This window comes from Acomys minous (assembly GCF_964271855.1).
Source record: "Acomys minous genome assembly, chromosome: 18".
Classification (NCBI taxonomy): Eukaryota; Metazoa; Chordata; class Mammalia; order Rodentia; family Muridae; genus Acomys; species Acomys minous.
In genome coordinates, this window is record NC_140501.1 from 68187121 (window position 1) to 68455078 (window position 267958).

Below are 267958 nucleotides of genomic sequence, written 5' to 3' on the forward strand. Positions count from 1 at the left end.
ATGGTCTGAATTTCCCCCACAATTCAGCACGTGGCTATTGGCCTGATAGAGTCAGGTCATCTGAGGGTCATGCCTGAACCTCATCAGCTGCAGGCGCACCACCGGCAGCAGGCTCTGGCCATGCTCACTGCAGCTGGTGGTTGCTGTGCTGTTAGTTGTGGTGCTGTCACCTGATCCACAAGAGCCCCCCATTTATCGACATTTATACTCAGCTGGATCTCATCATAATCTATGGGACGTGAGTCGAGCTCGTGAGCACCAGGATGTTATCTGAAGTTTTATAGAAAAGGCACAGGTCTCTGCGTCTTTATTAAACCTCAAGTGGGGCAACTTTCAAAAGGTAAGCACATGCCTTCCATGACTGGACCTCCTAACAAGCATGCCCCGTCGCAATTAGCCCTGCAGCTCTTCCTGGATGTGTTTTCAAGCCCCAGTACACATGAGACAGGTGACTTTTCCTCTACATCCCTGCTGGTGTGATCTCTCCCTACTATTTAATTTCTCATATTGATGAATAGTGGGCTTTGAGGAAGGGGTGAGACACTCCTGAGCATTGTTTGGAGAGTAAACACTCAGTTCCCCACATGGGAAGTGCTAAGCCGTTTCCAATCCATCCTAGACAGATCTCTGGTTGGGGAGGAAGTGGTGGTCAATGGCTGTCCCAGCAGAGAATGCTGGAAAGGGCACCTCAGCATCTGGTAAGCACAAGGAGACCAGGAGCAGGGAGGCAAAGGCTGCTCCCCATGACATCAGCGGTCCCCTCTCTGAACATTGTCTTGTCATCCTTTGTGATGTCACCACTGTTGTAGCAACAGCAAGCAAGTGCCCTTAGGACATTCACTCAGTACCAAGAGGTCACATCAAGATGTTGGCCAGACTGAGGAGTCTACTTCGTAGGGAGAATGGGGACCGTGGAGAATCCCCGGTGAGACAGAAGGAAGCTGGGCTTCCATCTGAGTTCAGACCACCCAGAGAGAAGTGGCCCTGGAGAAGGCGCAGTGAGTCTTGGGCAGGGAATGCAGAGCTTCCTGGAGGAGGCGGGCTTGAGCTGGGCTTTTCAGTAATGGAGTACAGGAACATGAGCCTCTGGGAAGCAAATAGACTTCCTGAAAGTGCAGGATCCCACAAGAGTAGTTTGTCCATCCCCAAAGCCTGGAGCTGGCAAGGCCAAAGCTGTTGTACTGGGAACTCCTAGGTTTTACCCTCGCAGGTCATTTGGGCTGTAACATGGGGACAATGGAGAACATCAGGAGTCGAGGAGGGCTAATGTTTCCTAATTTGGGGTAGGGCATCACTGCACTTCACTCCCACTGGTTTCTTTAAGTGTCATGGCTATGGGACAGTCGGAACAGAGAGAGAAACGTGCTCCTGGCCAGGACCTTATGTCCTCAGGAATCCTAAGTCCACCTGACCCTGACAGTGACATCTATAGGTTTCTGAATCAATAGTTGTGGGTGAATGGCATAGCTCTAGTGCAGGCAAACTGTCGCAGGGAGTGGACCAAGACAGAGGCTGGATCCTTATTACCAGCTCTGGGTGTGTTGGTTTGTCAGCGGGGAGAACTGATCAGTCGGCTGATCCTGGTCTGCTCCTTGATGGGTTTTTAATACACTGTCACCGTCCTACAGTGACAAGGCAGGAGGGCCGGGCTTGTTCACAGCCCCTGAGTGCTTGTCACTGTGCCATTATTCTCCTGGCTTCTGTAATCCCAGGCTCAGGGGCTCTGAAGCCAAGTTGCATCCTGTGCAGTTGTGAATAATCCTGAAGAGATCCTCTCTGTGGTCACCTGAAGCATGTGCAGTAAGCCAGAGAAAACACCTGGCTACGTAGATAGCCACTTCCTTAAAGAGTGGTGGGAGAGCTGAGATCCACAGAGCAGGCATCTGAGGCCTGGGACAATATCTTTAGTGTGTCACTGGGAGCCAGGCCTGCTCTCTGCCTATATAGAAATCAGGGTTGTCTGTCCAACCTCTCTGCCTGGTCACAATGCAAGTTCACTTGAGCTCTCCCTACAGGGGCCAGTGGGGAGCCTTCATCCCCTGCAAACCTCCGCTCCAAGAAACAGGAGAGGAAGGAAATGGAGAGGCTGACTGCGCAGCTGCAGGTGATAACCCAGGAGCGAAATGACCTGAGGGATCGCATCACCCTCATAACAGAAGAACCCTTTGACAAGAGGTCTGCATTGTGTCAAACCCTATGGTGTCAGTTTTGGGTCTGCAATGTCACCTTCATCTTTTCCTTTTAAGGCCATGGGTTCTAGGAGGCTGCACCTCCAGGGTGTTTCTGTGCCCCACCACCTGTCCCTTGATGCTTCTCAGAGGAGAGGCAGGACCTGAAGTTTGGTCAGAGTGAGATGGGAAATGGACTCTTCTGCTTCCTCAGAGCCTGTGGTCTGTGTCACACAACACAGGGATTGAGGCAGTGGAGAGTGAGTTCCCAGCAAGCATTTGGAAATGCCTTGACCGGTGGTGGCCTGTGCGATGTGACATACTAGCTGCTGTGAGTTTGGGATGAGATTTGTTTCACTTGCCTAGCAGGTGACTGAGTGCTAGAAGCTCCTGGTGTGGCTGGAGTAGGCTGGTCCCATTTGCTCTACCTCACTTCATGCGTGGAGATCAACACTGTTGTCTCTGACTTTCTGCCTTATACTCTGAGACAACACAGCTCCGTGCATTTCCTCAGCATCCCTTTCTCTCTGTGTTTCCTCTTCTTTGTCTCTCTTTATCTCCTGCTCTCTGGTGTGTGTGTGTGTGTGTGTGTGTGTGTGTGTGTGTACGTACACACTTTCATGTCTATGTGTGCCAGGGTTCTGTGCTAGGGCCTGAGGATTTGTCTGTCTCACAGTATCAATGCTGAGTTCTGGGAGCCGCACAAGAGCAGGGCTGCTCTTGGCTTATGTGGTCAGACTGGAGGACATCGGAATGCCTTGAGCAGTTTATGTAGCTGTCCTGATGCTGGGTCTCATCCCCAGAATTGTGTGCACAGTCTGACTCTACAGTAGGAGTCACCCCAGGATCTAGAATCACTGCTCTGAAAGCAGAAGAAATGAAATCCCAGGCTTTTGGTTCCTGAGAACATAACAGGCTAGAGAGCCCCTCCAGCTTCCTGACGCTGCTTCCTGAACTCGTCAGCCAGGGCACCCTTCAGCTGTGCATCAAGCGTCGGCTGGTGTTTCTTTTTTTTTTTTTTTTTAAAGATTTATTTATTTATTATTATGTATACAATGCTCTGCCTGCATGTACACCTGCAGGCCAGAGGAGGGTGTCAGATCACATTATAGATGGCTGTGAGCCACCATATGGTTGCTGGGAATTGAACTCAGGACCTCTGGAAGAGCAGTCAGTGCTCTTAACCGCTGAGCCATCTCTCCAGCCCCTGCTGGTGTTTCATAAGCAAGTTTCCTGAGTAGCCAGACCTCCCAGCACCTAGGGCCCAGAATGGGGAAGCTTCTGGGCTTGGGTAGTCCAGGGCACAGCCTGATTTCACCAGCTCCTTTTTTTTTTTTTTTTTTTTTTGGTTTCGAGACAGGGTTTCTCTGTGTAGCCTTGACTGTCCTGCACTCACTTTGTAGACCAGGCTGGCCTCGAACTCACAGCGATCCGCCTGCCTCTGCCTCCCGAGTGCTGGGATTAAAGGGGTGTGCCACCACGCCCGGCTTGTTCACCAGCTCCTTGAGGCCTGTATTCATGTGGTTCTTTGCTCTTTGGGCCAGGCCCTACGACAGGCCGAATCCTTTTGTGGAGAAACTCGAGAAGGAGCTCAAATTGGCCCTGATGGCCCTCCAGAACACGGAGAAAGAGAAAACAGAAACCTCAAAGCAGCTCAGGGAGCTGGAAAAGGAGGTTGGCTTCTATCGGTAAGTGCCTGTCAGGGACCCCAACCCTTCTGCAATGGCCATCACAGCCTTGCTTGGGTTTTGGACAGGAGCGTCCCCAGCTTGGGATCTATCCCTTCTGCCTCTAGGCCATCAGCCTGCCTGTGCCTCAGGGACTGAGTTTGCTAAGTATGAAGGAGGCTGTTAGCTCCTCCCAGCCTTGTGCTTCCAGCTTCAGGAGCCTCTAGATAGAAAAGGACTCACAGCCTGAGAGGGGTGTCAGGCAGCCCTGGGCCTCAGGGCCTCAGGCAGGGTTGACAGAGCTGATTGTTATGGGACAGGTAGTTAGAATGTTCTCCCTTTGGGTCTCCTGTCCCTCTTTGAGGGTATCTGTTCCCTCCTTCTTTTTACATTTTACTTTATTATAATTGATCCAGATTACATCCTGAATGTTGTCCCTTCCTTGTATCTTCCTGTTCCCGCCCTCCCTCCCTCCTCTGCCCTACTCCCCTCCTGTAGAGTCCTGACAGAAGGGGACCTCCTGCCCCACCATGTGGCCACAGCCTGTCAGGTCTCATCCAGACAGCTTGTGGCCCCTTCCTCTATGTGCCTGCCACCTCCCCTTCTTTTTGATGCTTCCCCATTACCTCTTCCCTTTTAAATGTCGTGAATCCCTGTAGGTGTTGGGGACTTTAGAACTTGTTTATTCTCTGCTGAGTCGGCTGCTCTCTCTGTCTGGTCTCCTGAGTGCAGCTGTCGTGGCTGGACTGGGCTGTTTCCTAGTTCTTCATGGGAACCTGGGGTCAGGTGGGGGTTATGGGGCTGGAAGGAGGGATTGGAGGGAGGAGGTCGGCAGGGGCTGACTCTGCAGAGGGTGTTTCCAGCAACCTCCGCAGCAGGCTCCTGATGGAGCAGAATCAGCTGAAGAAGAGAGTGGAAGCACTGAGGCAGGAGAACAAGAAGGTGAAAGGGGAATGGGCCCTGCTGAAGCAGATGTGCAAAGACCCAGAGGAGGAGCAGAGTGACCGCCAGACCAAGCAGGAGGAGGTAGGGTCAGTCAGCTGGGTCAGGCTCACATCCGGCAGCGTTTGCCCAGTGGACTGCCTGGCTGCTCATCCACCCGCCTGTGCCCTCCATCCCCACTCATGCGATCCTCTCTGTGTGCTTGCCCCTGCATGGAAGTCTGCGCACGCCTGTGAGCAGCCCTGCACTACACACTGTCTTGTAACCAACAGGTGCTAGAAGGCCTGGAGGAACTGCTGCAGTGCCTGCACAAGAAGAAGCAGCTGGTCAGCCAGCAGAGGGACTCAGTCTTAAAGATGAAGAATGAGTTGCGGGAACTCCGGATGACGTAGGAGCCTAGGCTGGGAGGAGAGGGTGACGCCATCTGGGTCCCCTGTACCTGGGACCTCTGTCTTTTATGGGAATCTGTTGGCCAGCAAAGCTAAGAGACATTGCAGGGAAAGAACACTTCAAAGTCCTGTGCTGGGCCGGTCAACAAGAACTTCTGTCCAGGACAGTATCTTTGATGCCCCGTGTGTCTGAGGCCTTGTGACTCCCCTCTGTTCTCCCTAATATGTTCTGAGTGAAAGTTCCCCGAAGGGAGACCCTCACTCAAGCCTCGGGATGGCGAGCATCCAAAGACACACAAACAACCGTCTCGCTGTAAACACATGAGACAGTTTATTGGCGGAGCTCCGGGTCGACACGTATCTCACGCAGGAGACAGAGGGGTCGACCCAGAAGCCCAGGGGTTAGGGGTTTATATGGGCAAGGGTCGGGGGGAGTGGGAAGTTTTGGCGCGGCCACACACGATTGGTTGTTTTAAACATTTGAACATCAGCAAATTGCATAGGCAGATCTGGGGTAAGATCAGACTTAATCACATGGGTACAGTCCTTGGTTCCTGTCTTTCTTGGAACCCAAGGGTAGATGTTTATCTGAGCTAATGACACATCTGGTTAAACTCAAACCTGGAACATTGTGTGCGGGCCTCAAGGGGGGGATTAAGCAGACACCATAAGATCGGATGAGGGGTCTTGGCTCATTACTCACTCGACCATGTCCGGTACCTGTTTCTCTCAGGAATTTGTCTTTGTGTATCCTCCCTATCTTTTACAGCCAGCCGGTCCCTGGAACATTCAATAGGCCTTTGTCTCCTATCTTCGCATTCTTTGTGACTTATCATCTGGGACCTTGGGCTAGCATACCTGTCGACCTGCACTTATGAGTTAGAGAGCTCTGCTGTTCTGGTTACTTTAATGCTAATTAAAATTTTTCCCTTTCATGAGCAGGATGTCCGTCAAATCACAGAGATTTATAGGCAGCTGCATCCCATGGGGTGGGATCGCAAGGTGTACACAACCACACTTGTCTGAAAGTATATTTTTATAGGAACATCCCCTGTTATCGATCAGAGTCTCTCCCTTGAACACTACTCTGTAGTGTTTACCGATTTCTGTGAAAAGGCTTCTCTGGAGACAATAGGTTAATGTGTTTCCAGAATGAAGCCTGCAGATGTCTCTGCTGCAGGGATGATCAGAACCTTCACAGGAGGGCTCTGCAAAACACTCCCATAGGGAGCCAGGATATAGTTTGTGAGCTCCAGCCCTGAGGAAAATATGGGTGTCTGTTTGGGGCCTGAGCCTGTGCAGGGCTGTTGTTCTCAGGCACACAACTCAAGAAATGCTGCTCCAGCAGGACAGGCTCTGCCTTACATATCTGTTGGGTGCCAGGTGCCTCCTGAGCAGGGGGAGTGAGCTGGTCTCATGACCTTGTTGAGGCGCCCAGGTTGCAAGGCTCTATCATGTCTATACAGTGACGTGGTCCAACAGTAGCTCATCACGGATAAGGTGTAGATCCCTCCTATGCTGTTGACTATGGGAGGCCACTGTTACAAAGTGAAGCCCCTGACCTGTAGCAGAAAGCCCCAGCCTTTCTAACAGAACAGAGACCATACAGGACCCAGATGAAATTCTGACATTTGTTTAAGCTCCAGCTCTTAGACTCTTATTCATTGGAGTTACAATGACTTCAGTTAAAGCATCATGTTAACTGTCCAGTAGCACTGAGGTGGTGGGAGTTAGCGGCCTGACAGCCCACAGGGCAGATCACCACTAGCCCTGGGCCTTAACTGTCTTTCTCTCCCAGGTCTGAAACACTGCAGCAGGAGATGAAACTGAAGTCAGCCCAGCGGGCAGCAAGGAAGCAGCAACAGGCAGCTGGATCAGAAACCACCTGCTGAGCCCCATCCCCAGCAACCACAGAAGGCCTGGGATGGAATGTCTTTATCAGAATGCGTTACCTTTGGATGAATAGGCCCTAAGTTTATCGAGCCTTTGAGCCAGCCAGGCTGCTTGTGGGTCTGGTTCCCTTTGCCTTCTGAATCTCATCCCTTCAGAGGACTGATGTGACCACCTTGCCACTAAGAGTCCAAGGCCATCCACAGCCTGTGGGTCTGTGCTGCTAACCCTACAGTGAGAGGACGCTGCTGAGCATAGTTTTCTGTTGGTGTTTTGGTTTGAGGTTTTTGCTTTAGCTATTTTGGTTTTGATTTTGTTATTAGAATGTTATATGTTATTGTTATTGTTTTTCAAGTTTTCTAAGGCTATTTACTCTTGTTGTTGACTGCCCTTTTAAAGCCCTTTTTGAAAAATGTCTGTTTTATGATTAAAAGTGTAATTTTCAACTCCTCACACTTAAGCCTGTCTTTTTTGTTCAGATGTGCTGTTTAACTCTTGTAACCCAAGAAATCACAGGCAGAGATGGATCTCTGTATGTTCCAGGCATCCTGGCTATGGAGGACATGGTGCCTTCTGTGTTGAGAGTGTGGCCTATTCCATAGATACACATTTAATGATGGAATCGGTCCCATCTGGTCTCCATGATGTCATATCTTTAGCTACCCCTAAGATATAGTACTCTGTAACGAACAATCCTTATTGGCCCCATGAACCAAATCATTGAGAAATACACCTGAACAGCTCTATAGCTTCTGAGGAAATCAAAACCTTCACTGAGGGGGTGGAAAAGAACTCAGGAAACGCTGTGCTCTCTGCGTCATTTTTCTTGCAATACAGCATTACTGACAACTGCACAACAGAGATGATGACCTTCCAAGTCAGGTTGGGAAGTAGAGTTTTCTATTAGCGCTTGGCCTTTGCCAAGCCATTCAGTGTACTGTTTGATTTTTGGAGTCACTTGTATTTATTTTATGTGAAGAGGGGTTTTGTCTAGTGTGAGTCTTTGCTCCACATTCTTGCAGTTCCCTCAGACAACAGAAGAGGGAGACAGATCCTCTGTGACAGATGATTGTAAGGCACCATGTGGCTTCTCTGAGAGAGCAGCCAAGGCTCTTCTTAATCTAGGAGCCATCACTCCAGCTCCTGCACTTGGCTGTTGTCCTTCCAGCACATGTACTGCCTTAGCTGGAGGGGACACATCAAATGGATGTGTCTCTGCGTGTGAGGGACAGGTACATGGCAAATTGTGTTAGGCTGCCAGGCATCCACACAGGGCTCTTGTGCCTCCATTGTTGTCCATGGAGTCAGCATGTTGGCCCAGCATCACTTATTTTCTGATTGGGACAGATCTCTCACCTCTCTCCGAGGATGAGAATGTGGAGAAGTCACATGTGGTAAAAGAGAAACTTGAGATACCCCCTGTGTAGACTAGGGATGGGTAATCAATCGATTTGTTGTTGTTGTTGTTGTTGTTGTTTGTTGTTGTTGTTGTTTTTATTAGAAGAAACAGATCTTCATCTAAGCAGTGTTAGGAAGAATCTCCAAGGCAGCCATGGTGCTTGCAGCCTGCAGCACAGGCTGCATGTTTCTGGTGGAAAAGATGCATGTGTGAGGACATGGGACATGGGACAGACATTGAAGCTGCCCTTTTACCAGGACAGATCTCAGAGGATATTGAGCAAGGGTTTCTTCCAGGTGACACTTTCTGTGATTTATGGAATAAATCTGCCTTTTTAGACTGGAGGTGAGTCAGAAAGTGAAAGTGTGGAGGAAGTACTCCTGTGGGTCCCCAGACAGTTGCTGACAACCCAGGCCTTTTAAAATCTCTGCAGCCAGAGAACCTGGAGACAACCTTTGGTTCCTCTGTGCTAGAGGGAGCCTTCTCTTTCTGAGCCCATAGGAACACAGAGAGGGCATGTGTAGACACTACGGACACTAGGTGAGACTAGGTCAGGCCATACTCCCAAGTTACTAAGCTACTGAGTGTGTCTTCCTGTTCATCTTAGTAACTGGAAAAGCCTGGGCCTGACTATGCCTGTGGCTGCTTCTTAGATTCTGTCTGATGTGTAAATTAACCAGGCTTTTTCTCCTGGCACTTGTGCATGTAGACAATAGTTTTATATCAGCCTTTCAAAGGCTAACCTGCCCTTTAAGGGGTCACTGTGGAGAGCAAGCACAGTACCCCTTCATGGCCACACAGCTAGATGGTCAGCCAGGTGTTTCCTCAGCTCTCACAAGCCAGCTCAGCCCATGAGCTTTCTCTCTGTTCTCTCATCAGGTTGATTGTAAATGGCTACAGTTCCCTGAGCTGCCTTTCTCTATGACCCAGGCAGGATGCACTTTGCGGTATAGTACATTTCTAGTATTCACCGCTGGCATCAGAATCAGTGACACTGTGCTTCCAGGCCTTACAGACACTGAAAATTACCCAGGAGCCTCTTGACATGTCCTCCTCTACACAGAGAAACCCTGTCTCGAAAAACCAGAAAAACAAAACAAAACAAACAAATATTCAACAAGCAAGTGAAAGCCTTAGACAACTCTGTAAGTAGCTTCGGTGATACCTACAGGGGATCCAACAAAGGCTGTGCCAAAAAGTCTCTCAAATATGTAAAGGAGTCAAAGCATCCTATTTGCAGAGATAAAGAGACTCTAAAGTCTGCATTAGAAAACCCTTAGAAACAATAAACACTTTTAGGAAAGCAACAGGACACAAAAGCATCATACAAAATGTGATGCTTTTATATGTCCTAGTAACAAGAATGCTGAGAGAAATCAGAAGGGGGAAAAATCCCACTTAACAACAGCATCCAGGGATTGGCAGAATTAGCATCATGAAAATGCACATATTGCTGAAAACAATGTATAGGTTCAGTGCGATTCTGTCCCAAATCCCACTGTTCTTCACAGAACTAGGAAAAGGAATCTGAAAGCTCATGTGGAAGTAAAAGAACAACCCTGACTCCTCAAGTCAATCCTTAGCAGGAAGCAACGCTGGGGGCACCATGGTACCAGGCTTTAATTTATACTCGAGATCCATAGGAGCAAACACTGGGTGAAGGACCCCCAAGCCTACACAGACCAGTGCTGCATGCTCCCTCTCATATGTACATCCCAACTTTGAATTTCCAGATCACTATGCTTAAGTTGGAGCGACCATAAAGGCCATAAAAGCTGGAGAGAACCTTTAGAAGGAAAGGGAGAGTCCCTCGGAGAACGGTCATGACAGAACTCAGGAGCTGTGAGGTGAAGTGGGTCACCAGGGCTGAGAAAGCTGCTGTGACAATGTATGAGGACAGTGGAAGGGCGGGAGGAGAAGCTAGCGAAACTAAAGATGTAGGGGAAATCCCATGGAAAATTACTACATACTAAGTCAATCTAAAAGACCCAATTTTTCTGGGTGTGGTGGCACATGTCTGTAACCCCAGCACTTGGGGAGGCAGAGGCAGGATGATCTCTGTGAGTTCAAGGCCATCCTGGTCTACAGAGTGAGTTCAAGGACAGCCAAGGCTACACCAAAAAACCCTGTCTTGAAAAACCAAACAAAAACCAAAAAAGAAAAGAAGGAAAAAAAACCATAAATTTAAGCCAGGCAGTGGTGGTGCACAATTTGATCCCAGCACTCTGGACAGAGGCAGGTGAATCATGAGTTGGAAGGGAGCCAGGTCTACAGAGAGAGTTCCAGGACAGCCAGGACTACACACACACACACACACACACACACACACACACACACACACACACACACACACATGCACACACACACTTGTAAAGAGTTTGGGGACTGGCAAAATAGCTCCGTGATAAAGAGAACTGACTGTTCTTCCAGGGGACCCAAGTTCAATTTCCAGCACCCACATCATAGCTCTCAGCCGTTTGTAACTCCAGTCCCAAGGGATCCAGTAGCCTCTTCTGGTTTCCATGGGCACCAGGCATGCATGTGGTGCATAGCCATGCGTGCAGGCAAAACATCCACACACATAAGATAACATTTAAAATTATAAAAATAATGAGAAAGCCTGGATGAGAGTAACCTGCATGGGTTGATAACGCTCCTCTGAGAAGCCTGAGATTGTTAAATGAGAACCTCTGTAGCAGAGGTGAGGAGCTTCTCTGTGAGCTGCTGACCACTGAGACCCCAAAACAGCCAACACATCATAGGGCACTGCTCATCAGACCCACATCATAAGACCTTATTGACAAAGACACCACATTATTTAAATGCTGAAGACTGTGAAACCAATGGCTGTTCCCTCCGCACTGGCCAACTTCCACAATTCTAGAAGGTACCATGTGAGCTTCGGGGAATGAAAAGTCATCAGACGCCCTACTGCTGCGGACCCCACAATCTACAATTGCAGCCTGCATGGCAAGCTCTGTCCATTGAGTGGCATGACTATTCGGGGAGAAATCAACCACTTTCTCATTGGATTTGAGGCCAGCAACATACCAGGGAACTCAGGTCTGGTACTATGAACTTGGTCGAAAGCACATACTTGGGGAAGTCATGGCTCTAGGGGAGAGCTTACTGCTGCTTTGCTAAATAGCCTTGGCATCAAACTGCCCCTGAATTATTATGTGTATACCATTGGTTAGTACTGACTTCAGCCTTCATCAGGGAAGCTTTTGTTTCTGTTTGTTTTGGGTTTTTGTTGTTGTTTTCGAGACAGAGTTTCTCTGTGTAGCCTTGGCTGTCCTAGACTCACTTTGTAGACCAGGCTGGCCTTGAACTCAGATCCACCAGCCTCTGCTTCCTGAGGGCTGGCATTAAAGGCGTACGCCACCATGGCAGGCTTAAGCAAGCTTCTTTTTTACAGTGGGCAATGATCTTCAAAATTAATAAACCGAAAATATAAAAACTGTGAGTTGTGGGCTACAAAATGAGATCCTGTCAACAAAATAAACAACAGCTTTAAAAAACCTGCCTTTGTTAGGCATGGTGGCACACACTTTTAATTCCAGTACTTGGGAAGCAGGGGCAGGCAGAGCTCTGCATTTCAGGCCAGTCAGGGTGTCACACTGAAACCCAGTATCAGAGAGAGAGAGAGAGAGAGATTTAAAGTCATAAAGCTAAGAAAAATGAGAACAAATTGGTTCTAACCAATCTATTTTCCATCTTTAAAATTAAAATAAACCTTTGAACTTCTGGGGGTAAAAAAGATTTTGAATGCAAGAAAAAAAATCCTTCAAACTATTGTCCTGCATGCATTTAGCTATCGCCTGTTGACATCATCACCTCTTTGACATCGTTCTATATTTAATGTATAAAAAAATCTTGGTGATAGAAAGATGTGAAGTCCTATGCCTTACTGGTAGAACCAGAGATACCCCTGAGGGCGCAACACAAGTAGGATCAAATAATGAAGTTGATGGGGCTAAGGAAAATAACGTAGGAGTTGTAGAACACTCTCGGGGCACGGTCTGTCACACACTGACCTTATTCTCTCCAAGGGGGCCGGGACTTGTTTAGTTACTTCAAACAGTAGCACAAAGACCATAGAAGTTTTGTATCAGGCTTGAATACCCCCTAAGCATAAAAGGAAGACATATTCCTTGTGCCCCCCCCACCCCAGGGGGGGGAAGCCCTTTTGACTGGATAAGTGGTGCATTCCTATGATATCAGTGCCCTGGAGGAAAAGACAGTAGAGTTAAAATTCACTGTGAGAGCTAAATTCACTGTGACAGCCAGGGTTTTTTGCTACTTTCCTCGCTTTTCCATTCTGTCTCCCAAATAGCCTGCCCATCCTTGACAGCATGTCGAAGGGTGAACTCTATAGGCACTGAATGAATTCTCCACAGGCAGTTGGTATCCCCACAACAGTGGTGACATTACAGAGGATGCTAGGACTATCCAGGATACAATGGATTCTCAGGGAAGGGACTGCTGATGATGTCACTTAGAACTACACTGGCCAACCTGCCAACTACCTTTCCTCAAATTCATCAGAGGCTGAGGTGTCCATAAAAGGAGTGTGTCCTGTGACACAAGGAAACAATTCAGCACTCCCTCCCTCCAAAGCCAGATAGTCTTTCTGATTCAGGTGAATCTTTCTTCACTTTTTCACCCACAGGGATCTGAAGGCTCGCTTTACAAACACTGCTCAGGAGTGGCCCCTCCCCTCCTCAAGATTCACACTCAACAAGATGAGAAATAAAGGGGCTGAGAAATCAGATCAGGATAATGAGGAGGAGGGATGATGATTGCTCTGAGCTGAGCAAGCACTTGGGGAAGATGCTCAGATTATTACTGATTGGGGGAGGGATCAAAAACGAACAGAATCACATGTGTGATGGAGAAAATTCCCCCCTGAGACTTATCAGAGCTCACTCTAGCCATGAGCTGTTAGTGAAGATGTGACTTCCTGTTCACAGGCTTGGCTGGAGACACCTGCACACTGAGCCAACACAGGTGGGACCTAAGGCATCAAAAGCCAACACTCCCAGAAAGCATGTGATGACATGAGCCTGAAATCAGGAGGCTGAGGAAAGGGTAATGGCAGCCTGGTCAGTCTGGGCTATGGAGAGGGATCATGAGTAGAAAACACACAGACACACACACACATGTAGACACACACACACATGTAGACACACACACACACACACACACACAGAAACACACGAGAGAGAGAGAGAGAGAGAGAGAGAGAGAGAGAGAGAGAGAGAGAGAGAGAGAGAGAGAGACCAAAGAAAACAAAACAGCATACGGTCATCTAATAGAACATGTTGTATCTTGTAAAAGTAACATCTATTTTTCCTGTTTTGGTTGTTGTGTGGGAGGCTTACTGCCTCCTTTTGCTCACCTGGGCCTACTTCTGGAAGCTTCTAGCCTCAGTAAATCTAACCTAGGCATAAAATGTTTTCAATTTCTGAGCTTTACTGCTTTATAAGTTCACCCTTACTTGTTCTTTCTGAGCTCTGGGCTGGCTGGTTCAACTCAGCTGTTCTGGCTCAAACTCTTCTCCCAGTTGGCTTATTCAATCTGGCTTCTCTCTTGGCCCTGAATTGCTCTGCTTGGCCTCAAACTAACTCATCCATCAGCTCTAATCATCTGGCTTCTTATTTTCTGACTCGTTTCAGCTTCACCCGAGTTCTCTCTCTCTGCAACTCATCTATTACTGTCCTGTTAAAACTGCTCCTCTCCTTAAAACTGCCTCTTAAGCGCCTTCCCTTCCTTCTCCTTGGGAGAGTTGGGCATATCCTATTCTGTCAAATTTTCTCTGATTCCTCACCTTTTCTGTCACCCAATTAGACATCACTTTCAAGCATGGGTGTTTCCTTCCACAAACTAACTTCACCTTCCTTTGGGTTTAAGGCATATACCGCCATGCCTAGAACTAAGCTTTTCTTTACCTGATACTTGCTCTATACCAGGCTGGCCTTGAGCTCAGGATCTGTTTGCCTCTGTCTCCTGGATTAAAGGCATGTTTGCATTCCATCCAGATCAAACAGGCCTAGAAGATCTTTGGATGTGATCTCTTGCCAGAACAACCATGTTCTGAATTGGCATCCCTCTACAACTTTCCTCTTTCTGTTCAAGCTAAAAATTGTACACAGTTTAAATTTGACAATAGAAACAATTATTAATTCCACAATCTTAACAGTCTGAATGTCCTTCTGAAGGTCCACTCAGCCGTTGATGTGATGGTCCTCTGTAACTGCAGTCCTGGTCATCTGTCCTTCAGCGACAGCCCATTTCAGCATCCAAGTTTTCCAAACTGCCGGTTGTGAGAGCATCTGAGAGAGCTGATGTGCTGAGTCTAAACTCTCACGCTCATCCAGCATGAAGCCTGTGGGCAGTGTGCTGCATCATTAGTATGTGCATTGGCTAGAGGAGACCACTGGGCTTCCTCCTTGTTGGTTTCTACCTTGTAGCAGGGTTTCTTCCCAAGTTAGCTTGATGGGGACGTCTCTGGACTGAGCTGTTGACCAGCAAGCCCTTGGGATCCTTTATGTGTCCTTGCCCCTGTATGGAAGTCTGCGCACGCCTGTGAGCAGCCCTGCACTACACACTGTCTTGTAACCAACAGGAGCTAGAGAGACTGGGGGAACTGCTGCAGTGCCTGCACAAGAAGAAGCAGCTGGTCAGCCAGCAGAGGGACTCAGTCTTAAAGCTGCAGCATCAGTTGCAGGTCCTCCAGATGAGTGAGGAGTCAATGCTGGGAGGAGAGGGTGAAGCCATCTGGGTCCCCTGTACCTGGGATCTCTGACTTTTATGGGATTTTGCTTGCCTGCTAAACTAAGAGCCACTGCAGGGAAAGAACACCTCAAAGTGCTGTGCTGGGCCAAGATACAGACACACCAAAGAAAACAAAACAGCATACAGTCATCTAATAGAACATGTTGTATTTTGTAAAAGTAACTTCTATTTTTCCTGTTTCAATTGTTGTCTGGGAGAGTTACTTCCTCCTTTTGTTCACCTGGGCTTACTTCTGGAAGCTTCTGGCCTCGGTAAATCTGTCCAGGAAACATTATGTTTGCTACTCAATGTATCTGAGGCACTGTGACTCCCTTCTGTGCTCTGTGGTATGGTCAGAGCAGGCTGTCCTTGAACTCATGAAGGTGTGCTTGCTTCTGCCTCCTAAGTGATGGGATCTCATGTTGTGCACAACCACACCTGACTGAAATTTTATTGATATTAAACACAACCCTGTTGAGATCAGATTCCCTCCCTTGAACACTGCTCCCTACAGTGTTTAACCATTTCTATGAAAAGGCTTCTTGGGAGAGAATAGGCTAAGGAGTTTCCAGAATGAAGCGAGCAGATGTCTCTGCTCCGGGATGATCAGAACCTTCACAGGAGGGCTCTGTAACACACTCCATACTGCCATAGAGAGCCAGGGTGCAGTCTGCCAGCTCCAGCCCTAAGGAAAGCACAGGTTTCAGTTTGGGGCCTGAGCCTGTGCAGGGCTGTTGTTCCCAGGCACACAGCTCAATAGATGCTGCTGCAGCGCGACGGGTTCTACCTTGCACGTTTCTTGGGTGCAAGGTGCCTCCTGGGCAGGACTGAGATTGCTTCATGATCTCATTCAGGTTGCCATGTCGCAAGGCTATATTACATGTCTATAAAATGACGTGGTCCATAAGTACCTCATCATGAGCAACGTGGATATAGCTCATATTCTGTTGACTATGGTAGGCTACTTTTACAAAATGATGCCTGTGGACTGTAGGAGAGAGTCTTCATATTTCTTGTAGAACAGAGATCATACAGGACCTCTTAGATCGAGTTCAGACACGTGTTTACTCTTGAGGAAATTTCTAGACCCAGCCACCGTGTGACTCTTATTTGTTGGAGTTACAATGACTTCAGTTAAAACATCGTGTTGTCTGTCCAGTATCATTGAGGTTGTGGGAGGGACCATCCTGACAGCTGAACATGCTGGACTTCACCAGGCCTCTGTCTTAGCTCTCTTCCTCCCGCAGGACTGAAAAACTGCAGCATGATCAGGAACTGGCCACAGCCCAGGAGAGCCCCCTGCAGAGGGAGCTGCTGGGTCAGGAGACACCTGCTGAGCCCCTTCCCCAGCAACCACAGAAACCCCGGGGATAGATATTCTTCCCCAAATTTGGTTTCCTCCTGGGAATAGGACTTAACTTCATCACTGGCTGGTTCTGGGTCTGATTCCTTTTTATTTCTGACAACACCCTTACTGTCACAAGCCGTTGGTCTGTGCCGCTAAATCTGCAGTCAGAGAATGATGCTAAGCATAATATTTGTTTACTTTTTATTTGGGATTTTTGCCTTTGGTTGTTTAGACTTTGGTTTTGTTGTTAAAGTGCTATATGTTCTTGCTATTGGCTTTCAGATTTTTCCTAGTCTATTCACTGTTTACACTGACTGCCCTTTTAAAGTCCTTTTTAAAAATGTACTTTTTAATGTTAGAAATGAAATTTGCAATTCTTCACTCTTAAGACCATCTTCTTTGTTCAGGTGTCCTGTCCCACTCCTTAACCCCACAGTCCACAGAGAGAGATGGGCTGTAAGTCCCTGGCAGCCTGGGCTACATATGGACTTTCCACCCAGCCACAGGGGAAAGTCCACCAGGGGCTTGGAAACTTGTGTGTGGACAGTATGGCTTATTCCATGCACACATCCTTTATGACAGGAACTGTATCCATACTGTCATGTATTTAGCTACCCCTAAGGTAGAGTGCTCTATAACGCATATCCATTACTGGCCCTGTGGACCACATTATTGAGAGAATACCTGTATTGCTCTCTTAATTTTCAGGAAATAAACATTGACTAATGGAGTATGACTGAAATCAGGAAACACAGAACTATTTGACTCAGTTCTCCTGCAATACAGCATTAGTGATAAGCACACAACAGAGATAATGACATTTGGAGTCATGTTGGAAATATAGCTTATTATAGATGCTTTGTCCTTGACCATGGATTTGTATGCTGCTTGTTTTGTTTTTTAATCTTTGTTTTTATTTTTCTTTATGTGAATGCATGTTTTGCCCCCCCCCCTCAGACACACACACATGCATGCAGTTCTCCCAGAGGCCAGAAGAGGGAGTCAGATCCTCTGCTACAGATGATTGTTAGGCACCATGTGGCTTCTCTGAGCAGCAAATGCTCTTAACCTATGAGCCATCACTCCAGCTCCTGCACTTGGCCTTTGTCCTTCCTGTACACGTGCTGTATTTGTTGGGGTGGATCACCCCCAATCAAATTGATAAGTTTCTATAGATTTTTAGGACAGGTCAACGAGGTAGGCATGCTAATTGTCATAGAGTACCAGGCATCTGTGTAGGGCACTGGTGTCCCTGCCGGTCTCCCTGGGTTTAGGATGGTGTGCAAGACAGCATCACTTATTTCCAGTTTTGTAACAGAGATCTCACCTCTCATTTAGGATGACATTGTACATTACTCACATCTGATAAAATTCAGAACTGACTCAACATACCTGGAGGCTAGGGTGGGAAAATGAATCCTTCATGGTGACAAGAAAACCTCTCCAGCTACAGTGCATGGAGCCTGCAGCACTGGCCGCATGTTTCTGGTGCACAGCATGCATGTGTAAGCCTGGAACATAAGAGGAACATGGAAGCTGCTCCTTTGCCATGGCAGATCCAAGAGTATGTTGATGAAGTGTTTCTTCCAGGTGACTGTTTTATAACCTATGGAATGCATCTGACTTCTGAGACTGGATGAAAGTGAGAGTAAAACTGTGAAGGAAATAATCCTGTGGTCCCCAGACAGTTGCTAGAAAACCCTTAGAGGCTCAGCAGCCAGAGAAGTAGGGTAGAGGTCCTGGTTACTCTCTGCCATAGGTCACCTTCTTGTTCTGAGCTCATATAAACACAGAAAGGGGCATCTGTGGAAATGGTAGGACCTACATGAGACTTGGTTTAGGCCGTATGACCAAGTTGCTATTAAATTAAGTGGGTCTCCATGTCCATCTTAGTATCTGGAAAGAGCCTGGAGCAAGCTGTGTCTTACTGACCCATGGCTACTCAGCATAGTGTTTGGCTGTTTTGGTAAATGTGACCAGAAGGGAAGATTAACCAGGCTTTTCTACCAGCACTTGTGTGGGTAGACAAAAATTTCATGTCAGCTTTTCCCAGGCTAAACTTTCCTTGGCACACACTGTGAACTGAGGTCCCTCCTTTTCTTTGCCATATAACTAAATATTCTCAGTCAGGGAAGCTTTGTATCAGCCATTCTCAAGGGCCAGTCTTCGGGTGGCCAAACTGCCTGCTGAATACAGTCATCCAGCCAGCCCTGTAATTGTTGTGGATGATGAAAGGAGTTCCAGAGCTGAGATGTCACTCAATGGGAGAGTAGTTGCCTAGCAATCATATATGGCAATCCTAGACCTTAGGAAGGAAACATTAACAAACAAGTTACATCTTAGGTGTAGCCTACAACAAAAGGAGGATCTCCATAGAGGCTGTTAAGTCCTCCGACCTCTAGTCTCCACAGCTCCCTCCGTTGTCCCCATTAGTTGACAGGTATTTTCACTAAGGTGAGCATTCAATCTTGCATTGAAAAGAATCTGCACATTATCAATAAAACACATACTCTATATATATACATATACATGTATATATATATGATGTGAGTGTATCTGTGTACATAAAGGTACATAAAGGGCTTGTAAAATTTCTTAGTGGAGGTGATGGGCTTATGAGATGGCTCAGCCAGTAAAGACACTTGCTGCCAAGCCCAGAACCCTGAGTTCTTTCCTTGGACCCCACATGCTGGAGTGAACAAACCTACCACAAACGTCCTCTGATCTTCATGTGTGTGTGTGCATGTGCATGTGCATGCATGAACCCACCATAATACTCAACAATGACTCAAGACCATGGTGAAATCAACTGTCAAAGAGGGCTGCAGACTTCTGTCACTAATGCCTTGTGGTACCTTCCTGGTGACAATGAAATGGTGGCTCCTTCATCTATACCCTGAAACCTGGCAGTGTGGCTGTTCTCACAGAGGCATCACCACCGTGGAGAACAGGAAGAGACTACATGCTGCAGTCCCCGCTGTGAGGCAAAGCCACAACTCAAGGAGAGGCAGCACAGAGTAGAGCAAGGTTAGCGGTCAGTACTGTGAGCAAGGACTGCTTTCCTCATGACTGGATTGCGAAGTGACTGGCCAGCTTTTTGCCTCAGCCCTCCCACCCCAGCTCATCCCACTAGGTTTCCTTCTGTTCTCTCATCAACTTGCCTGTGAATGGTTGCAGTGCCCTGAGCTGCTCTCTCCATGACCCAGACAGCACACAGCGCTTGTAGGTTCAGTGGATTCCTGGCGGTCACTGCTGGCAACAGATCAAGCGCATTATGTGCCCAGGTGTTATGGACCCTGACACCCACCCAGGAGCCTGGATGCCACCTAGTTCACTATAGCATTCCTGCCCTTGGTTCCTTGCCCTGTCTGCAGTTCAGTAAAAGTGCTTTGCACCCCTGAGAATTCTGGGTAGCCTCACCTGTGCCCATGCCCCTTGCTTCTCTGGGAACAGCTCCACGGATGGGCAGAGGCTCCTGGTTACACATACCTGAACCAGACTAAGTGGGACCTGAGGTGTGGTTGTCAAGATCTCCTGTAGACTTCCAGCCACTCCCTGCAGCAGAGATTGCTGTTCCTGCAGGAAAGGAGGCACACACTGCCTGGAGTCAGAATGCTGAACCTCAGGTCACTTTTTTCCATAGAGGAGCCTGTCAGGCTATCCTTCCAGTGGTCTCCCTTGGGAAGAGACTTTGAGGGCTGCAGGGAAAGTATCAGAATAAGATCTGCCATGATCTTGGTGCTCAGGTAAAGGACAGTGTGACTTCCTGATGGCCATAGCTGTGTTTATTCTTGGAGTCACTAAGTCTCAGAGCCAAGTCTCTGGCCTACCCTAGAGAAATGCAGGTGAGCTCAGTGGAGATCTTGTCCCTTTCTGAACAGTTAACAAGAGTCATTTTTACTTCACCTGTTCATCCTTCCAACAAAAAGCTGAGAGCCCTGCTATGCGCGATACTAGAAGTTGACAGGTTAGTATTAAAAAAAAATTTTTTAAAGACCAAAAATTAGTCCACACATGGTATGTACTCACTTATAAGCGGATCTTACCCATATAGTACAGGATGCACAGGATAAACACACTATAATTCAGAGACTGAAAGAAGATAAGTAACATCGCTAGTCTGCTTTTATCACAAGAAGATACATCGTTGGTGCAGCAGATAGATATGATTCTATAGAAAGATAAGGTAGGCTAGTCAGATAAGAGACATGCAGAATATGGCATTTTAAAATGTTTTTATTAATTTGAAGATTCACTGACAATGACAGGTTAACTCCTGGCAACACCCAACCTACCTCAAAGAGGATGGTGAGCATCAAAGATCCTCCTTATGGAGATGGCTTCAAATGTGGCAAACAAGCCACTGGGGAAAACGTCCTCGTTTCTACCACAAACAGAATTCTGCCTAAAGAAGGGCAAGCTTGGTTGCAGGCAGAGTTGACGGCCAAACTCTGCCAAGACAGGGTAAGCAAGGCCTCAACAGTTCTGCCTCACAAATATGTCTGCCAGATATATTGAGCCAGAAGGCTGAAGAAGATGCTCCAACATTATAGAGAGTTTTGGGTGACTACTCAGGTAGCAAACTGTTTCTGTCATCTTCTCATTTGGAAAGCTACTAACCTGCACTCCCAGCACATTCAGATAATCAAGTTTATTCCTTCTCAAGTCTCTGATGGAGTTGAAGACCAGGTAGCTTAGTTTTACAATGAAGCTTAGTTGTTTAGAGGTTAAGATGGTTTTAGGTCTAGAGAGATGTTTTAAGTTGATAATGACAAGAGGTGATGGAGATTGATTTACACTCCGAATTTTAGATGCACCATGGTAGGAAAGATGTTTTCTTCAAGGCTGTCAAATACAAATAGGTAAAACACTAAGAATGTAACATTTATATAATTCCTGATTGTTTCTTCGTTCTTCTTGCTATAGGTAGTTTATTATATATGTGTGTAATGATATAAATGAATATGTAAAAAATCAAAAATCAAAAAAAGAAGATAAGTAAGAAGGAGGAGGAACCATGGAAAGATGATTAAGTCTCGTTCATAAGAATAGACAGCAGAGCCGGGCCTGGTGGCGCACACCTTTAATCCTAGCACTCGGGAGGCAGAGGCAGGCAGATCGCTGTGAGTTCGAGGCCAGCCTGGTCTACAAAGTGAGTCCAGGATGGCCAAGGCTACACAGAGAAACCCTGTCTCGAAAAACCAAAAAAAAAAAAAAAAGACTAGACAGCAGAAATATCTAAAGAGAGGGAACAAGGTAGGAAAGAGAGCACAGAGACAGATGAGAGCAGAGATTAGAGCTGCGGTGAACAGGGGTAGAAAGACAGGAGACCTGCAGAGAGAAGAGAGAAACCATTGGCAAGGACATCATTGTGATAAGCTGGAGACCTAAGACAGGGTAGGCCTCTGGGGGGATACGAGGGTGACACCAGCTGAGACTCCTAGTAGCAGAGGCCATGGAGTGTAAAGAGGACACCCTCTAACTAGACAGGACTCCTAGTGGAGGGAGAGGAACACCAACACACCCAGGAGAACTTTGACCCAAAATTTACCTTGCCTACAAGATGTGAAGGGATAAAGACAGAGCAGAGATGCTCTATCCATGCCTGACCCAACCTGAGACACACCCCATGGGAGGGGGGAAGGAGCCACCTCCTCACACTGTTACCAATACTCTGCTATGCTTGTAGACATGAGCCTAGCATTGCTGTCCTCTGAAAGAGCACCTCCAACAGCAGATCCAAACAGATGTTGAGACTCATAGCCAAACACTGGGTGGAACATAAGGAGTCTTCTGGAAAAGTCAGGGATGAATACAAGGACCAGGAAGTGACAGGAGCTCTGCAAGAACCCAACAGAGCCAACTAAGCAGGACACAGAGGGGCTTGCAGAGACTGAAGCACCAACAGAGGACCATGCATAGACTGGACCAAGGCCCCCTACACAGATGTAGCAGATGGGCAGCTCAGGCTTCCTGAGGGTCCTCAAGTAAGGGAGCTGAGGCTGCCTCTGACATAGACTCAGTTGTTTACTTTTTGAACACTCTGGCATGGTGGGGCTTCCTCACCAGGCTACATGGAAAGAGGATGTGCTCAGCCCTGGTGAGACTTCATGAGCTGGGGTGAGTGATGAGAGGGTGGGGTTCCCTTTTCGTGAGGAATAGCTGAGGGGTGGTGAGGGAAGAGGATGGGAGTGTGGGACTCGGAGGACAAGAGGTGGGCGGCTACAACCATGATGTAAAATAAATTAATTGATGGATTAGTTAATTAAAAAAAGAGGGCTGGAGAGATGGCTCCGAGGTTAAGAGCACTGGCTGTACTTCCAGAGGTCCTGAGTTCAATTCCCAGGAACCACAGGGTGAGGCACAACCATCTATAATAAGATCTGGGGCCCTCTTCTGGTCTCCTGACTCACATCAGGCAGAATACTATATAAATAATAAATAAATAAATATTTTTTTAAAAAAGTGATCAGTTCAAAAAGGAAGCTGGCACAGTTCCCTCCCTCCCTCCCTCCCTCCCTCCACTGAAGTTTATAACAATGAGAGCCCCAGAAAGGAATGCTGGCTTTAATCCCAGCACTCTGGAGGCAGAGGCGGGTGAATCTCTGCAAGTTCAAGGCTATCCTGGTTTACATATAAAGTAAAACAACACACACACACACACATTCACACACACACACACACACACACACACACACACACACACACATACACACACAGACACACACAGCCAAGGGAATGTGGCCAGAGTTCTGTCTCAGGGGCAGAAGTACGAAAGAACAAGAAGGCAAGGTCAGGAATAGTTCACTGAACTGCTTGCCCCCCTCCAAGCCCTCATCCCCCCCACACATATCCTCACCCCCCCCCACACACACACCCTCACCCCGGTTGTCCTGGACTCACTTTGTAGACCAGGCTGGCCTTGAACTCACAGAGATCTGCCTGCTGGGATTAAAGGCGTGCACCACCATGCCCGGCATACTTGTTGAATTTTTATCACTATACATTGTAAGACCCCCAGCACGGTGGTCTTAACGTGGAGACCCCCACCAAGAACCAGCGAGACCAAGGTTTCGGTTGCAACACGCAAGAGGCTTTATTGCAGGGGGGTCGGGTACCCGGGCGTCTCAGTCTCTGGAGAGGCTGGCGCGCCGAGCGAGTCTTTCGGGGGCCTTTTATAGGGATTTTAGTGGGAAGCACAGGTACAGAAGCGAGAAGCATAGTTACAGGGCTCTGATTGGTAAATTTAAATGAGGCGAGGTTATGGCCTGGTCATCAGATGGGCTCTAGGAACAGGGGAGTTTACCCGTTCTCTGGGCCAGGTGGCCGACCATAAATATCTTGTTTGACAAGAACAAACTGTTTCTGTTATCTCGGCATGCTTTTATCTTTTTCCTCTGGGCCCCAGGCCTCATCTTATCCCGGGAACCTATTATTCTAGTCTTGCCTTGCAAGATAGCATTACTGCTGGTATGCTTGCTATGGCGGGTGCACAGGGGAGGGGGTCTTACATTCCCCCCTCTTGTTGTAAATTGAATGAAATCTTTTATTCAATGACCTCTGTTTCTACCTGTTGGAGCTGTTGGTATTGTTGGGTTAGAACCAAGGCCTGTACAACTGATAGGCGGTCTCGGATGAATTGTATCAGTCTGTTAAGGATGCAGGGCCCAAAAAGTAGGAGCAGGATAATAATTAATAAAGGGCCCGTTATGGTAGATATTAAAGTGGTGAACCAAGGAGCCTTATTAAACCAGTTTTCATACCAAGTTCGTCCTGATTTAAATTGCAATTGTCGCTGCTTTAGTCTTTCTCGCAGCTTAGACATACTATCTCTGACTACTCCTGTATGGTCAGCATAAAAACAACATTCTTCCTTGAGGGCTGCACAGAGCCCACCCTCTTTCAGGAACAAGATATCTAACCCTCTACGATTTTGGAGCACTACCTCAGAAAGGGAGGTCAGGGACTGTTCTAATGCACTAATGGATTTTTTTAATGCTTGAAGGTCTGCGTTCATGGCCTGCTGTAACTGCTGAAAATGAGCAACCTGAGTGAGAGCAGTAGTCCCTGTTCCGATCCCTGCCGCAACCCCCCCCAACTGTTAATCTTTTTAATAGCAGTGCCAGAGTGATGGATATTGGCCCTTGGCCGCCTTGACGTGAGCAGCGTGGATCCAGGTGGCAATTCCGTCAACCTTGAGAGCCGTCGGGGTAGTCAGGAGTACGGCGTAGGGTCCCTTCCAGCGGGGTTCGAGGTTCTTGGTCCGGTGACGTCGGACCCAGACGTAGTCTCCAACCTGGAATGGGTGAGGGGCCAGGGGCTTGTCAAGCTGGTCTTTATAAGCGTGAGCTAGGGGTTTCCATACCTCATTTTGCACCTCTTGGAGGGCTCTTAGGTGTGCCTGGAGGGAAGGCCTGGTGGCGAAGGAGCCGATATCTGGGTCAAGGAAGTGAACAATAGGAACATGTGAACCATAGACAATCTCAAAAGGAGTAAGCCCATGTGGGCCGGGGGTGTTCCTAACCCTGTATAGGGCCAGGGGTAGCAGGGCCACCCAGTCCTTAGTGCCAGCTGCAAGCATCAATTTGGTTAAAGTCTCCTTAATAGACCTGTTTATGCATTCTACCTGTCCTGAACTCTGGGGTCTGTATGAACAATGCAATTTCCAATTAATCCCCAATAGTTTGGCCACCTGCTGGCTTACCTGGGAGACGAAGGCTGGTCCGTTGTCGGACCCGATTACCTGTGGCATCCCGTAGCGAGGGAAAATATCATCTAAAAGCTTCTTGGAAACCACCTTGGCCGTCTCATGTTTGGTGGGGAAGGCTTCAGTCCATCCTGAAAAAGTATCTACGAAGACCAGCAGGTACCGGTACCCGTATATACCTGGTTTGACTTCCGTGAAGTCAATTTCCCAATGGGTCCCTGGCCGGTGTCCTCGGACCCTAGTTCCTGACAGGTTCAAGGACCTGTTATTATTGACCAACGCGCAGGGCCGGCAATTGTCAGCGGCTCTCTGGAGGGCCTCCTCTTTTCTTAAGAGGTAAAAGTCCGTCTTTTTTTTCTCGAGGAGGGTCTTTATTTTCTGAGCACTTAAATGAGTGAGCTTATGGAAGTAGTCAATCAAATAATTAGTCTCTTTTGAGGGGATGACTACCTTGTCTTGATACCGCCAATGGTTGGGGCTTTCAGGGAGAGCGCCCATCTTGTGAAGTCTCTGTATGTCGTCGTTGGTGAATTTTTAACTCCGGTCCTGCTGTCCTGGCGCTCCGGTGTCCTCTTGTAAGGAGAGTGCCTCGAGAGTGTCGAGGGGTCTTGTAGCGGCTTGGCGGGCTGTCTCGTCAGCCAGCCGATTACCTCGAGCCTCAGGGGAGTCCCCTTTCTGGTGGCCCGGGCAATGGATGATGCTGAGCTGCTGGGGTAAAAAGAGGGCCTTCAGGAGGGCCAGGATTTCAGTCTTATTCTTAATTTCTTTACCTTCTGAGGTGAGGAGTCCTCGGCACCGATAGATTTTCCATGTACGTGGGCCGTGGCGAAGGCATACCGGCTGTCTGTATATACTGTTAGCTTTTTTCTTTTGCCAGTTCCAGGGAGACTGACAAGGAGTCAGTATGCCTTGGTCCAGGAGTCTCCGAATATGAGGCCGTATCCCCAGGTAGGCTTTCTGGGACATAGGGTACTGCCGAATAGAGACTGGAGTGGCAGAAGCCTTCAGGTGTACTAATATGGGGGGCTGTTGGTGAGCTAGGCCCATTTCCCCAGTTTCGGCCCATGAAGATGGGTAAAGGGCGTGCCAGTCTGGGCTAGGGGTATCGTTCCCAGGGGGGTCAGTCTCATACAATCTGTATTCGTCTTCTAGATTTAATACTAAAGTCTGAATAGGCCGCCCTTGTGGTCCTGTCACACAAGTGTGCCCTTTTTCGAAGTGAATTTGGGCCTTGAGTTTGGTTAACAAGTCCCTTCCCAGGAGGGGATATGGGCAGTCCGGGATGTGAAGGAAAGAATGTGAGACCTTACCGGTTGCAAGATGTACTTTCCTCTCGGTGGTCCAGCGGTAAGGCTTCCCGCCAGTCGCTCCTTGCACCCAGGCAGTCTTTGTTGTCAGGGGCCCCGGTGCGGTGGTGAGGACGGAGTGCTGAGCTCCCGTATCCACCAAGAAGGTGACGGGTTGCCCCCCCACATTTAGAGTTAGCCGGGGTTCAGGGGGAGGCTCCTGACCCTGACTTCTTCAGTCTTCTAGGTTGAGGAGAGACGCGGAGGGGGGGGTTCTACGGGGCCCTTTGGGACGCCTGGGACAGTCCCGTACCCAGGGGCCTCTTTCCTTACAATAGGCACATTGGTCCTTATCCACAGGGGTTTTTCTCCGTTCTCCCTGGCCCTGACTATCCTGGCGCCCTGAAACTACGGTGGCCAACAGTCTACTCATTTCCCTATGTCTCTTCTTATCTCTAGCATTTTCCCTTTCTTCCGCTTCTTTTCTCAATCTTTCTTCCTTTTTTTCGGACTCTTTCCTAAGCCTTTCTTCTTTTTCTTCCGGCATCTTTCTCTTATTATAAACTTTCTCTGACTCCTTTAAAAGATCCTGAACTGTGCTTTCCTTGAGTTCTTCCAATCTCTCTAACTTGCGTCTGCTATCTGGGGCAGATTGCCAGACAAAGGACATGGCCAGGGTGGTGGCCTGGAGAGGGTCCTCAGGGTCATATGGAGTGTAAACCCTGTAAGCCTCTTTCAGACGTTCAAGAAAAGCTGACGGCGTCTCATCTGCTTTCTGAGTAACCATCTTAACCTGGGCCAAATCGGTGGGCCGCCTGGCGGCTTTTTGGAGACCCGCTATGAGCAGCTGGCGATAAAGACATAGGTGGGCCCTACCTTCCTCAGTGTTGAAGTCCCAGTCCGGTCGTTCCAAGGGGAAAGCATGGTTGATTTCATTTGGCAGCTGGGTAGGCCGCCCATTAGCTCCTGGGATGCTCTTACATGCTTCCAGAAGGACGCGCTGCTTTTCTTCGGAGGTGAGGAGTGTCTGTAGGAGCTGTTGGCAGTCGTCCCAGGTGGGTTGATGAGTAACTAAAATAGACTCAATAAGGGAAGTTAGCCGGGAGGGATCCTTAGAAAAAGGAGGGTTATTATTTTTTCAGTTATAAAGATCTGAGGCGGAAAACGGCCAATATTGCATCTGGCCACTCATGCCAGCCCGAAGGGGGAAGGCCTGAGAGGTCTGGGGTGGAACTTCACGCCGGCTGTGGAGTCGGCCGGCCATTGGTGAGGCCTCGGGCACTGCGGCGGGAGCAATATCTTCAGGGCGGGGCACGGGTCCAGAGCGCTCAGGTGGCGGCGGCGCAATATCCTCAGGTGGCCCCGGCAAGGGAGGAGCCGAGGGAGTCTGGGGTCCGGCCGGTGAGGCTGGGCCTGGGGCCGCTGGGGCCCGATAAGGGGGTGGTTCTTCGGTTAGGAGGTCAAGGAGGGGCCCCTCATCCGGCGGCAAGACCTTAGGGGGGGCGGACAACGGCGGGATAGAGACCGGTCCCAGAGGGGGCCGCCGGAGTAGGGGCCAGGGGAGGTGCTAAGGCGGGCATGGTAAGAGAGGTGGGGATAGGAGGGGGCTGAATGAGGAAAGGTCGGACCCATGGAGGGGGGTCACGAACGAGAGATTCCCAAGTCATTATGTAGGGGACCTGGTCCGGATGACCATGTGGTCCAGGGTCCATAATTTTGGACTTGATCTGTAAAATGAGAGAAAGGTTAAAAGTGCCATCTCGTGGCCACCCGGTGTTAAACGTGGGCCATTCGGCGGAACAAAAAGTCTCCCATTTGCCCTTGCGGACTTCTACTGACAGATTGTGTGCAATGACACGGACCTCTTTGAAATGCTGTAAGGTAAGGATTAGCGGGGTGACAAGAGTCTGACCCATGGTACCAAAAATATAAAACGAAAGACAACAGAGGAAAACTAGACACAAAAGACCAAAAACAGCCTGCGCGGGACGCTTGCGCCAAAGCGAAAACAAAACAGAGGTTGGAGACGCAGGGGGTCCGGATTCCTCATCTCCCAGATGAGGCGAATAGCCTCTCAGATGGGCCGGGGCCCCAAATAACCCTGGGGTAGACAGGGTTCTGGTGGGACGGAGAGTCCCTACGGAACCCCACTGGGACGTCTCCCGGGGGCACAAGGAAGAAGTCCGAGTTCATCAACTCCTTCTAGTCCTTGCCAGATTCAGAGAGTCTGCACAGACACCGAGACACGTAACGATTAACAGAGAGACGAAATGACAACAACGACTAAGCCGGCCGGCACAAAGGCTTACCTCCCGAATTTGGGTCGGTGGTCCCTGGGCGGGGGTCTCTATCATGGTGGGACCTCCAAATGTAAGACCCCCAGCACGGTGGTCTTAACGTGGAGACCCCCACCAAGAACCAGTGAGACCAAGGTTTCGGTTGCAACACGCAAGAGGCTTTATTGCAGGGGGTCGGGTACCCGGGCGTCTCAGTCTCTGGAGAGGCTGGCGCACCGAGCGAGTCTTTCCGGGGCCTTTTATAGGGATTTTAGCGGGAAGCGCGGGTACAGAAGCGAGAAGTATAGTTACAGGGCTCTGATTGGTAAATTTAAATGAGGCGAGGTTATGGCCTGGTCATCAGATGGGCTCTAGGAACAGGGGAGTTTACCCGTTCTCTGGGCCAGGTGGCCGACCATAAATATCTTGTTTGACAAGGACAAACTGTTTCTGTTATCTCGGCATGCTTTTATCTTTTTCCTCTGGGCCCCAGGCCTCATCTTATCTCGGGAACCTATTATTCTAGTCTTGCCTTGCAAGATAGCGTTACTGCTGCTATGCTTGCTATGGCGGGTGCACAGGGGAGGGGGTCTTACAACATCATCTCAAAAGTCTTAGGAACAGACTTCCAACAAGTGAGGTATTAGTAGATTTAGTGTCCATTTCTTTGAAAATACAAAATTGTACTTGGACTATTTGACATACTTATTGTAAGCGATCACCAAAGATTAAAGAGTGGGGATGGGTATTGGTGGTGCAACTGGGCTCAAACAAAAGAAGAGATTCTACAGAGACCCTTGCATCCTTACCTTTAGCTGTCAATGTCTGAGTTAATAGGTCCCAAGAAATTGGAATTCCCACAGAAGTCTCATGCTGGAAGGAAGAAAAGTCTGGGGTCCTGATGCTACCTCAAGGGAAAATTTGTCTTGAGAAAGAAATTTCACACTGTCCTGGTGATTCACACCATGTCGGGTCCCAGCCCATGGGAAAAATCCAATCAGGGTTCACCTGAAAGAGGGAGTGGGGATTGAAAGTAGGATACAGAGACACGAGAAATAAGGAATCAAGTCAGGAAATTTCTGATCAAGATTCACTTTAATGCCCGACTAGTAAGAATATATAGAGAGCAAGGTCAATGGGCTCTATTTAATCCCACTCACCCTAGTTCCCGGGCAGGAATACAATAGCCTGAATTGCTCCCTGTAGAACTTCCTAGTTCTCTGAGTAGTTCCCTGTAAGAAATTCCTTGATCCTCTGGGTGGTTCCAAGTTGGGACTTCCCTACTTCTTTCAAAGGTAAATAGTCCAAGGATAGCCTAGAACACAAGACCTCATGAGCAACTCAAAGGTCACAGCATGCAGCCTAAGCACAGGATTTCTGACATGGCAGAATTTGGCATGGCTCCCCACAACACCACACCGCAGAAACATAAGACCCAACACCATGGTGGTGGTCGGGAACACATCATTACCAAGACTGCTGGGTTACGCCTATCTTTTGCTTTTCTGTTTAACCCTAAACCTCATGTCACAATTCTGAAGATGGGCATGGAAGGCTACCCTATGTCTTTGTTTGTTTGTCTCCTCAGTGTGGCTACAATGCACCAATCATTCTGCTTTTCACTAGTATTGTCTGTTTAATTGGCTTTTTGGGTTTTTTGTTTGTTTTGTTTTTTTCAAGACAGGGTCTCTCTGTGTTAGCCTTGGCTATTCTGGACTCACTTTGTAGACCAGGCTGGCCTCGAACTCACAGCAATCCGCCTGTCTCTACCTCCCAAGTGCTGGAATTAAAGGCATGCTCCACCATGCCCGGCGTTAAAGATTTATTTATTTTATTTATTGCATATGAGTGCTTTATCTGCAGAAGAGAGTTATCAAATTACATTATAGATGGTTGTGAGCCACCATGTGGTTGCTGGGAATTGAACTCAGGACCTCTGGAAGAACAGGTGGCGCTCTTAACCACTGAGCCATCTCTCCAGCCCTCTGTTTAATTGGCAAAGCCTAGTTTAGGATGGCTGCTGGAGTCCAGGCTCTAATCCAGATTACTCTCTCAACAGCTTAGTCACTGAGGAGGCCTACTGTGTCCGCAGTCTAAGACCTGTACCTGGTTCCTTCTTATTGCCTCAGCCTTCACTAAGCTGTTGGGAACAGTCACTCTACAAGTGAGGCACAAAAACAGGAACAACATCCATTTATCTAAAAATAAATCACAGTTAGAAATTCCTCCAATATCTTAGTTTAGAACAGATTTTGGTAAATATGCCCCTGATTGAACTTTCAATAACCTATTAAAAATGAAGTGGGCATGCTGCCACTGGGACACAGACCTGTCCTCCCAGACACCTCTTCTGTCATATCAAGCGCATCCTTAGAGCACAGAGATACTGGGAATATGAAAAGCCCAAGTATTTTATGTAAACGACTGATGCTTTGGTACCACATGCCAATGGCACCCCCTAGCGTTCTCCTGCACTGACCTTATTGCTGCTCTTCCACACAGCGTTTCACAGTTTGCTTTTGTCTTCAGGCGCTACACTTCTCACCGGAGAGAGATGACCTTCCTCTTACTTTCCTTTTCCTTTCGAAGTTCTCCCTTTTTTGTGTTCTTAGTGACCATCCCATTGTAGAAGGCCTCTTTCTGTTTTCATATTTGCTATACAGGTTATTGAACCAATACTGATAAAAGCTTTAGCTTTATCTAAATTATTTTTAAAAAATTTAAAAATTAAAAAAAAAGTCACAGAGATCCACCAGTCTCTGCCTCTGGAGTGCTGGGATTAAAGGTGTGCACCACCACGCCTGTCTAAAATTTCTTTTTTTAAGCTATTTTTTAAATTTTTAAATATTTATTTATTTATTATGTATATAGTATTCTGCCTACGTGTACTGCATGCCAGAAGAGGGTACCAAATCTCATTGTGGATGATTGTGAGCCACCATGTGGTTGCTGGGAATTGAACTCATGACCTCTGGAAGAGCAGTCAGTGCTCTTAACTGCTGAGCCATCTCTCCAGCCCCTAAAATATTTCTTTATTGACTATTCTTAAACATTGAGTTCTTTATCTCAAATATATGAGACATGTTTATATCTCTCTCTTTTAAAAAAAATATTTTAAGACAGGCTCTCACTATGCAGCTAAGACTGGCCTGGAACTTGCCAGGCTTGCCTCAGACCTACCACAATCATCTTGCCTCAGCCTCCCCAACGGACATGAGATTATAGATATAATCCACCAAAAAGACCTATCTTTAATTTTATTATTTAATTACATTAATGAATTTATTGAGACATAGTCTCATGTAACCAAGTTGGCTTCAAACTCACTCTATAACTAAAGATAGGCATCAATTTCTGATTCTCTTGCTCCTGCCGCCTGAGAGTTAGGATTACAAGCATGTGCCACCACGCCCAGTTTTATACAGTGCTGGGACTCGAACCCGGAGTTCTGTGCATGCCAATCTAAGTACTCTACCAACTGATGTCCATCCTTAGCTGGTAAGAGATATATCCAAAGGACTGGAAGAAATACTTGGATAAACTGTATTGTCCCAGTGTCAACCTTGTTTCTTGTTTGATTAGGAAGTGACTATGAATATCTTTAAACAAAAATGGGGAAGAAGCCTGTACTTGCAGTTTTGTTTATTTGCTATAATAATTAAAATAACACCAAAAGACTCACTGCGTACTAACAGCAAAATTATTGGTGCTGTGGCTGTCATATCCTTCAGTGGACTGAGACCTGATAAAACTGTAAGTGAAATCGTTGTTGCTCAAAGGGATTAGATTGCCGGATCCTTTTCCTTTATCCTGAAAGCAGAGGTTTAAGTTTGGTCCATTATCATCATGGTGGGGAACGAGGAACCAAGGAGAATACTGGAGAAGTAGCTGAGAGCTCTGCATCTGGGTCTGCAGGCGACAGGATGGGTAAGCCACTGGCCCTGGCTTGCCATGCGAAACCTCAAAGCTCAACCCCAGTAACACACAACCTCATCTAACCTTTCTCAAATAGTGCCACTCCTTGAGTGGCTCAAATATATATCTTTAGTTGGGCTGGTGGTGCACACCTTTAATCCTAGTACTCGGGAGGCAGAGGCAGGTAGATCGCTATGAGTTCAAGGCCAGCCTGGTACAAAGCAAATCTAGGATAGTCTAGGCTACACAGAGAAACCCTCTTTCACAAAAAAAACCTTGTATATATATATATATAATATATAATATATATATTAAATATATATTAAATGTATTTACCTTTATGTGTATTGGTGTTTTGCCTGCATGTCTGTCTATGTGCGAGTGTCAGATCTTGAAGTAACAAACAATTACAAGGTGCCGTGTGGGGCGCCGAGCCATTTCTCCAGCTCCTATGGAGGCCATTCCTTTTTTTTTTTTTTTTTTTTTTTTTTTTTTTGGTTTTTTGAGACAGGGTTTCTCTGAGTAGCCTTGGCTGTCCTGGACTCACTTTGTAGACCAGGCTGGCCTCGAACTCACAGCGATCCTCCTGCCTCTGCCTCCCGAGTGCTGGGATTAAAGGCGTGTGCCACCACGCCCGGCTGTGGGGGCCATTCTTATTCAGACTGCCACAGTAGCTCTGCAATGCTCACTTCCCAACCAGCTTGATTACTAAGGAGAAAGGACTACGGTCTCAGGCTGAAAGCTGACATTTTAGGGGTGAAAAAAATCTATCCCTCAGATTTGGGTGTGGGATTGTGTTACTTGATCTGTTCCTCAAACCCAAAGGAAGGAATTAATCCTTGGAGGAAATAAAATGGAAGGTGTTGCAAAATTCAGCATCTTTCACTCAGCTAGCCTCCTCTGGTTACACCCAGGATCTCAGGAAGTGACTGACTGGCAGCATCTGTGCGTTGGATGCTGAGCCAGGAAAGCAGGATGATGACTGTGTCGCCCAACTGCAGAAACAGGAACCTGCCTCCTGAGAACAGCCTGGGGCATCTTTGGGCACAAGAAACTACTTCTATTGGGAAGGGAGAAAAAAGATTGGCTCACAAAGAAAATGTAAAGATAAAAATAAGTGAGAAGATTGAAAAAGAGAAAACGTAATACAAAGTCTCCGAACAGCAAATAAAAAGCCCAGGACTTGAGGACTTTATAGGATAACATTTAAGCAAGAATGAATTCCAGTTATTCTCAAACTTTTCCAAGAGAATAGGAGGAGGAGCAGAGGGATGAGGAGGAGGAGGGGGAGAAGGGGGAGGGGGAGGGGGAGGAGGAGGAGGAGGAACACAAATTCATTTATGTTCGGTCAACATTATTCTACTGTCAAAGCCAAACAAGGGCACTATAAGAAAATAAAGTGATGTGCTAGTATACCTGGTAAATGTGTATATAAAAACATTCAACAAAACCACCTAAGAACTGAATTAAACAGCATATTAAATGGAGTGGGTGCCATGATCAAGTTGGATTTTCTTTGACGGAATAGTTACTCTTCTCCTCCAAATGGCTAAATATGTAAAAAGAATCAGCTTAAGGAAAGGATGGCTGGGGCTGGAGAGATGGCTCAGTGGTTAAGAGCACTGCCTGCTCTTCCAAAGGACCAGGGTTCAATTCCCAGCACCCACGTGGCAGCTCACAACTGTCTGTAACTCCAAGATCTGACACCCTCACACCAACACACATAAATTAAAATTAAATAAAAATTTTTTTAAAAAAGGAAGGAATGGCTTATTTTCCCTTGTGGTGTGGGGCCATTATAGTCCACCGTGACGGGAAAGTATGGTGGTCGATTGCTCTACAGTGGCAGAGACATGCAACAGGAGCTCCTAACCACCTCCCATCTTGAGAGAGCAGAAAACAACATCTAGAAGCAGAGGCAGGCGGATCGCTGTGAGTTCGAGGCCAGCCTGCTCTACAAAGCAAGTCTGGGACAGCCAGGGATACAACAGGGAAACCCTGTCTTGAAAAAAACAAACACAAACAAGACAAGAACAGACTCGGTCTTGTCCTTATTTCTCCACTTGTTCTAATTAGGTCACACCTTTTAAAAGTTCTACAACCGCCAAAATGGTGCCAACTGTCTGGAGAGCAGGTGTTCAAATACATGAGCCTGTGAAGGCATTTTAAACCTACATTGCAGCATTGCACGCTGGTCTCCATAGACCCACAGCTGTATCATAATGCACCATTCACTCAGCCCATCTTCTGGAGTCTCCATGGCTTTATAGTCCCAATACTTCCCCCTAAGTCAAAGTCCAAAGTATTTTCTAACAACGGAAGCACTCTGTTTTCTTAATTTTTAAAAATTATGTTATGTGTTTCAGTGTTTTGATTACATGTATGTCTGTCTGTGCCCTGAGTTGCTTCTGGTCCCTGTCCTCAGACGACAACAGGTAGCAAACATTCTATGATGGAGCCACATCTCTTGGAAAATAAGAAAGGAGCTGTAAGGAATTATCAACTGTACTTATCTTTGTAAAGACTTTTGTCTGAGCTCCATCGAGGAGTGGAGCTTAACTCTCACACACACGGACAAAGGGAGAGCGTCTGCCTATGAACTGAATAAAGGCTTTTATCTCAATATGCTCTTTGCCTGGATCTCCTCATTCACAGCACCGTGCATTGTGCTAAACACAAAGCACACGAAAGGTGAACTATACACCAACATAACATTGGGAAGATGTACTGCGTTAAAGTCTGACAGGACTGTAAGTTGTTTGTCCCAGCATCGCCAGCCCTAGAAACCCCCACAGGCACCCCAGAGCCAGTTACTAGATTGAAGCTCTTTATTTTTTTCTCTTAAACCAGAAAAATCACATAAAGTCGCTGATGATCGTTCAGGCAGCTACTCCAAAGTATTTTTAGTTTTATTTGTTTGTTTATGCCAAGGTTTTGTCTGGTAGCACAGACTAGCCTCCAACTTAGGAATTTCTCCCTTATTCTCCAAAATGCTAAAGACGCTAACCTGAACCCCACTCCCGGCACCTAACCTGAACCCCCACGCCCAGCAGCTAGCTTCTCTTCGTGTTGGCTATCTGTTTGCTGTAAATTTCTATTGTCGTGGCACATTCTGTGACCATTATGAAAACACCTGCAGGGTTTCATGAGCATAGGCCATGCTGCCACTCAGAGCTTTGGGGACAGGAAAGGAGGGAGGTGCGTGATGGGAGTGAATGGACCAAGACCGCCGTTCTCGGTTCCAATGAGCAGCATCAATGTCTAAAGAGTGATCTATTCCCATATGTAACCGCTCAGAGAAAGCCAGACTGTTGGGCGGAGGGGGAGACATGTTTCTGGTGCTCGATGCTTTCCCGCTACTCGGGTGGCAGTATATCAAGTACACTGTCAGGAATAAATTCTTCTACGTCATCGTCCTTATTAAAAGGCATGCAGAAAAAATTCAGCCACTGTTGGGAAAGAATAGCACCAGACCCTTTAGAGCTGAGCTATAGGCAGTCAGAAGCTGGCTAACAGGAGAGCTGGGAACTGAACTTTGGTCCTCTGGGAGGGGAACATTCTTAACCACTGAGACAACTCTGTAGCCTCCCATGTGTGGACTCATAAGCCAATGTTAGTTGGGACCACATGACCATCAACCATCAGCCCTGACACTTTGAACTCAGTTAAACTCTTCTTTTTATTATTACCCAGCTGCAAGTATCTTTATAGTAACAAAAACTGGAGTAAGGCCATATTGTAGTGGATCTGCCACTCTGTTTCATCCCAGTCCCTGCCACATGCTCCAGCTACGAGACAAACAAAAGAGAAAAGAAGGAGTAGAGTGTGGTGGCATGTACCTGTAATCCTGGTATTTGGAAGACAAACTCCTTTGAGACAGGAGGATTGCAAGGTCCTGACCTGCCTGGTATAGAAAGGCACTGTCTCACCCAATGAAGGAGGAGAAGGAAAAGGAGAAGGAGAAGGAGAAGGAGAAGGAGAAGGAGAAGGAGAAGGAGAAGGAGAAGGAGAAGGAGAAGGAGAAGGAGAAGGAGAAGGAGAAGGAGAAGGAGAAGGAGGGTGTTAGACAAACTGGGGTGGTGTTGGGTGTGGAGAAAAACCACACAGTACAAGCCAACTGATATCAGAAACACTGGGCAAGAAGTCCTCTTTAAATACAGCTCAGTGGTTAAGGGAAGGAGTGAGGGAGGAGGAGGAGAAGAGAGGGAGGGAGGGAGGGATGGAGCGAAAAGGGTAGGCAGGAAGTCATAAGGCCACCTATAAGGTGGGAAAGAAGCTCAGCGGTAGAGCGTATATCGACATACGCACAGTTTGGGATTCAATCTGCAACGCCAAAACCAAAATTCACTCATATCAAGTAGTGGCAAAAACATTTTTAAAAGAACTGCTTGCTCAAGGACACCATAAGACCTTTGCAGAGATGTTACCATTTCATCTCCTGCTTCATGCAGGAAAAAGAAGAAGAGGAGGAGGCGCAGGAGGAAGAGAAGGAGAAAAAGAAGAAAGAAGGAAGAAGAAGAAGAAAAAAAGAAGAAGAAGAAGAAGAAGAAGAAGAAGAAGAAGAAGAAGAAGAAGAAGAAGAAAGTGCAAAGAATCAAAAAAGAAGACACAGTCCAAGGTCCAGAGAGAAATTGTGTTAGTGTTTCTCACTTTATCCTGTCTTAGGATGATAGTGTTCAGCCTGGAGATGCGTATCCATCGGAGAACACATGCTTAGCAAACTGAAGTCTGCACCTTCACGCTCAGCACCAAAACAAACAAACACACCAAAGGAGTAAAGCAATACAGGCTTAAGGATTTGCTGAATAACTGCCAAACCAATGCATAAGACAAAAGGAGAGATGTGACCATTGTGCAGACTGTTGATCATTTTATAGCCAGTATGAGTCAGCCAGACTAGGGTGCTGAGCCACCAGGTTGCTCAACCTTTGCTGAGCTGCTGGGAATAGAGAAGGAGTCAGCATGGGCTGCTAAACCCACAGACTCTAGGCAGAAGCCTGGTTTCCCAGATCCTTGACTTCAAAATGATCGATCATGTCCACATATTAAAGGGGACCATATTGTGTGCTATGACGATAGAGTTTTCTTGTTGGGGAGGCAATGGTAATCTGTCTGTCAGAGTGATATGCAGGGCACATTGAGAATGTAGATCTCTGTCTGTAAAAGTGACTTTCTTCATGTGGGAAATCAGGTAGTCTCAGAACAGGGTGCAGATGCCATTCCCTCAGTGATAGGTCGGGGGCCTGTGTCCTACCATTTGTGTTTTTAAAAAGAGATGGACAGTGATTATTTTTAAAGAGATAGTAACTTCTGGGGCCTGGGAGACAGTGCAGCTGATAAGGTACTCAGGGGACAAGGGTGCACTCCATGAAGCGCATGTGCTCCCCCAACATGCACTGACTGAGGTAAATGACCTTTAAGAAGCAGACACATGAAGCATTCGCAGAGAGAAGACGCACCAGGCTGTGATGCTGTGGGATGTGTGGATTGGGGTCTAGTGCCAGGTCTTGTAGTCATTGAGCAGGTGCCCTGAAGGGACTCTGTCTCCCCTCCACCTTTCCCTGCATTCCAGCTTGGACGTGATGGCTTACCACATGCTCAGAAACAACAAAGATACATAATCATGGGCTGAGACCTCCAAAACTGCAAGCCCAAAGAAACCTTCTTTAAAAGAATAAGTTTCTTATCTTAGCTATTTGCTACCTTTAAGAGGAATGGAGTAACATGCCCTGTTTCTCTGTGGTTAGGCGCCGCTCCTTGGTGGCTAATGTGGTGCTAACTTGACTGGATCAATTTGCTCACATCTCTGCAATGGGTATTTTCACATCTCCACTTCACAAGTGAAGAAAATGAAGATCCCAGGGAGTGTATAACTGGGTGCTATAAAGTCCAACATGTAGGGGCTGGAGAGAGAACTTAGTGGTTAAGAGCACTGGCTGCTCTTCCAAAGGTCCTGAGTTCAATTCCCACAACCACATGGTGGCTCCCAACCATCTATAATGAGTTCTGGTGTCCTCTTCTGGTGTGCTTGTATACATAGAAGCAGAACACTATATACATAATAAACAAATCTTTTTCTGTTTTTAAATTTTTTATTTTTAAAACAATTTATTCAGATTACATCCTGATCATTATCACCTCACTTTCGTCTTCCCATTCACCACTACCTCTAAGACCCTGTTCCTCTCCCCTAGACCTGTGCCAGAAGGGAAGCTCCTCCCCACCACATGATCACAGCCTATCAAGTCTCATCTGGACAGCCTGCTTCCCCTTCCTCTGAACCTCTCCACCAAGAGGAAGTAGTCAAAAGGGGGCGCCAGAGGTCATGTAGTCCAACATGTAGAAAACAGCTCTGCACTTCTCATCGCCTAACACAAGTCCATTTCTTCACAGCACATGAAAAACCAAGAGAGAGAGAGTGTAAGGAGGTTTGGAGCACATATAGTCTTTTATAATATTTTCTAAAATTGTTCTCTGAATATGTGTGTGTACATGGTGTTTATGTGTCTGTATGTGTCCAGAAGAACTTGTACCTCAGATGTGTGTGTGTGTGTGTGTGTGTGTGTGTGTGTGTGTGTGTGTGTATTTTACCTGCATGCATGTATGTGCAACAAATGCACTCCTGGTGTCTGCAAGTCCAGAAGATGACATTGGATCCTCGGAATTGGAGTTACAGATGGTTGTGAGCTGCCATGTGAGTGTTGGGAATTGATCATGTGTCATCAGGAAGAGCAGCCAGTGTGAAACACTGTTAAGCCATCTCTCCAGCACCTGCTATCACTTTGACATGTGTTCTGGATTCAACTCAGGTCGTCAGGCTTGGGAGGCAAATGCCCTCAGGAACTGAGCCATCTCCCTGTTTGTGATGACATAGGTTCTTCACAGTGGCAACAGTGGCACAGTATGCCTTGGGAAGCCCGTATTATAGTCTATCAGGAAGCAGGGCCCTGGTCATACGTACCACACCTATACTCTCCCATAGTGTGTGCATAGCTGTCGTGTCCATCACAGGCTGGGACAGACAGCCAAAGAATTGCAGGTCAGAGAATGATATGTGCTTTTTACTGGTCTGGCTGTCTTCCACTCTGTGGAACTCTCCACCTGAAAGGCCTTGGCTAACTTGTTTTTATGACACTCTAAGTCCCATGAGCCTAGCTTTCAACCTACATCCTTCTTTTCCGGGCCAGCTAGTCTGCAGGTCCAACTCTGCCTGACTCTTTGCCATGACTGCCTCCTCACAGCATCTCTCCAAGTGCAGCCCCGAGGGTGCCCTTCTCCTTGCCTGGGGAGAAACCACTAGAAGGAGTGGCCAGTCCCCTGTGGCATTCAGAGACTCTTTAGCAAAAGATCTGCATCAGGCTCCTGGTGCTGGCATCCCAACTAAGGGTTCTTAGAGCTGAGCCTCCCACTGCCCAGGGGAGTAGGGTGTGGGAGAAGGGCTGAGGAGAGGGGAACCTAATGGGGCCAAGGGGTGCTCAGGGTCAGCATCCTAGTGCTCTGTCTGGTACACAGTTGAGCAGATGCCTGGGATGCAAGCTTGCATTTGCAAAGCCTAACAGGAGTCCCAGTTCTATGAGGAGGAAGAGGAGGAGGAGGAAGAGGAGGGGGAGAAGCAGGAGGAGGGAGGGTGGCTGTTACTGGTTATGACCCTTGAAAATATCTTATGGACTCTCTGCTTCTTGGACCACTGTGATGGGAGTGAATGGCTGTTGTCTACTACACTCTGCTACCACCACAACACTGTGCTTAAGCTCACAGCACCAAACAAATACAAACACTGATATAGGAAGTCAAAATAATTACATCATCTCTTATGTGGCTTTGATCAGGAATTTGTCACAGCTATGCAAAATAACTATTACAGCCATAATTCCAAACAAAGCTGCATTAAGAGTTTCTGGAGTTAGGATTTGAGCCATAATTTTAGGAGCATGCAAATCCACCTCCAGAAACACACAATCTTAATAGCTTTTCACATTGAGTTACTTCTGACCTGAGCAGCTATCTCAGTTGCTGAAATGTCTTGGTTGTGAGAATGAAGACCTGTGTCTGATCCCAGCACCTATGCAGAACTCTAGGTTTTTACTTTGTGCTGACTGTCCAGGCCCTGGGACGGGAGACCAGACTGTATCACTGGCTGGTCAGTCTAGCTAAGCTGGTGACGTCCAGGTGCCAGTGAGAGATTAGACCACAGAGGACAAGGTGGACAATAAGGAGGTCACAGGCCTGAAGAACACTGCAGGTTGACCTTTGCTCTTTGCCCTGCATACAGCCGCACCTCCAATACCTTCCCTGTGACTGTGCCCTTTGTTGATCAGTGGAATCAAATCGAAGACCCAGAAATGAATCCACACACATATCATCACTTGATTTTTGACAAAGAAGCCAAATCTATTCAATGGAAAAAGGATAGAACATTCAACAAATCGTGCTGGTCTAACTGGATGTCTACATGTAGAAAAATGCAATTGGACTCATATTTGTCACCATGTACAAAACTCAAGTCCAAGTGGATTAAAGACCTCAACATAAAACCACAGACACTAAATCAGTTACAAGAAAAAGTGGGGAAGAGCTTGGAACACATTGGCACAGGAGACAACTTCCTGAACAGATCACCAACAGCCCAGGCCATAACATCAACGATTAATAAATGGGACCTCATGAGGTTGAGAAGCTTCTGTAAGGCAGGAGACACTGTCAACAGAACAAAGCGACAGCCTACAGACTGGGAAAAGATCTTCACCAACCCTACATCTGAAAAAGGTCTAATATCCAAAATATATAAAGAACTCAAGAAATTAAACATCACGAAACCAAATAACCCAATTGAGAAATAGGGTGCAAAATTAAACAGAGAATTCTCAACATAGGAATATTGAATGGCTGAGAAACACTTAAAGAAATGCTCAACCTCCTTCATCATCAGGGAAATGCAAATCAAAACAACTCAGAGATTCCATCTTACACCCACCAGAATGGCTAAGATCAAAAATTCAAGCGACACCACATGCTGGCAAGGATGTGGAGAGAGAGGAACACTCCTTCATTGCTGGTGGGAATGCAAACTACAGCCACTTTGGAAATCTATCTGGTGCTATCTCAGAAAAAGAGGAATAGGGCTTCCTCAAGACCCAACTATTCCACTCCTTGGAATGTACCCAGAAGATGCTCCAGCACACAACAAGAAAATTTGCTCAACCATGTTCATAGTAGCCTTATTCATAATAGCCAGATCATGGAAACAGCCTAAGTGTCCATCAGTAGAAGAATGGATAAAGAAACTGTGGAATACTACTCAGCTATTAAAAAAAAAAACAAGGAATTCCTGAAATTTGTGGACAAATGGATTGAACTAGGAATGATGATAATGAATGAGTTAACCCAGAAGCAGAAAGACTCAAATGGTATACACTCACTTATATCAGCCTACTAGCCCAAGGGGCATGTCCCATGAAAGTCTTCACTTACCAGGAAACTGGGACAGAGGGGAGGACACCTATTGGGACTCTAGATGAGAGAAGCATGGGAGAATGGCAAAGTAGAAGGATCCAGAGGGTCCTAGAAACATACAAGAAGAACATTATGATAGGCAGAATGGGCCCAGGGGTCCCGCTCAAACTATGGCACCAGCCAAGGACAATACAGGCCATAAACTTCAAACCCCTACCCAGATCTAGCCAATGGGCAGGACATTCTTCATAGTTTGGTGGAGTGTGGGGTATGACTTTCACACATACTCAGGTGCCTCATATTTGACCACAACCCCCGGATGGGGAGACCTGGTGGCACTCAGAGGAAGGATAGCAGGCTACCAAGAAGAGACTTGACACCCAATGAGCATATCAAGGGAGAGGAAGTCCCCCTCAGTCATAGTCATGGGGAGGGGAGTAAGGGGAAAATGGGAGGGAGGTAGGAATGGGAGGATACAAGGGATGGGATAACCATTGAGATGTAATATGAATAAAGGATTAAAAATTCAAATTAAAGAAAAGAGGTGACAGTCTATAGACTGCACATTACGTTTTCCTAAGTGAATATTTACTTGATTAGAAATTCATTCTCAATATACACACAGATTCAAAAAGTCAGTCAGAAGCCTCTCAATTCTATTTCCTATGTATTAGGCTTAAAATACTTAGGTATGTTTTGTCTCCATTTTCACTGTTAATCTATAGTTGCTTCCACCACATAAACCTATGGAAAATGGCAATGCAAATGAAACAAATCCATAGTTTGAAATCATATTTACAATATCTAAACTTAATTTCATCTGCCATGATTTGTTAGCAGTCAGACTTATTGCAGACACTACTGTGAACAAACTTCTACCCCTTGTCTATCATTGACCAGGAGGAGGATGCCAAAGGCAGTGGCCTTGACCCTACCTCCTAGCAATGAAGGGATACCCTAGGGCTCTACCCATTCTGCTCAGGAATACACAAAGCATTAAGCACACTTTTCCCCAAAGTCTTGATGTTACGAAGTTGGTCTTAACCTGGCACCTGAGAAACTGGTTTTCAGGAAGGTTCCAACCACTCACTGATAAAAGTGGTTCACACCTCAAGCTGTGTACAAAAACCATGTGCTCATGCAGAACACTGTGAGTCCGGAACCCACTAGGCACAGGACACCCATATCACAGATTTCCAATGAACACTGGGCACATATGTTAAATTATGCATGTCCCATGAGACTCGGAAGGAGGCTGTGTAGGCTTGGTTCTCCTTTCCTCAGATGGATGCACCATCCATTCCTCTGTAATAAATCTGACCCAGGTGTAACTGTGTGCTGAGCCCTGTATACCTTGCTAGAAAAGCACCAGACCTGGTACCACTGTGGGAAGCAGCCCAGATGGAAACCAGCTGACGTCTCACCATCTTCAGGAGCCTGGAATCCTCCAGTCATTTCACTTTTGCTGTTTATTCCACTGTATTCCTAGAGGCCATGGGCAAAGCACATCATTCAGTGAGTTCCCCAGTGGGTGCAGAGGGTAGGACAACTGTTTCCTTCTTCTCCTTGAACGATGTTGTTCAGTGTTCTTCTTTGGTTTAGATGACAACCATGAATCAATCAATCCTTTTTCATAAGATAATTGTTGCATAACTCACCAGTATGGCCTAGGGCACAAAGAACAGACACAGTGAGATTATAGTGTATTTGAAAGCTGCAACCACTATGCTGGGCAGAATCTAAACTACTCTAAGCCTGTGGCTTCAAATCCTATAAACCAATACCTTGCCAATATGATGACTCCTGGGGTGGCTTCTGTCCCAACTGTCAACTGTCCAGCTACCAGCTTTTCCAACCCCCTCTCAGAAGCTCCGCCTTCCACTTCCTGTCCTTCTGTCCAGCTGATTGGCCAAACAGTGCTTTATTGACAACTGCTCCATCCACCCAAGGCATTCCTCCACAGCTAATTCTGGAGCACCTTCCAATTTATTGCTAGTGAGTCATACCTGCTTTACTGAGTTCATTTTCTTATGGACATTACATCCATATTATAGATGACATGTTTAATCCCTCCCTATAAATAGAACATTATAAGCTTCAAAAGAACACCCTATAGCATTGCTACTCTTATGATTTTTACATGCTGTAACTTCTTATTGTTTTTATAATTTAGCAATTTTTCTAGGCTACATCAAGTAACTTAGGAGGCCTATGATTGTTTTTGATTATTTTGAATTACATTTACTTAAAACAAGAAAACAATACCAAGTTATTTCAATCTAAGAAGGATAACCAAAACAGCAAAAGATCCATCACTTTTCATCTAAAATATGCCCTTTTATATTTCCCATCTTTGGCGTGATTAAACCACATCTACAGAAGTCAGTCAACCAGCTAGCAAGGGTTAAGGTTAAATTTGGAATTTTAATGCACCAAAAAGTCGTATTTATTTGTTTTTGGTTTTTTGAAACAGGGATTCTCTGTGTACTCTTGGCCATCCTGGAACTCACTCTGTATACCAGGCTGGTCTTGAACTCACAAGATCCACAGCCTCTGCCTCTGAAGTGCTAGCGCTAAAGGCATGTGCAACCATTGCCTGGCTCCTAATCTTATACTTTGCTACAGTGTTTTGTTTCCAAGTGTTGATATATTTACTATAAGACATACAGAATTTTGTATACTTGAGAGGAAAATATTGGGAATATTTCAGATTAAAATTATGAATGAATTATCACTACAAAGATGGTGAATCCCAAAATTAACTCTGGAGGAATTTCCATGTGAAGGAACCATCAGTGGTGACAGCTGAAAATACTTTTAAGAAGTAGATGAGAGAGGATGGAGAGATGGCTCCGTGGAAGAGCACAGGCTCCTCTCCCAGAGGTCCTATGTTCCATGCCCAGCAACCACATGGTGGTTCCCAACCATCAATAAAGGAACTGATGCCCTCTTCTGGCTTGCAGGTGTACATGCAGATAGAGCACTCATAAACATGAAATAAATAAATCTTTAAATTAAAGAAAGAGAAAAAGAAATAGACCACACGACTGGTTGAATATTGTAAAATATTGTCTTCCAGGCAGAATGTGGTTGTGGCAACTATGAGGACATTCACAAGGTTGAGCTTATCAATGTCTTATCATGGAGAGAGAATTCCACACTTCTTCCTGAAGATTCATAAGCAAGTAATAGTTGCTAAGGGGAGGGATGTGGGAGGCCACAACATGCCCTGAGGAACGACAGGCAGTTAGTGATTCTGAGAGAGGAAAAGACATTTCCTTAGGTGGTGTAGCCACTGGATAAGGTGCCCAAGGTTATAACAGCCTCTCACATATGTTCCTTTAAGAAACTCTAATGAAAGGTTGGGGAGATGGCTCAGAGGTTAAGAGCATTGGCTGTTTTGACAAAGGTCCTGAGTTCAATTCTCAGCAACCAGAACAATCTAGAATGAGATCTGGTTTCCTGTTCTAGCCCACAGGCAGAATAAAGTATAAATAATAAATGAATCATAAAAAGAAAACTATAGTGAAATCCTTTGGAATAAAGAGAGACAGAGATGGAGACAGAGACAGACAGACAGACAGACAGACAGAGGAGGGGCCGTTAACATCTACCCACAGGAACAAATTACAGGGCAGAGCTCCTAGGAGATGGAGACTCATTTTTCTTTAGGAGTATGGCTCCTGGTAGATTAAGGATGCTACAGGGCTTGGACCCAAATCCATGTGTACTTGGCGGCACTAATTACACTCAATGCTTATATAAAATGTAGTAATGAGGGCTGCAGAGATGGCTCTGCTGCTCTTGCACTGGACTACAGGACATACATACATTTGATTCTCAGCACTCACACAGTGGCTCAGGAACATCTGGGATTCCTTTTCAGGGAATCTGACCTACTTGAGCATCAGACACCTGTGTGGTACACACATATACATGTAGGTAACACACCAATGCACAAAATTAAATCATTTTTAAAAGGTAAACACATCATAAAATTTAAAGCCAAATGTGAGCCATAAAGAAGCATGCCTTTAAACCCAGCACTCCTGGAACACATGAAAACAGATTTATGGAGGCTGTAGGTCAGCCTGGTCTACACAGTGAATTCCAGTATAGACACAGATACATAGTGAGACACTGTCTTGGAAAAAACAGACGCTGCTGCTGCTATCCAATCACCCTGGTGCATATAAGCCCAGCATGCAGGGAAGCAGAGGCACACAGATCTCCCTGAGTTCAAGACCAGCCTGGTTTACAAAGTAAGTCCAGGACAGCCAAGGCCACACAGAAAAACCCTTCTTGAAAAACAAAAAAGCAAATAATAACTAATAATGATGATGGTGATGATGATGATGATGATGTCTGGTATGATGGTTCACACTTCTAATATAGTACAAACAAACAAACAAAGAAACGAAAACCAAGAAGATCCTGAGTTCAAATTATTTTTGACTACATAGCCAGATCCATTCCTAACTGTAGATGCTGCCCAAAAAATTTTTAACCGAAATACCTCCGTTACACATTAAAATTTTCACATAGTTGTGGATTCATGCTTTGAGTAAAATTAATAAAAGAAAAATGATGCATAAACTAAACTTTATGAAACTGAAGAACATCAAAACAGTGTTGAAATTATATCGCCAAAGAAATCCATCAAAAGCATCAGATGAGGCAGGAGCACAGGAAGGTCACAGAAGCAGCAGCCAAAGAGCCCTAAGGTAAAGCCGAGGGGACATGTTCTGAGGGAGCTGAGTATCCTACAGCAGTCACTGAGCTGTGACAACACAGGATGAGGGGAGGGCTAAGAACTAAAAGCTGGGGAGTAGCCTTCTGTGACCTAAAGGACAGCACCAACATCAACCAACTTCTCAGTAGATACGAACACCTGCTTGATTAAAATCCCAAAGAAAACTGTGTGATGTGGAGTAGGAGCAGGTGTGACCAAGGAGACCCTGGAGAACTTTTGCTTTAAGAGGAGAAGTGGATAATGTCCTAACAGAGCAAGGGCACAGTCACAGGGAAGGTATTGGAGGTGTGGCTGTATGTAAGGCAAAGAGCAACGGTCAATCTGCAGTGTTCTTCAGGAGCCTGTTACCTCCTTATTGCCTACCTTGTCCTTTGTGGCACTTATCATTCTCTGACCTGCAAGCCTTTGGCTGTCTGTCCCAGCCAGTGATGCACATGACAGCTATGCACACACTGTGGGAGAGTATAGGTGTGGTACATATGACCAGGGCCCTGCTTCCTGATAGACTATAATACGGGCTTGCCAAGGCATACTGTGCCACTGTTGCCACTGTGAAGAACCTATGTCATCACAAACAGGAAGATGGCTCAGTTCCTGAGGGCACCTGCTTATCAAGCCTGATGACCTGAGTTGAATCCAGAACACATTTCAAAGTGATAACAGGTGCCAGAGAGATGGCCTAGCAGTAACGAACACTGGCTGCTCTTCCTGATGACCCATGTTCAATTCCCAGCCGTCACATGGCAGCTCACAACCAACTGTAATTCCTGTTCCAAGGGATCCAATGTCACCTTCTAGACTTCTTATGCGCTGGCAATGCATGTGTAAACACACACACACACACATACACAGACACACACATCTGAGGTACATGTTCTACTAGACACACACACACACACAAAAAAACACCATGTGCACACACACATATTCACAGAAAAAAATTAAAAATAATTTAAAAGACTGTATGTGCTCTAAATCTCCATACACTCTGCTTGGGTTTTTTATGTGCTGTGAGAAAATGAACTTGAGTTAGGCAATGAGAAGCACAGGGCCATTTCCTTCATGTTGGACTACGTGAACTCTGGCGCCCCCTATCTGACCACCTCCCCTTGGTGGAGAGGTCTGGTGGCTCTCAGAGGAAGGGGAAGCAGGCTACCCAGATGAGACCTGATAGGCTGTGATCCTATGGTGGGGGAGGAGCTCCCCTTCTGGCACAGGTCTAGGGGAGGGGAATAGGTTGATAGAGGGTAGGGAGAATGGGAAAATACAGGTGAGGGGATAACAACTGGGATGTAATCTGAATAAATTATTTTAAAAATTTTTTTAAAATTAATAACAAAATATTTATTTATTATGTATATAGTGTTCTGCCTCTATGTATGCAAGCACACCAGAAGAGGACACCAGAATTCACTATAGACAGTAGGGAGCCACATTGTGGTTATGGGAATTGAACTCAGGACCTTTGGAAGAGCAGCCAGTGCTCTTAACCACTGAGTTCTCTCTCCAGCCTCTACATGTTGAACTTTATAGCACCCAGTTGTACACTCTCTGGGATCTTCATTTTCTTCACTTGTGAAGTGGAGATGTGAAAATACCCATTGCAGAGATGTGAGCAAATTGATCCAGTCAAGTCAGCACCACATTAGCCACCAAGGAGCGGCGCCTAACCACAGAGAAACAGGGCATGTTACTCCGTCCCCTTAAAGGTGGCATATAGCTAAGATAGGAAACTGATTTTTTTTTTATACGTTTCTTTCGGCTTGCAGTTTTGGAGGTCTCAGCCCATGATTATGTATCTTTGTTGTTTCTGAGCTTGTGGTAAACCACCATGTCCAAGCTGGAATGCAGGGAAAGGAGGAGGGGAGACAGAGTCCCTTCAGGGCAGCTGCTCAATGACTACAAGACCTGGCACTAGACCCCAATCCACACATCCCACAGCATCACAGCCTGGTGCGTCTTCTCTCTGCGAATGCTTCATGTGTCTGCTTCTTAAAGGTCATTTACCTTCAGTCAGTGCATGTTGGGGGAGCACATGCGCTTCATGGAGTGCACCCTTGTCCCGTGAGTGCCTTATCAGCTGCACTGTCTCCCAGGTAAAAGCAGGTAATATCTCTTTAAAAATAATCACTTCCCATCTCCTTTTAAACACACAAATGGTAGAGGACAGGACCCTGACTCATCCCTGAAGGAATGGTGTTTGGACTATGGTGCTCTGAGACTATCTGATTTCCCACATGAAGAAAGTCACTTTTACAGACAGAGATCTACATTCTCAATGTGCCCTGCATATCACATTGACTGGCAGATTACCCTCACCTCCTCAACATCAACAACAAAACACGGCATCATCGTAGCACACAATATGATCCCCTTTAATATGTGGACATGATCTATCATTTTGAAGTCAAGGATCTGGGAAACAAGGCTTCTGCCTAGAGTCTATGGGTTTAGCAGCCCATGCTGATGCCTTCTCTATTCCCAGCAGCTCAGCAAAGGCTGAGCAACCTGGTGGCTCAGCACCCTAGCCTGGCTGACTCACACTGGCTGTAAAATGATCAACAGTCTGTGCAGTGGTCACAGCTCTCCTTTCATCTTATACAATGTTTTGGCAGTTATTCAGCAAACCCTTGAGCTAATATTGCTTTTTTCCTTTTGTGTGTTTGTGTGTTTTGGTGCTGAGCATGAAGACTTCAGTTTGCTAAGCATGTGTTCTCCCTGTCCTGATAGGCAGACAGACTGGAGTCAATGGGAGGGCAGCTTGGTTTACTGGCATGAAGGGCTCTCTACTGAATCACTTATGTGTGATTTTCCTGTAGATGGAACCACAGGGCTAGGCTCTCCATGAGGAGGTTGGATGAAGCTTATTGAATCTGTCTTTCACTATCTTACATACAGACCCATTAAAGGCCATGAGGTAAAGTTCGGCCACTCTTTAGGAAGAACAGCATCAGATCCCTTAGAGGAAGCTACACACAGGTGGTCATGAGCTGCCCAATACAAGAGCTGGGAACTGAACTTTGGTCCTCTGGGAGGAGAGCATCCTAAGCACAGAGGCGAATCTGTGCCTCCTCTGTGTGGCCTAGCAAGCCAATGTTAGTTGTGGGCCACCTGATCATAGACCATCAACCTTTACATTTCTGAGGCCAATTAAACTTTTTTATTTATTATTGCCCAGCTGCAAGTATGTCTATAGTAACAAAAATCGAACTAAAGTAGCTTCTTAGCTGATCTATCACTCTGTTTCGTCCCCTTCGCTGCCACATGCTTGAGCTACTAGACACCAAAAGAGGGAAAAGGAGCAGAGTGTGGTGGCAGATAGCTGTAACCCTGCTATTGGAAGACAAACTCCTTTAGGACAGGAGGGCTGCAAGTTCCAGGCCAGCCTGGGTCACATAGACTCTGTCTCTCAAAATGAAGGAGGAGAAGGAGAAGGGGAGGGGAGGAATTGAAGCTGCGCACTTGTCACTGCGGAAACCAGAGGATGCTGAGGAAGTGGTTATTGTCCAGTGACTGCTTTAGGATCTGTGGAATGGATCTGACTTCTGAGACGGAGGGGAATCAGAGAGTGAAAGTGTGGAGGGAGTAACCGTGTGGTCCCCAGTCAGTTGGTCACAACCAGACTTTTAAAGGCTCAGCAGTCACAGAAAGTAGGGAAAAGGCTTGGTTTGCTCTTGGCCATAAGTCCCTTCTCTTTCTAAGTTCACACACAGACAGAAAGGGCCATCTGTGGACATATTGTGCACACTGTGAGCTGAGGCCCCTCCCTTTTTTTCTTAGCAAGTAAATATTCTCACTCTTGAAAGCATTGTGTCAGCCATTCTCAAGGACCAGTCTCAGGGTGGCAAATGGCCAGCTGAGTCTCTTCATGCAGCCTGCCCTTTAATAGTTCTGGAAGATGCACAGAGTTCCAGACCTGGGATGTAACTCATAGAGCAATTGCCTGGGATTCACAATGCCCTGTGTTCAGTCCTAGCCCTAGGGGATACAGGGGAAGGAAAATTAAGATCCCAGTTACATCTGAAGTGTAGCCTAAAACAAAAGGGGGATCTCCATAGAGGCTGTTAAGTCCTCCAACATCAAGTCTCCACAGCTCCCTCCTTTGTCTCCATGAGTTGACAGGTATTTTTACTTAGGTGAACATTCAGTCTTGCATTGGAAAAAGTCTGCACATTATCAACAAATGTGTGTGTGTGTGTGTGTGTGTGTGTGTGTGTGTGTGTGTGTGTGTTATAAATACAGTTAAAGGACATATAAATTTTCTTGATTCAGGGAATGAGCTGATGAGATGGCTCTGCCTGCAAAGATACTTGCTGCCAGGCCTAGAAACCTGAGTTCCTTCCTTGGAACCCACATGGTAGAGTGAGAAAATCTCCAACAAATGTCCTCTGATGTTTGTGTGTGTGTGTGTGTGTGTGTGTGTGTGTGTGTGTGTGTGTGTGTGTGTGTGTGTGTACCCATGGACCCACCATAGCTTATAAAAATGACTCAGAAGACCATGGTGAAAATAACTGTTGAAGAGGCCTAAAGTCTTCTCAGTACTGGGATCTTCCATCTTCTACCTACCAAGGGATTGGATCTCAAGGTGTGCACAACTACACCTGGCTGAAATTATATTTTTAGTTTGGAACATCCCCTATGGTGATCAGATTCCCACATCTAAACATTGACCTTCAGTGTTTGCCCATCTCTGTGAAGAGAGTTCTCTGGATAGAATCTGTTAAGGTGTTTCCAGGATGAAGCAGGCAGATGCCTCTCCTCCGGGATGATCAGAACCTTCACAGGAGGGCTCTGTAACACACTCCATACTCCCATAGAGAGCCAGGACGCAGTCTGCCAGCTCCAGCCCTAAGGAAATCACGGGTTTCAGTTTGGGGCCTGAGCCTGTGCAGGGCTGTTGTTCCCAGGCACACAGCTCAATAGATGCTGCTGCAGCATGACAGGCTCTACCTTGTGTGTTGCTTGAGTGCAAAGCGCCTCCAGAGCATTACCAAACTCATTCTATGACACCCCAGTCACCCTGATACCTAAACTACACAAAGAACCAACAACAACAACAACAAAAACAAACCAAAAATGTTTCAGACCAATTCTCCTTATAAACATTGATGCAAAAAGACTCAGTAAAATACTCCAAACTGAGCCAGGTGTGGTGCACACCTTTAATCCCAGCACTCGGGAGACAGAGGCAGGTGGATCACTGTGAGTTTGAGGCCAGCGTGGTCTGCAAAGTAAGTACAGTATAGCTAAGGCTAACACAGAGAGACTTTGTCTCAAAAAAACAAAAGAAAAGAAAAAAAAAAACTTCCAAGTGAATCTAAAAACATTGTCCACCACAGTCAAGTAGGCTTCATCCCAGAGATGCATGGGTGGTTCAATATACAAAAGTCCATCAATATAATCCACTATATAAACAAACAGAAAGAAAAAAAACCACATAATAACTTCGTTGGATTCTGATAAAGCCTTGGACAAAATCCAAAATTCCTTCATGTTAAAAGCTTGGAGAAAGCCGGGCATGGTGGCCCACGCCTTTAATCCCAGCACTTGGGAGGCAGAGGCAGGCAGATCGCTGTGAGTTCAAGGCCAGCCTGGTCTACAAAGTGAGTCCAGGACAGTCAAGGCTACACAGAGAGACAATGTCTTGAAAAACAAAACAAACAAACAAACAAAAAGCTGGGAGAAATAGGGATACAAGGCATATACTTAAAATCAAGAACGGCAAGATACAGCAAGCCTATGGCTAACATGAAATTAAACAGAGAGCAATTTAAAGCAATTCCACAAAAACCAGGGCCCAGACAAGGCTGCTCATTTCTTCCATATTTATTTAATATAATACCTGAAGTCCTAGTTAGATCAATAAGGCAATTAAAGGAGAATAAAGAGATACAAAGCAGAAAGGGCAAATTCAAAGTATTGCTATTTGCAGATGAAATGACAGTACGAAAAATGACCTCAAAAACTCTACCAGAGAACCCCTACAGCTGAAAAACACCTTCAGCAAACTGGCTGGACACAAAATTAACTTAAAAATCAGTATCCCTTCTGTATACAAATGATAAACAGGCTGAGAAAGAAATTAGGGAAATAATACCCTTCACAATGGCCACAAATAATATAAAATATCTTGGTGTAACTCTACTAAGCAATAAAATACTTGTATGACAAGAACCTCAAGTCTCTGAAGAAGGCAAAGAGGTTATTAGAAGATGGAAAGATCTCCCATGTTCATGGATACGTAGGATTAACACAGTCAGAATGAGCATCTTACCAAAAGCAACAGATTCAGTGTAATTCCCATCAAAATACCAACCAAGGACAATACTTGCCATAAACATCGAAGTCCTTCTCAGATCTAGCCAATGGACAGAACATTCTCCAGAGGTGAGTGGAGAGCAGGGACTGACTCAGATGCGAACTCTGGTGCTCCATATTTGACCACTTCCCCGTGGTGGGGAGGCCTGGTGGCACTCAGAGAAAGAATAAGCAGGCTACCAAGATGAGACTTGATAGTGGGGGAGGAGGTCCCCCTCGATCACAGACCTAGGGAAGGGGAAATGGGGGAAAGTGGGAAGGAGGGAGGAACAGGAGGATACAAGTGATGGGATAACAATTTAGATGTAATCTGAATAAATTAATTAAATTTTAAAAAAGAAAGGAAAAATCTTCAAATGGCCAGTCAATATACAGTGAGTAGCCTTAGCAAAGGATGAAAAACAATAAATAGAAAAAATAATGCACAAATAAAAAAACAAAATAACCAAAGGCAAAGTTCAAACTAAAACTAAAACAAAAAATTATGCCAATCAACACTGTATTCATCTTTCTTTGGACACACAAGTAGCAAGGCAGACCTCAAATGTAAAAGTCTCTTCAAAAGGAGCACAGCCATGCCTCTCTGGGGCTTTACATACCGTGCGTGCTCTCATCATGGCTAAGGAGGAAACATGTTGCAAGTTTTGGCTCCAACTCTGGAATTCACGTTAGTCATACCTAATAAAGCATCTTCGATGAACACGCTCTAACTATCACTCTCGGAGCTATTCTGGAGGCCAGCAGCTCTGGATGGGTCTCAGCCTTCTCTGACTGTCCCTGGTGCATCCCCAGCAAGAAGGGAATCCCAGTCTCTGGGTGGAAATGCACCTCTGTGGTCACTATGGGCCACAGCATGTCCTGCTCTCAAACCTTTCCACTCCTAAGGATATAAGAGACTTGAAGTCCTTGATGTGCACCATAGTTTTTCTGTGATATAATTTCTAGGAGACCTAGTCCCCTGGTGCCTTCCCTGAACCCCACAGCTTTGTTCATTTCTCTATGCATCCTGCAGACAGCTATGTAGGTCTGGATACAGTGTGACTTCCTCAGCTCCTAACTGGCTTCTGAGCCTTATGCACTTAACAATTTGTCCATCCACAACTATTAAATTTATTTTTATAAAACTGTGTATGTTTCTGACATGCTTTTTAGAACACCTCACCACCCCCAAATTACACCATCTACAGTCACCTTTGGGGTTATGATAAACCTCATATATTACGATTCTCTTCGATGGAATCAGGTTAATAATCTGGAGTGCTTTATGGTCTGAATTTCCCCCACAATTCAGCACGTGGCTATTGGCCTGATAGAGTCAGGTCATCTGAGGGTCATGCCTGAACCTCATCAGCTGCAGGCGCACCACCGGCAGCAGGCTCTGGCCATGCTCACTGCAGCTGGTGGTTGCTGTGCTGTTAGTTGTGGTGCTGTCACCTGATCCACAAGAGCCCCCCATTTATCGACATTTATACTCAGCTGGATCTCATCATAATCTATGGGGCATGTGTCGAACGCGAGAGCACCAGCATGTTATCTGAAGTTTTATAGAAAAGGCACAGGTCTCTGCGTCTTTATTAAACCTCAAGTGGGGCAACTTTCAAAAGGTAAGCACATGCCTTCCATGACTGGACCTCCTAACAAGCATGCCCCGTCGCAATTAGCCCTGCAGCTCTTCCTGGATGTGTTTTCAAGCCCCAGTACACATGAGACAGGTGACTTTTCCTCTACATCCCTGCTGGTGTGATCTCTCTCTACTATTTAATTTCTCATATTGATGAATAGTGGGTTTTGAGGAGGGGGTGAGACACTCCTGAGCATTGTTTGGAGAGTAAACACTCAGTTCCCCACATGGGAAGAGCTAAGCTGTTTCCAATCCATCCTAGACAGATCTCTGGTTGGGGAGGAAGTGGTGGTCAATGGCTGTCCCAGCAGAGAATGCTGGAAAGGGCACCTCAGCATCTGGTAAGCACAAGGAGACCAGGAGCAGGGAGGCAAAGGCTGCTCCCCATGACATCAGCGGTCCCCTCTCTGAACATTGTCTTGTCATCCTTTGTGATGTCACCACTGTTGTAGCAACAGCAAGCAAGTGCCCTTAGGGCATTCACTCAGTACCAAGAGGTCACATCAAGATGTTGGCCAGACTGAGGAGTCTACTTGGTAGGGAGAATGGGGACCGTGGAGAATCCCCGGTGAGACAGAAGGAAGCTGGGCTTCCATCTGAGTTCAGACCACCAAGAGAGAAGTGGCCCTGGAGAAGGCGCAGTGAGTCTTGGGCAGGGGATGCAGAGCTTCCTGGAGGAGGCAGGCTTGAGCTGGGCTTTTCAGTAATGGAGTACAGGAACATGAGCCTCTGGGAAGCAAATAGACTTCCTTGCGTGTCAATATTCCTCAAAGTTCAGGATCCCACAAGAGTAGTTTGTCCATCCCCAAAGCCTGGAGCTGGCAAGGCCAAAGCTGTTGTACTGGGAGCTCCTAGGTTTTACCCTCACAGGTCATTTGGGCTGTAACATGGGGACAATGGAGAACATCAGGAGTCGAGGAGGGATAATGTTTCCTAATATGAGGTAGGGCATCACTGCACTTCACTCCCACTGGTTTCTTTAAGTGTCATGGCTATGGGACAGTCGGAACAGAGAGAGAAACGTGCTCCTGGCCAGGACCTTATGTCCTCAGGAATCCTAAGTCCACCGGACCCTGACAGTGACATCTATAGGTTTCTGAATCAATAGTTGTGGGTGGATGGCATAGCTCTAGTGCAGGCAAACTGTCGCAGGGAGTGGACCAAGACAGAGGCTGGATCCTTATTACCAGCTCTGGGTGTGTTGGTTTGTCAGCGGTGAGAACTGATCAGTCGGCTGATCCTGGTCTGCTCCTTGATGGGTTTTTAATACACTGTCACCATCCTACAGTGACAAGGCAGGAGGGCCAGGCCTGTCCACAGTCCCTGAGTGCTTGTCACTGTGCCATTATTCTCCTGGCTTCTGTAATCCCAGGCTCAGGGGCTCTCAAGCCAAGTTGCATCCTGTGCAGTTGTGAATAATCCTGAAGAGATCCTCTCTGTGGTCAGCTGAAGCATGTGCAGTAAGCCAGAGAAAACACCTGGCTACGTAGATAGCCACTTCCCTAAAGAGTGGTGGGAGAGCTGAGATCCACAGAGCAGGCATCTCAGGCCTGGGACAATATCTTTAGTGGTCACTGGGAGCCAGGCCTGCTCTCTGCCTATATAGAAATCAGGGTTGTCTGTCCAACCTCTCTGCCTGGTCACAATGCAAGTTCACTTGAGCTCTCCCTACAGGGGCCAGTGGGGAGCCTTCATCCCCTGCAAACCTCCTCTCCAAGAAGCAGAAGAGGAAGGAAATGAAGAGGCTGACTGCGGAGCTGCAGGTGATAACCCAGGAGCGAAATGACCTGAGGGATCGCATCACCCTCATAACAGAAGAACCCTTTGACAAGAGGTCTGCATTGTGTCAAACCCTATGGTGTCAGTTTTGGGTCTGCAATGTCACCTTCATCTTTTCCTTTTAAGGCCATGGGTTCTAGGAGGCTGCACCTCCAGGGTGTTTCTGTGCCCCACCACGTGTCCCTTGATGCTTCTCAGAGGAGAGGCAGGACCTGAAGTTTGGTCAGAGTGAGATGGGAAATGGACTCTTCTGCTTCCTCAGAGCCTGTGGTCTGTGTCACACAACACAGGGATTGAGGCAGTGGAGAGTGAGTTCCCAGCAAGCATTTGGAAATGCCTTGACAGGTGGTGGCCTGTGCGATGTGACATACTAGCTGCTGTGAGTTTGGGATGAGATTTGTTTCACTTGCCTAGCAGGTGACTGAGTGCTAGAAGCTCCTGGTGTGGCTGGAGTAGGCTGGTCCCACTTGCTCTACCTCACTTCATGCGTGGAGATGAACACTGTTGTCTCTGACTTTCTGCCTTATACTCCGAGACAACACTGCTCCGTGCATTTCCTCAGCTTCCCTTTCTCTCTGTTTCCTCTTCTTTGTCTCTCTTTATCTCCTGCTCTCTGGTGTGTGTGTGTGTGTGTGTGTGTGTGTGTGTGTGTGTGTGTGTGTGTGTACGTACACACTTTCATGTCTATGTGTGCCAGGGTTCTGTGCTAGGGCCAGAGGATTTGTCTGTCTCACAGTATCAATGCTGAGATCTGGGAGCCGCACTAAAGCAGGGCTGCTCTTGGCTTATGTGGTCAGACTGGAGGACATCAGAATGCCTTGAGCAGTTTATGTAGGTGTCCTGATGCTGGGTCTCATCCCCAGAATTGTGTGCACAGTCTGACTCTACAGTAGGAGTCACCCCAGGATCTAGAATCACTGCTCTGAAAGCAGAAGAAATGAAATCCCAGGCTTTTGGTTCCTGAGAACATAACAGGCTAGAGAGCCCCTCCAGCTTCCTGACGCTGCTTCCTGAACTCGTCAGCCAGAGCACCCTTCAGCTGCGCATCAAGCGTCTGCTGGTGTTTCATAAGCAAGTTTCCTGAGTAGCCAGACCTCCCAGCACCTAGGGCCCAGCATGGGGAAGCTTCTGGGCTTGGGTAGTCCAGGGCACAGCCTGATTTCACCAGCTCCTTTTTTTTTTTTTTTTTTGGTTTCGAGACAGGGTTTCTCTGTGTAGCCTTGACTGTCCTGCACTCACTTTGTAGACCAGGCTGGCCTCGAACTCACAGCGATCCGCCTGCCTCTGCCTCCCGAGTGCTGGGATTAAAGGGGTGTGCCACCACGCCCGGCTTGTTCACCAGCTCCTTGAGGCCTGTATTCATGTGGTTCTTTGCTCTTTGGGCCAGGCCCTACGACAGGCCAAATCCTTTTGTGGAGAAACTCGAGAAGGAGCTCAAATTGGCCCTGATGGCCCTCCAGAACACGGAGAAAGAGAAAACGGAAACCTCCAAGCAGCTCAGGGAGCTGGAAAAGGAGGTTGGCTTCTATCGGTAAGTGCCTGTCAGGGACCCCAACCCTTCTGCAATGGCCATCACAGCCTTGCTTGGGTTTTGGACAGGAGAGTCCCCAGCCTGGGATCTATCCCTTCTGCCTCTAGGCCATCAGCCTGCCTGTGCCTCAGGGACTGAGTTTGCTAAGTATGAAGGAGGCTGTTAGCTCCTCCCAGCCTTGTGCTTCCAGCTTCAGGAGCCTCTAGATAGAAAAGGATTCACAGCCTGAGAGGGGTGTCAGGCAGCCCTGGGCCTCAGGGCCTCAGGCAGGGTTGACAGAGCTGATTGTTATGGGACAGGTAGTTAGAATGTTCTCCCTTTGGGTCTCCTGTCCCTCTTTGAGGGTATCTGTTCCATCCTTCTTTTTACATTTTACTTTATTATAATTTATCCAGATTACATCCTGAATGTTGTCCCTTCCTTGTATCTTCCTGTTCCCACCCTCCCTCCCTCCTCTGCCCTACTCCCCTCCTGTAGAGTCCTGACAGAAGGGGACCTCCTGCCCCACCATGTGGCCACAGCCTGTCAGGTCTCATCCAGACAGCTCGTGGCCCCTTCCTCTATGTGCCTGCCACCTCCCCTTCTTTTTGATGCTTCCCCATTACCTTGGAAGGTAAAGGGCAGGTGGAGACTCCTCTTCCCTTTTAAATGTCGTGAATCCCTGTAGGTGTTGGGGACTTTAGAACTTGTTTATTCTCTGCTGAGTCGGCTGTTCTCTCTGTCTGGTCTCCTGAGTGCAGCTGTCGTGGCTGGACTGGGCTGTTTCCTAGTTCTTCATGGGAACCTGGGGTCAGGTGGGGGTTATGGGGCTGGAAGGAGGGATTGGAGGGAGGAGGTCGGCAGGGGCTGACTCTGCAGAGGGTGTTTCCAGCAACCTCCGCAGCAGGCTCCTGATGGAGCAGAATCAGCTGAAGAAGAGAGTGGAAGCACTGAGGCAGGAGAACAAGAAGGTGCAAGAGGAATGTGCCCTGCTGAAGCAGATGTGCAAGGACCAAGAGGAGGAGCAGAGTGACCGCCAGACCCAGCAGGAGGAGGTAGGGTCAGTCAGCTGGGTCAGGCTCACGTCCGTTTGCCCAGTGGACTGCCTGGCTGCTCATCCACCCGCCTGTGCCCTCACTCCCCACTCATGCGATCCTCTCTGTGTGCTTGCCCCTGCATGGAAGTCTGCGCACGCCTGTGAGCAGCCCTGCACTACACACTGTCTTGTAACCAACAGGTGCTAGAAGGCCTGGAGGAACTGCTGCAGTGCCTGCACAAGAAGAAGCAGCTGGTCAGCCAGCAGAGGGACTCAGTCTTAAAGATGAAGAATGAGTTGCGGGAACTCCGGATGACGTAGGAGCCTAGGCTGGGAGGAGAGGGTGACGCCATCTGGGTCCCCTGTACCTGGGACCTCTGTCTTTTATGGGAATCTGTTGGCCAGCAAAGCTAAGAGCCATTGCAGGGAAAGAACACTTCAAAGTCCTGTGCTGGGCCGGTCAACAAGAACTTCTGTCCAGGACAGTATCTTTGATGCCCCGTGTGTCTGAGGCCTTGTGACTCCCCTCTGTTCTCCCTAATATGTTCTGAGTGAAAGTTCCCCAAAGGGAGACCCTCACTCAAGCCTCGGGATGGCGTGCACCCAAAGACACACAAACAACCGTCTTGCTGTAAACACATGAGGCAGTTTATTGGCGGAGCTCCGGGTCGACACGTATCTCATGCAGGAGACAGAGGGGTCGACCCAGATGCCCAGGGGTTAGGGGTTTATATGGGCAAGGGTCGGGGGGAGTGGGAAGTTTTGGCACGGCCACTCACAATTGGTTGTTTTAAACATTTGAACATCAGCAAATTGCATAGGCAGATCTGGGGTAAGATCAGACTTAATCACATGGGTACAGTCCTTGGTTCCTGTCTTTCTTGGAACCCAAGGGTAGATGTTTATCTGAGCTAATGACACATCTGGTTAAACTCAAACCTGGAACATTGTGTGCGGGCCTCAAGGGGGGGATTAAGCAGACACCATAAGATCGGATGAGGGGTCTTGGCTCATTACTCACTCGACCATGTCCGGTACCTGTTTCTCTCAGGAATTTGTCCTTGTGTATCCTCCCTATCTTTTACGGCCAGCCGGTCCCTGGAACATTCAATAGGCCTTTGTCTCCTATCTTCGCATTCTTTGTGACTTATCATCTGGGACCTTGGGCTAGCATACCTGTCGACCTGCACTTATGAGTTAGAGAGCTCTGCTGTTCTGGTTACTTTAATGCTAATTAAAATTTTTCCCTTTCATGAGCAGGATGTCCGTCAAATCACAGAGATTTATAGGCAGCTGCCTCCCATTGGGTGGGATCTCAAGGTGTACACAACCACACTTGTCTGAAAGTATATTTTTATAGGAACATCCCCTGTTATTGATCAGAGTCTCTCCCTTGAACACTGCTCTGTAGTGTTTACCCATTTCTGTGAAAAGCCTTCTCTGCAGACAATAGGTTAATGTGTTTCCAGAATGAAGCCGGCAGATATCTCTGCTGCAGGGATGATCAGAACCTTCACAGGAGGGCTCTGCAACACACTTCCATAGGGAGCCAGGATATAGTTTGTGAGCTCCAGCCCTGAGGAAAATATGGGTGTCTGTTTGGGGCCTGAGCCTGTGCAGGGCTGTTGTTCTCAGGCACACAACTCAAGAAATGCTGCTCCAGCAGGACAGGCTCTACCTTACATATCTGTTGGGTGCCAGGTGCCTCCTGAGCAGGGGGAGTGAGCTGGTCTCATGACCTTGTTGAGGCGCCCAGGTTGCAAGGCTCTATCATGTCTATACAGTGATGTGGTGCAACAGTAGATCATCTTGGATAAGGTGTAGATCCCTCCTATGCTGTTGACTATGGGAGGCCACTGTTACAAAGTGAAGCCCCTGACCTGTAGCAGAAAGCCCCAGCCTTTCTAACAGAACAGAGACCATACAGGACCCAGATGAAATTCTGACATGTGTTTAAGGTTGAGGAAATGCTCCAGCTCTTAGACTCTTATTCATTGGAGTTACAATGACTTCAGTTAAAAACATCATGTTAACTGTCCAGTAGCACTGAGGTGGTGGGAGTTAGCAGCCTGACAGCCCACAGGGCAGATCATCACTAGCTCTGGGCCTTAACTGTCTTTCTCTCCCAGGTCTGAAACACTGCAGCAGGAGATGAAACTGAAGTCAGCCCAGCGGGCAGCAAAGAAGCAGCAACAGGCAGCTGGATCAGAAGCCACCTGCTGAGCCCCATCCCCAGCCACCACAGAAGGCCTGGGATGGACTGTCTTTATCAGAATGAGTTACCTTTGGATGAATAGGCCCTAAGTTTATCGAGCTTTTGAGCCAGCCAGGCTGCTTGTGGGTCTGGTTCCCTTTGCCTTCTGAATCTCATCCCTTCAGAGGACTGATGTGACCACCTTGCCACTAAGAGTCCAAGGCCATCCACAGCCTGTGGGTCTGTGCTGCTAACCCTACAGTGAGAGGACGCTGCTGAGCATAGTTTTCTGTTGGTGTTTTGGTTTGAGGTTTTTGCTTTTAGCTATTTTGGTTTTGATTTTGTTATTAGAATGTTATATGTTATTGTTATTGTTTTTCAAGTTTTCTAAGGCTATTTACTCTTGTTGTTGACTGCCCTTTTAAAGCCCTTTTTGAAAAATGTCTGTTTTATAATTAAAAGTGTAATTTTCAACTCCTCACACTTAAGCCTGTCTTTTTTGTTCAGATGTGCTGTTTCACTCTTGTAACCCAAGAAATCACAGGCAGAGATGGATCTCTGTATGTTCCAGGCATCCTGGCTATGGAGGACATGGTGTCTTCTGTGTTGAGAGTGCGGCCTATTCCATGGATACACATTTAATGATGGAATCGGTCCCATCTGGTCTCCATGATGTCATATCTTTAGCTACCCCTAAGATATAGTACTCTGTAACGAACAATCCTTATTGGCCCCATGAACCAAATCATTGAGAAATACACCTGAACAGCTCTATAGCTTCTGAGGAAATCAAAACCTTCACTGAGGGGGTGGAAAAGAACTCAGGAAACCCTGTGCTGTGTGCGTCATTTTTCTTGCAATACAGCATTACTGACAACTGCACAACAGAGATGATGACCTTCCAAGTCATGTTGGGAAGTAGAGTTTTCTATTAGCGCTTGGCCTTTGCCAAGCCATTCAGTGTACTGTTTGATTTTTGGAGTCACTTGTATTTATTTTATGTGAAGAGGGGTTTTGTCTAGTGTGAGTCTTTGCTCCACATTCTTGCAGTTCCCTCAGACAACAGAAGAGGGAGACAGATCCTCTGTGACAGATGATTGTAAGGCACCATGTGGCTTCTCTGAGAGAGCAGCAAAGGCTCTTTACCTAGGAGCCATCACTCCAGCTCCTGCACTTGGCTGCTGTCCTTCCAGCACAGGTGCTGCAGTAGCTGGAGGGGACCACGCCCAGTCGAATGGATGTGTCTCTGCATTGTGTAGGGACAGATGGGTGGTGTATTGTCCTAGGCTGCCAGGCATCCACACAGGGCTCTTGTGCCTCCATTGTTGTCCATGGAGTCAGCATGTTGGCCCAGCATCACTTATTTTCTGATTGGGACAGATCTCTCACCTCTCTCCGAGGATGAGAATGTGGAGAAGTCACATGTGGTAGAATAGAAACTTGAGATACCCCCTGTGTAGACTAGGGATGGGGAATCAATCGGTTTTTGTTGTTGTTGTTGTTGTTTTTATTAGAAGAAAAAGATCTTCATCTAAGCAGTGTTGGGAAGAATCTCCAAGGCAGCCATGGGGCTTGCAGCCTACAGCACAGGCTGCATGTTCCTGGTGGAGAAGATGCATGTGCAAGGACATGGGACATGGGACAGACATTGAAGCTGCCCTTTTACCAGGACAGATCTCAGAGGATATTGAGCAAGGGTTTCTTCCAGGTGACACTTTCTGTGATTTATGGAATAAATCTGACTTTTTAGACTGGAAGTGAGTCAGAGAGTGAAAGTGTGGAGGAAGTACTTCTTTGGGTCCCCAGACAGTTGCTGACAACCCAGGCCTTTTAAAATCTCCGCAGCCAGAGAACCTGGAGACAACCTTTGATTCCTCTGTGCTAGAGGGAGCCTTCTCTTTCTGAGCCCACAGGAACACAGAGAGGGCATGTGTAGACACTAAGGACACTAGGTGAGACTAGGTCAGGCCATACTCCCAAGTTACTAAGCTACTGAGTGTGTCTTCCTGTTCATCTTAGTAGCTGGAAAAGCCTGGGCCTGACTATGCCTGTGGCTTCTTCTTAGATTCTGTCCGATGTGTAAATTAACCAGGCTTTTTCTCCTGGCACTTGTGCATGTAGACAATAGTTTTATATCAGCCTTTCAAAGGCTAACCTGCCCTTTAAGGGGTCACTGTGGAGAGCAAGCACAGTACCCCTTCATGGCCACACAGCTAGATGGTCAGCCAGGTGTTTCCTCAGCTCTCACAAGCCAGCTCAGCCCATGAGCTTTCTCTCTGTTCTCTTATCAGGTTGATTGTAAATGGCTACAGTTCCCTGAGCTGCCTTTCTCCATGACCCAGGCAGGATGCACTCTGCGGTAAAGTGCATTTCTAGTATTCACCGCTGGCATCAGAATCAGTGACACTGTGCTTCCAGGTCTTACAGACACTGAAAATCACCCAGGAGCCTCTTGACATGTCCTCCTCTACACAGAGAAACCCTGTCTCAAACAACCAGAAAAACAAAACAAAATAAACAAATATTCAACAAGCAAGTTAAAGCCTAGACAACTCTGTAAGTAGCTTCGGTGATACCTACAGGGGATCCAACAAAGGCTGAGCCAAAAAGTCTCTCAAATATGTAAAGGAGTCAAAGCATCCTATTTGCAGAGATAAAGAGACTCTAAAGACTGTATTAGAAAACCGTTAGAAACAATAAACACTTTTAGGAAAGCAACAGGATACAAAAGCATCATATAAAATGTGATGCTTTTATATGTCCTAGTAACAAGAATGCTGAGAGAAATCAGAAGGGGGAAAAATCCCACTTACAACAGCATCTAGGGATTGGCAGAATTAGCATCATGAAAATGCACATATTGCTGAAAACAATGTATAGGTTCAGTGCGATTCTGTCCCAAATCCCACTGTTCTTCACAGAACTAGGAAAAGGAATCTGAAAGCTCGTGTGGAAGTAAAAGAACAACCCTGACTCCTCAAGTCAATCCTGAGCAGGAAGCAGCGCTGGGGGCACCATGGTACCAGGCTTTAATTTATACTCCAGATCCATAGGAGCAAAAACTGGGTGAAGGACCCCAAGCCTACACAGACCAGTGCTGCATGCTCCCTCTCATATGTATATCCCAACTTTGAATTTCCAGATCACTATGCTTAAGTTGGAGCGACCATAAAGGCCATAAAAGCTGGAGAGAACCTTTAGAAGGAAAGGGAGAGTCCCTCGCAGAACGGTCATGACAGAACTCAGGAGCTGTGAGGTGGAGTGGGTCACCAGGGCTGAGAAAGCTGCTGTGACAATGTATGAGGACAGTGGAAGGGCGGGAGGAGAAGCTAGCGAAACTAAAGATGTAGGGGAAATCCCATGGAAAATTACTACATATTAAGTCAATTTAAAAGATAATTTTTCTGGGTGTGGTGGCATATATCTGTAACCCCAGCACTTGGGGAGGCAGAGACAGGATGATCTCTGTGAGTTCAATGCCATCCTGGTCTACAGAGTGAGTTCAAGGACAGCCAAGGCTACACAGAGAAACCCTGTCTTGAAAAACCAAAAGAAGAAGAAGAAGAAGAAGAAGAAGGAGAAGGAGAAGGAGAAGGAGAAGGAGAAGGAGAAGAAGAAGGGGAAGGGGAAGGGGAAGAGGAAGAGGAAGAGGAAGAAGAAAAGAAAAGAAAAGAAAAGAAAAAAACTAATTTTAAGCCAGGCAGTGGTGGTGCAAATTTGATCCCAACACTCTGGGGTCAGAGGCAGGTGGATCATGAGTTGGAAGCCATCCAGATCTACAGAGAGAGTTCCAGGACAGCCAGGACTACACAGAATGCTTGTCTCAAACACATACACACACACACACACACACACACACACACACACACACACACACACACACTTGTAAAGAGTTTGCAGACTGGCAAAACAGCTCCATGATGAAGAGAACTAACTGACTGTTCTTCCAGGGGACTCAAGTTCAGTTTCCAGCACCCATATCATAGCTCACAGTCGTGTGTAACTCCAGTTCGAAGGGATCCAGTAGCCTCTTCTGGTTTCCATGGGCACCAGGCATGCATGTGGTACATAGCCATGCATGCAGGCAAAACATCCACACACATAAGATAACATTTAAAATTATAGAAATAATGAATGAGAAATCCTGGATGAGAGTTTCCTGCACGGGTTGATCACGCTTCTCTGAGAAGCCTGAGATCGTTAAATGAGAAGCTCTGTAGCAGATGTGAGGAGCTTCTCTGTGAGCTGCTGACCACTGAGGCCCCAAAACAGCCAACACATCATAGGGCACTGCTTATCAGACCCAGATCATAAGACCTTATTGCCAAAGACACCACATTTTTTAAATGCTGAAGACTGTGAAACCAATGGCTGTTCCCTCCGCGCTGGTCAACTTCCACAATTCTAGAAGGTACCATGTGATTTCGGGGAATGAAAAGCCATCAGACGCCCTACTACTGTGGACCCCACAATCTACAATTGCAGCCTGCCTGGCAAGCTCTGTCCATTGGCGATGGAGAGGCGTGACTATTTGGGGAGAAATCAACCACTTTCTCATTGGATTTGAGGCCAGCAACATACAAGGGAACTCAGGTCTGGTACTGTGAACTTGGTTGAAAGCACGTACTTGGGGAAGTCATGGCTCTAGGGGAGAGCTTACTGCTGCTTTGCTAAATAGTCTTGGCATCAAACTGTCCCTGAATTATTATGTGTATACCATAGGTTAGTACTGACCTCAGCCTTCATCAGGGAAGCTTTTGTTTTGGTTTGTTTTGGGTTTTTGTTGTTGTTGTTTTTGAGACAGGGTTTCTCTGTGTAGCCTTGGCTGTCCTAGACTCACTTTGTAGACCAGGCTGGCCTCAAACTCACAGAGATCCACTAGTCTCTTCTTCCTGAGGGCTGGCATTAAAGGCCTGCACCACCACTACATGACAGCCTGCAGGCTCACACTGCGAATTCCAGAGGCAGAGCCAGGAGCTCATGCTACGAGGTCCATGCCAGTCTGGACTGAGTCCTGGGACATTTGGGAATAAATAATAAGATCCTGTTTCAAAGAATCCAGAGAGAGGCCGGGCGGTGGTGGCGCACGCCTTTAATCCTAGCACCCGGGAGGCAGAGGCAGGCGCATTGCTGTGAGTTCGAGGCCAGCCTGGTCTACAAAGTTAGTCCAGGGGAGCCAAGGCTACACAGAGAAACCCTGTCTCAAAAAACAAACAAAAACAAACAAACAAAAAAAAAAAAAACCAGAGAGAGGAGAGGGGTGTGTGTATGTGTGTGTGTGTGTGTGTGTGTGTACTAGGGTCAAGCTCAGTAGTTTATTTCCCTAGCATGGGTGGGGCTCTGTCTTTGATCCCCAGCACCACAAAGTAATAAATAAGTGAGATGCTGCAGGGACTAAAAGAAGATGTGACAGCCTTTCATTTAAATACTCTGCATTATCTAGAAAATTATGGTTTCATAAATCCAAAAGAGAGCATTAAAAAAAAACCTGCAATTTTTGGCCTAGAGCCCCTGTCTTCCAGAAATTGGCCAAAATGACAAGCAAGGAGGGAAAGAGGAGAGGCTCTCAATACATGTTCTCTTGGACTTTCAAAAAAACATGGAGTTAAAGGCATGGTGGCACACGCTTTTACTCTCAGCACTTGAGAGGTGAAGCTTTGTGAGTTCAAAGCCAGCCTGGTCTACAAGTGAGTCCAGAACAGCCAAGGCTACACAGAGAAACCCTGTCTCAAAAAACAAAACAAAACAAAACAAAAAAAAACAAACAGACAGACAAACAAAACCCATGGAGTTGGTTTTCTGGCTACATATATATGAACGCTCTGGAAGGGTGATGCTGCAGACCTCAGGAGAACGAGCACTGCTCAGAAAGAAATTTCTCGTTAATTTTACCATGGTAAAACGAGAGAGGTCTATGGTGTCGCTCGGTTGCTGGCACCTGTTGTGAACAAACAAGGGACAGGTTCCAAGAGAACATGTGTCTCCAGCATAACAAGCATTCTAAGGGCTGATCAGGATGTCTGAACTGGATGGGGGGAGGGAGGAAGGAGACAAGAAAGGTACCAGATTAAATATGTGCCAGCCTGCTCAAGCAGAGACCACGCCTGAAGTTGTAACCTGAGCTGGTGAAACTCATTGCCATTGTTTCATGCCTTCATACATGGACAAACAGAACTGGGAGAGCTAGATTCTGAAAGAGTTTTTCTTAATCCCCAAAAAAGCACATTTTAAATGATTTTATTCATTAGTTGGTTTTGAACTCAAGAGTTTCCCATATCAGCCTCCCAAGTGGTAAAGCTGTGAGGTATACCACCATGCCTGATTTTTCCACTCATTTTTTTTCTCATCTTTTCCTCATGGCAATTTAGAACTGTCTTGAAACCAGCAAGAATATTTTATGAATACTTGACCATTTTATAATCAGCAGAGTGCATTTGTTTCTCACTAAGACATATCCTTTTGTTTTGTTTTGTTTTCGAGGCAGGGTTTTTCTGTGTAGCCTTGGCTGTGCTGGACTCACTTCATAGACCAGGCTGGCCTCGAACTCACAGCAATTCGCCTGCCTCTGCCTCCCGAGTTCTGGGATTAAAAGCATGCTCCACCATGCCCAGCTTAAGACACATCTTTTAGCAAACAAAACAAAGCAAAACAAAACAGTAAATTTAATTTAATAGGAAACCTGAAGACAGAACAACTCCTTGGAACTGGCCTCTGGCAGAGGCCACAAAAGAGAGACCTCTGGTGAGAGGGTTGCTCTCCAGGGGCCTGGATCTGGTTCATTTTCTCTGCCAGGTAAAGAATTTAAAAAGTAAGAAACATCTTTATGGCCACAGATAGTGGTGGGGAAGGGGCCAGATCTCAAGCACAGCAGACAGAATCAGCCAATAAAGGAAGGCTTTAATTAAAATAACAACAACAATAATAACAACAAAAAAGAAAAAACAATAACAACAACAATAATAAAAACAACAACAACAACAGTAATGAGTAAAGAAACACTGAGTGGGGTGGAGGGAGCCTCTGCAAAGCAGAAGGAGGAATGCTGAAGCCTAAGACTCCATTCTTGGCAGAGGTTGGGGTCCAGGGCGGGGTGGGGGACAGTGGTGGTGATGTCCTTTAAGGATCTTCCCTAATCTATGATTGCTCCATTTAAAAGCAGACAGAATGGCTAATTGGTACACAGCTGTTGTGTGTATGTTCTGAATATGTCCTACAGGCCTTGAACTTGGTGAGCCAGTGAGCTGGTCCATCATCAGGAAGCCTAACTAGCTGGAGAAAAGGTTTCCCTGAAAGGCCTTCATTTGAGAAAGGGTTTCTCTGTGTAGCCCTGGCTGTCCTGGACTCGCTTTGGAGACCAGGCCGGCCTCAAACTCACAAAGATCCACCTGCCTCTGCCTCCCAAGTGCTGGGATTAAAGACATGTGCCACCACCTCCTGGCTTAAACTGCCAGGCTTTTGTCTTGGGTCAGGAGAGTGAGGAAATCAGTCATCTTGTAAGCTCACCATCTTCGTTATCATCCTTTTCCTAGTCATGGCTTCTTTCCCTATGTGCTTGCCTCTCAGGGTACCAGCTGTGGGTACAGTGATGGCTGTGCCCTCCTCTAGTCAAGGGCTTGAGTTAACGCCAGAAGTTCAGCACTCTGTGCTGAAGCCCCTCGCCTGAGAGACTTGGCCCACATTGTCCTTCCAACGTGACAATTGCAGCCCTAGAATAGCAGATTCCATCCTGAGGAAAACTGCTAATGTCAGAAGACAGTACCTCTTCCACTTCTCATACATGGCAGGGTTATCTGTTAGGTCGGGTCTTGCGGATTGAACTATATCTGTCACTTCCAGGCAATCATGGGGGGGAGGGTACTTTGTCAGGTGATCATCCGACAACAGCCTGGCTGGGTTGATGGCTGAAGCTTTACAGAATCAGATACGGGGCTGGTCCAGGAGAACTGCATTATTAGGGCCTTGGACATGCGCATGAGTTCCCCTCAGGGGCCCTGTACACAGTGTGAGGGGGTTAGGTTGTCAGCTTCTGTCACTGCTGTGGCTGTAGAAGCAACTGCCTGAAAACCAGCTGGCCAGCTGGCAGTCACCAAATCTGCACACACTGCCCAGCTGGGGGTCCTCTAGCTTAGTTCCCGCCTCCCACAGAAGAAAGCTTCTGGGATGACGGTTGCTGGGCTCTTGAAGCTCGAGTGGTATTTTCTGGTAACACACTTGGTTGGAGGACTTATTCCTCTGACAGGGGCCAAGTCATGAGGAGATGGCTTGGGGACTGAGAAGGATTCAAAGTAAAGTAGGCTGGGGCCTCCCCAGAGGAACACTCATTTTTAAATAGGAATTCCTCATCAACCCCATCCCACCCTCGCTCCCCCACTCGGCCCTCGAGAGCTACTGTGTGGAAGAGGACACCAGAGGATTCTAAGAGCCGGAGGAGACGCGTGACTCCAGGGAAAAAGCGTCCTCCAAGCACTGGTGAATGTCTGAACTCGCAGAGCTGTGGCCGCATGCACAGAGCCCGCACAGGTTCAATCCAGATGTGGTCTCAGTGCTGAGAGGGTAGATAGCTAGGAGATCCCCTCCGCAACCAAGAAGCTGTCTCCAATATAACTGCTTACAAAGGACAAATTCATTTTCTCCACTGGAGTCTCATTGGGTATGCAAACCACACTTAAAGGGCGGTTCCCAAGCCCAGCAGTGGATGACCTCACAAAAGGAAATTGATGGTATTTGGGAGTTTTTTATTTTTTATTTTTGGTCTCAGATTGATTGATTGATTGATTGATTGATTGATTGATTTGGACTTTTTTTTACATTACCTGCTTTTGTTTGTACGTGTGGTTTTTATGGGTTTTGTGTGTGTTTCTGTGTGTGTGTGCTTCTCCTGCTCCTTGTTTTTTCATTTGCTAGTTTGTTTTTGTTTTATTCTTGACTATATGTCTTCTTTATTTGCCTGTCTTTTTTCTTAAGAGAGAAGAAGAAAGCATAGAGTTGGAAGGGTGGGAGGGTGAGGGGATCTGAGAGTAAACAAGCAAGGGGTAACTATGATCAGAATATACTGCATGAAAACACTTTTCAAGAAAATATACTGTATTACATTATCAAAGAATAAATACCAGGGTATTTTTAAAGGATTGTTTTTTAATGGTGTGTGTGTGTGTGTGTGTGTGTGTGTGTGTGTGTGTGTGTGTGTGTTTGCATGTTAGAGGAGAGAAAGAGACAGAGGGGCGGGGGAGACTGAGACTGTAGGGTTTTTGTGTGTGTGTTTTGTTTTGTTTTGTTTTGTTTTTATTGAAACTTTTTCTCTGCTGTTTACTCTGCCTGGAGTTCTACATGTAGCCCAGAGCTACCCTTGAATTCAAAGCCTTCATGCCTCAGTGCTGAGATTATCAGCATGTACCACCATCCTGGCTTGCAAATGCTTTTTGATTGATACAAAACACCTACAATACAGAGGTCCAAGCCCTCAAACTTTACTTAGAGCTGCATCTCAGCCCTCTGAGCACAGGCAAGCATCAGGGATGCTCCAGACAGCAGAGGGAAGTCCGGTGAGCCTCCAGCAGCCACTGATAGATAAGTCAAGCGGACTTGGCTATCAGAAGCTGGGATTGTGGTTTTGCTGCGGATTTTTCCTGAAGTGTTCATGTGGTAGAGGCTTGCTCTTTGGGATAGCAGTGCTGAAGAGCCTTTAAGAGGAGAGGGGAAGTCCAGTGAGAGGTCGCTAGGTCACTGGAGGTACTGCTCCTGAAAGGATCAACGCTGGTCTTACAAAGAAGTTTGTTCTCACGAGTCTAGGTGGTTATAAAAAGAGCAAAGCTTTCTCCTTCACAGTCTCTAGCTGCCTGTCTTTGTGTGCGTCCCTCTCTTTTGTACCCTGGTGTTCCCTATCGTGTTGTGACCCAACGGAAGGAGCCCTCAGCGGGGCTGAACTAATGGGGTTTCCCAGGGCATTAGCTACTTTTCTGTTGCTGTGATAAAACACATGACCAGAAGAAACTTATATAATGGAGAGTTTATTGGGGTTTACAGTTCCAGAGGGGAAACAGTCCACCATGGTGAGGAGGCATGGCAGTAAACAGCAGGTATAGATGGAGGAGCAGGAAGCAGAAAGCTCACATCCTTAACCATGGCCAGGAAACAGAGAGAGCAACCTGGAAGTGGCATGAATCTCAGTGCCTGCTCCCAATGATGTGCTTCCTCCAGCAAGGCTGCACCCCCTAACCCTCCCGGAGACAGCGCCACCAAGTGACATGTTCAAATGCCCAGGACTGTGCAGGCTCCTCACTCAGAAACCACACCCAACTGATATGCCACGCCCAGATCAAATACTACACCCAAACTTGGCCTTTCAGCCTTCCAAACTGTGAACAAAATAAACTATTGTCTAGCGCTACGTATTTTGTTATAGCAACAGAGAAGTCACCAACACACTTAAATGTAATTTAAAAAGAACCCAATGACCCTAGAACAGCTTGTAGGGAGTGTGCCTGATGCACAGTGGTAGTATTCTTCCTGTCGTCTTGGAAAGGAACGAATCCATCTGAAGCCCTTTGAAATATTGCTTATATAGTGTCTGGCAGGAATGAGAGCCTCTCGCTTCTCTGAAGTGACTTTATGTTTCACCTGTAATTATTGTAACTTCTGAGGAGGTGCTGGATGGATAATCACTAAATCGGCCATCAGGGACCTCTACATGTTCTGATGAAGAGTATGGGGATTTATTAGAGATGCTTCCACAGAGATGTCTACGGCCTGACTAGCATCATATATAAACCAATTCTTCAATGGCTAATTATATTATACTACATATTGCATATATGCCATCAGTCCTTTACCTGAAACTTTTGAGGCCTGTGCTTTTTGGAGTTGGAAAGAGCAGAATTGTGGGAACTGGAACAATTTCTCAGTACTTGAGCACTTGCTGCTTTTCCAGGGGACCCAAAGCAAATGCTTCCTTTTTTAAAGTTACTTCTCAGGTATTCTGTGACAGTAACAGAAAGCTGACTAATCTAGTTGACGTGCAGTAGGTAGAGGCAGGATAATAGGAACGTGGGGCTGGCACATCCCAAATTCTCAGATGGACTTCAGTATACAATGGAATCCCAAGAAGTAGGTTCTAATGCCAATGAAGGAACAAACTTGTCAGAAAGAGTGAAGGCAGACGGGTGGAAAGAGAGAGAGAGAAAGAGAGAGAGAGAGAGAGAGAGATTCATTCTTCCAATGTCCTTTGCATAGGCTGCCACCAAAAGATGTGGCCTAAATCAATAGTGGATCTTTTCACCTCAAAAGACCCACATTAAAGGTGACTCTTCCGGTTTCAAAGGATTTGGTTTTTGTTTTGTTTTGTTTTGTTTTTTCAAGACAGGGTTTCTCTGTGTAGCCTTGTCTGTCCTGGACTCACTTTGTAGACCAGGCTGGCCTTGAACTCACAGATATCCACCTGCCTCTGTCTCACAAGTGCTGGAATTAAAGTCATGTGCCACCACCGCCTGGATGCATTTCAAAGGATTTAACTAAGAAAAATCCCTTACAGGTGTAACCAGTTGCTTGGGTTGTAGTTAATTTCAGATCTAATTAAGTTGACAACCAAGAATAGTGCTCTCTCCCTCCCCCCACCCCCCCCTCCTCTCTCTCCCCCACCACCAACCTCAAACTCCCTATGCCAGGGACCAACATCTATCTGCTTACCAAATACAGCTTAAACACCACATGTGAGCTGACTGGCTGGCTAAAAAAAAAAAAAAAAAAAAAAAACTGGAAAAATGAGGACCAACCAGAAAAGATAAAAGAAAAGGAGAATACAGAAAATATCAGAGAGGAAAGAAACAAAGGAAAAAGAAAAGAAGAAGGTTATCAAACTAGGAGGAAAGGAACAGGGGTGGGGAAAGGTGAGCAAATGGGGGTCCTTATTCAAGGACCTGCTCTTCTGGCTTACACCCTACACCACTTATGAAAGAGCTCTATGCTTTTCCAGGCCCAGGAAAAGAAGCCTAACCACGAAGTTTGGTGGACACAGCTTTCAGTAGAATCGCTTTAATTGCATCTGCAACAGAGTGAGTGTGTTGAGTTATGTCAGGACCAAGGGGTGTGTGGTTACCACAGAGGCCCCATGTGGGTACCAAGGAAGAAGGGTAAAGGAGATATTAAATAAATTCTTCTAGTCCATGCCCAAGGTGTGCTCCATCCAGGGGTCAGGCTGAGGACCATGGCCAAGGTACAGTCTAAAGTTTGGCTTTTGTAGGGTAAGGGATTGAAGGTGAGAGACATCTGGGGGACTCTAGGCTTTATTACGTTGCTATTTCTGACCCCTGGAACAAAATGCAAGTTGGATGGCCCCTAGTGCAAAGAATCATTATATTTTCAGAAGACGGAGATCAGCAATGGTCCATCCTCTCTCCCCAGGATCTTCCCTAGAGTCAGCGCACCCAAGCAGGGGTCAGAAGCATCAGCAGATAGAGATGCAAAACAAGAGAGACAATGAGAGGAAGAGAAGGGAAACATACAAGTTGTTTCATTTAACCTTCAGTACCTTGCATATTTTCGTTTTTGCACACTAGGACGATGACCTTTTCAATTATGTACGTCAGATAATGGCAGTTGGGAGTGACTTGGCCTGGTTTGGACAATTTGCACACTGTCAGATCGAAAGGACGAGGGCTTCTGTGACAATTGCCCCCCTTGAGTTCGCACTGCACCACAGGAGTGTTACAGACGGCTTTGACTGTGCTTCGCTCTTCGTGGATGAATGTGTATTGGTCTAAACAACTCTGATTGTGTCCCTTTATCTTGTGTGCCATCATGGTATTACAGTCCCTGGTGTTCCAGTCAAGCCTAAGGTAGTCTTGTTTGCTCTGAAAGAGAGCCTCAGCCCTCAGCATCCTGCTTCCTCCAACTTCGTCTTCACTGACAACAGTCTCTTCTGGCCAGACAGCTTGTGCCATTTCTGTGGTCCAGGTGCCCTTTCCCTCTTCAGTGGCCTCAGCTGGGTCCTGGGAGTCACTGGGCCAAAACTCACTCAGTGGCTGATCACTGTCCTGTAAGACGGCAGCAGCCATGTGAAGGCCCAGGCCCAGGCCCAGGCCCAAGCCTAGCAGCAGCAGCAACATCATGAACAACAGATTCACCAGAGTCACCTTCATTTTGCCTGGAGAAGAGGAGGGAAATGAAGGTTTGATGTGGAGATGAACTCTGGCTCCTTGTCATGGTTGGCCAAAGCCAGTCAAACGGGCTATAGGTTCTTCACTCAATTCTCTGCATTACTCCACCCACCTAGGACAGTGGCTTTCTTTCTTGATCATCTCATCTGCCCCTGAGGGTTGGAAACTGACCAGTGGAAGTGGTTTTAAACTGGTTTTTCGTCTGAGGAACAATAAGGGAACGTTCTAGTCCTTCACCCTTTTATTGATGGCTCTGGAGCCTAGCACGTGCTAAGTAAGAACTCCTCCTCTGAGCTCACCAGTCAACCAAAGATGGTCATTTAGCCAAATGAGTAAGGAGAAATCCTTACAGAAAGCCTTGCTCTAGGTAAAGGACTAGAATCATTATGGGAGACAATGTATCCATTTTGATCCCAGATTTGCTTATTTGGTTGGTTGGTTGGTTTTTTGCTTGTTATTGTTGCCCTTATCCCAAAAAGAGACAAAAAAGAATAGAAAAGGCACTAGGTTCGTTCTCATTCCTAAAGCAAAGCTTCAAAAATGTCTGATCATAGCTCAGGCCTCTGCTACATCTTATTACAGAAGACGTGCAATAGGCTTTCTCGACCTCCAGCTATTTTGGCAGCTGCTCTTGGTTGTGGGGGGGAGGGGGTGGGAGGAGGTGGGAAGGTGCAGGGGAGAGGGGGTGGGGAAGGGGGCAGGGAGAGGGGAGGCGGGAGCTGTCCCCCAACTAAGGCAGGAAGGTGGCAGCTGAAAGGAAGACAAGAGTCTTTGGAGTCAGCAGCTGAAGCCTCCAACTTGCTGTGAACAGCAGAAAGAACATGCTGAGTACAAGCAGATTCTGAGTTGAGGAGACAGGGAAGTGCGAATTTGGCCATCGTGGTTAACGACTGCCCAGCGTTGAGGAAATCTGGCCAGTGCTGGTGTGCCCATCGCCACTGTGGCAATAATGTTAAGCTGGGTACCACGTATACAATGTGCACACCGGCGATCACTGACTCAAGGGAGTCTGACATTGTTAGAAGCTTGCCAGAGCAGGAAAGTTTTCCTTTAATGAAACCTGACAGCGTTTCTGTTTTTGTTTTAAAGAAGGAAGGAAGAAACGTAAGAAGAATGAAACCAACCAGACTGTGGCTGTGGCTCAGTTGGTAGAGATCCTGCCTAGCATGCACAAGTCCCCAGGTTCGCTCCCTGAGCATCCAACACTGCTGTGGCTTACCTACGCTTGTAAGCAGCTTCAGATAATCTTGGATGTTTCTGTGCCCCCTGTTCTGCTCTCCTAGAGCTTTCTTCTCTGTGAGCAGGACCCAGAAGCTGCTCTTCATCAAAATGCCTATCTCCTCGTGTGCTGTGGGCTTTTAAACACAACTGGACTTCCTGAACCCATTCCTCTCGCCTTCCTCCCTACCCAGCATGGAATAAACCCTCTCAGCTAATTTGCCTTTCTGCTCCCACAAACACTTTGAAGTAAAGCAATTTAGGCAATGACAGGAAGTGTCTTCTAGCCCCGGAAACTGCAGACAGTTTAATGTCATCAGTCAACTGTTCTACTCTGAGTTATGCCCCTGCCCTGTGGTTTAGAGCAGTCTCACCTTGTACATAAGTTCCAAGCCGGACTGTCTTGTCCTCCGTGCACACTGCCTTAAGACCTTTCATATCACTTCTGGAATATTAGTTTCTCATGTCTTGCTTTTTCCTTTATTTGCAACATCTTTCCAACATTGCTTTTCACATTTTATAACTGTATCATGACTTTATTTGACTATTTACATTGGGGGGGGGAATCCAGATTCTGTAAATGTAGTTATCTGGCCCTTGAGAAAGAATACCAAAGCAGAGCATTGCATCAGCTCCTACATGTGGTGAAGAAAGCCAGTAAGCTCACCGTGTACGATAGATCCCAGCTTGATGTCAGGCCATCCCGGGACTAATGAGACACTCCAAGATTGTCTCTGGATCCACCCTGAGATGTGTGTTTTCTGTAGTAGTCTGGCAGGGTAGCCAAATGGTCTGAGAGTTCTATAAGGCTTCTGGGTTTTTGTTCATTGGCTTGCTTGTTTTGGCTGTGGGGGGTATGGTTCATTCATGAGTGGCCAGCGAAGATGTAAGTAGACACTAAAAGCTCCCCTGCTCTCTGCTAAACTAACTGCGCCGAATAGCACCATCTTCTTCAGGTCAAGGAAAAGAATTTGTATAATTCACACGAAGGAGTGGTTGAGGTCTGAAGATTTACATTGATGGTTTTATATTTTAGCTCAGTTTCACATAAGTGACCTCTTATAGCCCTCCTGACCTCTTTGCCAGATGAGGGTTAGAATTATTCACCCAGTTTTATAATAAAGTGGAAGCCCCAAGATATTTGGTGACTTGTATAAGACACATTCGCAGAACATGGAGGGACAGGATGGGCTCCTGTTCTGCCAGCTGCCACCCGGTGTTTCTGTCTTTGTGGACAAAATCTCCTGAGTGGAGCTGTGTCTGCAGAGATTGTCTGACCGGAACTGCTTTACTGTGGAGAGACTGGAATGTTGCGGGTGCAGAGGCTAATCACCTTAGCTTGGGCTAGTTCTAGCCTTCAGGAACAGCCATCCTTTGCCTGTGACTAATAGATCGAAACCTTCTGGAATCTGTGAACTTAGCAGACCAGTAGCTTCCACCAAGCCCAACACTAAGAGTGTCATCAGGTAGCATCTTACAGCTACAGAGGCGCTCCCTGCATCTCACGGTGCCCGCCTCCCTGATGTGCCCTCCAACGCACTTTACATCTGCCCCATATGTGACCTCCATCACTCTGACGGCCATCAAATTCCTGAAACTGCTTCCACATGGGAACGCTGAATTTGGGGCAACCCAAATATGTGCCCCCAGGCCATGGTCAAAATGTCTATCTTTTCTTTCCTTCAAGATGAGAGCTGTGGATTTTGTTTCAACACCTTGTACCACCTGCCTCGAGACTGATAACTGGCCCCAGCTGATGACATTTTTTCCATATGGCTTTAGAGAACAGGTGGTCATCCCATGACAAAAACAATCTTGAATGCATACGTTGACTTTTTTTTTTTTTTTAGTTATTTATTTAATTTACTTCATTTGGTCTTTTGGAGATAAGGTCTCACCATGTAGGCCAGGTTGGCCATGAATTGTGTCACTCCTCTTACCCCAGTCTCCCAGAACTGGGATTACAGGAAGGTGCCATGAAGCCAGGTTTGGTTATCATTGTAACAATTCGCATCTGTAGAATGAACTCACACAAGCCTGATCACAATCCGTAGGACACAAGCCTTCCAACTTCAGTCTTACAGTTCCTCAGACCTTCTCTAGTCTCTGCAGTTTCTCTGACTTGGGTTTTCACCTGTTCAGGCCCTGGATCCACTTGACAGACTATAACTCTTCAAGGGGTTGTTGAACTGTTTTGTTCTTTCTACGTGACTAGTTTTGGAAGCTTCTGTACTGCTGGAGGAGTTTTGCTAATAACATATAAACAACAAAACAAACCACAGTCCCTTTATTCTAGTGCCAAAGAAACTTCCAGAACCAATAAAGTCTATGGGGGCAGTTCCCAGAAATGCTGAATCCCTCTGTCTCCAAAGTTCTGTTTTTAACAGCCTCCACTTCTAGAAAAAAAAAAATGCATGAATGCTTGGAGGGTAACCAGCCACCCTCTTTTAGAAGTTGAGGCCCAACAAGAAAGTGGTTGAATTAAAGGTTTACTCTATACACCGCCATGCCTAGGTGTGAATCACTTTTTAAGGTGTTTAGTAGCCAGTCATGATTATTTTTTAGACTCCTGCCAGGGAAGGAAGTAGGCTGATGGTAGCTCTTCACCTCTCCTTCTGTTCCTACAGGTCCAATCCCCTAGCTCTCTAACAGAACACCTGCTTTGATCTCCCTTTCCTCTTTGACCCCATCCTTAATGGATGAGGAAGATCTTCTCCTCCAACCTCCCTCTCCCCAACCCCTCCCATTATCCCAGCTGCAAACACTATAGGCACTCTCGGGGAGCACGGGGGATGAGCAGGCCAGGGAAATGAGTAAGCTAACTAAAGACCTTCACCCTCTCCCCTGTCCTCCAGATCCAATGTCCCAGTCTCACCCCTAGCTCTACAACAGAACACCTGCTTTCCTTTCCCCCACTGCCCACATCTCCTGTGGATCCCACATGCCTGCTCTTCCTAATTTCTTACCCCCAACTCATTGCCTTATCCCAGGCCCCAACTCCAGCGGGCACTCCCCGCTAACCCACAGACCACTCCTGGCAGGGAAGGAGCAGGTTGTCTGTAGCCCTCCCTTACCCCTTCTGTTCCTCTAGATCCAACTCCCCCAGTTTTATGCCCAGCGCTATAGCAGACCTTCTGGGGTGACCTCCCTTCACTGTCTCCCCCCATTCCAAGGAGAGTAAATAAGCAGATGCTGGTGGACCACTCTGCTCTCCTCCCTCCTGTGGGCCTCTCCAGACACTTAGCCTGTCCCTGTGCCCAAGTGTCAGCTCCCAGGACCCAGAAACACATTTATCTGGAACCCACAATGGCCACAACCATCAGGTTCACAGCAAATGTTCTACCAGACAGCACACAGCTATTATGTTCTTCTAAAATCCAGATTGAAATAAAAAACCGAGGAACAAAACACCCACCCAGCAAAGACAAAACCAGACATCAGCACCGAGAACTACAATCCTCCCAATTCCAGATGCCCAGACACCAACATAAAAGCACAATCGATAACATCCAGGGCAATGTGTCTCCACCAGTGCCCAGCAACCCTACCACAGCAAGCGGAGAATACTCCAACATAGCTAAACACAAGAAAATACCTTAGAACAGCTTTTATGGATATGATAGAGGTTCTTATAAAGGAAAGGAATAAATCCCTTAAAGAAATCCAGGTGAATACAAACCATGGAAGGAAATGAATAAAACTGTTCAAGTCCCGAAGATGGAATAGAATGAATAAATAAAACCCAAACTGAGGGAATTCTGAAAATGAAAAATTTAGAAATTTGAACAAGAACCACAGAGGCAAGCTTCACCAACAGAATACCAAAGATAGAAGAGAGAAACTCAGGCGTTGAAGACACAATAGAAGAGATGTTTACATCGGTCAAAGAAAATGTTAAGTCTAAAAAACTCCTGACACAACACTCCCAGGAAATCTGGACACTATGAAGAGACCAAATCTAAGAATAAAAAGACTAGAGGAAGGAGACACAAAGCAAGTCTCAACGGATACAAAAACTTTGAAATAACACCCCACATCCTATCTTTCTACCACAGATTAAAGTTGGATACCAAGCCAGGCAGTGGTGGTGCACGCCTTTAATCCCAGCACTTGGGAGGCAGACGCAGGTGGATCTCCATGAGTTCAAGGCCAACCTGGACTAGAGAGCATGTTCCAGGACAGCCAGAGATGTTATACAGAGAAACTGTCTCGAAAAACAAAACAAACAAACAAACAAACAAACAAAAATTGGATACCAACTCAATAAAGCTAAACAACTCCCTACTGAATGAAAAATGAGCCAAGACAGAAATGAAGAAAAAAGTTAGATTTTCTAAAATTGAATGAAAATAGATACACTGCACACCCACACTTATGGGACACGATGAAAGCAGTTATAAGAGGCAAGTTCACAGCATTAACTGCCTACATTAAAAATAAAATAAAACTAGATTTATCTCATTCTAGGAACTCAACAGCACCCCTGAAAGCTCTATAACAAAAAGGAAGGAATCACACCCAAAGGAGTTGATGGCAGGAAATAATCAAACCCATGGCTGAAATCAACAAGATAGGAACAAAAAGAACAATACCAAGATTCTGTGAAACAGTTGGTTCTTTGAGAAAATCATTAAGGTCCACAAACCCTTATACAAATTAACTAAAAGACTGAGGGAGACTATCCAAATTAACAAAATCAGAAGTGAAAGGGGAGACATAACAGACACTGTGGAAATGCAAAGAATCATAAAGACTTTCAAAACTTATTCTCCACAAACTGCAAAATCCAAAAGAAATGGACAATTTTCTTAATGCCTACCACTTAACAAAGTTAAATCCAGGGCAGATGAGCAGTTTAAACAGATGCATAACCTGTAGTGAAATAGAAGCAATAGGTTAAAAGTCTCGCAACCAAAAGCTCCCGGGTCCAGATGATTTTAGCACAGAATCCTACCAGACTTTCAAAGAAGAGTTAATGCTAATATTTCTTAAATTATTCCACAAAATATAAATATAAGGAACATTGCCCAATTTATTTTATGAGGTCAGAGTTACCTTGATACCCAAACCACATAAACAACATTTCACTATTTCTTTTTTTATTATCATTATTTCTTATTCATTGACTTCTACTCTGATCTCAACTGTTTCCTTCTGTCTACTAGTTTGGGGACAGACAGGATTGACTTTAGTTTTCCAGGTCTTGTGACTTATCATTAAATTATTTGAAGTCCCTATGGCCTTGTGATAGAGTTGCTTATAGATCAACTACTTCTTTTTATTTATTTATTTATTTATTTATTATTTTTTTGAGATGCGGTTGGCTGTCCTGGAACTCATTATGTAGACCAACCTAGCCTCCAACTCATAGAAATTCATCTGCCTCTGCCTCCTGAGTCTTGGGATTAAGTGCATAAGCCATTTTTTTTGTTGTTGTTGGTTGGTTGTTTTGTTTTGTTTTTTTGTTTGTTGTTGGGTTGGTTTTTTTCAGGTTTTGTTGTTGTTAGTGGTGGTGGTGGTTTTTCGAGACAGGGTTTCTCTGTGTAGCCTTGGCTATCCTAGACTCACTTTGTAGACCAGGCTGGCCTTGAACTCACAGCCATCCACCTGCCTCTGCCTCCTGAGTGCTGGGATTAAAGGCCTACACCACCACACCAGCTGCATAAACTGTTTTGATATGCTGTATTTTCATTTTCATTTAAATCTAAAAACTTCTGGTTTTGTATCTTGATTTCTTTGATGCTACAACCCATTAATCATTTAATACTGTGTTATATAATTTCCAGGAATTTTTATGTTTACTGTAGCATCTTTTGTTGTTTTTCAGTTTTCCTGTATTTATTGGAACTTGATTTGCTGCTGAGAAGAATTTATATTCTAGAGTATTTAGGTGGACTGTTCCGTAGCTGTCTGCTAAGTCCATTTGTTCTATGGTGTTATCTCACCCTGATGTTTCTCTGTTTGGTTTTCATTTTTCAGAATGACCTGTCTATTAGTGACATCAAGCTATTGAAGTCGCTTTTACTGTGTTGGATGATCCTCGACTTTGTATTTAATTTGACATTAGGGGTCTCTATGTATGAACACAATAAAAATCCTCCAGATGGATTAGTCCATCAACCAACGTCAAACGGCCTTTATTTTCTCCTCTGACTATCTAGCTGAATTCCGTGTTACCAGATTATGAGAACAATGCCACCTTCTTGCTTCTGGTTCTATTTGCTTTGAACTCCTTACCCATCCTTTTGTCCAAAAGTAGTTTTGCCCTTGATGTATTTCCTGGAGATGTATGAAGTACATTTCTTGGAGGCAAAAGGAGAGATTCTGGGAGATGGCTGAATGGTGACGAGCACTTGCTGCTCAACTGTGAAGGCCTTGAGTTCAAATCCCAGCGCCCATGTGACAAACCAGGCGTGGTCCCACATGTGACCCTGCAGCCATAATGATGGAAGAATAAGAAGCAAAAGGGTCAGGCCAGGCGTGGTGGCGCACGCCTTTAATCCCAGCACTTGGGAGGCAGAGGCAGGTGGATCGCTGTGAGTTTGAGGCCAGCCTGTTCTACAAAGTGAGTCTAGGACAGCCAAAGCTATCACAGAGAAACCTTGTCTTGAAAAACCAAAAAAAGAAAAAAAAAAAAAAAGAAAAGAAAAGAAAAGAAAAAAAGAAACAGAAGGGTCACTGGGGCTTGCTGCCCTCCAGCCTGGCACAAATATATGAGTTTACCCTGCCTCGATGAAACAAGAGAGGGAATGACGGAGCAATATACCCTCCTCGGGCACCCATGTGCACACAGGTACATACATCACTCATACAAACACACACATGCAGACAGAAAGAGACGGATTGGCTTTATGACACAATCTGCTGCCTGTGTCTTTTTACTGGGACCATTAACATTCAGAGTTATTTTATTTGCCTGTTTTTTTTTTTTAAAGACAGTGAACTTGCTATGTAGACCAGGCAGGCCTCACACTCCTAAAGATCCACCTACATCCACCTCCCAAGTGCTACAATTGAAGATGTACATCACCAGGCCCAGCCAGGGTTACTTTGGAGTATACATCGGCATCTTCTTTTTTAGTGAGTTGTTAGATGCTTATTTATTTTTATGTGTATGGGTGCTCTATGTGCTTGCACACCTGCAGGCCAGAAGAGGGCATCAGATCACATTATAGATGGCTGTGAGCCACCATGTGGTTTCTCCAGCCCCCTTGGTATCTTCTTAGTTCTCTTTTACCTGGGACATCTGAGCATTATTTTTTCCTTGTAACCTCTTTTTTTTTTAAATGTTATTTGTTTATTACGTATACTGCATTCTGCCTGCACATCAGAAGAGAGCACCAGATTGTTATAGATGGTTGTGAGCCACCATGTGGTTGCTGGGAATTGAACTCATGACCTTTGGAAGAGCAGTCAGTGCTCTTAACCTCTGAGCCATCTCTCCAGTCCCCTCTTTGTAACCTCTTGATTTATTTATCCTCCTCGTGAGTCCACAGCGCTCCTTCTAGTATTCACTGTAGCGCTGAATTGATAGTAATAAAATCCTTTTGTCTGGTTTTTTTTTTTTAATCATGGACACTTTTATTTCTCCTTCAATAGTAAGAGGTCATTTTGCTGTATATAGTAGTCTGAGCTGACAGTCACGATCTTGCAGACGTGAAAATACATCCCTGCAAGCTCTTCTGTTTTTTAATTTACACTGACAAATCGTTGCACTGATGGACCGTGGATGTGACTGAGCTCTTCTGTCCTGCAGATGGCACTGTGCTTTCTTTGTTCTATCTGTATAGTGTTATGGCTATTTTATGGTGTGGAAATTTCTTTTCAGATGCTATTTGATAGTCTGTATGCGTCTCGTACCTGGATGGTGTCTCCAATGGATTTATTGAAAATACTTTCTTAAGTGTGGGGTTTTTTGTTTTGGTTTGCTTTGGTTTGGTTTTGGTTTCTTGAGGCAGGGTTTCTCTGTGTAACAGCTCTGGCTGTCCTGGAACTCACTCTGTCGCCCAGGCTGGCCTGCCTCTGCCTGCCAAGTGCTGGGATTAAAGATGTGCACCACCACTGCCTGGCTGAAAATACTTTCTAAGTCTTTGTCATGGAATTCTTTTTCCATGCCCACAATTCCTGCATTTTGTCTTTTCATGGCATCCCAGAGATCCTGCGTGTTCTGTCCATGTACTTTGTTTTACTATTTTGATATGAGGATGTCTTCCAATTCATTATTACTGTGTGTATATGGTAAATGTGTGTAGGCATGAATGCAACAGGTACACCCATAAAAATCAGAAAACAACTTTGTAAAATTGGTTCTCTCATTCCATCTTTATGCGGGTTCCAAGAATTGAACTCAGGTCACCAGGCTTGTGTGGCAGATGGGTTTACCTGCTGAGCTATCTTGATCTTCAGTGTTTGGTTTTGTTGTTGTTTTTATTTTTATTTTTCTTAGTTTATCATTTTATTTGACTAATTCAATTCCTCAACCTCGTGGTCTCATCCTGATAGCCTTTAAATTTTGTTTATATGTATGTATCTCTGTCTGTCTGTCTGTCTGTTTGTGTCTCTCTCTCTCTCTCTCTCTCTCTCTCTCTCTCTCTCTCTCTCTCTCTCTCTCTGTGTGTGTGTGTGTGTGTGTGTATAAGAGTGATGGTGCACCTGTGGAGTTCACAGGACAACTTTGTGGACTCGGTTCTTCCACCTTTCTGAGAGTTCCTGGGATTAAATACATTCAGGTTGTTGTTTTTTTGTTTGTTTGGTTTGGTTTGGTTTGGTTTGGTTTTTTGAGACAGGGTTTCTCTGTGTAGCCCTGGCTGTCCTGGACTCGCTTTGTAGACCAGGCTGGCCTTGAACTCACAGAGATCCGCCTGCCTCTGCCTCCCGAGTGCTGGGATTAAAGGTGTGCACCACCATGCCCAGCTAATACATTCAGGTTGAAAGTGCCTTTTTTTTTCTTTTTTTTCTCCTTTATTAATTTATTCTTGTTACATCTCAATGGTTATCCCATCCCTTGCATCCTCCCATTCTTCCCTCCCTCCCATTTTCCCCTTATTCCCCTCCCCTATTACTGTTCCTGAGGGGGATTACCTCCCCCTGTATATGCTCATAGGGTATCAAGTCTCTTCTTGGTAACCTGCTGTCCTTCCTCTGAGTGCCACCAGGTCTCCCCCTCCAGGGGACATGGTCAAAGGTGAGGCACCAGAGTATGTGAGAAAGTAATATCCCACTCTCCACTCTACTGTGCAGAGTGTTCTGTCCATTGGCTAGATCTGGGTAGGGGGAAAGTGCCTTTACACACTGAGCCACTTCACTGACCCAAACTCTGTATCCTTGACATGATCCAGTCTTCTGGTGAGAATTTTTCCTAAGTTTTTTAATTGCTTTATTGAAATTTTCATTTTCAGCTTCATTCCAGTTTGGTTTTTCTTCACTATTTCTATATCTTTATTGAGTTCCATCTTTTTATCCTGAATGAACTTCCTTATTTCAGTTACTTGTTTATGTTTTCTTAGAATTCATTCAGGATTTTATTAGTTTCCACATATATACATACATGTGTGTGTATATATATATGTATGTATATATGTATACACACACACATATGTACATATACATATGAGTGATCTGTCTTCACACACCCAGTAGAGGGCATCAGAACCCATTATAGATGGTTGTGAGCCACCATGTGGTTGATGGGAATTGAACTCAGGACCTATTTTCACTTTTTAAAAGAAAAAAATTAATTTAATTTTTATTTATCTCGTGTGTGTGTGTGTGTGTGTGTGTGTGTGTGTGTGTGTGTGTCTGTGTGTGTCTGTGTGTGTCTATGTGTATGTGGTATGTGTGTCTTTATGTGTGTTGTATGTGAGTGCATGTGCATACACCTGTGTGCCATGGCATTTGTGTGGAAGTCAGCGAACAACTTTTGGCAGCCAGCTCTGTTATATATATAAATTAAAGATTAAGACAGATGATAGAATACAAGGTACCAGGCAACAGACGTTATGTTATACAGAGCTTATTAGATGAGCATGGGGAGAAAAGGAAAGAGGGGAGGGGGTACCCCAGAGAGAGAGGAGAGAGAGGAGAGGTAGAGTGAGAGGGAAGGAGAATGGTACAGAGATACAGAGAAAGCCACGTGGAGGGTCTGTTCTTTTATATGGCCCTGGGCAGGGCCACGCCCCTGTGGCAGATAAGCAGTGACATCACAGGTAGGCGGGCTGTAGCAGAATCCTAACAAACTCTCTTCCTACCACGTGGGTGCCAGATGCATCTCATTGGCCTCCTTTCCTCTTAGCTTCACTGAGTGCTTTCTGAGGCTCAGTCACAGAATCACTCAGTGATGACCTGTATGTGGGTGGCTTAGCTGAGATATTCCCCTACTGTGTGTGAGGCTTAGGCTCTAACCTCACAGAGTGGCCTACAGTAGGGCAGGGGTTCACCTCTGCCATCAAGAGCAAGAGTTCCTGGTGTGTGGACAGCAGTGGTGGTGTTTCATACAGCCTCTGCTCTCAGAAGCCTAAGTCCATCTGGAGTATAGGCACAAGGTATGATATTTCATGGCCTAGGTCTGACTACAGAGACCAGGCTTCCAAGGTGTGCAAGCTGGGAGTGGACAGGGGCCTGGAGTCCTAGGTCAGAGTTCCCTGAATGCACACAGGCTGCTTAGAGCTGCTACAGGTCCCGAATGAGCCTAGGGGTATGGGCTGGCTGCTGAGGTGAAAGGTCTCCATTGAAACGCATACCGACTGGTCAGAGTTCACACAGATTCCAACCTAAGCCCAGAGGGAGGGTGAGGTATAAGGGCCGAAGGTTATGGCTAATTAAAAAATATATATCAGCCAGGTGGTGGTGGCCCACGCCTTTAATCCCAGCACTCGGGAGACAGAGGCAGGCAGATCACTGTGAGGTCGAGGCCAGCCTGGTCTACAGAGTGAGTCAAGGACAGTCAAGGCTACACAGAGAAACCCTGTCTCGAAAAACAAAACAAAACAAGAATATATGAATATACATACATACACATATATATGTATATATACATACATATATGTGTGTGTATACATACATACATACATACATACATACATACATACATACATACCAGGGCTGAGACTCAAACCCAGGGCCTTGTGTGAGCTACACAAGCGTACTACCATAGAGCCACACTCATACAAAAGTGTGGGCTTTTGAACTAATAATGCATAATTTTTGTTTAGAAAGAACCAGTAGCCTGGCTCAAGCTTTCCAAAAGCTTGGGTCATTTCATCTCCAAAGGGGAAATGGCTCCATAACTCTACTAACTCCAGAGACTAAGAGACAGAACTGAGCAAGCTGGTGTACACGCTGTAGCTGTTTAAACGCTCTCCTTTAACCCTGAGGTTTTGTATTCTATTCTGAGCATGCACAGAAGCCTTTTTTTTTTCTTGTAACTCTGCTCCTCAGAAATTTCTAGGTTCTGCTTCCCTAAGCTAAATAAGCAATTTTAGTCATCTCTGTGTGGGCCACATGCCTCTAATCCTGGTACTCTGGAGTCTGAGGCAGAAGGATTGCCACAAATTCAAGACCACTCTAGGCTTCCCACTGAGTTTAAGACCAGTTTTCACTACAGAGTGAGACTTTGTCTCAAAAAAAACAAAAACCAAAAACAAAAAAACAAATCAATCAACAAAATTTAAAAACAGCAAAATAGGCATTTTTAAATGGTGTTCTTATTGAGTTAACGAGTCAAAAGGTCATGTCGCCTTTACTTTTTCTTTTATTTCCCAGGGAACATTTCTTATCGTCTCTTCCTCTTTTCCTTTACGGCAAACACTGTCTCAGCTGAGGAAGATTCATTTGCAGCTGATTTTAATAGAGCCCAGGCCAGGAAATGAGGAGAGGCTGAGCTCCCTCACCCAGCCTGCATTGCTCCGCCCAGCCTCCACTTCTAAGGTCAGAGAGGCCACTAAATAAACCCACAGCAAGCTTCAAAATATCCCAGCCACAAACACAAATAACACAAGTCTTCCAAGCAGCTCAGAGGGTAGGAAGCTGGCCTTAGCCTATCTGAGGGCAGGGTTTAACCCCAGAAGTGCCTGACACAGCCTACTGGAAGCTCCCAGGCCTGCAATTTCAGCTACTCCAGAGGCAGAAGCTGGGGGAAAGGACGTCCAGCTCATCCATGGCCTTCCACAGTTCAAGGCCTGCCTGGCCTACATAGGACCCTGACTTGAAACTACATCAGAGAACTTGGATGATTCCTTTTTCTTCCTGGTGGGTTCAGCTGGTCCCAAATCCAACAGCCTGAGTTTGACCTGGGACTCACATGGTGGAAGGAGAGAATTAACCCTGCAAGTTGTCCTCTGACCTCCACATTCATGCCACACTCCACACTAAGTAAATAAGTGTGTTAAAATGTTAAACAATAAATGCAGCACTCTTTCCAGGAGCTAAATTATGGCACCAATCCAAGTGTCCAACAGCAGAGCAATGAGCAAGGCAAGTGTAGTGCACATATACCATGGAATTTTTTCAGCTATTAAAAAAAAAAAAAGGCCAGGCGTGGTGGTGCACACCTTTAATCCCAGCACTTGGGAGGCTGAGGCAGGCCAATCGCTGTGCCTTCAAGGCCAGCCTGGTCTACAAATCGAGTCCAGGATAGCCAAGGCTAACACAGAGAGACCCTGTCTTGAAAAACAAAACAAACAACAATAAAAAAAACAACAAAAAAAAAGAGAAGAAAGAAAGAGAACAAAGTATGCTGGGAGAAGTGGCAAACACCTGTGATCCCAGCACTCAGGAAGGGAAAGGCAGGCAGATCTCTGAGTTCCAGGCCAGTCTGGTCTACAAAGCGAGTCCAGAACAACAAAGGCTGCACAGCAAAACCCTCTCTTGACCCCCTCCTCCAAAAACAAAACAAAGCAAACAAAACCCAAAGTTCCATCATTGCAAGGAAATGGGTTACAGCTAGAGATAATCACTCTAAGCAAGTTATCAAAAGGAAGAATGTTGTGTTTTTTCTCTTATTTATGGTTCCTATGTTTTAGATAGAGACAAAATTATACATGACATAAAAGAATTAAAACTGTCCAGAGGAGCCAGGCACAGTGGTGCATGCCTGCAATCCCAGCACTTGGAAGGCGGAGGCAGGAGGATCTCTGTAAGTTTGAGGCCAGCCTGGTCTACAAAGTGAGTCCAGGACAGCCAGGCCAGGTCTACATGGAGAAACCCTGTCTCAGGGGGAAAAATGTCCAGGGGGACAAAGGGAATTAAGGGAGGGGGAGGGGGAAGGGTATGGGGGGGCGGATATGACAATAGATAGTACATGAAAGATTAAAATTAAAATAATAAAATAAGGAGAAACGATAGACCGTGATAGGCACCTGGAGATTGGGTATGTTTTTCTTTGCACTTTGGTGTGTTTGAAACTTCTATATAGACATTAAAAAATAGTGACAGTCTTTGGATGAGAAGGAAAAATTTTAAAGTCTATTGGCAAAAAGAGGAAGGAGGTTAGGGACCGTTAGAGTAGCTTTGTTTTATGCTAGGTGTTTGCGTTGAAGAATTCAAACCACTTCCTGCCTCATATCCTTTCCCCGGTCTAGCTGAGGACAAACACTAAAAGTTTCTGGGAAGAGTCAGCCAAGAGAGGACTAGCCAGGGCTGGAGGAGGGGCTCAGGGGCAGGGTTACATCATGCAGACAAAGCTCTAGAATATATCAGTGAATAAATCTTTTGAGAGAGAGAGAGAGGGAGGGAGGGAGGGAGGGAGGGAGGGAGAGAGAGAGAGAGAGAGAGAGAGAGAGACAGACCCATAGGACTTGGCTTCACCCTAAGTGTTCAGAGGTCAGCGCACCCACACCGAGAGCATGCGTGATCTGAGATGACAGCACAGCACCATGACTATCCTGAGAAGATGAGAGTGGGAAGAGATGGGTCAGCTCTGGGGACCGTCGTGGGGAGACGTCAGCAACTGCGGTAGCCAGGGAGCCTTCTTTTATTATCCTCTACTTGAGGGAATTGGGAATATTTCCTCAATGTAAGCCTGGGCCAGGGACAGAGGACCCAGAACTATATGGTGGTGAAGTGGGGGTGCTCATGTCTACTGTTTTACATGGGTACAACACTTCATATTTTCATTTTGTAGTTTAATTTTAGTGTGTGTGTGTGTGTGTGTGTGTGTGTGTGTGTGTGTGTGTTATGCACATGCATGAATGAAGGGGTGACTGTGCCAGGGCTCATATGTGAGAGTCAGAGAGCAACATTCAAGGGTCATTTCTCTGCTTCTACTGCTGCTTAAGGGACTCAGTACAAAAAATAAAATTAAAAAATAAAGGGACTCAGTACTGTTCATCAGGACATCCTGCCAGGCCAAGGGACAACACTATTGTAAGCATAAGTATTATTGAAAGATAAATACTATCTAATGGCATAATATTTTAGGGGTTTTCCCCATAACATGCCTTCCCAATTTGTTCACATTGAATAAGAGTGGGTAATTTTAATTACAGTCCTTTAACATTGATCTTCTTCCCCCCAGGATTGCTCTCTCCACACGCTCTCCTCGCCTCAACCTATTGTTTTGTCTCCCCCCCCCCACCTTCCCAGTCACGTGTAAAGGGTGGTCTCCTTCTCCCTTCCAGGGTCAATTAGGAAAACAATAGCCACAGTGGGGTTCCCAGGTCAGCTTCCTGAATTCCAAGCCCAGGAAGGCTCCAAACAGTCTGTCACAAGGTTTTCATGGGGTGCCCCAAGGGTAAAGCCTGCCAAGATTGCTTCCACCTGTGACAAAGCTTAATCTTTCCCACAATTTTGTATGCTAATTTTGACCTTACTCTCTGCTGTTCTGCCATAACTTCACATAAGGAGTGCCAAGGAACTGTGGTAAGCATCTTTCTACGCTATCTTACCTAGTCCTAAATCTAAACAGCTTGATGCTATATCTTCATTTCATATATTTTGTTTGTTTGTTTTTTTGTTTTTCGAGACAGGGTTTCTCTGTGTAGCCTTGGCTGTCCTGGACTCACTTTGTAGACCAGGCCGGCCTCGAACTCACGGCGATCCACCTGCCTCTGCCTCCCGAGTGCTGGGATTAAAGGCGTGCGCCACCACGCCCGGCCCTCTTCATTTTATAAATGTAGAAAGAAATCTGTAGGAAACGTTTTAAACACACCAAAGACCACACAGCTAGTAAACGGTAGGTTCAGCCTTTGAATTCAGATCTGTCTGACTTGGAATCTAGATTCATAGACGTTTCTACAGACCAAGAAAAAATACGGATGAACAGAAATACACTACCCTGTGAAGCCCGCAGCAAGGAAGTGCAGGCAGTCCCGCAGGCACATGACAGAACTTAAGTATTAAGAAGGAAAGAGTGAGCCGGGCAGTGGTGGCGCACGGCTGTCGCGAGCAGAGAGTTTACACTCAGAATCCTGGAACAAAGGAGGCAGGCCAAGAGCAAGTGGTACGATTTAGCAAGAGAGGTTTATTAGCAATACAAAGGCAACTACAACAAAAGGCAGCGGCTAAAGCTCCAAGGCCAAGCCACCAATACCATTTCATTATACTCTTAAAACTATCTTAATTCTAATAGGAGTAGCATTTAGCATCTTATACTATCAATGTTCTGGGAGCTTATGCCATTAGGGTATACGACCTGATATCGCGACGATCTGCCGAACAGGTTCGCTGCTGCGACTTGATTCAGTTCTCGGATTGTTATCTGACAGCATGTCTGTCTGCTCTGTCCGGGGAGAGCGCCCCGTCGGCTGGCCACATTTCAGGTAATCATGGTGACAGCGAGAGAGAGAGAGGGAGCTGGCTGCTTCTTCTCAGGGTTTTTATACTTAACTTAACCTTATCCTCTCTAATTCACACATCTAGCTTTCTGCATCACTCTTATCACCAACTTGCAGTCGTGGCTGCTCCTAGGTCAGAATTTACTACTAAGGTTTTATCTATCACTCACACATCTGGTCAGACATCAGCTTTTTGGACTGTCAGCTATTTTCTACGCTGGGCTTTGAAACAAGCCCTGACATGTAGCTGCTTCCTACACTGGGCTTTGAAACAAGCCCTGACATGTTTATTACAACGCCTTTAATCCCAGCACTCGGGAGGCAGAGGCAGGCGGATTGCTATAAGTTCGAGGCCAGCCTGGTCTACAAAGTTAGTCCAGGATAGCCAAGGCTACACAGAGAAACCTTGTCTTGAAAATGGAAAAAGAAGAAGAAGAAGAAGAAGAAGAAGAAGAAGAAGAAGAAGAAGAAGAAGAAGAAGAAGAAGAAGAAGAAGGAAAGAGTGCAGGGGGAGGAGGCTCGACTTGAGTATCTTTTCTCAAAGACAAGTGCCTGAAGACTCTGACACTGAACTTAAAGGCTACAAAGCGCCATTATCCAAACAACTGCATCACTTTGCTAGGAATTTAAAGAACAGCATGAGTGAACCCAAGAAGTTTGAGGACCTAAAATCAGGTGAGAATAAGTCTCTATGGCTGCTAAAAATCTGCCCGTGCAGTCAACTGCTTGTTGGCATAGATACCAAGGAGAAAAATTACATGTGAATTGGAAACATTTTTCTCCCTAATAGAGCTTGTAAGATCCCAGAGTCCAGGTTTGACTCTCATGTTATAGTTGACTCTGTTGTGAAGACAGATTCTGGATTGCCTGACTCCAACTGGATAACATGTATGGAATTACTAGAGCATTTGGATTTAGATGATTTGGACAGATTTCTCAAAGCTGTGTTGGGATAGTTGTCACCAGCCATGTCTGTTATCCGCATACCACACTGAGTTTAATCCTCTGTTTCCCACGCTAACTCTCACAGATCATAAGGATGAGTGGAGGAGAATGGACTTTCAGACCTCAACTTGTAAGTGACTAATCACACTAATTAATCTGTGGTATTTACTAGGGCAGAAGAGCCATCCGGCAGGCATTGAGAATGTTGATTCTATACCCAAATAGGCACCTGCCAGAAAACCAATGGGGAAACGTCAGAATCATTCGCTGCATGATGACTAACATGTTTATAAAACTCTTTTATAGCTGCCCAGCCAAGTTTATATCACAAAAGAACGCTCAAATTAGTATTGATTGGTGTGGTGGTTTGAATAAAAACAGACTTCACAGGCTCGTATGTTTGCATGCTTGGTTCCCAGTTGGGAACTGTTTGAGAAGTATTAGGAAGTGTGACCTTGCTGGAAGAGGTGTGTCACTGAAGGTGGGCTTTGAGGTTCCAAAAGACTATGCCATTCCCAATGTCTGTCTGTCTGTCTGTCTGTCTGTGTATCTATCATATATATACATGCCTCATGCTTGAGGATCTCATGAAAGCTCTCAGCTTCTGCTCCAGCACCAGGCCGGCCTGCCGCCGTGCTCCCTGTCACCTGCTGTGCTTCCTGCCACTGTACTCTCTGCAGCCATGCTCTCTGCCATCTACTGTGCTCCCTGCCTGCCGTTCTCCCTGCCACAGTGCTCCCTGCTGCCCACCATGCTCCCTGCTGCCTTCTGTGCTCCCTGCCACCGTGCTCCCTGCCATGATGATTATGGACTCTGGCACTCTGAACCGTCAGGCCCCAATAAACTTTGTTTTCTACAAGTTGCCTTGGTCGTGGCATCTCTTTACAGCAATAGAAAAGCAACTAAGACAGTTGGACAAATGAATACAAGTGGGAAACGAGATAGAGATGTGGAGACTAAAAATAAGAAAGAATGATTATAAACCTTTCTATAAGGGAAATAAGTTTTTCATATTCTTCCAAAGGCATATTGATTATTCTAAATTGTTTATGTAAACAAACATTCCTATAAAGCAGCCACACTTTCTACTGCATTGAACTTTCTACAAGGCTATATAACTGATGATTTTTTTTTTTTTTTGACACAAGGCTTCCCCATCCAGGCTATCCTGGACCTCTCTATGTACATACATCTTGCTAGCCTTGAACTGCCTCTGCCTCCTGAATGCTGGGATTAAAGGCATGAGCTACCGGAATGGGTTGATTCGTTCTCTAATGATTATAGCAAGGCTGGAAAGTTGCAGGTCCAGAGCCTCCCTGGCAGAGACTTCTCTGCTGTGTCTGATGTGTGGGACTTTGAGAGTTTGTAGACTTGCCTCACTTGCAGTTCACCTCTCTCTGCTTTGTGCTTGTGACTGAAAATGTGAGCTCTTAATTCCAGCACTCCAGGAGGCAGAGGCAGGCTGATCTCTATTAGTTCCAGGCCACTCTGGTCTACAAAGCGAGTCCAGACAGCCAGGGTTACACAGAGAGACCCTGTCTTGAAAAACCAAAACAAGAAGAAGGAGGAGGAGGAGGATGAAGAGGATGAGAAGGAGGAGGAGGAGGATGAAGAGGACGAGAAGGAGGAGGAGGAGAAGAAGAAGAAAGAAGAATAGACTCTTTCATTGTTATGCCCAAATTTTTAGAGACTCCCCAAACAGACCACCCAAGAGCCGAGTCCAAATGCAATGGCAAGGAAATCTTTATTGCAGGTTCAAACCCAGGCCACCCTCCAATGCACTGACACAGCAGTGGCCTCGAGTCTCGATTGAGAGTGATTTTTTATAGATTTAGACAAAGAAATGATTCGATGGCACTTGGCAGAAAAGCTGCAAGCAGGCAGCTACACGCCTTTGCATTTCATGGTTGGGTAATAGGTGTAGGGGCAAGTTGGCCTATAGAAAAGACTGGTTGAAGCAGTCATGGGGCATTAGGAACTTTGGCCTGGGTTCTCCTAATGGGTTGTTGCTATGTACCAGATCATCTGCTGGTCAGCTTGACCAGCAGAGAGTATATTTAGGCTTTCCCAAGGTGAGCTGATTGTGTTGCTAGGGGAATTTTTCTGTTTAGGCTACTTTGTGGTTTTCCTGGAGTCTGGGTTCAGTCCTTGGCCAGGTTTAACACAAAATGGAGTTGGTCTGTCCTTACACCATAAGATGCCTGTTGGTCATGGTGATGAGGAGGGTTAGAAGAGTTACGTTCTATTGCATTTACGACTAAGACTGAGATGTGCTGGGATCTGCTTCTGTAATCCCACTTCCCATCTCAGCTAAAACCCCCCACTTCCCCTTAGCTTGAGAACAGATACTTGGAAAAATAGCTGCTGCAACTTTACCCGTTCTCTGTCTGTAAACAAGCGGTCTTACTTATGACCCCCAGTTAAGTAGGCTACAACTCTGAGTCACAAATAACAGAAGAGGTGAAAAATGATGCCAGAGCTGCTAGAAACTATGGGTTGGGACCCAGCTGCTCAGAGCATTCGCTCAGCTAGGACCACAGGCATAATAAACGTGAGTTCTCCAGCGGCAATGGTATCTTATCACAGCAGCTGAAAAATGAGTAGTAATCCGAGCTCTTTGTCATGCTAATAAATGAATTCAGAGAGAACACAGAAATAAGCTCAGAGGCAATTTATTAGAATCTGAGAGAAAAATGACAGAGCAAGCAACCTGAAAACCAAAGCAACTGTTTGGAAGAGGAAACTCAAGGCCTGTGTTGGTCAAAGAGAAAGTCTCCCATAGGCTCACACATAGGAACGCTTGGCTCCTACTTGGTAGCGTAAACAGGAGGATGAAAGCTGTAGGAGGTACAGCCTTGCTTGAAGAGCTACACCCCTGAGGGTGGGCTTCAAGGCTTTACAGCCTTACCCTACTCCCTATTTGATCTCTCTGGTTTCCATACATGGGAAAAGATGCAGGCAGCTGTGCCTTCCTTGCCACAGTGTGCGCAAGCCCCCTGGAACTGTGAACTAAAACACACTCTTTCTTCTATAAGTTGGTTTTGGCTATAGTATTTCACCATACATATACTCAAAAAGCAACAGGACACACACACACCCACCGCCAAACAATAAAAAACCAGACAGGTTTAGCAATGGAGGTGAGCAAGAGTCACATGGCAGGCAAGAGGTTGGAGAAGGTTCCAGAGATAGAATGAGAAATCTCAAGAGTGTCAGGGAAAGCATTCTAAGGATTTGGCCCAGAAAAAAAAAAAAAAAGAGGTAAGAGAAAACGGAAAAAAACAGAGGGTGATAGGTACATTATCTTGTAAGAGGCCAGCAATTCTTCCCTCCCTTAGCATGTCCTTGCGTGAGCCGGTGTTCTTGGGGCATTGTCTCCTAGCGAGAAGATTGACAGGCCCAGCTGGATTAACTCTCTAAAAAGAGAAGAATAGTATGCGGTAATCTTCGAGGCAGATCAAAATGTCTCCACCCAAGACCATTGGTATTCCATTCTTTCAACCAGCAGGCTTAAGGAGTGGTGAGGTTGACAAATACCTTCCTGGTGTTGCCAGGGAAACGGGAGGTAACCATTCAAAGCAGATGGTGGTGCAGTGCTCTGTCCTCAGTCTCTGTTTAGCTACCTAAGGCCATCTCCGTTTGCCTTCTAGGTGGCAATGGTTTTATTGCTCACATATTTACATGCTAAGGGAAAGAGCGGATGAGGCTCCCTGTTGCTGCCCCAGAATGTTTAAGTGGCCATGGTTCATCCTTTATGGGTACCCTGCATCATTCTTGGGATTATCAGCCTGAAGGGAACTGAGCCATCGTTATTTTTCTGGAATTCAGGTTCTCAGTGATAGTTGGTAATCACAGGATTTAAACTTGGTGTAGAGATGATTTAAAGTTGTAGTATAAGTCAAGCCCCACGTTGGTAAGACAGATGCTTAACATACAGCCAGACTGTTGTCTCTGAGAAATAGCAAAGTGGGTTTAACGAAAAGTGGAGTGCTTTCTTCTAACTTGTCATTTTCCTGTGATGTTTTCTCAAGCATAAAGAAACTGGGAATGGGCCAGGCGTGATGGTGCAGGCCTTTAATCCCAGTGCTTGGGAGGCAGAGGCAGGCGGGATGCCAGCCTGGGCTACAAAGTGAACTCAAGATAACACAGAGAAACACTGTCAAAAATAAGCGGCGGGGAGGGCGGGGCAGCTTTGGGTAGAAGTCCCGCAACTAGCATTGGCTCCTTAACTTTGACTGGGGTCCAGACTTGATTCTGCCTATGTATGAAACAAATCCATGCGAAGACTCTCAGTTTCTTGGATCAACTCACTCCAAACAATTCTAGGTTAAAAAGTGTAGCAGGAAGTCTGGGTGTGGTGGCACACTCCTTTAATCCCAGCACTCAGGAGGCAGAGGCTGGTGGATCAGCTGTGAGTTTGAGGCCAGCCTGGTCTACAAATCTAGTCCAGGACAGCCAGGGCTACACAGAGAAACCCTGTCTCAGAAAAAAAAAAAAAAAGTATAGCAGGAGCTAAATAAACTGGAAATAAAAACAAAACAAAGAAAGTTTACTTTATCACAGGGGAATTGAAGTTTGCTTTTGTAGCTTCTCAGCATCGTTGCTGAAGACGTTCAAAGTCGTTTCAGAAGGAAGCTTGAGGACCATCAAATTAAAGTTCAAGAGGAAGAAAAAAAAAAAAAGAAGAGTAAGAAAATCACAAGTCCTGGCAGCTTCCAGGAGCAGGAGATGGAGAATGCAAAGTTGTGTCTTTTGAGTTAGGGTTAGCAATGGAGGTCTGCAAGCACCTGTAGAAAAGGGCGTTAGGGGGAAGTTTCAGAGAAACACTGAGGAAGCCCAGGTGTCAGGGCAAGCAATGCTTTGAAGTCAGGCCGGTATTCAAAGAAGAGATAAAATGGGAGGTTACTTAAAACTAAAGTAATCTTGGTTGAGTTAGCATGCTGCAGCCTTACTCGCATGTATGGTTTCTGTGAAGATTTCTCAAATATTAAAATGAGTTCACAGACCTCTGTTTTTCTTGTGGTTTTTGGCACCCAGAAGTACTCTTGAAACGTCTTTCAACATTTATAAAAAACAGAGCTAGCTGGGTTTGCTGGCACATACCAGCAATCCCAGAACTTGGAGGTACAAGTAGGAGTGGTGTAGGGTAAAGGGGCCAAGGAAAGAACACCCTGACCCAGACTTGACCCCCAAGACCAGAACTAAGGAAAGAACAACCTGACCCTGACTTGACCCCCAAGACCAGAACCAAGGAAAGAACAACCTGAGACCAGGGCCAAGGGAACGCATAGCCTGCCCCTGCCTTGATCGCGAGCTCAAGACCAGGACCAAGGAAAGAATTCCCCCCAATCCCTGAGCTCCAGAAGCCTGGGAAAGCTGCCCACCTCCTGCCGAGCAACCCTACATAAGCCTGCCTTCTGCTCAGTTTCCTGCTGTTTCTTGCCTGGGCAGAGGCAGCCACCCTCTTGTGTTCCTGCCAGTAAATCTCCTGTGTGAGGTTTGTTGTGCAGTGTGACTGTGGTATTCCTTGGTCCCTGACTGCCAGGATACCTCTCCCCTCAGAGCTGTAATACTCACAAGAGGCAGATAAGGTCATCTTAATCTATGTGGTTTCACCTAAGCGAGCAGCTGAGTGTGTACCTCAGTCACTAGAGTGGTTGCCTAGCATTCATAAACTCCAGGCTTCGGTACCCTGGTGGTGGCTGCCTCAAAGGCGCACGCCTTTAATCCCAGTACTTGGAAGGCAGAGGCCAGAAAACTAATGAGTTCGAGGCCAGCCTGGTCTAGAGAGTGAGTTCCAGGACAGCCAGGGCTACACAGAGAAACTCTGTCTCCCACTTCAAAAAAAAAAACAAAACAATCTGGGTATTGTGATGCACACCTTTAGGGTCAGCACTCAGGAGGCAGAAACAGGCTATTTTCTGTGAGTGAAGCCAGCCTGTTCTACATAGTGAGTTCCAGGCCAGCAAGGGTACATAGTAAGACCTTATAGCAAAAACTAAAAACACAAAGCAATGACAAGCAAAAGAACAAACAAAGAAAAAAATCCCACAGCCTCCACTCAGGTCAAAAAGATATTGATACGCTTCAATGTATAACCCATATCCTGCCCCTCCAGATGGTCTGGTCAGGCACCAGTGATTGTCAAGGCTTCCAGGTAAGGGCACCTGGGCACCTGACCAGCAAGTCACCCACTTCTGTGAGCTTGATAGTCAGTTACAAAGCCTAGGAAAGGAATGATTTATCAATGGAAAAAAAAATCTTCTCAGAACTTTCATGAAATCAATGGTCAAGTCCCCGTGATTGGCAGATACTGACACAGACGTTACAAATACAGAGAAATGAGTCAGGAAGCGTGGGGCCATACCTGAAGGAGGCGAGTTGGGATGAACTCTGCAGGAGGGAAAAATATTGGATTTTCTTGTCTGAGCGATCCATGCTTTTCTGTCATCCTCCCCGGGTTCTTAGGTCTCGGGGTACAAGACACACTTGCTTAGTCTCTTTCTGATCCCCCCTCCCCCGGTACTGTAGACCGTGGCTGCATAGATTTGCAATTGAGGTTCCACCTTCAAAAGACATGAGCTAGAAAAAAAAGAAAAAGGAACACATTTAGAATAGTAAGATAAGGTGGGCAGAGAAGCCTCTGCCTCCCAAGTGCTGGGGTTAAAGGTGTGTGCCACCACAGCCCACTTTGGTTCTATCTTCATATGTGTTGCTTTTCTACCCATATAATATTTTTATATAGGCTGGACAGATGGCTCAGAGGTTAAGGGCACTGACTGCTCCTCCAGTGGTCCCAAGTTCCAGTCCCAGCAACCAGATGTTGGCTCACAACCATGTATAGTTGATCTGATACCCTCTTCTGGCCTACAGGCAGAGCACTGCATACATAATAATAAATAAATATATATTTTAAAGAATATTTTTATATAAAACGTTGGTGTCTTTGGTGTCTCTCACTACACCCTTGCTTCTTGGCCTCAGCAAAATAAGCCACTTACAAACCACATTTCTCAGTGGGAATCACTAGTTCCTTATACTTCCCCCCCCCTCCCAAGCACTTTGTTCATAAACTACTGCCCACACAACACAGCCCTTTAAACTGCTTTACCAGAACAAAAGACTCCCTTCACCTCTGAGTGCCTCTCAGTAAAAGGATTCCACCCACAAACCTCTCCTGCTCCCGTAAAGTTCCCACCCCCACCTATCGTCTGGTCACGCACTGCCTCTGCCTCCTGAGGTCAGCCTTACTGAAACACTGAATTGAAGCGGAGAAATTCTCAGTTACCAAGCTAAAAGGTTGCTCTTTTGTGTCTCCCTGGAACCTGTCATGCCCCGGCCCATGGAGGGTCGACTAAAGCTCAGGAGGAGATTTATCTGTATGAGAAGTAAAAAACAAGACATGAAGAAGGAGAGCAAGTCTGAACATTGATCAAACTCTCAAACTTTATTTTTCAAGCGGCAGCTTTTATAAGGCAGGAGACAGGGAAGCATATTGCTATGGCAACCCAGCTGCAGGCTATCTCAAGACACAGGGAGTTCCACACAGGGTCATTACGTTCTGCCACACCGAATATTTTGCTCTATCTTTATCTAGTCTAACTGATAAATCACAACAAAGTGGCTCCATCTTAATCTTGTCTTTAGTCTAACTGCTGAGCCACAATAGGGTCAGCTGGTTTCTGGTAAATGGCAGACTGCTGGAGAAATAGAAATCTAAAGATACAGGTTCTGACAAGTGACTGAACACTGGCCATATGGCCTACTGTCCCCAATGCTGTCAAAGTCCTTACTCTTGCTGCCAGAAAGACTCGGCCTTTGGACCCCAACCTGAAGCAGGTCATAAGAAAGGAAGCTCTACGGATATGCAATTACTGTAACAAGGCAGTGCTGTTGACATTGCCAGTCTGGGCATCAACCCAGACCAATTGTTCTGGATGACGTGATTTGAAAAGTATTTTATACATCGCAAGTGAAAAGTTTCTCCATAAAGCCTAACCAGTAATTCTCTAGTCCCTAACTCAACACTACAGAATGTTATCCAAAGACGACTTCTTCTTCTTCTTCTTCTTCTTCTTCTTCTTCTTCTTCTTCTTCTTCTTCTTCTTATTCTTATTCTTATTCTTATTCTTATTCTTATTCTTATTCTTATTCTTATTCTTATTCTTATTCTTATTCCTCTGTAGGCATAAGAGTTTTACCTACATAGGCCAAAAGAGGGCATCAGATCTCCTGGGATTGCAGACTGTGAGCTGCCACAGGGATGCTGGAAGCTGAAACCAGGTCTTTTGGAAGAGCAGCCAGTGTTCTTTTTCAGTAGAGCTTTTCTACTCTTCAGTAGAATCTCCTTCCTGACTTAATGTACCTCTCCGAAGTTTGCAGAAAATAAATGTGGGCCAGGTGTTGTGGCACTTACGAACTATCCTGCCTCCATTTTAGGCTTAAAAGCCATCTTATAGTAGAGACAAACTAGGTTCATTCCCGCTGGGTTTCAGAGCCAGGACAAGCAGCTGAGGTGCCTATTTAATATATCAAAGTGGACCTGGCCTCTGCATTCTCCCAGCATCCCTCAGTCCCTACCTGTTACAGGGCATGGCTGGCGTACCCTGCCCTCTATGCTGAACTTTCCAGCCCAGTGGAGGGGCGTCCTCTCCCCCAGAGGCTCTTCACTATATAATCTAGACATGTTGGTTTTCTCTCTCCTCTCTCCGTGTGCACACTATTTCTTTCTCCCTTCCCACCTTCTCTGTTTTCCTGTCTGCATGGCAACTTCCCTGGCCCAGTTCCTTGGGATCCATGAACTTGCCTGAAAGCTGCCACTTATAAACATGCCTTTATATACTTTAATTTGGCGTGAGTTGGCTCATTTAGTCAGCAGAGAATACCTATCACTTCCTGTTTATGATTAAATTTGTTTCTCAAGGATTATGCTATGCCCTACATATAACTACAAATGGTTCTGAATTGCCTGGTCCAGAAAACAGCAACCAATCATGGCTTTGTTTCAAAAGGTTGTTATGACTATTTTGTTATGACTACCTTGTTTTTTTAAAAAGATGTATTTATTTATTACATATACAGTGTTCTGCCTGCATGTTCACCTGCACACCAAAAGAGGGAACCAGATCTCATGATAGATGGTTGTGAGCCACCATGCGGTTGCTGGGAATTGAACTCAGGACCTCTGGAGCCTCCAGCCCATGACTACCTTGTTATGACCAATTTGTTATACTACTCCTGTAACCCCATCTATTTGCCTACCAAATCCCCCACTTGCAAACCCCCTACCACTGAGCTATAAAAAGTCTTATCTTGCCCATTTCCAATGTTGACCTCTTGAACTCCAACTTAGAGGATGACAGCCCATGTACATGAATTAAAAAGCTTGCTTGTTTGTTTAGTTTGGCTTTTTGAGACAGGATTTCTCTGTGTGACAGAGCCCTGGATGTCCTGGACTCACTTTGTAGACCAGGCTGGCCTCAAAGTCACAGGGATCTGCCTGCCTCTGCCTCTGGAGTGCTAGGACTAAAGGCATGCACCACCACTCCTGGCTAAACTTGTTTTAATTAATTAATTACTTTAACCAATCTGGCCATGATGAGTGGGTGATCTTTCTTCTTGATCCTTTGGGATTAATAGCACTTGCCTTTAATCCCACACTCAGGAGGGCAAGGACAAAGGGATTTCTGTGAGTTCCAGGCCAGCCAGGGCTACATAGTGGGGCTGGGAACAGTAACTGCTGGGGGGGGGGGGAGTGGGGGGGTGTAAAAGCAGTGAGGAGCATATTGGAATTTAAACATTCTAAGACATCAGGAAGGCCAGATGGGGTTGGAGGATTAAGGTGGATGTTTGGAGAACAGAGTGGGCCTACCAAAACAAGGAGCCTAGGGCAACCGATAGACAGTGAGCAATTGAGGAGTTGGGTGAGACTGAAGCCAGCCAGCCAGGTCAGCACTGGAGTTGACTACATGAGCTGGGAGCGAGGGTGTCTGGGTCTTGTTGCATGCATTGAAATAATTGAAAGGCAGGTCAAGTTTGAAAGTCAAAGAAAGCCAAAGTTTATCCAAAGGGGACACTTTTGTTTTTAAAGTTTAAAAGAGTAATATCCCAAGCTGTAAATCTTATTAGCTGCCCAGAGGAGGAAACTTGAGAAAAGTAGAAAAAGCCACTGAGTTAAGCTGGTTTGGAAGTTAGCCACAAGGCAGCAGGCAGCTTTATGGGAGGAAGCCCAAAGTACAAGGAAAAAGCATATTTAGGTTTTGGTCAAAACAAAACAGCAACAGTAACAACAAAACAGTAAAAAGGAAAAGTTGCAACTTTCTGAGTTAGGGCTAGGCCTTTCAATGGTAGAGAAAAGAAACCCAACCTGTTCCTGCAACTCTCCACAGTAAAAGCTGGCAGTGCCTCTTCCGTTTCAGGATGTGGCCCCGACAGCTTTGCTTCCTCCAAGTTCCTGTTGCCTATGCTCACCGCCTTCTCTTGGACACTGGCCACAGTAGAAAGGAGGCAGAAGTGCAAACCCACAGCTCTCCTCTTAAACAGAATAAGGAGTTTGAGGCCAGCCTGGTCTACATAGTCAGACCTTGTCTGAAAGAAAGAAAGAAAGAAAGAAAGAAAGAAAGAAAGAAAGAAAGAAAGAAAGAAAGAAAGAAAGAAAAAAGAAAGAAGAGAAAAGGGGGGAAAAGGAAAAGAAAAACGTTGGTTCTTGTAAAATGGGGACTTGGGATCTCTGACAATGCCAGGGCCTTTCTCATCAACAGCATTAAAGGGACCCAGTGGCTTCTCCTTGTCTTGCCGACTCAAAATATGAAATCCACAGACTATTGTCTGAGAGGGAAGTTTAAAAGGGACTTTTATTGTAAAATTGTACAGACAGAAGCTTAAGTAAAGCACAGAGCTCCTGTCCAAGAGGGAGGTCAGTTCCGGGAACGTGGCACCATTAGCAGCTAGCTAATGGGGGCATTTCACAGGAGTGATGGCAAAACCCCGGGTGACTAGACATAGCTGCTCAGGCCAATTGGCACCCAACAAGGTGTCCCGGTGCCTGTCAGTTTCAGTCAGATCTTTCCAGCCTGGGGTGTGGGGCTGGGAAGATGGGGGGGAGGGGGAGGGGCGGGGCGGGGGAGGAGCAGGGTATGGGGGTAGGGAAGTGGGGGGGGGGCGGAGAGGGCGGCAGGTGAAGGGTTTGCTCATTTCTGTTGTGTAAAAGGGAAAGCGGACAAGCACAAGAAGACAGCCAAGGAACAAGGGCGCTCACTTCTGGAGTGCTTTGCCTCTGGCTAAGTCATAACCGAGGACATTTCTGACCTCTGGCCAATGATGAGAATTAGAACTGCTTGATTTGGGAGTCCCTTCCCTAAAACTGCCTGACCGGTTTGTACTTCCTGCTGTCACGTGGGGCTCATTTGCACAGTGCAGGCTTTCCATGCACGCTCTGTTGCACACAGTTCTACTTACGTGTGCGTCTCCTGTGAGTGGTACTCAGGGAAAGGGTACAGCTCCACAGTCACCTACAGCAGCCTGGGAAGTTTTCTTTTAGGGGCCTTGAGTAAAACTGGGTCCTTGGCCTCAAATGGGAGTGGGCTGGGGGACGGGGAGGGGAGTAGAGCCAGGATGAGCCAGTATAAAAGGAGCTGTTATTAAAAATGGGGGGGGGGGAGAGGACGGGACGGAAGGCACCCAGAGAAATAGTAAGGCGTGGTGACAGCATGGGCATGGCTTCTCAAAGGAGTCGCAGTCTACCAAAAGGTGTTTTGGTTTTTGTTGTTTCTTTTTAAAGATTTATTTATTATTATGTATACAGTGCTCTGCCTGCATGTACACCTGAATGCCAGAAGGCATCAGATCACATTATAGATGTGAGCCACCCTGTGGTTGCTGGGAATTGAACTCAGAACCTCTGGAGGAGCAGTCAGTGTCCTTAACCTCTGAGCCATCTCTCCAGCCCCGAAAAGGTGTTTTTTAACACAGATCCTAACCAAGGATGTTGGAGGAAACTGGAAGTGTGGCCATGGGCTTCTCAAGGGAGAGTTGCCATTAGATGTCTTAGCAAGTGGCTGTATATGCCATTTTGGTGGCTTTCAATTTCCATCTGAAAAGGCTGCTAAATTTTTGCTTTGGGTGTGTGTGTGTGCATATGTGTAATTCTATGGACATGTGTTATTTTATTTTATGTGTATGGGTGTGTTGTTTGTCTGTGCAACAAGTGCATGCCTGATGCCTTCAAAAGCCAGAAAAGGGCATTGACTGAACCCCCTAGAACTGGACAGCTGTGAACCACCATGTGGGAGCTGGGCCTGAAACCCCAATTCCCTGGAAGAGGAGCCAATACTTTTTTGTTTGCTTGTTTGGTTGTTTTTTGTTTTTTGAGGCAGGGTTTCTCTGTGTAGCCCTGGCTGTCCTCTAACTCACCCTGTAGACCAGGCTGGCTTTGAACTCAGATGTTTGCCTGCATTTGGAGTGCTGGAATTAAAGGCGTGTGCTGCTACCATCAATACTCGTAATTTTTTTTTTTTTTAAGTGATTGGCTCCAGAACTATCCCTGGTGGAATAATAGTCTGATAAAGCAAAATCATAAACCAGTAGGGGGTGCATAAAGGATTGGGAAATGCCTTTTATGATGAATAGTGTTTGGGGTAATAGTCCTAGAAAAGGTGGGTTTAAAGCTGGGAAAAGAGCAAGGCCTTAATAAATGTTCTTTTGTGTTGGAATTCTTTTTTATTTATTTGTTGTTGGTGCGTGTATGTTGTCTGAAGGCAGGTGTGTGTATGTCCCATGGCACACATGTGGAGATGAGAGGAAAACTTTCTCAAATTGTTTCTCCCCTTCTACCATGGGATACAGGGATTGAACCTGGATCCTCAGGCTTGCTTGGCAAGTGGTTTTACCTCCTGAGACACTTCGCCAGCACTGTGTTTGGAAATCTGACTTTCAGCTGACCAGAGACTTTAAGCAGACTCTGGAGTGAAGGGATCCCTTCCTTTTCATGTACATAATTTTCTCCATCTTTCAATTCTTCCTCAGTCAGCATCTCATACTGAGCAAGTTCGTGGGTATTTGTATTATAAAGAGCCACAGGTCACTGCCACATACTTTCAAGTGCTTGGCACCAATGCCAGCAGCCAGACTTAGTAGGACTCTGCTATGGGGTTCCAGCCTTCCTTTTATTTGCCAGCCTGCTCTTTACATATGCTGGTACCACAGCCTTTGAGCAGGCAGGATAAGAAGACAGAAAACTGTGGGGATATGGAAAGGAAAGGTTGAAGCCTCTGCCAGCCAATAGTCAGGGAGAACAGCACAATTCCCAACATTTGCCATGAAGATGGCTAATGATGTAGAGACAATATTTTTTCCTTAAATTGTTTTTTATTTCTTCTTTGGCAATTTCATACATATATGTAATTTTTTTTACTGTATTCACCACTCATTCCTATTTATTTATTTGTTTGTTTGTTTGTCTTGGTTTTTCAAGACAGGATTTCTCTGTGTGTAGCTGTCCTGGACTCACTTTGTAGACCAGACTGGCCTCAAACTCACAGGGATTCACCTGACTCTGCCTCCTGTGTGCTGGGATTAAAGGCATGCGCCACTACACCCGACTTACAGACTACATCTTATTGAGGTGCATAGCATATCACTCACTTGTTTCACATGTACAACCCAGTGAGTTTTAGACACTTTACTCAGTGCTGTAGCTATCATCAGTCAGCTTTGGACTGTTTTAATACTAGAGATAAGACCTCTAGGCTCACTTTGGAAATCTATCTGGTGCTATCTCAGAAAAATGGGAATAGGGCTTCCTCAAGACCCAGCTATTCCACTCCTAGGAGTATACCCAGAAGATGCTCCAGCACACAACAAGAAAATTTGCTCAACCATGTTCATAGCAGCCTTATTCATAATCGCCAGAACATGGAAACAGCCTAAGTGCCCCTCAGTAGAAGAATGGATAAAGAAACTGTGGTACATATACACAATGGAATATTACTCAGCTATTAAAAACAAGGATTTTCCAAAATTTGTGGACAAATGGATTGAACTAGAAATGATCATAATGAGTGAGCTAACCCAGAAGCAGAAAGAGTCAAATGGTATATACTCACTTATTACCGGACACTAGCCCAAGGGACAGGTCCCATGAAAGTCTGCACCTACCAGGAAACAGGGATAGAGGTGAGGACATCCTATTGTGACTCTAGATGAGGAAAATATAGAGGATAGGCAAGTAGGGGGACCCAGAGGGTCCTAGAAACCTACAAGAAGAACATTATGATGGCTAGATCTGAGCCCAGGGATTCTGCTTGATCTAAGGCACCAACCATGGACAAAACGGGCAGTCATCATCAAACCCCTACCCAGATCTAGCCAAGGGACAGAACATTCTCCACAGCTAAGTGGAGACTGGGGACTGACTTTCACAGGATTTCTGGTGCCCCATATTTGGCCATGTCCCTTTGTGGGGGAGGCCCAATGGCACTCGGAAGAAGGATAGAGGACTACCAAGAAAAGACTTGATACCCTAGCACCATATTCAGGGGGAGGAGGTCCCCCACAGCCACAGTCATAGGGAAGGGGGATTGGGGTGAAAGTGGGAGGGAGGGAGGAATGGGAGGATGCATGGGATGGGATAGAAAATGAGATGTAATAGGAATTATTTTTAATTTTCAATTAAAAAAAAAAAAAAGACCTCTAGGCTCATTTCTACTATCCTGTTCTGCTCTGAACCACAGGGAATCTACTTTATATTTCTGTATACACCTTTCGCAGGCATTTTAAATAAATAGAATCATAAATCCATGGTTCTTGGATTATTTCTCTTAATATATTTTGAGATCTGTGGCAGTGGTTTAGGATGCCATCATACAGATAGATTAAAAAAAAAGTATGTGTGTGGTACGGTTGCGCATATCTTTAATCCCAGCACTTGGGAGACAGAGGCAGGCAGATCGCTGTGAGTTCGAGGCCAGCCTAGTCTACAAAGTGAGTCCAGGACAGCCAAGGCTACACAGAGAAACCTTGTCTTGAAAATCCAAAACAAACAAACAAACAAGCAAAAAATGTACTCATTAGCTGATGGACATGTAGGTTGTTTGAGGGTTTTATCGATTATGACTAACTAGTGCTACAGTGGGCATTTTTCTGTATATGTGTCTTATTTACTCTTCTGTTGCTGTGATGAAACACCATGACCGAAGCAACTTACAAAATGATGCACTTAACTAGGGGCTTGCTTCAAAGGGTTAATCCATGACCACCATGGTGGGATGCACAGTAGCAGGTGGACACACCCAGGCCTGGAGCAGTAGCTGAGTGCTTACATCTGATCTGCAAGATGGAGGCAGAGAGAAAGTAAGACCTGGGCTGGCAAGGGTTTGTAAAACCTCAAAGCCCACCCTCGTGACACACCTCTTCCAGCAAGGCCACACCTGGTAGCAGGCAGGCACACATTGTAGAGAACTTTAGAAAAAGATTATGAGGGCTGGAGACATGGCTCAGTGGTTAAGAGCACTTCCTGCTCTTCCAGAGGTCCTGAGTTCAATTCCCAGCAACCATATGGTGGCTCACAACCATCTGTAATGTGATCTGATGACTTCTTCTGCAGATAAATTACTCATATGCAAAAAAAAAAAAAAAAGATTATGGAGGCCAGGTGTGGTGGGGCACGCCTTTAATCCCAGCACTCGGGAGGCAGAGGCAGGTGGACTGCTGTGAGTTCAAGGCCAGCCTGGTCTACACAGCAAGTCCAAGACAGCCAAGGCTACACAGAGAAATTCTGTCTCAAAAAAAAAAAAAAAAAAAACACAAAGAAAGAAAGAAAAGAAAAGAAAGAAAGAAAGAAAAACCAAAGAAAAGGATTATGGAATTCCAGAGCATGTGTTATTGAGTTTTTAAAGCATACTTAGGCCAGGGGCTGAGATGGATGATTCAGTGGTCATGAGGACTTGCTGCTGGAAGAGCTCTGTTTGCGGCACCCACACAGCAGGTCACAGCCAGGTATAACTCCAGTTCCAGGGCCTCCAACTCCCTCTATGAGCAGCAGGCATGCATGCGGTGTGCATACAGGCAAACACCCATACACACAGAAAGGATTTTATGGGAAAAGGGTATCTTGACGATCAGGGAGGGGTAAGGGCGGGTGTTGGGCCAAGGAATTGCACAAAATCACACCACACAACAAACCTCATACAAGAGATTTCTTGGAAGAAGGGACACAAAATGGCTGCTTCTGAGTTGGGTGTAGGCTGCAGCAGATGAAGGCGTCATGGCAGGCTTTATTGTGGTGGTGCTGGTGCAGGGGTGGGTGGGGGCACATGGAGCAAACGCATAGGGAAAGTACACCAAAGGTAGAATTGTGTCATCCTGGATGATAGTGATGGCAAGGGTATTGTCACTGAGTCACTAAATGTGGGTGAGAGATTAGAGAGGGGGGAGCTCCTGGTTCTGGAATGTGGGTGGTTCTCAGTTGACCAATACACATAGAATGCAAATACATAAATATTTGCTGTTTCTTGTAACAGGCAATACAGAACTTTTGTAGTTAAGGTTATAGGTAGGGCAAAGACAAATCCTTGAGTGGTTTAACCATAAGCAGAATGAACTTAGTGTTTGTCTTTTCTTTCTTTCTTTCTTTCTTTCTTTCTTTCTTTCTTTCTTTCTTCTTTTTTGGTTTGGGGTTTGGTGGTTTTTTGTTGTTGTTTTGGGGAGGGTTTGTTGTTGTTTTTGTTTTTTTGAGACAGGGTTTCTCTGTGTAGCTTTGGCTGTCCTGGACTTGCTTTGTAGACCAGGCTGGCCTCAAACTCACAGAGTTTGCCTCTGCCTCCCGAGTGCTGGGATTAAAGGCGTGCGCCACCATGCCCAGCCTACCCAAGGAAATCTAACGGCCACAGTATTGAATGGTTCTGTGTCAACCTAACGCAAGCTAGAGTCATCAGAGAGGAGGGAGTCTCAGATGAGGAAATGTCTCCATATATATGATCCAGCTGTAGGGCATTATCTCAATTAGTGATCAGCTCGTGGTGGGTGGGCCACCCCTGGGCTGGCGGTCCTGGGTTCTGTAAGACAGCAGGCTGAGCAAGCCGGGAGGAGCACGTCAGTAAGCAACATCCCTCCATGGCCTCTGCCTCAGCTCCGGCCTCCATGACCCTGCCCTACTTGAGTCCCTGTCCTTATTTCCTTTGATGATGAACTGTGATGTGGAGGTGTGAGCCAAATCAACCCTTCCCTCCCTAACTTGCTTTTTGGTCATGGTGCTTCATCGTAGCAGTAGAAACTCTAAGACAGGCACATTCCTGAAATTTCAGACACACTTTCACTCAGCTTTTCATCTTAGGGTCTTCATAGGCTCTCTAATATCCCATTATGTTCCAAGTGAGAATATGTAAATCACCTATACTAGGAATGGAAACTAAAGCCTGGCATGATGTCGTACACCTGTGACCTAGGCACTCACGAGGAGGAGGCAGAAGGACCAGGGATTCTAGGTCATCCTGGCCAGCCTGGGCTATGTGAAACCCTGACTCATAAATACAAAAGCAAGAGGCAAAACGCCACCCTTCCCCTAACACACACCTAAAGAAAAGAGACAAGGACCCGAGCCTGGAAAGGAAGAAATTTGCAAGTGAAGTAAAGAGGCAAGAACCCAGCAAAGTGACACAGAAGCAGGAAAATGGAGGCTGAGTGGGCAAAGTCGCTTGCTGCCTAGCCTGAGTTTGATACCTGGGAGCCACATGGTGGACCGTGAAAACCAGCTTCCCCTAGCGGTCCTGATAGCCACACCTTTGCACTTGTCTATACACACACACACACACACACACACACACACACACACACACACACACACACACACAGCGACCAAATAAACAAACAAACAAATGCAGTTGAAAACAAACAAAATTAACAATATACCATGCAATGATTTCCATGCTTTGTTGGAGTTGGGAGAGAGGGCAATGGCAGTGACTAAGTGATGTTTATTCCAGAGGGGAGATGAGGATTCAGTCTGAGCAGGAAACCGCCTTAGGCAGCCCTTGGTGAATAAGGAGGAAGCAGAGCGAGGAAGGAAGCAGAGCGAGGGAGGGAGCAGGCGGGTCAGGCTCCAGTGCAGTGCAGCACGTTATTCACCCTTTGTTTCCAGCCACAGCAGCTCAGGACAGTGTTCAGAATGAAACTGGGAAAGAGAAACCGAGGCCCAAAGCTCATAAGCAAAATGGTGTCTCCCCCTCCCCCACCCTCAGCACACAACTAGAGAAAGGAGCCAGAAAACAGAAGAAATTGGCAAGAGAAATAAAACAGGCAAGAACCCAGCAAACCGACAATGGGCAGGCCTGTGAAAGCCAATTGGAGGAGGGGACTTTCTCATCAATGCAGGAAAATGAAAGCAAATGAATCTGGAAACGCATTAAGTCTAATTTAGGCCAAACTTTAAAATTAGGTAGAAAGAGTATAGAAAAGAAACTTCTATTTTTGTTGAAATGCAAATTAATAGTGATAGAAAACCCAGGCAGCTAGCCAGTGTTAGTTCAAAAGATGTTCTTTTCAAACAAATGATTACCAAAAGCATATGCAATTTATGTGGAAAAAGGCCTCACAGAGCTCAGGCCTCTTTACTAGGAAAAAGGTCACACAGAACTCAGACAAATCGCTAGATAGAAGGGACAGGACAGGGTCAAGAACTCTCTCTGGCTATGCCAGCAAGAGGGTGACATTGTCTTAATGCCTGTAAAGAAATGGACCTGTTAGCAGGGCAAGAGCAAGCAGGCAAAGAGCTTCCTTACATGGGCTTCTAGCAGAAGGCATGGCCCCAACTAGACCTGGATTAAAGGTGTGTCTTCCCAACTCAAGATCTGGATTAAAGATGTGTCTTCCAATCTCAAAAGATCCAAATTAGAAGATCTTTACATCTCAAATTAAGCAAAAATTCCCTCATAGGTGTGCCCTCTGTGTGGGGGTTCTAGTTAATTCCAGACGTAGTCAAGTTGACAACCAGGAAGAGCCATCACATAATACATAAGGAGAAAGTGAATGGACCAACTTCACACAGGCTTGACTGGGGTTGGAAAGAGTCTGGCCAGCAGTGCGACAAATGGCAGCAGACAAGGGGTATTTGCTGTTGCGTTTTTCAGGATGGTGTGGAAAGGAAAAATAAGAGTAGGGGATAAGATGAAGGCAAGGGAAAGGCAAAAAGTGGCAGCTAAGGTAGGGAACAGGTCTGTGAGATGCAATACTCGTGAAAGCAGATGGAGCAAAGAAATGAAGGGCAGGGGCCAGTCTGAAAGAAGTGGTTCCCACCCCTACTCACATCACCATTCTTTGCCCTTTCCTGCTCACCTACTACCTCTTTGTAATAAACATGTCAGGGCTTGTTTCAAAGCCCAGCGTAGAAAATAGCTGACAGCCCAAAAAGCTGACGTCTGACCAGATGTGTGAGTGGTCAGACTACTAACTACTAATAAAACCTTAGTAGTAAGTTCTGACCTAGGAGCAGCCACGACTGCAAGTTGGTGATAAGAGTGACGCAGAAAGCTAGATGTGTGAACTAGAGAGGATAAGGTTAAGTTAGTATAAAAACCCCGGGAAGAAGCAGCCAGCGCTCTCTCTCTCTCTCTCTCTCTCTGTGTCACCATGATTACCTGAAATGCGGACATGCTGTCAGATAACCCGAGAACTGTTTCAAGTCGCAGCAGCGAACCTGTTTGACAGATCGTCGCGATATCAGGTCGTATACCCTAATGGCATAAGCTCCCAGAACATTGATAGTATAAGATGCTAAATGCTACTCCTATTAGAATTAAGATAGTTTTAAGAGTATAATGAAATGGTATTGGTGGCTTGGCCTTGGAGCCTTAGCCGCTGCCTTTTGTTGTAGTTGCCTTTGTATTGCTAATAAACCTCTCTTGCTAAATCGTACCACTTGCTCTTGGCCTGCCTCCTTTGTTCCGGATTCTGAGTGTAAACTCTCTGCTCGCGACACTCTTCTCCATTCTTAGCTACTTTTGAAAAATCACAGAGTCACACAAGACAATGTAGTCCCACAGCTTTTCAAGCCTTTCACGGCCTAGGCCCTAGCTTCACACCAAATCACACACCAAAGGAAAGTATTTGCTCTCTTTATTCTCAAAACGTTATGGTGCTAAATAACATCCAAGAGGTATTGGGTTGGTCTTTGGTCTCTAGTGCTTTAGGGGACCCAGACTGAGTCCAGAGGAACGTGTGCATCATCTCCCAGACCTAGAAGGTACTGTCTGAAGGTGTATATCGCAAGTGTGGTGGGGCGAGGGCTCCAGCTCTTCAGAGCAATGAAAGTTAGACTGTTTTTTGAGAAGGCAGCTGAGCTAGAGGGCCAGGCGTCAGGACGGTGGAGGAACATGGGGAGGCTGGAGGGCGGGAATCTTCTTTCCTTACAGCAAAGAAGACAGCTACTTGGACCCCAGAAGGGAAGCACCAGAGCTCCCCAGGGCCAGTCAGCTGGCCTGCTCAGGGAGCTGAATGCTCTCCATCAGTAAGGAGACGAACTGTTCCAGCTTCTGCGCAGCTGCTTTCCCGGCCTCTAGGACTTCCTTGTGATTGGCCTTCTCCCGGCTGTCGTAATCCATGACAACCTTGTTAGTAATGAGAGAGAAACCAAGGACACGAAGCCCGCAATGTCGTGCTACGATAACTTCTGGGACCGTGCTCATGCCTGGTGGAGACAAAGAAAAAGACGTTCCCATGACCTCCTGCACCCACTTGACGAACTTCATTAGATCTCAGAAGGCATCCGAAGCAACTAAATTCATGTTGAGCATATGTTGTCACACGTCCCCTTAGGTGACCTTACTAGTTTCTTACCCACTTCACCAAGAATCTGTTTCTGCACTTTGTGGCAATTAATGGTGTAAGTCCAGCTTCCAGCCCTGGGTATGGAAGGCAGGTGCTGAGCGTCTGTATAGTGCTCAAGCCCAACCCTGTGCTCTCCACTTCCCTAGCAACCTCATTCAGCCTTCCCCACATCCGCAAACTCGCCCTCCCCTTTGCTGTTTTATCTGCCCCCTCCCTCAAACCTGCGGCCAAATCCCCCTTCTCACCAACAGCATCTGCTCCCAGGTTACGCAGCAGGCAGCTCTCTGCCACAGTCTCAAAGTTGGGACCTGCCAGCATCACATAGGTGCCTTCTTGTAGTTCTCGCTGCTCCCCCATTTGCTTCCACGCCATGAAAGCCTTCTGCCTCATAGTCCGGTCATAAGCATCAGACATGGCAGGGAAACGAACGCCAAACCTAGAGCACAGGTGGGCTTGACTCAGAAAGCTGGTGCTAAGTGAACTCTCTTTCCCAGCCCTGGGACGAGGCCAGACCCTTGTCTGTGCAGAGCGAGGCCACGACGAATACCTTTCATCGTTGGGGCCTCGGAGAGGGTTTTGACCACTGAAGCCAGGCAGGTTGATGTGGTCCCGGATGAGCATGATATCTCCAACCTCAAATTTGGAGTTGAGCCCCCCTGCTGCATTGGTGACCACCAGAGTCTTCACACCCATAAGATGGAAAACCCTCACTGGGAATGTTACCTTGGATGCAAAAGATCGGAAAAGATACCTCAAAACCTCACCAACCAACACACAAAGTAAGAACAACACAGTACGCACCAGGAGAGGAGAGACAAATGTTTCCCCAGCCCAACTAGTTAAGACAGTAACGTAGGACAGTTCGCCCCATCTTCCTCCTGCTGCCACCAAGCCTGCGCCCCGGTTTACCTTTGAGAGGGAGTACCCCTCATACATGTGGAACCTGCCCTGCATCATCACACAGGGTCGCTCATTCAGGAGTCCAAACACCAGGTGGCCAGCATGACCTTGCACTGCGTACAGAAAAGGAAAAGGGTGGTGATTCTGCTGTGCCAGGCGCAGCAGCACTCTGCTCTTTACCTCAGCGCTCAGGAGACAGAAGCAGGCAGCTCTCTGTCAGTTCAAGGCTGGCCTAGACTACATAGTGCGTTCCAGGCCACCGAGGGATACACGGTGGGACTGATTCAAAAGGAGACGTGACCATACTTCCCTGTCGCACACACAAGAGCACCTACTAGAAACCACGTACTGCGTCTGACGTATGATGACACAACTGAACAAAAGTCTGGTGACGGATCATTATAATCCTACAAATGTGACTGGATGTTAGAGATGTGGGGTAAGGATATTTGATGTGAACACATAACAAAAGGAACTTCAAAAGACTTTTCCAAAGATGGAGGGACTCACACTGCAATGGAGCAAGAGTGAGCACAAGCCGAAGCTGGAACCAGTGGACTCGGTAATTATGGGTCTCTTTTAAGATTTTTCCAAATTCTTTTTTTGAAACAACTTATTTGTTTTATTTGCATTGGTGTTTTGCCCACATGTATGTCTGTGTAATCGTGTTAGGTCCCCTAGAACTGGAGTTACAGACAGTTGTGAGCTGCCATGTGGTGGCGGGAATTGAACTCAGGACCTCTGGAAGAGCAGCCAGTGCTCCTAACTGCTGAGCCATCTCTCCAGACACACACACACACACACACACACACACACACACACACACACACAAGCCCATTCTTAAAATGTGTCTGATAACTAACTCTTCTAACATAACCCTGTACCTCCTTATTCCAGCTATGGACCTCCTGGTATATGCTGACATCCTAAAGGAAGAGCCACATTGAGACCCACACAACTCGTCGGGCGTGGTGGCGCATGCCTTTAATCCCAGCACTCGGGAAGCAGAGGTAGGCAGATCGCTGTGAGTTCGAGGCCAGCCTGGTCTACAAAGTGAGTCCAGGACGGCCAAGGCTACACAGAGAGACCCTGTCTTGAAAAACCAAAAAAAAAAAAAAAAAAAAAAAGAGACTCACACAACTCTTTCCCAGTTATCAGTTCTATGGGAAACAATACCCATACTGGAGTATGTGGGTCATGAAAGCACAAAGACTAACTATTATTACCAGCCCAATTATCCGGCAGTGTCCTCTGATGGATGGCCAACCCATACTCCTTTAAAGAATAGACTTGTGTGAGCGAGAGACCAGATTCAAGAAGAATTGAGCCAGGTGTGATGGCACACACCCTTAATCCCAGCACTTGGGAGGCAGAGGCAGGTGGATCACTGTGAGTTCCAGGCCAGCCTGGTATACAAAGTGAGTCCAGGACAGCCAGGGCTACATGAAGAAACGCTGTCTCAAAAAAACTAAAAAAAAAACAAAAAACAAAAAAAAAAAACAAAAAAACAAGTAACAGAACAAAGTTGACATAGCTGGAAAAGCTCAAAAACAGAATGTTGATAAACTTCATACTAACTTGCTTATCTCTTGGTGCAGGGTGCTCGCTCCTGAGGAAGGAATGGCAGACAGGGCCACAGTCACTACTATGTTCCTTGCCCTCCTCTCTGCAATGTTCCCTTTCTACCTGTTGCTCCCACACCTCCCTGCTCTGCTCTAGCCCCAAAGGGCACTTAAATATTTATTAAAAGTTTCAATTCCCAGGCTGGAGAGATGGCTCAGTGGTTAAGAGCACTGGCTGCTCTTCCAGAGGTCCTGAGTTCAATTCCCAGAAACCACATGGTGGCTCACAGCCATCTACAATGGGATCTGATGCCCTCTTCTGGAACGCAGGTATACAGGCAGATAGAGCACTCATACATAAAATTGATATTTCTTTAAAAGTTTCAATTCTCTTAGGAAAGACAAATAAAAAGGAAGATAGATAAGAAGGTATAAAAATAATATAAATAATAAGTAAAGCAAAGTAGGGTAGTTATTTAAAATAAAAAGAATTAAAAAACAAAACAAACAAACAAACAAAAAACCCTACTCTTGTTCTTTGCTTGCCCTGTCTCACCTGGCCTTTCTAAATCTGAGCTTGAGTGCTCAGTGGAGATACCAGAGCTCTACAGTACACAGGGCGTCTGGGTCCCTTTCCTAAGGCTGCTGTGAACAAGGGTGCTCCTATATTAATCCCGGTGTGGTACAGAACCACATGGTGGCCACAATGCTTGTTGTCATGTGCTTCTGGGCTGCAGATGTAGGTGGAGATAAAGAATGGCAGGAAGACGCCGGAAACAGTTTTGTCCTGGGGCTACAGTACTGGTTCTCCCACTGAAAGTACAGACTGGAAGAAATGAGGAGTGTGTGTGTGTGTGTGTGTTGTGTATATGTGTGTGGTGTGTGTGAGGTGTGTGTGTGTGTGAGGTGTGTGTAGTGCATGTGTGGTATGTGTGTGTGAGGTGTGTGTGGTGTGTTTGTGTGGTGTGTGTGTGGTGTATATATGTGTATGTGTGTGAGATGTGTGTATGAGGCGTGTGTATATGTGAGGTGTGTGTGGTGTGTGTGAGCTGTGTGTGGTGTACATATGTGTATGTGTGTGAGATGTGTGTGTGAGGCGTGTGGTGTGTATGTTTGTGTGAGGTGTGTGTGGTGTGTATGTGTGTGTGAGGTGTGTGGTGTGTATGTGTGTGTGTGTGTGTGTGTGTGCATGCACAGATGTCTGTATGTGTTGTAGTATAAAGATAACTACTGGGAGTCAGTTCCTTCCTTTCAGTTATTGGTCTTGGGTAGTGAGTGTAAGACATCACGTTTGGGGACAGACACCTTTCCCTGCTGAGCCCTCATCATCTCCCCAACCCTCCCCACCCCAAGACACACTGAAGATTTTTTCTTTTCTTTTCTTTTTTTTGTTTTGTTTTTCGAGACAAGGTTTCTCTGTGTAGCCTTGGCTGTCCTGGACTCATTTTGTAGTCCAGGCTGGCCTTGAACTCACAGCGATCCACCTGCCTCTGCCTCCCGAGTGCTGGGATTAAAGGCGTGCGCCACCACGCCCGGCTTGAAGATTTTTTTCGGTCGGGCGTGGTAGTGCACTCAGGAGGCAGAGGCAGGTGGATCTCTGTGAGTTCGAGGCCAGCCTGGTCTACAAAGCGAGTCCAGGACAGCCAAGGCTAACACAGAGAGAACTTGTGTCTCAAAAAACAAAAAAGATTTCTTTCTAAAATCATTCTGATTCAGAATGTCCCTCTTCCTCTCTTATGTTTGTCTTTGGTCAAATGTTAGGACAAGTGTAGAAACATCTCCTTGATTAGATTCCGCATAATCCCACTGTGGTGGTTAGAACAGGAATGGCCGCCACAGGCACGTATATTTGAATATTTAGTCACCAGGAAGCGGCACTATTTGAAAGTATTAGAAGAATCAGGACTTCTGTCCTTGTTGGAGACTTGGGGGTGGGCTCTGAGGTTTCTAAAGCGCATGCCAAGCCTTGTGTCTCTCTTGGCCCCCAGATCAGGATGCAGTTCAGCTACTGCTCTGGTGTCATGAATGTTGCTATGCTCCCCACCATGATGACAATGGACGAAGCCCTGAAACTAAAGGAAAAGCACCTAACTAAATGCTCTCTCTCATAAGCATTGCCTTGGTCATGTTGTCTGGTCACTAAGCAACACCCAAAGTCCAGCCAGTACCTGTGCTTTGGGGAAAGTTGGGTATATCACTGTAGTCAAAGCTCTGAGCCTTAGTTAGTTTAGCAGTCAGACCTCCTAACCCAGAACCACAGATCACTGCCACTTCAGGTTTATATGTCGTTCGGGACAGAAGCCACTCAGCAGTCCTCTGGTAATCTTCGTACGTGAACCTAGAGATAAAAGGAACCAAGTGACTTCACCCTCTGCTCGAAGTACATAGGAAAACAGCTGACGGCGCTGAAAACCTCGCAGGTGTTTATTCTAAGGCATCAGAGCACAGAGCTGAGAGCCTAGAGGGAGCCTGCCCTGTTCAATCAGCCTCTCACCCATCAGGCCCACTGAAAGTCTGACAGGAAACACCCTTCGTCCCAGAGCATAAGAATTCCCATGAAGGGAGGGAGGGAAGAATGGGAGGATACAAGGGATGGGATAACCACTGAGATGTAACAAGAATAAATTTTTTAAAAATTAAAAAAAAAAAAAGAAGAATTCCAATGAAGGCTGGCCACCCTCCGGCGCTCTACAGCTAAGTTGCACCCCAGAATGAGGAGGCCCATACCTCTGTCTGTCTGTGACAGAAATAGAACCAGAGAGGTTCCTGGCACTCAGGAGGCAGAGGCACGCAGATCTCTATGAGTCTGAAGCCAGCCTGGTCTACCTAACTCTGAGTCCAGGACAGCCAAGGCTACACAGGAAAACCCTGTCTCGAAAAAGAGAGAGATTAAAAAAAAAAAAAAAAAAAAAAGAATTGACTGGGAGCCAGGAGTGGTGACGCAGACCTTTAATCCTAGCACTACCTGGGGGGCGGGGAGGGGGGGGCGCAGACTGCCAGAGCTGTTACACAGAGAAAACCCTGTGTAAATCTTCTCATAGTCCCAAGTCCAATTCCACCACATCCAACAAAGATCAAAGATTTCTCTCAGGAGTGGGAAGAACTAAGGTGTCCATGAATGGAGCACAACTAAAAAAAGCCTCCACAAAGACATGGTTTTTTTTCTTCCATCAGGAGAGCCTCAAGCCCCAGCTCCATGGCAGACCCAGACATTAGAATAACTTGAGCCCAGCCTGCAAATACAGTAAGACTTTTGCACACACACAGTCACAGGAGTGTATCACAAGAAACAAAACAGGGCTACAGCACAACAGGTTTCCCTCAGTAAAACAGCTAGCAAGGGCGGGAACGGGTGGAGCCACGGGGTGACAAAGAGAAGCAATTAAGTAGGCAAGAATCGAATGAAACAGCATCCCAGAGGGCCGGAAGAAGTGTGAAGCTTAGCCACGTCCATCCAGCCACAGCTGACAGTCACCAGGACCTGAGGTCATCCCAAAGCTACTGTGATCCCTTGAGCTCTGCTGGTGAGTTCATCTGGGAATTCCCTACGCAAAAGGAATAGAGACTTTTTTTTTTAAAGTGGACAGGGAGGAGTGAGTGTCTTCTGAGCAGATAAAATATTTCCCAGCCTTAAAGAGGCTCCTTTCCCAATTTGTTAATGCGATCTCCAGTTTGGAGGAAATTGACGGACTATCCTGGAAAGTGAGGCATTTTCCTTCCTTGGGAAGAACTGCGGGATAGCACAACGTTGGTTACGTGGACCCGGAGAATGGAAACTTGTGTTATGAAGTAGTCAGAGCTCGTACCTCCGTTTCCACACACATCCCAACACACCACAGAGGCACAACAGTTCCCCTACACTGCGCTAACCTGTTCCTTCCTGCTCCTGGGCGCCCCTACCGCTGGGTTCCCGCGCCTGCCCTGCGGCCCCTCCATTCCGGAACCGAGTCTGCCCCGGGCTCCGTGCCAGGCCTCTCTGCATCCCCAGCAGACTCGTTCCATCCCTGGGCCCAGACTGCTAAGTTCCCAGGTCTAGGCAACAGCCCGTCCCCCTCGGCTGCGCGTCCCAGTCCCCCACGGCCCGTCACTCACTCGTTCTCCATGGTGTCACCGACGGCCGCGCCGAAATCCCAGCCCTTTCCGCTCCGCGGGCGACACCGTCAGAGACTGGTCAACACTGTTAGTGCACTGGTCTCTGGGCCCTGTTTTATAGCCCCAGCCGGAGGCGCCAGCCAATAGCAGCGACCTCATCTCCATGGTGACACACCCTCATCCCGAGGTGTGGCAGGAAACCTCGCCTGAGCTCTTTTCATTGCGACCTTATCGAGTCTACCGGCAGCCAGCTTTTTCGTTCCCCAACAGACCTATGAATCTCCCAGCCAGGAAAGGAGGTCCGTTTGGGAAGAGAACTAAAAGCAGGGTGGGGAGCCCTGGAGCCCCATTTTCCACTGTGTTATTGCACAAGAGTTAGAAAAGCGAAAACATTCAAACCATAGATTGTGCAATCATGGAATAAAATGAACCGAAACAGTGGCTGAAGGGCTCTCTGGGACAGGCAAGTGGGGTCAGGCCGGTAACGGTGCTGACTTGGAGCCTACGGGATTTGGGAAACCCGGATCGAAGGGAGTTCTAGCTAGCCTGGATCCTAGGCACAGACAGATGGCGACAGGCTGAATGGACGCACAGTACGCATTCCAAGCAATTCTGCTAACTCCGAGAGCTGTCAGCGTCGTGGAAAGCATTTGGTATTCCTTCTCCTTAATCAAGGCATGCTTGGTTCTTGAGATCCTTAAACTGCCCCTCTCCCGGGAGCTTTTCTCTCCTCCTTTCTGCTTTACAACTCCAGCCACTGTTTTCCAGACCTATTTTTCTCATTCACTTAAAAAAAAAATATTTACTGTGCACCAGTTTTAGTGGAGTAAGCATGAGTGCAAAAATAATAGCTGGAAAGCCGACGCTGGTAGTACACACCCCAGCACTCAGGACAGACGCAGGAGGCCTCTGTGAGTTCAAGGCCAGCCTAGGCACCTCCTAGTGAGACCCTGTCCCAATAGTAGCAGTAGCGGCGGAATGTGGTTAATTTCTGTAATCCCAGGACTAGGAAGGTCTGATACAGTAAGAGTAAATATGAATAGATTGAGGCCAGTCTGGGCCAGTCTGTGCTGTCTCTAGATAGATAGATAGATAGATAGATAGATAGATAGATAGATAGATAGATAGATAATGAAAGAAAATAATAAATCAGCCCAAGGAAATATCTATATTTGATCGCTCTTTTTAACTTTTTGGTTTTATTTTTATTTTTGTTTGTTTTTGTTGTTTTTGAGACAGGGTTTTTCTCATTGATGCTCTGCTTGGTCCCTAATGATGGGATTCAGCTAAGTTGAGTTTGGAGTTTTTTTGTTTTTTTGTTTTTGTTTTTTGTTTTTTTCTGTAGAGCAGGCTTGCCTCCAACTCAGAGATCCTCCTGCCTCTGCCTCTCAAGTGCTGGGATTAAAGGCATGTGTCACTAATGCCCAGCCTAAATTCTTTTTTTTTTTTTCTGATGGTTTCTCTGTGTAGCCCTGGCTGTCCTAGACTCACTCTGTAGACCAGGCTGGCCTGGAACTCACAACGATCCGCCTGCCTCTGCCTCCCGAGTGCTGGGATTAAAGGCGTGCACCACCACGCCTAGCCCTAATTTTTTATTTTTAATTGGTTTAAATTGTCATCATCATTATTAGGCTTTTTTGAAACATTAAGGGCAGTTGTGGTGACACATACCTTTAATCCCAGCACTTAGGAGCAGAGACAGGAGGATTTCTGTGAACTCGAGGCCAGCCTGGTCTACAGAAAGAGTGTCAGGACAGTCAGATAGAAAAACCCTGTCTCAAAAAAACAAAAGAAAAGAAAAAAGAAGAAAAGAAAGGTTAGGGTTTTTCCGTAGTCCAGGCTGGCCTTGAGCTTCTGGTCTTCTGGCTAACCCTTCTGAAGTATAACAGGTAAAGGTGTGCACCACGACGCCTTGAACGTTTTTACTATTTGTTTTAAGATAATGTCTTACTGTGTGGCCCTGGCTGGCCTACTAAGGAGAGCAGGCTGGTCCCAACTTCACAAGGTCCTCCAGCCTCTCTGCTGGGACCGATCCTAGTCCAACCATAGTAGTTAAAGGCAGGCATCACCACCCCTGGCTCTATCTGTAAGTAATTAAAAATAGTCAGCTAATGGGCATGTGGAGTTCTGGAGAGCACACAGCTTCCCAAACACTAAAACCCTAAACTACGTTTCTTATTCCATGCTGAGTCTGAGAAGTAATTACATTTGTGTGTGTGTGTGTGTGTGTGTGTGTGTGTGTGTGTGTGTGTGTGTGTTTTGGCAGTTCTCTAACTTTATTTGACATTCAGCAGGTTAGTTCTTGTCCACATTGACCGTCTGTAGATTCTTGAATGTGATAAGAGGCACATAAGTTACCAATGTGTAGAGCTTGTTGGGGGAGTCCTCACCTTCATTATGCTTTCTGGACAAGCGTACTTGGATGCCATATGGAACATTCCTTATTCCTTTGGCCCAGACAGCTTTGTTGAGCCTGGTGTCTACACACACATCTGGAGTCCCCATCTCCTTCATGGCAAATTTCCAAATTTCTTTGAGTGCCCGAGGAGCACGCTTCTTGAAGCCCACTCCATGATGCGCTTGTGAATGCTGATGGTGTACTCTCGGGTCACCACCTTGTTGATGGCGGAACGGCCCTTCTTCTTCTCGCCACCCTTCTTTGCGGGAGCCATTCTGTCGGGCTAAAGCTGGAAAGGCTTTTGTTTTGTTTTTCGAGACAGGGTTTCTCTGTGTAGCCTTGGCTGTCCTGGACTCGCTTTGTAGACCAGGCTGGCCTCGACCTCACAGCAATCCGCCTGCCTCTGCCTCCTGAGTGCTGGGATTAAAGGTGTGTGCCACACGCCCGGCTCCTAGAAGTAATTACCTTTGATCAGCAGGATCTCCTAAAAATCACCTTGTAAAGATATGCTGTCGTCAGAAAGAATCAATATGATCTGATGTTCAAATTATGAATGTTCTCAAGCTAATAATTTATATAGCATAAAGAGCTGTCAATATTGCTGGGCTTTTCTTTGATATTCAAAAGTATTCTGGATCTGCAGGTGTAGCTCAAAGATGAGAGTGCTTTCCTAGCATTCTCGAGGCCCTGGATTCCATCAACACTGCTATATGTGAGTGAGTGAGTGAGTGAGTGAGTATGTGTGTGTGTGTGTGTGTGTGTGTGTGTGTGTGTGTGTGTGTGTGTGTGTGTGTGTGTACACAGAGAATGCTGGCACTGCCCTGAATTCTAGCTACTGGGAGGCTGAGGCAAAAGAATCGTGTGAACCCAGAAATTTGAGGCCAGCTTGGGCAACACAGTGAGTCTATCTCAAACAAACAATATAAATTTAAATTACATAAAACAAATATGTAAGTTTTTAAAATTACCTACTTTAAATGGTAGTTGATGGGACCTATGGTCCCAGTCACTTTGACGTAATTTCATTCCACGCAATGAGCAGTTTCTGTAATCAAGTTACCAGTGTATGAGCTCTTTCTCTACCCTTTGCCTACCAACTACGTCATCTACCCACAATAAAATTCCTGAGCCTAAATCTTCTCATCTGAAAAATAACTAGAGCCTTTTGGTTTTTGTTGCTGTTGGTTTTTTGTTTGTTTGTTTGTTTGTTGTTTTTGTCTTGTTTTTCCAGATAGGGTTTCTCTATGTGAGAGCATGTCTGTCAGCCCAGAACTAGGAACGTAAAGGCAGCAGGTTCAGAAATCCAGGGTCATTCTTAACTACAAACAGGCTGGAGGCTTAGCTTGACCATATGACACTCTATCTCAAAAAAACTCTTTGTGGGAGAAGCCTATTTAATACTTGCACTCTCAACTGTTATCTCTCATTCTCTATAGACCATAAAATAGTTTTTTTCTATTTAAGACATTTACTCTCGGCTGGGCATGGTAGCACACACCTTTAATCCAGCACTCAGGAGGCAGAGGCAGGTGGATCACTGTGAGTTCAAGGCCAGCCTGGTCTGCAAAGCGAGTCCAGGACAGCCAAGGCTACACAGAGAGACCCTGTCTCAAAAAAACAAAAAGAAAAAAGAGAGAGACATTTACTCTCATTACCACCAATATTCTCCAATTATTGAAATTAAAATATTATTTTAGTTTATTTTGTTGTTAAAAGTATCACTTTTGTTCTTTTATTCCATTTTCATTTCTCCATTTGTGCCTCACCTAGTGCTTGGAGTAACTGGATAGACATTAAGAAATAATCTAACTAATCCCAGCATTTGGAGGCAGAGGCAGAACGACTGCTGTGAGTTCAAGGCCAGCCTGGTCTACAAAATCCAGGATAGACAAGGCTACACAGAGAAACCCTGTCTCAAAGAGCAAACAAAACAAAAAGAAAGAAAGAACCTAACGTATTTGACCCCAAAGAATGGCTCCAGAGAGGTAGGCTGGCTACATCTTAAAGAAAAAGGGACGGACAAGGCTTCATGAAGGACATAAAACACAAAGCAGTGAGAGTTCAGAGGAATCCCCACCCTATGCCACCCTACCCAATCCCTCATCTCAACTAATGCACCATGCATATTATACAGATCATATTTTAAATATTTATTTCATGCTGGGCATGGTGGCATGCTCCCTTAATCCAAATACTCCAGTGGCAGAGGCAGGCGGGTCTCTGTGAGGCCAGCCTCATCTTCATAGAGTTCCAGGACAGCCAGGGTTACATAGAGAGACCCTGTCTCCAACACATACATCTTTTAACTTTAATTATGTATAATTATATATGTATATATAATTGTGTATACGTGTTTGTGTGACTGTACACCAATGCAAGTGCTTATGGAGACCAGAGGTCCTAGATCCCCTGGAGCTAGAGCTACAGTTGTTAGCTACCTGATGTAGTGCAGAGAACCAAACCAGGACCCTCCGCAAGAGCAGTACACACTCTCTCTTAACCGCTGAGCCATATCCCCACCTCCTCAGAAGCATTCTTTAGTCTGGAAATGAAGTCAATAAACCATCAACTCACAGTAGAAGAACAAGACTGGAGCACATGGCAGGGCAGATGGGTCACCCCTGAAGAGCCCTTGTTCTTGCAGAGGACCCAGCTTCAGCTCTGAGCCTCCACATCATTTGTTTGTCTGTGTGTAGTCCCGGCTCTCCTGGACTCGCTCTGTAGACCAGGCTGGCTTCGAACTCACAGAGAGCCTCCTGTCTCTGCCTCCCAGTACTGGGACTACAGGCGTGCCCAGCTCTTAGCCTCCATATCGTAGCCTATCACCACCCACCATTCGAGATCCCGCGTGTCCTCCTGGCACCAGGAATTCACACGATGCACAGACATACATGAAAGCAAAACACTCATTAACCTAAAATAAATCTAAAAATTACAGGCTGATGAGACCACTCAGAGGTTAAGAACACTGGCTGTCCTTCCAGAGGTCCTGAATTCAATTCCTAGTAACCACATGGTGGCTCACAAACACCTATAAAGGGATCTAATGCCCTCTTCTGGCATGCAGGTGTACATGCACACAGAGCTCTACAACATTTAAAAATAAAGAAATAGGGACTGGAGAGATGGCTCAGAAGTTAAGAGCACTGGTTGCTCTTCCAGAGGTCCTGAGTTCAAGTCCCAGCAACCACATGATACCTCCAACCATCTACAATGAGATCTGGTGCCCTCTTCTGGCCTGCAGGCAGAACACTATACATAATAAATAAATAAATGTTTAAAATAAATAATCTAAAAATGTAAAAATATTAATAAAGTTGGAACACTTAGAGTGACAGAAGCCACACAAAGGCTATGCATGTAAACTGTGTACTAGTTTCTATTTGGTTGGTAACGTGAAGAAGATATTTTGTACGTATTTGTAGTTTCTTTCTCTATACCTTCCTGCTAAAATTACTTTTTTTTCTTTATCTTTCCTTTTATGGACAAATTTATATACTGAAGCCACCTTTAATCCTGTATTTGAGGGTGGCCCCTCCCCTGCCCCCACTGCTTACCCTAACCTCCTCACTCTCTTACCCTCAAACTTTTTATTTTTATTTTATTTTTTTCTACATAGAGATTTTAAAAACGTATACAGTATTGTGCCTGCATGTACACCTGCAGGCCAGAAGAGGTCACCACATCTCATTACAGATGGTTGTGAGCCACCATGTAGTTGCTGGGAATTGAACTCAGGACCTCTGGAAGAGCAGTCAGTGCTCTTAACCTCTGATTCATCTCTCCAGCCCTCAAACTTTTTTTTTTCTTTTTTGTTTTTTTGTTTTTGTTTTTGTTTTTGTTTTTTTGAGACAGGGTTTCTCTGTGTAGCCTTGGCTGTCCTGGACTCACTTTGTAGACCAGGCTGGCCTCGAACTCACAGCAATCCGCCTGCCTCTGCCTCCCTAGTACTGGGATTAAAGGCGTGTGCCACCACGCCCGGCTTCAGCCCTCAAACTTATTGGTTGGACCCTAAGGTCTCACATATGCTGGGCAAGTCCTCTACTACTAAACTATATATATCCCAAGCCCTTCCCTTTTTTTGTTTTGAGGCCAGTTCACTAAGCTACCCATGCTGGCTTCAGACTGACTCATTATGAAGCCCATCTGAGCCTTGCAGTTGCCATCCTCCTGCCTTAGCCTCCTAAGTACAGGTCTGCACCATCAGGATAATCCTTTGAAAGAACTAAGTTAAGTGCCATCACAAGGCAGGAGCGGCGGTTAGGTCACCAAGGCTGCCCCTATCAGAGAATTGGCCACACTTCCTGTGGAGATCTGAATAAGAACGGCCCGGCCCCATAGGCTCCTGTGTTTGAATGCTGAGTCACCAGGGAGTGGACTGTTTGCACACCTTTAATCCCAGCACTCTGGAGGCAGAGGCAGACAGATCTCTATGAGTTTGGGGCCAGCCTGGTCAACAAGCTAGTCCTAGACAGCCAGGGCTACACAGAGAGACCCCGTCTGGAGGACAAAAGAATAAGGAGGTGCTGGAGGAAGTGTGTCACTTGGTGTGAGCTTCGAGTTTCCAAAAGCCCATGTCAGGCCCAAGATCGGTCTTCTCTCTCTCTCCTCTCTCCTCTCTCTCTCTCTCTCTCTCTCTGATGTAGCTCTCCAGCTGCCAGGCTCCTTGTTGCCAGGCTCCCTGCCTTGATTATAATGGACTAAGCCTCTGAAACTGTAAGCAAGTCCCCAGTTAAAAAAAAAACTAACAACCCAACTTTCTTTATAGGAGATGCCATGGTCACGGTGTATCATCACAGCAATGTAACAGTGACTAGGACAGAAGTGGTGCACTTCTGGGATAGGTCTAGCCATGCTCCTGTTGGTGGAATGTGGACCCTGAAGACTCTGGATTAGCAAAGTAGGTGAATGTCAGAAGCAGGGCTTAATGGGCCTAGTAAGAGACGCATGGAAGACAGGGATGCTAAGTGTAGTGTAAATTATGATGCCCCGGCTTAATGAGTTTCAGAGGGGAAGAATATTAAGTAAGTGACCTAGAGACCATTCTTGTGTTATTCTGGGAAGGAATATGGCTGCTTTTTGCCCTTGCCCTAAAAATCTGTTTGCAGATAAATCGAAGCATTTTGAATTAATGGTGTTGGCAGAAGGGATTTCAAGACAGCCTAGTATTAACTCTGTCATATGAGGTTATTAGTAATCACTCCTATGCAGATCTATAGTGAAAAGTAGTAAGCTGGATAAAGAGAAATATGAAATGTACAGTTTGAGGAGAAAGGGAGCCAAGTCCAGTGCTCAAGGAGATGAAAACTTTAAATAGCCTGGCAGTGGTGGCACAGCCAGGCAGTGGTGGCACAGCCAGGCAGTGGTAGTCCCAACACTTGGGAGGCAGAGGCAGGTGGATCTCTGAGTCTAAGGCCAGCCTGGTCTACAGACTGAGTTCCAGGACAACCAGGGCTCCACAGAGAAACCCTGTCTTGAACCACTCCCCACAAAAAAAAAGTTTAAAGAAAGGCCTATGCTAAATGGAAAAAAAAGAGAGTTGTGACCTCAAGGAAGACCCACCCAGGTAAGCTTTCAGTTTGTGAAAAAGGAATTAAAGAGTTTAAGAAGTAAAGGAAGCCATCCATAACAGAAAGCTGGTGCAGATGTATTTGAACAAGGACGGCAAGTTCGAGCCCCATCAACAGAAGAACTTGGCAGCTTTGGCCACGTGGTTCTGGCTTTAGAGTCAAGGAGACAAGAAAGGGACAGTGTAATCTCCCTGTAAGGTCCCTGCATGGAGGCCAAGAGAGCCACCGTGCACATCTGTGAGTGTGAAGACTGGATTATGTCGGAGACCCCAAGATGTTGTTCAGACCCCAGAGTCATGCCCCACGGATAGCTGCAGAATGGGTGTAGAAACCAGACCAAAAGAGAGAAGCATGCTGCAGTCAACAAAGCTGGAAAAAGTTGGAGATCTAAAGAGCGCTTTGACATGAGATGTGGAGATGCAAAATTTGCAATTTTCCCTGCTGGCTTTCCTTCTTGCTTGGTCCAATACATCCTCAGTGTGCTCCCTTTCCTCCCTTTCAGAATGCTAATGTATATCCTGTGCCACTGTATGTTGGAAGCATGTGATCTGCTTTTTAGTTTTGATTTCATAGAGGGTTACAGTTCAGAGACTGCATGAGTCTCAGAAGAAACTTTATATGTTTAAATAGTATTAAGACTGTGACAGACTATGGGGACATCTGAAGTTATACTGAATGCACTGGATACAGCTACAAGCTTATGGGTCAGGGAGTAGAATGTGGTCATTTGAATAAGAATAGTTCCCAAAGGCTCTATGTTCAGTCTAATACAGTAGTTCTCAACTTGTGGGTTGTGACCCTGTTGTGGGGGTTGAATGAACTTTTCACAGGGGTCACCTAAGATCATTGGAAACACAGACATTTACATTATGAATCATAACAGTAGTAAAATTACAGTTGTGAAGTAGCAACAAAAATAATTTTATGGCTGGGTGTGGTAGTTCATTCCTTTAATCCCAGCACTCAGGAGGCAGAGGCAGGTAGATCTCTGTGAGTTCAAGGATAGCCAGGGATACACAGAGAAACCATGTCTTGAAAAATAAAACAAAACAAAACAAATTATGGTTGGGGGTCACCCTAACAAGAGAAAGTGTATTAGGGTCACAGAATTAGGAAGGTTGAGAAGCACTGGGCTAGTACCTTCTCAAATCTGCTAAACTCAGAAACCCTTCTCTATACTCAGACAACTCTTTCCTCTAAAATCTGTAAATATTTGAAATTTCCTTTGTTACTCAGCTTGCTATTGTATCTCCTATGCCAGTGCCAATTCTGTGGTTGCCTGGCAGTATTAAAGGATTATGTTTTCTGAAATCAGGGTTAGTGAATCTATCTCCTGAACCAAGAAAGAATATCTACCTATCATCTATCTGTCTGTCCGTCTATGGTTTTTTTTTTGGGGGGGGGGGTGTTTTGTTTTTGGAGACAGGGTTTCTCTGTGTAGTCTTGGCTGCCCTGGACTCACTTTGGTTTTTTGTTTGTTTGTTTTGTGTTTTTGGGGGGGGAGTTGAGGCAGGGCTTCTCTGTGTAGCACTGGCTGTCCTGAACTCGCTGTGTAGACCAGGCTGGCCTCAAACTCACAGTGATCCACCTGCCTCTGCCTCCCAAGTGCTGGGATTAAAGGCGTGCACCACCACCACTCGGCATCTATGTTTTTTTGAGACAAGGTTTCTCTATGTAGCCCTGACTGTCCTGGAATGAGTCTTTCTTATTGAAACAGGGTAATCATGAAATAAGAGCCATAAGAAGAGGAAGATAAACCAAGACAGATGCTACATGCTGACTTCAAGCCAAGGAGGTGCCTCATTAACTATGAGCAACTTACAAATATCATTAGGTTTTGTATTTCTCTGCCTACTGACCCAGTGAAGATAACTCAGTTTAAGTTACTCATACATAAAAATATAAATTTATCTTAAAAGGAGACAAACCTGGGGGGCTGGAGAGATGGCTGAGAGGTTAAGAACACTTGATGCTCTTCCAAAGGTCCTGAGTTTAGTTCCCTGCATGCACGTTGGTTGGTTTCACAAGCTTCTCTAACTCCACCTCCAGAGGATTCCACACCTTCCTCTGGCCTCTGAGAGCACCAGCACAGAGGTGGGTTAGACTCACACCGACATCGACAGACTCACATCGACAGACACCCAAATAAGATAAATCTAAGAGAAAGAAGTAAATGAACTAAATCCTCTAACCCCTTGACTTTGGATTTTCAGCCTTCACAGTTGCATGGAAAGTGAGTCTAATGAAGGTCTGGGGTAGTTTGTTGTTTGGGGATTCGCTTGTTTTGAGACAGTGTTTCTTGGGCTGGCCTTGAATTTGCTATATATAGCAGAAGATGGCCATGAGCTCCTGATCTTCCTGCCACAGTCTCCCAAATGCTGGGATTACATGCATGGTTGACCAAACTCAGTTTATCTATGACATTTTAAGGCAACTATAGGAAAGTAACCTACCTCCATCAATTCCCTCCCCACGCCCATGACCCCCTCCCGTCTTTCTTCCCTCTGAGATAGCCTCTCATTGTGCTGTGGAGGCTAGAGCCTCCTGCTTGGGACCACAATGTCCCTCTGAGCAGTGGCATGTGCCACAATGTCTGGCCTCCACTACTTCACTCCCACTGCCATGTTACATGAGTATAAAACACTAAACCTGGACTTCAGTTGCCACTTCAATCTCACTTCTAATGGCTGTACTTTGTAAAGTTTGGATTTCCACATCGGTAAAATCTAGTCTGGGTGTCCCCGTGCATTTTACGAGAGTCCTGTGATATGGAAACATGAAAGCACTTGGGTTGTAGGAACAGCTCAGTCAGTAAAGCTTGCTGCTCAAGCATAAAGATGTACGTTTGACCCCCAGAACTCACATAAAAAAGCCAAGCATGCCTAGATTACAATTAGCAAGCCCCAAGCCAGAGAAAGACCCTGTCTCAAAAGCAAGGTTAGGTCTGGAGAGATGGCTTATGGTTAAAAGCTCAGCCAGGTGTGGTGTCGCCTGCCCTTAATCCCAGCACTCAGAAGGCAGAGGCAGGTGGGTCTCTGTCAGTTCGAAGAAAACCTAGCCTATGTATGAAGCTCCAGGACAGCCAGGACTATATAAAGAAAACCTGTTTCATAAAACAAACAAAACAAAACAAACAAACAAACAAAAGCAAACAAGAACACTGGCTGGTCTTCTAGGACCTGAGTTTGATTCCCAATGCCCACAGGATAGCTAAACAGGGGTCTATGACTCCAGTTCCAAGACATTTGACGCCCTCTTCTGACCTCCTCTGGTACTGCATGAACGTGGTGCAAGGACACCGACCCAGGCAGGGTGCAGAGCAGTGGTAGGGACAGGCCTTTAATCTCAGCATTTGTGAAGCAGAGGCAGCAGATATCTTTGAGGTCCAGGCCAGTTTAGCCTACAAAAAAGAAAAAAAAAAGTATACTGTTCTTATAGAGGATCCAAATTTGGTTCCCAACACACACCTAGGGTGGCTTATAACTGCTTATTACTCCAAGTCCAGAGGACCTAACTCCCTCTTCTGGTTTCCATGGGCACATGTACACACATACACAACATTTTTTTTCTTAAAAAAAGATAATTGCTAAAGAAAGAAAAGACAAAAAGACTAAAAGATGAGCAGGAAAAGGGAACTTTATTTTTATTTTTATTTATTTAATTTTTTGTGGTTTTGTTAAGATAGGGTCTCTCTGTGTTAGCCTTTGCTGTCCTGGACTCGCTTTGTAGACCAGGCTGGCCTTGAACTCACAAGCTCACAGCGATGTGCCTGCCTCTCAAGTGCTGGGACTAAAGGCATGCGCCACCTACCCAGTGAAAAGGAAACTTTAACTGTGAGAAAAGCTAGAAATATTTTTTTGCATTTCTCTGCCCATTGACCTATTGAAGACAAGTCAATTTTATTTATTTATCTATTTATTTTTGTTTTTTAAAGACAGGGTTTCTCTGTGCAGCCTTGGCTGTCCTGGACTCACTTTGTAGACCAAGCTGGCCTCGAACACACATTGATCCGCCTGCCTCTGTCTCCCGAGTGCTGGGATTAAAGGCGTGTGCCACCACGCCCAGCAATTTTAATTACTCACACTCGATAATATAATTTATCTGTTTTAATTTATTTACTCATTGAGACAGTGCCTCAAATGTACATCAGGCTGGCATGGAACTCAGAATCCTGCTTCTGCTTTCCAAATATAAGATTAAAGGTGTGTGCCACCATCATGCCTCACCCAATTAGTTTTCTATTTTTAAAGATTTCTGGGGCTGGGGAGACCATTCAGCTGTCAAAAGCAATTATTGTTCTTGCAAAAAATCTGGGTTCTCTTCGCAGCACCCACATGGTAGCTCACCACCACCCGTAACTCCAATTCCAAAGGATCCAGTGCCCCAGTCTGTCTTCCTCAGGTGGCTGCACATACACGTGATTGAAACATTTATACATATAAAAAATAAAATAAATATATCTAAAAATAAAATTTTAAACTGTAAAAAGTATTTCCTTGACTGTCCTGATGCGAACTCATTTTTGTTGTCGTTTTTAAAGACAGACTTCCATATAGCCAGGCTTTCGATGTGGCTGAAAATGAACTTGAAGTTCTGATCCTCCTCATGTTCCAGCCTGAGTTCTGGGCCCACAGTCACGAGCCACCACACCAGATGTATGTAGTGCTGGGAACTGAAGCCACAGCTCTGTGAACGTTAGCCAGTGAACCGACGCCAGCCCTCTTCCTTTATGAAAGCTTATATGCTGTATCATGACTTTCTAGCATTGATTTTTTTTTCACACAATAAAAGATAACTAGTATTGACTTTTGGGAGTGGGTTGAGACAGGGTCTCTCTGTGTAGCCTTGGCTGTCCTGGACTCACTTTCTGGACCAGGTTGGCCTCGAACTCACAGCAAACCGCCTGCCTTTGCCTCCCGAGAGCTGGGATTATAGTATTGACTTTTTAATCTATCAAATGTTCACATCATTTTGCACCCCTATCCTGAGTGTATATTCCTCAAGGAATGTCCCTCACAAATAGTAGGTGTAATTAAGTTTCTACAGAGATGTTGATTGTTGAACACAGTGGGAAACATAGCCGGGAGGGTTAAGATGGTGGTGAGGGCACAGCAGTAGGGAGCAGTTGTCTATTCATGATGCCACCAAGTGGGTCAGGAGACAATGAGAAGAGGGAGGAGAGGGACAAGGAGGGTAGAAAAGAAGAGGGAAAGGAGGAATAGTGAGAGGTGCAGAAAAGTGGGTAAAAGAAAAGATTACAGTAGCTCTCATCAACAGCAGGGTCTATGTAGATATGGTGATGCACACCTGTGATCCCAGCACTAGAAAACCTGAGACAGGGAGAGACCACCAAGAGTTTAAGACCAGTCTGGCCTATATAGTAAGACCTTGCCTGAAACACACACACACACACACACACACACACACACACACACACACACACACACAGAGGCAGAGACAGAGAGACAGAGAAGAGACAGAAAAGGGATGGGCAGTCTACTTAATCACACTGACTATTGTCAGGCACCATGGTTTGCTATTAACACTAGGATATAGTAAAGATGGAATGGTGGTAGTGCTGTAGCCAGGCCTACTCATGGTTGATAATTTCTCCTTTATCCATAACTCTTCCCCTACCATCTGTAGCAGCACCATGCTCCAAAGATGCCAGGCCAGCCTGATTCTCAAAATGATCACCTATGTGAGTGAAGCCATCTCTTAGCCAATGAGCTGTGTTTACGAAGAAGCCCAAGTGAGATGGTAAAAGAGCCACTCAGAGAACATCACAGAATGGGGAGAATGTGTCACTGTCTGGGGGTTGGCTGTTACCCACCAGGTGACTAATGACCAAAAGAACAGAGATGGCTCAGCAGTTAGAACCCAGAGGAGCTGAGTTCAATTCCCAGAACCCAGTGATGCCCTTTTCTGGCCTCTGCAGGTAATAGGCAAACAGATAGACAATAAGTGTGTGTGTGTGTGTGCGTGTGTGTATCTGAAGACCAGAAGAGTTATTCCTCTATGTTGGTATGTTTTCTACACTCTTTATGGCCTTTCTCACAAATTACCTTGTTTTCTGGGTGTGTAATTTCTGACTACTACCAAACCATATTGTCACCTGAAAGTCAGACTTTATTGATCTGAATCCTCTTAAGAGTGCTCTGCCCAGATCTGCCGGCAACATTAGATCACAGACACCTCTCTGGAGGGGATCAGACACACCTTGTGTCTTCCTAATACCTTTCCTAAACTGCTAATCTGCTGTCGCAGCAGCCCCAAATGTACGGTGGAACCACAGGGTTCACTTTCTGACTTGTGGCCTTCTATCCAGGCTAGTCTCTTCACCAATCTGCTGACCTCAGAACTCTCCTCCTATCATCTCAGAGACCCCTCCCTTCTAACGCCTACCATGGCAAGGGGGGTCATTTGTCCCATGAATTGCTATTAAATAACCAGTTCCAGCTTCTTCCGCTGTGAGTGGTGGCAATAACAAAAGAGCGGACTACGAGAACCCCTCCTAGCGCATTTATTATTTAAAACAGCCAGTGAGTGATCACTCCATCTTCAGACTGAGTAGTGGGTCCTTCCAAGAGAGTTTTGGGCTGGCGCTCTCTCTCTCTCTCTCTCTCTCTCTCTCTCTCTCTCTCTCTGTCGCTCTCTCTCTCTCTCACTCTCTCCCTCCCGCCCTCCCTCTCTCTCTCTCTCACACACACACACTAAATACATAGGGGGACGGTGTGATGGCTCAGAGGATAAAGGTGCTTGCTGTCAAACTTGACAGTGTGGGTTCAATTAATAGGGCCCACATGTAGAAGAAATCAACTCCCAAAAGTTGTCCTCTGACCTCCACACGAGTGGGAGTGAGCACGCACACACCCACACACCACATGTGTGTGTGTGTGTGTGTGTGTATATATATACTGTTTTGTATATATATATATATATATAGCTAGAACCCGACTTAAATGATCATAAAATACAACTTCAGTGAGGACGAAAGTATCACAGAAGGATAGATTTGGGGTTTTATGTATAACCAGGGCCCAAATAATGAAACCTACCCTGGTTTCAGAATTAGTAGTTGAGAATCTATGCAGCAAAAGTCAGCAAGAACAGCAAACTGGCCTGTTCCCTGCAGCACTATAAGCCCTTCCTAAGTTTGTGTCTGAAGACACCTTACATCTTCATGTGTGTGTTGGAGCGTGATGGGATTCTTGTCTGATGACCTGATGGTAAAAACTGACCTGGAAAAACTGTCTCTGAAATATCAGACCCCAGAGTCAGGCATGGTGTCTCAGGCCTCTGGAGAGAAGTGGGGCTTGCTATGAATTGAAGACCAGCCAAGTTGAAGGATGAGCCTGCTTTTAAAAACCAAAACTAGCTGGGCGTGGTGGCGCATGCCTTTAATCCCAGCACTCGGGAGGCAGAGGCAGGTGGATCGCTGTTCGAGGCCAGCCTGGTTTAGAAAGCGGGTCCAGGCCAGCCAAGGCTACACAGAGAAACCCTGTATCGAAAAACCAAAAAATAAATAAATAAATAAATAAAAACTAAAACTAAAAAATAACCCCATTTACAGCTTCTTGGCTGAAGAGAAAACTTAAGCTAAGTCTAAAGACTCCAATCTACCACATATGACTAAAATATCTTTGGATTTGATCAAAGCTGAATCAACAAGCACTTATATACATTCCTGAGGGTCAGTGTACATCAGCTGAGTAAATAAGGAACTCCCTTCCATCGGCGGACACACTCATAAAAGACCATTTTCATTTCAGTGGTGGAGACAAGGCTTTTTGTTTTTTTCGAGACAGGGTTTCTCTGTGTAGCCCTGGCTATCCTGGACTCGCTTTGTAGATTAGGTTGGCCTTAAACTCACTGCTTTCTGCCTGCCTCTGCCTCCCAAGTGCTGGGATTACAGGCGTGCACCACCATGCTCGCTCTGTGTGTGTGTGTGTGTATTGGATAACCTACCTGAGAGCCCATCATGGGAAAGGCTGACTGTCCACTCTTAGCTGCTGTTGATTTGCTACCTGATTCCCCATTCATGCTCGACTGTCCATCGGCATCGTGCAGTTCTGATTTAGGCAATCACTGTTAAGATTTCATGGGCGTAGATCCCTGTCACATTCAAAAGACACTGCTGTCCACCAGCCATCCTGGTCCTGTCACTCTTATAATCTTTCCACCCCCTGAGCCTTAGGTGTCAGGGTTGTGTTGTAGATGGATCAACTGGAGATCAACTGGATCAACCATATAGTCACCTGAGGATCAATGTAGTGACCGCCATCTGCTGCAATGAGAAGATTCGCTCATGGTGAGGTGGGGATGGGGGGCAAGCTAGCTGCAAGTAGCTGACAAGTGACAAGTGGCTGTTGGTTATCCTTGAGATGAAGTGCCACTATTGCACCCAATCTTGCTATGCTTGTCATTGTGGTTTGTAGGTTTTTGTTTTGTTTTGTTTTTTGAGACAGGGTTTCACCTTGTAGCCTTGGCTGTCCTGGACTCGCTTTGTGGACCAGGCTGGCCTCGAACTCACAGCGATCCGCCTGGCTCTGCCTCCCGAGTGCTGGGATTAAAGGCGTGCGCCACCATGCCCTGCGTTTTGTAGGGTTTTTAATTGCTTTTCTTCCTTGGCAGTTTGCAAAGCACCTTCAAATGCTATGAGAGCTAGTCCTGTGGGAGGAGGCTTTTAGGTTGGTTCCAACTTGAATCCTGGTAGAGACATTTATAGCAATAGTAAAATAATAATTATTGTAATATAATAATTATGTTATTATTATTAATTACTTTATAGCCATACATAGTGGTAAATGCCTATAATCTCAAATCTCAAGTACCCAGGAGGCTTTGGCTGAATCACCAAATTCCAAGTCAGGACTTTATCTCAACATATAGCATTTTTATAGCATATTTGTGCTCTGGATCCAATATCCTCTTTTATTTTATTTTATTTATTATTCTTTTAGTTTTTCAAGACAGGGTTTCTATGTGTAGCCTTGGCTGTCCTGGATTCGCAGTGTAGACCAGGCTGGCCTCGAACTCACAGCAATCCTCCTGCCTCTGGCTCCCGAGTGCTCCACTTTAAAAATATCAGTTACTATTATTACTTTTTTTAGTTGCTGAAAGAGAACCCAGGGCTTCCAGCATGGTCACCACTAAGCTCACCAGACACCATCACCATCACCAGCCTGCAGGAACAAGGACATCGTCCCTCATTTCCCTGTCTGGGTGTCAGGTTGGTCTCAAACCCATGATCCTCTGTCTTGGGCCAGCCTCCAGCTCCAGAGTGCTGAGGCTGAACTAGCCAGCATAGGCACCATACTAAGTTTTGAGCCGATCTCCCTGTAGCTCAGGCTGGTCTCAAACTCCTAGCCAAATCTCCTGTCTCCATCTTCCAAAGTCTAGGACTGCAGCCCTAAACTGTGACCTTCTGTTTTGTTTTTTAAATTTTGGGTGGCTTTATTTTTATGTATGTGTATGTGCACACACACACACATAAGCCACATGTATGCGGGGGTTCACATCCATAAATTGGCACGGGATTCCCTGGAGCTTGAGTTGCAGGTTAACAACGGCCCTAGGAGGGTCTGGGGAACCGAACTAGGCTCCTTGGAAAGGGCAGATCGTGCTCTTGACCACAGAGACATCTTTGCAGAGCCCCGCCCTCTTGTGCTCTGGTTCACCTTGTTTTGTTCCGGGTATCTGGCCGCTTCCGAGGCTGTGCAGGCATGCCCCGTCCTCCTAACTCATCCTCCCAAGTGTTGCATTTGCAGGCTTGCGCTGCCATGTCACTACTATTAGGCGGGGCTGAGGGCTGAACTCGGGGGGGGCCTTGCGCCACGCCAGGCAAGCGTGCAAAGCCCTCAGCTCCCCGCGGCTTCCCAAGGCTTGCCCCAGGTCTCAGGGCGGCTCCCTCTGCCCAGCGCAGACAGGACACCAGCCCGGCTGCCCGGGCGGCTTCTGGCGCTAAATTTGGGCCAATAGAGTTGCGCCCCAAGGGAGACTTGGGACCAATAAGGGGCGCCTCACGCGGCAGGCTGGGCACGTGACGCGCGCGGGGTGGCCGCGCCTCCCTGGGCCGGAGGTAGCGCGATGGCCGCGCTTCCAATGGCTCGCACAACTTGTAGTCACGTGCGGTGTTTACGGACTCAGCAGCTACGGGAAGGTCATGTGACGGTGACGTCACCCGAGGCCCTCCAATGGAGAAGGGACCCTCCCTCGCAGATCGGGAACTAGTTTGCCTCCACGAATCACAGCGCGGAGGGGGCGGGTCCAGCCGGTCACGTGAGCGGGGCGGGGCGGGGCCGCACTGGCTGCGGGCGAACGGGGTGCGCAGGCGCCGTGGGGACCCGGTAGCGACGGTGGCGGCGGTGGCGGCGGCGGTGGCGGCGGCGGCGGCGGTGGCGGCGGGAGCTGGTCCCTGACCGAGCGGGAGTCGCCATGGCGGCGGACGGAGAACGCTCCCCGCTGCTGTCGGAGCCCGGCGATGGCGGCGCTGGTGGCAACGGCTTAGCGGGTCCCGGCGGGAACGCGACTGGGCCCGGGGGAGGCCTGACGCCCTCCGCACCTCCGTACGGAGCCGGTAAACATGCCCCGCCCCAGGGTAAGCCGGTGGTCTGAGGTGCACCATGGCCGAGGGGCGGGCCAGGCCGGGGGATGGGGGACGGAGCCTGTTCCCGCGCCAGGTGCGGTGCCATGGCACCTGTCACCGGGCGAGGCGTGCTTCCTCCGCAGTCACGGCCGGAGCCTGGCACGGAGGAGAGGTTTGAGGAAGCGGATCTGAGCTCTGTGAGAAGCCCGGCGAGCTTAGTCAGTAGGGTCCCCGACGTCCGTGGAGCATCCTCCGTGGGAGTGTCCAAATGATGGTCTGGTTTTATGTGCTTCCTCCTCAGCGTTTCCCCCGTTCCCTGAGGGGCATCCAGCCGTGTTGCCTGGAGAGGACCCACCCCCCTACTCACCCCTGACTAGCCCGGATAGTGGGAGCGCCCCCATGATTACCTGTCGAGTCTGTCAGTCTCCGATCAACGTGGAAGGCAAGATGCATCAGCATGTAGTCAAATGTGGTGTCTGCAACGAAGCCACTGTGAGTTTGTAACTATCTGCAAGACGGGCCTTGGTTTCCTGGATGCTCTTTCCGGTTTTAGACCCTGTTCTAGAACTCATCGTGAAACCCAGTTTCAGTTCCTGGATCTTCAACAGCCATCTCTTCCGAAGCCAAAAAAAGCGTTCAGCAGCTCTCACTTTTTCCCCTTTGCCAGTGTAGTTCTCACTGGCAATTGTGTTACAGTTGCTTCTGGCTTTTGTACTTGGGGGTTCTCGTGTTTACTTTTTTGAGAGAGCAGCAATGACTCGGGCTTGCTCTGCGGGCTTCCTGCCTCAGCCTCCTGAGTGCTGGGGCCACAGACATAGCCTATTCTGCTGGCAACATTTGTATATCTCAAACGTCCGGTTCTCCGTTTCTCGGTACCGTTCATGCAGGGTGTTGGGATAACGGGCTCCCTTGCTGATTACCCGTTGTTCCTTTATTCATTGTTCTTCAGCCCATCAAGAATGCTCCTCCAGGAAAGAAGTATGTGCGATGCCCCTGTAATTGTCTCCTCATCTGCAAGGTGACTTCCCAGCGCATTGCCTGCCCTCGGCCCTACTGGTAAGAGACATAAGGTGGGAAGGCCCTTATATAGGCAACATTGTAAAGCTTTAAAAAAAAAAAAAAGTGATGCTGGGCAAGGTGGTGCATGCCTCTGTTCAATCCCAGGGAGCGCCTGGGCGGTGGGAGCAGGAAGGTCTGCGTAGCATCTTGAATTCCTCCTCATCCTGCCTGTACCTCCCAAGTGCTGGGGTTCAGTTTGTCATCAGATCCAGTTAGAATTAAGAACTTTTAAAAACATACTTTTTCCCCTGTATAGCAAAAGAATCATCAACCTAGGGCCTGTGCATCCAGGACCTCTGAGTCCAGAACCACAGCCAATGGGTGTCAGGGTCATCTGTGGACATTGCAAGAATACGTTTCTGGTGAGGAGGGATATTGGGAAACCCTGGAGGAGGCAAGTACTAGGAGTAGTAACAAGTCCTGAAAAAGACTCATTTTTCATCCTCCCCCTTGCCTTGGGGTTCCCATTGAGGAGAACCTTCTTTCTATGGTTGTTTCTCTTTTTCCATAGTGGACAGAATTCACAGACCGAACCTTGGCCCGATGCCCTCACTGCAGAAAAGTGTAAGTTGTTAGAGATCACACTGCTAACTGGATAATGTGCTGTGTAAAATAACAGGGCTCTTCCAAATACCAGTTTCTGTTGGCTCCCCACAGGTCATCTATTGGGCGCAGATACCCTAGGAAGAGATGTGTCTGCTGCTTCTTGCTTGGTTTACTTTTGGCAGTCACTGCCACTGGCCTTGCTGTGAGTAGCTTCAATGTAAACTTTGTCATCACAGGCTAAGGTTTAAGAAGTTGGTACCTTAAAGTATGGTGAAAGCAGAGTGTTGGCTATGTCCCTGTCCTGAGGTAGCCCAGGCTACATAGCAAGCCCCATCCACAATAACAAAAAAGGGAGTATGTTGTTGTCAGCTCCAGATATGGCTTAGCTGGTAAAAATCTTAGCCTGGTATGTATGAGACCCTGGGGTCTGACCTCCCCACCACATAAACTGAGCATGACAATGCACGCCAGCTGTGGTCCCCATGCCCAGGAACTGGAGGCAGGATTGGGTTTCAAGACCATCCTCAACTAAAGGATTTGAGCCTGTTTCAGGCTGCTACACAGGAGACCCTTGCCTTAAAAAAACAAGTGACCAAACTAAAGTGAAAGTCTGGGGGTGAGGGTAGGGGTTTTCAGGTAGAGGTGAACTAAAGTTAAAGGTGACTAATAGACTAAGAAGTAAAACAAGGTATTCGCACTCTGGAGGAGAAATGAGTTGTTAGGAATCGTGGTTCACTCGTCAGGCGTGAGAGTTCTGGCCAGTGCCTGGGTTGGTGGTACTTTCTGGCTTAAGGGAAGAAAGCTAAACCACTTCATTTTGGAAAGGTCCCTGAAGGTGTCACAAGTGACAGGGTACAGAGACAGGAGTTTGCATCCATATTATTGTTTCTAACACTTTGGAGCAGTAGGCGCCAAAACTAACTTTATCTTTCTCTCCCTCCTCATCTGTCAGTTTGGCACGTGGAAGCCTGCACAGCAATATGGAGGTATCTATGCAGCCTGGGCATTTGTCATTTTGTTGGCGGTTCTATGTTTGGGCCGAGCTCTTTATTGGGGCTGTATGAAAGTCAGCCATCCTGTCCAGAACTTCTCCTGAGGCCCTTGATCCAGTCTGTGCCTGGCAGCTGCCTGGTACCAACAATAACACTACAAAAGGCTCTCTGGACTTCTACAAGGAAGCCAAGCAGCTGCCTCCCTTTTCCCTGGGGAGCGGTAGGAAGGAAGCAGTCCCTTGCTTAGGTTTGGAAGGGTAGGTAAGACATTGCTGGTAGTCTTTCTTCCAAGGTTTGCTGTTTAGGGTAAATAGGCAAAACATTGCCCCTAAGCCTGGATCTTAAAGGTGGTTCTAGCCATGTCCTTCCTGTAAGTGCTCCCTGAGAACCATTCCTGTCCCTTAACACATTCCAGGGCAGGGTGGGGGTGGGAAGTGGGGAGGGTATCCCCTCCCTCTGTGCACCATTAGGACCTTGCTGCTGCTATTGCACTTCATCAGGGGCTGGCGCTCTCCCCAATACCCAGAGTCTCTTGTCCCCACATTGTCTTATGGGGTGGGGTCAGCCACTGCTCTGTACAGAACTACAGGAACTGATGTATGTATATAACTATTTAATACGGGATATGTTCCCCTAACCCTGTTAGTCCCTGAATTCCTACTTGCGGTTGCAGTACCGAGCTGGGCTGAGGTAGGGTCACGCTGTCTCTGGAGAGGTTAGGGATTCATTTGTGCTTGTAAATAAATAATGTCATGACTCTAACCTTTCCCATTTAACAACTTTTGTGTATGAAAAAATGAAAAGGAATGTGTAGATTCACAAAGGGAAAAACAAAGACAGCAAAATAGTACATAGGGCCTTTTATTTTTACTCGGATTGTTAAGTTTGGTTTTAATGTTTAAAACAGGGGACACACAAAAACAAAGCCCTGGGGCCTAAGGACACCTAAAGAAGAGAAGAGCACACTGGGCTTCTCTGGGGAAAGGAGGCTGCTCCCCTGGCATAAAGCCACTTCAGGAGAGTATCACAGTGCTAGGTAAAGGGTGATGGGACAGTGATCACTGCCAAGAGCCTTGGAACGGATCTTGCTGTCACACAGTGCAGGTAAAAGAGAGTGGGACAATAAAAAGTAATCAAGGCGCCAGCCAACATTCTTGGACCGAGCATTCATCATGTAAGTCCAGAAAGTATAAGCATAGGCCGTGCTGGGGTAGAGGTGCCGGAAGCTGTCTGCCAGGGGCACGTCCTGTAGCAATTCTCCAAAGCCTTCGCGCTCCTGGGGAGTAAAGCCAGCATTTTTTTTGTTTCCCTTGGGGTTACGAAGGTCAATTTCTTCATGAGCCACATTGAGATCCCCACACAGCACAAGTGGCTTTCGCGAAGCCAAGTCCTTCAAAAACTTTCGAAAGGCTTCATCCCACCGCTGTCGGTACTCCAGTCTCACCAGACCCCGGCCTGCATTAGGAACGTAGGCAGTTACCAGGACAAAGGAGTCAAATTCAGCCACAATCACCCGGCCTTCTTGATCGTGCTCTTCCTCACCTACAGAAATGAAAATCAAATAAAAAATAAAAAGAACCTGAGAAACAGTTAACAACTGTCTGAAGAACATTCAGACATAAGGCGATGAGGGCCTCACCGATGCCGTAGGAGACCTTGAGCGGGCACTGGCGGGAAAGCAGGCCCACACCACTGTATCCTTCCTTGTCTGATGGCGCTGACCAGTACTGGTGGGTGAGCCCAGGCAGCTCCTGAAGTTCAGCCGGGAGTTTGTTCTCTGAGCATTTGGTCTCTTGGAGGCACAAGATATCTGGTGCTTCTTCCTTTACCCACTGAATGAAAATGTGCAGTTAAAAATCTTACATGCCAAGCCGGTGTGATGGTGCGCGCCTTTACTCCAGAGCAGCCAAGGCTACCCGTGCCAAATGCTATACTCAGGGACCGAGTCCCTGTACATAGGGAATTCAAGCAGCAAGATACAAATAAATCGTGTAACTGGCAAGAGACTTTAAGGTACGGGTTGGATGCAGGAAACCTAACTCGGAACCTCTGAAAGCAAGTGCTCTTAAACTGCCTAGCAGCCGCTCCAGTCCCTCCCCCACCTGGCTGTTAAGTAGTTACTGGGGTTAGGGATATGCTAAAAACTAGTTTAAAAAGACACGAAACAGGGATTGGGATTGAAGGACTAGACATTTGTGGACCAACATGCCCCCCCCCCGCGGGGTGGGGCACACAGGCGAGAGAAAAACATGCTATGGACTCAAGATGCCTGATTCTTAGGATGAGTAAAGTCTACTTCCCCAAGCCTGCATTGTACTCACATCCAAGCCTTTCTTCTTAATCCAGGCTCGAAGCCCATCCACGTTCCAAGAGCATATTTTGAGTGTGGCAGGTTTGCCACTGGGTGAGGTTTTCTTATCTGGAGGGTCCTCATACAAGACAGGGCCCTCTGCTGCGGCCTCCTTCTCGGTTTTCTTTGCTGCCCCCTTACTCTTCTTGGTCTCTGGCTCTATAAAACGGGTAAAGTAGTTAAGAGCTGTACGTTTCCAACCTCCGGCCAGAGTTTAACTAGAGTCCCATGAGGCACTCTAGACACGCTGACTTCTCCGACTCCCGTAACGTGACTGGTCCCTAGTTACCGCAGTTTATGGGGGTCTAGGAAGAGTCCTCAACTTGCTGTGGGGTGGGGGTGGGGCATAGACGGGCCCATTTCACCATCTTACCGGACTTGGGTTCCTCCCCGTCTTCTGCCGCCACCTTCTTCCCACGCTTCGGCATCCCTGTGACGAAAGCCCTTAGGCGCCTGGAGCACCGAAGCAGCGTTGACTGTGTTGCCTACAGATAAGAAACTGAGAGCAAACACAAGCGCGTCTCCTCCCGCAGGCGTTCGCACGTGCGGGACCGCAGTGCACCCAGCCCGCCCCGCCACGTGCCCCGCAGCCCCCCGCCCGCGTTAGGCCCTCCCGCCACAACCAGCTACCTGACCTCCCGCCCAAGCTGGGGAGCCCCTCACAGCACAAAGAATGGAGGCTGCCACTTCCCACGTGGGAGGCTCGCGTGGTCACGTGACCCGAGACCGCCCCGCCCCTCACGTGGTTCTAGAGCGCGGTGATTGGTCGGCCTGGCACTTCGTGACGTAACTTCTGGCGCCTGAAGGTCCCTTCGCTTGGTTCTGGGCTGTTTGGGGTAGTGCCGGTTCCGTCTGTCCGTCTGTCCCGGGATCCCGAGCACCATGCCCGCGGTGCTGGGGTTCGAAGGCAGCGCCAACAAAATCGGCGTGGGCGTGGTGCGCGACGGCACGGTGCTGGCGAACCCGCGGCGCACTTACGTCACGGCCCCGGGCACCGGTGAGTGGCTGCGGCCGCGGCTGCCGGCTCCTGGTTCCGTCTTGTTCTGTTGGGGGTTCTTTCCCGACATTCTGCCCTGTTTCCTGCGTCTGCTTCCCGAGTGTTGGTGTCCAGGCTTGTGCCCCGACTCCCAGACTCCATTTTACAAAAAAAACAAGAACTTGGTTCGCGTTTGGTTACTAACTTTTTGACTAGAAGAGCAACAGACACATGGACTTGGGTCATGTGGGTTCATTCAGGTTTGTTTTTGTTGTGAGACAGGGACTAACTATGTAACTCTTGGCTGACCTGGAACTTGTTGTGTAGACCAGGCTGGCTTCGAATTCACAGAGCTCCAGCACACACGTATAAGCTGCATGTAACTGTAAAGGCTCCCTAAACAGGTATGGTGTTTCAGGTTACATAGTGGAAATAGGTGTGTTTAGGACTCACTCGTTTTGGCACTTCGGCACTTCGGCACTGGGACAGAGATGCCTGTGGTTGAAGGGGAAGCTCCGACACTTGCAGTGCTGTACTAATGTGTTAAGTCCAACAGTGTGACCTTGTGTAGGGTTTTGTGGGATTACAGGAAGGTCACCGGACCTAGAAGTGATCCTGAAGGTTGTTTGTGAACATGAGCATCTCTGAAACCTCAGTAGCCTGTGCAGAGGTTAGAAAGAAAGCTGAGTGTGTAGGGCAGTCTATAGTCCCAGCACTGGGCGCCTGAGACAAGAGGAGCTGGAGTTAAGGCTATCCTGGGTTATGTGTAACCTTGTCTCAAAATTAGAGGCTTGAAAAGAGGATATCTTAAAACCTAGGAAAGTAAAGGGAATTTTTTTGCCCCACACCGTTAAAACATCTCTGTTGGTTTTTACTTCTAATAGGCAAGTGCAAAGGTAATTGCAGTTTTTGCATTGTTGAAAATTTGTTGTTTGATACTGGAATGGATTTATAGACGTTTCATTCTCAGTTTCTGCCTCCCTCTCTCCCGGCTTGCCTTCCTTTGCCTCCCAAATGCTGGGAGCACAGGCATGTGGTATTATACTTGGTAGAATTCATTCTGCAGTGTCCTTTATATCTTATTTTAATATGCATTTCTCCCATTTTATTTTGGTTTGGTTGAGGGGTTTTTTTTTTCTGCCTTTTGTTTTTTGTTTTGCTAATGACATTTCTTGCTGTTTATTTATATTTATATTTTTATCTTATACTATGGAAATGATGTTAGACAAAAACTGAAGCCAGGTGTTGAAGCTCAAACCTGTAATCCAAGTATTCCAGGAGGCAGAAACAGGCAGATTGCTGAGTTTGGGGCCAGCCTGGTCTATGTAGCAAGCCCCAGGCCAGCCAGTGCTACATTGTAAGACCTTGTCTCAAAATAAGTAATAAAAAATGGAATCAAACCATTACTTTGAGTTCAGAATGGGAAGTAAAGCAGTGAAGACAGCTTGAAACACCAATACATAATGTTTTGCCCCTGGAACTGCTAACAAACAGCGCCTTAGTTGTTCAAGAGTTTGCACAGGAGCAGAGTGAGAGCACTGAACTGGCTGCCTGTGAGACTTTGCCTGTGACCAGTTTATTGAGAGCAGTTGCAGAAGCCCACCTTACAGCTGAAGGAAAATGCCGAAGAACTCACTGTGGACCACTTGGTGATCACTGGATGGATATCTGAAGCCAGTTGGAAAATTAAAAAAGTAAAAAGAGGTGATGCCTCATAAACAGACTGGAAGTTGAAGCGCTGCACCAAAACACAGCAAGACTGATAAACAGAAAGAGAAAGCCCGATTCAGAAGAGTGCCTGACTACACGTGGAGCTGTCAGTGTTTTGTACACTGAGCACCTTCAGCATCTGGACAAAGTTTTGCAGGCAAACTGTTTCAACAACCAGCAGTATACAGAAAGTGTTTTCCAAGAGTTGGTTGAAACATGGCTTTGCTGCAGGAATAAATAAACTAGGTTTTTGTTTGTTTGCTTGTTTTGAGACAAGGTCTTTGTACGAAGCCCTGCCTGTCCTAGAACTCACTCTGTACACCAGATTGACCTCAGAGTCACAGAGATCTATCTGCTTGCCTCTGCCTCCCGAGTGCTGGGATTGAAGGCGTTTGCCACCACACCCAGCTAACTGGTTTGTTGGCAATTGATTGCAGTGGTTCCTATCTTGAATAATAAAAGCATGTTTGAACCTAGTTATAGAGATTTAAAATTCATAGCCCCATATCACAGTTCCCTTTGCACCAACCCCTGCCTTTCTTATGGTGCTTGATCTGTTTGCATTTTGTTTGCGTTTTTCTTAGGATTCCTTCCAGGTGATACGGCCAGGCACCATCGAGCTGTTATCCTGGACCTACTGCAGGAGGCACTGGCAGAGGCAGGACTGACCTCCCAGGACATTGATTGCATTGCTTACACCAAAGGTCAGTCAGGGAGAGTGGTCAGCAAGGGAGGGATGTGAGTGGAGCCGCAACCACTTCCTGTACACATCCTCAAGTCTCCTTTCTTCACCTGTTCTTCCCAATGTCTAGGATTCTGACTTCCGTTTGTGCTCTGTTAGGTCCTGGCATGGGTGCCCCACTGGCCTCTGTAGCTGTCGTCGCCCGGACTGTGGCACAGTTGTGGAACAAGCCTTTGCTAGGCGTGAACCACTGCATCGGCCACATTGAAATGGGCCGCCTCATCACGGGAGCCGTTAGCCCAACTGTTTTATATGTCAGCGGAGGAAATACTCAGGTATTTAAGAATAATCTTTATGTTCCATCCTAATTCCTAGGTATTCTGCCTGAGCTTTAGGAGCCTCAAGGACAAAACCAGGCTCTTTTGGACCTAAGATACTATAGATAACACAGCTAAAGTTGCAAGTTTTGGAGACAAATTAAAATGTTAGAACTTTATACAATGCAACTAGAATGTGCCCTTTAAAAAGGAAAGAATGTGGATTTAACCTTTTAAGATAATGTCTTTCTTCTTTTAATTTTAACTATTTTTATTTTACTTGTGTGGGTCTTCTGCCTGCATGTATGTAGGAGCCCAAGGAGGATAGAGGCACCAGATCCTGGGGACCTGGAGCTATAGACTGTTGTGAGGAGCTACTGTGTAGGGGCTAGGAATCGAACCCAGGTCCTTTGGAAGAACAGCCAGAGCTTTTACTTGCTGGGCCATCTCTCTGTCCCCACAAATACGATTTTCTTCATTTGTCCACCCCATTCGCCTCCTTTTCTGTCTCCAGGTAACCCAGCCCCAGACTGGTTCTTCTTCCTCAGCCTAAGCAGCTGGGCTCGCAGCCTGCCATTAGAAACCTAACGCTGCCCTCAGGTGCTAGACAGGGTTCCCCGTGCTATTTTTATCTTCCTAACTCCTCCCAAGAGCTGGGAGCACAGGCCTGCACCAGCATGCCTGGCCCAGTTTTTTCTATTTCTTACGGAATGTCTGTGTGGGTCACCACAGCAAGGTCTGTTTTGACTTCTTGTTTTTTGTTCTTTTGTTTTGTGCTGTGTGTGTTTTCTTCCTTAGGCTACATAATACAGGATGCTTCATGAATTTGTATGTGGCCCTTGCACAGGGGCTGTGCTGATCTATATATCATTATAGTTTTAGTATATGTGCTGCAAAGTAAACATGGGTTTGGTTTGGTCTTTGAAAAAAAATTTAGTTATTTGGTAATATAACATGTATGTAATATATCTTGATCATATCTGGGTTTATTTACTTTGTGTGTGTATGATAAGTGGGTGTGCACATGCTATTGTGTATGTACGTGTACATATCAAGGGACAACCATCAGGAGTCCACTTTATGTGGGTTCTGAGGCTCAGACTCAGGCCTCTACGCTCACATGCAAATGTTTTTGCTCACTGAGCCATTTTACCAGCTCCTGGTTCGATTTTCTCGAGACAGAGTCTTGCTATGTGTCTAGGATAGCCTTGAGCTTCTCTGTGCAGCCCAGCTCGGCTGCCTGTCTCCTCCTCAGCGGTGCTGGAGTTACAGGTACGAGCGACTATAGATGACTTCCCTTTCTCTCTGACTGGAGTGTCTGGTGGCCGTGCTGGCACTGTGCCGCTGTCGTCCACATGCTCAAGCACTGCTCTTCACAGACTTGAAGCTTCACGGGCTTTCCCCTTGTTCTCAGGTGATTTCCTACTCAGAGCATCGCTACCGCATCTTTGGGGAAACTATTGATATTGCTGTGGGAAACTGTCTGGATCGCTTTGCTCGGGTGCTGAAGGTAGGTAGGCCGCTAAGACCGTAGAGCATGGGCTGGAGAGATGGCTCAGTGGTTAAGAGCACCGCCTGCTCTTCTAAAGGTCCTGAGTTCAATTCCCAGCAACCACATGGTGGCTCACAACCGTCTATAATGTGATCTGATGCTCTCTTCTGACCTGCAGGTAAACAAGCAGACAACACTGTATACATAATAATAAAATAAATCTTTAAAAAAAAAAAAAAAGACCGTAGAGCATGTAAGATGTGGGTCTGGGAAGCAAAAAGAAATGAGAGCCGGCAAGTAGTAAATGGACCTTGGGCTTCTTGCATATCTAACTTCATTCTCTGCCATTTTATTTAACCTAGGTGGGAAATTAAGCGTTTCTGTCTATATGTATCTACTAGTTGTTACAAACATGTTTATTCCTGTATATGTGTATAATTTATAGAAATAGAGATGATTGCTTCTCGTCACACTGATTTGCAGAGGAGCCACAGAGCGCCTAGTAGAAGTGCGAAGAAGAATGCAGTTACGTTGTGCGCTCATTGATCTCTGTTTGTCTCTCCTGCTGCTGCTAGATTTCCAATGACCCAAGTCCAGGCTACAACATTGAGCAGATGGCACAGCGGTAAGAGGACATCGCATTGAAGAGCACTGCCATGGGGGCTTTAGAGATTTCTCTTCATATGTATTAATGAGTTATGGGAGGAGTTTCGGAGGGTGAGCAGCCAATAACTTTGGGTTTAGTGCCTTTATTCATTTCTACATAGAGGCAAGAAGCTAGTTGAGCTGCCTTACACTGTAAAGGGGATGGATGTCTCATTCTCAGGGATTCTGTCTTTCATTGAGGTGAGTGTGACAGGGGTAAAGAGACAGCCATCACAGCTTTTAAAACGATGTCTCTGCTTTGCTCACCATTTATTTCCTGCATAAGCATTCACTCATTGTAGGTGCTGAATAGGTTCATTTAGGGGATACTGTGTTGCTTCTGTGTGCCAGGCACTATTTTAATAATAGGGACACAGGGAGCTGGAGAGATGGCTCAGTGGCTAAGAGCACTCACTGCCTGCTCTTCCAAAGGACTCGGGTTCAGTTCCCAGCACCCCACAAGGCAGCTCACAACTGTCTGTAACTCCAAGATCTGACACTTTCACATCAATGCTCATAGATTAAAACTAAATAAAATATTAAAAAAAAAAAAATAGGGACACAGTTCCTCCCTAAGTGGGAAAAAGAGTTTTAAAAAAGAAGTAGATGTGGGAGTACAGCATTCCTGTAATCTCAGTTGTAACGAAGTTAGCAATCCTCCCAAGTGCAGGGGCTTTTGTTTTCCTGAGAGCCTTGTGCCGATGTAGATCTTTTGGGTTGTTGCCCTTTAATTGTAGGATGCAGCGCAGCGAATGCTCGCCACAGGGGAATGTACTCCTGAGGACCTGTGTTTCTCCCTACAGGTAAAAGAGTGAAAAGCTGGGGTGTGAAACCTGTTCTAGAACAGAGCTGGACAGAGATGGAATGCTCCTCTAATGTTCCACCTTATCTGTTCTCCACAGGAAACTGTGTTTGCGATGCTAGTGGAGATCACAGAGCGAGCCATGGCACACTGTGGCTCCAAGGAAGCCCTTATCGTCGGAGGAGTTGGATGTATGTGTCAGTGGGCAGCGAGCTTCCTCCCTCCTCCTCCTCCTAGAACTCTAAATTGCCAGAGTTTGGAGGAGTATTTGTTTCCTCTCTTTCCCGGTCTCCTGGTGAACTGTCCTGGGAGCACAGCTGGTTTGATAGAGAGACGACTAAATCTAAGTTCACCGTGTTTCCTATCTCTCCATAGGTAACAGGAGGCTGCAAGAGATGATGGCGACAATGTGCCAGGAGCGGGGAGCCCAGCTCTTTGCCACAGATGAGAGGTGAGGTCCTTCTCTTTGCCTTGAGTTCTTCTCCTCGCATCATGACGGTTTTCCTGCGTCCAGACCACACGTTTCTATCTCCTCCTTCCCAGGTTCTGCATTGACAATGGAGCCATGATAGCCCAGGCTGGTTGGGAGATGTTTCAGGCTGGGCACAGGACCCCTCTCCAAGATTCTGGAATCACTCAGAGGCGAGTCACCACTCCTGTGAGAGCGCGGCTAGTGGGTACAGGAGACAGGCAGGATCTGCAGCTAAGGAAGCTGAACCAGGGTGGAGAAGAACCAAAGTCTCCTTGGGCAGCGGGTGTGGTGATGGGCACCTGTGGTCCCAGCATGGGGGAGGACGAGGCAGGAAGATTCTGATTTTGAGCTGAGCCTGAGCTACAGATGCTATATCAAAAAACAAAGAAAACAACGTGCTAAGGGGACGTCAGTCCCTCAGTTTCCCCTGTCTCCCACAGGTACAGGACAGATGAAGTAGAAGTGACATGGAGGGACTAACAGCATCGACAGGGACCAAGAGCATTCCCAGAAGGTGCTGATGTGGGAGTGAATCTTGGGGATGCTATGGACTCTCCTCTTCTCTGGCAAGTGTATGGACCCCATAAAGGCCTAGGGGTCCCTGTGGAACCCCGAGATGACTCCACAATAAAGAATTGTTTTTGTATGTTGATAATTGGATTGTGTTTTTCAGGACCAATACAGAGTTAGCACTGGGTCAGTGGGTAAGCTGGTGAGTAGCACCTCGGTTGATGGTGAAGATAGTTGTGATGGCTGTGACTTCGAGAAGGCCATGCCATTAGCAATAATATCCAAACCAGTCGTATTTTAGACCCATGCCCTGTGCTGACTGCTGTGCAGTAACACATTGTGCTTACATTCATTGAAGCTGACATCCAGGACGTCCTTTTAAAAGGCCTAGAAACATCTAATTCATAACTCAGGTAAAACTGCTGCCCTTCATAAACTTTATTAACGTACTACTACAAACACTTCACTTACCAGTTTGAGGGGCAGCATGGATTTACAACGCCACATCACCATTACAAGCATCAGAGCTACAGCATGTCCTTTACCTTGTGTATATCGCCACGAGATCCAGAGCTGCCAAGCGCCTCTTTTGTCCCCTGGTAGCCGTGTGTCTTTCCATCCTTTTTTTTCCTTTTGGCCTTGTCCCACTTCCAAACTCCCGAGACTCATCAGCGATCCACTTGTAAAACGCATACACCCTCACGCTCTTCTCCCAACGTCTCCTTCCCGTTGCTGCCCCAGGACTCTGCTTGTGGTGAACCTTCCACAGTCATCGTGCCCTGGGCCTGGAGTTGGTGTGCGTGTTCTCTTTCCCTCATCTATTCGCTTTTCTTCCTTCTCCTCCCCTATCTCATTTTGAGACAGAGTCTCTCCATGTAGCCCTGGCTGGCCTGGAGTCTACTATATGGACTCTGCTGCCTCGAACTCAGAGAGCCACCTGCCTCTGCTTGTGCCTCCCGAGTGCTGGGACTTGAAGGTGCACCACCATGCCCACCTCTTCTGCTCTCCTGTTCATCACTAATGTCCCTTGCAGCCCATTGTCTCATATCTCAGCCTCATCCGCTCTTGAGCCGTAACAGTGCTACTCAGATCATGTCCTTCTGTACGCTGACTTCATCCCTTTGCCAGGACCCGCGGCCCTTTCATCTTACTTCCTTTCTACATTGTTTCCCTTTCTCAGTTAAATTCCAATGAACGCTTTGTTGTGCGTGCTTCATCTCCCTTGACCATTAAATTAAATTTGATGCATTAAAAAACAAAACAAACAAACGACAGGATCTCATCAAGCGAGGCTGGCCTTGTACACACTAACCGAGGACCTGATCTGCCTCTACTTTCCAAGTGTTAGTTTGTAGGTATACCTCACCACAGCAATTTAAATTAAATTGTGTTAGGGACTGAACCCAGAGGTCCACCGGCTTGGCTGCATTGCTAGCTCCCATTTCACTTGTGTTACACACATCGGCTGCTTTATACCTAGGCCTGTACAGCTGAAAGGGCTAGCAGAAGTAGCCACGCCCTTCCTTCCACTCAGCAACATCATCTTCCTAACCCCTTCACTGCTGTCTTTAATAGCGTGCATACGTTTTGATCCTCAAATCCCCAACATCTCTCCCAGTGACTCATTCTTACCTGTGTGTCTGTTAATTTTCAAATATGTGGTATATATTTCAACAACCTTTATGTATTTTAGTAAGTTAAATAAGTTCCTCTATTGCTGTGAAGAGACAATAACCATGACTTATAAAAGGAAGCATTTAATTTGGTGTTCTCTGTTCCTGGGGGTAGTAAAGTCATGAGCCCCATGGCAAGGAGTGGTAGCTGAAAGCTAACATGCAGATCTGCAAGTTAGAGGCAGAGAGAGAGCTACCGGGGATGGGTGCACCGCCCACCCCACAGGGACACACCTCGCAATCCTTCCCAGACAGCGCCACCAACCGGGGACCAAGCATTCAAATACATGAGCCTATGGAGGCCGGTCTCATTTACATCACACCTTGGTTCTTTAAAATAGAAGCAAGGAGAACACATTTATCATTTATACTCATATGCTCTGATTTCTGTCCTGTTACCACAAACCAGAGGTCTCAGCCAAGTCTGATTTTGTCCTGGGAAGACAGAATGAAGACGCTACTAAAGAGGAAGCCAAGGAGGGGCTGGGAAGACGGCTTGGCAGTTAAGAGCACTGGCAAAGGAGTAAGTTCAAGTCCCAGTGCCCAGGTGGCAGCTTACAGTTGTCAGCAACTTCAGTTCTAGGGGATCTGATGCTTTCTGGCCTCAGGCACCAGGCACACACATGAGGCAAAACACTCATACACATGAAATGAGAATAAATCTTCACAAAGAGAAGCCAAGGATGCTTGAAAATGCCCTACAGTGTATAGTAAAGCCCCACAAAGTTCTATACAAAAGTGTCATTAGTATCAAGGTTCCAAACAGCCCACATTCCTGCCCACAGACATGAAGTAGGTCTTGCTCTCTGGCAGAAAGATGGGGTTTGGTTTTAATAAGCTCTATGGAGTATCTATATATTGCCATTTGACTTGAGGTGTACTGAGCTATGCCATAATTGCTAAGCAGCCATCCAGCCAGTGTCACTGAGTGTGTTGGCAGGATGGCCATAACTCTTAATTCTGTGGCTGAGGATGGAACTTAGATGGTAGGATGCTTGCTTGCTTGCATAATACAAAGCCATACAGTGGTGATACGCACCCAGAATCCCGGTACTCAGCAGCTAGAGGCAGGATGGTGAGAATTTAAAGGTCATTTTTAGGTATATACCAAGTTTAGGGCAAGCCTGAGCTACAGGAGCCCCTGTAACTGTCCCAGCAGATTTGTTCTTACTAGGGTCATTAATTACTTGGTCACAAATCTACTGGGTTCTTTTTTTTTTGTTTTGGTTTTGGTTTTTCGAGACAAGGTCTCTCTGTGTTAGCCTTGGCTATCCTGGACTCACTTTGTAGACCAGGCTGGCCTCGAACTCACAGCGATCCACCTGCCTCTGCCTCCCGAGTGCTGGGATTACAGGCGTGTGCCACCACGCCCGGCTCTACTGGGTTCTTTCTATAAGTCTATCTGGAGCATTTGGTACATGGTCTTTGAAACGTTTTCTAGAACATACTGTCTGCTCTCCAGCTCACCATTCTTTGCTTCCTTTGCTGTTTCTCGTTTCACAGTCTTAGCTTGGAATGAGTTGTCTTCTGCCTTCAGTCTCTCAAGTGCTGGCCTGCGCCATCATGCTGTCTATTGCTCTAGTCCTAACTTGCTAGAGTTTAGTCCCCAGACTGGTGACACAGGCATGAGAGGTGATTTTGTTCAGTCTTAATCCTTGATGAAATTTATTAACACACAGGAGACTTCCAGTTTCCTAGCTCCAGCCTGGTCTCCCCTCCCACGTACCAAGCAGCTTCCCTGGGCATCTCTGCTTGCGTGCTCACTAGGCTCTGTGCGCTCACTAGGCTCTGCGCACTCACTAGGCTCTGCATCTTAGGGTTTCTGTTGCTGTGATGAAGCACCATGACCAAAATCAGCCCGGGGAAGAAAGAGTTAATTTCTTCTTACAGTTTGTGGCCCACCATCTAAAAAGGTCAGGGCAGGAACCTGAGGCCGTGGAGGAGTGCTGCTTACTGGCTTGCTCAGCCTGTTTTCTTCCTTCAGCCCAGGGATGGCACCACCCACAGTGAGCTGGGCCTTCCCACATAATGAAGAAAATGTACATAGCCTTGCTCACAGGCCAGTCTGGCCCAGGCGTTGTCTCAACTGAGATTCCCCTTTCTACACTTCAAACGTGTGAAGTTAGTATTAAACGGGTCAAACACACACTTCAAATTTAAGGTATCCAAAACAGAACATATATTTTCCTCAACTTACTCTATTTCTAGCTAAATGATAACTACCCTCTGGTTCATGCCAAAACACAGACCTTGGCATTCTTTTTGATAGGTCTTTCACTTTTAAGTAATCAAATCCACTTAGATTTGCTTTCAACATATAACCAATATCCTATTTCTCTTTCTAAGCTGAACCAAGTTTTGAAATGTCCTAAGTCTCCTCTCCCAGTGGCACCTGTTGCATTTCCGGCCTCTGGCCATAACCTTTGGTTTTTTATGTCCTGCTCACTCTTTGTAGCTCCTCCAGCTGCTCAGGGCAGGGCTGCTCTCAAGTGGTAGAGGTCACTGAGTTCACCTTTTCCTGCATGTCAGTAGGTAGGGGGTTAGCGTAGTTCTGTGATGATGAAGGGAGAGGTGACAAGCAGTCTTCCTGGCCACCTTTTTGGAGGGGCTGAGAAAATATTGCTGGGAGGTTTCTCAAGTGGGAGCAGGGCAAGGAATGCTTTGTGGATGGGAAGTGTCAGGCCACCCCAGCCAGCAAGGCTAAGTCTACAGACCAGAGGAAAGGCTGAGGACCTGCCCAGGGCGGTCTGCAGGCTCAAGGCGTTTGAACAAGAGCAGTGCAAACAGGGCACTTCTCATTTTTATAAGAACTGCATGAGGTGATGCTGACAGTGTGAGGGAGTATGCCTGGCATTACACTTTATGAATATTATCTTTGGTCATGTGAAAGAGTCAAGAATACTCCTCCCAGGCCTTTTGCCTTTCCCACAGAGATAATGTGGACATGCCAGGGCATTCCTTCGGTGTCCTTGCTTTCAGATGCACACACTTATCACAGTTTATACAATTCTTTCTAGAAGGACACCTTGTGGGAAGAACATTCTGCAGTCTGCCCTGTTCATAGGCCACAGTAAGTTACGCACACACAAAGTGCCTCTGTGTGTCTTATGTTTGTTGGTGTTCTCTGTGCACGCTATCGGGATTAAGCCCAGGGTCTTGCTTTGTGCTATGCAAGCACTGTACGTCTAAGCTCTCTCCCTGCCCTTGAGCCTCTCAAATGCTGGGCCTGTGAGCATGTCCCACCTTGTCCCACACCGATGGTGCCATCGCCGCCACCACTGCTGCCTCCTTTAAAAGAAGCAGCTTCTTTTTTTGCTTCTTTTCCTCTATAACTTGGAAAGGAATCGGGGCTCTTACGTCTTCTAGGCTCCCTACCGCCAGCATCACTGAGCCAGTGCATGTCCGCTGACTGCAGGCCCTGCTCTGACTGAGTGTCATGTAAGGCTGCTAGTGTTAAGTGTACTGTCCCAAGCAGGAAAACGATGCAGACTGGCTGTGGTGGTGCATACCTGTAAGCTCAGCACTTGGGAGGGAAAGCCTAAATCATCGAGTTCCAATCTAATTGTGGATGCTGTCTTAGGGTTTCTGTTGCTGCTGTAAAACATTATGACCAAAAGCAAGCTGGGGAGGAAGGAGTTTATTTGGCTTACACTTCCACAACTTAGTCTATCACTAAAGGAAGTCAGAACAGGAGCTTAACCTGGCTAGGAATCTGGAGGCAGCAGCTGCTACAGAGGCCATGAAGGGTGCTGCTAACTGGCTTGCTTTCTCATGGCTTACTCACCCTGCTTTCTTCTAGAACACAGGATTGCCAGCCCAGGGGTGGCCCCACCCACAGTGGCCAGGCCTTCCCCACATCAATCACGAATTAAGAAAATGCTGTACAGGCTCACATAAAGCCTGATGTTTTGGAGGCATTTTCTCAGTTGAGGCTCCCTCTTCTAGCTTGTGTCAAGTTAACATAAAACTAGCCAGCACAAAGGCCGTCTTGGTGGCACACAGCTTTAATCCCAGCACTCAAGAGGCAGAGGCAGGTGGATTTCTGTAAGTTCAAGGTCAGCCTGGTTTACAGAGTTGAGTCTAGGACAGCCAGGGATGTTACACAGAGAAACCCTGTCTCAAAAAAAACTAAAACAAAACAAAAACAAACAAAAAACCTAGCCAGCACAGATAGACAGTGTGACACGGTCTCAAAGCAAACAGGAAAAGGAGACAAATTCCCTTCCCATCTGAGAAATTACTCCAACTCAATGTCTACCGTATGTCTCCGTCCTCTAATAGAACTGGCTCTATCCCAGAGAAATACTGTGTGGCTTCGCTCCCTATTGAGTGATCAGTCACATTTATTTTGTTGCATACCTGTTGTTTTTTTCTTTTATTTTATTTTTCCTTCCACTTTCCAACTCTTTTTTCCTAAAACAAACTGTTTTAGAAATGTTCTGTCTCAGGCCAGGTGTACTTGCATATTTCTTTAATCCCAGCGCTTAGGAGGCAGGGGCAGGTGGATCGCTGTGAGTTCAAGGCCAGCCTGGTCTACACAACAAGTTCCAGGACAGCCAGGGCTACATAGAGAGATCTCATCTGAGAAAACAAAAAAGAAATGGTCTCTCTCAAGGGCTAGGTGTGGCATCTCATTCCTGTGACACCAGCATTGAAGAAGCTGAGGCAAGAAGATTGCCATTAGCTTAAGGCTGGACTAGGCTGTATAATGAGTTTCACTATGAGACTTTTTCTCAAAATATAAACAATTGTTTCCTTCTTGCTAAATGGTCCATTGACATCCAGACCCCTGGGGTTTACTAAGGGCAAGCAGGCAGAAGGGCAGACAGTTTATAACTTAAACAGATGGTCTTTTTTACACTTCTTCTGGAATCCCACCCATTTAGTGAGTGTAGAGGAATGTTAATTCAGAACATGGCTGTTCTGGCAAGAGGTCACATCCAAAGACCTTCTAGGTCTGTGTGATCCAGCTGCAATACAAACACGTCTTTAGTCCAGGAGACTGAGGCAAACAGATCTGAGTTCAAGACCAGCCTGGTATAGAGCAAGTTTCAGGTAAAGAAAAGCTTAGATCCAGGTGTGGTGATACATGCCTTTAATCCCAAACAAAGGTAGTTAGTTTGTAGAAGGAAGCACCCATGTTTGAAAGTGATGTCTAATTGAGTGGCAGGAAAGGTGACAAATCAGAGAAGATTTGACAGAAAAAGGATATGTCCATCTCTCACGAGAATAGAGTGGAAAGGGAAGCTACTTAAGAGACAATTTTTTCAGAGAGAGGAGGCAGTTTTACCAGGATAGTAATAGAGAAATGGGTTGCAGAGAGAGAACTCAGGTGAAGATGGAATGAGCCAGAAAATGAGAAGAAGCCAGAAAATTAGAGCAGACTGCTGAATTACTTTGAGGCCAAGGAGAGCAATTCGGGCCAAGAGAGAAGCCAGATTGAATGTCAGCTAGAAGAGGAGATTGAGCCAGAACTGCTGAATTGAACCACCCAGCCCAGAGCTCAGAAAGAACAAGTGGGGGTGAGCTTATTCAGCAGTAAGTCTCAGAGGCTAGAGGCTTCCAGGACTAGGCCTAGGCCAGCAGAAGGAGGCAGTAAGCCTCCCAGACAACAACAGAGTCAGGAGAATAAAAGACAATTTTACAAATGAGGACACTACAGATGTAGACTAATAATGTATGCACTAATGTTAAAATAGATACGGCTCTCCAAATCTGCCTATAATGTTCTCTCCCACACCTGTGTTTGCTCAGGCAGTGTTCTGTGTCCTCAGATGTTGGTTTTTCAGGCCATGCCTCCCTATTAGGTATTTTCCTTTCCCCTTTGCCCTCTAGTGGACCAGTGTTCTAGATGGATGGGTTACTCCAGAGAGTTCCAGAGATGTCCACTGTTGGGCCTGAAGGTTGGCATCACTCCTGCCCGTCCAGACCATCCTGGGGAACCCACCACCATCCACCCCTGCCAAGCTCTGTCCTGCATGCTGCACCTTGTGAGATTCTTGCTGCCAGTGCTGTGAAATCTCTTTCTGGGAGACACATTTCTCATGGCCTTTTCTTTCTTCCAGCATAAGATTCCAGGGGAGAGATTCCAATTCCCTATAGCCAAGTGGGAGGGGCACAGTGATCCCAGTGCATCCTCATCCCTGTCAGGTGAAGCTACACAATGGGGAACGAGGACTTTCCTCTCCACAGTGCAGAAGTGAGGATGACCTCATAGTTCCCGCATTAGAGACCTGCCACATATGATAACTAGTGCAATCTCAGGAGTTTGATTTTCTGCAATAAGTGCATTTAAGCAGAGTCAAGTCTCACTTAGAGCCCAGGCAAGTGGCTGCTGTCTGCAATGAGATTTCCCAGGATGTGCTGAGCATGGGGAATGGCACAGCAACTCTCCTGCTCCAAGTCTTACTGATGTGGCTCTTACTGACGTCCATCCACAGTTGCCAAGACCATGGTGACAAACAGTGCTTCCCACTTAAAATACATTTTTAAAAAAAAAGGCATTCTTCATTGTAGCAACTCTGTTCACGTAGAAGGAAAACCATGGTGACTTCTGATATTTTATTTCTTGTCTTTAGTTTTACATGAAACCAATCCATTTTCTTGGGGAAATTCAAATTCAACAAGTCTTCACAGGCAGTGTGCACTCCCGCCTGCACAGCCCTGCCTGAGAGCTGTGGCTTTTGTAGGGAGGAAGGAGGTGCCATTGAGACTCAAGATTTTCAAATGCCAAACTAAGCACAGGCTACTTCCTGTGCCCCAGTCTACCCAGCCACCAGAAGGCGGGTGTGGGTTACTGGGCAGTGGGGGATTTGAGTTTAAGCAATTATTAAAAGGACATGAATTCACTGAATTTTGATCTCAAGAAGACCTTCTTCACTCGAAGGCTAGAGAGATTGCTCAGAGGTTAAGAGCACTGGCTGTTCTTCCAAAAGTCCTGAGTTCAATTCCCAGCAACCACATGGTGGCTTCTGGCACATGCCTTCTTCTGGCATGCACACACATGTAGCCGAATACTGTATAAATAATAAATAAAAATTTTAAAAAGACCTTCATGTGATACATTAATCTACCTCCATATTGTTGCACTATAAAACCCCTGTCTGTGCAGACTTAATCACAACCATGTCGTTGGCTCCCAGGACAAAGACAAAGCTGCACCAAGCAAAACTGCCACTAGAAAAATAAAACAAATCAAAACAAAAAAATCCCAAAAAAACTTTTCATGTCCAGCTGGAGAGATGGTTCAGCGGTAAAGAGCACTGGATGCTCTTTCAGAGGACCCAGGTTCAATTCCCAGCACCTACATAGCAGCTCACAACTGTAACTCCTGCTCCAGGGGATCTGACACCCTCACACATACATACATGCAGGCACAACACTAATGTACATTAAAAAAAAATTAGTTTTAAAAAGTTATCTCAATGGAGGCCTTACCGCATTCATGCAGATTCTTGGTTTTCAGGTATTTCCTAGGCCAAATACCTACCTCTGGCATTTAACAGTCGTTAAGAGGGCGTGCATGAGATCACACTACAAGCACCTCCAGCTTAGCTGCTGTAAACAGAACCTGGCAGTGTAACATACATAAACATCTAATTAACTAATATAGTAACTAACGCGGTATATTTGAGGAAATAGCCTCTGTTCTTCCTCATCTAGGGTGTGTGATTACACCCCTATTGATCTGAATCCCAAATTTGTTTGCTTCTGAAACCAGCAAATCTTTGGTTCATAGGGAAGAGCGCCCCTCCAGGAAAACAGCCTTCTTCACATTCCTTCAACACTACAATTCCATCTATGGCTCTTTTGTTAAGTTCTAGTAAATAGTTCTTCAGGCTTCTAGGGAGCCACTGATACGTGTGTATGTTGTATAATTATCACATCTGTGGGAATCTGTGCTAAATGCTGCCAAGTCAGAAATCCCGTGCTTAGGCTGCACGCTGTGACCTTCCAGCTGCTGAGCTCTGCTGGAGGAGTCTTTGTGTTCCAGGCCATCCTTGGACTATTTACCTTTGAAAGAAATAGGGAAATCCCTACTGAGAAAACACCTGGAGGGTTAAGGAAACCCTTTCAGAAAGCTGCTGAATAATAGGAAGTTCTTACAGAGAGCTATTCTGGCTATTGTGTTCTTGCCTTGGGAGCTAGGGAAAGAGGGACCAGATTAGATCCTATTGACCTCACCTATATAAAGTCTTACTTGTCTGCATTAAAGGTAATCTTGATCAGAAATTTCCTGACTTGATTCGTTGTTTCTCGAGTCTCTCTATCCTACTTTCAATCCCCACTCCCTCTTTCAGGTGAACCCTGATTTGATTTTTCCAGCGGGTGACATACATCATGTAATTAACACAGCTATCGCCTCAAACATTCATTATTTATTTCTGGTGAGACATTCAAAATCTTTTGGAATTTTGAGATATACATGACTGTTAACTATAGTTATCCTAGGACACAGTACAGTAACAAAACTTATTCCTATTTATTTGTGATTTTTGTACTTGTTGACCAGCTGTGATTGTTCGAATAAGAACGAATAAGTGTTCGGAGCCAACCCAGGGTTATTCAAGGCTAAAAGAATCCACTGGCTATGGAAAAATACTGATGCCCCATTCCAAAGCTAACTTCCTCCTTTCTGCCTCTGCATAACTTCCTCCTTTCAGCTTCTGCAGATGTTGTTTAGCAGGTTAGCTAACTTCCTCCTTTCACCCCCTGCAGATGTTATTTAGCAGGTTAGCTCGGGACTTTCCGAGAGATAGTTAGCTAAGATAAGATAGGAATTGTTCTGAGATGAACCACAGGATGTTCCCCTGATGGCATCATCTGGAGGCATTCTCACCCCCCACCGTGCTGCTTAGGCCCTGCCTCCACCCCATATAAGCTTTTGCTTTTGATTCAATAAACAGACCTTGATAGGAACGCTACTTGGTCTCGCCTCTCTCTTTTCCGCCCCATCTTTCAGGTATGGCTCCCCTCGCAACCCCGTAATTACTGGTCCTGCTGGACGGGACAAATAAGAAGAGCCCCATCTCCATTTCTCCTGCCAGAGTGCAGACCACAAAGGGCTGTGACTGTACTTGAGAGGCTGAGGCCTGGGGCCCTAGAGGCTTTTAGATATTGCTAGAGCTTAAAAACAAGCAAACAACCACAAGAGAAAAACCCGTGTGTGTGTGTGTGTGTGTGTGTGTGTGTGTGTGTGTGTGTGTTGTTGTTGTTGTTGTTGTTGTTACTGTTGTTTGTGGAGAGGCACTGTGTAAGTGTCTGTGTATATGCATGTTGGAGACCAGAGGCGACTTCAGTTCCAAGGTGGAGTATGAAGAAAGTATCAGCTGGTACAGAGGAGGCAGCTCTGAGTGCTGGGGTGTATGTGGGAGAGAGAGTTCAAAGCTTTCCTCAGGGGATGACAGCCTGCTGACACCATCATCCTTGAGCGTCACTGGTCCAACTGGACCCACAGCCTCACTTCTGTTCCCTCCTATGGTTTAGAGGCGTATCTAAAAATCTGATATAAACTTCCTCTTTCTGAAGACACTTGGAGCAAATCCTAGCTGGTGAGTTCACTCTTAGAGCATGGCCCAGTGGGTAGGGAAGGACAGGAGCCATGAGAATTCCATTTCCTGGCCATGCTGGGGGTACATGCCTGTAATCCCTTCACTCAGGAGGCTGACACAGGAGGTATAGGACTCTAGGGCAGGGCAGGGTACATAGAAGACATTATCCATTAAAACCAGACTTCGCTCCTGAGGGACTCTTAACAGTGAGCAGGGCCGGAGCCTTGCCTGCGTTGGGGCCCCTTTCTCTCCTACTGCATTGCCTCCAGCCTTGTTGTGAGGAGATGTGCATAATCTTATTGTAATTTGGTGTTTCTTGTTTGGTTGATACCCTGGGAGGCCTGCCCTTTTCTGATGGGAAACAGAGGAGGAGAGGAGGGAGGGGAAACTGCAGTTGGGATATAATGTATGAAATAATAATAATGATGCTGCTGCTGATGATGATAATTATAATAAACAGATTTCAAAAATATACAACTTTGATTAGCACCTTCAGTTCCTCACTGATGTTTCATGTTAGGATGCTACGGAGGTTTTTGCTTAACCCTCCAGGGGTTAAGGAGGTACAGCAATATATCACCAACGAGGGCAAAATCAGACAGCAGTTAAGGGCTTTTTCCCTTAAATCCCACAGTTATTAAAAAGGAAGATGAGCCAAATGTTAAGCCAGCTCCCAGGTCCAACTGTTTTCCAATGTTGGTTACTGCATCTTAGCCAACCATAAAAGTATCCTTAGTGGATGGAATGCATTTTCTTGTTCTTTTCTCTGGGAATGCTTGGGGTCCACTGTTATTGATTCTTTGAATTGCAGAGAGGTGTCCCACTGCGTGATTCAGCAGGGGCGGACCCTGGGCTCCAGCATCCTACATCAGCCAGCTGGCAGGTCCGCCCCAGCCTCTAAGCCCCACCCTCCAGGCCCAGCTCCTGGTCTCTAAACTCCTGCCGCGCCCAGGATCTCGCTCTGCCTCTGCTCTGCGCCCAGGATGCCCTAGGATGGAAACAAAATCCCACCTGATCATTCGGAAGCATAGCTAACCTTTCCCCATCTTGAGATGCGCATACTTTTTACAGAAGGGACCAAAAGAGACTGAATTGTTTAGGAGGGATTGGGCACGGCTGTCTGTGTCACAGGTGGCCTTGTCAGCCAGCTCTGTGTGACTAGGACTAGGAGGTTATCTTCCTTCAGCAACCCCAAAGACTATTGCCTGTCATTGGGGATTTGGGCATGTGTTTTGAGTTGCAAGGCCTTAGTTAATAGAATTAAGTTTGGGAAAATATTTAGACTTTTGTTTTTTGAAATCTTAACTGAGGGCCATAACCCTTATTTTAAGATAATTAAAAAGTGATTGCTTCCGAGCAGTGGTGGCACATGCCTTTAATCTCAGCACTCAGGAGGCAGAGGCAGGTAGATCCCTGTGAGTTCAAGGCCAGCCTGATCTACAAAGCAAGTCCAGGACAGCCAAGGCTACACAGAAAAACCCTCTCTTGAAAAAACAAAAAAAGAAACAAATAAACAAAAAGTGATTGCTTAGCTGCAGGGTCTAGTCTCCTAACTTTTGTTTCAACAATGTAGTTTTAGTGATAATAAAACAGGAAATTTTGTTTTTAGCAGCAAAGTTGGAGCATTTATTCTTTTACAACAAATAAGTAAGTTGCTATTTCCAGCTGTCTACTAAGGAGGCTTGTACATGAAGTCAGGGCCTTGCTCTGGGTCACAGAATTGAAACCTCAGACACTCAGCCGGGTGTGGTGGCGCATGCCTTTAATTCCAGCACTTGGGAGGCAGAGGCAGGCGGATAACTGTGAGTTTGAGGCCAGCCTGGTGTACAAAAGAGAGTCCAGGACAGCCAGGACTGTTATACAGAGAAACCCTGTCTCGAAAAACCTAAAAAAAGAAAGAAAGAAAGAAAGAAAGAAACCTCAAACACTCCGGACCTATATACCCATGCATGTAACTGCTAGACTATACAACATCTAGATTTGGGAGTTATCGCATATACAATAAACTCATGTTTTATATATGTTCATAAATTATTTCTATAAAATACTTTGTATCCTATACATAAAGTATAGAACTGTATAATATGGTTTGGACAGAGAGAAAGCACACTTCATTTTATATAGTGTTTAGCAATAATTGTTAGCTATTATTCATCAAATTATTATTCTAGTAAAAGATTTTATTAGGAGGTTGGAGAGATGGCTCAGTGGCTAAGAGCACTTGCTGCTGCTCTTGCAGAAGACCCAGTTTGGTCTCCAGACATCACATTTGGCCTTTCACAACCACCACCTGCACCTTCATTTCCAGGGGATCCGACGCCCTCTTCTGGCCTTCACAGGTTTTGCCTGCATGTGGGTAGCATATACATAAGAAGGCACACACACTCATGACCTTTTTTTTTTTTAAGGACTTTTATGAGAATGCCTTCTTTTTGTTGTTAATTTTTTCTTACATGGCTTTTACCCTCTACTAGGAGAAAGTATTCCAAGTCTCAGACCACATCTAATTCAACAGTTTATCACCAGCTCAGGGCCTAGGGAAAACGTTTGCTTAACAAAACAAGTGATCGGGGTTCTCTTGGCTTTGCTGTGCACTTACAATCTTAATGAGGAATGGCTCAGTACCTAGAGTCTCAGTGAAACCAAAGGTGCAGTTTCTGAAACCAGAAGGGTGACGATCTGCTGGTACACACTGCAAGCAAACGCTTCTGACCTGGAAGGCCCAGTGCCTGGAGGGAGGTGCAGGCTGGGGTCCGAGGCCGCCATCTTCTTTTAGCCTCCTTTTCTGCCTCATTCTTCCTTGAAGACATGGGCCCAAGCCTCAAGCCTGGGCTGCGCAGAGACCTCACATACTGTGAGCCACCAGCCAGACTGGATTCCCCCCTTGTCCCAGGCCTGGTGACTTGGTCCAGTCTTCCCGTCACTCGGCAGGCCTCTTCAAACCCCTGGCAGAGTGGCAGTCCAGAAACTGCTCCTGGTAACTGCTCTCCTTAACCTCTGTGCATCCTGGTGCACCCCCTAAACAGACCTGCCTCCTCGACACCGCCCTCCTGTGGCCCAGTGCCTGAAGTCTGATTGCTGAGATAGCGGCCTCCTTATGCTGTCAGTTGACACCTCAGTGACCTTGCTCAATGGGAAAGGGCAGTTGTGGCCAAGCCTTTTGATCCCGGGGACCCAAGAGGTAGAAGGCGAGAGCAGATTCCTGCAAGTTGTTCTCTCTGACCTACATGTGTAAGCCATGGTGTGTGCATGCCCCTCTCCCATGCAATAAATGTGATTTAAAAAACAAACAAATTGGGCTGGAGAGATGGCTCAGCGGTTAAGAGCACTGACTGTTCTTCTAGAGGTCCTGAGTTCAATTCCCAGCAACCACATGGTGGCTCACAACCATCTATAATGTGATCTGATGCCCTTCTCTGGCTGCAGGTGTACATGCAGGCAGAGCACTGTATACATAATAAATAAATAAATAAATCTATAAAAAAAAAACCAAACCAGAAACCTCATTTTAAAAAGTTATATAGTGGGTCTTGTGAGATTGCTCAGTGGGTAAGACCACTTGCTGCTCTTCCAGAGGAACTGGATTTGGTTCCCAGAACCAACACGGTGCCTCACAACCTTTCCTAACCCCACTTCCAGGGGATCTGATGTCTTCTTCAGGCCCCAGGCATGCACATAGTGGACGTGCACACATGAAAGCAAAAACACTCATACACATAAATAAATCTAAACATTTCAACCAGACGGGCTAGAATAGAATTCCTATCTGACATCTTGACTAATGGGTTTATTTTATGTCTATGTGCATGTGGCAGCATTGTGCACACATGTAACCCCCACATGTGGAGCCCCTGGATCTGGAGCCACAAGAGGTCATAAGCAGTCAGACATAGATGCTGCAAGCTGAACTTGGGTCCTCTGCAAGCACTCTTAACTGCTGAGTCATATCTAGTGACCAATTCGGTGACTAAGGTCTCATCTGCAGCTCAGACTGGCCTGAAATTGTGGCACTCCTCCTACCTTGGCCTCCTGAGAGCTGGGATTCTGAGCCAGAGTAGAACAGCGCCTCCTGGCCACGCCCTTCCTGCTAATGTGCTTTGTGACTTTATTTTCCACCCACTTCCATTACTTAGAATCTATGGGGGAAACATGTTGAGATTTGAATTGGAAATCTGGGCTGGAGAGATGGCTCAGAGGTTAAGAGCACTGGCTGTTGTTCCAAAGGTCCTGAGTTCAATTCCCAGCAACCACATGGTGGTCATAACCATCTGTAATGAGATCTGGTACCCTCTTCTTCTGGCCTGCAGGCCTACATGTGGGCAGAATACTGTATTGACAAATAAATAAACAAACCTTGAATTGGAAATCTGTCTCTTGAGGGAGGGAGGGTTTGCGTTTGCTTCTTATAGATAGATGCTCGATACCCCTCTGCCCTTAGCAGTCAGTAGTAGTTAGTTGTCTGTCAGGAGGTTCTTAGGCTATGCATGTATTCGGGCAGCAGAGTCCCATAAAGGCTGGCTGTAAGTGTGGTTTCTCACCTGAGACTTTCTTGCCCTTTCTTCTAGCTCATTGAGGATATGCCTGATTTTGGTTCTTCCACTCAGGATTACTACCAGTGGCTGCTGCTAGATCCTCTACCCTTGCTGGGCCCTGGCTTTCATCCCTGATGCACACACAGTTTTCCAGGCTACCAGGAGCCAGCATTCATCCTTGGGGTGAAGAGTACACCTGCAGCTCAGATCTCACTTCCCCTTTGCTTGCAACTTCTAAAATCACTAACGTTCTTGCCAGGTCAGCGATACTTTGAAAACTATATGTTATATTTTAATCTAGTATGTGTTGGTGCTGTATGGCAGGCATTCAGGCCATCCTGGCCCCTGGCCTGTTTGGAACAAAAGGTTTAGCTTGCTATATACTTTTTAAATATCTATCAAAATGTTTCATCAGCTGTGCATGGTGGTGCATGGCTTTAATCTCAGCTCTCAGGAGGCAGAGGCAGGCTGAACATTAAAATAAAAATAGATCTTTTTCTTTCTTTCTTTTTCTTTTGTTCTTTTCTTTTTTTTTTTTTTTTTTTTTTTTTTTTTTTTTTTTTTTGGTTTTTTGAGACAGGGTCTCTCTGTGTTAGCCTTGGCTGTCCTGGACTTGCTTTGTAGACTAGGCTGGCCTCAAACTCACAGCGATCCACCTGCCTCTGCCTCCTGCGTGCTGGGATTAAAGGCCACCATGTCTGGCCTAGATCTTTTTTTTTTTTAACTGTGAGAAAACATACAAAAGTTATCATCAGGCCGGGCATGATGGCGCATGCCTTTAATCCCAGCACTTGGGAGGCAAAGGCAGGCAGATCCCTGTGAGTTTGAGGCCAGCCTGGTCTACAAAGCGAGTCCAGGACAGCCAAGGCTACATAGAGAAACCCTGTCTTGAAAAAACAAAAAAACAAAACAAAACAAAAGTTATCATTTCTACTTCAAGTGTGTAGCTCAGTAGTGTGAAGTAGTTTCCTGTCAAGCAACCCTCCTCCAGAGTTTCTGCACCTGGCCAAACTGCAACTTTGTAGACCCTAAACCTTGGCTCTCCATCCCTGGGCCTCCCTAGGCCAACTTCTGGCCTCTGCTGCTCTACTCCCTTTGAGCTACACTTTCCATAATTGGTTTGTTTCATTTAGCATAGTGACCTCAGTCTTAGCCATGTTGTGATAGAGTTCAAACTTGAGCCATATGCTTTTAATCCCAGCACTTGGGAGATGGAGGCAGGCAAATCTCTATGGGTTCCAGGCCAGCCAAGGCTACACAATGAGACCTGTCTCAAAGATGCCCATGCCGGAAAAAAGTTTGAAACTTCTATTGTTAAAAGATTGATTTTTATTACTTTTAACTGTGTGCATATGAGTGTGCCTGCATGTGGGTGTGGTCACAGGAGTGCAGGTCCCCACAGAGGCTGGAAGTAACACATCCATTGGAGCAGAAGTGAAATTATGAAACTTCAGACACAGGGCTGGGAACTGAGCTCAGGACCTCTGGAAGAGAAGAAAGCGCTCTTAAACATTGAACCATCTCTCCAGCCTCAATCTTGTATTATTGTAAAGACTTATTTTTAAGCCCCTGTTTTTTTGTTTTGTTTTGGTTTTTTGAGACAGTGTTTCTCTGTGTAGCCCTGACTGTCTTGGACTCACTTTGTAGACCAGGCTGGCCTCAAACTCACAGAGATCTGCCTCCAGAGTGCTGGGATTAAAGGCATGTGCCACCATGCCCAGTTTAAGCCCTTTTATATAAATGAAAAATAAAAGCACACTGATAGTGGGCATGGTGGCTTTCCTCAGGGGACAGCCTGCTGACACCATCATCCTTGAGCGTCACTGGTCCAACTGGACTCACAGCCTCACTTCTGTTCCCTCCTATGGTTTAGAGGCATATCTAAAAATCTGATATAAACTTCCTCTTTCTGAAGACACTTGGAGCAAATCCTAGCTGGTGAGTTCACTCTTAGAGCATGGCCCAGTGGGTAGGGAAGGACAGGAGCCATGAGAATTCCATTTCCTGGCCATGCTGGGGGTACATGCCTGTAATCCCTTTGCTCACAAGGTTGCCACAGGACGTTCGGGACGCTAGGGCAGGGCAGGTTACATACATGTTATCCATTAAAACCAGTTTTCAAAAACATACAACTTTGATTTGTTCCTTCAGTTTGGTTTTCACCGATGTGTAAAGTGTTAGGCTGCTATGGAGGTTTTTGCTCAGCTCTCCGGGGTTATGGAGGTACAGCAATTATTTCCTCGAACAGAGACAAAGTCAGGCAGAGGATAAGGGAATCTCTCCTTTTCCACTCCCCAAAGTCCACAGCTACTAAGGAGGAAGGTGAGCCAAATCTCCAGTGTGGTATAGTCTAGACTTTTCAGACTCCTTCCCCAGTTTCCTGTCTCCTCCAGCCACCTGCTGTGAGAACAACCCTTCTGGCCTGCTCACTGCACCCCGTGTCTGCATTCCCTGTGCCCTGCAATTCCCCTCACTCAGCACACCCCTGTGACCTACAGGTGGAAGGGGGAAGTCATCCCAGGACTTGGCCTCGTGGGTTGGTGTCAGCTTCCAGCCCTGGGAGAAAAGGGTTTAGCCCTCAGGCTAGCTATAATTAGCCAAATTGGGGCACTGCTGGGATCTAAACAGACTGGGAACTCAAGTGAGGGCAAGCAGAAGCCTGTGTCTCCTGCGTGGGACTGAAAAAGAGCAAGTGGAAAGGAGGGGCTGACCCTGGCCTAGATGGCTACAGGTGTTTGCGGTTTTGCTGCACTTGGGGAACACTGTGTTGGCTCTGTAAAGCCCACTATTCCAAAGTCAGTGCGTCACTTGGGGTGGAGTGAGGGGCTGACAGCTGAATTGAAGACAGCTCTGCTTTTTTGAGTGCAGCTGCGGGGGCGGGGGGGGGGCGGGGGCGGGCATCTTTCTCTCATGCCTGGTCACCTGCAGCGATCTCACTGTGAGCTGTGAGCTTCTTGAAGATGGCAAGTCTTTCCTCAGACCGGGAGCACGGCTCCCTTCCTATCCAGAACAGTCTTGAACTCCCTTTGCCGGCCCGAAGAGCCTCCTCCTCCTGGTCGTCTTCTTCCTCCGATGAGGATCCTGGGTTACTTTCCTTTCCTCTGGCGGAGCCTAACCCCGACCGCTTAGTTTCAGGAAACCTTCCCTTTCCAGCTTCATCCCTGGTGAAAGGGAGGAAACAGGATGACGATGACGACGACTCAGCAGAGCCTGAGATGCTGTGCAGCGTGGAGCATCCCTTGCACTTCTTCGCTGAAGCGCAGAGGCTGCGGGAGGAGAAGCTGCTGCTGGATGAAGAGGTGTCAGTAGGGGGAAAGGTATACGGGGTGCACCGGGTCATCTTGGCCGCAGTTAGCAGCCTCTTCCGAGGCCGACTGATGATGGGCGGTGGTCAGCAGCCTGGCTTCAGCCTCAACGTGACCCCGAGGGGCTGGGAGGCTGCGCTGACCTTTGCCTATGAGGGAGTGCTGGGTCCCGCCCCGCAGGACGAAGTGCTGGCTGCTGCCGAGGCGCTGGGGGCGCCCCGGGTGAAGAGCGCGGCCCGGCTAAGGCCAGGAGGGCTTGGCAAAGCCAGGGAAGATGAAAAGAAGCTCAGCCAGGCAGAGGAGCTGAGAGAGAACCTGCACAGCATTGCGCGTCTGTATCGAGAGGGCATCGGGTGCGACTGGGAGCTGGAGGCAGAGGGCTACCGCCTGCGGGGTGAGGGCCTGTGGGGCAACTGCCAAGAATGCATGCTGCAGGGTCTTGTTTGTTTAGTCGCGCTAGGCATGGTACCTAAGGCTTTCCTTCCACTGTACCAGTGAGCCACACCTCAGCCCTGTGAAATAGTTTTGTATGGTTGCTTCAGCAAGAATGTTCTTTTTGGTGCTTTTCCAGCACCACCAAAAGATGTACATGCGCAGTTGAATTGTTTTTTAGATGCCTGGACTGATTTGAACTGAAGGCCCTTTTTTTTTTTTTCTTGCCTAGTAGGTAGGATTTCCAGCCAGCTGGCTAGGGCTTAGAGTACAGTCCATGGCAGCAAAACAAGGAGAAAGTGACTGACTCAAACAGATTAGCCAGGGCCCCTTGGCATCGTCTCAGCACACAGCAAAAGGCGAAGAAGAGGCAAGTTGGTTCAGGTCTCCCAATGTGTCCTTTTTCCTAGCTGTGTTTTTGCCTCTGGCGGCAGACTCCAGCCTGGCCCCTCTCCCAGATGTACCAAGATGCATCTGTCCTGGGAAATGGAGTCTGCATGTGACCAACAAGGTTTAGAGTTAACAATAGATTTGCTTAGAGAGTTCCTAGTTCAGGGCTAATCATTTTCAAATGAAGAAATCAACTGAGCTGTGGTGGCTCATGCCTGTAATTCCAGCACTGAGGAGGCTGAACGAGAGGCTAGCCTGGGCTCCAGTGGCCAGTGTGGACTACGTTGTGAGTTCCTATCTCACAAACCAAAATGAAAAAGAAATCCAGTAGCTCCTCGTTACATGTGTATGTAACACTTAGGGGGCTGAGAAAGGAGGAGTGACATGAGTTCAAGGCCAGCCTCGGTTGACTCTGAGACAACCAGGAAGTGCTTGCTGGAGGGCCTCCAGAAGGAACGCTGTGTCTAAAGGCTTTCCGCTTTTCTCACGGCACTCGCTGGAGGGTGATGGCGTAGAACTCCCTAATAGTGATAACCTTCTCACTAAGGTTGGGAATGTAAACATGCTCACATCCCTGTGTGGGATCCCATCGCTTTAAATCTTAGGGTACAGGAAGGAGGGAAAGGGAGGGAGACGTTTCACAATGAGTCTCAGATGAGAACATTGGTTGGTGATAGGAAAGCTGAGCAGGTTTAGCTCATTTTTTTTCCAGAATGTAGATTTTTCTCAGGTAACATAAACTAGGAAGCTATAATCGATGTTTGCTGTCTGGGAAGCACCTATTGCTAAAAAAACAAAACAAAGGAAACATCATTAATATCAGTTTCCCTTTGAGAAGTACACATTCCATCACCGAAGAGCCTGGAATCTGTATGAGTCACGGGGAACTCTGAGGCTGACTAAGATGGTTCCTAGCAGAGTGTTCCTCTTCTATCATGAAATACTTCAAACACGAAACAAAAATTAACACAAACATTCATCATATTGGCTTAATAATTAATATGCTGCTATGTGCATTTTATCTCATTTCTGGTTGGCATTTTACTGATGGATATGAGCTTTTTAAAGTAAAGGAGGGGCTAGAGAGATGGCATGGTTAAAAGCTCTTCCTGGCGGTTCTCCATAGGACCCAAGTTCAAGTCCCAGCATCCACACTGCAGGTCTCAACTGTCTGGCCTCCTTGGGAACCATACTCCCATGCACATACCCACAGAAAGAGACACATACATAAACATAACTGAAATAATAAAATATCTTTTTCAAGGATATTTGAGCTTTTGCTTTCGGTCTTATTTTCGATTTGGATGAAGAGTCTCACCAAGTTGCCCAGGTTGGTCTTGATTGCATCCTGCAGCCCAGCAGCCACGCAGGCTCTGACCTCATGATCCTCCTGCTGTGGCCTCCATGTGACTGGGGTTACACAGCCTTAGACACAAAGCCCAAGCTTTTTTTTTTTTAAATTCTTCTGTACTTAAAAAAATTGTAATTATTCATATGGTGTGAGAATGTGTGTGTTTGTGTGTATATGTGAGCAGCGCACCGTTCTGGTAGTCCTGTGCTTGTGCGGGGTCAAAGGGCAGCCTGCAGGAAGCAGATCTCTCCTTCCACCATGTGAGTCCCGAGGTGAGAACTCAGGTCATCAGTCTTGGTGACGATTACCTTTATCCGCTGAGTCGTCTTGCCTGCCCCTCTGCTTGCTTTGCTTCTTTTCTTTTTTGGGGGGAGGGCAGGGGGGGTTGTTTTTGTTTTTGTTTTGGTTTTTCAAGATGGGTTTTCTCTTTGTAGCCCTGGCTGTCCTGAACTCGCTTTGTAGACCAGGCTGGCCTCGAACTCGCAGGGATCCGCCTGCCTCTGCCTCCCGAGTGCTGAGATTAAAGGCGTGCGCCACCACAGGTGGCTTCTTTCTTTTCTTAAAGGGTTTGTTTTATTTTAAGTGTGTGTGAGCGCCTGCCTGTGTGCTGGGCACCACGTGTGTGCCTGGTGCCTACAGAGGCCAGAGGAGCGTGTCCAGTCCCCTGGAGCTGGACTTACAGGTGACTATGAGCTGCCAAGTGAGTAGCGGAAACCAAACCTGTGTTCTCTGCAAGAACAGCAAGTATGCCACCATGCCACCATGGCAGGGCATAGCTAGTCCGATAGGGTGACTGACGGCTGAGACTCTTGAAGCTACAAATGCAAAACCCTAGTTTTGAACACAACACAGCGATGCCTCTAGAAGTCACACATCGCTTGCTTTGTGTCCCCTGTTAGCAAATGTTGCCTATGGGATTTTCTCAGTTGGACTCATTAAGACTGCTTTTCTAACTGACATGAGCCTAAGACAGTAAAGTGTGCTCCAGACACTAACACGGGAACAGCACAGGGTACTTGAAAATGTTGAAGGCTGGGTATGGGAGCGCATGTCAGGTCTCCACAGCGAGTTCCAGGCCAGCAATACTACATAGTGAGACCCAGTCTCCAGACACAAAGAAAGAAAGAGGAAGAGAGATGTTAAAGCAAAGATTCCGTGCGTCACCATTTCGACCTATGGAATCATAATCTGGGGAGGGGACTGAAAGCTGCATTTGCTCACTTATTTATCTGTTGCCGGACCAGGGATGGAATCCAGGCTGTGCACCTGCTAGACAGAGCTCCCTCAGCAGGAAAGCTGCAAGCATCCCGTGCTATTCCAATGTATACCACGGCTTGGCCTACGGCCTTGGGTGGCTGGGTCAAAGTTGGGTTACAAGTTAGGATTGTGGTTAAGCTGTCTCGCAACAGTCTTCCTCTCCACTGCAGTGCACCGAGTAGCCCTGGCCTGCGGCAGTGAGTTCTTCGGGGCCATGCTTCTGAGTGGCATGCGGGAGTCCCAGGGCACAAAAGTGTCTCTGCGCACCATCTCTTCCCAAGACCTGAGACTCCTCGTTTCTTTTGCCTACTCTGGCGTGGTACGAGAACGGTGGCCAGGATTGCTACGAGCGGCCCAGGCTGCGCTACAGTACCAAAGCTCTTCGTGCCTGGATTTGTGTCAGAGAGCCTTGGCACAAAGCCTCTGCCCCGCCCTTTGCCTGGCTTTGTTCCCTATGGTGGAAGCCCCTGGCTTGGAGAACGTCTGGGGGAAAGCCCATCGTTATCTCCTCACTCATCTGCCCGCTGTGGCTTCCTGCCCCACTTTCCCGTCGTTACCGGTTACGTGCCTGGCTGAGCTTCTGGACAGCGATGAACTCCACATACAGGAAGAGTTCGAAGCTTTCATAGCGGCGCGGTGTTGGCTGGCTGCTAACCCCGAGACCCAGGAGTCGGAGGCCAAGGCCCTGCTGCGATGTGTCCGCTTTGGCCGCATGTCTACCCGAGAGCTGCGAAAAGTGCGGGCGGCTGGGCTCCCCCCACCCCTGCCCCCTGATCTGCTGTACCAGCTGATGGTAGAAGCGGAAGTTCCAGGTCAAGAGAGGTGGAGGGAGCCTGACCAAGCACTGGTGGTGATTGGTGGGGACGGGCTCAGACCTGACATGGACCGAAGACAGCCATCTTGCAAAGTGTGGTGGGCCCGGGCTTTTCACTGTGGCATGGGTCTGGTACGAACCGTGGAGTGGTGCCGGCTACCTAACCTGCCTGCCCCTGGGCGCTTTCGGCACGGAGCTGCGAGCCTAACCGGAAGTGAGCTCTATGTGTGTGGGGGACAGGATTTCTACAGCCACAGCAGCACTCTGCCTTCAACTCTCAGGTATCCTCCATGTGTGGCGGCCCCCATGTGAGCAGGCTAGAGGCAATGCTAATCTAGCCAGCCATAGACCCCCATTGTCGCCTTCTTCATATCTTGTCCCATCGTGTCCAGGTGGAGCCCCAGTCAAGAAGACTGGGAGGAGATGGCACCTTTGTGCCAGGCTCGGAGCTTCTTCCCTCTGGCGGTATTTGATGGACAACTTTATGCCCTGGGTGGACGAGACAATGGTGTGGCCCTTAATTCCGTGGAGACCTATAACCCTGAACTCAATGTCTGGAGGTAAGCCGGCAAAGGAGCATCATGGAGAAACTAGATTTGGAGCGGGAGAGGAAAGCTGGGCGTGGCGGCACCCGCCCGTAATCCTAGCACTGCCAAGGCAAGAGCGTAGGCTGTCTATCATATTAGTAAGATCTAACGCTACATAAAATTAAATGATCGGGCATGGCGGCATCTGCCTGTAATCCCAACACTGGGCAGGTAGGGGCAGGCAGATCTCTGTGAGTCCAAGGCCAGCCTCGTCTACAAGGTGAGTCCAGGATAGCCAAGGCTACACAGAGAAACCCTGTCTCGGGGGGGGGGGGGGCGCATAAGTGAATGAATACATAAATAAATGGTGAAATAAAGTTGGACATTTGGGTTGCCTGATCGTGCGTTCTACTCTGCCCTAGGCCAGCACCTGCTCTTCCAGCGCCATGCTTTGCCCATGCAGCTGCAACCCTCGAGGGCCGACTGTATGTAAGCGGTGGCTGTAGTGGGACTGGCCAGTACTTGGACTCATTGATGCACTATGACCCCAAACTTGAGAAGCCTGTGACACTCTTGAGCTCAATGGGAGTGGCCCGGGCTGGTCATGTGATGGCTGCTCTGGGCGGGAAGTTGTATGTGGCAGGGGGGATAGGTGACGCTGGGGACCTCCTGAGCTTTGAGGCCTATGAGCCAAAGACTGATAGCTGGACTCGCCTGGCATCCTTGCCCTCCCCCCATGTGGGGGCTGCAGGCGCTGTGCTACAGGGGGAGCTACTGGTACTAGGGGGCTACAGCCACCGTACTTATGCCATCTCCCACCTTGTCCATGCCTACTGTCCAGGTCTGGACCGCTGGCTCTGCCTGGGAACGCTGCCAAGGCCTCGGGCTGAGATGCCTGCCTGCATTTTGACACTGCCTAGTGTACAACACATAGCTTTGGTCCTTACTCAACACCAAAACAAACCTGCTGGGTGACTGCTGATCAGCAGGATACCAGGGAGTAAGGGCTAAGAAATTATGAGAGGATAAGACGGTCTTACTTGCTTGTTTACTTTTTGAAATTATTGTTACTAGAAACGGTCTTTCTATTGTAGCTCTGGCTGGCCTTGAACTTGAGATGTAGCCTGGGCTGGCCTCAAACTCAGAGTCTCTTGGGTGCTAAGATTGCATGCACTACCCGACCTTGATTGAGAGGCATGATGATGATGATGATGATGATGGTGATGGTGATGGTGATGATGATGATGATTGACAGGGTCTCTTGTACCCCAGGCTGGTTTTACTCCCTATGTGGTCAAGGATGACCCTGAGCTCTTCATCCTCCCGCCTCCACCTTGAAAGAGTTGGGATCACAGGCATACAACCCCCCCCCCCCCCCATTTGTGCAAGTGATCAAACTCAGGGCTTCCTGCATGCTAAGCAGGCACTCTGCCTATTTCACTACATCCTTAACCCTAAAAAGGCTTTATTCTTTTTTTTGGCTTGTTTTTAATTGTTTAACTTTTATTTATTTTTATGTGTACGAGTGTTCTGCTTGCATGTATGTGAATGCATGTGTGTCTGGTGCCTGCAGAGGCCAGAAGAGGGCACCAAATCCTGTGGAGCTAGAGATACAGATGGTTATGAGCAGCATTGTGGGTGCTTGGAACTGAACCTTGGTCCTTTGGAAGAGCAAACCATGGAGACATCTCTCTAGCCCCTTATTTGGTGACTGGAGGCAGTCTCATTATGCAGTGCAGATGAGAAGGTGTTATTCTTAATGGCATTTTACTCCACACTGGACCTCAAAGCTCATACACTGTTTTTGTTTTGCTTTGTTTTTCCCCACTGTTTTTGTACATATGACCTCTACCGAGGAAAAGGTGATTCTGTCACTCATGGGAAATGGGCCTTGGGGAAAAGGACTGGCAAGTAAATACTCGCATAAGAGAAGCAGCCGGAAGAACTCCACGGTGATTAGTGAGGAATTTTTGATGAAAGACATAACAGTTATTTGAGAGTGAAAAGTGAAGCTTGTTGGTAGAGAAACTAATTAGCATGCACAAGGTTCTGCTTCAATAATCTTTGGAATAAGAACAAAATAAAAGGGGCTGGAGAGATGGCTCAGTGGTTAAGAGCACTGTCTGCTCTTCCAAAGGACCTGGGTTCAATTCCCAGCACCCACATGGCAGCTCACAACTGTCTGTAACTCCAAGATCTGACACCCTCACACCAATGCACATAAATTAAAATTAAATAAAATATTTAAAAAAGAACAAAATAAAATTAAAACTACAAAACTTCTGTAGTCAAAATATAGGGACCAGGAAGATGTCAGGACAATTTGGAAATTGATGGAGGAGTGTGACAGGAATTAAACAATTGCCCCTTTCTTGCCACTTGCTCGTTTTACTCTCTCATCTGCAGGAAACCTAAGTTCTCCTAACAAGATTCTTTCTTAGGTAGTTTTGTAGGCCCGTCCTTGGTTCCATAGGTGGCCTGTGGAATCTTTGGGTTCCCACTTGAGACAGAAATCTCCATTAGGTGTGGACATGGTGGTGCACACTGGGAACCCTGGCACGTGGGAGGTGGAAACAGGAAGACCAGGACTTGAAGCTGTTCCAAGAAAACCAAACCAGCCTCAACACACAAAAACACCAAAAAGGAGGCGCTCCCAGCAAGCTTTGCACAGCACAGAGACCGGAAGCCATGAAGGTCCACCAGGGTAAGGTGAGAGTAGTCAGGGAGTTGGGGGGGTAGGAGACAGAGGCCAAGGAGTCCATGGTAGAAAATGGAAAGATTGGGGTTGAGTAGATGGGAGGAATGTCTTCTCTACCCTTTGGATGAACTTAAGGATCAGGGACTAGAAACAAAAAAACAATTGTGTGAGTCCCATGGGATCAAGAGGATCGGAGAACATAACTGGGGGAAAAAATGAAAGAAAAAGAAAAGCAATCTGGAAGGAAGTGTCTTCTTGTCAGTCTCTCCCCTTTCACATTGTTTCGAATCTATTTCCATCTATTTTTTGTTTAGGTTTGTGTTTGTTTGTTGTTATTTTAGACAAGGACTCATGTAGCCTAGGCTAGCCTCAAACTCACTGTTTAGCTGAGGATGACCTTGAACTTGTGATCTTCCAGTTTCCAACACCAGAGTTCTAAGATTACAGACGTAGACCACCATGTTGGGCAATACATCTTTGTTCAAGATAGACGAGGAACATAGTTGAAAATAAAAAGGTTACATAGAATATGTTAAAGAAAAGGAAGATTGAAGAAGAAAAGAAGAAGAAAATTGGGGGAGTATGAACATTTTGTTTGTGCTTTGTTTATAAAAATGGCCTTAATTAAAGGTTTCATATTGTCAAAATTATTCTTGTCTGAACGTTCCTGCTATAAACAGCATTCAAAGTAATTTGTTTTTTTGTTTTTTTTGTTTTTCTTTCCTGAGACAGAGTTTTTCTGTGTAGCTTTGGCTGTCCTGGATTTGCTTTTATAAACCAGGCTGGCCTAGAACACATGAAGATCCACCTGCCTCTGCCTCTGAGTGCCAGGATTAAATGAGTGAGCCACTACACCTGGCATAATTTGGCTTTTATATCACTATTCTCTGAAACCACCCTTCATTTATTGCTACCATGATCTTTTCATCAAGGAAAACCATGGTCACCCTCATTTCCCTCATCTTTCTGCAGTGTCTGACTGGCTGAAAACAGACTCTCCTCCTAAAACTGTCTTTTCTCCAGGCTTGAGGGGCAGCATAATCTCCTAGGTGAGCCTTCCACCTTTCTCTAACCCAAAGGCAGAGGTCCTCTCCAGGGTTGTGGCTTTGTCCCAGGCAAAGCTGCCAGTCAGGGTTGAAAACTTGGCTTTAGGTTAGAGCCTCAGCAATGGCTGCCCTAGACTGAAAAACTGAATTGACCCCACAAAGTGTAGACTCTCTGACACACAGCCCCCAACCAACACATGTCGTGCACTCCCATGTACAGTAATACATACATAATTTTAAAAAGTGAAAACTGTACAGAAAGATTATTTAATAGAATTGTGAAATGGAGAGCTTTTGGAGATAACATAATTCAAACATCTTGTTTTCTTTTTAAGATTTATTGTTTGAAAATTTGTGTTTTCATCAAATCCAGCCCCCACCCCCCACTTTCCCCTCTTAATTTTCTGTTTTGTTTTTATAACCCAATGATTCGACTTAGTGCTGTCAATATGGGGGTTTCCAGGACCACCAGACTAGCAGAGGCAATCTGAGAGAGGCAAGAAGGAAATGAGGTTCAGCACAACTTAGTCAGCAGGTGCTGGTTCAGACTTCTAGAGTCTAGCCCCTACCCCCTACCCCCCAACGAGCAGTTTATTGTACGTCTATTTAAGTATAGTACAATTCAGAAAAGTTTCCAGGTGTAACACACTCTCCTGTGCACAAGGAAGCATAATTACTTTGAAATTCAACTCAAAGTATATGTCACTTCTTCCAAGAAGACAGGTTCTAGCGTTAGGGAGTATGTGTTATCTGAAGGGTCTGGCCGGGTCTTGGTCATCTGGTAGCCACCGCTGGTCCCAGTTGTGGGAGCCTTGGGGAGGCCCTGACCATGCAGCTAATGCAATGGCCACCTGGACCGTTAGGTTAGCTTGGGTCCTGGTTGTGGGGGCATGCTATGGCCTGGCCCTTCGGCTAACACAGACAACCAGGCTGTTAATCTCCTCCATTCCAGCCTTCTGGGTGGGAAAATGGGGTACACACCTCTTTGGAAAGACAGCCCTGCATGTTTAACATTCCTGGCTTCCCCAGTGATGTGTGAGTGCAAGGGCCATTATGCTCCCAACACTGTCAGTATGGGCATGGGTCTTCTGGACAGGACAGGGCTGCTGCATATAGACTCACACGGCCTGGGACTACATGCACAAGGCCTCCACAAGCTCAAGCCAGACAAAAACTCTGGCAGAGACGAGGAAGGATCTCACAGGGTAAAAGCCTAGCTGGGCAGCTATTGGCAATTGATGGCTGTTGGGGACAGGAGAATGAAGCTTTCCCTCCACCACATTACAAGTATCTATTATTTATTTATGTGTGCGTGCATGTATGTACACACGTAATTACCACAGCACTTTCATGAAGGTCAGAGGACAACTTGCAGAATCATTTCTTTCCTTCTACTATATGGATCCCAGAGGTCACTCTCGGGATGTCAGATTTGGTGACAAGTACCCTCATCCACTGAGCCATCTTGCCGGCCCACACTTTTTTTTTTAATTAAATTTTATTTGTCACTGTGAGGTGTATAAGTATGTTGTATGACTGTAACACTCATGGACCATGGTGCATATTCTGTCTTTTCTCTTCTGTTACTGTGATAAAACACTGACCAAAGCCGGGCGTGGTGGCGCATGCCTTTAATCCCACCCCTTGGGAGGGAGAGGCAGGCGGATCTCTGTGAGTTCGAGGCCAGCCTGGTCTACAAAGTGAGTCCAGGACAGCCAAGGCTACACAGAGAAACCCTGTCTCGAAAACTACAAAAAACAAAAACCAACAACAACAACAAAAAAACACTGACCAAACCAACTTGGGAGGGAAAGGGTTTGTGGAGGGGAGGGGCTTGAGGCACTGGAACCTGGAAGCAGGAACTGTAGCAAAGACCATGGAAGAATGCAGCTTACTGGCTTGCTCCATAGTCTGCTTAGCCTGATGTCTGGTACAGCCTAGGACCATCTGGCCAGGGGTGGCTCTGTCCATAGTGGCAGGGACTTCCACATCAGTCATTAATCAAGAAAATGCCCTACAGACCTGTCCACAGGCCAGTGTAACAGAGGCGAGTCCTCAATGGAGGCTTCTCAGGTAGCTCTAGTCTGTGTCAAGTTGTCAACATCTAAGCCAGCACAGTGCATATGCTGTCATGGATGAAGGACTTGGCCCAAATAAAGGATATTAGCAAGTGTTTGGGATTGCGGATGGGAAGTAGCTCGACAGAAATTATTAAAAGCAGATGGCATGGGATCTGGGCAGGGAGATGTGGGAGGTAGTTTAGGGGATTAATTTCTGCCTTGCCTCAAGTGAAATCAAGGCTATTTTAAAACATAATAAGTGTCTGTGTTTTTATTGCTAGAAGGCTAGAAAATAGTGCTGTAATAATTATAGGGCTAATAATAAACATTATTAGACTATACCATTAAATTAAAAGCAGTAATGTCTGTTGCCAAGAAGTTTCCTGGGGCTGGAGAGATGGCTCAGAGGTTAAGAACACTGACTGCTCTTCCTAAAGGTCCTGAGTTCAATTCCCAGCACCCACATGGTGGCTCACAACCATCTATAATGAGATCTGGTGCCCTTTTCTGTTGTGCATATGCACATGCAGGCAGAGCACTGAATACATAATAAAAAAAATAAATCTTTTGTTTTTGTTTTTGGTTTTTTTGTGACAGGATTTCTCTGTGTATTCTTGACTGTCTTGGACTATCTTTGTAGATCAGATTGGCAGCGAACTCACAGTGATCTGCCTGCCTCTGCCTCCTGAGTGCTGGGATTAAAGTCGTGCACCACCATGCCTGGCTAATAAATCTTAAGAAAGAAAGAAAGAAAGAAAGAAAGAAAGAAAGAAAGAAAGAGAAAGGTTTTCCTTGGTGAGGAGTGAACATTACACTTACCTACAGGTGTAAGAGAAAATATTAGAATGTAGTTAGTGATTGTGCTGGATAGTGTTTTTTTGCTTTTGTTTTTCGAGACAGGGTTTCTCTGTGTAACAGCTCTCGCTGTCCTAGAACTCTAGCTGTAGACCAGGCTGGCCTTGAACTCACAGAGATCCTCCTGCCTCTGCCTCCCAAGTGCTGGGATTAAAGATGTGCACCACTACCTCCCAGTTTGTGCTGGACAGTTTTGTGTCACCTTGACACAAGCTAACATCATCTGAAAGGAGAGAATCTCATTTAAGAAAATATCTCCATAATACTGGGCTGTAGGCAAACCTGTAGGACATTTTCTTAATTAGCGATTGATGAGGGGGGGCTCTGCTCTTTGTGTGTAGGGCCATCTTGGGTGGCTGAGCAAGCCAGGAGGAACAAGCAAGCTAGTAAGCAGCACCCTCCCCCTTCCCCATGGCCTCTGCATCAGCTCCTGCCTCCAGGGTCCTGCTTGGCTTGAGTTCCCCTCCTGACTTCCTTTGACTATGAATGGTGCTGTGGAAGCATAAGCCAAATAAATCTCTTCCTCCTCAACTCGCTTTTGGTCGTGGTGTTTCATCACAGCAATAGAAGCCTAGAAGACCAGGGTCGTGGTGACTTAGGGAAGTTTATGTCTGCCTGTGCTAATGGAGCTTCTCTGTTTTATCTCTGTGTCTGCTGCCCTACGTGTCCCACCTGTGCCTTGCATTTCCTCAGTGTCTGCTGCTGCTGCTGTATACTCTTTCCCAGAGGTCCGGCCAACCCTCTGTCATCCCACACAGCAAACCCAGCTGATCCTCTGACCAGCTTCCTCTACCATCAGCCCCCGGTGTGGGTACCAGGGATAAATGCAGGCTGTCTCTCAGTCTTGGCAGCAAGAGGCTTTGCCCTCTGAGCCATCTCAGATTGTAATACATGCAGAGAATACATGGAGAGAAATAGTGCAGATTAGTGGAGTGTAGCAAAACCCATGTTTCTAAAAATCTATGTGACATCAATAGTTCATGTGGTAGAACTAGAGGGGTCCTCATAAATATCAGGAGATGGTGCAGACACCAGAGTTGGAAGGAGGATAAAAGCTTATTATATCTTCAGTGCTGAAAAGCAGATACAGCATAGCTTTCACAGTCGTTATATGAAGAACAACGCTGCCTCAGAGCCTATAATTTAATTACTGTTTCTTCTAGGCAAAGACTTTAAGATTGTATGTGAGCCTTTTTTTTTTTTGTAAATATAAGTAACAGAACCACATGCAGAGTGGTTTTAAAAAAAGTAAAGTTGATGGTGGTTATAGAACAGAAACATACACTGTAAATCTAAAGAAAGTTATTGGAGATGAAGGGGGAAGTATTCAGGGGAAACCAATAGTGTTTTCATTCCTGACTGGCTTCTTATCAGAGTTTGTCCTTCCTGGTTCAAAGTCTAGCCTCTCCAGGGTATTGCTGGAAATTCCCTAAGCCCAACACCCTCTATATCCCTGGAGTTTATGCTTTGCCCTGACAGAGGTTTGTTGAGTCATAGTGGAGGGGACAATGAGTGGGAATAAAAGGGACTACAGCAAGCAATTTTAATAGATGGAAGGGTCTTTACGAAAGGGCTTCCCAGGCCTGCCAGCTGGCTCTGCTAATTAAAGACTTTCTGCTCGGTCCGACAACAGAGTTTGGTGCCTGGAACCTGCCTGGTGGGAGGAGACAGCCATGTATGTATGCATACACACAAACTAAAATTTAAAAAGCCGGGCATGCTGGCACATGCCTTTAATCCCAGAATTCAGGAGGCAGAGGCAGGTGGATCTCTGTGAGTTCGATGCCAGCCTGGTCTACAAAGAGAGTTCTAGGACAGCCAGGGCTATTACACAGACGCACTTGTCGATGTTGTTAAAAAGAAAATAAATCTAAAATAATCTAAAATAAATCTAAAAAATACTTCTGAGTGGTTCTCTAAGCATGTGAAGATAAAGAAAATATGAGGTTTGGGAACTTAACGGAAAACAACAGTGTCTGTCTCATTGGCTCTGAACAGTTACCTCGATTTGGCATGGTGGATGAAAGGAAACAAAAGGAAGAGAAGGGGCCTGACTTTCTCAGTCCCTTCACGGGCACACTCTCAGCGGTCTGACCTAACTTCCTTTCATTAGAAACTTTGAGGTTTCACCACCTCCCATAGCTATCTCACAGGTTGGCGTGATTTTAGCCCATAAGCCTCTGGGGGATTTTTAATACCATCAGAACATGACTCTATTGGGTGGGGATATAACTCAGTTGGTCAATTTGGCCTCGCCCCGAGTATGAATCCCTAAATGGCACAAATCAACCTGAGTGTGGTTAGCACAAGCCCGGAACGCTGCTATTTGCAGATACTAAGCGCTACAGTCCCGCCCTCAGCCCCGCCCAGGTCACTGTCCGGCCCCTCCCTTTGCCCAGACGTGCTCTGCGCCTCCCTAGGGTGTTGCCTTCTTTTTCGTTCTCTGCTTCCAACTTTCCCACTGGCTGACCCAGGTCGCTTTCTGCTCCCTGTTGCGGAGAACCAACGCGCCCCTCACTGCGAACAGCTTTTCAAATCCTGAGCGCAGGTAGAGCCCTAGCTGAGACCTGTGTGGCTGGACTCCCGGAAAAGGGCCTCCGGGGCGAGCGCCGTGCGCCGCCTAATCCTTCCGGTTGGCTGGGGCGGCGTGAGGGGTAGGGTGGGGAGATAGAGGCCCAGGGAGAATGGTTCCGTTTGCCATAGAGCGCCTGGAAGGAGGGAGTGACTGTCGCAAATGAGGGGTGTTGTGAGCACTTTTAGCAACAGAAACTCGCTGGACTGTCCATCACGCTTAACAGAGACGGACACTAAGGTGACAACAGGGCAGGTCTTCCTGAAACCGGGAAAGCGTTTCAAGTATAGCCCCAGTTGCAAAGCCAAAGAAAAGGGGCGTGAGGTAAGAAGTGGAGGCAGATATACATACTTGTATGTAAACATAAAGTGTTTGAATGATAGACTAAAACTATCAATAGCTGTCATCCCTGGAACATGGGGGAGTTTTCAGAAGTTCATCAGAATTTCCATTAACTCTAGAGAGGAAAAAAAATTTCAGGTCTTTATTTTTCTGTTAACTAAAATATTTATTTATTTATTTATTTAGAAAGGGTTTCTTTGTGTAGCCTTGGCTGTTCTGGACTCACTTTGTAGACTGCCTGCCTGCCTGCCTCTGCCTCCACCACATGCTGGGATCACAGGTGTGGGCCACCACCCCAGGCTGAGAGCTTGTTACCCTGGACTGTGTCAGGTGTGATTGTATACGCCTTTAATCCTAACACTGAGGAGGCAGAGGCAGGTGGCTTTCTGGGAGTTAGAGTGTATCTTAAATTATATAGTAGTTCCAGATCAGCCAGACCTACAAAGTGACACCTTGTCTCAATACATACAGACTTCAGAGCCAGCCTGGTCTACAGAGAGAGATCCAGGACAGCTAGAGCTGTTACACAGAGAAACCCTGTCTCAAAAAACCAAAACAACAACAACAAAAACCCATACATACATACATGCATGTATACATACATACATACATACAAATCTTGGATTAATTCTGATATCCCTTATTACTTATCGTGGGGTGTGTGTGTGTATACATGTTTGTGTATGTAAGCTATGCACATGTGCAGATGTATGTACCCGAGGGTGGAGGCTAGAGGGTCACATCAGGTGTCTTTATTGCTTCCCAATTGATTTTTGGCAGGCTGGCTGGCCAGCTTGCTGTAAGAATCTACCCACCTCCCAGTGTTGGGATTATAGTCATAAACAACTGGGCCTTATTTTTCTTTTTTTTTTTTAGTAGATTTTTTATTAATTTATTCTTGTTACATCTCAACGGGCCTTATTTTTCATGTGGATACTTTATCAACAGACCTGTCTTCACCTCATCCCCCTTCCCCCTTTGAACAAAGTCTCCTATGTTCCAGGGTGGCTTTGATCTCTTAACTTGCTATGTAGCCAAGGCTAACCTTGAACTTATGATCCTTCTGCCTCTGCCTCAAGTTCTGGAAGCACAGGTGTGTGCCAGGCTTGCCCATATTGTTCTCTCTCTCTCTCTCTCTCTCTCTCTCTCTCTCTCTCTCTCTCTCTCTCTTTTCTTGTAGTTCAGAGACAGGAGGGGAATAAGCAGGACACTTTTTCTTTTGAGAAAGAGTGTCAGTGTAACTCACATGGACCTGGAATTTGCTCTGTAGCCCAGGCTTGCCTCCATGGTCTTATGTCCTCCTCTGAAGCTTTGATTCTATGCAGGTCCCCACCACACCAGGCTTTCTTTTCCCTCTAAGCTTTTGCTTTCCCTGTCCCCATCTTGTCCCCTTGCAACTCTTCCTGGATGAACCCCCCAAAAAGAAAGGCCAGCAAGATGGTTTTGTGGCTAAAAGTGCTTGCTGTGCAGTCCTGACCACCTGAGTTCAGTCCCCAGCTCCCAAGGGTTGCCCTCTAGTCTCACACATGCTGTGACACATGTGCCCAAGCTTACAGACACACCTCTCTTCCCCCTCCCTCTCTCAACACATAAACACACACAATCATCATCATCAAATTTTAAAAAGAGGTAGATACGCTGTTTATCTTTTACATGTCACTGCTACAAACAGATGGATATGGAGTTGAACTGTTTCTAGTACAACCCATCACCTTTTCTTTCTTTCTAGGCATAGGTTGATGGTCCTGCAGCTATGGAGACACTCTGTGGGAGTGTGCCTGTCTACCCAGGCATCCTCTCCCTGGAGGACCGGTGCCTGGCCATGCTCCCTGACCTCCAGCCCCTGGAGAAAAGACACGGACACACATCTGTCCATCCAGACATCCTCTCCTTGGAGAACCGGTGCCTGGCCACGCTCCCTGGCTTCCAGCCCGTGGAGAAGCTATGTGGACACATATCTCGTCACCCAGACATCCTCTCCCTGGAGAACCGGTGCCTGGCCACGCTCCCTGACCTCCAGTCCATAGAGAAGCTATGTGGAAACATATCTCGTCACTCAGACATCCTCTCCTTGGAGAACCGGTGTCTGGCTACCCTCTCCACTGCAGAGAGTACTGCATCTACCAGCCCCTTGCTCCAGCGTCTTCACTTACCTCACAAGATGCAAGCTGATTTGTGTAGCTCGAAAACTAGCAACTGCCTCTTCCCTGAGCCTCCTACCACGAAGACTCCACGTTTCTCTGAGGAACTAGACCTTTCAGCCGGTCCCAGGGTCCTGGAATCTGTCTCTACAGCTCGAGTTCGGGAAGTAGCTTTGGTAATTGTTTTTGGGTGCTCGTCTTGGCTCTAGCCTTTTGTTGTATGTTGTTGTCACTAGTGTCCTAGATTCCTCCTCTGATGCTCTGTGTTTGGGGAGAATTTTTAGTATCAGCGTTTTGGTTCTTTTGGGCAGTTATAAAAATGGAACCCAGAGGCATGCACATGGTAGGTAGGCTCTACCGTTGAGCTACATCTCCAGTCTTCCATGGCTGTTTCTGAGGTACTCTTTACCTTAGGGCTGTCTTCACTGGCATCTTTAGTCTTATCAAATGTCTAGAGATGCTGGATTTCAAAAATAGTCCTTGTCTCTAGAAAGGTCTCTGACCAAGAAGAAAGACAGCATGGTTGTTACAACAGAGTTACCTGGGTGCCTTGCAGGTCAGATGTGCATTTATCTACTATATCTGTTTGTACGCTAGTGTGCTAACACATGTGCACTTAACAGTTCCACATTTAGTATATAGATCAGAGTCAGCAGACAGGAACACGTTTCTGTTCAGGGAAAAGTTACCCTGAACCTTATGCTATCTCTGCTAACTATAAAGTATATAGCCTTAGGCAAAGCTAATATCCCTTTGGGGCTTTTACTTTTCCCTGTCTTTCAAATCAAGCCAGTGAAAATGTGCTTGAGGAGGTTCTGGTCCAAAGTACAACTGCTGTGGTTTAGAGCTTTGTAGAGTCAAACATAGATCGTGACATCGACTCTTCCAACAGCTCTCTCAGGGAGGTGGTCCTGAGGGAGGAAGCGCAGGGCTTCTGGGGGATGGATACGGATGGGGCTTGGCATCTTTCTGACTCGGAAAGCACCACAGTACACGTAGAGAGTGTGTGAGAGCCTTGGGCTCTCAGACTGCTAATCATGGGATGGCAGTGGAGAAGATGGCAGAGTGTCTGGGCAAAACCTCAGCAGCCTGGAGAGAGAAAGAGAAAGAGTGCCAAGCTAGAGACAGGACGGACTACAGGTGATTGATTAGTGTTGGGTGTAGGGAGAGGGATTTTTAGATTAGAGATACGGACCTTTCATATCTCTGGGAGACACTCCTGGACCCCTGTGTTTGAGGGCTGTGCATACGTGGTGTGGTTTATCATGGCCGCTGTTTCTAGGGTCAGTGGTGTGTCTCAGAAGAAAAGGAAACGCAGAAAGAGAAAGACAGAGCAGAAGTCCCAATGCCTTTGTATAGTCTAAGCTTGGGAGAGGAAGAAGAGGTGGAGGCACCGGTCCTAAAACTCACATCCGGGCACTCTGCGCTGAATCCTGAAAGCACCGACTGGGTCCTCCAGGAAAAGAAGGTAAACTTTCTAGAGTTGGGAGGGAAGGGTGAGGATGGAGACCAGAACCAGAACTGCTCTTCAGGGGGCAGAGGGCAGGGGGCAGAGGGCAGGGGGCAGAGGGCAGGGGGCAGGGGGCAGGGGGCAGAGGGCAGGGGGCAGGGGGCAGGGGACAGGGGGCAGAGGGCAGGGGGCAGAGGGCAGGGGGCAGGGGGCAGAGGGCAGGGGGCAGGGGGCAGGGGACAGGGGGCAGAGAGCAGGGGGGACACGATCCAGGGGGCAGGGGGCAGGGGCAGGGGGACATGATCCAGGGGGCAGGGGGCAGGGGGACATGATCCAGGGGGCAGGGGGCAGGGGACAGGGGGCAGGGGGGACAGGATCCAGGGGGCAGGGGCAGGGGGACATGATCCAGGGGGCAGGGGGCAGGGGTCAGAGGGCAGGGGGCAGGGGGCAGGGGGGACACGATCCAGGGGCAGGGGTCAGAGGGCAGGGGTCAGGGGTCAGAGGGGACACGATCCTGTTCTTATTCCACTTCCTAATCCACGCATCCAACCTCTCTAATAGTGAGTTCTCTCTAGGGCTACACACCGACACTCTGCTCCCTGCTTCCCCCAAAAGTGTTCCACCCTCTGGAGCTGGGGTACCAGGAACTAACCCTGGGTCTTCTGCAAGAGCAGCAAGTGTTCTTAACCACTGAGCCATCTCCCCAGCTCCTCTGTCCTTGACTGCACATGTTGGTCTGTGTAGATCTTACTCCTCCCTTCTCCTGTGTTTCCCAATTCCTAGTTGGCTCTCTTGACCCTACTGTGCTCTGCTCTGGCCTCCAGTGTGAATGTAAAAGATGCCTTTGACCCCACCCGGGTATCCATCCTCGAGGTCTGTAGTGCACTGGCCTCCTTGGAACCCGAGTTCATCCTGAAGGTACGGCAGTATGAGGGAGCGGGGAGAAGAGACCAATGGAGAGGCTGTAAAGTGGGTGTGGTGTGAAGAGCCGGAAACAGGCTCCCTGGAGAGGTGGAAGGAGCTCAGGAGGAGACCTAGTCCCTGGGGTCCTGTGGGTGGGTGGGGGAAGGTGACACGGGGAGGTATACTAGGATTGGTTGGTACAAGCTACATGCACAGTGCCAGGCTGCGGGAGTCTTATTAACACATTGAAATTTGGATCCGGTTCCAAAGGTAAATAAAACACTTCTCCTAATGTCGGTGTGTGGAGTGGCAAAGGTTGCTTCCGAAGCAGAGAGGAGGCTTGCTTCAACTCATGCTGTTCCTGCGTTAAGTCACTCTAACCAAAAACAACTTAGGGAAAGAAAGGATTTTATTTACTTTTATTTTTAATTTTCTAGACAGGGTTTCTCTATGTAGCCATGGCTATCCTGGACCTGCTTTGTAGACCAGGCTGACCTGGAACTCACAGAGATATGCCTGACTCTTCCTCCAGAGTGCTGGGATTAAAAGTGTGTGCCACTGCACCTGGCAGATTTTTTAATTTAATTTAATTTTATTATTATTAGTTTTTCATCTCACACTTCCATATCACTCCCACACTTGCCAACTTACACAGACTCATGCTTACCTTTCTCTCTTTCCTTTTAAAACACTTCTGCTTTCATCTAATCTAGCAAGACACTGTACAGCTCGTGTACAGCTCAGAGAATCGTCCAAGAACCAGCACCGCTGTTTAATCTGGCTAGCTAGTTCCAGAAACAGAGCATTACTACAGTGTCTCCCAGGACCCACTGGAGGCTCAGTCCTTGTCACTTCCTCCTTCAGCAGAAACAGCCAGCGCCCTCAGAGAAGTTGCCCAGTGGGGGAAAAGGGGCCTCAGTAAATCCTCCTTACTTGGGGGGAAGATTAGGATACTAACTTCAAACACCAATTCTCAGTTTCATATATGTACACACACACATATCTACACACACACACACACACACACACACACACACACACACACACACGATTATACCTTGGGCTTTTATGGGGAGGGAGGGGAGTATTTTGCCAGCATTATGGCATTCATTTCACAATGTTGCTTATAGCTGAAGCCTGCTGTTGTTGGAAGGTAGTCTATACACCACAGCTTACCTAAGCTACAATTTCACAGTGAATTGTTTGTACCTGTAGGCCATCACAGATACTGTGGTCATCAGCACATGCGCCATTTCAGTGTACACATATATATGCATTTTTGTGCCAATATTAAGTTTCAGATACTGATCAACCATTAATTTGTACCAATTCCAACTCTTTTTTTTTTTTTTTTTTTTTTTTTTTTTTTTGGTTTTTCAAGACAGAGTTTCTCTGTGTAGCCTTGGCTGTCGTGGACTCCCTTTGTAGACCAGGCTGGCCTTCAACTCACAGCGATCCACCTGCCTCTGCCTCCAGAGTGCTGGGATTAAAGGCGTGTGACACTACGCCCGGCTTCAATTCCAACTCTTTAGCTAGCTTTCTCATCCAGTCCAGGAAGGCCTGCGAGGGATAACCCCACCCACAGTGGGTGGGCCCTCCTTGGTCAGCTAATAACTAAGGCCATCTTCCCCAGACAAGCCCATGGGCCAATCTGATCTAGGCAGGCCCTCAGCTAAGGGGTTCTTCTCAGACTATACTATGCTGTGTTAAGTTGACAAGTTACTAGGATGGAGGAAATGTTTTCTGGGAGACTTTGGAAGATGACAGGTTTAATCTGCAATTTGAACCCTTGGGAAACCTTTTTCTTTTTTTAAGTTATAGTATTTTATTTTACTAAAAAATCTAGATGATAGTGAATATCTTTTTTTTAAAAAATATATATAATTTAGTGTAATTCTAAGACTGAAAGTTACCAAAAAGATTTCAGAAACTGCCTTCAGGAAGATCATTAGTAGTTATTGGCTCATTATTTCTGTCTTAACTTTTTTTTTTTTTCCTGAGACAGGGTTTCTCTATGTAGCCTTTGCTGTCCCTGTCTCACAGTGAGACCAGGCTGGCCTCGAACTCACAGAGATCCTCCTGGCTCTGCCTCCCCCAGTGCTCTGATTACAGGTGTGTGCCACCGCCCCAGGCTCTGTCTTAACTCTTTTACAACACATTGGTGTTGCAATCAGTCAGTTTTTGACAGTGTGAAGGGTCTTGCACTCAAGGCCAGGGCCTGGTTGCTGCAGAAGGTGGTCAGTGGATTAAGTGATTATATCTTGTAGGCATTGTGGCGTGCTCAGGAAGAGGTTTATACTGGCAGGGTCAATAAGCAAGAGAGTTTGGGAGCATGGAGCTGTGGGGTAAGCGACCAACATCCCAATCTCTTCTACCTTCCTCCCTAGGCATCTTTGTATGCTAGGCAGCAGCTTAACATCCGGGAGGTAGCCAATGCAGTTCTGGCCGTTGCTGCCTTCTTGCCAGCCTGCCGCCCACATGTACGGCGGTATTACGCTGCCATTGTTCACCTGCCTTCAGACTGGATCCAGGTAGCCGAGTTCTACCAGGTATGGAGTTTAGCACCCTGCAAAGGTTTTATTCCCTCCCTTTGTTCACGGAGGAAATTTTCAGAGAGGTTATCCTTCTCTCGGTTTTCCTTAGTCCAAGGGCCTAGAGGGGATTTGTTTTCTCTGTAAGAGCCGAGTGAACTAATAGAAGAGTGAGATGAGGGTTGGGCTAGAGTTTGAGAAACACTTGACTTGACACTAGACTTTCTTAATAATGATGGTGATGAGCTCAGACTTGCCTTGTGCACAGAAATGTAAGTTTTGGGCATGGGACTCTATTCTTGTTCCCATGTAATTCTAGGATCTGTGTGTGTATGTTTCTGTGTGTGTGTGTGTGTGTGTGTGCGCCTCTGTGTGTATGTGTCTCTCTGTGTGTGTGTATGTGTGTGTGTCTCTGTGTCTGTATCTCTGTGTGTGTGTCTGTGTATCTGTGTGTCTGTGTATCTGTGTGTCTGTGTGTCTGTGTGTGTGTTGGGGGTCCTGGTGTTGGGTCTCCCTTCTGCTCATCTTTCTTGTCCTCAACAGAGCCTGGCAGAAGGAGATGAGGAGAAGTCAGTGCCACTGCCTGCCTGCCTCCGTGCTGCTATGACGGAGAAGTTTGCCCAGTTTGATGAGTACCAGCTGGCTAAGTATAATCCTCGGAAACACCGGTCTAAGAGACGTGCCCGGCGGCCACCTCGCCCCCAAGTCAGTCTTTGCCTCAGCCCTGGGCATCCATAGCCCCTTTTCTCTGGGGAGGGAGGGAGGGAGGGACAAAGGAAAGTGGTGAGCCTGGGGCCTCCTACGCAAAAGTATCTGACATGTTCATAAGCCACAAAGCAAAGGAGCCGGAGAGGTCCCGGTGATCTCTGTGGAGCTCAGGGCCAGAAAGAACAGGGTTGCCTCTGTGACCTCGCTTCCTATTTGGCAGAGATATTCCTTCAGGGATGCTGGGATGGGTGACTTCCACTTCCCTGTTTGAAATGCTTTCTCCTGTCCCTGTAGAAGACAGAATATCCATTGTCAGAGAGGGGGAGATGTTTTCCTAAGAGCCTTTGGCTCCTTAAAAGTGAACAGATCGCGGTGAGTTCCTTGCTTGGGAGTTGTCTGTTTATATGCACAATTCCTTTTGAGCTTGAATTTAGACATAGAAGCCCACCAGTTTTAAAACTTCCAACACTTACTTCCCTGGGGGTTCTCCGTTGTCATTGTGTAGTTTGGTTCAGAGAATAAAGCGGGGAGGGAACTTTTTTTCCTGGTGTTATAGTTTGTTCACAGTTGGATAAATGAATAAATGCAGTTGGATAAATGAATTTTAAAATGTCATAAAACATCTCCATTCCATTTAAAATCTATGTCTTTGTTTCATGTGTATGGGTGTTTTGTCTGCATGTGTGTCTGTGTACCACATGTGTGCCGGTGTTCTTGGAGGCCAGAGAGACTGAGCAATCTCTCATTGAAAGTTTTCAAAACAAACTATTGCCAGCACAAATAAGGTTTAGGTGGCAGGTGACACTGGCCTCCTTCTCTCTGAGAACACGAGGATATATTCAGTCCTCATCCCCGCCTTGGTTTTTATAACCCAGTCACCCCACCCTAACAGTCTTGTATGACTGGAACACAAGTGAAATTCCCTCACAGGTATATATGATCACTGTGTGCTTTACTTTCTGATGAGGCATGGCAGCTGTAAGCTTTTATTGCTGATGCCCTGTGTTCGTGGATGAGTTGAACCGTGCCGTACTTGGGGCTGTCTCCACAGTTTGAAGCCGCTTACGATGCAGTGCCAGAGAAGAAAAGCCCCCCGAGGTTCACTCTGAAGAAGCTGATAGGGCGGCTGCATATCCACGAGCCTGCCCAGCACGTCCAGGCCCTGCTCGGCTACCGGTGAGACCCAGTATTTCAGGCGCATCCCATCGCCGTGGTCTTTCCGGTTCGTTCATGGCTCCACTCCTGGTTCTTCTCAGTCCAGCAGTGTGAGTTTGCACAGACAGTGCTGTGAACGGGACTGGCGGACGTTGGCTCTTTGCCATGTTTTGCTAGCTTTGAAATGATAGGTACTTCCTTCGCTCTCCTAGGTACCCACCCACCCTTGAGCTCTTTTCTCGGAGTCACCTCCCCGGGCCGTGGGATTCTAGCAGGGCCGGGCAGCGGATGAAGCTCCGAAGGCCGGAGACCTGGGACCGGGAACTGAGCATGCGGGGAAACAAAGCTTGCGTATGGGAGGAGCTCATAGGTAGGGAGCCTTGGCTGTCTCCTTCCCTTCCTGTCCTCCTCCAGGCTTCTGTACCTTAGATCCCACCTTGAAGATTTCCATAAAATGGTACAGTTATTTTCCAATTTAATTTACATAACGCGAAACGACTGGACTCTTGAGGAGGAACCTGCTTTAAATAGTGTTGCTGCCATAGGTGGGCCACAATTCCACATGTGGGTAACTGATGCCCAAGTCTGCAGAGGCACAGGGCAAAAGGTCATACCACGTTCCTGTTTGCCCCTGTGTGGACATACCTGTCATTTGTTCCAGACGAGTAGGATTAGATCTCAAAACGTTAGAGCCTCTACAGAGACTCATGTAGGCCTTGAGAAAGTAATCATTTCCCCATACTGATAAAACAAAACAAAACAACAACAACAACAAAAAAAAACCGTAGCGGGAGAGAGCAATGTATGTAACTTTGGACCTTGATGGAATTTTGGAAGGCTTTCCAATTTTTGGAAGTTTTGAAACCCAAATGTCCTTTGCTGGTTGTTATATATTTGACTCAGGGCAGCTTGAATTGCTTTGTTACTTATTCTTCTCTGGGTAGGAGCCTCAGGGGGTGTGTACATAAGAATTATTGGGGAATTAGATGCCTCCCCGCATCTGTCAGCCTTTTCACCAACTTACAAGTTAAGCTGGAGGGATGAAGGGGCCTGGGTGTGGGTAGCACGGTCATGCGCGCATAGTGTGCATAGTCACGGTGTTTGGGGGGCTGAGGCAGGAGGATGACTAGTTTGAGACAAGCGTGGTAAGAGCTTGGCTCAAGCCAACAACACAGATAAATAACAAAGAAGGATGTCGTGTTGGGCTGAGTCTATACGCACGCCTCTACTTTTTCACTTTGGATGATGGAAATCACTAACCCGGAAAAATTTCAACACTGACGTTTTATCTCGCTTGAGACTAAACTCCCTGTGGTTATTTCTTTGAATTATTTATTTATTTACTTAATATGTATATATGTCTTAGCCACTGTTCCATTGCTGTGAAGAGACACCATGACCAAGGCAGCTCTTATACAAGAAAGCATTTAATTGTGGGCTGGCCCACAGTTTCAGAGGTTTAGTCCGTTGATCATCGTGGCGGCATTGATGGCAGGCATGGGGCCTGAACAGTAGCTGAGAGCAGGCAGAGAGAGCGAGAGAGAGACTCAGAACCTCAAAGCCAGTGACGCGCTTCCTCCAACAAGGCCACACCTCCTAGTCTTTATAATCCCTTCAAAATGAATGCGCCTATAGGAGCCGTTCTTATTCAAACCAGCACAACGGATGTATTGCTTACATGTCTGTCTGTGTATCACATTTGTGCTTGGCGCCTGAAAATGCCAGAAGAGGGCATTGGATCTCCTGGGACTGGAGTAACAGGTGGTTGTGAGCCACCATGTGGGTTTTAGGAATTGAATCCGGGTTCTCTGCAAGAGCAGCCAGTGCTGTTAACTCTCTCTAGCCTGACTATTTTATTTTGAGATAGAGTTTCTTTACATTGCCCAGGCTGTTTTTTTGTTTTTTGTTTTAGATTTATTTATAACGTATACAGTGTTCTGCCTTTATGTATGCTGTGTACCAGCAGAGGGCACCAGATCTCATTATACATGGTCATGATCCACCATGTGGTTGCTGGGAATTGAACTCAGGACCTCTGGAAGAGCAGACAGTGCTCTTAACCACTAAGCCATCTCTTCAGCGTCCCCAGGCTATTCTTAAACTCAGCTGTTTCCCCCCTGCTGAGGTTGTAGGTGTGCACCCAGTCCTAAAAGCACTTCTTTTCCTTTTCTTCCTATCTTCCCTTCCTGTTTTGAGAATGTCTGCCTGTGTCATCCCAGCTCATCTCAAACTGGCAATCCTCCTGCTTCAGGCTCCCGAGTGCTGAGATGATGCTTCCATGTGTGGTCACCTGGAGTGCACACAAAGGCCAGAACCTTGATGGAGCGGGTGTGGTGGCTCACACCTGCAGTCCCACTGACTCAGAGCCACAGCCAAATAACTGTTTTCATTTCTTAAAAAATATTTTTTGGAATTAAAATATAATTGCATGGTTTTCCCTTTTTCTTTTCCTCCTTACAACTCTTCCCACGTCCTGACCCCTCCTGTCTCTCAAGCTCTTATTTCTTTGTTATATTCTTGAATATGTAAACACATCCTGCTCAGTCTGTATAAAGTTACTTGTGTGTACATGAGTTCAAGGCTGAGCACTTGGTGTTGAGTAACCAATTTGGGGATCCAGGGGAGAACCTCCAACCCCTACTCTACTAAGCCAGAATAATAAGTCTTTATCACTATAAATCCACTGAAAAGTATAGATCTCATTATTCTCTCTTTCTACAAAATTTACAATTGAGGCTAGAGAGATGACTTAGTGGTTAAGAACACTTGTATTGCTCTTGAAGAGGACCTGAGTTCAGTTCCAAGCACCCACGTCAGACAGCTCACAGCCACCTGTAACCCCGGCTCCAGGGATACTATATCCTCTGTGGGCATCTACAAACAACTGGTATGCACCCCCACACCACTACCACATGCACATGAATAAAAATGACGTTAAGAAGAAAAGAAAATTCAGGCGGTGGTGGTGCATGCCTTTAATCCCAGCATGCAGGAGGCAGAGGTAGGTGAGTTCAAGACCAGCCTGGTTTACTGAGCAAGTTCCAGGACAGCCAGGGCTATACATAGAAACCCTGTTTTGAAAACCCGCAAGTTACACTTACTTATTTGCTAGAGGGAGTCGGGGGTGGGGTGCTGTGCGGAAGGTCAAAGGACAACTTGCAGCAGCTGGTTCTCTCTTTCCATCAAGTGGATGGGAAAAAGAGGAATACACACTACCAGCTGAACCCGCAAACTAGAGCCAACGGATAGTGACATGAGTTGCTATTGAAACAGCTATCCAATAAGCAGAGTTATAATTTTTTTTACGTCCCACCTCAGGCCAATCCTTGTTTTGTGTTATTGGATCTTTAAAACATTTTTGAGTAGAGCAGATTGCATTCCCCGCTTTGAGCTTCTGTGTGGCTCTGTGCCTCCTGCTGTGGGCCGCAACTTTGTGTCTGTCACTCACTCGGTTTATCCTGTCCCCCATGTCTGAAGACAGTGGGAAACTGCCCTTCATGGCCATGCTCCGGAACCTGTGCAACCTGCTGCGCACTGGGATCAGTGCCCGCCACCATGAGCTCATTCTCCAGAGACTCCAGGATGAGGTATGCTCAGCGGGGAGTGTGTGGCTCAGCGACCAGATGCTGGCTGGCTGGGAGACGCTGCATCTGTTGAGACCTGGCTCTTCCATGTGGCTGAGAACTCATGGCTACCAGCTTGTTTCTGTGTGTGGTGTGGAAACACAGATCCGTTGGGAAGGACAGGATTTAGTAAGTCTTCCAGAGATTGTGATAGAGAGTACTAATTTTCATGTTTACTTTGTGAGCTCAAAAACAGAGAAAGATCCCTATCTGCGAATTAACTCACTTCAGGAGCAGTGTAGTATAAAAAGAAATGTACTCAGGGGCTGGACAGATGGCTTGAAGGGGGTGAGGGCACTGGCTGCTCTTCCAGAGGACCTGGATTTGATTCCCAGAACCAACATGGCTGCTGACAACCATCTGCAACTCCATTTCCAGGGATCTGGTGCCCTCTTCCGGCCTCCATAGGTACCAGGCATACATGTGGTGCACATATATACCTGTAGGCAAACGACTCATACACATAATTTTTAATTAGAAAAATAAAAAGAGAGGCCGGGCGTGGTGGCACACACCTTTAATGCCAGCACTTGGGAGGCAGAAGCAGATGGATCACTGTGAGTTCGAGGCCAGCCTGGTCTACAAAGAGAGTTCCAGGACAGCCAAGGCTACACAGAGAAACCCTGTCTTGAAAAACCAAAATAAATAAATAAATAAGCAAAAAATAAAAAGAAAGAAATGGGGCTCCTGTTACATCCCCCTTTTACCCTTTTTCATGCCTCTCTTCCCGTTCCTCTTCCTTTTTTTTTTAAGATTTGTTTATTTTATTTATTGCATATGAGTGCTTTATCTGCAGAAGAGGGCATCAGATTACATTATAGATGGTCGTGAGCCACCATGTGGTTGCTGGGAATTGAACTCAGGACCTCTGGAAGAGCAGGCGGCACTCTTAACCACTGAGCTATCTCTCCAGCCTCCTCCTGTTTCTTTTTGAGATCTGTTTTCTCTCTTTGCCTTCCGACAAGCCTGGTAGAGTTGCTGCTTCATTGTCCGGGTCCTGTAGGCTCCATGGCCCCTCATTTTCCCTGGTCCTCTGCTCACCATGCTTTTTGTTTTTCAGAAATCTGTCATTCACAGTCGGCAGTTTCCATTCAGATTCCTTAACGCTCATGACTCTATCGATAAACTCGAGACTCAACTCAGAAGTAAAGGTATTCCTTCTCTTCCGCTTCCCGTTTGCCTCCTGGGTAAATGAGACAACACTCAGATGTTTTCAGCCCCTCACTTAGCAGACTTAGGGTGTGGTGTTATCAGTGGCCAGACCATTGCTAGGCCTGAGAATAGGGGGTTAGCCTACTAAGGGAGTAGAAATTGCCTGACTTGGCTATTCTCCTGTTACCTCACAGCATTGCCCTTCCCTTCCAACACAACGCTGATGAAGCGGATAATTGGAAACTCAAAAAACATCAAGAGGCTCAGCCACCGGAGTCGCCTGTGCCTCCTGACACGCCGGCAGCTTCGGGCGGCAATGGCTATACCTGTGATGTATGAGCAGCTCAAGCGGGAGAAACTGAGGCTGCACAAGGCCAGGTATGTGCTTGGGAGCTGGGGGAAAGTAGGACAAAGGAGCTCAAGGACAGCGTTAAGGAGCCATCTAGGAACCAGCCGTCCAGTATCCTGTAGAGATGTGGCTGTCAGCCGTCAATGCTGCAGACCTATTTGTTTCTCATCACATTACACCCAAACCAACTACTCTATAGCACTTATAGTTAACATTGTCCTATGAAAACCGTGAAACCTGAACTTCTCTAGTCTCCATGTTGTTGCCTGAGGTTGTTTTTATGGTTCTGATGGATTCAGTGAATACATGTAGCATCTGTTGGTGCATGCTGAGCTATAAGTGATGTGAGTTGTGGGGAGTATGGGGGCTTGAACTTGGGTCCTCTGCAAGAGCAGTACCCAGTCCTACTCAGTGAGACATCCCTGTAGCCTGAGACAGAGTCCCTTAGTGTAGCCTGGGTTGGCCGAAAGCTTGCTGTGTAGCCCCTGCTGGTCTCAAACATGAGATCCTCTTGCTCACACTTTTCAGTACTGACGTTACCACTATGTGCCGCCATGCTTGACCTAATCTTAGTGTAGTTGGTGGCTTACTCACTGATGGCTTTTTCTTTAGGCAGATTGTGTTGGTGGCTGGAAAATGAGTTTTCTGTCACTCTGTTGTATTCTTTTTTTTTTTTTTCTGAGACAGGGTTTCTCTGTGTAGCCTTGGCCATCCTGGACTCACTTTGTAGACCAGGCTGGCCTCGAACTCACAGCGATCCACCTACCTCTGCCTCCCGAGTGCTGGGATTAAAGGCGTGCGCCACCACGCCCGGCCTCACTCTGTTGTATTCTCTAGCTGGAAATCTAAAAAGTGTTCCCTTCATCAGCTACATCTATTGGGAGGGGGAGGATCAGGAACGTGAAGGCCTTATCTCAAAAATAAGCCCCACGTGCCTGGAGTGATGGTGCAGTGGTTAAGAGCACCGGACGCAAATCCCATCCCCCAGAGCTCAGGGAAACCCCACAGAAGAGGAGGCAGGACAAGTGTAAAAGCTAGAGGGGATGGAGGAATGAAGAAAACCAGAGCCCAGCTGGGCAGTGGTGGCGCATGCCTATAATCCCAACACTCGGGAGGTAGAGGCAGGAGGATCTCTGTGAGTTCGAGGCCAGCCTGGTCTACAAAGCAAGTCCAGGACAGCCAAGATAACATAGAGAAACCCTGTCTCGAGAAACCAGAACCAAACCAAACAAAAACAAAACAACCAAAAAAACAAAAATATAGAACCCAAGGGCCTCTAAGTCAGCATGATCAAAGCTCCCATGAGCGCACAGAGACTGAGGCAGCATGCACAGGCCTGCGTGGGTCTGCACCTGGTCCTCTGTGTATACGTCATGGCTTCCAGTTTAGTGTTTTTGTGGGACTTGATTGTGTGAACAAGTGATTTTCTTATGTCTTCTCTTGACTTATCTTGTCTAACTTTGGTGTTCTTATTTTACCTATTTTTTTTTTTTTTTTTTTTTTTTTTTTTTTTTTTTTTGGTTTTTCGAGACAGGGTCTTTCTGTGTTGCCTTGGCTGGCTTGGACTCATTTTGTTGACCAGGCTGACTCACATTGATTGATCCACCTGCCTCTGCCTCCCAAGTGCTGGGATTAAAGGCGTGCGCCACCACGCCTGGCCCTTATTTTATCTTATACTTCATTTTGTTATATTTTATTATTATCTCTTAGAAGCCTGTTTTTTTTTTAAGATTTTGTTTATTTATTATGTATACAGTGCACATCAGATCACATCATAGATGGTTGTAAGCCACCTTGTGGTTGCTGGGAATTGAACTCAGGACCTCTGGAAGAGCAGTCAGTGTTCTTAACCTCTGAGCCATCTCTGCAGCCCCTGTTCTTTTTTTTAACAGACAGAAAGGGAGTAGTTGATCTGGATGGGAGGGAGGGTAAAGAGAACATGGGTGCTTTTCAGAAAATGTGGCTTTGAACCCCACCATGTTGTAGCTCACAGCTGTTTTTAACTTCAATCCTAGGGGGTCTAGCACCATCTTCTGGCCTTAACTGGTACTGCACACAGACATACATGTAGGCAAAACACTCGTCCCCTCAAAATAATAATTATTTTGAAAAATTGATAACCCCTAATAAACTTGTGGCAGTTAAGCCATGGCCTCTTGAAGCAAGTACAGACAGCGTGGCAGGAAGACCCAGCACTGGCACTGCCTCCCATGCTGCCTTGCCGGCCGCATTAGAGGCCGGTGGCACGGAGAGCAGGAGGTGGGGCCGTGGGAAGATGGGATGGTGACTAAGGAGGGAGGGAGAGAGAGGGTTCAGTGTCGGAGCAGCATGTTTAGTCTTTGCATCTGCTGCAGGGTCACAGGTGGACCAGCTTCTGAGCCCCCTGTGTCTGTGTCTTCTCTCGCTGTAGACAGTGGGACTGTGATGTTGGGTTGCTGGAACGGTACCGCCGGGCCCTGGAAACAGCTGTGAATGTCTCTGTGAAACACAACCTATCCCCGTTGCCTGGCCGAACCCTCGTGGTCTACTTCACAGATGAAAATGCCGACAGGCTCTGTCCCAAGAGTCACTCCCAAGGGGTAAAGAAACAAAACAGAAACAGCAAAATCATGTCTTCCAAGGGGCTGGCAGGACAGGAGAGGCTTTAGTGAGCCACACAAACTCAAAGAAGTGGTATGGATTTGCCTCCAGGCGCCAGCTGCTGAGTCCCTAAGACAGTTTGGGTCAGTCTTGCCTATGTGTCCTGACACTAACACTTCAAGTTTGGCTAGCTAATAATAATGGCCTCCAAACTTCAGTGGCCAGCTTATCTCACACTCTCTTTGCTGTGTCCTGCTATTGACTTGGGCAGGGACTCTGACTCCTTCCTGCTCCCTGAAAGTCAGTTCTTCAGAGGGGCTGCTGAAGGTGACCCCTCCTGGGACCCACTGTCCTTCTCTCGTTTCTCCAAAGCAGGAGTTTGGCCTCTAGAACTGGGCAGGCAAGGGTAGGTTGTAAAGTTTGATTTCACGGGGTTGCTCTGTTCCGTCAGCCTCCCCTGAACTATGTGCTGCTCTTGGTTGGGATGACACTGGCTCGGGCAGAGCAGGCGACCGTTCTGTTGTGTGAAAGGGGGACTGTGAAGATGCCAGTACTTCCGGCAGACGAAGGTATCCTGAAGACTGCCATCAACCTTCAGGCTCAAGTACAGGTCAGAGACACATCCCTACTATCCAAAAAATATAAAGGACAGAAGCCTGAGTGCATCTCAGATAGTTAAGGCATGGCTAGCCAGGTGTGGAACTGCAGCTTCAATCCCAACACCCAGGGAGCAGGACGCGGGAGCCAGAGAAAAATGCAAGTTTGAGGTCAGCATGGGATGCATAGCTGTTTCCCTCCCCACCCCCTCATTTTTTCCTAGCATATAAGCTGGGCATGATGACACACCCCTTTAATCCCAGTACTTGAGAAGCAGATCAGCATCAGCGTGATTCCATAGTGAGCTCCGGCTTAGTCAGGACTACATAAGGAGACCCCCTCTCAAGAAAGAAAAAGAAAAAAGAAGTGAAAGAAAGAAGCACAGATATATTTAACTTTGAAGATTTCTTGAGCAAATTGACACTGCTTTTTAAATTGATTATATCACTCTTTCGTTGCCATAACAAAATGCTGGAGGCAAGGTCACTTTATAAAGGGAAGATGTTTATCTCGCTGACCGTCCTCGGGGCTGGTGGGCATGGCACTGGCATAGGCTGGTAGGATCTCATGGCAGGTGGTGGTATGAAAAATACACACGGAAGAAGATGATTGCATCCTGAAACAAGCCAGAAAGTGATTGATGGTTCTGGTTTGTACAGCTCATTTTTTCAGGAACTCAGAGATCCCTCAGACTCTTCTAGGAGTGTTTCTCTAATAGCCTAAGGGCATCTCACTAGGCCTCACCTGTCTACACCGTGGTCCACTGAGCCCCCTCTTTCCGCCTCACAGTGGGGTCAAATTTCAACACAGCAGCCTTTGGGGGCTACATTAAAACTGCATCCAGAGCAGGGCACCTACACTTCAGGCACAACCGTGTAACCCAAGTTTCTTTCCTCCAGGAGCTGAAAGAAAGTGATGATTTGCCCCTGGACACTTTGGGGAAGTACCTGATGTCTCTGGCTGTCCAAAGGACCCCTGTGAGTCCTACTCAGTGCCTGGGAGACTCTCCCTCTGCATGCCCGCCACAGGTTCCTGCTTGCTGTCGCCTGTAGCCGAGGCTGCCCTTCAATACCGCATTCTTCTGCCTCCACCTCCCAAGAACTGAGTTACAGATGTGGGATCTGTGTCTAGTGGCGTCTCACTTCCTGACCCTTTAAAGTCATCTTTCACACTTTGCCGTGCTCTCATCGGCTCACTGTTCAGCGTCATCCCTCAGACGGGGTTGTGTTGATAAATCTTCAGTGATAAATGGAAAATAAGAGCCTTGTCTAATGGTGCTTGCTAGTTCCCATGGTGTAAGTTGTCCCACTGTGGCTGCCATCAAGCTGCCAGCATTGCAGAAACACTCAGAAGCTTGTCATTGCGTTGTGTTTCCATGGTACCGAGACGTAAATACACTCAGGGTTAGATAATAGTGAAATGTGGTAAGATAATTACAAGGCGATGCATTTTTAGAACGCATTACCTTTGTCTTACATATGATAGAAACATTGTCATGTTGAGGATTAAACTCAGGGCAAATGCTTCACCTTGAACTCTACCCATAAATAGATAGTCCCTTTCTCAAAAACAAAACAAAACAAAACAAAACAAAAGGCTCACAAATGAACGATCATCTCTCATGAGCTGAATGAGGTGCACAATCACTACCCTAGGTTGGGGTGTAGTGGTGTCCCCTCTGAACAGTAGGAGATGCAGTCTCCCTTCCCCTGCACAGTTCTTAGCCCTTCAGTCCTTAGCCACCCGGCTCTCTCTGAGCTCGTCCGCGTCTGTTCCAGCCTTGCTCCCCGGTTTCAGTCTCTTCTTTTCACCTTACAGCTTGACAGGGTCATCATGTTTGGCCAGTCGATGGATCCGGAGCTGAAAGCAGCCAAACAGCTGATCTGGCAGCACGTGAACCCCAAGTGCCTCTTTGTCGATGTCCTCCTACAGAAAACACAGTACATGTAAGGGTGCTTGCTGGTGGTCCCCGCCCAGTGTCCGAACACGGCGGCCCGTATTTCCTATCTCGCTTGTTTGATACTTCCTGTCTGTCGCCTTCTTGTTTTATTAATTCTACTGAGCTTAAGTTTCTAGGACCTTCTTTAAAGTCTTTTTTACCCCTTTGTGCTATTAGGCACTAGACAATGAGTTTTGCCCCTTCCAGGCAAGCATCCCACCACTGAGCTGTACTCTGGTCACGTAATTCTTTTAAGACAAACTTGGGTGCAGTCGGAGTGATAGGGCTATAGGTCACAATACCGTTACACAGAGGTAAGGTGTATAGCTTAAGGCGTTGGGACGTATAGTCTAGGTTTGTAGCCTAGGGTGGCTTTGAAAGTGCCGCCTCCGATCGCAGTGAGTTCAAGGCCAGCCTGGTCTACAAAGCAAGTCCAGGACAGCCAAGGCCACACAGAGAAACCCTGTCTCGAAAAAAAAAAACCAAAAAAGAACAAAAAACGAAAGTGCCGCCTTCCTGTTTTCATCGGGCAGGTGCTGGGGTTGCAGGTGTAAACCATCACACCTGGCTCCGAATTGATTTTGGTGCTTAGTGACTGCTTCTTCCTTTGCCAGGTCACCAAATTTGAATCCCAATGATGTGACACTCTCGGGCTGTACTGACGGGATCCTGAAGTGAGTACAGAGCGGGCACTGAGGGGGATGCAAGCTGCACTAGGATGTCCCCAGGAGACTATGCCTGCTAGCTTCATGTATTTATTCTTCAAAACAAGACGGTTTATTTTCTTTCACATATGTCTAGGCTATCAGCAACACAGTGTGATAGGGACTCCAGCCTTCACTGTATTAGCGCTTGATTTTCCTCAACAGCTTCTACCTCTTGGCTAAAGATGGTGTTTCAGCTCTGTCTTATATACATCCAAGTTTGTGCTACGTCTAATAAGAATGAGGAGAAGTGAGCTGGAGCATCAGATCATGGGTTAGGAGCACATACTGCTTTTGCAAAAGACACGGGTTTGGTTCCTGGTACCCATGCCAGGTGGCTCACAACTACCTGTAATTCCATCTGGCCCCAAAGGGATCCAACAATTTCCTGCAACGCCAGGAGATTTGATGCCTCTGGCCTCTGCATTATGCAAACACACCCGTAGATATACACACAAGTACATAATTAGGGTTTTTTTTTTCTTAAAAAAAGAGATTTTTCCAATCTATTTTACTGAGTTATTATTTGCAATTGTTTTATATGTAATTTTTGTTATAACTGTATTTATTTCCTTATGTTTTAAAGCTTTTTGTAATTTTTAAAATTTTAATTTTATTTTGGGTGTATTTGTGTGAGGGTATCATCCTCTAGAACTGGAAATACAGACAGTTGTGAACTACCATGTGGGTGCTGGGAATTGAACCTGGGTCCTCTAGAAGAGCAGCCAGTGCTTTTAACCTCTGAGCCATATCTGTTACACACACACACACACACTCACACACACACACACACACACACACACACACACACACAGAGTCAGAGACAGAGACAGAGGGCATTGCTTATTTTTATTTTATGTGTATCAGTGTTTTGCCTACATATGTGTATATGCACTATGTGTATGCCTGGTGGCCAGGGCCAAAAGAGCGTGTCAAATTCCCTGGAACTGGAGTTATAAACAGATGTGAGCACCCATGTAGGCACATGGGTGGTGGAAACCAAACCTGTGTCCTCTGGAAGAGCTGCAAGTGCTTTTTAACCTTTGTCTCCTCTCCTGACATTTTCTTTGGGTGTCATTCATGTCCTTCAACTCACAGTGGGAAGCCTCAAGCAATCAGGAGCTTTTGTAGTTGGTACAGAGCTGATCACCCAAGACAGGGAAGGTCTTACCCTGTAACCTTGGCTTGGCCCAGTTTTCTAAGAGGGATCTCAAGGTCACTATGCACAGTTAATGGGAGGAGCCGGGGCTGGCGACTTCCTGCGTCCTCAGTGTTCTAGATGGTCTCCTTGTTTTCAAAGTATGCATCGTTTTTGTTTGGCTGCATTTTTGAGATGGGGGTCTCATAATATGGTCCAGGCTGACCTCGACTTGTTTTTAACGCATAGCTGAGGTTGAGAACTGTGGACATGGCCTGCCAGGCCTGCTGTATGGCTGTCGTCTTCCTGAGGGGTGCCCCTGTGCCTCTGTTCGCTGTTGCTCTGGAACACCCTCCTGGTTCTCACTCTGCCATTCTGTCCCCATTGTGCTTTCTGTTTAGGTTCATTGCCGAGCATGGAGCCTCCCGTCTTCTGGATCACGTGGGCCAACTAGATAAAATATTCAAGATCCCCCCACCCCCAGGAAAGACTCAGGCCCTGTCTCTCCGGCCACTGGAGGAGGACAGCCCTGGCCCCTTGGGTCCTGTTTCCCAGCATGGGTCAGTCTAGGTTGTGTGACGTTGTGCACTGGGAGGGTGGCCATCAGGACCTGGAGAAATCCTGTGACTGATTGTGTCTGCCAAGGTGGCATTTGTTCTATTTACTAAGGTAATTGTTTTCCTCCCCAGGGAGGAGCTTCCTGGAAACTGCAGATTGTGAGCCTATTCCTTGCTTTTCTAGAGAGAGAAAGAAAGAGTTTGAACGTAGGGAAGGTAGTAGACTCCATAACAGTACAGCCAGGGCTGAGGTAAAAGTTTTAGAGTACAACCTGTGGTTTTCACACAGACTTTGCCAAATGATAGCTTGAGCCTTACATTGGTTGTTTTAATTTCTTTTTTTTTTTTTAAGATTTATTCATTTATTATTATGTATACAGTGCTTTGCTTGCATGTACTCCTGCAAGCCAGAAGAGGGTGCCATATCACATTACAGATGGTTATGAGCCACCATGTGGTTGCTGGGAATTGAACTCAAGACCTTTGGAAGAGCAGGCGGCGCCTCCAGCCCCTGGTTGTCTTAATTTCTTAAGGATATAGTTAAGGAACCAGGAAGTAGTGGCACATGCCTTTAATCCCAGCACTTGAGAGGCAGAGGCAGGTGGATTGCTGTGAGTTCAAGGCCAGCCTGCTGTACAAAGCCAAGTCCAGGAAAGCCAGGGCTACACAGAGTAACCCTGTCTCAAAAAACAAACAAACAAACAAAAAAGATATAGTTAAGGATAAGGTCAAGGTTTTCCTCAAAGTATTTCATCGATCAAATTGTAACTTTGTAATGATTTTTTTCTGGTGAAAGAGGACCATAAGAAATGACAGTGGGGGTCAAATTTCAGGTTTCGGCAGTTGGTGCCACAGCTAGGTTATTCCCTGGAGGCCCTTCTGCTGTCTCTTGTGGGGATTATGTCAAGGGCGGAAGGGTAATTGCACCTGTGGCTATGGACGTGAGATGGGGACTGGTCCCTAAGCTGAGCCCAACCTTCTACTCACCCCCACCCCACCCCAGGTGGCGCAACATCCGGCTTTTCATTTCGTCCACTTTCCGTGACATGCACGGGGAGCGAGACTTGCTCATGAGATCGGTGCTGCCAGCCCTGCAGGCCCGAGTGTTCCCTCACCGCATCAGTCTTCACGCCATTGACCTGCGCTGGGGTATCACTGAGGAGGAGACCCGAAGGAACAGGTGCAGGGCCACAGGGAAGAAGTGCTGGGTCAGGGATGAGAGGATCGAGTGGCGCGTGGCGCGGGGCCTCAAGTGACCGGGCTTGGGGCTGCAGGAACAGATGAGGGGGAAGGGAGGGAACATTTTATCATTGCTTTGCCCAGTGTGAGTCAGGGCCCTGCCTCCTCTGTATTTGTGCCTGTAGTGCTTGAAACTGCCAGCCCCACCCCCACTGGTGCCGCCCCACCCCCACTAGTGCCACCCCGCCGCCCCACTCCGTGACTCCTTCCTGTTCCCATAACCACGTTACAGACAACTGGAAGTGTGCCTTGGGGAGGTGGAGAACTCACAGCTGTTTGTGGGGATTCTGGGCTCGCGCTATGGCTACGTTCCCCCCAACTATGACTTGCCTGACCATCCTCACTTCCAATGGGTAAGGCAGACAAGGTTGGAGGGGTTGGGCAAGGAACAGGAACGAGGGGGGGGGGGCGGCGGCTTGACGGGAACCCTGCCATGATGCACCAGTGGGTCCTTGAGTCTTGAGGTGAAACATAGGCGGAAGTCTCTGAGACCACGGCCTAGATAAAGCCGTTGTCAAAGAAGGGGCTCTGGCGTGGGTTCTCAGAGGGTCGAGGGTAGATCTGCTTAGCTTTTGCCATCACACAGATCTGGTTCTGCCCTCCCTTTGGACATCTGTAGGTTGCGTGGCTTTGTTGGTCTAAATTAGCTTCAATTTCAATACATATTAAATAGCAACAACATCTATATATCGAGGTTACTATGAGAGAATTTTATGCAGCTGGGTGTGGTCATGCATACCTGATATTGGGTAGGAGGGTCAGGGGTTCTAGGCCAGCCTGGGCAACTAAGTGACATTGTCTCAGAATATAATGAAAAAGGTCAGGAAAGCTAGGGATGGTGGCTCATGCTTTTTAATGCCAGCATTGGGGGAGGCAGACGCAGAAAGACCTCTGTGAGTTCGAGGCCAGCTTGATTTACATAGTAAGTTCCAGGCCAGCCAGGGCCTGTCTCTCATACACACCAAGGTCTGTGAGTATAGCATAGTGGTAGAGTACTCACCTACCATATGTAAGGTTCTGAATCCGATCTCCAACACTGAGGGGAAAATGTCCTTTAAAATACCCAGTACATGCTAACCGTTTGGTAATTGTTAGCTGGTAAGTCTATTTTGCTGCCTGTGTCTTCCTTCTCCATGTAGGCCCAGCAGTACCCTTCAGGGCGTTCTGTGACAGAGATGGAGGTGATGCAGTTCCTGAACCGCGGCCAGCGTTCCCAGCCCTCTGCTCAAGCTCTCATCTACTTCCGAGATCCTGGTTTCCTCAGGTGCCTTCTGTTGCCACCAGGTCCATTTTCCCTCCACAGAAAGCCAGGCAGGGTTAGCCCTCAACCCCGAGCATTCAGTGAGGAGAGAGAAACGGGCCTCAGAGAGCATGTCATTGCCACCTCCAGTCAGATCTCAACTTGAGTGACAAGTTTCAGGGAGCCAGAGCCTTATCTCCTGGCTGGTGACAGGAGGCGGGGGGCAGGTCTGACCCCCCTCCCTTCATGTCTTTGGTGGTCAGCTCTGTGCCAGATGCCTGGAAACCTGACTTTATTTCTGAGTCAGAAGAGGCCGCACATCGGGTCTCAGAACTGAAGAGGCACCTACACAGCCAGGAAGAAGTTACGTGTCGCAGGTGAGCCACAGGAGGTGGAGGCAGTTACCCGGGTGAGGTGTGGTGAGGGGAGCCAGGCCTACACTGACTGCCTGTGTTCGCCTTCCCTGCAGCTACTCATGCGAGTGGGGGGGTGTAGCAGCTGGCCGGCCCTATACTGGGGGCCTGGAGGCATTTGGACAGTTGGTTCTCCAGGATGTGTGGAGAATGATCCAGAAGCTTTACTTGCAGGTCAGCAGGGGTGCTGATGACTGAGGGGAGCAAGCTTGGTATCCCGGGTGGGAAGCAAGTCGGTGGGGGGGGGGCGAAATTTTAGGCCAAGAGGTCCCAGAGACACACAAAAACATAACCAGTGTTCTGTGACCCTCAGCCCGGGGCCCAGTTGGAGCAGCCAGCATCCCTGTCAGATGATGATATGATCCAGGCCAGCTTTCAGCAGCTGAGGAACCCACCGAGTCCTGCACGGCCACGCCTCCTTCAGGATACAGTGCAGCAGCTGATGCTGCCCCGTGGGAGGCTGAGCCTTGTGACTGGGCAGGCAGGACAGGGCAAGACTGCCTTCCTGGTAGGAGTCCCAAGAGCAAGGGCTCTGGAGCTGAGGAGGTCGGGCAGAGAGATGGTGCACATTCTAAAATGTAGGCATGGTTTGTTTTGCCCCACGCAGGCGTCCCTCGTGTCGGCTCTGAAGGTTCCAGCCCAGCCCAGCGTGCCCCCCTTAGTTTTCTTCCACTTCTCGGCAGCCCGCCCTGACCAGTGTCTTGCTCTCAACTTTCTCAGGCGCCTCTGTGCCTTTCTGCGTGGGGAACTGGGAGAGCCCAGTGCTCTCCCTAGCACTTACAGGTACGGACCCCAGGATGGGCCAGCTGTGTTGCTGTCCCTGCTTCCCCGCCTCTCACCCTGACCTTGTCACACACAGAGGCCTGGTGTGGGAACTGCAGCAGAAACTGCTGCTCCAATCTGCTCAGTCGCTGCAGCGCGGTCAGACCTTGGTCCTTGTTATCGATGGGGCAGATAAGTTGGTGGATCAGAACAGACAGCTGATTTCAGACTGGATCCCCAAGTCTCTTCCCCGGGTGAGTGTGAGGCCAAGCTGAGAGCAGAGGGGGGCTGGAGGGAAGGGTACCATGGCGTTGTAGGGACCTCTCTGACGCTGTCTTCTTCCTTTGTGCATATGTCACAGCGAGTACACCTGGTGCTGAGCGTGTCAAGTGACTCAGGCCTGGGAGACACCCTTCAGCAAAGTCAGAGTGCTTATGTGGTGGCCTTGGGGTCTTTGGTCCCATCTTCGAGGGCTCAGCTTGTTAGGGAAGAGCTGGCACTCTATGGGAAACGGCTGGAGGAGTCACCTTTTAACAACCAGGTTGGACCCAGAGCCAGGCTGGTGGGGATGTGGGTGAATCAGGGAGCCACGAGGCCACTAGCTGCCTTCCTAGGACTGCTCTTTGGCTTTTTCTAGACCTCTCTGCCAGGGGGAATTGGTCATAACATAACTCTGAGTTTTCATAAGACCACCTAGACTTTTCCATGGTGAACAGTCTCCTTAGGGAGGGCTGGTACAGTTATGGCTCAGGTGGGCTAGGCTGAGTCGTGGAAGGTTTCCTGACAGGATCTGGCTGGGAGGTAGGAGAGGGGGGTGTACTTTGAGGCGATGCTATGTGCCCACTCCTTAAGTAGACTCTCAGAGGAGCCACATGCCAGGAGGCTTGGAGCGGTAGCAGAGGCAGCTGCGGTAGGCATCCCCAGCCCCCATGCTAAATCCTCCAAATCTGACCAGATGCGGCTGCTGCTGGCAAAGCAGGGTTCGGGCCTGCCACTGTACCTGCGCCTCGTCACTGACTACCTGAGGCTCTTCACGCTCTATGAGCAGGTGGGTTGATCCTTACTACGCAGTCTTACCGTGTTTCCCATTGCTATCAGCTTCCGTAGTCTCCAGTCCCCCTATGTCTTATTGTTACGATAAAATACCCTGGCACAAGCAACTTCGGAAAGAAATGTTTTTTTCTTCTTTGCATGCTTTTTGGGTTGTTTTTTCCGTTTTTTGGCTCACAGTTGAAGTTTATAGTCTGTTGTCACAGGGTTGTTATAGTGGCAGGGCCACATTGCACCTGCTGACAAGAAGCAAAGAGTTACAAATGCTTGTGCTCAGCACGTTTTTTTACCTTTAAATACAGTTCAGGATATCAGCCAGGGGAGTGGTGTCACCCTTGGCAGCTAGGACTCTCCACCTCAAGTTCCCAGGGCATGAGCAGACAGAAACCCGATTCTTGACTAAAACACCACACAAATAGGACCTATCCAAGTTCCCAATAAAGTCCTTGTTGCTCTCTGAAACCTCTGGTATCTTTCCCCCCTCAGTTTCATTTTCTATTGCTATGATAAAACACTCACAAAGGCTTCTTAAGGGCGTAAGGGCTTCTCGCTCACAGTTCATCCCGGCGGGAGACAGGAATGCGCGCTTCTGTTCAGCTTCCTTCCTTTAAAAAGTTACTAGACTTACTCATTTTATCTTAAGTGTGAGCATTTGACCTGTATGCGTACTGTGGGTATGCTTGGTGCCCGTAGAGCTCAGAAGAGGGCATCAGATCTTCTGGAACTGGAGTCACATGATCGTTAGCCATCATGGGGGTAGGGGGTTGGGGTGGGGGGCTTGGAATTAAACCAGAAGCCGCTGCAACAGCAGCAAGTGCTCTTAACTGCCGAGCCATCTCTCCACCCCCTCAGCTTCCTCTCTAGTTCAAGATAATGACATCATCCACAGGGAGTGGGGGTCTTCCCACCTCAAATAAGGCACCCTGGATAATTCCCCTCAGGCATGTCTAGAGGCCAGTCTTTCAGACCGAAAGTTAGCGCTGGCCCTCACACCCTGGCTCATCTTTTGCTGTCTCTGCTCTCCCATTCCCTATTTTTGACTTCTACTCCCTCTCTACTGTTTTTCTTTACGTTTTCATTACTCTCCCCCCCACCCCCCCCCCGCCCCGTGCTTCTTGCTGCTCCACCCCCTCTTGTGACTGCCAGAATCACCTGCTGCCTCCCCGAACTGACAAAGCCTGCTCTTCCTTGGCTCCTAGGTGTCCGAGAGACTGCGAACCCTGCCCGCCACCCTTCCGCTGCTCCTGCAGCACATCCTGAGCACCTTGGAGCAGGAGCACGGCCATGATGTCCTTCCTCGGGCCTTGGCTGCCCTTGAGGTCACGCGCAGCGGTCAGTGGTGAGGGAAGGACGGGAGGCTGGGGGCTCAGCTCTTGGCTGTCCCTAGTTCAGGTATTAGCCAGAGATGCCAGGAAGGGACCTGTCTAATGGAGATCGAGTTCCCTGTGTGGTCCGGGCTGTCACAGAGTTTGCCTTTTTCAGGGCTGACTGTGGACCAGCTGCATGCGGTGCTGAGCGCGTGGCTGATTCTGCGCAAGGAGACTAAGAGTTGGGAGGAAGTAGTGGCCGCCAGTCACAGTGGGAACCCTTACCCCTTGGGTGCATTTGCCTACCTTGTCCAGAGTCTACGCAGGTAACGCTGCTGCCCTGCTAAGCTCCCGACAGCCTCGCTGCCTCTCCAGCGAGGGCATCATGATTCTTTCTTTATCCCATCCTATCTTTGGTGGAGCCTCCGGGTACCACTCCGCGGTGGGAATGCCAGCACATTGCATCTTCACCGACTGGCTCTGTTTCTCCTCCCTTACTCCTCTCTCCTCTTCTTTCGTGGACAGCTTATTAGGGGAGGGCCCTGTGGAGCGCCCCGGCGCCCGTCTCTGCCTCTCTGATGGGCCTCTGAGGACAGCAGTTACACGTCGCTATGGGAAAAGGCTGGGGCTGGAGAAGACTGCGCATGCCCTTATTGCAGGTGATTGCCGCCCGAGTCAGCGGTGTGAGGCTTGCACCTGGAGGTTAGGCCTGCACTGGCCGCTGGGTAGGTTCCTGCTGTAGCCTAAGACGATGCAGCAATAAGCCCCTCTCGATGTCTGCTCTCTCAGCTCACCTCTGGAAGATATGTGATCCTGATGCTTCGGGGACCTTCCGCAGTTGCCCTGCTGAGGCTCTAAAGGATTTACCTTACCACCTGGTTAGTCCCCACACACGCATCTGCGTGGGCCGTTCTCAGGCCCCTCTCCCCTTCCTCACCGGTCTCTCCAGGGTCATTAGGCCTCCTTCAGACACCCTCTATCTTCCTCGAGTTGTCTTGCTTTCCCTCTTCAGGTTCTTTGTCCCAGGTGCGGGGTGTAAGTCCTAGACGCATGGCCAGGGTCTATCGCTAGCCGTGCTCCTCACTACCCCCCATCCCCCCACCCCCCCATCCCTGATACATCCAATCTGCCCTCCCCAGCTCCAGAGCAGGAACCGTGAGCTCCTTGCAAAGTTCCTCACCAATCTCCATGTGGTAGCGGCTTATCTGGAAGTGGGTCTGGTCCCCGACCTCTTGGAGGCTTATGCACTCTATGGTGAGATAAGTCGTTGGAGTTTTCTTTTGGGATATGAGATACCCTGATCAAGGTGGGGTGTAAAAAACAAAACCAACCAACCAACCAAACAAACAAACAAAAAACCCAGCCACATTTCCATTTCAACTTGAAAAGGCCACAAGTGTAGGCAAATGATTCTTAGGAGACCCCTTTGCTTAGACTTCTTGGTAGAGTTTCTCAGTTTATACTGTGCTGTAAATTATCCAGGAAGTTTATTAAAACTGCACATTCTAAGGTCACAAGATTCCACTCCCTTAGGTCTGAAGTGGGACCCAAAGTTTTATACTCTGGGTAGGTGTTCCTGATGTGGAGTTCAGAGGGTCACACTTTGAGACTTAAAATTTTAAATACAGCATTTACTTAGACTTGGTGATGAGGTTAGTGGAGTCTAGGCTAGCTTCCTAATGATATGTTGCTTCTTTCTGACCTCTAGTCACCGTGTGTGTGTGTGTGTGTGTGTGTGTGTGTGTGTATGTGTGTGTATGAGTATGTGTATGTGTGTGTTGGTATGTATGAGTGTGTGTGTGGCTGTGTTTGTGAGTGTGTCTATGTGTGACTGTGTGTTTGTGTATATATGTGTGAGTTTGTGTGTATGTGTGAGGGTGCTTGTGTTTGTGCATGTGAGTGTATTTGTATGTGAATAGTATGTATTTCTCTGTGTGTGTGTGTGTGTGTGTGTATGAAAACTGTATACAGTCACCTACAGAGGCCAGAGGAGCCGTTGTCTGTTGCTCTTCACCTTACTCTGTTTTTTTTGTTTTGTTTTGGTTTTGGTTTTTTGAGACAGGATTTCTCTGTGTAGCCTTGGCTGTCCTAGACTCACTTTGTAGACCAGGCTGGCCTCGAACTCACAGCGATCCACCTGCCTCTGCCTCCCAAGTGCTGGGATTAAAGGAGTGCGCCACCACTGCCCGGCCACCTTACTCTGCAGAGGTGGGGTCCCTCACTGAGTCTGGAGCTCACTGTAGTTGGTTAGGCTGATGGTTAACCAGATCCCGTGGTTCTCCTGTCTTCACTGCCCCCAGCCCCAGCACTAGGGTTACACGTACATGTGGCTTTTTATGTAGGTGCTGGGACTCTGAACTCACATCCTCATGCTTGTGCACTGAGCTCTCCCACCCACCGAGTCACCTCCTCAGCTACGCTCAATCCCTCTCTCTTTTAAAAACAGCTTCTTCAAAGTCTGAAGGGAAGCAGGAGCTCCCGGAGGCAGATGTTGCTGTGTTCCATACCTTCCTGAGACAGCAGGCTTCACTGCTCGCCCAGTACCCCCTGCTCCTGCGCCAGCAGGCAGCCAGCCAGCCTGCAGAGTCACCCATTTGCAGCCAGGCCCCCCTGCTCACCCAGCGATGGCACAGCCAGCTCACACTGCAATGGATTAATAAACCCCAGACCTTGAAGGATAGGGGAAGGTAAGACCCTTGACCCCAGCTCTGGTAAGCATCTCAGAGGACAGCAACAGCTCTTTCCAAGAAAAAGAAAGGAGAGACTAGAACTACCCGGGAGAAAAGGATTCAGGCACAGAGGCACACAAGTGGATCCCCATCGGCTTTCTTGCCCTCACTTCCTCTTTCTTCCTACCTTTTTTTTTTTCCCTCCCTCTCTAGCTTGTCTCTGGCAATCTCCTCATCCCCAACCGCTGTGGCCTTCTCCCCTAGTGGGCAAAGAGCAGCCGTGGGCACCGCCAATGGGACAATTTACCTGCTGAACTTGAGAACCTGGCAGGTATGACTCTGAAGGCAAGACAGAGTGATCATCAGAAAACCCTCCCATGCTGCCCTGAAGGTCTGCGCAAGCCAAGCACGTCCTTAATGTCCTGGTTGATTCAGCAACTTCATTCGACTCAAATCAAATTAGACATCTTGGTCAAAGGCTCGTTCAACAGCTGGGTGTGGTGGTTTATACTTGTAAATCCCAGAATCAGGGAGACCGGGAAGGGAGGATGAGGAGCTCAGAGCCAGCCTGGGCTATCTATATATATCTGTATATCTATATCATTTCTATATCTATCTATCTAAATAGATATAGAGATGATGTAGATATACAGATAGCCCAGGCTGGCTCTGAGCTCACAAACCTCCTGGCCTAGTCTCCCTGATACTGTGATTGAGATATATATATATATATATATATATATATATATATATATATATATATGTTTCAAGTCCAACTGGGACTGCATAGAACCAAATACAACTTAAACAACAGATATGACTGCGCAGCCTCCATTCACGGCACGTTGCTAAGTATTTCAGGGAACGCAGGGCTGAGCACCAGGACCCAGTGTTTCACATAATAAGATCTCGGAGAGCTGTGTAGCTAGAGAACCGTGAATGGAGAAAGGCAGGCCTTCTGGCTTGCACAGGGAGCTTCAGCAAATGTTCCTGTACAGACAATGTTCCTGTAAATGGCTGTGAATCATTGCAGCAGCAGGTGATAGCAGACTGGAGGGAGGAGGCAGAGCCACAGCTTGCTCTTCTTACCCACACCACCCCCTCACTCCTGTGTACATGCGGAACACCCTTTTCCTAGAACCCTAAAAACCCGTGGAGTGAGACTAGGCCACCCTTTGAACCAGCATTTGGGCTGGGACTGTAGACAGCCAAGGACTTAAGCCCTTTGTGCCTTGGCCTCCGTTTTGTGGCTTGGGCCTGGGATGGGTCTGATGTGGAGGCCTGAGGGAGTCACCCTAGCCATGCTTCCCAACTGGCCCTTCCAGGAGGAGAAGGCTCTGGTGAGCGGCTGTGATGGGATCTCCTCTTTTGCCTTCCTCTCGGAAAATGCTGTTTTCCTTACTACCTTCGATGGGCTTGTGGAGCTTTGGGACCTGCAGCACGGTTGCTCGTAAGTGCGTCCCTCCCGTGGCTGTGAGTGAGAAGCCCCAAGAGAAATGAGCGAGGAGGGAGCCTGATCACCAGGTGACCCCAGGACCCCCGGCTTTGTCTTCCTGGGGCAGGGTGTTCCAGACCAAGGCCCACAAGCACCAAATCACTGGCTGCTGCCTAAGCCCAGACCGCCGCCTGCTGGCCACTGTGTGTTTGGGAGGATACTTAAAGGTAACCAAAAGTGACCCTAGACCATGAGTCACACCTGTTTGTTGCTCAGCATGGCAGAACTGATGACTGCTTGTCCTACGGAAGCCTTGCTGAGGCAGGGGACTAGATAAGATGACCCCTGCACAGGCCCTGGGAGCTAAAGAGGCTCTCCCATTTGTGCTCAGCACTCTGGTTTCTCTTTTCTTTCTCCTCCAGCTGTGGGACACAGTCCGTGGACAGCTGGCCTTCCAGCACACCTGTCCCAAGCCTTTGAACTGCATTGCCTTCCACCCAGAGGGGCAGGTGGTAGCCACGGGCAGCTGGGCTGGCAGCATTACCTTCTTCCAGGCAGATGGTCTTAAAGTCACCAAGGTAAGGAGGGCCTGTGTAGCTCTCTCCAAGAAAACACGCAGGCCAACAGTGAAAGTGGAGAGTGCCAGCTGCCTTTAATGTCATTTTGAGCCTGTGCTGAAAATGGGCTCTGTTGTTTCTATTTTTACACCCATGTCCAGGAACTGGGGGGCCCAGGAGCCTCTGTGCGCACTCTGGCATTCAGTGCACCTGGGAAGGCTGTGGCTGTAGGCCGAATAGATGGGACGGTGGAGCTGTGGGCCTGGCAAGAGGGTACACGGCTGGCAGCCTTCCCTGCACAGCGTGGCTATGTTGCTGCCGTCCTTTTCTTGCATGCTGGAAGCCGGTTCCTGACAGCTGGAGAAGATGGCAAGGTGACTTTGCAGAGGACCTGTGGTGGGTTCGGGGACAGATTAGTGAAAGTAGGGGTGTACTCGGGTAATTTGTTGGGAGCCTTTGCTGAAAGTCCTGGAGGAGTTTGGATGATGAGGGGGAGATTTTTCTGAAGCCTTTTGAAGGAAGATGTCATAGGGGTGGGGACCACACAGAGGAGGTAGGCGTGTTTAAACTCTTTATCTGCATCCTAGGCTCAGTTATGGTCAGGATTTCTTGGCCGGCCCAGGGGTTGCCTGGGCTCTGTGCCTCTTTCTCCTGCGCTCTCTGTGGCTCTCAACCCAGATGGTGACCAGGTGGCTGTTGGGTACCGAGAAGATGGCGTTAAAATCTACAGAATTTCTTCAGGTATCTTCAGGAAGGGGCATAGATGGGTTTGCACCCTTGGAAAGAAGGTTCTTGCTACCTCGTTTTTCTTTCTGCAAGTGTCTTTGTTTCACTTCACCTTCCGTTTTCTAGGTTCCCAGAGGGCTCAGTGGCAAGTGCTGAAGGTGGCAGTGTCCGCACTGGCCTGGCTGAGTCCCACAGTTTTGGTGAGCGGTGCAGAAGATGGATCCCTGCGGGGCTGGATGCTCAGGGGGAGCGCCCTTCATTCTCTGTGGGTATCATCCACACACCAGAAGCCTGTGCTCGGACTGGCCACCTCCCAGGAGCTCTTGGCCTCTACCTCAGGTACTACTGAACAGTGTTATTAAGCCATTGCTTGGAAATATGCTGCTGTCACCTGTCAGTTTATAATGGTAATTATACATGCTTATCAAAAGCCGCGCACATATAGGTTTTATTTGTAGCTTTTAAATGCCTTTGAAGGTGCTCATCTTACATAGTTATTCTAGACTGATTCTAGAGAGAGGAGAGAGCATGCAGAATGGATGGATAGCCATGGTCCTCTGGAAGTTAGAGGTCTGGGCCTCAGAGACGGCGAGGTGAAAGTGACACTGAGGCCTTGAAATAAGGCCTCATCTAATAAGGAGTGTCTGCAGCAGCTGCTGTTAGAAGTCAAGTGGGGAACTGCAGACACACCGGGGCCACCGTCCTGACCTGAGTTCTGCCAAGCAGAAGCCGGGGTGCAGGGTGTTCCCGTGCTATGTGCTGATGGAGTGAGTGTGCCTTGGCCAGGACCTCTGCATGTTCTGGTGACTTGCCATCCCACTTCCTTAGAGCTGCACTCTCGGACGCTGGGCTCTGCTCCCATGGTTCCCTTTGGCCTCCTAGGCTGGTCTTGCTTCCAGGAAGCACTTCCTTTCCTGTTTCCAATGCAGAGGATTTCACAGTGCGACTATGGCCCAGACAGCTGCTGACACAGCCGCATCAGGGAGAAGACTTTGCCTGTGGTCCTGAGCTCCGGGGACATGAGGGCCCAGTGTCCTGCTGTAGCTTCAGGCCTGATGGAGGTGTTCTGGCCACTGCGGGCAGGGATCGGGTGAGCCCCACAGCCCCCTCTGTTCCTAGATTCCTGGATAGTCTATTTCCCATTGCTTTCTTGTACTTAAAAAGTTTTTTATGTTTATTTTATTTTTATATTTATTGGTGTTTTCCCTGCATATACAGTGTGCTGCCTACACATATGCCTGCACTCCATAAGAGGGCATTACATCACATTATAGATGGTTGTGAGCCACCAGGTGATTGCTGGGAATTGAACTCAGGACCTCTGGAAGAGCAGTCAGTGCTCTTAACCTCTGAGCTATCTCTCCAGCCCCTTTCTCATACTTTCTGATCTGCCATATCTGCCAGTGGGTCTACCTGCTGCCTCACACTCTCTCTCTCCTTTAACACTTGATGCTTGAAGCCAGGTGTGGTGTCAGGTGTGTGTGAGGGGATGAAGGGAGGAGATCAGGTCATCAGCTAGGTAGGTAGTCCAGGTCCAGCTCAGGCCACAGGAACCGCTGAAGCACCCCCCCCCCCCCAGGGGAAAAGACTTTGGCATTCCTGCGGTCTGGGTCCTGATAGGTCCCTGTCCTTACCGTCCCAGAATCTCCTCTGCTGGGATGTGACGACAGCCCAGGCTCCTCTCCTCGTTCACTCCTTCCCTTCCTGTCACCGTGACTGGATCACTGGCTGTGCATGGACCAGAGACAACCTTCTGGTGAGTGAAGGGCTGGGAAATAGTATGCAGAGCCCAGCAAATATCCTGAAAGGAAACAGTAATCTCAATTTCAAATGTTTAATATTAGTCATGCTATCATTTGCTGGGTACACGGTATATGCGAGGTTTGACATGAGCCCAGTTTTATTTATTGCCAGGGCTAATCTTTACAATACCCATAAAGAGGACATTACCTTTATGTCTTCTTCACAGTTAAGAGAACTGACCCAGAAAAGCATTGTCAAGGTCATGCCAGGGTTAAAGCTGACCCAAAAAAGTGTTCTTTTTATTTGAATTCCTTACACTTTCATGGGCTTTTTGCACATGTGTGCATGGACGCGCCAGTGTGCCATGGCGTGTACATAGAGGTCAAAAGACAACATGCAGTACTCAGTGCTCTGTTCTAGAAACTGAACCTAGGTTGTCAGGCTTGGTGGCAGCAGCTTTACCCACTGGGTCATCCCACCATGCCTGAGCCAATAAGTGTTCTGATAGGAAAGCCCACCGAGCTCCAGACCATCCAGCCACTCCTCTGACCCTGTGACTCTGAACCTTCTTCATGCTGTGACACTTTAGTACACTTCCTCATATTGTGGTGGCCCCAGCCATAAAATTACTATTGTTGCTATTTGGTAACTATAATTTTGCTACTGTTAACAGTTGTAATGTAGCTGGGTGGGTGGTGGTGGTGCACACCTGTAATCTCAGCAACATGGCAGGTGGATCTCTGTGAGTTTGAGGCCAGCCTGGTCTACAGAGTGAGTTCCAGAACAGCTAGGACTACACAGAGAAGCCTGGTCTCAAAAAACAGGGAGAAAGAGAAGGGGCCAGCAGGGAATGTAAATAGTTATATGCAGGATATTGATATAAGACTCCTGTGAAAGATTGTTCCACCCCCAAAAGGGTCATGGCCCACAGGTTGAGAACCATTGCTCTAGCTTAGAACTCTTCCCCCCCCCCCCTTTTTAAATTTTAAGACTTAATTTTAAAAAAATTATTTGTGTGCTGTATGTGGGTTTGTGCATGTGGTTGCTGTGCCTCTGGAGGCCAGGGTGATGAGTTCCCTGAAACCAGAGCTACAAGTAGCCATTGTGGGCGCTCAGAAGCAAATTCACAAGAGCAACTTTGCAGTTGGAGCCATCTCCAGGCCCAAAGCCCATGCTCCTGACAAGAATACAGAACTGTCTCTCCAGCTTTGAAATTCCTGAGTGTGAAAGACACTGCTGTGGTTCACTGGCTCTTAAGGCATAAACCTAACCTCATATAATTTTCTCAGGGAGTCTGAAGTATATTTTCCCTATGTAGGTTCTTATGCTGTAAAGACATGTAAAGGCATGGTGCTGTATGCCTTTAATCCTAGCCTAGTGAGTTCCAGGCCAGCCAGAGCGACACAGTGGGAGACGCCGTTTCAAAGCCACACAAACAAAATGCATGAAGAATTCTGATGATCTTTCCCCTCTTGCTTTTGCCTGCAGGTCTCCTGCTCTAGTGATGGCTCTGTGGGACTCTGGGACCCAGAGGCAGGACAGCAACTTGGCCAGTTCTCAGGTCACCAAAGTGCTGTGAGCAGCGTGGTTGCTATGGTAAGACGACACTATTCAGTATTCAGTGTTCTCTGGGAGGGTCAGGAGGATCTGGGAGACTGGATGCATCAAGTATCCAGTCTCAAAGGCAAATAGTAAAAATGTGACACTTGGGATTGGGTTTCAGTCCGCTGGCTCATGTGATAGGTGACACATAAAACCACATCCTCTTAGTATTATGAATTTCTGACAAGATTTTCTGAGGCACTCAGCTCCACAGTTAGATCTTCCAAGTTTCTGATGTTTATCCCCCACCTCTCTGGAGGGAACTGGGGGGGCTTGGACAGGTATTTTCTGGTTCTCTGTATCTTAATCAGGAATTAAATAAAAGCACACAGAGAATGGGCTGAAGAGATGGCTCAGCAGCTAAGAGCACTTCCAGAAGACCTGAGTTCAATCCAAGCACCCATGTTATCTCCAGCTCCAGGAAGCCCCTGAAGCCTCTGCCCTCCTTGGGCAGCTCCACTCATGTGCACATGTCTACACACACACACACACACACACACACACACACACACACACTTTAAAGTTTTTTTTTTAAAAGCACACACAGATTATGAAATCAGGTAATTTTAATTCAAACAAAATAATATATAGGTAAGATACACTGTCGCTGGGCACTAGTGGTGAACACTTTTAATCTCAGCACTCTGGAGGCAGAGGCAGAGGCAGATGGATTTCTGTGAGTTTGAGGATAGCCTGGTCTACAGAGTGAGTTCTAGGCCAGCCAGGGCTATACAGACAAACCCTATCTGAAAAAAAAAAAAAAAGAAAGAAAAAAGAAAGAAAGAAAGAAAAGAAAAGAAAAGAAAAGAAAAGAAAAGATAAGCTGCCATGAGTGAAGGCCCCAAGTTATTGCTACGGCTTCTTGTATAATGTCTGGAGGAAGGAGGAGTTTGGCTACTAGGAGTGTAGGGTATAGTTTGAGTTGTTCTTTTACTTTCTTTCTTTCTTTTTTTGTTTGTTTTGTTTTGTTTTGGTTTGTTTTTCAAGACAGGATTTCTCTGTGTAGCCTTGGCTGTCCTGGAACTCTCTCTGTAGACCAGGCTGGCCTCGAACTCACAGAGATAGATCCTCCTGCCTCTGCCTCCCAAGTGCTGGGATTAAAGGCGTGCGCCACCACCAACCGGCTTGTTCTTTGTTTTTCTTGACAGACTTGAATTAAATTAACTTTTGCTTGCTGCATACGTCTTTTATGACAATGCATCTGCTTTTAATTATATTCCTACCAAATAGGGACACAGTTTGCCTTATTACACATGTACCCAAAACCAGTTCAGGCCAGATAGGTCCCCTACCCTCATATCTACGTGGAAGAGAGTGTGATTGTATGGACTCTCTGTCTGTGTCCGATGGATATTAGGCAGAAGAGAAGTGCGTTCCACTGGTCAAAGAGAGAGTGTGTGCAGCTCTGCGCAGGTGTTGGACTTTGTTGCTGACAGGTGGTTGTGTTGTTTGGAGAAGGGGGCACTTAGTACATGCAGCTCAGGCTGCCGGGTGAAGTGTCACAAAACAGTTGTGTGATTCTCCACGCAACTGCAGTCCCAGGCTGCTAAACTATTCCCTTTGCTGTCTGCCTCGTTTCCCATGTCCTGCTCACTGTGACTGTCCTGACACTGTGACCTGGGGACAGGAGGAACACATCATATCTGTGAGCCGGGATGGCGACTTGAAAGTGTGGGACCATCAGGGTGTGGAGCTGACTAGCATCCCTGCTCACCCAGGACCCATCAGCCAATGTGCAGCTGCCCTGGAGCCCCGCCCAGGTACTGACCTGTCAGCCCTTCCCCTTCATCCCTTTTGTCTCCTCCTCCTTTTCCTCTTCTTCTTTTTCAGAACTAGAGATTGAACCTAGGGCCCCATGCCTGCAAAGCTAGCGGGCTGCTATAAGCCTTTGCCGCTGGACCTGGCCATTGTTGTGAGTTGGCGTCTTGTCTTTTCAGCTGGACAGCCTGGATCAGAGCTTCTGGTGGTGACTGTTGGAGTGGATGGGGCCACAAAGTTGTGGCATCCCCTCTTGGTGAGTTCTCTGCAGGAGCTGGGGTAGGGACGAGCTAGCAGAGACACACAGGACAGCCTCTGCAACCCCCTTCTTCCTAGGTGTGCCAAATGCATACCCTCCAGGGACACAGTGGTCCTGTCACAGCAGCTGCCGCTTCAGAGGCCGCAGGCCTCCTGCTGACCTCAGATGAGAGCTCTGTACATCTCTGGCAGGTTCCCAAGGAAGCAGGTGAGTAAAGGGGAGGAGGAGGTAGCCTGAAAGATGGTGGCTGGAACAGGAGTGCCAGGGTAACCCTATACCTCCAGTAACCCAGATGCTCTTCTCTTTCTCCTTCCTTTCTTCTTTCTTTCTTTTCTTCTTCTTCTTCTTCTTCTTCTTCTTCTTCTTCTTCTTCCTCCTCCTCCTCCTCCTCCTCCTCCTCCTCCTCTTCCTCCTCCTCCTCCTCTTCCTCCTCCCCCTCCTCCTCCCCCTCTCCCTCCTCTTCCCCCTCCTCCTCCCCCTCCTCCTCCACCTCCTCTTCCTCTTCCTCCTCCTCCTCCTCTTCTTCTTCTTCTTCTTTTCTTTTTTTTTTTTTTGAGACAGGGTCTCACTATGTAGCTTTAGCTGGCCTGGAACTTGCTATGTAGACCAGGCTGGACTCTAGACTCAGAGAGCCCCAGCTGCCTCTGTATCCCTCCCTAGTGCTAGGATTAAAGGTGTGGGCCCCTTTCCTAGCTCAGTAGCACAGCTCTCAGTGTGTCCCTTCCTTTCTTCTCCAGATGATACACACACACCTCGGAGTTCTGCGGCCATCACTGCAGTGGCATGGGCACCAGATGGTTCTGTGGCAGTGTCCGGAAGTGAAGCCGGGGAGCTAACACTGTGGCAGGAAGCCAAGGCTGTGGCTACAGCACAGGTGTCATGGTCCACGTGAATTCTGCCTACCTTAATGGAACTTCGTGGGCTGGAGTTCTGCCTGCCTGTCTGGGAGGGCAAGGGTTGATGCTTGCTCCTCAGAAGTACTAAACTGAACTTGCCTCATGCACAGGCCCCGGGCCGTGTCAGCAGCCTGATCTGGTACTCGGCGCAGTCCCTCTTTGTTGTCAGTGCAAATGAAAAAGTCAGCGAGTGGCAGGTGATGAAAGGTTCAACGTCCAGAAATTGCAGGTGAAAACAATGTGGCCGCTGGCGGGAAGGTGGAGCTATGGCTGCTTAGGACTTGGCTGTGATCTGTCTGTGCCTGCTTTTGGGTGAGGCTGGGGTACGATGTTGGCTGTCAAAGAAGAGATTGTTTTCTGCTCCTGGATTTATCAGTTGTTTTCAAGTTATATTTACTGATCTTTGTGGGTAGATATGAGGAGGAACTGGATATGTTTTGCCTTACCCGACTTTATGTGGCACCCGTGGAATTGAGGAATCTGAGGGAGGTTAGCTAAAGTAGTACCTTTCTGTCTGTCTGTCTTTATAGTCTTCACCTGTGTGTGCAAAGGTCCCACAACAGTCTGAGGGAGTTGGCTATCCTACCAGCATGTGGGTTCTGGGGACCAAACTCAGGTCATCAGGGTCGTTGGCAAGTGCCTTTGCCCACTGAGACCTCTCACCCACCTTTGGTCTTGTCAATTTAAATGAATAATTCTTAAGAGCCTCCTTGGTGCCAAGTTCTGGGCCAGACAGTGTGGTGCCAAGAAATTGTTTTTGTTTTTGCTTTTTTGTTTTTGTTTTTGTTTTTGTTTTTTTTTGCTTATTTTGAGGCAGGGTCTTATTGGATGGTTCAGGCTAGCAGTTCACAGTCCTTCCTACTGAGCCTCCTGCATGGCTGGAATTAGAGGTGTCTGGTACTGAACACAGCTGAATTTTTTAATGGCCTCTAGTAGCTCATATGTCTGCAGAATTTGAGAAATATTAGCAAAGAGATGATCTTTAAGATTAGACATAGACAATGAAGGGTTTTCTGGACCAGCAAGGTAAGGGAATGGTATTCTAGAAAAGCAAATAGTGCTAACACAATCCAGAAAAGGAAGCAATGTGAACCAAATCCAGAAAAGCAAATAGAGTTAACAAAATTTATGGCAGCATGAGAGTTCTTGGAGTAGTGTGTGTGTGTGTGTGTGTGTGTGCGTGTGTGTACTGTGTGTGCTAATTCAGGTCCACTGATGTGGACGTCAGAGGACAATCCTTGGAGTCAGTTCTTTCCTGCACCTTGTGCCTACCTGCTGAGCCATCTTGCTGGTCATACTTGGAGTAATTCTGGATGTAGCTAAGACCTTGGGTTCCTAGTGGGGCTGGGGAAGGTGGTGTCCAAGGAGTTAGATGGTGGTGGGGCTCCTTTAATTCCATCACTCAGTAACAGAGGCAGAACTGAGCATGAGCTGAGGGTGTTATGGGGTGTCCACCAGAGAGCACTGCTCGGACATGGGTCTAGGCTAACAGAAAGGCTTATCAGCCAGCCAGAGACTACACTGGATGTTGAGGATCCCAGTGTAGCCCCGAGCCTGTCTCAGTGTGAGCTTTTAAATACTAAAAACAACCCCTGGGGTGACAACCTTCAGTTAGCCAGAAGCAGAACTACAGAAGCCAAAAAGCAAGGTTAGCACAGTTACAGACTTTCCCTAGACCTGTGGACTTCGATGGATTGTGTCTTTGTTTTCATTCTGTCTGGTGGTGGTGTTTTCATACACTAAGTTTTATGGACTGAATGATGCTGCCATAATGGAGTCAGTTTTGCTGAGGTCTGGAGCCCTACTAAGTTCTGGGGCCCTGTTATGAAAGGAAGCATCCATTGAGCTAATTTTTCAGTTTGTTGTTATTATTAATTTATTTTGGTTTTTCAAGATAGGGTTTCTCTGTATAGACCAGGCTGGCCTTGAACTCACAGAGATCTGTCTGCCTCTTCCTCCCGAGTGCTGGGATTATAGGCGTGTGCCACCACACTCAGCTGAGTTCTCGTCTTAATCATGCTTCTGGGTCTGATCCTAGTACAGCAAAAGCAAACCAGCATGCACACAGATTGGTTAGGAAGAGACATATGGGGTCAGTCAGCCATTGTGGTTTATACTTCATCCATGACAAGTATGCAGAAATGAGCCCGAGAGAGAGACTAGCTAAAGTGCCCTTTGCTGTTTGTGTGTGTCTTTTGAGCTACAGTCTTCACCTGAAGAGAGTTCTGCAGGAGGACTTGGGGGTCTTGACAGGTCTGTGTTTGGCCCCAGATGGCCAGTCTCTCATCCTGATGAAAGAAAATGTGGAATTACTACAGATGAAGCCCGGGTCGACTCCATCTTGGATTTGGTAAGATCCAAAATGCTTTTTCTCTTGTGCTAAAACAAAGAAGAGTGGTTTAGGGGTCACCCTAAGACTGAGTCAAACTGAGGATAAAGCACCAGGATCTTTTTAAAATTTTTATTTAAAAAATAAAAATATTATTTATTTACCTTACATCCTGATTGCAGCCCCCCTTCCCAGTTCTTCCCTCACATACCCTCCCATTCTTCCCTCTCCTCCTCAGAGAAGGGGGAGGCCCCCCATGGGTACCAATCCATCCTCGAACATTAAGTCCCTGTAGAACTAGGCGCATCCTCTTGCACTGAGGCCAGTCGTGGCACCCAGTTAGGAGAATGAGATCCAAAGGGAAGCATCAGAGTCAGTGAGGGACCCCACTCCTAGCACCAGCCCATGCATGCTTTTTGGTTGGTGGTTCAGTCTCTATGAGCCTCCATGGGCCCAGGATAGTTGACTCTGTAGGTCTTGTGGTGTCCTTGACTCCTCCTGCTCCCTCAGTTATCCCTTCAACTCGTCCATGGGATTCCCTGAGCTGTCTGATGTTGGCTGTGGGTCTCTGCATCTGTTTCCATCAGCTGCTGAGTGAAGCCTCAGAGGAGTTATCTAGGCGCCTGTCTGCAAGCATAGCAGTGTATCATTAATACTGTCAGGGATTGGTTCTCATCCATGGGATGGGTCTCAAGTAGGGCCAGTAATTGGTTGGCCATTCCCTCAGTCTTTGCTCCATCTTTGTCTCAATCTTTGTTCCATCTTTGCCCCTGCAGGAAAAATTTTGAGTGGAAGGTTTTATGGATGGGTGCCCTGGGGTCTTAAAGGGAGGTAGGCAGGTGGCCCTGGGCTCAGCCTCTTGCTTCCTTATAAAACAGCACGAGGAGTGCAGCGCATTCTTCCATACTGTGCACCAGCAAGGAATATGGTGTGTTTTACCTGCAGCAGGGGGACTCTGCATGGCTTTCTTTCTTGGTGAGTCCTGTTTGGATGTGTTTAAACAAGCGTTTGTCTAGAATCAAGGCGTTTAAATATGGAACCCATCATGGAAGATAGAAAGAAGGGACAGGACAGGTTTCGGTCCACTCGTTACCCTCTTCCCTTCTCCTGGAGCAACTCTCTTTTAAACCACTGGCTGTTGAGTTCCAGTGTGACATTCCACTGTGCAAAGAAGAGTTGTATCATTTTGAAAATCAGGACCATAGGAGGTCCTGACCTACCTTTCTTCCTTCCTTCCTTTTTTCCTTCCTTCCTTCCTTTCTTTCTTTCTTTCTTTCTTTCTTTCTTTCTTTCTTTTATTTTAAGACGGGGTCTCACTCTGTAGCCATAACCAACCTGGAACTCACAGACATCTGCTTGCCTCTGCCTCCTCTGTGCTGGGAAGTGTGTGCCACTGGACCTGGTTCTTTTTCGTCTTTTAAATTTTTTGTTTTACAGTGTGTGTGTGTGTGTGTGTGTGTGTGTGTGTGTGTGTGTGTGTGTACCTGTCTATCTGTCTGAAGGGGGCACTTGTATGCTGTAGTGTGTGTGGAAGTCAAGAGTTGCGTCTCTCCTCCTACCACATGGATTCTAGACATCAAACTGGGGTTCTAGAGCTTGGTGACAATTGCTCCTACCTGCTGAGCTGTCTCTCTCTGGCCCCTAGTTGTTTGTCTTCTCAGTCTCTCTCTGTCTCTCTCTCTCACTCTCTGTCTCTGTCTGTCTCTCCATCTCTGCCTCTCTCTGTCTCTCTCTCTCACTCTCTGTCTCTCTGTCTCTGTCTCTGTCTCTCTTTTTCCCTTCCCCCAGGCAGACTTTCTCTGTGTAGCCCTAGATGTTTTAGGACTTGCTCCATGGAGCAGGCTGGCCTGGAACTCAGAGATCTGCCTGCCTCTAACTCTCTAGTGATGGGATTAAAGATGTGCACCATCATGCCCAGCCTGTCCTCTAGTTTTCTTAACTGTGATTTTGCTGCACTGTGTCTCTGTCCTGACGCACGCCTCATAGTTTGACACTTACTGATTTGGGTATGTCAAGACTAGATTGCATTCCCAAGATCACTGAGGTCTCTTATTTCCAGGAAGTTTATGAAATCCTAACCTGACACCCACTAACATTACCTACAAAGCCTGTCTAGGAAACAGTTCCCAAATATGGACCTAAGTGAAAGAAGTGTACATAGTCCCCAAACACCAGGCACAGGCATGTCTGTGCCAACCTAATTCAACACAGCCAAAGCAATTTAAGTGCCTGGACAGACACAGAAAGAAGACATGTAACTTGCAGTCATAACTGTGTGGCAGGAAGAGCAGAGCATGCCGCTGGGTGTTGACAAATAGGAAAGTGCAGACATGTCATTGTTCTGCCAAAGGAAGCCAGACACAAACATGTCCACACTACAGAGCTCAAGTGGAGGGTGAGGGCAAGTGGAGTACATCATGACAGTAAAATCTGCTGCCAGCTGGGGCAGGGGGTGGGTGCGGGGTCTCCTACCTACTGGGACTGGGCAGGAGAACAACACCCAGATGGTAGAACTGTCCTGTATCCTCTAGTGGGGACTGCGTGGTGGATTCTTAGAGCCATCCATTTGGTGCATGTACTTTACTTGTAGGGTTTTTTGTTTTGTTTTTTATTTTCATGTTATGATCATCTGATCATCTTAGAGCATCTTAGGCTTTGTTAGTGGAATTGTGTCATGGACAGACTAAACAAGTTCCTACCCACTTATCCTTTCACAGGACCAGAAGGAGTCAGGCGAGTTGGAAGAGATCCTGAACTTTGACCTGGACTTACATAATCCTGATGGGTCCCCAGTATCCATCACGCAGGCCAAACCTGAGTCTGGTTAGTGGGAGGAGAAAGACCAGAGGAGCCCTGGGTGGGTTAGGAGAGGCTGGTGGGTCCTAAAAGCCCGAGTGAGACCTGGCTTTCTAACCACACTTGTAAAATGACAGAGTCGTCATTTTTGTGTGCCACCTCTGATGGCATGCTGTGGAACTTAGCTGAGTGTACCCCAGGAGGAGAGTGGATCGTAGATTACATCTGGCAGAAAAAAGCAAAAATACCCAAAACTCAGACTACAGAAACAGATCCATCTCTGCATTTGGAGCTGGATTCCTACATGGTGAGCTGGCCAGAGCCCGCACGGTTAAAGGCACGCCAGTGCAAAAAGGTGAGCTTGGGGGAAGGGCCGTACAGAGAGGGGGGGGGGGGGAGGTTCTAAATCTGATGCAGCAGCCTGTGCTGCTTCCTTGTTCGGAAGGCCTCCCTGAGATCTCATGTTCCCTCCTCTCTGAGGTTCACCTGGGCGCAGTCACAGCCCTCCATGTGCTTCCTGGGTTGCTGGTGACCGCTTCAAAGGATAGAGACGTTAAACTGTGGGAGAGACCCAGTATGCAGCTGGTAAGCGTGTGTCTGTGTGTGTGTGTGTGTGTGTGTGTGTGTGTGTGCAAGCAGAGAAAGGGCAGTTACAAGCAAGCAAATTTAGGGTAAGGAGGGGGAAAGGATGAAAGTAGTTTTCTCCAATCTCCTTTGCAGTGGCCCGTTTCTAAGGCATTGATTTAAGAGAAAGATAATTTGGGCCAGGTGTGGTGGCGCATTCCTTTAATCCCAGCACTTGGGAGGCAGAGGCAAGCAGATTGTTGTGAGTTTGAGGCCAGCCTGTTCTACAAAGCGAGTACAGGACAGCCAAGGCTACACAGAGAAACCCTGTCTCAAACTCCTCCCCTTGAAGAGTGAGGGGCAGAGAGAGAGAGAGAGAGAGAGAGAGACAGACAGACAGAGAGACAGAGAGACAGACAGACAGAGAGACAGAGAGAGACAGAGAAAGAGTCAGAGAGACAGACAGATAGACAGAGAGAGAGAGAGAGAGAGACAGAGGGGGGGAGGGAGGGAGGGAGGAAGGGAGAGAGGTGTTAATAAGGAAAGCCTAGGCCTGTGGCTTCACTTTCTTCATTTCTGTTCCTGTTTCAGTTGGGCTTGTTCCGATGTGAAGGGCCGGTGAGCTGCCTGGAACCTTGGCTGGAGCCCAACTCTCCCCTGAAGCTTGCTGTAGGAGACACACAAGGAAACTTGTATTTTCTATCTTGGGAATGAAAACACAGTACGTGGGACACAGATGATGTCACTACACCAGATGATGCAAACCTGGAGACACCAGTGTCTACATTCTCAATAAGGTTATAGAAATAAAGTGTTGGAGGATCCTAAGTACGACCTGACTGCGTCTGTAGTGGATTCAGATCAGCACAGAGGGATACGGATGCGCTGGTCAGAGTTAATGTTCACTCTTATTAGAAATTGCAGGAAAGCGAACCACAGCTGTGATAGGCTGGCTACGTTCCTGTGTCCCATTGTGTCCCATTTTGGCCTAAGATGTAAGGCCCCGTTCCTGTAGGGAGGTAGAATAAGAGTATTGTCGACCAGTATAGTTTGAATAGATCTGAGGGACTGTTTGATCTTAAAAGGAGGCAAGAAAGGGTGAGTTAAAGTCAATAGATTTGTGAGGATTTAGGAAGAAAATCAATAGGCCTGGACAGTGCTGGCTTCCTTCCATAGACACAGCCCTCGACCTAGAACTAACTGGTCAGGGAGAGAAACCAAGGCACTAAAGACAGAATGATCCTTTGGACTTTACGCGTGACTTGCAAATATTCATTAATAGACTAGTGGGCATTCTTGGAAGAAATCACAAACATCTCTCTCCCTCAAATTGAAGTTCATGGAGCTGGAGAGACGGCTTCTCGGTTAGGAGCACTTTCATCTTACAGAGGACCTGAGTTCGATTCTCAGGGCCTACGTGGTGGCTCACAGCTGGCTCTAACTCCAGTTCTGGGAAATCCACTGCCCTTTTTGGTCTCCATAGTCAATGCACACATGTGGTGCTGATACACATGCAGTCAAAACACTCACATATGTAAAATAAAAATAAATCTTTTTTTTAACAGTGTTCTTTAAAAAACAAACAAACAAACAAACAAACAAAAGCCAGGCAGTGGTGGTGTACACCTTTAATCCCAGCATTTGGGAGGCAGAGGCAGAGGCAGAGGCAGAGGCAGAGGCAGATATATCTTTGAGGCCAGCCTGCTCTACAGGGAGAGTTCAGGATAGCCACGGCTACACAGAGAAACATTATCTTGAAAAATAAAGCAGAACAAACAAACAAAAAATGAAGGTCTGAAACCTTACAACATGTTGAGAGGTAGAGTAATTATGCCCATGGACTTACATTGGCTGGCTTATGACATTCTTCTGGCCTTGAACTCACGGATGTCTACCCAGCTCCCTTCACCTCCTGAGCGCTGGACTTCAAGGGGAGTGCTACCATGCCCAGCTCGTTAGAAGTTACCATAAAGCATAGTGGTGTGTGACTGTAGTCTGATGAGGAGGCCGAAGAAGGCGGACTGTCTTGAATTTGAGGCTTTCCTGGCCTACATAGTGAGTTCTAGGACAGCCAGGTATATAGAGTGAGATCCTACTTAATTTCCTTTTTAAAAACTGTGCAAGGGGGGCTGGAGAGATGGCTCAGAGGTTAAGAGCGCTGCCTGCTCTTCCAGAGGCCCTGAGTTCAATTCCCATCAACCACATGGTGGTATTAGCTCATAAACAAGACCAAACGTCATTTTCATTGATGATGGTGTCTGACTGCATGTTTCTGCCACCCTCAAAGATGAGGTGACAGAGCGAGCCAAAGTTCTATCATATGCACCAAACCGTCACCATCTAGATTGTTTTTAATCACATCTGGCAGAGTCACTAACTTTTCTTTTGGTCCCATCTAGTGTTCTACCACAATGTCTTTGTTTATTTTGTTTTGTTTTCCTTTGTAGTCCTGGCTATAATGGAACTCACTCTGTATACCAGGCTGGCCTCAATCTCAGAAATCCATCTGCCTCTGCCTCCTTAATCCTGGGATCATACCCAGGTACCATCATAATTTTTAGTGGATTGTTCATTGGACATGCTCAGTAGCTCAGACATGCTCGGTAGCCAATGGCAGGCCTGGCCACAGAGGGCCCAGCAGGCATAAGCTGAAGGCAGGGGCCAGTGGCCACACATGAGTCCTGGACTACCATGGTTTGTGTCTCCAGTAAGACTGCACATAGGGGGTGAGAACGGATGGCCTGACCACCTGTTTCAGGCTCTTAGATCCCATTGCTGTCTGTTTTTAGACAAGATCTGAGGTTCTGGTAGCCTTTTCTCCATGAGATGACCATGTGAGTCTGGTTCTCCACTGGTTCATTTTTGTGCTGGACCAATCTTGCATTCCCGTCACCTCACTTAGCAATGGCATAAAAATCCTTTTTATATGTTGATAGAGTAGGTTTAGTCAATATTTTGTTGTTAAAATTAGTCTTAAGTGATACTGGTCTAAATTTTTATTGTAGTGGCTGTTACTTGGTTTGGGTTTATATTGTTTTATACGATTAGTTGTGAAGTAGTTCCTTCTCTTATACTTCTTAGAAAAGCATATTAATACCTACTACATGTTTTTAAAAGTTACTTAATGTGTCTACGTCTCTATGTGGTATGTGTATGTGTGTGAGGGTGCTCCTGAAGGCCAGCGGAGGCAGAGCTGGAGCTATGGGCAGTTGAGAGCCACCTGAGGTGGGTGCTAGGAACCCAACTTTGGTCCTCTTGGAGAGCGGCCCACTCCCTTAGCCACTAGACCACGTCTCTAGCTGCCTCTGGTTTTATTAGTACTATAGTACTTAAGTGTGTGGGTAGATTTGACTAGATCCTTATCAGTGAAGCCATCTATGCAAACATGGCCATCAGTTTTAGGTCAAAGAGTAAGCAATTTTTGGACATTTGATCATTAGGATATTCATAGGATTGGAATAATTAAGAGGATTTTCATGGGAAAAGTGAAGTCTTTAGAGCCTGTACTCTATCTATAGTAATGTTTAAGAGATATCAGTTTGCAGAAAGAAAAAATAAATTAGCAGAGGAAAGCATTGTTCCTCCTTAGTGTCTTTTGTGCAGAGGCTACATACTGTGAGACTAGAATCCAGAGTAACTTGTCACCAGCTGTGGGATACAGGTCCTTCCCGGAAATAAGGATACATTGTTATCAGAGGAAATAAGGGTTTGAGGGCTAAGGAGATGGCTTGGAGGCTACGAACAGGCACTGCTCTTGCAGAGGACCTGTAGTAAGAGAACACAAGGAATAGGAATAACACAATGGAGAGAATAAACACACACACACACACCACACACACACTACACACACATACACACCACACACACACATACATACACACACCACACACATATACACACATATACACACACACCACACATACATACATACACACACATACATATGCACCACACACATACACACCCCCCCACACACACCACACACACATACACACACCACACACATACACACACCACACACATATACACATACACCACACACACATACACACACATCACACACACACCACACACACATACACACACACACATACACACATCACACACACACCACACACATATACACACATACACACACACCACACACACACACACACACACACACACACTTTAAGGAGAGTCACAGCAGCTCACAGACCGCAGTCTAGGTGGTCCAACAATGGCTGTCTCCTAGTGGAAAGGCCCAGAACCCAGTGGTTGTTGAGTCCATGAGGCTAGATGTCTCAGATCGCTGTTTCAGTCTGGTGCTGGAGTCCCAAGGAATGCCTGGACGGCTGCTGGTCTGCACTGGAGGTCTAAAGAAGCAGGTTCTAATAACCAGCCAAAGACTGCCTCAGTAACAGGACAGGTGAACGTGCCAGCAGGAGTGAGGGCAAGCAGGCAAAAAGCAAAGGCTTCCTTCCTCCGTGCCCTTTCACTTGGACTGCCACCAGAAGGTGTGGCCCAGATTTAGGGTGTGGTTCTTCCCAGTGTGGTGATCCAGTGAAGAACACCCCTGGTAGGCGTGCCCAGCTGCCTGGGTTTCCATAGGTTCTGGATGTGGTCAAGCTGACTCACCAGAATTAGCATCACAGGACCCTTCAACTCCAGCTCCCTCTGCAGGTACCTGTACATAGCAACACGCAGGCACTTCAGACACATGCACATACTTTAAAAAAGAAACGTTGAGTGTGGCTGCACATTATCTATAGTCCCAGCATTTCTGGGTACAAAGGACTCAACTGCTGGGGCTTGCTGGCCACCAGCCTCCCTCCAGAATCAGAGCCCAACACCTTCCTCTGGCCTGTTTGTATCCACACAGACATGCACACCACACACGAAGAACAAATGTCTGGAGAAGTAAAACTCAAAGAAGCCAGAGACTGATTTATACCATTTTATTAAACAAAATATCAAAAAGTCCAAAAGCATAATATTGCTCGGTTTTTGTGTGAAGACTGTATCCCCTGTGGCTTGTCTGATCAACATTCACCACAGCTGCAGAAAGTCAAACTGGATCTTTAGGAGGTATCGCATACGGACCTGGTTGGGGTTATAGACAATAAACTCATTGTAGTTGAGGGTGTAGCCCTCTGGATTGAGAATTCCTGTGTCACTTGCTGGTCCTAAGGGCACTGTGCTCCCATTCCTGCCAAATGGAAGAAAACACACCAACATCAGCATTTTGTCGAGACGTGAAATAGACACAATTCCAAAGAAGTCTTCCAGCGGCCTCGGCCCTGGGTACTTACAGGGTACTGAAGTGGGCAGGGCTGGGCGCCATCTTCCCCAGCCCCTTGGTGCTGTGCTTGCCCTGAAGCTGCTCTTCTGCCTTCGCATTGGCCTCCAGTAGCTCGTTACACTCCCCTAGAGCCACCTGCAAAGCAGAAGACCCCTGAACGCCTGCACCCCTTAAGCCTGCACCCCCGAACGCCTGCCTGGTCCCAGCTGAGAAGTAGGTGACTCTAAAGCCAGCAGCACATCCCCACTTGCATTTTATTCCCTGACTTTAGCAAAAAGAATCTAAGGCAGTGGAAAACCCATTCCAGGTGAATTTCCTGAACCCAAAGTCAGATTTTCTCAGTGAGAAATCCGAGAGTTAACAGTCAACCAGAGATCCCAGCTGTGTCCCCAGCCTCACCTCTGACAGAAGCAGCAGCCCAGTGTTCTTTAGGCGGGAGGCAAAGCAGTAATTGGCACTCTTGGAAGACATGTCAGCGAAGTAGATCCCTTTCCCAAACTGAAATACAACAACAAGGGCTGGAGAGATGGCTCAGAGGATAAGAGCACTGACTGTTCCTCCAGAGGTCCTGAGTTCGATTCCTAGCAACTACATGGTGGCTCACAACCATCTATAATATGATCTGGTGCCCTCTTCTGGCATGCAGGTATAAAGCACTCATATACATTAAATAAATAAATAAATCTTAAAAAAAAACAAAAAACAAAAACAAAATGGAGATCAGCTGTCTAACCCACTATATGAGGAGGTCCTGGTATTGTGGTGCACACCTTTAACCCCTGCACTCAGAGGGCAGGTGCAGGCAGAGCTCTGAGTGTGAGTCCAGCCTGGTCTACATAGCAAATTCCAGACCAGCCAAGGACACCAACAGGAAAAAACAAAACAAAACAAAACAAAAAATAAACAACAACAACAAATTATATGAGGAAGAAGACTCAGTATTGGCCATGAGGTTCTGTTCTCACAAACACAACACAGTTCCTCTCCCACTGTCCTTTCCAAGTCAGTTCAAGAGACAACAAAACAGCCACAGGTTTCTGCCTTCCGGGAAAAGAGACATCTCTTTTAGACTTTTAAGAAGGAGGGCACGGTAGGAAGTGATGTGGTTGTTGGTGGGCTGTTTTAACTCTTTCAGAGAAGTTCCATTTAACCCTAATCTGAGCTGTATTCTTTCCTTTGGGCTCCTAGCGTTCAGTCTCCACTTACCATATAACCCGTGATGGGAGCCTCAGGGGGCGCAACCCGGAGCCCGTGACTCAGGATTCCCACCCAGTTGCTCAGCCTGGAGCCATGCCAGAGCAGCATCCTAAGAAAGAGCCATTAGTCTGCCCTGCAGTCCTGCGAACATCCGTCACAGACACAAAGAACACACACACACACACACACACACACACACACACACACACACATACACACACACACACACACACATACACACACACATACACACACACACACACATACACACACACATACACATACACACACACACACACATACACACACACACACACATACACACATACATACACACACACACATACACACACACACACACACACAACCGCCCCGCCACCCTCCAAGCTCCCTCACTGCACTCCATGCAAGGAAATGAAATGGCTCCTCAGCCCGGAGCCAGACACAGACCTGTTCGGAAGGTCCTCTCTGAAGACCTCTTTCTCCCCTTCCTTCTCTACTTCAAAAACATCCAGCAAGGTCATAGTGTAGTCCTTGTGTGTGGGTGCATGGGTAGACTGTAGGTACTGAGAGATCACCTGTGCAAAAGGATGAAGAACAGCAAATGTGGGCCCCGCAAGAGACTGCAGGACGCGGGGCTTCTGAAGCTGGCAGAACTCTCTGCCCCAAATAGCCTCACGGCGCAGTTAGAAAGAGTTCCACACTCCCAAGTTCCTGCTGAACACAGGGGTGGGAATGCTGGTTTGCCTGGAATAAGCATATGACGATAAACGACTATTTTTATTACTTTGAACTCATGACTTTCATGGTCCAGAGGATGCAAAGCACAGTGCAGGTTTCTATAGTGCTGGTCCAGCGGGTGTTCTGGGCCTTGGCGCTCTGACGTCACCAGTTTAAGGGCGATTTCAATGTCTCCCAATGCCTAAGAAAATGAGATAAAGAACAGTGTGGAGGAACTCAGGAGAAGGGAGTGAGAACCTCCCGGTGCATCCACGGCTCACCTCCAGCAGTTCCACTTTCTCTGACAGTTCTTTCTCTGTCCGGATTACTGGAGGAATAGAGAGTCTAGGACAGAGATGCAACCATAGTTAGCTGTCTGATTTGTGACTAGAAGGCACATGACTAAAAAACAGGTCCTTTGGAAAAGGTATTTGTTTCCTTACTAAAAAGAAAAGGAAAGAGTTGGGCCTGCCAGGTGGTGTATACCTTTAATCTCAGACTTTGGAGGAGGGCTAGGAAGGATCTATGCAAGTTGAGCTCAACACCAGCCTGCTCTACATAGTGAGGTCCAGGACAGCCAGTGCTACATTGAAAGACTTTATCTCAAAAACAAACTAATAAAGATTTCCTATTTGAAAGAGAGAAGAGAGAGAGAGCTATGAAAAGACTCCAAAGCCCAAATATATAAAAGGAGATTAAATGCACATTCTGGGTAGGATAAAGCAAACTACTTAGATTTTCATGTTAGGGACTAGATTTGAAATTCGTTTAGGAGATCCTTTTAAAAATAAGCTACATTGACATCAATAAGGAAGTCTGAATACAATTGAGAAGGGGTGAATCTTTGGACCGCCCAGGGCTATTTTGAGGTTATGGAGTTCACAGACAGCAATAGAAGAAATGGAAGCAATGAAAACCAGAATGAAGGGGCTGGAGAGATGGCTCAGAGGTTAAGAGCACTGACTGCTCTTCCAAAGGTCCTGAGTTCAATTCCCAGCAACCACATGGTGGCTCACAACCATCTATAATGTGATCTAATGCCCTCCTCTGGCCTTTGAGCACTGTATACACAATAAATAAAATCTTTAAAAAAAAAAAAAAAAAGAAAGAAAAGAAAAGAAAACCAGAATGAAGAATGAACAGAGCCAGGATAAAGCTCAGAAGGAAAGTGCTTGGGTCCAATCCCCGCGATCACACACGTCTTCTCGCATACGCACACACATGTCCTCTTAAAGGACAGATGGTGGTGGGATTTGCAAGGTGTTGTACTTAGTGGTTAGGTCTATTCTCTATATTTTTGGCATTTTTTTTCCATTTTGTGGGAGCAGAGGGGTCCATTCTCTCTTGACTTGGTAACTTTCACTTGGTCAAGAATATGGTTCTAATAAAGTTGGGAAACTATGTCCCATATGTCTTTTATTTTTAAAATGATCTTGAGGGTCAAGGCTGGCCTCAGATTCACTAGGTAGCCAAGGCTACCCCCTCTCTCTGCCTCCTGGGTGCTGAATTCCCACATACTAACCTAACTACAAATAATACTGGCTCCTGTTTCCTTAGGAATAAAAGATTAAAGGGACCACAGCTGTTGCAGTTGCTTAAGGAATCCGGGTGAGTAGGACAAGAAACAGCATGACCTTACCCAAAGTCATGTGGGATCCTGGTGTAGAACTCATTGCATGCTTCGAGAAGAGCTCGCCCATGCTGGCCAGCACGAATGCAATCCTCAATCTTCTTGAGAGACTGGTAACCAGCCTTGATTTGTGCCACTGTCAGCTTTCCTGGAAGCCCAGTCAGAGATCAGACGTTACTATGGATATGCCCAATAACAGCTCCATCTCCAGAATACTATCATCTTCTCAGCCCCTGTTTCAGACCCTGCTGGCTTCACCCAGGCCGTTCAGTAACCCTTAAACAGCATCTCACGAGTGCCTACTAAGGACACCAGGAAGCACGAAGGGCGGCAGAACAGAAGCTCCCGTCCTACCAAGAGGGGCTTTCTTGGTGTCATACTTCATTTCAATCATCATCTCTTCCATGGTCTGTACGTTACAGATCAGCTTCAGCAGCTCCTGGACCCGAAGATCCAGCTGGGACTCTGGCTTCAAAGTTTCCTCTTGTTTCGTTTTGTTTTCATCCTGTGGAAAAATAAGCACAACTTCTAACATCTGAACCGATGTGGTTGAGGCCCTGTAGGGAAAGGTTCTCCTGGGATCCTCAGTATGTTTGAATGCTGGAATGTTTCTATTAGCAATCTAGTTAGAGAAGCCAATGGGATTCCCACCATGGCCTGGTAGTGCTCTCTCACAGTGAAGCAAGCGCTCAGAGTAAGAACGAAAGGCCCGCCCACCCTTCCTTCCCTCCCCTCCGTCCCTCCCTCCCTTCCTTTCTTCCAACACTGCCTTGAAGTATGTAAGCACAGCTCTTATATCCCAAACCTTCTGATCATATTAATACAAGTTTCCTAATTTTCAGATCTATGAGTTTTTAGGGTGAATCTCAGCAACCTGGAAATCTGTTTGTCCAAATTATTTTTCTTTCTTTCTGTGCTCGTCAGTTTAGAACCCAGCCTCCCACATGTTGGGCAAACACTCTACGCCGACCCTGTACTTTCATCCTTGATCTCTTCATGGGGCTGCAGAAGTGAAGTCAGCTTTAAACAGTCTCTCAGTTTGGTCATTTATATCATCTCTTGGTCTGTAACACTAAAGTTCTGGAAGCGGGGCCTTGGAAATCCGGCAATACCAGGAGACTAGAAAGGCGTATTCTAGCCCTTTGAGATCAGAGAGGAGCGGGGGTTCCCTCTGAGGTGGGAAACAGCAGTGACTCCTAATATCCCGGCCTGCTCTGGTCTTGGGCTGATCTCCATCACCTGGCTAGACTTCCTGGGTTCCCAAGACACTGCAGGTCCGTTACCTGCACACTGGCCGCATAATCCATCTGTAACATGTCATATTTTCCAGGTACCTTCTCGAAGTTCTCACGATCCTCCCAATTGTTTTTAGTTTTGTCAAGGAATCTGTGGAGGCCAAGGTAGTGGGGAAAACATACAAATACAATGAAGGTTCACTGACAGAGGGAGGCACAAAGCAATTTCCTAAAGCAGTTTCTAAACTGTTTGTTTCCCCCTCACAGCTCTGGCACACATCACTGAATCAAGTAAAATTAGGAATAAAGGCTTCCCAGCTTTACCAAAGGGCCCCAAACACAGAACCTGTGGATCTATGAAATAAAAGGTACATAATCAATGCTCTTCCCAGAAAGAAACATGATTCTAGACTCTAGAAAGTCTGTCCTCAAAAATCACAACTTAATCACTGACTGAGGATACAGCTTAGCATCCTAATCACAGGTGTCAGAGTGGACAGCAATTAACGTTTATGCCAAAGCATCCTCACACGAAACACTTCAACAAGGGAGATCCAGGAAGGTTATGGTTTTAAACTCATTTTTAGCACTTACTTCTTCTGAAATATTTCCTTTGCTTTGTTGAGGTCACCATAACAAGCCACCAAGCTGTGCTGCCCTGTTTTCCCAACTGCAAAATAAATGCCATACCCAGGATGGTCCCTTGCTCTAGACCCGGAGTGAGGCTCTCCAGAGGCAATGAGCCGTCTCTCTAAGGTCTCTCTCACCAGCAGGCAGGCAAAGGGGATGGGAAGGTGGAAGGGTTTAGGCAAGCCACCATACTGATGATACAGGTTACCGCAAGTATCACAGCCAGAAGCAACACCATCAGTCCGATGCAGGGGTCTTCTCAGCCTCCCAAAGCTTCCCAAGGATGATGCCGGCCACCCCCATCCTCAGAAGCCCCACTGGACTCCCCAGCTCTTCCCAGACCCGCTCGCTGCACTGCCTCGGTTTCTGAGCGACAGCACATACGATCCGTCATACAGCCTTTACCTCGGCCCCAGCGCATCCAAACACTGAAGCTCTTCTGGGCATCGTCTTCTAACAGCTGGATGAGATAGTACTTATTGTTGTTGAACTGGAGATTGGTCTGCGACAAGTGGAAGAGTGAGAGCGTAAAAGGAGTTAGTTTTACAACCGGAAGGCACATAAACCAACGATGTTTCCTTGGTTATAGCCATCCAGTCATTGCCAAAACGAAAAGCATAGCATGATGAAAACAAATAGATCCTGAAAGAATAAGGTTATAAACAGAAACTTAGCGTTTCATTCTTGGGAATTAAAGTAGGATCCTGGAAGCTTCCCGAAGCTCGCTAACTAACCCTAACATCCTGCATTAATGGGATCCTCCTGGTAGCTCCCTCCATGGATATTTTCACTCTGCATTATTGTTTGAGACAAAGTCTCGTACTGAACCTGGAGCTCACGGAAAGCCCATGTCTCCGACTGTCTCCGCCTCCCTAGTGCTAGGACCACGAGCATGCGCCACAGCATGCGCCGCGGTACTCAGCCTGGCTTATAATAGTTAGGTAGCAGTGCTACAAAGGAATACTAGCTAGCTGTTAAATGACATTATGTCACATCAATAAACTGAAGTATGTGGCTGCTGAGGTCAGGAAAGTACTTGCTAAACAAACCTAAGACCCCTCCCCCTCCCCCCCCTTCAGTCCCTAAATCCCAAGTAAAAAAACTGAGCATGGCAATGCCGTCTGTAATCCCAGCACTGCGTTGGCAGAGGCAGGTGGATGCCTGTCTCTGAGGCTAGGTTCACTGGTCAGCCAGCCTCACCTGTTAAGTGAGCAGGGAGCACAAGAACTTCTCTCAAGAAAACTAGTCAACGGAACCTAACAAACAACAGCTGAGGTGACTGATCTGCGGCCTCTGCATGAAACAAACATGTGTCCTCACAAGAACACCCACCCACACACATACACATAAAAGTGAATAGAGTATGAGTCATAACCAGGAAAATAAAATAATTAACAGAGCAAATTATCTATTCAAAACAGTGTGTGTGTGTGTGTGTGTGTGTGTGTGTGTGTGTGTGAGAGAGAGAGAGAGAGAGAGAGAGAGAGAGAGAGAGAGAGAGAGAGAGAGAGAGACAGGGAGACAGACAGACAGACAGACAGACTATATAAAAGGAAAGACTGGGGTCTAAAGAGATGGCTCAGAGGTTAAAAGCCATCTGGCTGCTCTTCCAGAGGTCCTAAGTTCAATTCCCAGCAACCACATGGTGGCTCACAAAGGTCTGTAACTCCAGTTCCAGATGATCTGACACTCTCACACAGACACGACACACATTCAGGTAAAACACCAATGCACATAAGATAAAAACAAATCATTGAAAAAAAAAAAAGACTGGCTCTGTGGTGAGGCCTTGCGTGGCAAGCACAAGGACCTGGGTGTGGCTTCTCAAACTGGGAGTGGTGCATACTTGTAATTCTAACACTTAGGAGGCCTCGGCAGCAGGGTCACTGTCAGGCCAGCCTGGCCTACAGAGTGACTGCCAGGCTAGTCAGGGCAGCTCAGCAACACACACACAAAGGTAAGGTGTGGGGATTAAGGTGGAGAGCTGATTCCACAAAGTTGTCTTCTGCCTTCCACACGCACTGGGGTATGCGTACCTCCTCTCATTACACATACAGAACAATAATACTTTAAGTTAAAAAAAATAATTTTCAAAAATTCTGATAACCTGAGCTAGCAAAGGGCTCGATGGATAAAAGGCACTTTTCCCCAAGTCTAGTGACCTGCATTAAATCAGAGGGAACTTGGCAGTAGAAGACAGTAGAAGGACAGAATTGACTCTTTTCTGTTTGTTTGCTTGTCTGTTTTTCAAGCCAGGGTCTCACTACGTAGCCCTGGCTGTCCTGGAACTCACTCTGTAGTGGCTGACCTCGAACTCACAGAGATCTGACTGTCTCTATCTCCCAAGTGCTGGGGTTAACAGCATGCATCACTACATTAGAGTGAAAACAACTGACTTTTTCTTTCTTTGTTTTGTTTTTTGAGACAGGGTTTCTCTGTGTAGCCTTGGCTGTCCTGGACTCATTTTGTACTCCAGGCTGGCCTCGAACTCACAGTGATCCACCTGCCTCTGCCTCCCAAGTGCTGGGATTAAAGGCGTGCACCACCACCACCCGGCCTGAGAACTGACTTTTTCAAGTTGTCCTCTGTCCTCCACATATACATATAGATAGATACAAATTAACTAAATAAATATAACTTGAAAAACTAAGAAAGAAGACATTGTCACAATTAGCATGGTTTGTCCTTACTTGATTTAGCATGACATCATAGAGATCACCTCCTTCACAATACACATGAGCCTGGGAAGAGAGGAAACAAACTGCATCAGTGTACTCAGTCTTAGGAGAGAAGCGAGACTTTCTTTCTTTGTTTGTTTGTTTGTTTTAATGCTCTAAGGGGTATTCTCTAGCACATCCAACATCTGTCTTTCGGAGGGAGAATTGGAAATGTATATTGTATACACAGCCTATTTTTAATATAATTAAAATATATTACCTTCTTCTAATTACAGAGGTCTCACCTCACAGATTCTAACTCAAAAGAAACCTGCTTATAAGTAGGCTTGCTTCTAGATCTTTCCAGTCTTTTCCCCCCCTTCATCAGTAGTTCATGCCCTTGCATGGCAGTTTATCATCAACACTACAACTGTTAACTGGGTGGTAGGGGCACGTGCCTTTAATCCCAGCATGCAGGAGGCAGAGGCAGGTGGAGCTCTGAGTTTGAGGCCAGCCTGCTCTACAGAGGGAGTTTCAGGACAGCCAGGGTCTCAAAAACAAAACAAAACAAAAGAAATGAACAGATAAAACCCCACACTGTCCTCCCTTAACAATCACAATATTTCCTGGGTGAAAAAGGAAATAAACTTTGGACAGCTGATGGCCACTCCTAGAGTAATTAGGTTAATATTCTATGAATTTCTTTAAGTATTTGGAAAATAAATGTATTTGTTTTTTATTTTACATGTGAGTATTTTGCCTGTATATGTGTCTGTGTGTCACGTGCTCGCCTGGTAGCTGCAGAGGTCAGGAGAGGGTATCAGATCTCCTCGACATGGAGTCACAGATGGTTGTGAGCTGCCACGTGGGTGCTGGGAATCAAACCCAGGTCCTCTTGAAGAGCAACAAATGCTCTTAACCACTGGGCCATCTCTCCAGGCTCAATAGTTTGCTCATTTGAAACCTCACCACCCCTATTTCTCAACTCTGGAGGAAAGTAGTCACTAGGAATATTTTAGAAAGCATACTTAAACCGAGCACCAGCAACATTCAAGACAGGAATCATGACACAGAAGAACTCCGCTTTCTGTTCCTGACGCCTTTACCTTTCCCACCTTGGCTGTACACTCTGGGTCCACAGGAGCTTTGCCCTTTAACAGCAAGGCCTTCACGGAGTCTGAGGGAACACAAGTATGCACCGTTGTCACTTACCCGGCAATCAAAAGAGCAGACTTGGCCAGAAAGCTGCCATAACTCACTCTGCCCTTGCTGAGCAAGCCAGCCCCCTTGCCTAGGTCCTAACCCATCTCAAACCTATGATAATACGGATTCAACAGAGCAGACCAGTACTGCAGAATGCCCAGGGGATAGAGAAATTAGTTATATGCCCTCCCCCACCCCACCCCCCAGCCCCAGCGGGAAGGGACAAATCTCATCCCGCTCCTTCAGAGACCCTCGAGCTGGCTGTGCCCTCCCCGGCCACTGCTGCGCTTGCCGTTTGTCCCATTTGTCCCGTCTGAGTCCTTTCCTCCAGCCACCGGCCTTTTTCTCTGGCGCATTTTCTTGTCAGGAGGAGAGTCTTCTGTTGCCTTGCTGCCATTATTAACTCCCTTGGCTTCATTTAGCGCTACAGAAGCTAAAGGCAAAAACAGTAAGCAAGAATTAGGACAAAATGAAGATCTAATAGTTAAACAAACTGATGCAAAAATAAAAATAGAGAAAAAAATTAGGGGGATGTTGAAAGGGAGCCCCTCATACCAGAGTGTGGTCTAAGCCTCTGTGCAGCTGAGAACAAGAATTCCAGCACATTCCGTGCTGTGAAAGCTGCCGACACAGAGATTCAGATACTTCTGTGTTAAAATGGCACTGGGCTTACAGACTAAATGCATATGACAACTGGCCTGAGTTCTTCCATCTTATGGGAATCTTAGACAAGCCATGAACACCGTTTACAGCTGAGATCCCATGAGCCCCTGCAACTCTTATGGTCTAGACTCTGACACTGGAATTCTGTCAGATCCACCTCAGGAAATGTGATCTCAGTTAAGGTGAGTTTTTTGTTTGCTTGTTTGTCTTTTGTTTCTTTTCTTGGTTTTCCGAGACAGGGTTTCTGTACACCAGGCCTTGAACTCACAGAGATCCACCTGCTTCTGCCTCCTGAGTGCTGGGATTAAAGGTGTGTGCCACCACGTCCACCAGGCTCTGACAAAAAATTTTTGGAAGAAAGAGCCGGTCGTGGTGGCACACGCCCTTAATCCCAGTACTCCAGAAGGCAGAGGGAGGTGAATCTCCGTGAGTTCAAGGCTAAGCCTGGTCTATAAAAAGCTCCAGGACAGCCAGGGCTATTACACAGAGAAACCCTGTCTGAGAAAACAAACAAACAAACAAAGAAGAAAAGGGGCTGGAGAGAGGGGTCAGTGGTGAGGTGGTTCCCCAACTCCTCCAGAGGAACTGGGTTCAAGTCCCATCTCTCATACGGTAGACTATAAAGGCCAGTACCCCCAGTTCCAGGGGTTCAACACCTCCTTCTGGCCCCCAGGCACACACCTGGTGCACTACACACACACACACACACACACACACACACACACACACACACATACACACACGCGTGCGCGCGCGCGCACAGACAAAAATACACATATAAAGATTAAATAATTTTGAATGAAATAATTTAGGATGTTCTTTTGAACATATATAAATAACTGCCACACCACTCACTACTCTTTAAACAGTCTGAGCAATCCTGCATAAATTCCTGACCATATATTAACAAAACATCCCTACCACATATATACATTTATATATAAAAAGTTAATTAAATTGGGTCTCATAGCCTTTGGTCTTCAATACCTTCCTTCAAACTAGACCAGTTCATCACGGTCTGTAAAGTGCTCTCCAGTCTGCACTGACCGGCTTACAGACAGCATTGCTTCTTGGAGCTTCAGAACCTTGGAGTTCATTGTACCTCGGTTGCCCCCAAAGTAAAACTGAGACCACAGAAATAGTATCTAACTTAGAGAGTACAATAAGAACTTTGTATACAGTCCATAGACAACAATTCTAAGATTCGAATTATACTTTCTGAATTCGGATGTATCTTAAAAAGGTTGACGTTAAACTTGACTCAATAACGAAGATTTTCTTAAACTGAATGACATAAGCTATTAGCAATACTTGGCAGTTATGTTTGCTGTTAGGGGTCCATACGCCTCTCTGGATTGAACTGTAATCATGAAAAAGCGAGCTGCTCCCTCTGACTCCCGGCCGAGCATTCTGCCCTGACAGCGTTCCCACCTCGCCTCCTGCAGCCAGACCTCCTCCGCGGCGGCGCCATAGCGCTTGAGGGTGACGTCGTCATCCCTCACCCGGATGCGCGGGATTTCTTATTCCAGAGCCGGAGCCCGGGCTAGAGCGCATGCAAATAGCGCGCTGTGCCTCATGGGAAACCACCACAACTGTGAAATGCATTCGGCTCTGGAGTCTTATAAAGGTGGCTGCCCGCCCTTCGCCGCTGGGCGGAGGAAGCTCATCATCGGGGCCACGCGCTGAGTGCTCGTCACTCCCCGGCCCCTGGGAAGGTCTGAGACTGGGGCCTCCCGCGGCCCTAACCGGGCCCTCCCCGAGTGGGGAGGTGAGTTCCCAGAGAGCAGGGCTCCACGCGTGGGCAGACTGGGCAGGAGAGGCCCCGAGTGGGCGGATGCCTCCCTCGCCGGAGCTTGGAACAGACTCACGGCCAGCGCAGGGCGAGTTCAATGGCTGAGGTGAGGCACCTCGCGGGCCTCATAACCCAATTCAGACTACTCTCCCCCGCCTTTTTTTTTTTGGGGGGGGGGGTTCTTTAATTTTATTTAATTTAATCGGGCTCAGCACTTTTGAACTGCTACCTTCTACAACAAGAAGCTTCTTTGGCCAGCCTTGACAGCTGCTGCACCAAATCTGTGGATTAAAACATAAATGTTTAGATGGCAGTTTGATAACATGACCATTTAGGAAATGTAATATGCGCCCCCTTGCGTCCGCCATACTGGGTATATTTTAGCCATTTGTCTAGCAAAATAGATGTAGTTCAGACCTTCACGCAGCTTGCAATATATATAGCAATGATTGGTATATATTATATATCGAATAGAGGAGCAGCTTAAGGAATTCCTCACCAAACAAATGAGCATAGCTGAGCTGGGAGGGGACACATGGAGGCACACTAAGAGTAAGGAGAGGCATCTCAGACAGTTGAATAGGACTCAAGGAAGTGAGGCTTTCCTTACCAAGGTTAGAAGATGTGACTTGACTCGCGTGTAGATACCTCAGGTTAATTAATGACAATATCCCATTCTTATCTCTTCCCAGATTCTCCCTACCCTCTATACCCACCCAAATCCATGCCTTCTTCCTCTCTAGAAAACAGCCCCCCCCCCCAAAAAAAGCGCCGGGCATGGTGGCACACGCCTTTAATCCCAGCATTTAGGAGGCAGAGGAGGGTTATCTCTGTGAGTTCGAGGAGGCCAGCCTGCTCAACAGAGGCAATTCCTGGACAGCCAAGGCTGCACAGAGAAACCTTGTCTTGAAAAACTAAAAAACCAACCAACCAACGAACAAAAAAGGCATAAGTGACATGTATACACACCATTGATACACACACATACACACACGCACACTCACACACACATTCATGACTTTAATCCCAGCACTTGGGGAGCAGAGGCAGGAGAATTGCTGTGAGTTCGAGGCCAGCCTGGTCTACAAAAGCAAGTCCAGGACAGCCAAGGCTACACAGAGAAACCCTGTCTCGAAAAACCAAGCCAAACCAAACCAAAACAAAAGAATAAAAAATAAAGAGCACAAGAGACATACACTTAGGCACCAAACCAAATCCCACAAAAACACAAAGTTAGAAACTATAATGTACAGGCAAAAGACTGGTAAAAGGAACAAACAAAACAAAACAACAACAACAACAAAAAACTCCTCCAAAATTACCACTGAATTTATTTTGTGTTGGACATCTACGGCTGGGCATATGGCCTGCCCTCAAATGTGCTTCATTATACCCAATAAGACTCCATTACAGAGCCAGGCGTGGTGCATGGCTTTAATCCTAGCACTCGGGAGGCAGAGGCAGGTGGATTGATGTGAGTTCAAGGCCAGCCTGGTCTACTAAAGCAAGTCTTAAGACAGCCAAGGATACACAGAGAAACCCTGTCTTGAAAAAAAAAAAACAAAATAAAAGTAAATTAATTAATTAAATAAATTTTTAAAAAAAGAAAGAAAGAAGAGACTCCTTTAGAGAAAACCATTTTTCCCTTGGTAAGTGGCTGTCAGTTGCAGGTAACGTCTTGGTTGGGGTGGGAGTTCATGTCCAGGGCTGGGATGCCATCTGGTTTGGACTTATGCAGGCCAATGTATCCTTCTGTGGTTTCAGTATCGTTTTTAGCAATAGAGCCTTACCATCAGTTTGCAGAGAGCAATTAATAGCTTGGCAATAGCGCCTGGCTTGTTTGGGCGTTTCCATGGAGCCCCTTTGGCCAGCAGCTCACAACCCACTGCTGGAGCCAGAGTTTTCTTTGGTGGTGACAGGTGTCCAGTTGAGGCTTTATCTCCCATGTTATCTGGTGAGTCTATTTAGATTTTTCATACATGTATATATTTTAAGAAGCTTCTACCACAGTAGGTTTCCATATTACCTGTAGTTACTTGTCACCCCCCCTCATACCATATTCCCTTCTTTACCTCTCTCTTCCAGCCCCTGCCCCTGAGATTGTTTCTGTCTCCCTTTATGTAGAGGAATGCTAACCAGAACATGGCTGCTCTGGCAAGAGATCACAGCTAAAGATCTTCTAGGTCTGTGTGATCTGTACAAGTATTCAAATTTTACTTTAAAGGATAAACATTAAACCACCCATTAATAAATGTACTCAATTGTTGGTTAGCTTGAAGATTACCTAGAATGCAATGTCCAACTTGGATATTGTAGACTGTTCTATTACTTTGCGTAAGTTAACCATGTTGTGGTTGCAGAAGTGCTGAAGTAAATTTAGCACGGAAATGGTTTGGAATAAGAGCTAGCAGACCCGTGAACATGTCCAAAGTGGCCAGTTATCCTGGTTTGGCTTGTTCTTTTGTGTCCTGATCCAAAAATTTGGTGTAAGAGTTCAATCTTAAAACAGTTTGCGTTGTAGCCCCCGGCAGCACCCTTTAAGGTCCGGGAAGAGGGGCGGTGCCTTGAACTCAGCCAATCAAGCTCCGAGGCCCTTTACTTAGGTAGCTTCGCGTCCTTCTAACGTTCTCTATCTCTCTCTAGCTTCTGGTGGGCTGGTGAGTAACGCGGTTAATTTGGATCTCTCACTCTCTCATGGTTTTCAATTTCTCTTTCTTTTGAGCGGCCTAACCAGGGGAAAGGAGTTTATTTCAGATAAGTGCTGACGTTTGTGAGCTGAGAAGAGAGAGGTTAGGGGAACGTAGGACGGCGCACTACCTGGCACGTTTCCACGTGCGCCTCGGCAGTCCTGGGTTTGCCAGTTTTCCTGAGACCCGGTGACCTAGAGGCAGTAGACTCTGTCTCGTGCACACAGTGCCTGGATCTCGGGAAATCCTCGGCTTCGTTTTTGCCGATTGGTAAAGGCACCGTCGCTACTCCTGCGTTAATCTGGGGGGGACAGGGCGGGGGGGGGGGACGGCGAGTTCAGCCGGAGGTTTTAGTTCTCTGGTAAATGTCTGTGGGGTCCGTCCACGACCTTGGCGGATTTGAGAGCTTTTTTTCAACAGTGTTTGTTGTCCTGTTTGCTCCGAGCCTGTGTGAGACTAGATAGTAGTCAGCTCTTGAGGACAGGTGATTTAAGTAGCCCTAGGAGGGCGAACTGTGGCAGCAGTGTCCTAAAACAATACACGTTGACAAGGACCAGGGATTTTAGCTAAAATTCAAATTGTAGCGTGCGCGCACGGGTGCTGGGAATTGGGGGGCTGTGTGAGCTATCGAAGAGAAGGCGAAACATAAACCCAGTCCCTAATTGATGTACTGCTTTACAAAAGTAAGATGTGGATTTACAATACACATTGTGGATATGTTTTTTTTCTCGTGAACAGTTTTACTGACCTAGCACGTACTCTCACCAGACTCCTGTTTTTCTCTTTGATACTAGTCTGAATGTAAAATGTTGGTTATTCCTATTTTTTTGTTTTGTTTTTGGAGACAGGGTTTTTGTGTAGCACTGGCTGTCCTGAAACTTGCTTTATAGACTAGGCTGGCTTTGAATTCAGAGATCTGCCTGCCTCTGCTTCCTGACTGCTGGGATTAAAGGAAGGCATGGGACATCATTGCCAGGCTGGTTATTCTTTTTTTAAGAGTTTATTTTTTAGATATGTATGTGCACATGTAGGGGTATATGCAGGCAGTATGCAGGTGCCCTTTGAATCAAGAGAATTTTAGATCCCCTGGAGCTGGAGATAGCACAGCAGTGAGCTGCCTGGCATCGGTCCTGGGAATTGAAGTCAGGTCCTCTGCCAGGTGGCAAGCATTCTTAACTGCTGGCCCACCTCTGCAGCTCTGCTTAGTTGGTTATTATTTTTATTTTTTCACTTTTGAGACAGGGTTTCATGTACTACATGGGATCTTGCTATGTAGACCAGGGTGACCTCAAATCACAGAGATCCAGTGATATACTTGAGATCTCAAGTGATGAGGATCAGAGGCATGTGGCGTCACACCTGGCCCGTGGATTATTGTTCTAGGCAGAAAGTGTGAGAAAGTGAAATTATAACCTAGCTAACTGAATATACTGATGGGCATAGGTGACTCCTGTAGCCTTAAACTTGAGCTTTATTTGTCTTTGTCCATAATTACGTGCTTGTATATATGTATACTGCATCTGTGCCAGTGCTGCTGGAGGTTGCACACAGTGAACCTAGAGATAGTGTTATTTACTGGGGGGGGGGGGGGGGAGGACCCTGTTTCTAGCAGTGTGGTTCAGCCCTTAGCACACACCCACCTTTAGTCCTGGCTGGAATATAGACATGCCCTTAGCACACACCTTTAATCCCAAACTGTGAAGGTGAAGTTAGTTGGTAGAAGGAAGCGCCCATGTTCAAAAGTGATGTCTAATTAGGTGGCAGAAAAAGTGATGAGTCAGAAAAGGCTTTGGCAGAATGGGCCAAAGAGAAGCCGCTTGAGGAAGCGAGCAGCAGAGAGAACGAGAGGCAGGCAGTTTTACCGGGGAGAGTTTCACAGAGAAAGGCTGAAGAGAAAACAAGCTCCACGCAGGTGGAGGCAAAATGAGAAGGAGCCAGAAAATTAGAACAGATTGCTGCAGCTAGTTTGAGGCCAAGCAGAGCAATTCAGAGACGCCCAGGAAAGCCAGATTAAATAAGTCAGCCGGGAGATGAGTTTGGGCCAGGACAACTGAGTTGAACCAGCTAGCATAGAGCTCAGAAAGAACAGGAAAGGGTGAAATTATTCAGCAGGAAGCCTCAGGCTGAAGACATTCGAGGCCTAGGTTGGACTGTAAGGAGGCCGGAAGCTTCCTAGGCTAGCTGACCGAGGCCGGAAGCCTCTGAGACAACAATTAAATCGGGCAGATAAAAGTTCCTTTTGCGGCAGTCCTGGAGCTGTGCTTACTGGTGGTTTTGAGACCCCAGCTGTGTGAGTGCTGGGGAGCGTGCGCTGAGGTTCCCTAGCTCTGTGTATCCATCTTAGGATGTTGGCTGCACACACCATAAAGATGTGACCTCACGTCTCTTCTGTACACCCTGTGCTTTTCTGCGCATTAGTAAAGAACACCCACATGCTTTGTCATATTCTAATGTGTGTACATGCCATAACTTATTTAATAGTTTATGATCTTATTTACTCCCAAATGAGTCACTGTAAACAAGCCAATTGGCATGTGTGGCATTAGAGTTGGGCTTTAGTGTTTTCTTTTCTCAAGATAGAGTTTCTCTGTATAGGTAGCCCTGGCTGTCCTTGAACTCATTCTGTAGACCTGCCTGTGCCTCCTCAGTGCTGGGATTAAAGGTGTGCGTGAGCACGCCTGGCCATAGTAGTTTCTTATTTAAATGGACTTTAGGCATCTGGGGCCTGGAGACATGGTTCAGCAGCTAAGAGCAAGAGGACCTGCATTCAGTTCCCAGTACTCACATGGTGTCTTAAAGCCATCAGTAACTTCAGTTCCAGGAGATCCAATGGTGCCTATTGGACTCTGGGGACCAGAAAGAAACACATGTGGCTCACATATATATGCAGACAAACCACCCATACACGAGCTAAATATAAAAAGTATAGTACATTCTGCAGATCTGCATTCAAAGATTGCTAATATACTTAGCGTGTTCACATCTTCCTCCAGACAGGACAAGAGGTAATGGATTCCTCTTAACAAAACACCATCCTAGCCGGGCGTGGTGGCGCACGCCTTTAATCCCAGCACTCGGGAGGCAGAGGCAGGCGGATCACTGTGAGTTCGAGGCCAACCTGGTCTACAGAGTGAGTCCAGGACAGCCAAGGTGACACAGAGAAACCCTGTCTCGAAAAACAAACTAACAAAAACACCATCCTATGTATGCAGTGTTCTGCCTGCATGTACACCTGCAAGCCAGAAGAGGGCACCAGATCTCGTTCTAGATGGTTGTGAGTTACCATGTGGTTGCTGGGAATTAAACTCAGGACCTTTGGAGGAACAGACAGTGCTCTTAACCACTGAGCCATCTCTCCAGCCCTTACATTTTTAAATTTGGTTTTTAAATTGGTTTTTTGAGACAGTGTTTCTTCACACAGCCTTGGCTGTCCTGGACTCACTTTGTAGACTTTCTCTCCCGACCGCTGGGATTAAAGGCATGCACCATCGTGCCCAGCATGTCAATTATATCTTAATAAAGTTGGGGAAAGAAAAACAAATTTCTTGCCACTAAGCTTACTTCCCTTGGCATTCTCTAAACCTTGCTTGCGTATTTTTATAGAAGATCACTGTACTTAGAAAATGAGCTGTGCCTTATCAGCTCAGTGCTTTCTTCCGTTATCTAGTTTCAGGTTGAAGATGGAATGTGTCCAGGAAAAAACTGGGGCTGTAGCATTGTGTGAGTCGGCCCAGAGGTCCTGCGGAAACACCAGAGCATCCATGAAGTGGCCTTGGATTTACGCACTCTCAAGAGGAAAGTTAAAGGCTGATGGGCTATAAATGCAGGTACTTGTTTTGTGTCACACGTGATACTCCTATACCTTCCTCATGGTACTGGGCACTGACTGAGCTACGACTACTCTAGCCTTGAGAAAAATTTCGAAACAAGCCGGGCGTGGTGGCACATGCCTTTAATTCCAGTACTTGGGAGGCAGAGGCAGGCAGATCACTGAATTGGAGGCCAGACTGATCTACAGAGTGAGTGCAAGACAGTCACGGCTACACAGAAACCCTGCCTTGAAAAACCAAAAAGAAGTGGCACACGCCTTTAATCCCAGCACACAGGAGGCAGAGGCAGGAGGATCTCTCTAAGTTCGAGACCAGCCTGGTCTACAAAGCGAGTCCAGGACAGCCAAGATTACACAGAGAAACCCTGTCTCGAAAAACAAAACAAAAACAAAAAAAAAATGAAACATAATCTTGCTTTAAAAAAAAAACCTTGTTTTCAATTTGCTGACTTGCCTCAGGCTGGAATTATAGGTTCATACCACACTTCTTCCTTCTTGTTTTTGTTTTTTGAGACAGGGTCTTACCATGCATCCCACGGCTGGCCTCAAATTTGCTGTGTAGACCAGGCTGGCTTACAACTTGATCTGCCTTCCTCTGTCTCCTGAGTACTGGGATTAAAGGCATATGCCACCTTTACATATTTATAATATAGCATATTTACATAATTCTTTTTCAGGGTTTCTCTGTGTAGCCTTGGCTGTCCTGGACTCACTTTGTAGACCAGGCTGGTCTCGAACTTAGAGATCCTCCTGCCTCTGCCTCCCGAGTGCTTGGATTAAAGGCATGTGCCACTTTTTTTTTTTTCAAGGCAGGGTTTCTCTGTGTAGCCTTGACTGTCCTGCACTCACTTTGTAGACCAGTCTGTCCTCCAACTCAGTGATCCGCCTGCCTCTGCCTCCCAAGTGCTGGGATTAAAGGCCTGTGCCACCACGCCCGGCTTTTTTTTTTTTTTTTTGAGACAAGGTTTCTCTGTGTACCCTTGGCTGTCCTAGACTCACTTTGTAGACCAGGCTGAGTGTGCCCACCATGCTTGGCTGCATATTTACAAAATTCTTAGGATGTGTGTGTAAGGCAGTATTTAACACCAGGAAAGACCAGGTGTGTGTGAGTCCTACAACCGCTTTAGTTTTCTGACCTGTAGAGCCAATGTGCCATTTTCTCATTTAGCCAAGCCATCTTTCATAGCTATTTCACACTCAGGTGAACAGTGTAGAGCTTAGAATTGTCACATCTCAGGGAGCCAGAGATTTCTATGTAAATATGAAGCTCTCAAGTTCTTTATTTCCCCCCTTGGTTTTGTTCCTTCAGTTTCCCCTCCCACATGTTGGGATCACATGTGTTTGCCACCATGTATTGTTGGCTATATATGTAGTAATTTTAAAGGTAGCATTCCTTCTTTTCGATCAATTTGTTAGCCATACTAACTGTTTTGGTTCTGATTTTTAATGGAGTTTTCTGCAATAAAGTGTTGCTTATTGTGGTCCAGAACTACAATACAAAATTACTGAACAATTAAGTATTAGTAGTTTGAATAGTTTTGAGACAGGATCTTGCTTGGGATCCCAGGCTAGCCTGGAGCTTGTGTTGATTTTGCTGCCTCTGCCTTCTACGTAAGTGCTGGGATTACAGGCTTAAAGAGAAAATTATTTATTTTATTTTATTTTATTTTCCAGAAAGGGTTTCTTTGTGCAGCCTTGACTGTCCTGGACTCATTGTGTGGACCAGGCTGGCCTTGTACTTACAGCATTTGCCTGCCTCTGCCTCCCATTAAAGGCACGCACCACCATGCCTATCTAAGAAACTTCATTTTTTAATTAAATGGTCTTATAACAAGTGAGTGCTTACTTACTGCACATGCACTTTTAATTTGTGCCCAAGACAAACCTTGTTCAGAAGCCTTCCTTGACAAGGGATTTTTGTTTGGTCTGAGTGGGTCAAACTGGCCTGAAATCCAAAAAATACTCCCTTAGCCTTTGAATGCTGGGTTGCAGTGAGCCAACACATCTAGACACTCTGTACGTTTGGTGCCTACCACAAACCCAATGAGTTGAATCTTAAATTACATACAGTGTAAAGAATTTCTAGTTCTTAATTAGGTGAAGAATAGAAGTGTTTCTTATCATGAACTTTATTTTGGTAGCTCTTTTTTTAAAAAAAAGCTCCTTTAAAAATATATATATATTTAAAAATTTTTTTTGTTTTTGTTTTTTTCAAGACAGGGCTTCTCTGTGTAGCCTTGGCTGTCCTGGACTTGCTTTCTAGACCAGGCTGACCTCGAACTCAGAGATCCAGCTGTTTCTGCCTCCCAAGTGCTGAAATTAAAGACGGGTGCCACCACCGCCCAGCCAAAAGATTAAAAAAAAATTCTTATATATCCCAACAGCAGTTTTCCCTTTCTCCCCCTCCAAGTTGGAGGACACCCCACCCCCCAACGCCTCCCTTTTCCTTCAGAAAAGGGCAGGCCTCCCAGGGATATCAACCCAACGTGGCATATCACTCACTAAGGTCAGACAGGCAGCCCAGGAGGAGGAGGAAAAGGATCCCCAAAGCAGGTAAAAGTCAGAGACAGCCCTGCTCCCACTTTTGGGAGTCCCACAAGAAGACCAAGCTACACAACCTAGGTCAGACCCAAGCAGGCTCTCTGTCCAGTCTCAGCCCCATATGAGACAATTTGATTCTGTGGGGATTTTTGTAGTGTTACAAGAAAGTTCTTGAGGCAGGGAAAATCAAAGCTGCCTTATACTGCCATCTTGTGGCCAACAGGGGCTCCAAGTGATTTTCTTATGTCTGGGCAACTTGTTTTTCTTATGGCAGTTAGGTTTAAGTAGTTGGCTCCAGTGAAATTAAAATATAGTTTGGAAACTATTTTGGATTAATTTCTACTTATTAAAACCTTATGTGTTGTTTTTTTCATATTGCTTTCCTTTGCCAGAGGAGCGGCTTGGACTCCTTGCACTGCTGTGAGCTGCCTGACGTGGGCATTTGGTGCAGAGTGTAGGTCTTCTGGAAGAGCAGCAAGTGCTCTGAACTGTTGAGCCATATCTTTAGCCCCATGGAGAGGTCATCCCCCAATATGATGATGGCTTGAGATTTTGTGTGTAAATTTATGCTTTGTAGGGCCTTCTTTGCAGCCCAAGCTAACTGTCCTTAAACTTGGCGTGTGACCAATGTTTGATTTAAATATTCCATCCTTTGCCTCAGCTTGTTGGGATGATGGATGTGTGACAACACAGCTGGATTTAAGTTACATTGAATAGTGATTTTCCAATTTTCCTCATGGCCTGGCATATGGAGTATGTTGGTGTGATGTATGTAATTATTATGTAATTATAATTTGTAACCTTTGTTTACTCTTCTGTAGCAGATGGTGCTAAGCAGTCGGATGGATATTTCAATTTGGATTCCTTTCATTTGATAACAGGTAAATGGAAAGATAAGGGAGGCCGTGCTAGTCAGAGGCTGAGTTTTAGTGGTCATGAGGGCTTCCTGGCTTAAGACTAGTACCAGATGTCTGCCCTTCCCAGTCATTACAGTTTGCTATGATGAGATGCATGTCAAGTCCGTGTTTCAGCTGATCACACTGATTATACACATGTGCTGAGCAGACTGAAGTTAGGGCAAACACTTGGAACTGAATTCAGCTTCCTAAAAGTGTCTTACTTGGCTTTAGCCCTTCCCTCCCAGGGAATTCATAATTTAAGGAATTTGATAGCATCAACATTTTGTGTTTTGATCTTTGATAATATGAGATAAATCTAGTTGATCCTTAGTAACTTAAACACTATAGAAAAAGTACTGGAAGCTGGTATAATTCTGTTAGCTAATGAGTTTGATAGTTTAAAAGATTTTATTCTATGTATATTGGTATTTTGCCTTCTTTGCCTGTGCACCAAGTACATACAGTGCCCAGGCTAGAAAAACATTGTAATCCCTGTGGCTGGAGTTAGCAGACAGCTGTGAGCCACTGTGTGCATTCTGGGAATTGAACTTGGGCTTTTAATATGTCTTTTAAGTTTAACAGTTTTTTAGAAAAATATTTTCTTTTTATTGTTTACACAGTATTCTGTCTGCATGTGAGCCACAGGCCAAAAGAGGGCACCAGAACTCATTAAATGGTTATGAGCCACCATGTGGTTGCTAGGAATATGAACTCAGGACCTGCAGAAGATCAGCCAGTGCTCTTAACCTCTGAGCCATCTCCAGTTTGAGAGTTTTAAACTGATCACTTTTCAGTCTTTATGATTACATGTTCAATATAATGAGTTTATGTTTATTAAATGGGTTTACATGACAAACAGGAACCATACCATTCCCCACAGCTCATGAACAGCCTTGTATCCACTCCCTTTCTTCCCTCAGAAACTAAGGATGAAATTTAAGAAGTACAGGAGAGAGCATCAACCAGCTTTCCTGTCTGGACCTTCGTGCTGTCAATCATGGTTGTGTGAGGAATGAAAACTGTCTGCATTGTTTTATGGTAAGGCTTGAGATTGAGAGGTGTTGACATGTCAAGAATCTGAAAATTCTGCTTTGTATCTTTATATTTTGTGGCCAGCTGTGTGGATTTTAGGGTTTTTGTTTGTTTGTTTGTTTCCTTTTTTGTTTTTTTAATTTAAGCCAAAAGTCTTGGGTGGAGTAGCGTAGTGGTTCCATGTAGTATACAAGGTAGGCTTCTAGTCAGGCTGGTTACAGGCTTGTGTTCTATCACTTAACAAGTTATGTAGCCTTGCCGAGTTTTCTACTATCATTGTATCCTAGGTGGTAATGATAGTATAAGCCTCAAACGATAGTTACTCTAGACTCCCTAGAAACTTCAAGGGTTGAGTCAGCAGAGTGTGCTGTCTTCTTAATGCTGCTCAATGTGGTTGGAGGCAAACTTGGCTCCTCTGACTGCTGAGAGCCTAAGTGAAGTTTTACCCATCATGTACAAAGCTGGCTTGTCTTCTCTGGGATTCCTGAGGATGGGCAGGCCGTCCGCCTTGCCAAGTCACGCAGTTACAAAGCAGGAGGTGATTGCAGGGTGGCTTGTAGCTGCCGTATTCATTCCACAGAGCTGTAGTAGTTGACCCTGGGAGTTGTTGAAACATCCATGTCTAAATGTTAAATGATTTGTTGTTTTCCCAAGTAATTAGTAAAATTTTGAAAATTTAATATGTGTGAGTGTTTTTGCTTGAGTATGTGTCTTCACCATTTGCACACCTGTGCTTGAAGGTCAGAAGAAGACATCAGAGTCCCTAGAACTGGAGTGACAGTAAGCTGCTGTGCGGGTGCAAGAGCAGCTAGTGCTCTTAACCACTGAGACATTGAGTCATCCCAATTAATGAATTTCTTTTTTTCCCCCAGAGACAGGATCTCTGTAGCCCTAGCTGTCCTTGAACTCACTTTGTAGACCAGGCTCGCCGCGAACTCACAGATATTCACCTGCCTCTGCCTCCTGAGTGCTGGGATTAAAGGCGTGTGCTACCATCATGGGGTTCAATAAATAAATAATAATAAATTTCAAAGCAGTTTAAACTCTTTAGTTGGACGGTAGAGTGTACTCAAAGCTGAAAGCCGACTCACCAGAATAGTGTCTCAGAATCAACCTGCAGATCAGATGAACAAGGAGATGGAGCAAGTCCTAATGTTACTGTTTGTAGCAGGGTGTTTGCATTTTAAGTCAGTGAAATTCATGGGGCATCATAGAGTTTACTTGAGGATTTTACATTAGCATGGCTCCTGTATGTTCTATAGGAACTTGGAAGCCAGATGGTGGCACACAGCTGTAATCTCAGCACTCTGGAAAGCAGAGGCAGGTGGCTCTCTGGTCTACAAAATGAGTCTAGGATAGCCACTCCACACAGAAACCCTGTCTCAGCAACAAAACAAAAAACGAGTAACTTGGAGGTAAAGGTCACAAAATAAATCTTTAAAAAATTTTTTTAAATTTAATTTTTAAATCTATGTGCATTGGTGTGAGAGTGTCAGATCTTGGAGTTACAGACAGTTGTGAGCTGCCATGTGGGAGCTTAGAAATTGAACCTGGGACCTTTGGACCTTTGGAAGAGCAGTTGGTGCTCTTAACCCCTGAGCCAACTCTCTAGCCCACAAAATAAGTCTTAAAGTCTAATTGTTTATCCTCTTTGGGAAACGTCAGTAAGGCTGTGCTTTATTTGTCCTTTTTGTATGTCTGAAACAGAACCAGAACTGAAGGTTTTATCATATCTCAGACATGGTAGGTAGTGCATGGCTCACCCGTGAACCTCCTTACAGGAGTGCTGCGCCCTGAAGCTAAGGCCCTAAGCTGAGTTACAAGACCCAGAGGTGACCCCAACCCCACATACCCAGAGATTAAATAAGATCAAGGATCCTGCAGTGTCAAAGCCAGCCTATCTACTTCTCCATCCTTTGCCCTTAGCTACAGAAACCCCATCTTGAAGCAAGGCCACTGGGTGGCTGGGTCCTGTGCCCTGACGATGGCCTGGCCACAACTAGAGATGCCACATCTGTAGTTGAATAAAGCTGGCTGTAGTCTTTGAGGTCATCTAAATTAGCCTCTTTTATTTTCCTACAATTTTTACTTATATCTCCAGTTTTCCCTAACTAATCTGTACCAACCAGTAGGCTTAAGTTGCTAGGGGAAAAACAAATGTTAGCACCGTTTCACTAATTGAAGGAAGAAGGTATAATGGTATAGTTCAGTTGTTTGCCTAACAAGAATTAAAAACCAGGTTTAGCATACACTCCCCTGATCCCAGGATTTAGTAAGTTCAGAAGTTCAAGGTCATCCTCCAGTACACCGAGTTCCAGTATAGGAAACAGGAAGCCTGTCTAAAGAGAAGGGTTATTGGAAGTTTCCATTGTGTGGCTGTGAATTAGCTCATACGTGGGTCCTGTCCTCTGAAGGGGGCTGGAAGAGCATGCCAGTACTGTTTGTATCCTGGCTCCCTCCCAGCCTTCCCAGCAGAAAACCCACAGTTGTTACAGGTAACCCCCTGAGAGGTATAGGTACAGCAGTATTTAGGAGCTAGAGCTGGCTCAGCACTGACTGCTGCCTTTCCAGAGGTCCTGAGTTCAAGTCCCGGCACCTACTTGTTTCACAACAGTCTATAACTAGTTTCACTTAAGCCCTCCTCTGAAGTGCAGATATAAATGCAGCCCCCCCCACATATACTTTAAATACATGTAAAGTATACATAATACATATGTATATACATTTATATATTACATAAGTAGATCTTTAAAATAACTCACTTTACTAATTGCCTGCCAGCAATGATACCTCAAAGTTAAGACTTCTGACTTCTGGGCTGGAGGGATGCCTCAGCAGTTCTAACTGACCTAGAACTGTTATTGTTTTTTTTTTAATTTATGTGCATTGGTGTGGGGGAGTTACAGACAGTTGTGAGCTCCCATTTGGGTGCTGGGAATTGAACCCTGGTCCTTTAGAAAAGCAGGCAGTGCTCTTAACCACTGAGCCATCTCTCTAGCTCCCTGGCCTAGAAACTTTTATCACACTGACAGGGCAGCTCGCAATGATAACATGCTCCACCCGACTACATGGACACGTGCACATGTGGCACACATGTATTTAAAAAAAAAAAAGCTGGGTGTGGTGGCGTACGCCTTTAACCCCAGCACTCGGGAGGCAGAGACAGGCAGATCGCTGTGAGTCCGAGGCCAGCCTGGTCTACAAAGTGATCCAGGACAGTCAAGGGCTACATAGAGACCCTGTCTCCAAAAACCAAAAAAAGGGAAAAAAGAAAAGTAAAAATAAATTTTGAGAAAGGTTCTCACTAAGTGGCCTTGGTTGGCCTGGAACTCCATGATCAGTTTTTTTCTCCAGTGCTAGGATTAAAGAAGTGCACCATCATGCCTAGATAAAGATAAATCCTAGAAAAAAAGTATAGCGCTTGATCCAATGGCTTTTGTTGTTGATTTTTTTGGGGGGGGGGTTCGGTTTTTTCCCCCCCCTTTTCTTCCCAAGATAGGGTTTCTCTTGTGTGGTCCTGGCTGTCCTGGAACTCTGTTGATCAAGCTGGCCTTGAACTCGAGATCCGCCTGCCTCTCCCTCCCAAATACTGACATTAAAGGTGTGCGCCCCCACTGCCGACTGCTTCCTTTCATACACCTTGCGAATATGAGTGCAGATTCAAAGAACTTATTTCATTAACTGTATATTGTCATGTAAAAGCCAGCGGCTAAGCACCTGACTCATTACCTCAGCAGAGACTACCAGCTGCTACCCAGCAGCCCGCCTCGTGCTACCCATCATGCCCTGCGGCCACCACGCATGCGCTCTGGCAGCTCGGCCACGCAACTCGAGTCTGAGTCCTACTTTCGTGGAAGGTCGGCATCCTTAGCTTGCTTTGCTGCAGGTATCTTGTCGTTTTTTGTTTTTTGTTGTTTTTTTCTGTGAGACGTGTGGAAAAGCCGAAAATGAAGGGAAAGCTGTGGGTCTTGTTCTGAAAAAATTTAGCCAGCCCGTGTGAGTTTCCCGTCCGCCTTGTGGCAATGCGGAGTTGGCTGTGCCTTCGCACCTCCGATGAGAAAGGGACGATGAGAAAGGGATGGGCGCTTTACCCTGGGGGAGGTAAAGTAAAATTGGCCTCTGGCTGTCAGGTGAATTGTATCTGAAACCCAGGCAGGACGTCTGTATATCTGTTCCTTTGAAGGCAGCGTCTTCGATGTAACCCCTAGTAGCCTCAGAGTCACGGAATCCTCGGGAGGGGTCGGTGCTATGAGTGTGACATTTGAGACGAAGCTGCCAGTAATATATCCATTGACCCCTGTTACTAAAGCAACACTGTTTGTTCTTGAGACAGGAGCTTGCTGTGTAGCCCAGGCTGGCCTCGAACAAGGGATGGTCTACAAAGCAATCCCGGGATAGCCAAGGCTACACAGAGAAACCCTGTCTCCAAAACCCCAAAAATAAATAAAATGAGTTGGAACTATCTGTATAGTACTGTATGACTTCTTCATGGCCTTTATCTAAGGAAAATGACAGGATTGAGGCTAAAATCAATATACTTTTTAATTAATATAAAACAATGTCCAGTTTTTTCCTCAAATAATAGTACACTTTTAAATTTTCATACTTGTTTACAATTTGACTGACTACCCTTTTTTTATTCCTTGTTAGGGTTCTTCTTTTGGAGATTCATCATGTCTTTGTGTGAAGACATGTTGCTTTGCAATTACCGGAAGTGTCGTATCAAGCTCTCTGGGTACGCTTGGGTCACTGCCTGTTCTCACATTTTCTGTGACCAGCACGGCAGTGGTGAGTTCAGTCGCTCACCAGCTATCTGCCCTGCCTGCAACAGTACACTTTCTGGAAAGCTGGATATTGTCCGTACAGAACTCAGTCCGTCAGAGGAATACAAGGCTATGGTATTGGCAGGCCTTCGGCCAGAGGTTGTCCTGGACATCAGCTCTCGAGCACTGGCCTTCTGGACATACCAGGTTAGTGTCAGGGCCCGGGCCGGGGCGAGGAGCTGTCTCAGTGGGTAGAGAGCTTCTGTAACCATGACGACCTGAGTTCAGCGCCCACAGAAGACACCCAGGAGCAAACATCAGCCTTCATGTGCACAAACACACGTATGCTGAAGGGTAATGTGAGGCCTGTGAGGGTCTTTTTTCCCTCTTGGTAGGGGCTGTTGAACCCAGGGCCTCGTGCTTAAAAGGTAAGTGTTTTACCATTGAACTAAATCCCTAACTGCTTCTGAGGGATTTCCTATGTAAAAAAAGACTTCCCTGTTACATTTATATTCCATATAGATACATGAAGGTGCAGAAAACTTTTTTTCCCCTGAGACAGGGTTTCTCCGTGTAGTCCTGGCTGTCCTTGAACTCATAGAGATCCACCTGCCTCTGCCTTCCTGAGTGCTGGGATTATAGGCATGCGCCACCGCACCCACCTATTTTTTTTCCCTAGTTTTTATTATAAGTATTTATCACGTGCTAAGTAGATATTTTTGCTTTTATATTTTCTGAGTAAACTGTTTCTCTGTGTTCATACTTACTTTTGCTTTGTTGTTTATACTGCATTGCAGCTACCCACACATTTGTTCATCAACTCTAGCTAGAGAAATTGTTTTGCAGTGCTAAGGATCAAGCCCAGGGCCTTGCACATGCTAACCAAGCCCTTCTTCAGCTCTGTCTGGCTCTTTTTTTTTTTCCTTAAGGAAATTGCCAAACTTTTCCAAAGTGTAACTATGTCTAGTTACAGGTTCTGTCCAATATGAGATTACACATATGTAAATCCTAGGAAGCAAGGATATTTGGGGATCTTATTTTTTACCCTGGATCATTGGGAAAATTGGACTTCATGTGTGTGTGTGTGTGTGTGTGTGTGTGTGTGTATGTGTGTGTGTGTATGTGTGTGTGTGTGTGTATGTGTGTGTGTGTGTGTATGTGTGTGTGTGTGTGTGTATGTGTGTGTGTATGTGTGTGTGTGTGTGTGTGTGTGTGATGTAATTTCTTTCTCACGTGGCCCTGGTGGCCTTCAGTTTATCATCGCAGAGGCTCACCTGGATGTCTTGATCCTCCTGCCCATGTTTCCGTGTGCTGCGGCTGCATGCTCAACACTTTGCACCTAACTTCTGTTGTATTTCCTAAGAACTCTCTGCTCATGCATGGCACTGTAGATAAGAGATGCGTGTTCTGGTGGTGTGGTTTTCTGTAATCAGCCTATTGTATGCTGTGATTATATGTTTAGCCAGGCCTTAAACGTTGTGGTAACGATGTTGCCATACAAGCATCCTTTCTACTTGTGTCTGTCACACTCTGCTATTTCTCATTTATTCGGACAGATACACCAGGAGCGTCTCTATCAAGAATATAATTTCAGCAAGGCCGAGAACCACTTAAAGCAGATGGAAAAGATATATACACAGCAGATACAGAGCAAGGATGTAGAACTGACCTCTATGAAAGGGGAGGTCACCTCCATGAAGAAAGTTCTAGAAGAGTACAAGAAAAAGTTTAGTGACATCTCTGAAAAACTTATGGAACGCAATCGCCAGTATCAAAAGCTCCAAGGCCTTTATGACAGCCTTAGGCTACGAAACATCACTATTGCAAGCCAGGAAGGCTCCCTGGAGCAAGTGATGATCCCGCAGTCTGGTGTCTTTGGCTTCCCACTAGGTAAGAAGGAATCTAATACCCAACACCTAGGTTTTTTGTTGTTGTTTGGTTTGGTTTGGTTTGGTTTTTTTTTTTTGAGACAGGGTCTCTCTGTGTAGCCCTGGTTGTCCTGGATTTGCTTTGTAGACCAGGCTGGCTTTGAACTCACAGCAGTTCTCCCACCTCTGCCTCCTGAGTGCTGGGATTAAAGGCCTGTGCCACCACTTCTGGCTCAACACCCTGTTTTTAAATTACTGATTTTTCAGGTGTGCTGCATAGTCCCACACTTCCTGAGGGCTGTGGGAGTGGAGAGCCATCATAAGTGTGGGTGCCTTGTCTTCCCTCTGCACCATAGCTCTCAGTTGTATTTGCATATACTTATTTTTGTTTTCTTGTTTGTTTTTTTTTTTTTGAGACAGGGTCTCTATATAACCCTGGCTATCCTGAAATTTACTATGTAGACCAGGCTGGCCTTAAACTCACAAATCTGCCTTCCTCTCAAATCCTGGGATTAAAGGAGTGCACCACCATGCATAGCATAAATTATTTTCAATTTGAGCAGAATTAATCTCTAAAAAACAACCACTTAAACCACTTTGCTGGCTGAGATCGCACAGTTCTTTTTTCTGCCCTTGGATCATTTGTTTTGTTTATTCAATCATCACAAAGTAGGCAATTCTTTCTCTCTTTCTTTTTTTTTTTTTTCTTCCTGAGACAAGGTCTCTTTGTGTAGCCCTGGCTGTCCTGGACTCGCTTTGTAGACCAGGCTGGCCTCGAACTCACAGCCATCCACATGCCTCTGCCTCCTAAGTGCTGAGATTAAAAGGCGTGTGCCACCACACCCGGCTAAAGTAGACAATTCAAAATCAGAATCTTTTATGATTGGCAGGCTCATTCTCAGTGCAATAGCATCCAGTAATTTTTTTCCTCAGTATTAATATAATTATATAAACTGGCATGCAAACAGTGAAGTCTCTTGGGGTGGACTTTTCTTTTCCTGTTTATTTTAGGCTACGGAGAAAGGTTCAGTGAGAGAAAACGATGTTCTAGAATGGGAATGAGGGAGTGCATATGCACACAGAATGTCCCGTGGCTGGGGTAGCGGTGCGAAGCTTCGGTTCAGCATGTGGGAGGCAGAGGCTGGTCCATCTCTGCCAGCCGGTCTACAAACTAGAGTCAGGGCTAGAGTGAGTCCCAGTCTAAAACTGAAGTTTTGTGCCTAGGTTCATTATAAATGGCAAGTAAGTTATTCCAATGGCGTTGTACATGTTTTTTCATTCTTTTTGTACATTTTTTTAAAAATATTTTTTTCTTATTTATGTGTGTGTGCTACCTGTATGTTTGTGTGTTTCTGCCCATGGAGACCAGAAGAGGGTGCTGGATCCCACGGACCTGGATGTTTGTGAGAGCTAGAACCAAACCTGAGTCTCTACAAGAGCAGCCCCGCACTTAGCTTTCAGGCAGATACAATCAGCTTTTCCTCTTCCTGAAGTCTGCTCTGCTAAAGCCGAGGACGGGTCTGGTGGAAATGGTCAGATGTGTGTCCCGTCTGCTTGACTATTCACAGGGGGAGTAGAATATATTCCATGGTGGGGAGAACTTTGGTCTTGTGTCAGGTCTGTGTTTATCACAGGAGATGACTTTAACATGATTATCCATCTTGTAGGAGTTGAATTTTGTTAGTATTATTCAATGGCTGCTGGTTTTGTTCCCAGAGATCTATTAGGAAATGTTCTTATGATCTTCCCTAATTTTCTCCCCTAGGGAATAGCTCAAAGTTTCCTTTGGACCATACACCAGTTGGAAATCGAGGTGACGGAGATGAAGATGCTCAGTTCAGACCATTTTTTGTGGGTTCCCCCACAGCTCCTGAGCCCATTAACAACTTCTTTAGTTTTGCTTCTCAAAGCCATGAAGCAGAGCAGCAAGTCTGCAGCAGGGCCTTTAAAGCAAAAAGAATTTAGCTCATTTCACTTTTCGAGATTGTTTTCTGCGTTTTACTCTAGATGAAATGATTGGCCTCGCTGAGTTCTCCCTTCACCTCAGAAGTTGGCTTGCGGTGGGGTGTATGGCTTCCTGCTGGAGGGAGGGCGTTGGTTTTTTGCTTAGGGCATGAGCACTTCACGGATCTCGGCTCTACGTTCATCACTGCTCACACAGCCACTGTTGCTCAGGTCCCTAGACCACACTGTGTTTATGCTTCTGTAAGCACCAGGGTTATACTTACACGGCGTGTTGAATCCTAGTGTGTATATGTTAAATGTGTGCATTGATTTTTCTCTGCTAATATATTTATGTAAAAATTATGGTCTTGGAAAATGATGACCAAAAATAATGGTCTTGGAAAATGGTGGCTTGCTATTGCATGTATTTTATACAGTCATGTATCTTCCTTTGTATTATTTTGTTTTGGAGGCATGCTTCTGCCAGTGAATGAAAGTGCAATTTGATGCATATGTGTTAAGATTATATTTAAAAATAACATATTGATAAGAGTTATTTGTTGATTACATTGATACTTGTTTTAAAATAAAACTGTTTCTTTACCTTTTTGATAGTTGTTGACATGTGTTTATTTTATTTGGGGATGCATCTGTGTGTGCCTTTGGGCATGTGTACAAGAATTTGAAGACTTTGGCCTCTGCTGTTCTAATCACCTAATCTAAAAGGCTGAATAAAGGCCATCTTTATTAAACTGCACAGCAAATATGGTAATAAAACATAATGAAGAGCTGGGTGGTGGTGGTGCACACCTTTAATCTCAGTACTCGGGAGGCAGAGGCAGCAGATTTCTGAGTCCCAGGCCAGCCTATTGGATAGAATGAGTTTCAGGACAGTCAGGGATATATAGAGAAACCCTGTCTTTAAAAAAACATAAACCAAAAAGGGGTGAAGAGCTTTTGTCTTAATCTTTTCTTGGACTCTTGTAACAGAGAAAATTGTTTTTCTGGTCCTGCTGGCTCAGAACATTGTCAGTGCTGTGGATTCAGCTGAGCCTGAAGCTGCTTTGGGGTGGAATAAGATTAATTACGATGCTTTTGTAGGCCAGTTAATTCTGAACAGGGTGAATATAAAGTATAAGTAGAGTGAATTCCTGTTAGAAAGCAAGAAAAGCCCAATCGTTCAGTTTTACCAATGAAGACTCAGGAGCCAGATGCTGGGGTGAAAACATGCTACCTCAGAGTCAGAGAAAGCACCCAGCTGACCTGCCTACAGCTGAATTCCGCTGAGGAAAAAGCCCCTTCTCCACACTGTCTTAAAAACTCTCAGCTCAATGTCCCTCCTTTCTGATTACATATGTTCACTCCCTGTCAATAGCTACTTGTTCTGCCTCTTGACCTTTGGTTGACTCTTGGACTAAAGGTGTGCACTAGGGCTGAGCCACACCACAAATATTGTTTACAGTAAACAGAAAGCTCTACGATCAAAGACTGAGCCATACCACAATTAGAAACAGGCTTTTACAGTTTACATTCTTGGGGTTCACAACGTGATCAAATAGACTACAGTAGGCTCCGAGTTACAAATGACGTCAAAGCATATTAACTTGATTATAGATTGGATGGAAGTTAGATTGTGAAGGCAAGCTTTATAAACAGCTTTTCTCAAGCCATTCCCACACCAGTGCTCCTGACATTAAGAGGTTATGTTAGGAGCTAGGCCAGCATGATGGTGGTGAAGACCCTAAACCCTAAGGCCAAGGTGGCCTGGGCGGGCCCAGGCAGTGTTGGTGGTGAACACCAGCATGACATGGAGCTTGCAGAATAAATGTTCTCAGGACCAATGTGGGGCCGAAGGGCACAGTGAAGATGCTCATTTCTGGTGCATACTAAAGATGGCAATGTGCTGCTTCATGAAATGCAAACTCAACACCCAACAGCCTCGTTAGTAGTAAAAGTAGCTGCAGCCCAGGATGACATAACTGGTGATGGTACTACACCCAGTGCCCTAATCACTGGGGAGCTGCTGAAACAAGCAGACCTCTACATTACTGAGGGTCTTCACCCCAGAATAATAAGGTTTTTTTTTTTATTTAAACAAGAGTGCAGAAGAGAGAAAAA

General features: G+C 46.8%; 11 protein-coding genes, 1 long non-coding RNA gene and 1 pseudogene across 38 annotated transcripts; 7 read left to right on the forward strand and 6 right to left on the reverse strand.

The window, feature by feature from the left end:
* The first annotated feature begins 288 nt into the window (after window positions 1-288).
* Window positions 289-7509, forward strand: LOC311588881 (disks large homolog 5-like). Its single transcript, XM_084766953.1, has 6 exons — window positions 289-998; window positions 2016-2175; window positions 3713-3856; window positions 4699-4861; window positions 5050-5165; window positions 6965-7509. Exons 1-6 carry the CDS (start codon window positions 866-868, stop codon window positions 7056-7058), a joined length of 810 nt encoding a protein of 269 aa, XP_084623079.1. The 5' UTR covers window positions 289-865; the 3' UTR covers window positions 7059-7509.
* Window positions 7510-21121: 13612 nt separating this feature from the next.
* Window positions 21122-103522, reverse strand: RNASE10 (ribonuclease A family member 10 (inactive); the record flags this gene model as incomplete). 7 transcript variants are annotated; one of them, XR_014776404.1, is made up of 3 exons in its annotated part: window positions 21122-21425; window positions 43642-43884; window positions 44002-44091. XR_014776404.1 is itself a non-coding variant. In XM_084767378.1 (2 exons), the coding sequence occupies one exon, from the start codon at window positions 74559-74561 to the stop codon at window positions 73938-73940; it is 624 nt and encodes a 207-aa protein (XP_084623504.1). In that variant the 3' UTR covers window positions 73440-73937. The 7 variants fall into 7 exon arrangements, 2 of the variants coding, with proteins under 2 accessions (XP_084623504.1, XP_084623503.1); XR_014776405.1 differs by lacking the exon at window positions 21122-21425 and adding an exon at window positions 32556-32659; XR_014776406.1 differs by lacking the exon at window positions 21122-21425 and adding an exon at window positions 42160-42325.
* LOC311589225 lies at window positions 24705-25583 on the reverse strand. Its single transcript, XR_014776457.1, has 3 exons — window positions 25324-25583; window positions 24946-25016; window positions 24705-24876 (listed from the first exon to the last, which is right to left on the reverse strand). It is a non-coding gene; the product is annotated as an uncharacterized lncRNA (long non-coding RNA).
* On the forward strand, window positions 54862-61909 carry LOC311588882 (disks large homolog 5-like). The gene is made up of 6 exons (XM_084766954.1): window positions 54862-55550; window positions 56584-56743; window positions 58076-58219; window positions 59091-59253; window positions 59436-59551; window positions 61364-61909. The coding sequence occupies exons 1-6, from the start codon at window positions 55418-55420 to the stop codon at window positions 61455-61457; spliced, it is 810 nt and encodes a 269-aa protein (XP_084623080.1). The 5' UTR covers window positions 54862-55417; the 3' UTR covers window positions 61458-61909.
* A 9079-nt stretch (window positions 103523-112601) lies between the features above and the next one.
* Window positions 112602-120105, reverse strand: PNP (purine nucleoside phosphorylase). The gene is made up of 6 exons (XM_084768067.1): window positions 119884-120105; window positions 117960-118129; window positions 114239-114342; window positions 113877-114052; window positions 113575-113765; window positions 112602-113189 (listed from the first exon to the last, which is right to left on the reverse strand). Exons 1-6 carry the CDS (start codon window positions 119892-119894, stop codon window positions 112972-112974), a joined length of 870 nt encoding a protein of 289 aa, XP_084624193.1. The 5' UTR covers window positions 119895-120105; the 3' UTR covers window positions 112602-112971.
* A 379-nt stretch (window positions 120106-120484) lies between these two features.
* Window positions 120485-138123, reverse strand: LOC311589542 (large ribosomal subunit protein eL31-like; annotated as a pseudogene). Its single transcript, XR_014783582.1, has 5 exons — window positions 137532-138123; window positions 136110-136560; window positions 131115-131251; window positions 129780-129925; window positions 120485-122732 (listed from the first exon to the last, which is right to left on the reverse strand). The product of XR_014783582.1 is annotated as a large ribosomal subunit protein eL31-like (transcript).
* A 67-nt stretch (window positions 138124-138190) lies between these two features.
* Window positions 138191-141798, forward strand: PIP4P1 (phosphatidylinositol-4,5-bisphosphate 4-phosphatase 1). Of its 4 annotated transcripts, none has more exons than XM_084768068.1 (7): window positions 138193-138451; window positions 138741-138931; window positions 139389-139495; window positions 139755-139860; window positions 140010-140062; window positions 140156-140246; window positions 140997-141798. In XM_084768068.1, the coding sequence occupies exons 1-7, from the start codon at window positions 138289-138291 to the stop codon at window positions 141138-141140; spliced, it is 855 nt and encodes a 284-aa protein (XP_084624194.1). In that variant the 5' UTR covers window positions 138193-138288; the 3' UTR covers window positions 141141-141798. The 4 variants fall into 4 exon arrangements, with proteins under 4 accessions (XP_084624196.1, XP_084624197.1, XP_084624194.1 ...); XM_084768069.1 differs by having other exon boundaries at window positions 138194-138430; XM_084768070.1 differs by lacking the exon at window positions 139755-139860 and having other exon boundaries at window positions 138191-138451.
* An 83-nt stretch (window positions 141799-141881) lies between these two features.
* On the reverse strand, window positions 141882-144239 carry APEX1 (apurinic/apyrimidinic endodeoxyribonuclease 1). 6 transcript variants are annotated; one of them, XM_084768048.1, is made up of 5 exons: window positions 144129-144239; window positions 143760-143885; window positions 143358-143545; window positions 142676-142868; window positions 141882-142578 (listed from the first exon to the last, which is right to left on the reverse strand). In XM_084768048.1, exons 2-5 carry the CDS (start codon window positions 143812-143814, stop codon window positions 142061-142063), a joined length of 954 nt encoding a protein of 317 aa, XP_084624174.1. In that variant the 5' UTR covers window positions 143815-143885; window positions 144129-144239; the 3' UTR covers window positions 141882-142060. The 6 variants fall into 6 exon arrangements, with proteins under 6 accessions (XP_084624174.1, XP_084624173.1, XP_084624175.1 ...); XM_084768047.1 differs by having other exon boundaries at window positions 144017-144140; XM_084768049.1 differs by lacking the exon at window positions 144129-144239 and adding an exon at window positions 144022-144119 and having other exon boundaries at window positions 143760-143871.
* Window positions 144240-144249: 10 nt separating this feature from the next.
* OSGEP (O-sialoglycoprotein endopeptidase) lies at window positions 144250-151137 on the forward strand. Its single transcript, XM_084768042.1, has 11 exons — window positions 144250-144383; window positions 146657-146776; window positions 146914-147089; window positions 148486-148581; window positions 149139-149188; window positions 149331-149409; window positions 149946-150011; window positions 150111-150201; window positions 150386-150461; window positions 150554-150652; window positions 150923-151137. Exons 1-11 carry the CDS (start codon window positions 144269-144271, stop codon window positions 150960-150962), a joined length of 1008 nt encoding a protein of 335 aa, XP_084624168.1. The 5' UTR covers window positions 144250-144268; the 3' UTR covers window positions 150963-151137.
* Window positions 151138-169356: 18219 nt separating this feature from the next.
* On the forward strand, window positions 169357-178172 carry KLHL33 (kelch like family member 33). 3 transcript variants are annotated; one of them, XM_084766956.1, is made up of 5 exons: window positions 169360-170447; window positions 173654-174578; window positions 174690-174857; window positions 175247-175313; window positions 177348-178172. In XM_084766956.1, the coding sequence occupies exons 1-5, from the start codon at window positions 169709-169711 to the stop codon at window positions 177561-177563; spliced, it is 2115 nt and encodes a 704-aa protein (XP_084623082.1). In that variant the 5' UTR covers window positions 169360-169708; the 3' UTR covers window positions 177564-178172. The 3 variants fall into 3 exon arrangements, with proteins under 3 accessions (XP_084623081.1, XP_084623082.1, XP_084623083.1); XM_084766955.1 differs by lacking the exon at window positions 177348-178172 and having other exon boundaries at window positions 169357-170447; window positions 175247-177200; XM_084766957.1 differs by lacking the exon at window positions 177348-178172 and having other exon boundaries at window positions 169925-170065; window positions 175247-177200.
* Window positions 178173-183854: 5682 nt separating this feature from the next.
* On the forward strand, window positions 183855-230097 carry TEP1 (telomerase associated protein 1). Of its 4 annotated transcripts, none has more exons than XM_084768027.1 (55): window positions 183855-184115; window positions 186127-186714; window positions 187821-188006; window positions 188772-188906; window positions 191279-191440; window positions 191966-192127; window positions 192425-192502; window positions 193182-193306; window positions 193498-193655; window positions 196763-196872; window positions 197969-198059; window positions 198255-198438; window positions 200820-200988; window positions 201441-201599; window positions 202486-202563; window positions 203405-203532; window positions 204140-204199; window positions 205769-205927; window positions 206928-207104; window positions 207396-207516; window positions 208303-208427; window positions 208667-208780; window positions 208873-208990; window positions 209130-209324; window positions 209424-209599; window positions 209676-209832; window positions 209940-210119; window positions 210534-210626; window positions 211828-211960; window positions 212111-212261; window positions 212461-212594; window positions 212725-212813; window positions 213075-213189; window positions 214382-214622; window positions 214818-214935; window positions 215930-216054; window positions 216167-216266; window positions 216462-216617; window positions 216758-216970; window positions 217184-217337; window positions 217449-217661; window positions 218252-218412; window positions 218965-219078; window positions 220554-220661; window positions 222295-222427; window positions 222605-222681; window positions 222762-222891; window positions 223422-223558; window positions 223691-223809; window positions 225787-225930; window positions 226788-226884; window positions 228627-228732; window positions 228843-229060; window positions 229186-229290; window positions 229861-230097. In XM_084768027.1, the coding sequence occupies exons 2-55, from the start codon at window positions 186151-186153 to the stop codon at window positions 229981-229983; spliced, it is 7878 nt and encodes a 2625-aa protein (XP_084624153.1). In that variant the 5' UTR covers window positions 183855-184115; window positions 186127-186150; the 3' UTR covers window positions 229984-230097. The 4 variants fall into 4 exon arrangements, with proteins under 4 accessions (XP_084624153.1, XP_084624152.1, XP_084624155.1 ...); XM_084768026.1 differs by having other exon boundaries at window positions 183855-184031; XM_084768028.1 differs by lacking the exon at window positions 183855-184115 and adding an exon at window positions 184170-184295.
* Window positions 230098-234191: 4094 nt separating this feature from the next.
* PARP2 (poly(ADP-ribose) polymerase 2) lies at window positions 234192-246045 on the reverse strand. 2 transcript variants are annotated; one of them, XM_084768033.1, is made up of 16 exons: window positions 245917-246045; window positions 244115-244255; window positions 243735-243796; window positions 242653-242703; window positions 240368-240464; window positions 239927-240002; window positions 239381-239483; window positions 238452-238602; window positions 238107-238245; window positions 236749-236812; window positions 236535-236669; window positions 236198-236325; window positions 235757-235856; window positions 234950-235048; window positions 234561-234685; window positions 234192-234457 (listed from the first exon to the last, which is right to left on the reverse strand). In XM_084768033.1, the coding sequence occupies exons 1-16, from the start codon at window positions 245978-245980 to the stop codon at window positions 234298-234300; spliced, it is 1695 nt and encodes a 564-aa protein (XP_084624159.1). In that variant the 5' UTR covers window positions 245981-246045; the 3' UTR covers window positions 234192-234297. The 2 variants fall into 2 exon arrangements, with proteins under 2 accessions (XP_084624159.1, XP_084624158.1); XM_084768032.1 differs by having other exon boundaries at window positions 243726-243796.
* Window positions 246046-248858: 2813 nt separating this feature from the next.
* On the forward strand, window positions 248859-266450 carry CCNB1IP1 (cyclin B1 interacting protein 1). 6 transcript variants are annotated; one of them, XM_084768040.1, is made up of 9 exons: window positions 248880-248934; window positions 252632-252791; window positions 256156-256215; window positions 257154-257271; window positions 261000-261151; window positions 261916-262000; window positions 262097-262235; window positions 263585-263918; window positions 265662-266450. In XM_084768040.1, exons 4-9 carry the CDS (start codon window positions 257246-257248, stop codon window positions 265859-265861), a joined length of 936 nt encoding a protein of 311 aa, XP_084624166.1. In that variant the 5' UTR covers window positions 248880-248934; window positions 252632-252791; window positions 256156-256215; window positions 257154-257245; the 3' UTR covers window positions 265862-266450. The 6 variants fall into 6 exon arrangements, with proteins under 6 accessions (XP_084624163.1, XP_084624166.1, XP_084624162.1 ...); XM_084768037.1 differs by having other exon boundaries at window positions 248859-248880; window positions 261916-262235; XM_084768036.1 differs by having other exon boundaries at window positions 261916-262235.
* Window positions 266451-267958: the final 1508 nt, after the last annotated feature.

Coding starts and splice junctions, on each gene's coding strand:
- LOC311588881 (XM_084766953.1), top strand. CDS start 866: ATGTTGGCCAGACTGAGGAGTCTACTTCGTAGGGAGAATGGGGACCGT. Junction 2,176..3,712: donor GAAGAACCCTTTGACAAGAG/GTCTGCATTGTG, acceptor TCTTTGGGCCAG/GCCCTACGACAGGCCGAATC. Junction 4,862..5,049: donor GCCAGACCAAGCAGGAGGAG/GTAGGGTCAGTC, acceptor TGTAACCAACAG/GTGCTAGAAGGCCTGGAGGA.
- LOC311588882 (XM_084766954.1), top strand. CDS start 55,418: ATGTTGGCCAGACTGAGGAGTCTACTTGGTAGGGAGAATGGGGACCGT. Junction 56,744..58,075: donor GAAGAACCCTTTGACAAGAG/GTCTGCATTGTG, acceptor TCTTTGGGCCAG/GCCCTACGACAGGCCAAATC. Junction 59,254..59,435: donor GCCAGACCCAGCAGGAGGAG/GTAGGGTCAGTC, acceptor TGTAACCAACAG/GTGCTAGAAGGCCTGGAGGA.
- PNP (XM_084768067.1), bottom strand. Junction 113,766..113,876: donor CGAGGCCCCAACGATGAAAG/GTATTCGTCGTG, acceptor CCTGTGCTCTAG/GTTTGGCGTTCGTTTCCCTG. Junction 113,190..113,574: donor CCTGGGAGCAGATGCTGTTG/GTGAGAAGGGGG, acceptor TGTCTCCACCAG/GCATGAGCACGGTCCCAGAA.
- PIP4P1 (XM_084768068.1), top strand. CDS start 138,289: ATGGCGGCGGACGGAGAACGCTCCCCGCTGCTGTCGGAGCCCGGCGAT. Junction 138,452..138,740: donor TAAACATGCCCCGCCCCAGG/GTAAGCCGGTGG, acceptor CTTCCTCCTCAG/CGTTTCCCCCGTTCCCTGAG. Junction 139,496..139,754: donor GCCTGCCCTCGGCCCTACTG/GTAAGAGACATA, acceptor TCCCCTGTATAG/CAAAAGAATCATCAACCTAG.
- APEX1 (XM_084768048.1), bottom strand. CDS start 143,814: ATGCCGAAGCGTGGGAAGAAGGTGGCGGCAGAAGACGGGGAGGAACCC. Junction 143,546..143,759: donor CGGGGAGGAACCCAAGTCCG/GTAAGATGGTGA, acceptor CCCGTTTTATAG/AGCCAGAGACCAAGAAGAGT. Junction 142,869..143,357: donor TTAAGAAGAAAGGCTTGGAT/GTGAGTACAATG, acceptor ATTTTCATTCAG/TGGGTAAAGGAAGAAGCACC.
- OSGEP (XM_084768042.1), top strand. CDS start 144,269: ATGCCCGCGGTGCTGGGGTTCGAAGGCAGCGCCAACAAAATCGGCGTG. Junction 150,012..150,110: donor ACCTGTGTTTCTCCCTACAG/GTAAAAGAGTGA, acceptor TGTTCTCCACAG/GAAACTGTGTTTGCGATGCT. Junction 150,653..150,922: donor GATTCTGGAATCACTCAGAG/GCGAGTCACCAC, acceptor TGTCTCCCACAG/GTACAGGACAGATGAAGTAG.
- KLHL33 (XM_084766955.1), top strand. CDS start 169,709: ATGGCAAGTCTTTCCTCAGACCGGGAGCACGGCTCCCTTCCTATCCAG. Junction 170,448..173,653: donor AGAGGGCTACCGCCTGCGGG/GTGAGGGCCTGT, acceptor TCTCCACTGCAG/TGCACCGAGTAGCCCTGGCC. Junction 174,579..174,689: donor ACTCTGCCTTCAACTCTCAG/GTATCCTCCATG, acceptor CATCGTGTCCAG/GTGGAGCCCCAGTCAAGAAG.
- TEP1 (XM_084768027.1), top strand. CDS start 186,151: ATGGAGACACTCTGTGGGAGTGTGCCTGTCTACCCAGGCATCCTCTCC. Junction 193,307..193,497: donor CAGGCCCTGCTCGGCTACCG/GTGAGACCCAGT, acceptor TCGCTCTCCTAG/GTACCCACCCACCCTTGAGC. Junction 219,079..220,553: donor GGACCAGAGACAACCTTCTG/GTGAGTGAAGGG, acceptor TTTTGCCTGCAG/GTCTCCTGCTCTAGTGATGG.
- PARP2 (XM_084768032.1), bottom strand. CDS start 245,980: ATGACGACGTCACCCTCAAGCGCTATGGCGCCGCCGCGGAGGAGGTCT. Junction 242,704..243,725: donor GTACAGCCAAGGTGGGAAAG/GTAAAGGCGTCA, acceptor CTCTCTTCCCAG/GCTCATGTGTATTGTGAAGG. Junction 235,049..235,756: donor CTCCCATCACGGGTTATATG/GTAAGTGGAGAC, acceptor GTTGTATTTCAG/TTTGGGAAAGGGATCTACTT.
- CCNB1IP1 (XM_084768037.1), top strand. CDS start 257,246: ATGAAAACTGTCTGCATTGTTTTATG. Junction 262,236..263,584: donor TGGCCTTCTGGACATACCAG/GTTAGTGTCAGG, acceptor TTATTCGGACAG/ATACACCAGGAGCGTCTCTA. Junction 263,919..265,661: donor TGTCTTTGGCTTCCCACTAG/GTAAGAAGGAAT, acceptor TTTCTCCCCTAG/GGAATAGCTCAAAGTTTCCT.